The 288,358-nt window shown below is 38.5% G+C and overlaps 3 protein-coding genes and 1 pseudogene across 6 annotated transcripts; 3 read left to right on the top strand and 1 right to left on the bottom strand.

Annotated features, from left to right (window-relative positions):
• The first annotated feature begins 33,273 nt into the window (after positions 1-33,273).
• LOC132519209 (small ribosomal subunit protein uS12-like) lies at positions 33,274-33,700 on the top strand (annotated as a pseudogene).
• Positions 33,701-102,697: 68,997 nt separating this feature from the next.
• OTUD4 (OTU deubiquitinase 4) lies at positions 102,698-144,181 on the top strand. Of its 3 annotated transcripts, none has more exons than XM_060147701.1 (21): positions 102,698-102,856; positions 107,086-107,169; positions 110,362-110,412; positions 116,002-116,048; positions 116,751-116,823; positions 117,972-118,053; positions 119,711-119,843; positions 122,360-122,417; positions 122,667-122,784; positions 122,881-122,945; positions 125,418-125,512; positions 126,574-126,674; positions 126,772-126,958; positions 130,790-130,952; positions 133,680-133,803; positions 134,102-134,157; positions 134,678-134,752; positions 135,704-135,842; positions 136,352-136,612; positions 137,694-137,734; positions 139,163-144,181. In XM_060147701.1, exons 1-21 carry the CDS (start codon positions 102,698-102,700, stop codon positions 140,372-140,374), a joined length of 3,324 nt encoding a protein of 1,107 aa, XP_060003684.1. In that variant the 3' UTR covers positions 140,375-144,181. The 3 variants fall into 3 exon arrangements, with proteins under 3 accessions (XP_060003684.1, XP_060003683.1, XP_060003685.1); XM_060147700.1 differs by having other exon boundaries at positions 107,086-107,196; XM_060147702.1 differs by lacking the exon at positions 134,678-134,752 and having other exon boundaries at positions 107,086-107,196.
• Positions 144,182-145,372: 1,191 nt separating this feature from the next.
• Positions 145,373-183,333, bottom strand: ABCE1 (ATP binding cassette subfamily E member 1). The gene is made up of 18 exons (XM_060147697.1): positions 183,199-183,333; positions 177,573-177,706; positions 176,485-176,570; positions 173,841-173,938; positions 172,722-172,839; positions 172,222-172,359; positions 171,997-172,066; positions 171,681-171,777; positions 170,670-170,759; positions 165,919-166,040; positions 163,111-163,332; positions 162,042-162,101; positions 161,884-161,942; positions 160,493-160,603; positions 160,259-160,401; positions 160,021-160,143; positions 150,211-150,322; positions 145,373-148,639 (listed from the first exon to the last, which is right to left on the bottom strand). The coding sequence occupies exons 2-18, from the start codon at positions 177,673-177,675 to the stop codon at positions 148,592-148,594; spliced, it is 1,800 nt and encodes a 599-aa protein (XP_060003680.1). The 5' UTR covers positions 177,676-177,706; positions 183,199-183,333; the 3' UTR covers positions 145,373-148,591.
• On the top strand, positions 182,691-256,846 carry ANAPC10 (anaphase promoting complex subunit 10). Of its 2 annotated transcripts, none has more exons than XM_060147699.1 (5): positions 182,691-182,799; positions 184,933-185,059; positions 200,241-200,331; positions 211,291-211,411; positions 256,472-256,846. In XM_060147699.1, the coding sequence occupies exons 2-5, from the start codon at positions 184,945-184,947 to the stop codon at positions 256,700-256,702; spliced, it is 558 nt and encodes a 185-aa protein (XP_060003682.1). In that variant the 5' UTR covers positions 182,691-182,799; positions 184,933-184,944; the 3' UTR covers positions 256,703-256,846. The 2 variants fall into 2 exon arrangements, with proteins under 2 accessions (XP_060003682.1, XP_060003681.1); XM_060147698.1 differs by lacking the exon at positions 182,691-182,799 and adding an exon at positions 183,430-183,542.
• Positions 256,847-288,358: the final 31,512 nt, after the last annotated feature.

The following is a 288,358-nucleotide window of genomic DNA, read 5'->3' as shown; positions in this document are numbered from 1 at the left end:
GAGAAAATACTTGCAAACGAAGCAACTGACAAAGGATTAATATCCAAAATATACAAGCATCTCATGCAGCTCAATATCAAAAAAACAAACAACCCAATCCAAAAATGGGCAGAAGACCTAAATAGACATTTCTCCAAAGAAGATATACACATTGCCAACAAACACATGAAAGGATGCTCAAATCACTAATCATTAGAGAAATGCAAATCAAAACTACAATGAGGTACCACCTCACACCAGTCAGAACGGCCATCATCAAAAATCTACAAAGAATAAATGCTGGAGAGGGTGTGGAGAAAAGGGAACCCACTTGCACTGTTGTTGGAAATGTAAATTGATACAGCCACTATGGAGAACAGTATGGAGGTTCCTCAAAAAACTAAAAATAGAACTACTGTATGACCCAGCAATCCCACTACTGGGCATATACCCTGAGAAAACTATAATTCAAAAAGAATCATGTACCACAATGTTCATTGCAGCACTATTTACAACAGCCAGGACATGGAAGCCACCTAAGTGTCCATTGACAGATGAATGGATAAAGAATATGTGGACCTAGAGACTGTCATACAGAGTGAAGTAAGTCAGAAAGAGAAAAACAAATACCGTATGCTAACACATATATATGGAATCTAAAAAAAAAAAAAAAAAAGGTTCTGAAGAACCTAAGGGGAGGACAGGAATAAAGACGCAGACGTAGAGAATGGACTTGAGGACACGGGGAGGGGGAAGGGTAAGCTGGGACGAAGTGAGAGAGTGGCATGGACATATATACACTACCAAACGTAAAACAGATAGCTAGTGGGAAGCAGCCACATAGCACAGGGAGATCAGCTCGGTGCTTTGTGACCACCTAGCGGGGTGGGATAGGGAGGGTGGGAGGGAGACGCAAGAGGGAGGAGATATGGGGATATATGGATACGTGTAGCTGACTCACTTTGTTATACAGCAGAAACTAACACAACGTTGTAAAGCAGTTATACTCCAATAAAGATGTTAAAGAAAAGAAAAAAAGAGTGTATTAGCAACAATTCAGAGACTTGGGGCACTTCCTCGGGACATGGGATTCGATACCCTTGAGAGGACGCTAGGGGTAAACTCACTGCTAATGTGGCCTCTACCGGCCTGAAGGAAGCGGTTGCCTGCCCTGAGCAAAGCTGAAATCTCTGAACTTCTATGAGAAACAACAGAGGGAGGAATAAAAAGGCAGAGAGAGGTGGATATGCTGGAATGGATATACTATGTGAAGGCAAGAGAACTGCCAGAGAGCACACCATTCAACAAAGCAACAGGAATGTTCTGGCGAGAGAGAGCTACCAGCATCACTAGAAGGCCAAGGCTGGTGATACAGAAGGTGGTCACAGAGCAGGCTTCCTTCATAGCAATAGAGGCCATGTGATGGTACTTGGTCACTACAAGCCAGGTGCCTTTGACTCTCAGAGAGTTGTAGAGATGGCTAATTGTCCTCCAGGGGCAAAATAGACAGACAGTCAACAAAAGCGCTGCTTAATATCTACAGTAAGAAGAAAGCAAGGATGGAGAAGCAAGAAAATGGGGACAGCCATCCAAATAAAAATCCATGATCCTTTGCTCAGTTCCCTACCTGTTTTTCAGATCTGCAACCCGTTGACTGAAGAAGTGTCTAGGTCCCCGGGAAGAATTACCCTGCAACGCCATGGCAGGCATGTCCTGTACAGATTCCCTGAGTCCATCCTCAAAGTAACTTTTGGCCATGTACTTGAGGGGCTGTACACTTTGGAAATGGAAATATCCAGATTTTGTAAGGTCTGTGAGACACAGAATCCAAGATGACATTGACTCCCAGAGACCTGAAGCATCATCACGCTTTAGTGTGGGGGGCAAATGGGGGGAGTCAATAACTGAAGACCTGGCCAAAGTCTGACTTAATTCTCCTGTCCCCGAATGAATTATTGTGACTGACACACCTGGCAGCTGGAATCCCAGGCTCTACTGGGTCTCTGGCCTGTGGGCTAAAACTATCATAGTGGGGAAGGCCAAGTGGAAATCTCTGAAATGCCACACCAACCTCCCTACAGCCAGGAGAGCAAATCAGTACCAACGTTGCATTCTGGGGTGGGGTTGGGGGCACTGGGGATTAACATTACCATTAAAGATCTAAAGGATTCCAGGATGGTGATTCCTACCATATCTCAGTTTAATTTGCCGGTCTCACCCCTGCAGAAACTGGATGGATTCTGGAAACTGACTATAAACTACTTCACGCCACACTAAGTAACAGCCCCAACTGCAGCTGCTGTACCAGCTGTGGTGTCTCTTTACTTAAGTAGCTTAATATGGCCTCAGGAACATGTTATGCAGCCATTTGCTTGGAAGGCTCATTTTGATATATCCCATTCAGGAAAGAGAATCAGAAACACATTACATTAACATGGAAAGGACAACAATATCTAGTTGTGCCCCGAGACGATGTGAACTCTCCCATTCTCAGTCATCATATAATCTGGAGTGATCTGGACCATTTGGACCTCTTTGCAGAGCCTCATAGCTATCCATATGTCAAGACATCATGTGGATAGAGCATAATGAACAAGAGGTGACTGGCATACTGGAGACTTTGCTATGACCCTTATGCTCCGGAGGATGGAAGCAAACCCCATGAAGATTGAGAGGCCTGCAAGCTGAGTATAGTCTTTAGGGGATCCAGTGGTCAGGGATATTCTATGATATCCTCCAAAGGAAATTGCTGTATCTAATATCTCCTACTGCAAAGAAGGAGTCATGACACTTACTAGGCTTCTTGTGGTTCCAGGGTACCATGTTCCACACCTAGGTGTGCTTCAGCCTGTTAACTAGGTGACACAGAAAGCTGCCATATCTGAGTGGAATCAAGAGCAAGACGGGGCTCTGCAGCAGCTCTAGAAGGCAGTGCTCTGCCACTCGGGCCATAAGATCTGGCAGACATCATGATAGTGGAGATATCACTGATGAAAAGGAGATAGAGGGCAGAGTTTATGACAGGCCCAAGAGGGAGAATCTCAGTGCAGAGTTCTGAAGCATCTGCAATAGAGAATTATATACACACTTTTTGAAAAGTGGGTCTTAGAGTGCTACTGAGCCCTGGTAGAGAACTGGAATGTTTGAGCAGGGGACACCAGAGTGATTATGTATCCCAAACTGTACAACATGAACTGGAGCCTACTGAACCTGCCAAATTGGAAAGTCATGAGAGTCCAGCAGCAATTCATCATAAAATGGAAACATACATCCCAGCTTGAGCGTCAGCCGGATGAGAGGGCCCAGCAAGCTGCATGAGCAGGGAGCCCAGGCCACCGTGTCACCCATCACAGTTTCACCAGCATCCTGCCCCCAGCTCATACCTCTAGTTGTATCAGGGGAGAGAGAGGGAGTCCTATATGATCAAATGTAAGAGGAGGAAAATGTCCAAACTTAGTTTACAGGTGGATTGGTTCAGCATGTGCAAGTCAAAAATGGTATGGCAGCTGTATTACATTCCCACTCCAGAGTGGTCCTGAGAGACAGTTACAAAGGGAAAGTCTGTTCCATGGGATTATGTGGCATACCTGGTCATATTCACTTTGTGTGGAAGGAAGAATAGCCTGAGATGGACTACAGATGGACTCCTGTGAGTGGAAGACGGCTCGTCTGCTTTGTTGGAGACCTAGAAGGAAAAAGATTGAAAGCTTGGAGTTCAATCATCAAAGCAAGGAATTCGGGGATAGAGGAATGGGATAAGTACATGTAAATAACCAAGTAGATAAAACGAGTTGGCCTGTTTTTGCTAGCTAGCTTTTATCAGTATCTACTACGATGCTGGCCAAATGCACACGCCTAGTGACCACAGCTGCTGGCTGAAATAGGGATTACGCATGGGCCCAATAGCACAGCCTCCCACTAACCAAGGCCAATCTAGCGAATACTGTCAAACCACGTCCAATGTCCAACCTGCCAACAGCAGAGACCAATGCTAACCCCTCGTTATGGCAGTGTTCGTTAAGGAGACCGACTGGCCACTTGGTAGCAAGCTGACTTCATTGGGATTCTCCCATCTTGGAAATTCCAGCAGTTATAGACAGGAATAGACACTTATTCCTGGTGGGGCTGGCTTTCCTTCCCACAGGGAAGCACCACCATGTGGGAATTTATGGAATGCCTGATCTACAGGTATGGGATTCCATGTAACATAACATCCAACCAGGGAACACATTTTATCATGATAGAGGAGCGAAAAAGTGGGCCCAGGACCATAGGATTGACTAGTTAAATCATATACTATTTTACCCACATCACCCAGAAACTGCCAGCCTGAGTAATAAACAGCCTGGTGAAGCGGCAGCTGAAGCACCAGTTCAGAGGCAATGCCTTGTAAGGGTATAACCCATCCTCCAAGAAGCAGTACACTCATTGAATCAGAGACCTCTCTATGGCTGTGTTCCCATCAGGAAGAATACATGGGTCTGGAACCAAGGGATAGAAGTAGAATTAGCCCCACTTACTATTACTCCCAGTGATCTACTTGGGTGTTCTATAGATTCCTGTCTCCACAACTCTGGGCTCTGCAGGATGAGATGCACTTGCTCCCAAAGGGGGCAGGCTGTCACCAGGGGACACAGCGAGGGTCTCACTGAAGTTCAGGCTTACAGCTACCCCCTGAGCACTTCGAGATTCTTCAGCAAGCAAGGAGTCACCATCTTGTCAGGAGTAATTGACCCTGAACAGCATGAGAAGGAAGGCTTCCTGATACCCAGGAGAAACAAGGAGGAACGTATGAGCTCAGGTGACCCAGTGGGAACACCTTCTGGCACTCTTTGCCCACCGGAATGGGAATAAGTAACAAGCCTGGGCAGAGACGCTTGTTTCACAGAGAGTCAGACTCTTCGGAGAGAACTAAAACCAACATAGGTGGTAGCTGAGGGCGAAGAGGATTTAGAATGGAGAGAGGAGGAGGGGCATGATGGGTGCCAGGTGTGGCCTTGAGTCAACTGCAGAGATGCGGGCTCTACTTTGTCACACTAACCTCCCTCTATCCAAGTTTCCCGTCAGGAAGCGAGGCCCATCAGAGCCATGAGGAGCTGTTTCCATGTATCATGGAAAACTAGATCTGTGTGGCACCAGGGGTAGACCATGGCGGACCTGGAGATGTGATGCTCAGCTCCCCTTCAAGAAAGGACTCGCTGTCCAGGGAGAGGAAGTTGGTTACCTGACAGATTCCAACTGTTGGCTTCCTTGGGATTTCCCTTAGCATTCAAGTGGCATTCATGCTATCCTCTGAGAAGACGCCAGTTAATGACTGAGCCAGGCAGTGGTACAAGAGGTCAGACTGTCCATGAAGTGGCCCTCAGCCAACACCGGAGGTCTAGCCCTTTGTACGCACTCCTCCAACAGCGATCTGCTCTGGAACTTCCTGTTGGCCCAGCCGACATACCATCAGGTCTTCAACGTGTCTGACGACCCTCTCCTTCCAGGCGTGACTCTCTTGCAAGAAGTTCCTGCACTCTTCACTCCATCTCAGTCTCTGCTCTCCAGAGAACCCCACCGGCAACCCATGTTTTATTCATTTTTGTAACCAGTTTACCTTGTATAGCTCCCGGAACAGAACAGGTGCTCAATAAAACTTGGCAAACAGGGCTGAACTGTCCACTGCAGCCTGTAATAAACCATGTGCTTCGTCATGGTCAAGTAGTATGGCAGATGCAAACAGAATTTCTTGTCTTCTTTTCTGAATTTTGTCTTCTAATTCATCAAACTTGTAGGGACTTGAAAGCAGCAAGGATGATGAGGTTTTTGTTGGCTTCTTGTTCATTAAAATGAGATAATCTACTTCCTCCAAGTCTTTTGCTGCTTTCTGAGGCAGAAAATTTTCCATGTTGGGAGAGGGAGACAAATTTGTATTTCTATCACAAAGAATTTTCACTCAAGATTTCTCTCGAACGACTAAAGATGTGTTCATCAGAGCCAAACTGGAGATGCTACCCGGAAGGACAAGGCAGTTGAAACAGCCCATCAGCCAAAAAAAAACCACATAAAAGCCCGCAGTGCAACTCTGAAACACCCACGTAGCTGCTGCAGAGCAATCAGTCAACGCACAGAGGCAGGAACTAACTCATGTGGTGGCTAAAAGACTGTTGGAGGAGCTTGGCCAAAGCACGTAGATTTTATGAGATGGCCTCTAAGATGAGAAACAAAACAGTGATTTAGATCAGCTGCCATCACTGTGAATCAAATTTCCTGTGTCACTTTGTAGGTAGCTTTGCAGCTATATATACTGCGTCGCATCAGAGCACTGACATAAATAGCACCATCTAAAATCCATAGAAGAAGAGTAATTCCAATAGCATCTCTAGACAGATAACAATTGTCTCGCTCCAGGTCAGAGGTATTTACAAGGAAAGAACTTGGGCCAATTGTTTTGTCTCAGGAGTAGGAAGAAATGTCTCCATAAATTTTCTTCGAGCATACCGGTGACGAAGTGAGTCTAAAGCTGACCGCTGTACTAAAAGCCTGACACACTCTACACAGCAGTTTCCTTGGGGTGTGGACATAGTTTATCTTGTAAAGCAGAATCCAAGTTTGAGGAAGCTTAGAGAACTATGGCAAATTCCCACAAAACCCTTTCTATTCCTACTAAAAGTCCCACAGTCATTTGGGAGTATGAATTTTGTGACTTGGGGCAACATTTGAGTCACATACGATGCAAAGCCCCATGAAGGCTGCTGGTAACTACACCTGCCTCTTAGCCCAGCCAGCCCACCAATCTTCAACTTCCTCTTGGGCATCCCTTATTGTAAGTTGTGCTGAAGCCTGTAGTGGTTTTGTGATTGAAAATAAATGCAGCTGAAATCAGGGCTATAAACTTCTTTTTGCTTGAGGCATGAAGTACACATAAGCCCTTCATTATACCACTTTAAGAGACATGGAATAATTTGGTATTCTTCTACCGCTCAATTTATATTCAAGTTAAACGACAGCAATTTTCCTTGTGTGGAATTTCCTCACCCTTTGTTTTGTCAAAGCATCAGAGATTCATTTAATAAAAGAGACCCTTAAGCATACAGAGCACAATTGACTTCATCTAAAGAGAATTTTTTTCACATATTCATGTGGATTTTGTAATTTGTTTATACTAAATACAAACACCCCAGTTTGTTGGCACATTAAACAACTGTTACCACGTATGACATAATTCTGGGGACAGAGAGTGAATTTTAAAAGTAAATTTGATTTCCTGTGCTAAATACACCTTTTTTAAAAGGAAAATGAATTGCCTTCAATGGAAGCTTCTAATACAAGCCCTTTAAATGCAAATTGCTGGAGGAACCTTGCAAACCCCTTACCAACAATCTACTGTACTTCCAATTTCTCCTTAACTGCTAGCCACTAAAGCAGTTGCTTTGCTAAGGGCACGTTGCCAATGGTTAAAATATATGTGTGTAACAGACTATGGTTTTAACTGGCATTAGGTTTCTAAAAGTTTAAATATGACATAGCAGCAAAAAATTTTTTAAAAGGAGGGGTGATGATAAATAGTATTTACTGAAAATTTCATATGCCAGTCAATTTCAAGGCACATTATATAGTTTCTGGTAGCACACAAAGGAGGGTAGTAAGTCCAGTCACTAATCAGACTTATCAAACTACATATTATATTGTACTGCTTGGAAGCCAGCATCAATGTTTTTAACATTTCATTGGCGCTAACAAGAAGTCTACTTTTTCCTGGTATCAATTAAAGAAAATCTCCATGAGCAGAGGCACAAATTCTTTCTTTTAAATAATTTAGTGAGCCTAATTGCACATGCTATGCCAACAGAAAAAAGGGCACAACATAGTGCTTTGGGCCCTTCTGTTCCAAGTAAATGGCACACTAGTTTGAACGGATGATTACTGAGTGATAGTGGTGTAAGCAGATGATTACTGAGTATATACTGGGTTGGGAGGCATAATATGACTAAGGAAGGAATTGTAAGTTTGAAGATAGAGGTATTATTAGGTGCCATAAAGAAAACACCTAGGAAGTTATAAGGTATAACCTGAAACTATCTATACTTGAAAGATGATGTTTCAATTACTGACTTATGCATAACAAATTATTCCAAACATTAGTATCTTAAAACAACAATTTATTATTATTATGTCTCACTCTTCTGTGGGTCAAGAATTTGGAGAGAACACAGTGGGGACAACTTGTCTCTGCTCATCAGTGTCTGGGGAGTCAGCTGAGATGACTCAAAAGTCTGGGGGCTTGAAGAGATGGGAAGGGGACAGCCTAGGTATCTCTCTCTCCTTCCCCCAATTTCTTTCTTTCTCTCTCTCTCTCAACCTCTCCCCATAGCCTCTCCATGTGGCTGCCTTGGGTCTCCTCATAGTGTGTTAGCCTCAGGGCTATCAAACTACTTCCATGAAAACTGAGAGTCCAAGAAAACCAGATCAGAGCTTCTAGTCTCCTAATGTCTAGACCCAAGACTGGTTCAGCATCTCTGCTCAGCTCAGGGTCAAGGGAGGGAAACTAGATCATACCTTTCAAAGAGCAGAGTATCAAAGAATTTGTGGCCATTTTTAGTCAACCAGAGATGAATAATAGGGACATTTGAAATTTGGGGGCATTTAAAAAATCATGATTTATTTAAAAAAATATTCCAGATGGGAAAAAAAATTTACCTGAGTTGGCCAATTACACCCATTCTGAACTCATATGAATAGGCACATTTCAAAAATATCTTATTGGATCCCATTACTTCTATCCTATATCTTTGCCACTACCGTTTTGGCATTCTATGTCCTTGATATTCAATAGCAACAACATTTACAACATGATATGTTAATCCACAACAGTAGCCTTATTTTCTCTTTTGATGTAAAATAACCAACCAAGAAAGGCAATCTTTTAGGAATACCTACTGTGGCTTTAAACAACCTTTGTGAAGAAAGAATGGTTTTGTATTCATATCAGCCTTTAATAAAGTGAATTTTTTAGAAACACAACATAGTACTTTAACAACAGAATAACACAACTAAGTTTGAGGGAATGCTGAACCACCTGATTAAAGATAAAATAAATGTGTATCTACCGAGTGTCCTAGAAATACATCTTAAAGACCACATACTATATACCTAAATACAGTGAAATCAAGTAACAATGTAGAACCAGGCTGATTTATCAGCACCGAGACTCTTGACAGTGTGAAATCAGGATGGTTGGTTAAGTTTCATGAATGCAGCAGCCCACCCAACCTCTCCTACGTAAGAACACTTGATGTCATAAGTGATCTACCTGTTCTGCCTGCTTTTCAATTTGGTTCATCGAATGTGTACTGAGAAGCAAGTTCTGTGCTAGGAACTGAATAATTAGATGACATGACCACTGCCTTGGTAGGAGCTACCATCTGGTGACGATTTTCTCTCTCTCATCTACCTTGCTCTCCTTGAAGCAGCCTCAAGGCATCATTTTACCATTTCTCATTCAACATATATTTGTTGAGTGCTTAATCTGCACCAGTTATGTGAACCACTTGCAAACCAAAAGAAAGATGCCATGGTTTCACGTGTCTTATATTAGTTTCCCAGGGCTCCCATAACAACGTACCACAAACTTGATGACTTAAACAACAGAAATGTATTGTCTCACAGCTGTGGAGGCTGGAAGTCTGAGATCAAATTGTTGGCAAGGTCAGTTCCTTCTGAGGGAGCTTCTGCTCCATACCTCTCTCCTAGCTTCTGCTGGTTTGCGGACAATCTTTGGCTTTCATTGGCTTGTAGATTTCGGCCTTCATCTTGACGTGGCATTTTCCCTGGATGTATGTCTGTGTCCAAGTTTTCCCTTTTTATAAAGACAGTTGTCATGTAGAATTAGGGGCGCACCTTATTCCTGTTTGACCAGGTCTTAACTAATTACCTCTGCAACAACCCTGTTTCCAAATAAGATCACACTCTAAGGTACTGCATGTTAGGACTTCAACATGTGAATTTTGAGGAAACACAATTCAATCTACAACAGGTCCTTAGTGGTCATATTTCCAAAGCGACTATTCCCTTTGCCCAACAAATAGAGCAACTTCACTTCTTTTTAAAATTTTATTTTATTATTTTTTAAAACCATTTTTTATTGATATAGTTAATTTACAATGTGTTAGTTTCAGGTGTACAGCAAAGTGATTCCACTATACGTATATGTGTGTATATATATATATACATACACACACACACACACACACACACACACACACACACACACACACATATATATATATACTCTTTTTCAGATTCTTTTCCATAATAGGTTACTACAAGACACTGAATACAGTTCCCTGTGCTATACAGTAGGTCCTTGTTGTTTATCTATTTTATATATAGTAGTGTGCATATGTTAATCCCAAACCCCTGATTTATACCCCCCATCCCCTTTAGTAACCATAAATTTCTTTACTATGTCTGTGAGTCTATTTCTGTTTTGCAAATAACTTCATTTATATCATCTATTTTAGATTCCACATATAAGTGATATCATACGGTATTTCTTTTTCTAACTTACTTCACTTAGTATGATAATCTCTAGGTCCATCCGTGTTGCTGCAAATGACATTATTTCATTCTTCTTTATGACTGAGTAATATTCCATAGTATATATATACCACATCTTCTTTATCCATTCATCTGCTGATGGACACTTGAGCAACTTTACTTCTATCTAAGGAATGACAATAAGAATGGACAGAGTGATTGTGAAAGTGAGCCAGCTCTCCAGTACTATAAACTTTGGTCTGAACATGTTCTAGACAGCGATAATTTAGAAGAAATATTGTATGCGGAAGAAGGTGGGAACATTTCCTTGAATGTCTGAAATGTATCCATTTAACAAATGTTTAATGGGCTTTGTTCTGGGCACTGAGCAAAAGTGAACAAAATGGACACAAAACTCTGAATTCATGGAGATTACATTCTACTGGAGGGAGACAGGGAAAAAAACCAAATAAATAAGTCATACAGTGCTTTAGTAGGTGTCAAGCGTTATGAAGGAAAACAATACAGGGTAAGAGAGATGGGGAATGCAGGGGTTGGGGCGAAGGCTGAAATTTTAAACAGGGTGGTCCGGGAGGCTTCACTTAGAAGGTGACAGTTAAACAAGGAGCTGAAGGCCTTGAGGGGGAAAGACGTGTGGGTATCTGGTGAAGGACGGTTGCAAATAAAGGAAACAGCTAGTGGACTAGGTGTGTGGTTGATGCATTTAAGGAAAATGAAGGCCAGTGTGGTTGCAGAATGAGAGACAATGAAAGTAGTTGGTGGATAAGGTCAAAGAGACACAGTAGGCAGATCATAAAGGGACTTGTAGGGCATGTAAGGACTTCAGCTTTTCTCTAAGTAAAGGAAGAAGCCATGGAAGGTTCTAAGCAGAGGAGTGACACGATCTGACTTGGATTTTATTAGGATCACTCTGGTTCTAAAGGTGAATGGGGCAAAGAGAAATGCAGAGAGAAGCCCTAGGAAGTAATTGCAAATAGTCCAGGTGAGAGATGTCGGTGGCTGGGCGAGGGTGGTAGAAGTGGAGATGGTGAGAAGTATTTGGATTCTGGATATATTTTGAGAAGAAGGCCAGTAGGATTTGGGATGGATTGATATAGGGTGTAAAAGGATGGAAGAAAGCTATTAAATGCAAGGAAGGAAATAAGAAATGATAACCCCCAATTTTTGTCTTGTGTCAAACAGTAAATTCTCTTCACCTTTCATTGTTACCAATTAATTATTTTTATCTAGACAAGATGAAAAATAGTGAATAGTTAAATCTAGAAGTGAAAAAGCCAGGTAATAAGTTGCTTTATATTTGAAATATAAAACATTCTCTAGAAAGATGCAATCAGTGAAATCCGAAATGTGAGCAATTCCACAGGATGAAAAATCCAAGTTCTTCAATAAATAAATTGTAAGGAAAAACAAACAGGAAAGGTGAACCTATAGATTAAAAGACACTTAAGAGACATATCAGTCAGATGCAATGTGTAGACCCTGTTTGGATCCAACTGTAAAACAGAAGAAAAGTATGAGACAATCAGAGAAATGTAAATGTTGATTTGTTTGATGATTGGTCATTTGATAATGTTAAGGAATTACTGTGACTTTGGGGGGATACAATATTGGTATTACAGTTAGCTTTTAAAAAGTGAGTTCTTATTTTTGATGGATACATGATGAAATATTTATAGATAAAATACGATGTCTAGGATTTGCTTCATCATAATCCAGTGGAGGAATGAAAGGTGATCATAAATGGAGGATTATTATTCACTTTACTGTTCTCTTGACTTTAATGTGTGTAGAAGTTTTGCATAATAAAGAGTAACTACATACACAAATAAATACACAAATATATCAATACAATCTAACGACAATACATTAAAATTGATAACATTAGTTCCCTTAAGATAGCGGGTAGCTGGGAGCAGGAATAAGGAGGATTCTGCCCTGCCTCCTCTTTTGTATCTTTCAAATGTCAAACCATTGAAATGTGTTGTCTATTAATAAATACAATAAAAATTGCTAAACCGCCTTGGCAGATGCATGGAAGAAGCCCCTGCTGCAGAAGACAAGCTGCTGATTACTTTCTCCTTGAGTCTCCCTGTTCCGATCTCTGGCTGGCCTCAGGTTGGCTCATGACTGCTCATTCTGAGGCAATGCTTAATTCAGCAAAATATAAGCCAACATCAGAATGACTCAGAGAATAGTACCCCCGAGCATTAGAACATATATCATTCTGTAGCAAATTTTTCCATGCGAGTTGCACTGGATCTATAAAGTACTATTAACGTCTGGTTTAGGATGGTGGCCTATTTTCCTAAACTAACTGATAGGTTTATATCCTAGTGCTCTGAGTGAACAAGTTCGATTTCATTATATGACCACCATGTATATTATGGGAGCACTTTTATTAATGAAATGAGCACATCTTGTCTGAATGATAAACATATTTTATTTTATATAAAATTTCATGCCATTTCAGCCCAGCTCCATTAACTTGGCGGTACACTTTTTACACATTAATCAGAAAGTCATCTGAACTTCTAACACTCAGAGACCAATTTCAAGGACATACATTAATCCAAAAGGGCTTCTGTGAAGCTCTCCAAAGTTCAAGATTTTAACAAGTACCTTTTTTTGGAAAGGAGTGAGTAAATTACTCTCCTCACCTTTTTGTGGGATCTAAAATCAGCTGAATGTTTACATTTTACATCTACTGGTCTAGAAATCTAATCATAGACAAAGCTGAATAGACTAATTCACAGGAAAACTATTGCTGGTTTTGGGTTGCGATTTTTTTACCCAAATATTGGTCATCATCAAGGATGCTGCCCTGACAGTCTTAGGGCTAAAAACCTGTCATTTTTCTGCTTCAAGGAAATAAGACATAAAAAGTAAAATGAGTAGATGCCATACTTAGCTATTAGGGTCAGTTTATTTATTTATTTATTTACTTACTTACTTATTTATTGTGCCTGGTAGAGTATTAGCATTTGCCTGGTAAAGAAATTATTAGGCTCTTAACTCCTGAAGAAACTGCACAACTGTGTTAGTTACTGAAGCAAGTATAATGGCAAAAGCTCACATGAAAGTCAAGGGCTCTGCTACCACTGTCTTTGTAAACTCTGGCTATGCTGCTTATACATCTCTGACACTTCTTTACGTACAAAATGAGGGGGTTTGATTGGACAGCCTTTAAGTGTACTTCTAGCTTTTAGATTCTATAATTTTTAATTTTTTAGAGAGAAGCACAGGAAATTCTATTAATTTAGGATCTCTTAGTTTTACCCCATCATAAATTTATTTATGAACCTCTAATTTAGTAAAGGAGAAAGAGTTTGCAACACTATTGCCCTGTCAATGTCCATTTTCCCTTCTTCCTTACTAAGAGAAGTCTGAGTTAATGGATGCCAATATTGCGTTCAGCTAAAACACTGGGTTTTCAGATGCCATTGCTGATGGGGAGATGATGAGATGGAAGCAGAAGTTGCTGGGTGAGACTTCCAGTAAAGCTCTTTCAAAGTGGATAACTTCCCCTGCAGTTGTCTTTCATTTGTTGGCTTTTCTCTTCTTCCTGCCTGGAACTTGGATGCGATACTAGAGGTGGAGCAGCCATCATGTGAAAGTGAGGCAACAAGCACAGCTGAGCAGAAAAGTACAAGGAGCCTGAGCCCTGTATTGCTTTCCCAGGACTCCCATAACAAAGAGCCTCAAACAAGTGACTTAAAATATTTGAAAATTATTCTCTCACTGTTCTGGAGGCTATAAGTCTGAAGTCAAGGTATCAACAGGGCCATGCTCCCTTCAAAGCCCCTATGGGAGGATACTTCCTTGCCTCTCCTAGCTTCCAGTAGCCCCAGGTGTTCCTTAGCTTATGACAGCATCACTCCAATCTCTGCCTCCATATTCACGTGGCTGTCTTCCTATATGTCTCTACCTAAATTTCTCTCTTCTTGTAAGAACACCAGTCACAATGGATTAGGGCCCATCTGAATGACCTCATCTTAACTTGGCTACATCTGCAAAGAACCTTTTTCCAAATAAGGTCACTGTTGCAGGTTAGGACTTCAGCATATCTGGGGGGACATAATTCAATCCATACCAGTCCCAATGACCTTCTAGAGATGCTTTACCAACTCTGGATTTTCTACCACTGAACTTATGACATGAGGAAAATAAAGCCCCGGTTTGTTGAAGCCTCTATTTATTCAGATCTTTTTGTATTCACAACAGAACTCAATCCCTAACTGACACAGTCACTTCTAAGTGAAGGCTCTGGTGATTAAAAAATTATCTGTCATGTGGAGCCTACCTTTTCAGAGGACAGTTTATAATTTTTTTAAAGACAGAGACCATTATTGTCTTATTTGGTAGTGGGGCAATGGGTGGGAACCTGTGCTCGGCTAAGATTTTTCTAGTCATAATTTAAAGATCAAAGCTGTTTTCAAAATAGAGTTTGCCAGATACTGAAAATGTCAGTGACCATGTATTCAGCAGCCAAATTTAAGCCCTAACCTTGCCCTAGACTCACACCCGTCTCAGATGTGTCTTCATTAGTCCCCACTACATACCTCAGTGAAGGAGCCTATAAAGGCAGCCGCTATGCTTAAATTACCAAAAGCACAGTTTACTTGTCCAGCACAATCAGGTTCAATTTTATGAGACTATCTTTCTGCCAGGTGTGGTGCTTGGAAATATAGATGCCAGAAAACACTTCAAGCAGCCAACACTGACACTTGAATTAATTTTGAGAGTGTTGCCAGGAGTCCTCAGACCATTTTTGTGGCATCCATACCAGGAACATAACCATGATTCATTCAACTTATTTATGGGCTCCAGCAACGAGGACAAGCAATTACTTCCATCATCTCTGTTAGTCAGAGAGCCCTGAATTGTTCACTTTACTACTCAGCGGTCTCAGTAAAGGTTGACATCACTGTAAACAGATACTCCTTATCACTTCTGAAGAAAGATGAGGGCAGAGTTGATGTCAAGACTTTTCATCCTTCTGTCCTTTCTCCAAGAAATATTTATCGAGTGCCTATCTGGTGTCAGACTAATGCCAGCTATTGAAGATTAAACAGATGAGACACAATCCCTACTCTCACACTACACAGGTACAGTAGGGGTACATGTTTGATAACTATTACAAATGAGGGGGCCTGGGACTTGGACTTGTGTAGGTTACATGAGACAGTATTTGTAAATCATCAAGCATGGTTCTCATTGATTCAAGGTACAACAGCAAGAGATTATCAACCAAAATCCATTCTCTACCTTGTTCAGGGTACAAGGCTACCCTCCTAGATTGCATATTTCCCAGCCTTCTTTGCTGGTATAGCCACATGGCAATATTCACCACAGGAATGTGAGCAGAAATAATGAGTGCTGCTTCTAAGCTTGGACCCTAAGGTATTGCAGAAATTCCTCCACACTGTCCCTTTTCTTTGAGCTGAAAAGAGGCATGACTGCAACCCAGCAGATAAGGACAATGCTCTAGGGAATGGCATGGGAATAAGGCGAAGGATCCTGGGTCCCTGGGTGGCCACGTGGAGCAGAGGTGCCTGCCTTCCTGCCCTGGACTGATGTGAAGAAAAATAAACCACTGTATTGCCAGGTGTCTCTTTAACAGCAGGTTTGTCTTTGACCCAGATAATACAGCTTCTTTCTTTTTTTTGCTTTTTTCCAACACAACTATTTCATTTCTGCAATATTATCTTCCACGAGTATCAATATTTTAAATAGCTGCAGCCACAGTGAACATGGTATTTTGCACTCTGTTATTTTCATTTCCCATATCACGACCATGTTCCAGAATCACAATTATCTTCATTTATTTTAAAACAGAAAATAAAATCACTCACAGAAGATTAGTACAAGGCACAAAGGTTTGTGGGGTTTTTTTGAGATTCTCTTTATGTAATGACTGCTGTGTCCACAACCTTAGAGAAGGTTGAAGGTAGTAACATTGTCAAGATGGTGACATGGGTCATTCCCAACTTTATTTCCCTCACAAGAAGACCAAACTAGCAACTATCCATAGACAAGACACCATTGTGAAAATTCCAGAGCCCCGGGGTACTGCTGAAGCACCCCTGGACCACAGAGACAGGGAAGGACCACATTAGAAAGTAAAAGGTGTGGCTACACTGATTGCATCGCCCCTCCCCCCAGGTCAGCACAGTGATGCATGGAGAGGGCCCCATGGGGCCTATTGTTTCTCCAGGGGGTAAATAGAGCCCACAGTGAATATCCAGCATCCCCAGCAATTGCAGGGTGCTTCCCAGGAACCCTACTCAGGTCTCAGCTCTCAGAGATCACTAAGGGAATCTGCAGGGTTTGAACACTTGAGGATCAAATAGAGATATAGAAGGGAGTGGAACTTACAGCAACCAGTGCTCAGATCTTGGCAAACCATGTTCCTGCTTGCAGTGGCCCCTGAACAGAGACTCCAGCCAGCAGCTTTATAAATCTGCAGGGCTGACCCGGTAGCCATGTCTGCCCCGGGAGCTCAGTTGATTTGGTTTCCCAGTCAATGTGCTGTACTGGCCTTGGACCCCATCCTACCACCCAGCCTAGGCAGGGAAGCAAATTGGCAGTCCTGCTAAACTGCTGAGCATAGCCTCCAGTACCTGGCAGTCCAGGAAGCCTGGGCAGTCACAGAGCCCAACCTACAGACCCGCTAGGGCAGGGAGTCAAGCCAGCAGACTGACCCAACTGTTGAGCATAGCCTCTGGCCCTGCATAACCAGGGGGCCTAAACAGTGACCCCGGGCAATCCACAGTACCACTGAGCCGCAGAGTCCTGCCTACAGCCCTACTGTAGGAATTTAAACATTCCACTATAAAAAATCCACTAAACTAAAAAGAAGACAGTAATGCAGTAAATGAGACAAAAATGCTATAAAGTATATATAGAAAACAAATAACAAAATGACAGAAGTAATCTACCAAGTGTGAGTCACGAAGAAAAAGAAAATTCGAGCAGACCAATAACAAGTAAGGAGGTTGAATCAGTAATCAAAAACCTCCCAACAAAGAAAGGCACAGGACCAAAGGGCTTCACAGGTGAATTCCACCAAACATTTAAAGAAGATTTAAATTCAATCCTTCTTAAACTGTTCCAAAAAATTGAAGAGGAGGGTTCACTCCCAAACTTATTGTACAAGTCCAGCATTACCCTGATGCCAAAGTCAGATAAGGACACTACAAGAAAGGAAAACTACAGGCCAATAACTCTGATGACTATAGATGCAAAAATTCTCAACAAAATACTAGCAAACTGAATTCAACAGTACATCAAAAGGATCATACACCATAATCCTTAAGTTCCTTCCTTAGTACCATTCCTTCAAATAAAGTAATTTGGTAACCCCTCCCCCCCAAAAAAAACACATCTGTGGTCAACTAATATTTGACAAGGGAGCCAAAAATACTCGGTATGTAAAAGATAGTCTCTTCAATAAATCATGCTGGGAAAATTGGATATTACACACAAAAGAATAAAGCTGAACCTCATCTTACATCATTCACAAAAGTTAACTCAAAATGGATTAAAGACTTAAATGTAAGATCTGAAACCATAAAACTTCTAGAAGAAAAGCTCCTTGGCATTGGTTTTGGCAATGATTTTTTTGGATATGACACCAAAAGTACTGGTAACAAAAGCAAAAATAAATAGGTGGAACTATATCGAACTGAAAAGCTTCTGCACAGAAAAGGAATAATCAACAAAATGAAAAGGCAATCTACTGAATGGGAGAAAACGTTTTCAAATCACATATCTGATAAGGGATTAATATCCAAAATACATAAAGAACTCACAGTTCAATAGATTAAAAAATGGGCAGATGATCTGACCAGCTATTTTTCCAAAGAAGACACAGATGACCAGCAGGTGCATGAAAAGATGCTCAACATCACTAATCATGAGGGAAATGCAAATCAAAACCACAATGAGATATCACCTCACACCTGTTAGAATGGCTATTGTCCAAATGACAAGAGATAACAAGTGTTGGCAAAGGTGTGGAGAAAAGGGAACCCTTGTGCACTGCTGGGGGGAATGTAAATTGGTGCAGCCACTATGGAGAACAGTATGGAGGTTCCTCAAAATATTAAAAATAGAACTACCACATGATCCAGCAATCCCACTTCTGGGTCTTTATCCAAAGAAAATGAAAACACTAACTCAAAAAGATATATGCACCCCCATGTTCATTTCAACATTATTTGCAATAGCCAAAATATGGAAACAAGTGCACATCAATGGATGAATAGACAAAGAAAATGTGGCATATATATTTCATTGTGTATGTATACATACACACAATGGAATATTATTCATCCATAAAAAGAATGAAATTGTGCCATTTGCTACAACATGGATGGACCTTGAGGGTATTATGCTAAGTAAAATAAGTGAGACAAAGACAAACACCATACTATCTCACTTCCATGTGGAATCTAAAGAAAAACAAAACAACAAACCAAGCTCATAAATAGAGAGAACAGATTGGTGGTTGCCAGAGGTGGGGGGTAGGGTGTGGGTGAAATGGTGAAGGTGGTCAAAAGGTACAAACTTCCAGTTATAAGTCATGGGGATGTAATGTTCAACATGGTGACTATAGTTAATCATACTGTCTTGCATATTTGAACATAACAAAGAGAGTAATTCTTAAAAGTTCTCATCACAAGAAAAAGAAATTTGTAACTATGTAGGTAACAGATGCTAACTAGACTTGTGATCATTTTTCAATAAATACAGATATCAAATCCTTATGTTGTACACCTGAAATTAATACACTGTTATATGTCAATTATACGTCAATTAAAAAGGAATAAATAATAAATAAATAAATTTCCATTTATAAGATAAATAAGTTCTGGGGAGGTAATGTATTGTACTTTATGTACAGTTGATAATACTGTATTGTATATTTGAAAGTTGCTAAGAGAGTAGATCATAAAAATTCTGAACATATACACAAATTGTAACTATGTGATGGGATGGATGTGGTAATTAACCTTATTGTGGTACATTTTGCAATATGTACACATATCAAATCATCACATGTGTATACCTTAAATTTACATGATGTTATATGTCAACTATATCTTAATAAACTGGAAAAAAAATCATAAAGAAAAGGCTGGAGTTACAGCTTGCCAAGCAGAAAATTTTTAAAGTATCAATTTCTCAATAATTGACCCTTCTGGTTGGACCGCTAGAAAACCTGACTCCCCTTTCACCCAACAATTACTCTTTTCCTAAAACAGCCTAACTTCCTAAGGGGAAGTTGAGATCATCCTAAAAGCATCAAGAATTTTCCTGAAGAGCAAATACCTCGCTGTTATTTTTCCCTTCACAGAAGAACAATGTGTACCTTTGATTTTCTGACACCTGAAAAATTTGTGATTTTGCTTCCTTGAGAAGCTTAACCAAGAGATTCATTCAATTTAATATTATTTCAAAATTGTAAAAGTTGTTAAAATATTATAGATAATATGGAAACTTAAGGGTGCAGACAGGATTAGACCTGAACTTAGATGGCTCTTGCAAAAAAAGGAAATCAACTCAGCAAAAGGAAATCAACTCAGCAAACCATTTTCAAATCAAGTTAGAAGCATTTTTTAAGTACCTACAGTATGCAGAGCACTGTCTCAGGTACTGTCCCTCCCCCATGAGCAGGTCATAGTTACTGCCTTTGCAATCTCATGGGGACAACAGACATAATTAAGTAATAAAAAAATCATGGTATAATAAAATGAACTCTATAATGCTTGTATAAGCAAAGTGCGTCTGGGCCATCGTGGGAGGAGGAATTAATATAATAACTGTTGAGGAAGAGAGCAGAGGGGAAAGAGAGGAGGGAAGAATCTAATAGCAGAGAATAAAATCATTGTTTACCCCCCCCCCACCATTCCCATTTCTCAACCCCTGAGAATCACCTTCCTCTGGGCTATTTCAGAAAAAGGATGTTGGCCTCACATTTGCTCCTGAGTCACCCTCTGCAGCTGCTTCTGAGTCACTTGCTCCGCACCATTGCCCTCAGTTCTGCTCTGATTCTCCATCCTGGTCCCCACCTGGATGATCTGGGATTCCTTTTCTCATGATATGATGACGGTCTGCATGGAAGGATATAAGATCCCACTTCCTCTTGTGGCTCTTCTTTTTAATTTCCTACAACACTAGTACAGAACTTGTGTGTATATCATAGACTTAATTAAATGGTTGGTGAAAATTAGGGAGATTTATAATGCAGAAGGAGAAAAAAGTGGGATGACAAATATGACCATTCTCACAGCCCAAGGGGAAGAATTGTAAGTCCTTTACAGGTGTCCTCTTGTGAAAATATCCTAGTTCCTAGCTTTGCTCCATTGCTTGAAGTTCAGCCTGTTCTTGCCCCTTCTAAGAGTGGCTTAGTTCTTCAGTCCTCCAAATGCAAATCCTAACTGCTACTGTATAACCCCATCCTTTGTCCTTGACCCCCACTTGGATAACTAAAGGACACAATAGCCATAACAATGCATTGTTTTAACCGGGAGACTCTGAGGACAGCCAAGGTGAGCTTTGCACTGCAAGTCCAATCTCTCCTTTGAAGTCTCCATGCCAGTCCAATGTGAACCTAGGCATCCTCAACATTCTTGCAGTTTTCCCAGTAGGTCTGGGAAAACTGTAGGTCTAAACATGTCCCACATACCTTTTCTAGTAGAAATAATACTTTTCAAAGATAGTACACTCTAAATTTATGTTAAAGAAGATAACCTTTTTCTAAATGTGAAGCTCTCTGCCTATATGTATTCCCCTGCTCACAATGGAAATAGCACTTTACAAAGTTGTTCCAAGAAGTTTTGGTTTCTTTTTCCTACTTCCAGGCAACTTCCATAGGCCTACATGTGCTTCAGAAATAAAGCCTACCATAGTACTTTGCCAAGCAACAGAACCATCGACCCTGATGGCCAACATGAATTACATAAAAATGAAGAAGCAGCTTTCAAAGTTCTTTCTTTAGGCCCGGTTGACTTCATGGGTAGTCCTTTTCCTCTCAATGACCTCCATTAGGGTAAGGGAGACAGTAGAAATATGGCAAATGACACAAATTTGTACAGCTGCCTGGTACACAATGACCCCATACTCTTCATTAGGGTAACAGAATCAACCTCCTTAATCTCAGCAATGGACATGCAACCAGCCTGAACCAATCATGGTTCTTATTCTCAGCCATAAGAATTCATCCCAGGATTGGAAACATGATTTAAGCCCAGCCAATCAGACTGCTGCCCCAGGATTTTCTAACCTAGTGTTGGATGAGAGAAGCCCCTTTCCTCTAGGAATGATGAAAGCCCAGGACTGACTAAAACTCTGTTTCCCACCACGAAGAAAGAACCTACTTTCTATAGGAAGACAGAATGAAATCAATATGCATAGAGAAGCAGGAATGAGATTCAGAAGAGTATTTTATTTATTGTTTGAGTGCTTGGTTCCAGTCACTGAGGTCTTCAGAATTGCTGCAGATCCTAAGAATCATTCCTCAACTCTGAGTTATTTCAGTATTCTTTTAATTTAATTCACATTTTACTTAAATTAGATTGAATTTGAGTTTCTCTTCTTGCAAACAAAATGTTCCTGAGATTATACCCTGTCCAAACCAAATCAACTTCCCTAAGGGTAGGAGTTAAGATAGGAAAAGTTACTCTTCCAGTAAACATAAGCAAATCCTACATATGCAATCAGAAAGTCCTTCTCTGGCTCATGGCATTTGTCTACCTAAAGCCAACTGTGGCCCCTTGGAAAAGGATTTCTGACTATGTTAGCATGATATCACAGATCCTGTATACCCTAATCAACCAGTTGTTAAATAGAGCTCTGTGGGAGGCCCTGGCCAGTCCTGCTGGGCCCAGTCCCTCCTAAGTATTGAACCGATTTCACTTGTGCTTGTCTTCACACGTAACTGCAAAATATCTATGCACGTGTTGTCTAGTAATTATTGGGTAACCTATCATCAATGAAGCAAAATGATGATGTAGCATACTGAGAACTGTACTTGGAATCCGTTTTATCCAAGTGATAAAGCTTGCTAATGGCCTTTTCTCTTCTTTCAAATTTATAATAAGTAGGATAGAGTTTCAGAGTAGCATACTTGATGAGAAGTTTTGTAGGCCTCTAATTGGGGCTTCCTATTACCTAAGAGGACAACCATGGTCATGAAGAATGCCACTGCCATTAACCCAGACCCATCCCCTGTGAAGAACTGGGGAGACTCAAGGTACTGCATTCAACAAATATCCCCCAGACTGATACTTCCTGATGCTTTGCTGCAAGTGTTTTCTTTGGGAATATTACAATAGCATATAACTTCTGCAAGATTTATGTGTCAATTCACAAACTCTCTGTCCCTATGAAGAACTACTTTAGGGCCACAGAAATCAAGAAATACTGGGAGATGTGGAATCTGGTGAAGTTTTTACCAATAGCTAAACCAGAGAGAGCTGAGTAGCTTCTAGACATTCGGCCCAAGGCCCAAGTTGTTATTAAAAAATGAGAAACTTCAGTGTCTAAAGTTTATATCTTAACCAGAATCATAGGCTTCAAAAGCAATATGAGTTATTAACATGTAACCCTTTGCCTCTTAAAATGGTTCAAACTCCCATTTCATATTTCTCCAAAGTCCAGTGTCCCCCACCCCAGATTTCTGAAAATTCCCAGGGGACTTTCATTCTCATTGTTGTTTCTGGTTCTGAATGCTGTTTCCGCTGATTAGTGTAATTGACAGATTATCTTGCCACGTGGCACACACTGTCCCTATTCTGCACGGCATTGACCCAAACACGGAGCTCAGTCCATTATTCCCATGGGACACATGATCACATGCACTGCGTTCACACAAAGCGTTTATGAATATAGCAGAATTCACTAAAGATTTGAGATGGTGAAGGTAGGATGTACATCACAGAAATAAAAAAGATCATAAAATGGAACGCTGCATCAACTACATCTGAAAAGATTTTAAGATATATCACTGTATTGCTCTACCCGTTGCTCCCCCACACTCCCTATCTGTTCAGTTTTCCCCACCTTCAGGTGTTTATTGTAGAGCAGCATAGCTATGACTGTTCTTTCTTTGTCCCCAGCTACCCAGGCCTTCAGGATGCACCTGACACCCAAGTAGCTTACGGAGTATTTCCCTAAAACGGATTCTCGTCCCAGCTGTCAAGATTTTTTCCCCATAGTATACATAGAATGAAGTAAATTGTGAAACTGGACAATTCTAAAAGCACTCTAGCTTTTTCGTGCACTAAATTTCATGGGTTTTTACACTGGAAAAATAAAAGCTCTCAACTTACTTCCCATCTCTCATGTCTGAAGAGCATTGTGTTATCCTGTTCCTTTGCTGCAGGTAAGTCCTACCAGGCAATGATACTATACTCTTGGAAATTGGTCTGTAAAAACATTTAGACTTTTAATAATGCATAATAAATTAATTTAATCCCAAATTAAATTTCAAAAGATACATTCACAAGAATGGAAAGGAAGTTAGATTCCTTCCTGCAGCAGAACATGAGGGACTGAAGAATTTAAATGACATCAGGAAACAGCTGGTCTCTGGATAGACGTGTTTATCCCCTAAACTGATTAATAACCACATCATTTGGAACTTCGAAATGGCTGTTTCCCCAATTCCGCAAGATCACTCCAGTCAAAGAATTTGTTTCTTTTCTATAGGCAGTGGTATAGGGAGGAGGCATCGCCCCTCCCCTGGAGAGAGTGGGTAATGAATATGTGGAATGATCCATGGATTTGAATTCTTCCTTTGAGTCCAGAAATATGATCCTGGGCATAAAAGGCTAGAGTTTTAATACTATGGCCTAAGCCCCCAGCTACCTAAAGCAATTCAAGAATAGGAGAATAATGGGTAGTTGGCCATCTTTCCTCCTCAGAATTGCAGAGGCGATCTCAATCAATTCTCCAGGTCTTGCAAGCTCACCTGTGTCTGTTCTCTAACAACTCCCACCCCAAATCTGCTTGGACTGACTCAACAGACTCAATGTAAACCTTTCCCCCCGTACCTCACTGTGCTCCAGCCCCAACTATTAATACTTCTGTGCAGTTCCCCCAAACACATGAGGCTCTGGTCTTGGAGCCCTGGTACTGCTGCTTGTCTGCCCGGAGAGTTTGTCCTCCATACACCCCCATGACAGCCTGACTCACTTCATCCACTCAGAAAGTGGATGACACCACTAATCTAAAATAGCTTGCTTGGGACTTCTCTGGTGGTGCAGTGGTTAAGACTCCGCACTCCCAATGCAGGAAGCCAGGGTTCCATCCCTGGAAGGGGAACTGGATCCCACATCCATGCCTCAACTGAGGAGCCCAAGAGCCACAACTAAGGAGCTCGCCTCCCGCAACTAAGACCCAGGGCAACCAAATAAATAAATAAATATTTTTTAAAATATAAAATAAAGTAAAATAAAATAGCTTCCTTGTCATCCTTTATCCCTCTTCCCTGCTTTACCTTTCTTTACAGAACTTATTGCTACCTTTTATTATAACTTACTATCTCCCCCACTAGAAAGTCCCTGAGGTCCAGGATTTTGTTCAGTTCACCACTGTACCTCCTGGACCTAGAACAGTAGCTCTCACACAGTATACTGAATTATTGAAAACATGAATGGATAAGTGATAGACCTGGAATAAACTGTGTAGCTTGCTGGTTTAGAGCATGGCCTTTTGAGATAGCAAATCCAGGTTCAAATTCTGGCTCCTTTATTTACAAACTATCTGGACTTCACCAAATCACTTGGACCTATCTCACAAGATTACTGTGCAGATTAAATGAGGAAATAGGTATAAGTCCTTTAGCAGGATAACCATCGTTATTTTCCTGTTGTTCCAGCCCTGTTGTTTTATAGATGAGGAACCAGAGGGAGACTGAAGCAGAGGGACTGGGGTAGCATCCCTGGTCTTGGGGATATCCTGTACAGAGAAGGAAACAAATCTCTTATTCCCTCATTAAGGCTTTCTCAACGGGAATCAAAACCGTTAAAAACATATTCACTTTGACTCAGCAATTTTATTTCTGCAAATTTATTCTAAGGAAATGATTACCCCTGTGTGCACAGATTTAGCTATCACAGTCTTCTTTATAATAACAAGGAATTAGAAGTATACTAAGGGTCAATAGGGAATTGATTTGATAAATTATGGTATAGCCATATGATGTAATACTACATGGCCATTTAGAATGAAATTGTAGAAAAATAGTTAATAACATGAGAAAATGCTTACATATACTCAAGTGAAAATGACTAACATTCACAAAGAGCGCTGGGTGGTTGGAATCAGAATGAACTGTATTTTCTTTGTGCTCCTCTGAATTTCTCATATGTTGTTCAGTAAATAGGCATTATTTTCATAATCAGTCTTTTAAATACAAATAAAAATAGCTTGTTAGCTTCTTCACAATAAAGTGTTACTACATCTTATGGGATGAACAATGAGAGATGCCTAAACTTGTGGGAGTTTCCCAAGTCCTGATGGAATGAAATTGTTATCTCTTTTACCAAATGTCATGATTTTGGGAGCAACCTCCCCTAAGGGCTTTGGTACACAGCAGATTCCAGAGTATTCCAGCATCATGACCGTTAGGACCAACTGTGCATGCTCTGAACATCCACATTACTCTGTATTAGCACATTTAACTGATGACCTTAGCTATGATGCACTTTTAAAAACCAAAATTGACTTACGGCATTACTCATTAGATTTAAATACTAGGGTGATTCATCATTTTACAGTAAATCTATTAGATAAATTACACTGCAAAATTCACCATCGTCAGTGTGGCAGGTCTGCCTGGAAATTAAGAATGGGAAGGGAAATTGAAGGAGAGAGATTCCTATCCGTGATATGAAATTTAAACTTAGATAGCTATGGCAAGCATCCGAGCCTCGGCCAAAGGGGACAAGGCATCTGCCACATGTCTAAGATATTCCACTCTAATAATAGCCTAGGGTCTCTTTTGGAACAAGTTAACGCCTTGCTTCCTAAGGAAAAATCTTGCACGTTAAAATACTTAAGGAGGGTTTCCTTACCCCTTAACATTTTTTTTTCCACAGTGTAATTGGGCTGCATATGTGATATATGCAACAATGGTTGGTCTTCTGTTGGTTAAATATAGTCCCAAACCAACAGCATGTTCGGCTGGGGGCTCTTGCGCACCAGATGTTATTCCACTAATAGTGAGTGAGCTCATCCTTGGTGTGGAAGGCTATTCATTTGGGAGAGAATAATGAAAGTGAGACAATCATTACGTCACCCTTTCCTGTACATTATTCTCCCCTGCAGCTAACAAGGAAAATATGCTGCTGTGTTGGTTGTAAGCTAACTCATGTTCTTGCTTTCTTAGATCTCCGTAAAGTGAATCATGGGGTAATTCTAGTCCAAATTAATATGTATCTGATAATTGACATTTGGAGAGTTAGACTTTGGGATGGTCTTTGTCTTAGATTCGAGCATCATGACTTTTGGGGGGTGGTGTGATTATGGGACCTTGACTCCCAGAGGGGCTATCCTCTCCTCACGCCTTTGCAGGGGTACTTATCTCACGTTCCTCAGTTGGCCATTTGGGAGGCAGAGACTGTTGTTTCTAAAATCATGAAGACTTTTGAATAATGGAGTAAACTTTTAAAATAATGGTCATGAGATCATGCCTTTTTTTGTTTGAATGACTCATTTGGCACTATCTATCTAACCACAAGTCCAAATTCAGAGTAAAATTAATTTATAGATAAACAGCAAAAAGGGGCTATATGTATAATATCTGTATATACACACATATATAACACACATACACATATTCATAAATATATGTTTTATAAAAAACAAAAGCAATCTTTATGCGAGAAACTATTTTTTTAGAAAGCACACATTTATCAATTGAGAACCTTAACCCATTACTAAATTTTATTGCAGCCTTCCTTTAAATACAGTAACAACTCAGCAGCAAGCAAGTTTACTGAATTTGATGAAGAGGCTTTAACTTCTGCCAAGGGCCTAAACTGACCTTGTTTTTCTAGTGTCTTATTTATCTTTACAGAACATGATTACAAAAGAAAGTGAAACATCTAATAGTAAACCACTTGATAAAGCTTTTTTTTCTTTTTTTAAATTTCCTTTTTAAAATTATTTTTTATTGCGATATAATTGACATACAACATTATATCGGTTTCGGGTGTATATTTGTATATATTGCAAATCATTTTGTGAAATATATAAATATCGAATCACTATCTCGTGATATTTATTGCAAAACGATCACTGCAGTAAGTCGAATTAACATCACACATAGTTGCAGAATTTTTTTTCTTGTGATGAGAACTTTTAAGATCTGCTCTCTTAGCAACTTTCGGATGTGCAATAGAGTATTATTAACTGTAGTCAGCATGCTGCACGAGACATCCCCATGACTTGTTTATTTTATAACTGGAAGTTTGTACCTTTTGACTCCTTTCACCCATTTCACTCATCAAGTGCGCCCCCCAACCTCTGGCAACCACCAATCTGTTCTCTGTATCTATGAACCTGATGTTTTGTTGTTGTTGTTGTTTTTAGATTCCATGTATAAGTGAGATCATATGGTATTTTATTTGTCTTTTTCTGTCTGACCTATGTCACTCAGCATTATGTCCACGAGGTTTATCTATACTAGCACAAATGGCAAGATTTCATTCTCTTTATGGCTGAATCATGTTCCATTGTGTGTGTGTGTTATGTGTGTGTGTATCACATCTTCTTTATCCATTCACCTGTCAGTGGACACTTAGGTTGTTTCCATGTTTGGCTATTGTAAATAATGCTACTACGAACATGGGGGTGCGGATATCTTTTTGAGTTAGTGTTTTCATTTTCTTTGGATAAATACCCAGAAGTGGGATTGCTGGATCATGTGGTAGTTCTATTTTTAATATTTCAAGGAACCTCCATACTGTTTCCCATAATGGCTGCACCAATTTACATTCCCCCCAGCAGTGCACAAAGTTCCCTTTTCTCCACAGTCAGCATTTGTTGTCTCTTTTCATTTGGATAATAGCCATTCTAACAGGTGTGAGGTGATAATCGCATCGTGGTTTTGAGTTGCATTTCTCTAATGATTAGTGATGTTGAGCATCTTTTCATGTTCCTGCTGGCCATCTGTATGTCTTCTTTGGAAAAATGTCTATCCAGATCCTCTGCCCATTTTTTTAATCAGATTGTTTGTTTGTTTTGCTATTGGGTTGCATGAGTTCTTTATATATTTTGGATATTATCATATATACGTTTGCAAATATTTCCTCTCATTCAGTAGGTTGCCGATGAAGCTGTCTTTAGTTGGGTACCCAGCAATGTCTACTCACTTTCCCTCATGCTCTCTTGAGCTGCCTAATCTTCTTTTTGGCACCTACGAGTCACCTTAGGAAGGAAGTTTGCTGCCTGGGGAAATACTTGGCCAATTATAAAGCCTCTTATATTTTAAATTTCGATTGCATTCTCTCCTATATTGATCTCCACCCCATATCTGCCGTACCCCATGGCACGTTTGTGCAGGGAGAGCTGAACTGAAAATCTGGATTTCTGGGGCAGTCCCAACTCCATCAGTTTCTTCCTCCTGACTTCTTTGCAGGTTTCAAAGTCTTCATTTGTAAAATTGGAATAGTAATATCATTAGTGGCAAAAAATCCTAGAATGCATGGCACATATATGTTGAATAAATTTGAATAGGTTGGGACATGCCACTGGATCCGGGGCTGTGTATGACTTTGGTGGGCCCTAGGCACTTTTGCCTTCATGGTCCCTTCCTTTACAAAAAGATATTTAAAAGATTTAGTGTATGACTGCATTGATATAATGATAAATATATTATCATTATAAATTGAAACATTTTCCTTGACCTAAGAGTTTATTTTTCTTCTGATGTTTAAGGAATGAAAACATCTTCACGAGCCCCTAAAGTACTGTGGGCCCTCAGCATTGATAAGTCGGCCCTCTTGCATCACAAAATCTCCACTGATATATCAAACTGCTCTCTCTTCTCCACCCTGGACAGCTTTTGTTGTTGTTCTTTCTTCTCTCTTCCCTTCCTTTCTTGCTGATGTTTTCAATGGATATAGGTTGTCTCTTTCCCTTCTCTCCAAGCTCTCTTAGGTTCACCAACTCTGGTGAGTCAAGGCACACTAGCAAACAGACACGGAGTTCAAAGAATTGAATAGATAAGCAACAATGATGTATTGTACAGCACAGGGAATTATAGCCATTATTGTAATAACTTTTAATGGAGTATAATCTGTAAAAATACTGAATCACTATGCTATACACATGAAATTAATGTAATACTGTAAATCAACTGTATGTCAATTAAAAAAATTTTTTTTAATTAAAAAAACTGTTCTAGGAGAGTAGAGGATGGCTCAGGTTCAGTCCAGGCTACTATGCTCTACCGTCTCTGGAGATGCTTCTAAGTGGATTAGAACTACTTCTAAGTGCAGAGGTAGATATGCAGAGAGGTTTCTGGAGTTGTGCACACCAAATTTTAAGAACGGTTTTTATTAGACTTGTGGGCTTTGGGTGAGTTTTCTCTTTCCTCTTGGTAATTTCTATGTTTCTTGCATATTTTAAATGAACATGATTTTTAATAGAAAGGATAAAAATATTAAAACAGTTTTAATAAGCGTCAACTACTATATTTTTCAGAATAGGTGCTGACCCAGATTCCATTTATCCATTCCAGAACAGCTCCTTGGTCTTGAAAGCACACCCCACTAAATCCACACCCTTAGTCTCTTTCCAGGCTAACTCTGGGCTTGGCCGTATGACTTACTTTGACCAGCGGAATAATAGCAAATACGGTGCAAGCAGAGGTTTAAATAACAGTTTTCTTGAAATGATGTTTTGGGTTGGAGATTAAGGCACACCTTCCAGAAGACTTTCATGTTTCTCTCAGTCAGTGCAATCACCAAAGAGAGAGAGAGAGAGAGAGAGAGAGACGCTGTTTGCATTTTCCTTTAATACATTTTTCATTTGCTATCACCTGAAAGTGTAAAAGAACTTCTCCAAGTGCCTCAGTAATTAAAAACAAGGAGTTAATATGCTAAGACACAATAAGTTGAATATTTTTCTCAGTGGGTGGCCTTACAAATACACACACACACAGAGCAACTCTCATCTAGCCAACCATATGGTCCTCATTTTCTGTATCTATTTCTATTTATGTTAACTCAAGAATCCTGCCACTGTAAGGCAGCTGACTAACCTTTTGCCCCTTTTTTCTCTCTTACATTAAACAGAGGGCTTAGCCTGAAACATGTCCTGGGTGCTGTTTCCTTCATGGGAAAAAGAGTTCAAGGCTAAATTGCTTAATAAAAAATTACATTCACATGATTATTTTCTTTTCAGGTGTTTCTCTGTATCTGCATTGTCTAAATCCTTTTTCTTTTGTATTCCATTTATTTAAAGCCATTGTCTTACCATCTCTTTTTCCACCAAGAGAGAAAGCAAAGGATCCTAAACAATTTTAGCACGTGAAGAATCAGATTCAGTAAACAATTCAGCAGCTACTAAGTGCCTACCACGGGCCTCACAACCCACTGGACATCGCAGGAAGTTATGAGTGGTTCCTGAAGAAACCGAGAGGTCTGCTGCCTGGGTGTCCACAAGCTCTCCTGTCTCGAGGCGGGTGGGGACTATGGGGAACTGGAGGGCACAAGCTTGGGAGGAAAGGGCAGTTGCTACTCAGCCCCAGGCAACTGTTGCCATGTGGGAATGAAGGCCCAGTCTCGCCAGGTCAGCTAGTTTTTCCCGAAAAGCTAGAAATCAAGAATTTTTTTTTGCCTGAAATCTCTCCATTTAAAAAGTTGTCAACTAATTCAAAATTTCTGAAAACATTGTGTGGGCCAACAAATGTGCAGGCCAAGTCAAATAAGTCTGCAGGCCTGATTTGGCCTGCGGCCGGCCAGTTTGTACCTTCTGCTTTACATTAGAAACTCCCCCGAATTTAAAAATGCTTACCACTCAAAATGACTTGGTGACATTTATCATGATCTATGTACATTTTTTGGAGAAAACTCTTGAATAAGGCTGCTTGAATGCAAATTCTAAACAACAAAACCTGCCACTGCAGTCCTTTAGTGCCACAGGGCAAAGTAACTTTTTGACAGCGTTTTTCGCTTCTAAATAATTGCTTTCATATTATGTAGATTCTGCCTAAATTGTGTATGGATCAAGTCTTAACATCATAGTTTCTAAAATCAAGTTTATATCAGCATTCCCCCTGCCACACACATACAAAATACTATCCCATAACAAAAATGACCCCTCTTGAGGATTATTTTGGGTTCCTGCAGGATTATTATTGCTGGAAATAACAAGTGGTTGTCAAGGAGGTGGAGAAATTGGAATCCTTGTGCACTGTTGGTGGGAACGTAAAATGATGCAGCCGCTATGGAAACAGTAGGATGGTTCCTCAAAAAATTAAAAATAGAACTATCATATGGTCCAGCAATTCTACTTCTGAATATACATATCCAGAAGAATTGAAAGCAGGGTCTCAAACCAATAGTTGTACATCCGTGTTTGTAGCAGTGTAATTCACCATAGCCAAAAGATGGAAGCAGCCGAAGTGTCCATTTGGCAAATGAATGGATAAACAAAATGTGGTATATACACACAATGGACTATTACTCAGCATTAAAAAGGAAGGCAACTCTGGCACATGCTACAACATGGATGAACTTTGAGCACATAATGCTAAGTGAAATAACCCAGTCACTAAAAGATAAATACTGTATGATTCCACCTATATAACGTACCTAGAGTAGTCACATTCACAGTAACAGAAAGTAGAATGGTGGTTGCCAGGAGCTGAGAAAAGGCGGAAAGAGGTAGTTGTTGTTTAATGGGCGTATTAATTAGTGTTCTCCAGAGAAACAGAACCAAAGTGATGTTTATATAGAGAGAAATCTATTTGAAGGAATTGGCTCATGAAATTATGGAGGCTGGCAAGTCCAAAACCTGCAGGGCAGGCCATCAGACTGGAGACCCAGGTAAAAGCCAATGCTGCAGTTTACATCTGAAGGCTGTCTGCTGATAGCATTCCCTCTTTCTTGGGGGAGGTCAATCTTTTGTTCCATTCAGGCCTTCAGCTGATTGGTTGAGGTCCACCCACATTATGGAGAGCAATCTGCTTGTCAAAGTCTACCAATTTAAATGTAAATTTCATCCAAAAACACCCTCAAAGAAACATCCGGAATGTTTGACCAAATAGCCAGGCACTGTGCCTGGTCAAATTGACACATAAAGTTAACCATCACGGGCTCCCCTGGTGGCGCAGTGGTTGAGAGTCTGCCTGCCGATGCAGGGGACACGGATTCGTGCCCCGGTCCGGGAAGATCCCACATGCCGTGGAGCGGCTGGGCCCGTGAGCCGTGGCTGCTGAGCCTGCGCGTCCGGAGCCTGTGCTCCGCAACGGGAGAGGCCACAACAGTGAGAGGCTCGCGTACCACACACACACACACACACACAAAATTAACCATCACAATGTGTATAGAGTTCCAGTTTTGTAGGATGAAAGGTTCTGGAGATTGATTGAGTGTCAATGTGAATATACTTAACATTACTGAACTTTACACTTTAAGGTGGTTAAGATGGTAAGTTTTAAGTTAAGTGTATTTTACCACAATTGGGAAAAAAAAGCCTGTTAGATCTTTCCCTCGGGCCAGCAGCACCAATGGGATGGGCAAGTGTCAAGATCACATTGCTAGGAAGCTCTGCAGCCACCATCAGGACCAGAAGTGGCACGATAAGCGGTACAAGAAAGCCCATTTGGGGACAGCCCTGAAGGTCAGCCCCTCAGGAGGCACTTCACATGCAAAGGGAATTTTGCTAGAAAATGTCAGAGTTGAAGCCAAACACGTAAATTCTGCCATCGGGAAGTGTTTCAGGGGCCAGCTGATCAAGAGGAGCAAGAAGCTCACAGCTTTCTTACCCAATGATGGTTGCTTGAACTTTACTGCAGAAAACGATGAAGTTCTGGTTGCTGAATTTGGTTGCAAAAGGCCATGCTCTTGGTGACATTCCTGGAGTCCACTTTAAATTTGTCAAAGTAGCCAATGTCTCTCTCTTGGCCTTATGCAAAGGCAAGAAGAAAAAACCAAGATGATAAGTTTTGATGATGCAAACATGGTAGTAATAAAATTTCATATACAAAAAAAGTCTATTAGAGAAATTTCATTTCACTAAATACCAAAAACACATTTTCATAAGGGACAATAGGGTACAAATTGGACTATATTTTAACATTAGACTCCTGTTAAAAAAAAGTTATTCGTGGGACTTCCCTGGTGGTCCAGTGGTTAAGAATCCACTTTCCAATGCAGGGGATGCGGGTTCGATCCCTGGTCGGGGAGCTAAGGTCCCACATGCCGTGGGGCAACTAAGCCCATGCACTCTGGACCCCGTGCACCACAACTAGAGAGAAGCCCATGTGCCGCAACTAAAACCCAACGCAGCCAAATAAATAAATAAATATTTAAAGAAAAGAGTTCTTCGTATAGCAAACTTCTATAAAAAGTTGACCGAGTATTAGATCTCGAAAATTATTATATCTCAAAATTATTATAGCACGAAAATTATTATATCTCGAAAAAGCTATTTCTGTGGGAAGTTAAGGTTACGTATTCTAGTTATATTGCTTCCTGGGGATATAAGTTTCCTCAGGGATCAAGCATAGAGAGTCAGAGAAATAGAAGCAAATACATTCCTTTGATGGTTAGTCTCAAATAACAAACTTTTCAGCTGAAGTGCTGGTAAAAGCTGAACGGCAGCCAATTCACGGCTGACCATATGATAAATGGCTATAAGTTTAGTATTTTGGTGAATATTGCTACGTACATAGGGAGGTAGAAGTTTTTATTGGAGTCTAGTTGATTTACAATGTTGTGTTAGTTTCAGGTGTACAGCAAAGTGAGACAGTTATACATATATGTATCTACTCTTTTTCAGATTCTTCTCCCTTATAGGTTATTACAAAATATTGAATAGAGTTCCCTGTGCTATACAGTAGGTCCTTGCTGGTTATCTATTTTACACATAGTAGTGTGTATATGTTAATCCCAAACTCCTAATTTATCCCTCTCCCACCCCCAGGAGGTAGAATTGGATCCACAGGATCACCAAATCCATGCTTCCAATGCATTTCAAGTAGATTTTCTGACATTTTATGCTCATACTCGGAGATTCTTCACAAGGTAAGTGGGGTATCATTAAATGACTATTCTGACAATCTTACCTTAGTGATTCAGATTATTTGTTCAAGTTTCTAAATACCAGAGAAAGTCTTTCAAGTACAAGTTTCTAAAACTCAAACTTAACTGATGTGACAGGAAGCATCCCTTCTTGGTCCCGCTATAATTTAACCATTAGTTTACCCTATTAGCAGTATTATATGGGTAATAATAGCTTTGATCCTAATGCTGAAGGTCAAGGTATGATCATGGTAGTGAAATAATTACCAATTATAACTAAAAAGGCAACATCAGTTCTAGTAACTCTAAATTCCATAAGGAAACATCAGTTGGTTTTTGTAATTTTTTTGGTATTTAAAAAAAATTTTTCATTAACAGTTTCTCTAATGGCTTTTTTCCCACGTAAAACGAGAGAGCTAAATAAAGGAGAAAATAATTGCTGAGGCAGAAGGTGAGCTTTCCTTCTCCACAAGAAGGGAACCCCTTGATAAATCTTCCAGTTTCCAGTAAAAGCTCTGACTTTCTGAGAAGCTCATTTAGGCCTAAGTTAGCAAGTCCGATGAGGTGATGACAGGGTTGCCAGCTGAAACGCTGAGCTCGGCCCTTTGCAATTTCAGATTTTTGAGTCTTCCTGTTTTGAAAAGGAATTTATTATTTTCTTTCATTTTTACTTCATTTAAAAAAATTCTCAACTATGAACACAAACTTGGCAAATCATAAATACAAGGGAAATCTCTCAAGACCATCTAGCACATTTCTCTGCTTCTAAGCAAAATCAAACTTCAACCTTAGGTCTACCTTTTAAAATGTATCTCTAGGGAAGGCTTTTCCCTAAACCCTCTAGACTAGGTTAGGTCTCTCCGGTGTACACCTCCACACCATATTGTATTTCTCGTTCAAAGGACTTGTCACAAACGGACCCAAATACTTACTTGGACTCTCAGTTTAAGACGGCTGACTAAACTCACACATTTACCCCTCTTCCCTCCCCAAGTCCTAGTGAAATGATGAAAGAAATACAGCCATACAAATAAGTCCATAACAGGAAAGACACCAATAGACCAGAAGAGTATGGAAATTCTAGAAGATTTAATCCAGGTAGGAGAAAACTCAGGGAGCCAAGGAACCAGAAATCCCATATAGGTGAAAGAAGAGATTTTCAGGGAAATTTTTCCACAAGAGGATGGGAATAAGTCCTGATCAGAAGTAGCTGGGGTTGGTAGGAAACTGAGTCTGAGAGGTTGGCATGTAGTGAAGGATCTGGGGAACACCTGCATCCTCAGCTTTCAAGTCCCAGAGCCACTGACTTGGCCTCAGCCCCTGGGAAAGCCACAAAACATTTGCAAATAGCCAAATAAAATTAGAGTTTTGATGAGTAAGACTCCCACTGTGAGCACTGGGATTAGAGAAGACAGTCCATAGCCCTAATATCTGACAAGTAGCTTGAAGGACAAGGAACCCCACATGCAGAAGACAGTTCCCCTGGCCCACCCTTCCCCCTAGTCACCATAGCTGGTCCCTATAATAGGAATAGAAATCCGCCTTCACTGCCAGGAGAGTAAATATCTTCAAATACACATCAGCCAGTCTAGATCTGTTTTACAAACATTATAAACAGACAATGAAAACCTGCCAAACATTGGAAGAAAACCAAACTGTTCTATTTTGTTATATTATTTCATTTCTCTGGATTAACCTCTGAGAAAATAGTTCATACAGAAAATGGAAGACGATTTTTTTTTTGAAAGACAATTCTAAAAGCAAATCATCATTATCTTAAGAGAAATTAAGAGAAGATTGTAACCATTGAAACAGAATAGGTGGCTGTGTAAAAGCTGCCTATTGGCTGTTCTTGGAAATTAAAATGTGATTATCTAAATTTAAAACATTTCAACCTTTTTTAATATTAAAAATAAGATTTTTTCCCTGACTGCTAGTTATGTTGGACATCTTTCATGTTTTTTTGACCATTTATAGCTCCGTTTCTGTGAACTGTCTGTTTATATTTTTTGCCCATTTTTTTCCCCTTGAGTTATTTGCAATTTTTCTTATTTATTTGTGACTGCTCTTTGTACATTGATATGTTGCTTGATATATATGAGCAGATGATTTCTCTCAGCCTGTCACTTGCCTTTTAATTTGTCTTTTGGTGTCTCTCAAATTTCAGGAATTAGACTTTTTTTATGGAGAGTAATCTGTAATTATTTTCCGAAAAGCTTGTGGGCTTTAATTTTGCTTAGGAATGACTTCTCCAAACCCAAATCAATAATACAACTTTGGGCTTCCCTGGTGGTGCAGTGGTTGAGGATCTGCCTGCTAATGCAGGGGACACAGGTTCGAGCCCTGGTCTGGGAAGATCCCACATGCCGCAGAGCAACTAGGCCCGTGAGCCACAACTACTGAGCCTGTGCGTCTGGAGCCTGTGCTCGGCAACTAGAGAGGCCGCGATAGTGAGAGGCCTGCGCACCGCGATGAAGAGTGGCCCCCACTCGCTGCAACTAGAGAAAGCCCTCGCATAGAAATGAAGACCCAACACAGCCATAAATAAATAAATTAATAAAATTAAAAAAAATAATAATAATACAACTTCTTCTTGTATAATTATACATATCAAAACCATCTAATCTCTCCAAACATTTTCCTTATCTGTAAAATGGAGATCATGTCTTCCTTACAGTGTTGTTGTGAGAATGAATAGACACATGTACAATATCTGGCACACACAGGCACTCAACAGACACCGTGGAGATAAGAAAATTGAGAGCAATGATATAAGGCCAAGATCAAAGACACACAAAAATACAACCTCCCAAGTCACTGACTCAAAGAGGCTAGACTAAATGGTCTCTCCTTGGCCTCTGTATGGACAGCAGAGTTGACTTTCCTTTTCCATGACTTTATGTTAAACAAGTACACAGACACCTGGAATTAGCTTACCCATCCCCCATTCACTGGGGAAGATGGTTACATGTTTGGGATTTGACGTTGCATTCCCCTCTTCTCCACCTCCTGCTCGACCTGCCACAGGGTGTCTATGGCTTTGTCTTTCCCTCTCCTCACCTTGTCATTCTCACTCCCTGCCCATGCTCTGAATCCGTCAGTCCACAGGCAGGTCTCTAAAGCCTGGGACATTGATGGATGTGTCACCAGGGAGGGATCCAGGATCACCAATCTCCTTGGGGAGGAAGGCACTCTGACTCTTCCCGGTCCTCTAATTCCTAGCGTCTCATCTCATTTTCTTTCACAGAAATTACTCCATAGCCTCCTTGCCTCTCAGCCTTCCTACCCACCACCACACCCCTCCTGCACACATAGGCTCCATTCTGCAGCCTTCATGATATTTCTAAGCAAAATCTGATCATGTCACTTTTTACTTAAAACCCTTTAGTGCTCTGCCACTCACTAGCTATTTTGTACTAGGAAAATGTTTACCTTCTTTGGATCTCTTTCTCCCCTTGAAGAATAGGCTTAATAATGGTTAGCTACTGCTTTTAATATACAATAGAAATATCTTAGCCTGAGCTATAATCCCCTGTATGATGATCTCCAGCTTCACCCCTGGCCATCTATCTCCTGTCTTGCATTTCTTGGTTCAGGCATGCTAGTCCTCTTTCCATTTCTAGAACACAACACTCACTCTTGTTCTGTAATTTTGCACACACTGTTCCCTCTGTTTGGAAGAATACTTTTCCCCCTGCTCCCGGGGCCCTCCTATCCACCTTCATTAACTAATTCTTATTTATATTTCAAGGTTCAGCTTCTTCCTGAACTATATTTCTGACACATATTATGCTCTGAATGAATATGTGTTGAATGAAGAACTACCAAATGTTGAGTATGTACTATCTGTTAATAATTGTATGTACATTATCTCATTCAGTGCTCACACAATTCCTATGAGGTCAGTATCATTAATTCCATCATCGTGGATGTTCAAAACAAGCCTCAGAAAGGTTGAGTGACATGTCCAAGGTCATACAGTTATACAGTTATCAGTGACAGACCTGGTATCCAAATCCAGGTCTGTCTGGCTCCAAAGGCCAAGTTTAGAGTGAAATAGAGCATCGAGCAGGACATGAAGGAAGACGTAATAATAAAATCAAATCTTAATACAAAGCTCTCAAGAATAAGGCTTTCTCATGCAAAATCTGCATAGATTTTCAGAAGCAGCACAAAATCCTTAAAGCCTGGCTTTTTCACCAACTGCTAGGGAGATGCCAAGGGCCCACACAGCAGTGGGCTCTCTTGGCCAGCAGGGAGGTGTGGCGACCATTCCAGACCACCCTCTCCCAAGGACCACCCTTGTCCCACAGCATCTCTAGCATGAGAAATCAGGTATTTGAAGGTTATTTCCAGACAATTAGATCTCCTTCTTTCTATGCCATAAAGTGTAGTCCATGATATTTCCCTAAAAAGAAATGTTTCTTGGGACTTCCATGGTGGCACAGTGGATAAGAATCCGCCTGCCAATGCAGGGGACACAGGTTCGATCCCTGCTCCAGGAAGATCCCACATGCCGTGGAGCAACTAAGTCCGTGCACCACAACTACTGAGGCTGTGCTGTAGAGCCCACGAACCACAACTACTGAGCCCTCATGCCACAACTACTGAAGCCCATGTGCCTAGAGCCCGTGCTCAAGAGAAGCCACCACAATGAGAAGCCCATGCACCATAATGAAGAGTAGCCCCCGCTCACCACAACTAGAGGAAGCCCGACCCAACACAGCCAAAAATAAATAAGTAAATAAATTTTTAAATAAATGTCTCTTTTTAACAAGGGCTTACATCCTGATGTGTGAGTTTACAAACAATTCATATTATTAGAGTAGAAACAATTTAAACATAAGGTATAAGCCACTTAAACATCCATTTCCAGAACTTGGGATAGTCTAATTTGTAGTCATAGAACATTAATAGACGTTATTTTGGTGTGCTATACCTGGTCATAGATTGCAGGTACAGAAATAAAAACATGGGACAAATATAGGTCTCTATCTTTTCAAGAGATATGAGTGCCTTTATGCTCTGCTCATCATTAAGAAAACACTTTAGAGGGCTTCCCTGGTGCCGCAGTGGTTGAGAGTCTGCCTGCCTATGCAGGGAACACGGGTTTGCGCCCCGGTCCGGGAAGATCCCACATGCCGCAGAGCGGCTGGGCCCGTGAGCCATGGCCGCTTGGCCTGCGCGTCCGGAGCCTGTGCTCCGCGGCAGGAGAGGCCACAGCAGTGAGAGGCCCGCGTACCGCAAAAAAAAAAAAAAAAAAAAAAAAGATAACTAATGAGAACCTACTGTATAGCACAGGAAACTCTACTCAATGCTCTGTGGTGACCTAAATGGGAAGGAAACAAAAAAGAGGGGATATATGTATACATATGGCTGATTCACTTTGCTATGTGGTAGAAGCTAACACAACATTGTAAAGCAACTATACTCCAATAAAAATTTTTTTAAAAAAAGAAAATTTACAAAAATGAAAAAATAACCATAATGGGTAGATACACTGTGAAGTGAAAAAGGCAAGGGGCAGAGCAATGGACAGTATATATTACAATTTGTAGAGTGTATGTGTGATATAAATGTCTCTAGAAAGACTCACAAGAAACTGGTAAGAATGATTGCCTCTGTGCATAGGTAAAATATTCTCTGACATAAATCGTACCAGTGTTTTCTAAGGTCACTCTCCCAAGGCAGTGGAAAGAAAAACAAAACTAAACAAATGAGACCTAATCAAACTTACAAGCTTTTGCACAGCAAAGGAAACCATTTTAAAAAATGAAAAGACAACCTACAGAATGGGAGAAAATATTTGCAAATGATGCAACAGACAAGGGATTAATCTCCAAAATATAAAAGCAACTCAACAACAGAAAAACAAATAACCCAATCAAAAAATAAGCAGAAGACCTTAATAGACATTTCTCCAAAGAAGACATACAGATGGCCAGTAGACACATGAAAAGGTGCTCAATATCACTAATTATTAGAGAAATGCAACTCAAAACTACAATGACCTCACACTGGTCAGAATGGCTTATTAAAAAGTCTACAAAGAACAAATGCTGGAGAGGATGTGGAGAAAAGGGGACCCTCCTACCTTGTTGGTGGGAATGTAAGTTTGTACAGCCACTATGGAAAACAGTACGAAGGTTTCTTAAAAAACTAAAAATAGAATTATCATATGATCCAGCAATCCCACTCCTGGGAATATACCTGGACAAAACTATAATTCAAAAAGATACATGCACCCCTATGTTCATAGCAGCACAGTTCACAGTAGCCAAAACATGGAAACAACTTAAATGTCCATTGACTGATGAATGGGTAAAGATGATGTGGTACATATATACAATGGAATACTACTCAGCCATAAATAATAATGAAATAATGCCATTTGCACCAACATGGATACAACTAGAGATTATCATACTAAGTGAAGTAAGTCAGAAAGAGAAAGACAAATGTCATATGATATCACTTATATGTGGAATCTAAAATATGGCACAAATCAACCTATCTACAAAACAGAAACAGACTCATAGACATAGAGAACAGACTTGTGGTTGCCAAGGGGGAGGAGGGAGAGGGATGGACTGGGAGTTTGGGGTTGATGCAAACTATTACATTTAGAATGGGTAAACAACAAGGTCCTAATGCATAGCACAGGGAACTATATTCAATCTCCTGTGATAAACCATAATGGAAAAGAATATAAAAAAAGAATGTCTCTACGTGTATAACTGAGTCACTTTGCTGTACAAGAGAGACTGGAACAACATTGTAAATCAACTCTACTTCAATAAAATATTTTAAAAACAAAAACAAACAAAAAAGAATGATTGTTTCTGAGAAATGGGATTGGAAGTAATAAGTTGAAGTTGAGAGGGGAGATCAAAGGGGAAGAGTAGACTTTTATGCTGTATACTCTTTTCTCTTTCTCCATGTGTGTGAGTATGTGTGTGTGTTTTAATCACGTGCATCTATTTTCATTTCAAAACAAAACGGGAATGCATGAGGTTGCCCAGAATTGCAAGGCTCAGGTGTTTGGGGCATACTCGAGCTCAACCAAGCTACCTTGGTTGCAGTCTCTCATTAGTAGGCATGGAACATGTACAACTTTCAGAAAATTAAGGCCCAAACAGCTCCACTGTGCCCTGCCTGGAGAGATCTGAGGGCCAACACGAGAGGTAAGGAAAGAGTGATGGGAAAACTGAAAGAGAGATGGGCTTGGGGGAGGCAAGGAAAATGTGAGTTGGAAATCAAGAATTTATCCCCACTCGGGGGACAGGTCCCAAGGTCAGTGTAAGTCTGTGTCCCATTCAGGTCTTTCCCGAGGAGTTCTGGAAGGCATTTCAGCCCATCACAGTGAGGCAACATCTTCCACTTGTCTCTAATTGCTCTGACAGAGAGTTTCTAATGATCATTTGGCTTGCCATGTGTCTTGCCCACAGAGAAAATATGTCCCAATCAGCAGAGGGAGGGAGGACTAACATGTGATTCTGATCCACGTTGCAGTTATATTTTTTATTGTATTTAAATAAATTTAAAAATAAAGTCATTTGTACAGACACAAGGTAATAGTTTTGAAAGAGTTTTCATCTGTTTCCTAGAATTTCCTCCTATTAGGACAGCTATTAAGATAGCAGTCCAGTGGTTAAGACTCAGGGCTTCCCTTCCCTGGTGGCGCAGTGGTTGAGAGTCTGCCTGCCGATGCAGGGGACACGGGTTCGTGCCCCGGTCCGGGAAGATCCCACATGCCGCGGAGCGGCTGGGCCCGTGAGTCATGGCCGCTGAGCCTGCACGTCCGGAGCCTGTGCTCCGCAACGGGAGAGGCCACAACAGTGAGAGGCCCGCGTACCGCAAAAAAAAAAAAAAAAAAAAGACTCAGCACTTTCACTGCCGTGAGCCGCGGTTTGATCCCTGGTCAGGGAACAAAGATCCCACAAACTAAGCAGAGTGGCCAAAAAAAAAAAAAAAAAAAAAAAAGAAGAAGAAGAAGACAGCTAAACCATTAGATATTCATTGGCTCAGGGAAGGTACGTGACAGCAGAAAACAGGAAAAAAATAGAAACTCTTTTAGCTTTGTGCTTCAAAAGCTAGCTCCTTAGAATTTTTAGAAAATTGATCATGGCAAGCTTTGAGAGCTGTATGAGCAGGCCTTCCCTGACCACCTTTCTTACCACTAGAAAAGGATTCACTACATCTGGTGAAAGAAAAGAATTAAAGGGGAAATGATGACTTTGACAGCATTGTGACCTGAGATAGGGGGTCTGTGGGCTGCTCTCCAGCTGGAACACTAGGATATAAACCAGGGCCAAACCCCCAGATGGGATTATGGAATCCAATAGCGGAAGAGACCTGTGCCCATAAAACTGCGTAGAATCCCGGGGAGGTAGCGTACTATCGGAGGAGAGAGAGCTCTGTGATCTGTGTAGGCAGATAGCCTCAAAGTCTAAACCAGCATTATGCAGCAGCAACAGAATGGGTCTCATACATCCAAGGGAGGCAAAGGCATAATTGAGAGGAACTGACTAGACGTGAAGGGTTGTGGAGATGAGAACAAAAGATGTGTCCATGACAACCTGCATGGACCAATCAGGGAGGAAGAGATTCCTCCCTGACCCCCTCAGTGAAGACCAGATTTCCTCCTACCCTAACTGTTGCCACCAATGCTTTGGAACCACAGAATACATATAACCAATAAATTTCAGGAAGCCAGATGAAGTCGGAACTCAGGTAAAACGCCATGTAAGGGAAGAGGCAGGATTTCAAATTGGCAGAGATTAAGTTTCTGCCATTCTGATGCGTGGTGACTCAGAATATAAATTTAGCTGAGTTATGTAAGAATAAAGTTAATACATTTCTTGTGCACCTAAATTTGTGGCCTTAGATTCATACTCACTATATATATTACATACTTCAGCCTCCTGTGAGGTTGAGAAGCTGATCCAGAGCTACTTACATGCTATGTGCCATTGGAATGTCAAGTTCCCCATCAGTCGAATAAGGGTTTTAATGTCCACTGTGTGGGGTTAATATGAGGCTTCCGTGTGATAATGTGTATAAGCTGCCAGGCCCAATGTAGGTGTTCTATAAATACTATTTCCCTCACCACTTCAATCGACATCCATAGAATGTTACAATTTCCAAGTTTATAGCTGGTTAGGCATTAATTGTGCTTTAGGTCGGCTCCTTCAGGATGGCATCTTAGCATCTTAATCTCATCAGTAAAATGTCCTCAGATCACATGGATTACTTCTGGGAAGGGTTTCTGTGGCCGGTTAGTCCCACCCACGGTGTGTGGTTTCCAGTAAGCTTCAATCAAAGAGAGTGTCCCCTCCCTGACCTGAGCTTGCTGTCATTTCCCAGGCCTTTTGCCACCATCAGCGCAAAGTCCATCTTTGGGCATTCTAGCCTTCTGTCCCTCGTGCGTAAGATAAGCCACGGCCTGCCTGTTCCAGGTCTAGGAAATGTGAGCTGCACCATTGCTCAACATCTCTTCCTGGAGCTAGGTAAGGAAAAGGTAAGGGCAACCGTGCAGGCCCTTTATATAAATTCTTTTATCCAGTCTTTCCAATCATGGTCATTTCATTGACAAAAAACTAAGACTCAAGAGAGGCTAAGTGATTTCCCTTGCTAACCAAGAACTAGTAAGTGACAGAGCAAAACCTGAAGCTAAATCTGGAAGGCTCCAAAGCTCATGCTCTTTCTGTCACCTAACCACCCATAGAGGAAAGGATGTGAAGGACAAGTATGATTTGTACCCAAATGACGGTTGATTGGAGTATGTGGCCAGGAATTAGAGGTATCTGCAGTTGTCACTGAAACACATGTATGTGTTTAGATAGTACCACGTAAACTCAGAGAAAGAGAGAGAAAGAGAGAGAGTGTTCAAACATCTTTCAGTAGGCTACAGTTAGAACTTAGGTCGACCTATCTCTATAGTAGTGGCAATAACGGTAACAATGCTTTGTCTATGTCTAGCACTCCGCTTTTCTAAGTACGTCTACATCCATTACGTGACTTAATTCTTACAACATTCCTGGCAAGATAGGCAGGAAAAGCATGATTATTGACATGCTTATGAGAAGGAAAAGAGGCACAGACCTGTTGCACCTTCCCCAGCAATCTCGAAAACACAGAGCTGAAGTATGTGGGGGTACTGCACATGATGACTGAAGATGTGGAGAGGTGTAACCTCTTTTTCCTTGGTGGAGTAGAGAATGAGGTGTACCAGTCAGGGCCTCAGCAGGAAACAGATGTCATGGTCAAATTGGATGATATGAGGCAATTCTAATAAGAGAACTATTTAAAGACAAGTGCTCAGAGTGTAGGGAAACCACAGACGTAGGGCAGTTCTCTAGTTTGCATCAGTGAGGACCCATTACCACACGTAGGACTAAAGGGCAAGAGGAGGGTGTGGCTATTAGAAAAAGAAAAGTCTGTGCAGAGAGACTACTTGACAGGAGCTCTGGCCTTTGGCCAAGGGACACAGCCAGCCTGCAGGGACCCCACAAGGAGGGGTCCAGGAAAATATATACCTTGGTTTTACTCCACTCCCTTCTTCTCCCTGATCACCTGCTGGTGCTTCCTGTTAGCCAAATCCAACTGGAAGTCAGAGGCAAGGATACCCACTGATATGGTCAAAACAGTTCAGCCTCATGAGGCACAGAACAGGGAGCAAAGGGGTAGAGTGAATCTGGAGGAACAAATGGAAGCTATCTTACGCATGAAGTTTTCTGCTAAGAGGTAGAGGCCAAACTAGAACTGTGTATCAGTAAGACTTCAGCCTACTTGAAATGATTAAACAATAAAGAGGAATTACTGGACAGGCTTCAGCTTCAGTCACATCAGGAGGCTGGCTCTCTGTGAGGGTGTAAGATCTGTCCTCTTCGGTATGCCAACTGTGTACTCAGGCTGCCTTTGCCACATGATAGCAAAATGACTGCAGCAGTTCCTGGCATTGCATCTGCACACCACATTTGCTGAAGAAAGAGAGGGACCATGATTCAGAGTTTCCACTAAAATTCCTGAGACTCATTCTGATTAGACCATCTTAAGGCATATAGTCAATTGTGAACCGAACATTATGGCTAGAATATGGAATGCATCAACTGGCTTAGCCTAGGTGAAGTGCTTCATCCCTAGATACAGGAATGGAATGACCTTCCAGAAACCACATAGATTCTGGAAAAGAAATTAGAGCTTTGTGGAATGGCTGGAGAGGCCACCAAGAAGCATCCACTCGAGTAACAGAACTACTTCTGTTGAAAAAGGGAGGAGCCAGGTGGGTCTAAAGAGTGTTTTAGTCCAAAGTGTAATCGATCAACAGAAGTCTAACATGGACCAAGTGGACCACGGTAGGGGTGGGGATGGGGGGGTGTGTGGTATTTATTTCATTCAATGAAACACAGTGTGCCCATCAAATGTTGGTGTAGTGGCTCAGTGATGCTCTTTGGAACTCGGATTCCTTTCTCATGATTATTACCCTGTGGTCAAAAGATGGCTTGCTGCACTTCTAGGTATCCCATACAAGTTCAATGCAGGAAAAAAGGAAAAGGGACAAATAATGGTCTAAACGGAAAAAAAAAAGTTGTCCCAAAGAGCTATTTCCTTTCTATTAGCAAAGTGAAACCCTTTACCTCCTTGGCCAGAACTATGCAATATGGCCACCTCTTAGCGGCAAAGGAGTCTGGGAAATAGGGGATTCTTGTTTTCTAGTTCAAGTTGTAAATGAAGGTAAGGGAGACAGGGATTGGGAACTGTTTTGGAGAGCTCATCCATGGACTCTGCCACAGGAATGATTGCCTAACAGCACTGAACACCAAGCTGAAAAGCAAATCTGTGGTGGAGCCAATCAGCAGAGAATCACTCACTTGACAATAAAATTGGTTAACTGGAAAAAATGACAGCTTTATACTAAATTTCACTGATTCTGCGAACTTGGGAGAACTACAGGCCAAATTTTCCTAGCAAACAGGGTAGTGAAGCCAACCACATAGACAATTCAGGAAAATTGCTGGAACAATGCTGCTATCTCATTTCCAGAAAAAATTAAGAGCTTTTCTGAATGCATTTCTAAACTAAAGCCCATAGTCTGTGACATATACCAACATTAATACTGGTTATTTTCCCAGAGAAGCTTGTTCATCTAGTTTTAAAGACTACTAACAAAGTTTTAGTAGTTTTCTAGATAATCTTTAAAAATTAGTTCAGACTCTGTTTAAGTAGGTCTTCAAAAGGAACCCTTTAGTGTACAGGTGCTGAACTTTTCTGCATTATCATCAAAACACAATTTTTTTCTTAAAAAAGCATCTAGAACAGGCCTATATACAAATGTATATTTAATTAAATAAATTTTGTGGGTACGATTGTATAATCCAAATATAGCATTGCTCTGCTCATAGCACCCACAGTAACACATCTGAAGAATGTACAAATTCAACTCCAAGGGCCTTGAAGAAAAATGTAGATCTTCAAGGAGCAGCTAAGAGACTTTACTGTAAATAACACACCTCAGTGTTTCCTCAGTCCCACATCACATGGCAGCTTCCGTCCTCACAATTTTCTTCCCGTCCCTCCTGCCTATTCCAGAAGAGACATCCCATGTCCTTATGTAGAACCATTCAGCCCCTTTCCAGGCTCCTGTAGGTCCGAAGCTTGACACATTTCTCCACCAGTACATCAAAGGCCCCATCCATCTTCCCAAGCAGGAAAGGGAAGATGTTTGTTCCTTCTTAAACAAAAGTATAGGGAGACTAACAAAGGTCAAATCACAAGGTCAAACTCTAGGCAAGTGCTTAATATATGGCTTCATAGGGAGTGGCAGCAACTTCCCACCTTTAATAAATATTACAAGTATTGGAGAAAAACATATTAATAATTTACTTTCACAAGGCACCCATATGGCAAAAATAACAAGCATCACAAATCTCACAGGCCTTCAGTGTGAAACAGAAGAGGGAAAGGATAAGAGAAAGATAATGACTAAAAAGATATGGAGAAACAGCAATAGTTACATTTTCACTGGAAAGGGACTGCTGGAAATGTGAATTTTAAACTCTGACCAAAAGAACTATGTGTTCTATTAAAACATGAAATGGCTCCCACTGTAAATGTATAAGGAAAACTATGCTTCATACAGATATGAACTAATGAAGTTACTTTGTGGTTTATGGATATCCTTAGATATATTAATAACGAACAAGTAAATGAAAATGATTTCTATATCAAAACGAGGAAATGATTAGTGTAATTATTAAGATAACCAACAATTGCATTAATAAATGCTTTCAATCTCTATGATGCTTATTAACAACCGTGGTAACAAACACCTGTATTCTAGTTTGGAATCTTCGGTTTATAAGCCATGTGATTTTGGTCAAGTCACTTAGCTTTTCTCCATGTCTCTGCTCCTTTATCTATTAAACTGAGAAGATAATATTTGTCCTATATCTACTTTTCCAGGTGCAGTGAGCATCAAACCAGGTAATGCTTATGGCAGCATTTTGAGAATTGTGAGGTACTATCAAATCCAAAGTACTAGTATTATTAGTAATAATGGTAGATATCATTTACTGACTATCCACAGAGTACCTAGCAAGATACTAGGTGCATTGGTTACCTAATAAGACGTACAAGGTTCACTCTAAAATATTTAGCTTTAGTATCACTTCTAAGACAGTATAATATTCTCCTTGGAATTTTAATTAGTAGAATTAAATTTAATTAGTAGAATAACAGCTACCATGTAGTGAGCACTTATTAGGCACGAGCCTAAACACTTTAAATATCTTATATCATTTAATGCTCATAGGAACCTGATGAGGGAGGGTAATGTTATCCGGGGGAAGGTAGCATTATCCTCATTTTTATTTTATAGAAGGGGAAACTGAGACTCAAAGAGTTTAAGCAACTCAACCAATCCCAGTTTACCATGTATTGAATAGTGGAACTTGGAATGGAATCCAGGTGATAGAATTGACATGCCTTGACATGTCCTTGGAATTAAACCAGTGATATGCGTAAGTACACAGGCAACAAATATGTGTTGACTGAATGAATGAACATATATAGATCCCTATGTTACAAGTAGTTAGAATACTGCCAGATTCTGATGGCATATATTATTATTTTCTAAACAAGGAAAGGAAAAAGAAAACCTCCCATACCTCAGATAACTGTAATTATCAAGAAATGAACTTTCAAGGGCAGACTTTTCCAGATAGACACTTAACCCTTAAAAGACTAGATTATAAACTTTCCATTTATTTTGATGAAAATTTTCTAAAATATACTAAGAAAACTTTTGAAGATCAATGTACTAGGAGTGGCTATTTGATTCCCTCTCAATCCCCTACCAATAACTAATTTAGTCTGTCTTCTAAATTATTCTTTCTACTTTCTGAGTATTTGCTACTCACTATACCTACTTTTTTTTTAATTGAAGTATAATTGATTTAAAGTGTTGTAGCTTCAGATGTATAGAACAGTAATTCACATATATGTATATTCTTTTTCAGATTTTCACCTTTACAGGTTATTACAAAATATTAAGTATAATTCCCTGTGCTGTACAGTAGGTCCTTGTTGGTTATCTATTTTACACATAGTAGTGTGTCTCTATACCTGATTCTAATACACATGACTGCTTCTTCTTTTTTCTCTTTCTTTGCTCTTCTTTCCTCATAGGTTATCTGTTTCTTCTTTTCTCTATACTTTCACTTGAAAATCTGTCTTTTTATAGACAGAATCCACCTTTTCATGCAATTATGAAAGTAAATAATCACAATGAATTGAATGTGTTCCTAACATTTGTCTTTCCACTCAGTTTGCTTCTTGCCCCTTGCCCAGGATCTGTCCCACTGGCAACAGACTTTTTTTAGGTAGTCTAAATCCTAATAGACTGGAGAGGGCCACCAGCACTTCCTGGCAATCCTTCCATATTTCCTTAATTTACTCCCCACTCTCTAAAAGGACTGTCACTTGTTTTCCTTTCTCTTCTAACACTCAACATCTCCTCCTCCATGTCAGCTGATGATCTCACCTCTAATTTTACTGAGAAAATAGAAGCAATACAAAAAGAACTGCCTGGTCTCCCACGACTAAATACACCATCTTACCCTGTCCATACCCATGTCTCTCTCTTTGTTCTCTTTTCTGTGTTCTGGGCTATTCCATTTTACAATCTTGCAAGTCACTAATTTTCCCTTTGACTGTATTGGAATTCAAACCTAATACATTTGTACTCCAACGACTGTATTTTTTATATACAAAATTTGGATCATCTCTTTTGTGTTTCATTTTTGTTTATTTTTATTCCATAATCTCTTGTTCTTTTTGGTAAAATTATGCCTTTAATTCTTTGATCGTTTCAATCATATTTATATTAAAATCTTATCAAACTACTCCAGACATAAAACTGATTTTATCTGTAGTCAACTCACATTCTAATTGTTAATTTTGTTGGCTTTCTTTCTCAGCATTAAACCTATCCACGTTTTGAATGTGAGGTTGAAGGTTCACACTGAAGCCTTTGAAAGGTTATAGCATTTTTCTTTGTATCTCTCCCCATGCCTTCAACCACGAGCTCACCTCTCTCTGTCAGCAGACCCTTGACCAAAAGCCAAGTATTATAGTAGTAACTTGGAATTCCTGCCCTAAGGTAATACTGTGGAGTCCGCAGATCCAATCACAGAGCAATTAGGCAGGATGGCTCAATTTTTGATTGTAGGGTTGAATCTGGGTACCCCCTTCTTCCTGGGTCTATATCTTTCTAAAAGCCACGTCTCCTAGTAGAAGTTACCTAGAGTTTTAATGTTTTTTCAGCCTCATTCTTGAGAAGAGAGGAGTTTTCAGGCTATAAGGCTGAATCTAGTTTCTCATGGAGCAGTTTTAGTGTCCTCTACGCCTCAGGAGTTGAAATCCTGGCCAGGGCTCTGTGCTTTCGGGATTTCCCATAAACTTTGTGGCTTCAGCCTACTTGCTTTGACATTTTTGTTCTATTTCCACCTAGGAGCTGTTTGTCTTATTTCTGAACCTGGATTTACATTTATTGTTTTCTCCCTTTAGGTTTGACCTATTATCGTCATTCATTTGGTGCAGAGTGGGTTATCAAAGCTTCGATTCAGTGAGCCTTCTTGACTAAAAGTTGTACCTGTAAACTCCTGTTTCCATCAAAAGCCAATCTCCTCACTTGTGCATTGCATCCCACCCACGCTTGTCTTCTATTTTTATTTATTTTATTTTATTATTATTTATTTGGCCACACCATACAGCTTGTGGGATTTTAGTTCCCCGACCAGGGATCGAAGCCAGGCCCCCAGCAGTGAGAATGCAGAGTCCTAACCATTGGACCACCAGGGAATTCCCACCCTTGTCTTCTTGAGGACTTCACTACTGCAATGATTTCCCCTCTGCTCCTTTTTACATCAAAATTCCTTGAAAGAGTTCTCTCTATTCACTGTCTTCACTTTCTCATTCCTCCTTCTTTTCTCAACTCATCCCAATCAGGCATTCATGGCTGAGACTGCATTGTAAAGGGAGTGCTTTACTCATGTTAAGTTTGAGTTGCCAAGTAGGCATCCAAGCAGAGCTAAGGAATAAGTAGTCTTGAGGCTCAGAGAAGAGTACAGGGCTAGAGACATTAATATGGGACCTTCAGTATATTGATATTAGAGCAGAGATTACTAGATGCTTATCAAATATTCTTTCTCCTCTTCCTCTTTAGTATAGAATGTCAACTTTGGCTGAACATATTGCTACCTGGAATAAAGACCACAACTACCAGTTTCCCTTGCAGGGAGATATAAGCACATGACTGAATCTAGCCATTGAACTAATGAGATAAACTTGCAAATGTATATGTGCGTTGGGGCCAGGGGCTTCCAAAAAGGCTCCTTTAAAAGAGCTGGTCTGCTGACAGTTCTCCTTTCTCCTTTCCTTCCTCCTGATCTGTAGATGATGCCTAGAGCGAAGTTAGCCATCTCAGATCATGAGGTGGACCTGAGAATAGAAGCCCCACATTAGGATGACAGAGCAGAAAATCAGAAGTAGCCTGAGTCTCTGATGACTTCATGGATCTGCCACATCAGCTGTGGACTGGCTTCTTCAGGCTCCTTCTGACTCTTAGTAATGTGAGAGAGTGAACTCGTCTGTGTCTAAGCTATTGTCATGGAATCTCTGCTATCAGCAGTGGAACATGATTCATCAGAGAATCATGGAAGGAATTTAAAGCCACGGATCTGGAAGAGATCATCTAGGAAATGAGTGGAGATGTAGAACAGAAGAGGACCACATCAGAGCCTTATGGAACTCTAACACCCACAAGAAGAGGACGAGAATCTAGGACAGGAGATTGACAATGAGGGATCAGCAAGGTGACAGGAAAACCAGGTCAGTGTGGTGTCCTGGAAGCAACTGAAGAAAATGTTTGTAGTATGAAGCATTATTGTCAAATGCTACTCATAGGTCAAGTAGGATGAGAACTGAGAATTGACCATTGGATTTAGCAACATGAAGGTCGCTGGGGACCCAGTGGATGAGAGCAAGTTCAGAGGAGTGGTGGGAAAAAGCCTGATTTGAATGGACAAAAGGCAGAATGAGAGGAGAGGAAGATGGAAAATACAAGCAACTCTGTTAAGTAGTTTTGTTTCAGAGAAGAGCAGAGAATTGGGGTAATAGCTGGAGAAGTAGGCTCAAAAAAAGTTTTTGTTTGATTTACGAGGAGAAAAATAATGGCATGTTTGATGCTTGTGGGAATGATCTAATTTAATGATGCAAGAATGAGAAGGTAGAATCACTGGTGTGATATTTTTGTTTAAATCAAGTTGTTCCCTGAGCTCAACTCTAGTAATCACTTTAATTGGAACATTATTATGTTTTCGTAACTAGCTGTTATGTTGCTAATTTTTCCTGGTTCTTTTTTATTTAGTATAATAAACTCAATGCATTTTTTTAAATGGCATAAATAACTACAGAAAAGAATTTTAAAGCGAATGCTTGATTAAAAAACAATGAAAAGGGCTTCCCTGGTGGCGCAGTGGTTGAGAGTCCGCCTGCCGATGCAGGGGACACGGGTTCGTGCCCCAGTCCAGGAAGATTCCACATGCGGCGGAGCAACTAAGCCCTTGCGCCACAACTACTGAAGGCCGTGTGCCTAGAACCCGTGCTCTGCAACAAGGGAAGCCACTGCAATGAGAAGCCCGTGCACCATAACGAAGAGTAGCCCCCGCTTACCGCAACTAGGAAAGCCTGCGGGCAGCAACTAAGACCCAATGCACCCAAAAATAAATAAATAAATAATTTCTTTAAAGGGAGCTTAAAGTGCTACCCACTATTAGATAAGAATGGAGATGAGAACAATGTGAATGTTGAGCTTTAAGTATTTATAATGTTTCATGGAAACTGGAACTACAGTTCCAAGACTAGAAGGTGGGTCCTTTAACTTGTTAATGGGCATTTGGACTGTATGGCTCTCTGGGAAGGAACTAGGGTGACCCCTGCTGGGGGCATGAAGTGAAGGGCTCTCCTTACAAGGCCAGATTTAGGGTAGGGGGGAGGCTGCAAATTCAAACGCTGAAGTGAATGAGGATTTAGAATGAGGAAAGAAAAATAATACAAACAAGAGAAAGTGATCATGAATGGATTGGCTGAAGTAATGAGTCTTCTAGAAAAATAAGAATGAAGTCAGGAAAAACAGTCATAGGAAGAAAAGAATTGTGGTTCATGGAACTCCAAATAGGGAAATGCATGTGGAGGTTTTGGTTCCAGACCCCTTTAAAGGATATCTCTGAATCCCCTAAGAGTTCACAGACCCTACATAGGTCAAAAAACCCTGCTAAGAGAAGAGAATATTCTCTGAGACGTGCACATGGTCAATCTTGATACACAAAACTTTAAGAGACTCATCATAATTCAGAGAAACACTGGGGTTAAAAACAAGTCTGAGGAGAGGGGAGGAAATGCAAAACGACTGACACTGCAAAGGCCAGGGAAGGCTGGGAAAAGTGTTGAGGTCTTTCAGTGGGCATCAGTGATCTTTTGTACCACAGTTTATAAATTGCTGCTCCAAGTTATTTAAACGATTCTCTATCTCACTTCAGACAGTTATATTTAATACATAAAGAACTGTAAAGGTGAAATTGAAATTAAAGAGACAGGAAAGAAAAAACAGAGAGAGGTTAGTACTGTAAGATTAAAGATTCCATAGGTGAGGTTGTTAGCCTGGGCCTTCTGACCCAGGGCACCCACTGGTGGCTTTCAGAAGATCCAACCTGTGGGAAAAGATATTCTTCTTTTATGTCTTCTCCAATATTTAAAATTATAGTTAGGGGAGTAAAACTTTTTGTTTAACTTATATTTGTTACTAAAGCATTGTTTCATACTAAAGTAAAAGGCAGCCTGTAAAGAAAAGTACCATTTGGTAATTTGTAACTGTCATCACTGGCCAACTATAATATCTATCAGGCCTTCCTTTGATATGAATTACAAATGTTTCATGTTATTATGATTATGAACATCTATCACCTATCTATTTATAACTTGATACCAGCTTAGGCTAGGAAATATCACTATATATATATATATATATTATATATATATGGTTGGGTTTTATTTGTATCAGCAGAACACAAAAGTCAGAGGGCATCTTGTGTGGCAAGATGCTTACCTATGGAAGTAGGAAGCCAACAGAGCTGAAGTGGTCCCTTACATCCCGACAGTTCACTGCATGGTCTGCTTTTTTTTGCCTAAGTCAAATGCTCAATTGAAAGGCATTAAAACGTTACCAAAATTGGATTTGCTTCAACACAAAGAATGTTGTCTTTAGTCATCCTACAAAACTGCATACTGCAGTTTTATCTGTTACCAGATAAAAGACCTTGAGGAAGCAATGTGTCTTGGAAGTGGTTAAGCTGATTTATGCCTTGGAGGAAAATTTTAAAACTCAGACAATACCTTGTCAAATGTTCTCATCCATTCCAGAATCAGTAAAATCTATGTCAGTATTTTGGAGCAGATCATTGAAGAATTGCCCTTCTCTCTCTCTCTCTTTTTTTCGGACAGCACTTTAAAAATATATATTATCCCCATTTTTATTTTTTTTTCAGATTCTTTTCCATTATAGGTTATTACAAAATATTAAATATAGTTCCCTGTGCTATACAGTAGGTCCTTGTTGTTATAGTAGTGTGTATCTGTTAATCCCATACTCCTGACTCCGCCCTCCTTCCCCTTTGGTAACTGTAAGTTTGTTTTCTATGTCTGTGAGTCTGTTTCTGTTTTGTAGATAAGTTCATTTGTGCCAGATTTTAGATTCCACATATAAGCGATATCATATGATATTTGTCTTTCTCTTTCTGACTTACTTTACTTAGTATGATACTCTCTAGGTCCATCCATGTTGCTGCCAATGGCATTATTTCATTCTTTTTTATGGCTGAGTAGAATTCCATCTACCACATCTTTTTTATCCATTCCTCTGTCGATGGACACATGGGTTGCTTCCACTTCTTGGCTATTGTGAATAGTGCTGCTGTGAACATTGGGGACCATTTCTCTTTATCATGAAGGTACTGACTTCTCTTAGCAGAGTGAAGTCCTGGTTCCCATGTTATTTGTATGAAGACAGTATCAGAGGAGGATTCCTATGTTGGGAGCCCTTCTGGAAAGTTCAGAGGCCTCCTGTGGTTTTGAAATTGTAAAAACTTTATTTGCCAAACAAAACTTCAACTCAGACATTGATCCTGGGCACAGCCGGAGACCCAGCCGTATTTGGCAGTGCCTCTGGGCTTTCTGGCTTGGTGAAGGAAGAAACTCCCCACGTCACTGAGATTCATTCCATCCCAGACTGTCTTGCATTCATGTCAGAGACAAACCCTGATTAAAATATTGTTTACTACTCCAAAAGTCATCAACCTATTCAATGTCAGAGCCTTGAACTTCTGTCTTTTCTGAAGTTTTTGAAGTTCTCCTCTGCTATATAGAAAGCCCAGCTGTCTGAAAAGTAAGTCTATCAGCACTTAACTGAATTCAAGGTAGAGAACTCATTCTCAGCCTTAAGATCTCAGATTAAACAACACTTCTTTAGGGTCATAGCTCTCCATTATTGGTTCTCATAGAACCATGTCCCTTTCTTCCATAATAATTTTATATTTGTGGTTATGATTATTTGATTAGCATCTGTCTTCCCTACTAGACTATGGGCTCAAGGAAGCCAGGGACTAATTCTGTTTTAGTTGATCGTTGTATCTCTAGCACAGAGCACAGTGCTGAGCTCAGTAAATATTCAGAAGCACATGAACGAATGAACAGAAGAATGAATGACAGGAAAGAATTTTTCCACAGCTTTCTAGATGTATGTGGCTATTAGAATAATAACAAAATGTGGCTACCCCATTATAAAGCTTTATCTGAATTAATCTAATCCTCACAACAATCTTATTAAATAGGTACTGTTATTATCCACTGATGAGGAAGTCGAGCCAAGTCACTTGCTTAAGTTCTCAAGGTTTTAAAGAGTGGTTCCAAGCTTCAAGCAGTCTAAATTTGGGGCCCACACTCCTAATCAAAGTCCCTTACTCACTGTGAGGGGAATTGCTAGAAAACTACCTACTCTTTGGATGAGGCTACCTCTCTGGAAGATTGGAGGTAGACAGCTAAGGAAACTTTACAGATCTGGGGAAAGTTTTCCTGCCAGCTATAACCCAGGGTGCCAATTCCTTGTCAGGAAAATACCTCTAGAATCGGGAAACACTGCAGAAATCCGCACGTTACCTCTGCTCAAAATACCAGATAGTGTGAATGGAGCAGATCTTGACAAAGATGACTTCAGGATTTCCCTGGTGGTCCAGTGGTTAAGACTTCTCACTTCCACTGCAGGGGCCATGGGTTCGATCCCTGGTCCCCTGGTCTGGGAACTAAGATCCCACATGCCACGTGGCATGGCCAAAAACAAACAAACAAAAACCAAAGATGACCTCAATGACTGGAGAACAAAGACAAAGACACGATACAGAAGGAATCCAACTCACAGCGTGTTTGAGAATTCTGACATTTTTCTCAGTCAAACCAACCCTTAGCAGCAAAGGCAAGAAATGGAAATTTTCATTCCATCTGTAACACCTACCCTTGTAATCGAGGATTTCATAACTTACTGCCATCAGAGTTAGAATTGACATGTGTAGAATGTCAAATAAAGCTAAAGTGCTTATTGAAGTTAAAAAAAAAAGCCATGTACTTTTGAAATTTCCTTTTAAGCAGAAATTTCCTCCTGAATTTTTTTTATTTTAAATATACAATCTGGATTTATTTCAAAACTTTTTTCAGGTATTGGCTACTAATTTTTGCAAGAATATCAGTGAGAAAGATCTAACTACTTGCTTAGTAAAGGGCTCCCTGTCTGTAAGGAGGAGAAATATTGTATGTAAATTTATGAAGGTGCTTACGAGTGCTTTTTGGAGTCTGTGAGCCAAAAGGAATCAGGAATCACCAGCCTCTAGGTTGAAACTGTTCTTTATGACTTTCTAGATGGAAGTGGGTGGTTTAAGGGGTGAATGGATAGGAAGAGTAGGATTCTGTTGGGAGCCTGTGCGAGGATGTCCTTCATATGCCCATCTAGATTCACTCTGTCCCAGCTCTTCTCTGAGCCTCTGGCCACTGATCTGTGTGGAATACATCATGGTTCCCTGTCTTCTGGCTCCCATTTGGTTCCTCTACTTAAGGCCACATTCCTCTCCAGCAGCTCCTCTCTTTCAGCATCCAGTAGCTGCCCCTTCCCATTGCCCCTTTAGGCCTAGGGCTGGCAACTGTTTCCCGCTAGGTCAACATCTTTTATTTCCCTTAACCTTGACTTCATCTCAGGAAGTAGTCTCTTCATTATAATCTTTTCAATGACCTTTTGACAGTGTTTTCTATGAGGACTCTGATGGATAGAGGCTGCCTCTCTTCTTTCACTTTACCTAGTCAAGAGGACTTTTAAAAAATGGGTTTAAAAAAAAAAAAGTGAGATTCACCACCAAAGACCTGATCCATGAAAGAAATAAGTAGTAAGCTGAACTTCATTAAAATTTAAAACTTCTGCTCTGCAAAAGACAATGTCAAGAAAATGAGAAGGCAAGCCACAGAATGGGAGAAAATATTCGCAAAGACATCTGAAAGGACTGTTATCCAAAATATACAAAGAACTCTTAAAACTCAATAGGAAGAAAACAAAGAACCCAATTTAAAAATAACCAAAGATCTTCATAGACACTCCACCAAAGAAGATAAACAGGTGGTAAATAAGCATATGAAAAGATGCTCTACATTATATGTCACCAGGGAAATGCGATTTAAAACAACAATGAGATACCACTAGACACATATTAGAATGGCCAAAATTCAGAACACTGAAAACACCAGATGCTGGTAAGAATGTGGAACGACAGAAACACTCATACAATGCTGGTGGGAATGTAAAATGGCAGAGTCATTTTGGAACACAGTTTGGGAATTTCATAAAAAACTAAACATATTCTTATCATAGGATCCAGCAATCATGTTCCTTGCTATTTACCTAAAGGAGCTGAAAATTTATGTCTACACAAAACCTGCACATGGGTGTTTATAGCAGCTATATTCATAACTGCTAAAACTTGAAAACAACTAAGATGTCCTTCAGTAGGTGAATGGATAAATAAACTGTGGTACATCAGACAATGGAATATTATTCAGTGCTAAAAAGAAATGAGCTATCAAGCCATGAAACAACATAAGGACCTTAAATGCATATTCCTAAGGGAAAGAAGCCAATCTGAAAAGACTACATACTGCATGATTCCAATTATAGGACATTCTGGAAAAAGCAAAGCTATGGAGACAATTAAAATTATTAGTGGTTGCCAGGATCGGGGGGAGGGAAGAGGTGAATAGGCAGCACAAAGAAGATTTTTAAGGCAGTGAAATAGAGTGGACAACACCAAGAGTGAACCCTAAAGTAAACAATGACCTTTGGGTGACTATGATATGTCACTGTAGGCTCACCTTTGGTAAAAATATATACCATCCTGGTGACTGATGTTGATAAAGGGGGATGTTGATAAAGCCGGAAGTTATGCATGTGTGAAGAGAGGGGATATACGGAAAATCTCTGTAACCTCCCTCTCAATTTTATTGGAAACCTAAAATTGCTCTTAAAAATTACCTTTACAATTTTTAAAAATTATTTTAAGTGATTTAAGACTAAATTTATACTTGCTCAACATTTCTCTTTTCTTTCACCACTTCCTCTTCTCAGTTTAAGAGTTTTGTGAGCTGAGGTCATAAGGTTACTCCTTGGTCCACCCCTGCTCTCTCTATCAACCTGGAGATACCCAGAAAACATAAGTTGACCTCCAAAAAGAACTAATGAATAATGTCGATTTTAAAGATGTTTTCTTGGGCAGATGAAGAGGGTTATACCACCCTTTCACAAAACAATTTCCCCTAAATTCACCTCCTATGACTTCCCAAAGTTCCTCCCGAAGCAGTCTACTCATCTTCTCATCTTTTCCCAGAACTCACCTGTCTTTCCAGATGCTTGGCTCAGCCTCTTCCCCGACGCGCCATGTTTGCAGAGCAAAATAAAAACTAGTCAAAGCGCTATCTTTCTAGCACTCTGTCTAGCAATACCCTTCTTCCACCAGTTGTTCCCAGATGTTCTGTTCTCAGGAAGCATCCTTATAATGCTGTGTGAGAAGAGGTAGCAGCAGCTGTATAAAACTCAATTCTCATCATTCCAAAATCATTCTCTGGGCCTTCTTCACCAAATCATCAAATCCATAAAGATTGTCTTAAATGTACATCTGCAAAAGAAAGAAAGATAAATTGTTTTTCCTAATAAGTAACACATGCTCATTGCAAAAATATTTAAACATTTCAGAAATGCATAACTTATAAGGTTAAATTTTCCTTTAATTCTAATATCCACAAATATCTACTTTTTTTGGTTTGGGGAGTGGTCCTTTAAACGTTTTTTTGACATACACTAACCAATATTATTTTATTTCTTTTTATTTTTGAAAAACAAAGACTACATTTTTTTAAATGAGCAAAAGATTTGAACAGATATGGATGGCGAATAAGCATATGAAAAGGTGCTCAACAGCATTAGTCACTAGGGAAAAGGAAATTAAAACTACAGTGAGGACTTCCCTGGTGGTGCAGTGGTTGAGAGTCCGCCTGCCGATGCAGGGGACACGGGTTCGTGCCCCGGTCCGGGAAGATCCCACATGCTGCGGAGCCTGCGCGTCCAGAGCCTGTGCTCCACAACGGGAGAGGCCACAACAGTGAGAGGCCCGCGTACCGCAAAAAAAAAAAAAAAAAAAAAAAAAGAAAAAAACTACAGTGGGATACCACCATGAACCTATTAGAATGATTAAAATTAAAAAGACTGGCCCAAATGTGGGCCAAAATTTGAAGACTAGAACTCTCATAGACTTCTGGTGGAGTATAAAATGCTACAGTCACTTTGAAAAACAGGTCGACAGTTTCTTAAAAAGTTAAACATACATCTGCCCTGTGATCCAATCATTCCACTCTTTAGTATTTACCCAAAAGAAATGAAAGCATATGTTCATACAAAGACATATGTTCATAGAAGGTTTTCTTTGAAATAACTTAAAACTGGAAGCAATCCAAATGTCCATCAACAGGTGAATGGATAAACAAATTGTACTATATCTATATCTATATAGATATTTATCTATAACAAAAAGAGAATATATTAAATGTTTTGATTTTCTTAAAACTCTAGAAAATATAAACTAATCTTTAGTGACAGAAAGCGGATCAGTGATTGTTTGGGTGGGAGAGAGAGGCAAGAGAAAGATTGTCAAGGTGCACAAGGAAACTTTTGAGGGTGATGGATATTTTCATTGTCTTGATCGTGGTGATAAGTTCACAGGTATAAAACTTATCAAAGTGTATAATCAACAAGGACCTACTGTACAGCACAGGGAACTCTGCTCAGTATTCTATAATAAATGGGAAAAGAATTTGAAAAAGAATAGATATATGTATAACTGAATCACTTTGCTGTACACCTGAAACTAACAAAACATTGTAAATCAGCTGTACCCCAATATAAAATAAAAATTTTAAAACTTATCAAAGTGTACACCCTAAAATATGCAGTTTATCATAGGACAATTATATCTGAATAAAGCAGTTTAAAATGTAGACAACACAAGACATACAACTTTGCAATTTATGGTTTTCAGTGAATATATGTGTATGATTTTTTTTTTTTACATCTTTATTGGAGTATAATTGCTTTACAATGGTGTGTTAGTTTCTGCTTTATAACAAAGTGAATCAGTTATACATATACATATGTTCCCATATCTCTTCCCTCTTGCGTCTCCCTCCCTCCCACCCTCCCCATCCCACCCCTCCAGGCGGTCACAAAGCACCGAGCTGATCTCCCTGTGCTATGGGGCTGCTTCCCACTAGCTATCTACCTTACGTTTGGTAGTGTATATATGTCCATGCCTCTCTCTCGCTTTGTCACAGCTTACCCTTCCTCCTCCCCATATCCTCAAGTCCATTCTCTAGTAGGTCTGTGTCTTTATTCCTGTCTTACTCCTAGGTTCTTCATGACATTTTTTTTCTTAAATTCCACATAAATGTGTTAGCATACGGTATTTGTCTTTCTCTTTCTGACTTACTTCACTCTGTATGACAGACTCTAGATCTATCCACCTCACTACAAATAGCTCAATTTCATTTCTTTTTATGGCTGAGTAATATTCCATTGTATATATGTGCCACATCTTCTTTATCCATTCATCCGATGATGGACACTTAGGTTGTTTCCATCTCCGGACTATTGTAAATAGAGCTGCAATGAACATTTTGGTACATGACTCTTTTTGAATTATGGTTTTCTCAGGGTATATGCCCAGTAGCGGGATTGCTGGGTCATATGGTAATTCTATTTGTAGTATTTTAAGGAACCTCCATACTGTTCTCCACAGTGGCTGTATCAATTTACATTCCCACCAACAGTGCAAGAGGGTTCCCTTTTCTCCACACTCTCTCCAGCATTTACTGTTTCTAGATTTTTTGATGATGGCCATTCTGACTGGTGTGAGATGATATCTCATTGTAGTTTTGATTTGCATTTCTCTAATGATTAAAGATGTTGAGCATTCTTTCATGTGTTTGTTGGCAGTCTGCATATCTTCTTTGGAGAAATGTCTATTTAGGTCTTCTGCCCATTTTTGGATTGCGCTGTTTGTTTTTTTGTTATTGAGCTGCATGAGCTGCTTATAAATTTTGGAGATTAATTCTTTGTCAGTTGCTTCATTTGCAAATATTTTCTCCCATTCTGAGGGCTGTCTTTTCGTCTTGTTTATAGTTTCCTTTGTTGTTCAAAAGCTTTGAAGTTTCATGAGGTCCCATTTGTTTGTTTTTGTTTCTATTTCCATTTCTCTAGGAGGTGGGTCAAAAAGGATCTTGCTGTGATTTATGTCATAGAGTGTTCTGCCTAAGTTTTCCTCTAAGAGTTTGATAGTTTCTGGCCTTACATTTAGGTCTTTAATCCATTTTGAGCTTATTTTTGTGTATGGTGTTAGGGAGTGATCTAATCTCATACTTTTACATGTACTTGTCCAGTTTTTCCAGCACCACTTATTGAAGAGGCTGTGCTTTCTCCACTGTACATTTCTGTCTCCTTTATCAAAGATAAGGTGACCATATGTGCGTGGGTTTATCACTGGGCTTTCTATCCTGTTCCATTGATCTATCTTTCTGTTTTTGTGCCAGTACCATACTGTCTTGATTACTGTAGCTTTGTAGTATAGTCTGAAGTCAGGGAGCCTGATTCCTCCAGCTCCTTTTTTCGTTCTCAAGATTGCTTTGGCTATTTGGGGTCTTTTCTGTTTCCATACAAATTGTGAAATTTTTTGTTCTAGTTCTGTGAAAAATGCCAGTGGTAGTTTGATAGGGATTGCATTGAATCTGTAGATTGCTTTGGGTAGTAGAGTCATTTTCACAGTGCTGATTCTTCCAATCCAAGAACATGGTATATCTCTCCATCTATTTGTATCATCTTTAATTTCTTTCATCAGTGTCTTATAATTTTCTGCATACAGGTCTTTTGTCTCCTTAGGTAGGTTTATTCCTAGATATTTTATTCTTTTTGTTGCAATGGTAAATGGAAGTGTTTTCTTGATTTCACTTTCAGATTTTTCATCATTAGTGTATAGGAATGCCAGAGATTTCTGTGCATTAATTTTGTATCCTGCTACTTTACCAAATTCATTGATTAGCTCTAGTAGTTTTCTGCTAGCATCTTTAGGATTCTCTATGTTTAGTATGTCATCTGCAAACAATGACAGCTTTACTTCTTCTTTTCTGATTTGGATTCCTTTTATTTCCTTTTCTTCTGTGATTGCTGTAGCTAAAAGTTCCAAAAGTATGTTGAATAAGAGTGGTAAGAGTGGGCAACCTTGTCTTGTTCCTGATCTTAGTGGAAATGCTTTCAGTTTTTCACCATTGAGGACGATGTTGGCTGTGGGTTTGTCATATATGGCCTTTATTATGTTGAGGAAAGTTCCCTCTATGCCTACTTTCTGCAGGGTTTTTATCATAAATGGGTGTTGAATTTTGTTGAAAGCTTTCTCTGCATCTATTGAGATGATCAAATGGTTTTTCTCCTTCAATTTGTTAATATGGTGTAACACGTTGATTGATTTGTGTATACTGAAGAATCCTTGCATTCCTTGAATAAACCTCACTTGATCATGGTGTATGATCCTTTTAATGTGCTGTTGGATTCGGTTTGCTAGTATTTTGTTGAGGATTTTTGCATCTATGTTCATCAGTGATATTGGCCTATAGTTTTCTTTCTTTGTGACATCCTTGTCTGGTTTTGGTATCAGGGTGATGGTGGCCTCCTAGAATGAGTTTGGGAGTGTTCCTCCCTCTGCTATATTTTGGAAGAGTTTGAGAAGGATAGGTGTTAGCTCTTCTCTAAATGTTTGATAGAATTCGCCTGTGAAGCCATCTGGGTCTGGGCTTTTGTTTCTTGGAAGATTTTTAATCACAGTTTCAATTTCAGTGCTTGTGATTGGTCTGTTCATATTTCCTATTTCTTCGTGATTCAGTCTTGGCAGGCTGTACATTTCTAAAAATTTGTCCATTTCTTCCAGGTTGTCCATTTTATTGGCACAGAGTTGCTTGTAGTAATCTCTCATGATCTTTTGTATTTCTGCAGTGTCAGTTGTTACTTCTCCTTTTTCATTTCTATTAATTTGTCTTCTCCCTTTTTTTCTTGATGAGTCTGGCTAATGGTTTATCAATTTTATCTTCTCAAAGAACCAGCTTTTAGTTTTATTGATCTTTGCTATCATTTCCTTCATTTCTTTTTCATTTATTTCTGATCTGATTTTTATGATTTCTTTCCTTCTGCTAACTTTGGGGGTTTTTTGTTCTTTTTTCTCTAATTGCTTTAGGTGTAAGGTTAGGTTGTTTATTCGAGATGTTTCCTGTCTTAAGGTACGATTGTATTGCTATAAACTTCCCTCTTAAAACTGCTTTTGCTGCATCCCATAGATTTTGGGTCATCGTGTCTCCACTGTCATTTGTTTCTAGGTATTTTTTAATTTCCTCTTTGATTTCTTCAGTGATCACTTCGTTATTAAGTAGTGTATTGTTTAGCCTCCATGTGTTTGTATTTTTTACAGATCTTTTCCTGTAATTGATATCTAGTCTCATAGCATTGTGGTTGGAAAAGATACTTGATACAATTACAATTTTCTTAAATTTACCAAGGCTTGCTTTGTGACCCAAGATATGATCTATCCTGGAGAATGTTCCATGAACACTTGAGAAAAATGTGTATTTTGTTGTTTTTCGATGGAATGTCCTACAAATATCAATTAAGTCCATCTTGTTTAATGTATCATTTAAAGCTTGTGTTTCCTTATTTATTTTCATTTTGGATGATCTGTCCATTGGTGAAAGTGGGGTGTTAAAGTCCCTACTATGAATGTGTTACTGTCAATTTCCCCTTTTATGGCTGTTAGGATTTGCCTTATGTATTGAGGTGCTCCTATGTTGGGTCCATAAATATTTACAATTGTTATATCTTCTTCTTGGATCGATCCCTTGATCATTATGTAGTGTCATTCTTTGTCTCTTCTAATAGTCTGTATTTTAAAGTCTATTTTGTCTGATATGAGAATTGCTACTCCAGCTTTCTTTTGGTTTCCATTTGCATGAAATATCTTTTTCTATCCCCTTACTTTCAGTCTGTATGTGTCTCTAGGTCTAAAGTGGGTCTCTTGTAGACAGAAAATATATGGGTCTTATTTTTGTATCCATTCAGCCAATCTGTGTCTTTTTGTGGGAGCATTTAGTCCATTTACATTTAAGGTAATTATCGATATGTATGTTCCTATTCCCACTTTCTTAATTGTTTTGGGTTCATTATTGTAGGTCTTTTCCTTCTCTTGCATTTCTTGCCTAGAGAGTTCCTTTAGCAGTTGTTGTAAAGCTGGTTTGGTGGTGCTGAACTCTTTCAGCTTTTGCTTGTCTGTAAAGGTTTTAATTTCTCCATCAAATCTGAATGAGACCCTTGCTGGGTAGAGTAATCTTGGTTGCAGGTTTTTCTCCTTCAACACTTTCAATATGTCCTGCCACTCCCTTCTGGCTTGCAGAGTTTCTGCTGAAAGATCAGCTGTTAACCTTATGGGGATTCCCTTGTGTGTTATTTGTTGTTTTTCCCTTGCTGCTTTTAATATGTTTTCTTTGTATTTAATTTTTGACAGTTTGATTAATATGTGTCTTGGCGTATTTCTCCTTGGATTTATCCTGTATGGGACTCTCTGTGCTTCCTGGACTTGATTAACTATTTCCTTTCCCATATTAGGGAAGTTTTCAACTATAATCTCTTCAAATATTTTCTCAGTCCCTTTCTTTTTCTTTTCTTCTTCTGGAACCCCGATAATTCGAATGTTGGTGTGTTTAATGTTGTCCCAGAGGTCTCTGAGACAGTCCTCAGTTCTTTTCATTCTTTTTTCTTTATTCTGCTCTGCAGTGGTTATTCCCACTATTTTATGTTCCAGGTCACTTATCCGTTCTTCTGCCTCAGTTATTCTGCTATTGATCCCATCTAGAGTATTTTTAATTTCATTTATTGTGTTGTTCAGCATTGTTTGTTTCATCTTTAGTTCTTCTAGGTCCTTGTTAAATGTTTCTTGCATTTTCTGTATTCTATTTCCAAGATTTTGGATCATCTTTACTATCATTATTCTGAATTCTTTTTCAGGTAGGCTGCCTATTTCCTCTGCATTTGTTAGGTCTGGTGGGTTTTTATCTTACTCCTTCATCTGCTGTGTGTTTTTCTGTCTTCTCATTTTGCTTATCTTACTGTGTTTGGGGTCTCTTGTTTGCAGGCTGCAGGTTCGTAGTTCCCATTGTTTTTGGTGTCTGTCTCTAGTGGCTAAGGTTGGTTCAGTGGGTTGTGTAGGCTTCCTGGTGGAGGGGACTAGTGCCTGTGTTCTGGTGGATGAGGCTGGATCTTGTCTTTCTGGTGGGCAGGTCCACGTCTGGTGGTGTGTTTTGGGGTGTTTGTGGACTTATGATTTTAGGCAGCCTCTCTGCTAATGGGTGGGGTTGTGTTCCTGTCTTGCTAGTTGTTTGGCATAGGATGTCCAGCACTGTAGCTTGCTGGTCATTGAGTGAAGCTGGGTGCTGGTGTTGAGATGGAGATCTCTGGGAGATTTTCGCCATTTGATGTTATGTGGAGCTGGGAGGTCTCTTGTGGACCAGTGTCCTAAAGTTGGCTCTCCCACCTCAGAGGCACAGCACTGACTCCTGGCTGCAGCACCAAGAGCCTTTCATCCACAGGGCTCAGAATAAAAGGGAGAAAAAGTAGAAAGAATAAGTAGAAGTAGAAAGAAAGGAAGGAAGGAAGAAATAAGGGAGGGAGGGAGAAAGGAAGGAAGGAGGGAAAGAAGGAAAAAAAGAGAGAAAGAAGATAAAGTAAAATAAAATAAGATCAAATATAATATAGTTATTAAAATAAAAAATTATTATAAAGAAAAAAAATTAAAAAACAAAACAAAAAAATGTGCAGATAGAACCCTAGGACAAATGGTGGAAGCAAAGCTATACAGACAAAATCTCACACAGAAGCATACACATACACAGTCACAAAAAGAGGAAAAGGGGAAAAAATCATAAATCTTGCTCTCAAAGTCCACCTCCTTAATTTGGGATGACTCGTCTATTCAGGTATTCCACAGATGCAGGGTACATCAAGTTGACCGTGGAGCTTTAATCCGCTGCTCCTGAGGCTTTTGGGAGAGATTTCCCTTTCTCCTCTTTGTTCTCACAGCTCCCAGGGGCTCAGCTTTGGATTTGGCCCCGCCCCTGCGTGTAGGTCGCCGGAGGGCGTCTGTTTTTTGCTCAGACAGGACGGGGTTAAAGGAGCCGCTGATTCAGGGGCTCTGGCTCACTCCGGCCGGGGGGGAGGGAGGGGCACGAAGTGCAGGGCGGAGCCTGCGTCGGCAGAGGCCGGCGTGACGTTGCACCAGCCTGAGGCGCGCTGTGCGTTCTCCCAGGTATGTGTCGCTGGATCCCGGCACCCTGGCAGTGGCGGGCTGCACAGGCTCCCCGGAAGGGGGTGTGGAGAGTGACCTGTGCTCGCACACAGGCTTCTTGGTGGCGGCAGCAGCAGCCTTAGCGTCTCAGGCCCGTCTCTGGGGTCCGCGCTTTTAGCCGCGGCTCGCGCCCGTCTCTGGAGCTCCTTTAAGCAGAGCTCTTAATCCCCTCTCCTCGCGCACCAGGAAACAAAGAGGGAAGAAAAAGTCTCTTGCCTCTTCGGCAGCTCCAGACTTTTTCCCGGACTCCCTCCCGGCTAGCCGCGGCGCACTAACCCCCTGCAGGCTGTGTTCACGCCGCCAACCCCAGTCCTCTCCCTGCGCTCCGACCGAAGCCCGAGCCTCAGCTCCCAGCCCCGCCCGCCCCGGCGGGTGAGCAGACAAGCCTCTCGGGCTGGTGAGTGCTGGTCGGCCCTGATCCTCTGTGCGGGAGTCTCTCCGCTTTGCCCTCCGCACCCCTGTTGCTGTGCTCTCCTCCTTGGCTCCGAAGCTTCCCCCCTCCGCCACCCGCAGCTTCCGCCCGCGAAGGGGCTTCCTAGTGTGTGGAGACCTTTCCTCCTTCACGGCTCCCTCCCACTGGTGCAGGTCCCGGCCCTATCCTTTTGTCTCTGTTTATTCTTTTGCCCTACCCAGGTACGTGTGGGGTTTCTTGCCTTTTGGGAGGTCTGAGGATTTCTGCCAGCGTTCAGTAGGTGTTCTGTAGGAGTTGTTCCACGTGTAGATGTATTTCTGGTGTATCTGTGGGGAGGAAGGTGATCTCCGCGTCTTACTCTTCCGCCATCTTCCCGGAAGCCTCTGTGTATGATTATTTTATGTAAAGGAAGTGAAGCGCACAAATAAGGTCTGTTGTACTAAACAAGATGCTCACCACTAATAAGAAACTACCTAGTTCAACAAATAATGTGTCACCAAATCATCTTTTTTTTTTGCATATTACCCTTGTGTGATAGATCTATAAAGTTCCTGCAAGATAACCACTGACTTAAGATTGGTAGAAATCGATATTACAAATGGAAAAGTGAGTTATTCTGTAAGTTTTGTTGCCCTTCTCAGATATTTCTCAATCTCTAATTGGTTTAATTCTATCTTAGAATTACTTAGATAGGAAATGCTTATTGATATATATTTCTAAATGCTAGTAATTTTGATGCCCATATTTCAAATCAAACAGATCTGAATTTGAATCATTGCTTTGATCGTAGGTAAAGTTGCCTCGTTTTAGTTCACTCAATAATAAAAAGGGATAAAATGGTACCTACTTGTTAGAATTGTCATGAAGAGTGAATGTGATAATTCATATAATGTATTTATCGTATAGTAAGTACTCAAAAAATGTTAGTTCCCTTCCCCTTGTTCTTTCTAAGCTGGTTCTTCAATACCTATAAATAATCTGCTATTGCAGATAATAGGAAGGCAAATAGGATGTTTCAGGTAATCTTGGAGTGCTAGATGAGGCCTTAAAGTTGAGGCCACTGGGAAAAGTGCCCGTACATTCAAAGACAGAAACTAGACACATCACCTTGGAGATGGCCAAGCTGGTCCAATATCCAGCATCCACCAAGAACCTAGAGATTCAGATGAAAACAGATTTCCTTCATGAAAAACTTGAGAGCAGAGAGCGCTACAGTTGCATACACCCAGGGCTGCAATACAATGTATAGTGGCTAAGAATTCTTAGGAAGGCTTGTCATATGTCCCCTGGAGTTTGAGGGCACAGAGGCTGGTACTTGGATGAACCTCAGCAGAGGAGGCTGGCTGGAGTTGCCAGCAATGCCAGGGCCAGGAGGCAAGACAGGAGAAGGCCTGCAGTCAATGTTTGTGTCAGTTGTAAATGTTATTGAGTTGCAATAAAGCTAGTATCTTGTATCAGAATGAGAATTGCCCTCACAAACTCAAGATAAATGCATATGCATCTACATCTACAAGATGGAAGGGGAGTTTAGGGCGTCATTGGACTTCTCATCAATGTTTACGTATTTCATACATATATGGATAAGAAGAATTAAACATAAATCCTTAGATGGTTCTAGCTGGAAGCAGAAATATTTGAATATGTTACAAAGTGACACCGAAAGTTGTTATCATAAGAAATTAATCATAAGAAGTTCAAATAAAAAAAGAAATTCAAATAATATGATTCTTTGAAATACAAATTTATATTTGAAGGTAGGGCCACCTACTTCCACTTAGCACAAACAATTTCTTTTTCTTGATACAAGTGTAGGTAAATAAAACCATAGAGGGTAATAGCATTGAACTCATGAACTATTAGTTTATTTGAATCAGATACTTTCTATGATCGAAGGAAGCTATTCTCTGTTCCCAGAACAATTAAGTGCTTTCGGTGCCTTGAGATAGATTGTTCTATAAACGAGTCAAAGACGGCCTCTGTGTTCTGGCCCCTAGGTTCTGATTTTCTTCACTGAAAGTTGAGCTCCGTTAGCACAAAAGCTCACTGGTGCCAAACTCAAATTTTTACACGTCCAATTATTTTTAAAATAGCCTAAGCGATCCAAATTTTAGCCACTTATTGCCTGCTTGCTTTGCATAGCTCTAAACCAGAGGTGCCGAACCTTTTTGGCGCCAGGGACCGGTTTCGTGGAAGACAATTTTTCCACGCTGGGTGTGGTTCAGACGGTAATGCAGTGACTGGGAGAGATGGGGAGGGGCAGATGAAGCTTTACTCACTCACCCGCCGCTCACCTCCTGCTGTGTGGCCCGGTTCCTAACAGGCCACGGACTGGTAGCCGTCTGCGGCCTGGGGGCTGGGGAACCCCTGCTCTAAAACATCACCCAACAGTTGTTACCTGTTGATAAGACAGAGGCTTGCAATAAAAAGGCCCAAAGCTGATGCCGCCCTTGGAGCTCTCTCACCCAGAGACTCGATGTAAGCCCCTTCTCTCATCTCTCCTTCCCCTGGGAGTACTCTTGCCTAACTCCCCTTTTAGATGATGGCCCCTTGTGGTAAGCCTCTGAATGGTCATGTGCTGTGATAGATGTCCCCCCTCTCTCTTTTTTTTTTTTGCGGTACGCGGGCCTCCCCCATTGCGGAGCACAGGCTCCGGACGCGCAGGCTCAGCGGCCATGGCTCACGAGCCCAGCCGCTCTGCGGCATGTGGGATCTTCCCGGAACGGGGCACGAACCCGTGTCCCCTGCATCGGCAGGCGGACTCTCAACCACTGCGCCACCAGGGAAGCCCCCTCTCTCTTTTTTAATGTATTTATTTATTTATTTATTTGCGGTACGCGGGCCTCTCACTGCTGTGGCCTCTCCCATTGTGGAGCACAGGATCCGGACGCGCAGGCTCAGCGGCCATGGCTCACGGGCCCAGACGCTCCGCGGCATGTGGGATCCTCCCGGACCGGGGCACGAACCCGCATCCCCTGCATCGGCAGGCGGACTCTCAACCACTGCGCCACCAGGGAAGCCCTTTATGTATTTATTTATTATTTATTTTATTTTATTTACTTTTGGCTGTGCCGGGTGTTAGTTGCAGCATGCGGGATCTTTAGTTGCAGCATGCATGTGGGATCCAGTTCCCCAAACAGGGATTAAACCCGGGCCCCCTGCATTGAGAGCGTGGAGTCTTACCCACTGGACCACCAGGGATGTCCCAGAATTCCCCTCTCTTGCATCCTTATTCAATAAGGCATGTGTGTTACTATCTTTCTTGGTCATCCTTTCCCTTGATCAGACCCACATCTCTCAACGCCCTATAAGACTAATTACAAATTCAGTGGAAAAGTTGCAAAATGATGCTAATTATGGTTAAAACATAACTAAGAAAGAAATACTGTGAAATACATCTAAAATTTATTTATTGTAATTGGAGACTATTAAGGAGAGAAAAGGTATGGGAATGCTACAGATTCAAAAGATGTCAATTTGGGCTGAGCAGTTGTGGACAAAGGATGTCACCTGCCATTTCAGTAAACAAAGGATGTTGTGGCCATAAAGCCATCAGTCACTGCAGCTGCCCCTGATGGTGCACCCTGAGGGGATTCAGAACTGGAGAAAAACAGGATACTGGCCCTACATAGTTAAGATGTATATCAAAGGAAAAACTTCAATGAGCCCAGACTCTTGCATCTGCCCATAGATAGAAAAGCACTAAAATCATTAATGGAGACATCTGTTTTTGTGATTAGCAGTCATCTTTTGATGTTTGGGTACATTTATTTTTCCAGCAAAAACTCCTATGTATCCGGGCTCCACCCTTACCTCTTTGGAACAGTCCTTAGAGCGATCTGAGAGGCTGCCATTCCGACTACAGTCCCCAGTGAGTCTGCTGAATAAAACATAATTCTCAGCTTTTATGTTGTGCATTATACTTCAGTTGACACAACAAATTACATTGCAAACTTAAATAAGTTGTTTCTGTATCCACCATATATTCAATGGGAATGGACCATAATCTTGGTTCTGTCATTTACAGATTATGAGAACTTGAGCAAGCCTTTTTTAAAAAAAAATTATTGAAGTATAGTTGATTTCCAATGTTGTATTAATTTCTGCTGTACAGCAAAGTGATACAGTTATGTTGCAGGAAGGGGGACCCCTTCCAGGGCCCAAGAGTAGGCTCTAGTCTAACACTCGGAAATGAATCATCCAAGGAGACACACGTGCTGACAGAACAAGAGACTTTATTGGGAAGGGGCACCGGGTGGAGAGCAGCAGGGTAAGGGAAGCCAGGAGAACTGCTCTGTCATGTGGCTTGCAGTCTTGGGTCTTATGATAATTGAGTTAGTTTCCAGATTGTCTCTGGCCAATCACTCTGACTCAGGGTCCTTCCTGGTGGTGCGCGCATCACTCAGCCAAGATGGATTCCAGCTAGAAGGATTCTGGGAGGTTGGTAGGACATATGGGCTGAAGTCTACTCTCTCCTTTTGACCTTTCCCGAATTCTTCCAGTTGGTGGTAGCTTGTTAGTTCCACATTTCTTACCAGGAGCTCCTGTTGTAAGGTAACTCATGCAAGTGGTTACTATGGTGCCTGGCCATAGGCTGTTGTCAGTGGTTCCCCTAACAGTTATTTATATATATATATATATATATATATATATATATATATATATATTCTTTTACATGTTCTTTTCCATTATGGTTTATCACAGGATATTGAATATACTTCCCTATGCTATACAATAGGACCTTGTTGTTTATCCATCCTATATCTAATAATTTGCATCTGCTAATCCCAAACTCCCAATCCTTCCCTCCCCCACCCCTTTCCTTGGCCACCACAAGTCTGTTCTCAATGTCTGTGAGTCTGTTTCTGTTTTGTAGATACGTTCATTTGTGTCATATTTTAGATTCCACATGTAAGTGATGTAATATTGTATTTGTCTTTCTCTGTCTGACTTACTTCACTTAGTATGATAATCTCCTTGTCTATCCATGTTGTTGCAAATGGCATTATTTCATTCTTTTCAATGGCTGAGTAATATTCCATCATATGTATACACCACATCTTCTTTATCCATTCATCTGACAATGGACATTTAGATTGCTTCCATGTTCTGGCTATTGTGAATAGTACTGCTATGAACATAGGGGTGCACATCTTTTTGAATTATAGTTTTGTCTGTATATATGCTCAGAAGTGGGGTTGCTGGATCATATGGTAACTCTATTTTTAGTTTTTTGAGGAACCTCCATACTGTTTTCCATAGTGGCAGAGAGCAAGTTTTTTTTTTTTTTAATCTCCCTTAACTTCCAGTTCTGTACCAGTAAAATGGAGATAATCATACTTATTGTGAAGTTATTGTGGGTTATTGTGAATGTTATTTGAGATAACGAACATGAGGCACCTCATACATAACAGGTTTTCAAAATTTGTTAGCTCTCCACCCTAGATATGATAGAAATACCCTTTTTTTAAAAAGAGAGCCAAGTACCATCACATATATGATGTAGGTCGTTGCTTGTTACAAACAGGAACAGTGTTTTTAGCAATAATTTATTAAAGAAAGAGCTAATGGTTCAAAAGGTAGAGATGATCCAAGGCACTTGCTTATGAAAAGGTTTTTCTTAATGTCTCCACCCACCCCCTTGCCTTAAAAGAAGTCTTTGTGCAAACACTACTGAGTTTGAAGAGCTTCCTTCGGGCTCGCAGCAGCACTTTGGTTTCATTTGGAAGACAATGTGGTCTAGTGGCTAGACGGAACCAAGATCCTGGAGCCAGCTGATTCCAACACAGTGGAGGGGAGGCTAGCCTCAGAGCCACTAACCTGAGACTCTGGACAAATCCCTTGACCTTCTAGGCCCCCTTCAAATCCATGCCAACAAAGTGAAATGTGTTAGAGTCAGGTTCCCTTTTGCTGAGAATAAAGCATCTTCTCGGGGAACTAAAGCAACTTGAGAATTAAGACAAAAAGTATCTTTCAGCAAAATGAACTCTGAAAAGTAGTAGCAGAAAATAGGACTACGAACATCATTGCTTCACGTCAAAATTCAAACATCAGAATCATGGAGGTGGCAACTCCCTTCATCCTTCATTGCTAGATATTTCGTTTAAGCTTCCATTCTGCCAAGCAGAACTTTTGACGTCTGAAGTGTTGGTTCAGAAAAATTAATGTAAGGGATTCCTTACGTATATTAAAGAACCCCCTTTCAACCCAAACTTCCACCATGTGTGGGAGAGAGGATAGTCTCTATTTTGCTTAGGACCTCACATTGAACTTCAAAACATTTTTAAGATTTTTGTTTTAAAACTATCTAATCTAAGGCGAAGACCTGGAAAATTTTGCTGTTAGGAAAAAGCAAGAGGCCAGAATTTAGTTAGAATACGGCCTCAGGATGTCCAGATGCTGTATTGATTTCTCTTGCATTCTAGACCCCAGATAACACTTGGACCAGATTTTAAATCCATCACACTGTCAAAACATGCACATTTCCATACAATACCCAAAAAGCTCCACAACTCATCCCCAAGGATCTAATGCCATCTAAAGGCAGCTGTGGCAAACTGCAAAAAAAAATAAAATTTAAATATTAAAACTTCACTCTGGATACAAATATAAATGAGATGTTCTTAGCTTAATATATTCCTGTATTGATTTTATATAATACTTATTAAAGTCAATGAAGCTCTTCCCCCCAAATCCAGCATAAGCAAAATTAAAATCCAAATAACTAATCAAGAGGGAAAAAATGTCTGTGTGTGTTCAGCATCACAATAAGTCAAATAAATATAAATAAAACTACATAGGGAAAGGTCTTTAAAATGTAATGGTGGATAGCCAAAAGGTGGAAGCAACACAAGTGTCCATTGAGAGATGAAGGCATAATCAAAACATGGCATATACCTGCAATGGGAAGTTATTCAGTTTTAAAAAGGAAGGATATTCTGACACGTGCTACCACATGGATGAACTCTGAAGACATTATGTTAAGTGAAATAAGCCAGTCACAAAAGGACAAATATTGTATGATTCTAATACTTATATGATGTACCTAAAGTACTTAAATTCATAGAAATAGAAAGTAGAATGGTGGTTGCCAGGGGCTGAGGAGAAGGGAAAGAGGAAGTTATTGTTTAATGGGTACAGAGTTTCAGTCGGGGAAGATGAAAGTTTTGGAAATGGATGGTGGTGATGGTTGCACAGCAGTGTGAATATACTGATTGTCACAGAACTGTACACTTTGAAAATGGTTAAAATGGTCAATTTTATGTTATCTATTTTTTACCACAATAGAAAAAAAGTCAGTGCTTGGGGGAGAGGGATGAGATACATTAACACACTGCTGATGAAAATAAAAACTGATGTAACATTTCTGGAAAATAATAGGATAGTATGTAGCAAGAAATTTTTTTTTTTTTTTTTTTTTGGCTGCGTTGGGTCTTCGTTGCTGTGTATGGGCTTTCTCTAGTTATGACGAGCAGAGGCTACTCTTCGTTGCGGTGCGTGGGCTTCTCACTGCGGTGGCTTCTCTTGTTGTGGAGCACGGGCTCTAGGCGCATGGGCTTCAGTAGTTGCAGCATGCAGGCTCAGTAGTTGTGGCACCCGGGCTTAGTTGATCCGCAACATGTGTGATCTTGCTGGATGTTCCTCTACACTGGCAGGTGGATTCTTAACCACTGCATCACCAGGGAAGTCCCTCAAGAAATTCTTAAATGTTGATTTATTAGTTCTACATCTGGGACTTTATCCAAAATATGTAAAACAGAGATACATTCAAAGAATTATGTACAGGGATGATCATCAAAGCCTTATTTATAATAGAGAAAAGTAGAAAACAGCTTATAAGTCCTATAATAGAGGAATAGATAAATAAATTATGGAAGACCCATATAGATTGGAGTGTTACAATTATAACCACATTTATGAAGAATACTTAATAACATTAAGTAAATTAAGTAAATTAAGTAATTAATTAAGTAAATTAAGTTTACTTAAGACTTAAGTAAAAATAAAAAGGAAATCCTTGTTTGATTTATTTTTGTTTGTATATTTTATAAATATTCTATTATAAACATGTCTCACTGTTAATTGGGGAAAAAAACATGTGTGTAAACAATTTGTGAAGATGAAAAAGCTGAATTAATTCTCTATTGGAAATACATTATGAGGTTATTTTACCTAAGTCAAGCCTCAGGATAACTCATGTCACATTACACTAATGACCAAAACTATGTTCTGTTTTAACTTGATGAGAAATCTGTTGAGAATATTTAAGAATTGTTAAAGCTTTTGTGGAGGCATATTTAGCCCTTTATTTCACAGAAAAAAATTATTTGGACATTCAAATTTGTTAAACATTCACATCATATCTACCACTATGAGAACAGTGATAGGCCCTTAATAGATTAAATAAATTGTATCTAAAATGACCATCTCTCTTCAGCCACTGCTAGATTTTGCTTGAACTTAAATGACATGATGCAACTTTTCGATTAACAGAATGCTTGTTCTGTTACCAATAAAAATAAACATTTAGCTGTAGGCCCAAAATAATTTTTTAAAATATTGACTGCTTCATTCAATTCAATGAGTATTTACTAAGTACTGTCTAGGTATTAGATACAGCAGAGGACGAAGCAGAACAAAAATCCCTGCCCTCAGAGAATTTACAGTCTAGTGAGGAAGGGAGAAAACCAACAAAGTAAGAAAAATAGTGTACGTGAGATCATGACAAGTGCTATGGTGAAAAATAAACAGAAAAAGAATAGAGAGTGTGGGAGGAAAATCAGTAGGGCAGTGAGGGAAGGTGACCTCTGAGGAGATGAGAAGGAATAGAGGGGGTGAGGCATGCATTTGGATATTTGGGTAAAAGGTGAAGGGCATTCCAGATACATGCAGAGGTTCTGAGGCAAGAGAGTGCCCCCCCTTCACGAAAGAATAGCAAGGAGGCCGGTGTGCCTGGAGCAGAATAAGCAAGAAGGAAAACCAGAGATTCTCAAGAGATCAGAGAGGTGGAGAGAGTAGAAGCTCGCACAGGGCCCCCTTGTAGATCATCATAAGGACTTTGACTTATAATGGACAAAAATGCCCACGAATCCTGGAAACATAAATATTTATGTTATTTTACTTTTTACAAATTAAAGATGTCCTTGATAACATTATATGTATTAGCCTATGTTTTCAGTCTTTATGAACACCCTGAAATGAGATTAGGAAGGCATTTGGAGGGTCAACTGGATGACATATCTCTGTTCCATGTGTCTCATCCTTCCCTAGGTTAGCCAAGAGGCATTCCTGGGGTGAAGGCAAAGGAACCACACAGCAAGTGGCAGTGTGCATGCACTTTTTCAAGCCTCTGCTTGAAAACATCCCATTGGTCAAATCAAGTCATATGACTGAGGCAGAAAATCCCATCCAGTATGGGAAGGTACCTCCATGCCACCAAGGCACATAGGGAGGAATGAAGAAGTGAGAAAATGAACATAACCCCTGGTTGGGAGGGAGTGGCTGCAGGTCCCTCTCCTTTCTGAGCCAGATGAGAGCCTAAGACCAGCACTAGAGAATACTGATGCTAGCGTGTGAAATCCATTGTTCCTGTGGAAAATGTAGTTCTCAAAGATAGGTAGACTCCTGGGAAGAAAGTCAATATAACTAGGTCCAGCAGCCAGGGAGGGGATGAATAAACAGGATACTAGAATAATTCCTTATTCAAAGAGAACAACTGGAAGAGAATTAAAAGTATAATGGAAACTCTTTAAAAGAGTTTCATGAACAGCACAAATGAACTAGGAATTGAGCATACTAATACAAAGAGAAAATGTTTAAAGTTAAGACCCAAATTACTGGTCTGAAGGTCAAGTAAAAGATATCAAAGCATAGAACAAAAATAAAAGAGATGGAAATCATTAGGGAAATGATGAGATTTGAAAGATAAGTCCAGAAGACCCAACATATGAATAATAGGCATTCCATAGGGGAATAAAAAGAAGTAATAGAATAAATAGAAAAAAGGGAATAATTAAATCTAATGAGGAAAATTTCCTTGAGCCAAAGAAAGATATGCAGACTGAAAGGGCTCACTGAATTCCAGATGGTTTTAATAAGAAGAGATACATTCCTAGGTGTATTCTCGTAAACCTGAAACTCCAAAAATTGAAGAAAATCATAAGCGCTTCCAGTCAGAAAAAATATTTTACTTACAAAGAAAGACAAACTGCTATCTGACTTCAAATCTGTAACATCAGAGTCTAGAAATTAGTAGAATACCATCTACACATTATTATATAAAGAACTGAAACTCTGCAGTCCTTTACATAGATCAAAAAAAAATTGGCTAATTGGGAAAGAAAGTTATAATCAAAGATTCCGAGAATATATCACTCCTGTATTCAATCTAAGAAAAATACTTGAGAAATAACTCTAACAAAACAATATGCAAATCAGAACAGAGGGCCTCAAGATGGGTGTTGAGCAAACAAGGAAAAAGGACCATGCAGTACACACAGATAGTTGCATTCATAAGGGAAGAATCATGGAACCAGAAGTCTCAGGAGTGCAGATCCATGGATAGCCCATCCATTCTAGGACAGTGCAGAGACTTGTGGGTGAATCAACCTGTGGGAGCGGGACCCCCATCCTTGGGTTATGAGACTTTCAAGCTGCATTATTAGGGAGGCATCAGCCTTTTACCCAGCCACTGGGCATGATCAGAGCCTGGGACAATACAGCAATATGAAACTTGGTTCTAGCTCTATCCAGCTAGTTCAGCATAGTTCCCTTATCTCCTGACGTGAAATGGGGAGTAAAGTCCAAGCCTTGAAGTTCTGTGATGTGGTGAGTTGGTTGCGTGACTCAGCCCCTTAACATTCACAGTTGGGGGAGCAACATTCCACTCCTTGGTGTGATCAGGATGAGGGAGCCTGGGTCCAACACTTCTCAGTAGCCAGAGCCTTTATTCACTAAGCTGTAATCAGTTTCAGTGCAACTTTGCAGAAAGCCACCTCTTTTTCTGGAAGACCATTCTGCAAGGGAATCTGTCTTGTACAGGTTAATCCTTGCCTCTTTGTGCCTCCCCCAATAATTATGATCCCCAACTTTGACCTCTGTGCTTCATTCTGCCAACACTCTGTTTCAACCACTGGGCTAGAGAGGCTGGTCATTGACTTTGTAGGAGACACTAGAGGTAACTAGAATGACCTAGTGTGAACCCCAGAGTACAGATGAGGTGTACTCAAAGTAGGAAGAGGTCATTTGTGAGAACAGCCTGAGAGGTACACATGGTCCAGTGTGGAATATAAAATAAGGCCAGCATTTGTGGCCGCAGTTCAGGGGTAGAGAAGCAGTTAAACAAGACCTAGGACCTTGCTTTCAAGACTTCCAGCGAGAGAGCATCCCATGTGAGCTGCAGAGAGAAACAGCCATCCTGCATGGCTGAATTACCAATTTTTTCCTGCCTTTCATCTATCATTGCTTCCTAGCCCATAACTAGAGTCAGATGCCATCATGCCCAAGGGAGGAAATAGCAAGGTCTGTCTGACCCAGGAGGAGATAGAGCTAATATAAAACAACCCAATAAAGTCTGGACTATTATGGAATAAAGGTTTTAGTCCCCCAATCATGTAAAGAATCCCAATCAGTCAAGGTGAGGGATGAGAACAAGAAGATTATAAAATGGATGGTGAAGGAAGTAATAAATATCACCCTTGACCTTGTGATAGTTACAGAAATAGTGATTGTAGCAGCTATGCCTTTTTAAAACACACACACACACACACACACACGCATAAGATATATATATATATATAATCTGTATATATATACATACACCAGATATTTTCTTTATCTTTCAGATTTTTCCCCTTTCGCTTCCCCACTACATTGAATGAGAGTCCGTAGGGCTTAATTTTGCAATTGAGTTCATAGGACACCAGGGCCACAAGGAGCCACACCCAGCGAGGATTGCGTATCACCTGGAGAACCTTGAGATGGACACAATGGCTGATAGGACTTTGTGTCTTCTGAAGATATCAGTATCCTTGCTTGCTGGATGGATAGTGGCCTCATGTTAGGTGGAATCAGGAAGTTGCTCTTGAGTTGGTCTAAGGGTAAGAATGGATGCTGAATAGCCAAAAAGCTAAACTCTGGAATCCGTTCTCTGCCCTTCCTGTGCTCTCCTCTACGTCAGAGGGAATTACATCTCCCAGTCCCTTTTCCCCTAGCTTCCAGGTAGGTTCAGCTGATAAGAGGCCCTGGCAAAAGATTGCAGTAGAGGATGGGAAAAGGCAAATTATTTATAACTCTGTCTCAGGCAGCACCTGCAGGGGTGGTTGCTTCACATTCTTGGTGTCAGTTTCTGCCAGGCAGATCATCCTGTCCCAGCTCAGTGGGAACAGGCCACGCACTTTATCCCATTTTCTAGACTTTAGTAAGTCTGCCTCCTCCGGCTGTATTCCTGATCTAGGCTGGTTGTATCGTCCTGTGTTGCTAATGCCTGGGTTGCCTCAGTGTCCTATGCTTGCCTTTTCAGCTTTTCCATCACGTGTCTGTGACCATGTCATTCTCTGAATTAAAATTCCCTCTGTGAAAGACTTTGAGTGGTGTCTGTTTTCTTGCCTGGACTCGGATAGAAAAATATGTATATTTCATTATAAACTACCTCAAGCTCTTTGGGATGTAAAGAGGAGTTTAAAAAAAGATATTAATATCATCTAAATCCTTGAAAATTTATCACAATGATCCCTTTCAAAAGTCACAGTTATTCATTTTATAAAATGTAAAAGAAAAAACACTTTGTCCTTTTGTAAATAACAAAGCTCTTTAATGTAGATGGTGTTATTTTTTACATGAATATTTGAATATTGTTGAGTATTTTTCTTGTAATACGGCAAAGAAATGACCTTTTAAATTTCAGTCTTTTGATTTATGCAATGAATGTAGATAATCTTTTGTTGGAGGAAAGTCTACAAACCTACCCAAAGAAGTCTATTTCCCATATTTTACATTTGACCAAGCCCTCAATATATTTTTCCAGGCATTTAATTTTTTCCCTTTAAAATTGTATGTGAAGTTGCAAATAATCCAGATGGTACTGATTCGTTTATATATAAGTAATCAGCATTGTTTGGTATAAAACATTTGAAGTCCTATGATACTTTTCAAATATCTTTATCCTTTGAAGACCAAAGTTGAATACTTCCAATGCTAAAGTGAAACTTGAACCACACAAGACTCAAGTCCAATGAACCTAAGAAATTTTAAATTTGTACAAACCCAAAGCTAACTGATGTTTTCACATCTGGCTCTTGATACCAAGCCACCAAAGAAGAGTGGTGTTTTTTTAAATGGTTAATTCTACCCTTGTTGAAAGTTCCTATTTAATCACAAATTATATTTAATGACTTATGATTTTGACCAGATGGCCTCAAGATTACACTACACTGGCTTGCAAGAATGCGGCCAATATATTTGGCCTTTATTCTGGAACAATGTTTTTTTCACTGATCAAATGACACAACCAGTTGCCACATAATGCCTATCCATTTTTTTCTACTTATCCAATTTTAGTGAGTTGATGTACAGCCAAAGGTGTTTGACGAGTTTTAGTATACTGAAAGAAATTAAGACCAACAGCGTGGCAGAGTGATTAAACGCAAGCTTTTGAGTCAGTAAGACTTGGGTGTGGATTGTAGCTGTGTTACATCAATGTCCTCCCCTGTAACATGAAGATAAGAAGGGTAGCCATCTCATGGAGTTGTGAAAATTAAATGAGAACACATATGTGAAGGGCTGAGTACCCGGCCTGGCACATAGCATATGTTCAATTAGCTATTACTATTTTAATACATTTTCCAGAACATACTTTTTCCATGTTAGAAAATCTTTTTATACAAGATGAAAGGCAGAGATGTTAAGACATTTCTGAATGTGGGTAGAACCAATGAAACTTTTGTAGGTCAATGAACAGTTTTGTTCACCTGTGTATATATATATATATGTATATGTGTATAAATGTATATATACATGTTTGTTTTATTTAAATTTACTTATTTTTCAAATAACACATTTGCATGATTCAAATTTCAAAAGGTACTAAAAGGTATACAGTGAAAGGACTCCCTCCCATCCCTGTACCCCCAGTTACCGAGTTCCACTCCTTGTGAGGAAACCAATGTTAGCACTTTCTGGTGAATCCATCCAAAGATATGTTATACATATACAAACAAATAAATATGAATGTTACCCTTCCCTCGCACACAAACAGTAGCGTACTATACACTGTACTTGTTATTTTTCCTTTACAGTATAGGTTGTATATCATTCCATACCAATTATGGCTGCATGGTATTCCATACTTTATTTTAACCAGTGCCCTATTAATAGAAATGCCATCTGTTTTGAGGCTTTTGCTATCACAAATAATGTTACTATAAACTCATGTATGCATTATTTAGCATATATGTATACACTATACCTATATCTGTAGGATAAATTTCCAGAAGAAGACCTGCTGGGTCAAAGAGTATGTATAATTGTAATTTTGATGATGATTTGCAAATTGTTCCCATAGACGTTACACCATTTTATAACCAACTAACAATGTATCTGGACATTTAAAAATCTATTTTCATTATAAACCAATGTTACTTCAATAAATAAAAACTAAAAAATAAAATTTTAAAACTCCATTTTCAGGGCTAGTAACAGACTAAGGATTCACCTAGCTCAACAGTCCACGAATCTACATACACTTTGAGTTTGACATTCTTTTTTTTTTTATTTAGTGATAAGCTCCAGGCAGAAGCATATCTCCGAGAGATTTCTTTTTGTTTCCATGGTGACACTTACATACTTAGAAACCTCAAATTATTGTTCCTAGGTTACAACAGTAAAAACTCTGGATTAAAACATTCTGCCCACTCCATGTTTTAAATAGGAAAGAGATAAGAAAAATCCACATAGGGAAACGGTGGTACACACACTGCTTCATGGGTCTGGGGACTGTCGATTTAGACATTTTCTTAGTGTCTATTGGGGGTATATTTTTCTGCTCTCTGAGGCTCTCTTCAATGTTCCCCTCCAGCTTTTGAGAAAGAGACTGATTTGTTTTCTTTATTGGCAGAACATGGAGAGAGGGTAGGGTGGGAGAGGGGAAGTTATAGATTTGCCCTTAATTTCAGCCCCTCCGAGCAGAAAAGTTTTCTACTTTCTGGTGTGGCCCTTGATGACTTAAATGCATTTGAATTTCTTTCTTGCTGTTAAGGGTTAAGATTGTAATAAAGAGTGTTTTCCAAGGGCAAAAGTGTATCTGCTAGTCTGAATTTCTTTTTCATTTCAGCAGCAATCAGAAAAAAAGAATTCAACTGAGCTATTGGAAAATCTCAAAGGACAGAAGTAAATACACGTACAATTCCTTAGTGTTATCAGTCATAGGGAAAAAGTCCCTCTAAGATGTCCTTCAGAAACATCAGAGAGGTATGTAAGTGTGTGTCCTGTCACTTGGGGTCCATATGTGAAAATCTGCCCAGTTGAGGAAAGGTTTTGATTGAATGTGCGTGTTTGCAACACCGAGCAGTCCACCCATGAATGTGTGCCCATCTGTCTTCTGCATGTAGGCCAAATCATAGGAATGTATCTAAAACAAAAGGCTTCTAAGGGTTTAAGCTTTCACTAGAATCTCCTTTAACAGTGTTGATTCTAAAGTCAGATTCAACATCAAGTGAGGCCTGATTTAATTGGTCCAGCTTTATGATGCTTTGCAGAGGGAAATTTTTACCCTTGCTCCTTCTTAATTGGTACAAAATTAGCCTTTGAATTCTGGATGACTTGTAATTTCAGTTAAAAGATAGAGAAGAATAAAAGCAAAACTTAGTCTATTGTGTGATAATAACACAAATCAGTTATTTGCCACACTTGAGAACAAAAACCTGAATGATATAACAGATGTTTTGCTTTTCTTCTATCTGTTTTGACATCATAAATAGAGCTACCGAAACAATTTCTGACTGCAAGTAGTCAATACAGCTCCACCAACCTTTTCAAGCTTCTCTCCCGGAACAGATGTAGAACTGAAATGTGAACTACAGCAAATGAATTGCAATTACTTTACTTTCATCAACAATAGTCCTTTTTAAAAAACTAGCAATAAAAACTCCAGCAAGTATATTTTTACGGGTAATTGCTCAAAGTAGCTTAGGAAAAAAGGGAATTAGTTGGGTCGACTTACCACAAAAGCTCTTTAAAAGTAATTTTGACTATGAGTTTAATAAACCCACACCCCAAGATGTGCTAATTATTGAGAAAATGCTGCTCTGTGTATCTTAATCAATGTGTAAACTTAATCTGATATAAAAATCGAAATGGTCTCCTATATATCAAGAACAATTTAAACAAAAATAAGAGAAGGCAATTTGATCAGGGAATATTAAGGCTAGGCCAACTACAGGCCTATTTGTATATATCTGTTTTATAATTTTCTCAGAAGAATAAAACTAGCTTTAAATGGCCACTAGTTTTATTTCAAGGCTGTGGTCAAGGTTTCTCTTTACTGCAAAATAGAGTAACATCCAAGGTAAATCAGGCTGATGAGACCACATTCCTAACACTGCCCCATCCCATCGTGCGTACACCATTAAACTGGCAGGTAAATCTTGAGTAGTTCAGAACTTTTAAAGGAAAAAAAGAATTGTCTTTGTGATGTCCAACGTTTAGTAATGACTGTTTGGTACCCTGAGAATCCACCTAAACCATTATTCTTCCTAAACCATTTCCTGTAGCTAAAGGTAAAAGTATATGCAATATACATTTAGAAGTCTTTCTTTCAAAATATAGAAAATATACGTTATAGGTGAAGCAGCACAGCATAGTGGATGAAACTTGGAGTCAGTTAAGACTTGGTGAACCTTAACTCTGTCAAGTTAATTTACCTTCAGTATTCTCAGAGTTAAAATGGAAACAATACTTCCTAGTGTTTCAACTAAATAAGATCATGTAACAAAACATAGTTTCGTAAATATAACAGAGCCCTAATAGAATCTCACATAATGCACGTGTCTTACTCTGTCTGACTTTATTTCACTAAGCATGATACCCTCCAGGTCCATCCATGTTCTTACAAATGGCAAAACTTCCTTTGATAACAAATATTGTATGTTATCACATATATGTGGAATCTAAAAAGTAAAGCAAATTAGTGAATATAACAAAAAAGAAACAAACTCACAGATATAGAGAAAAAACTAGTGGTTACCAGTGGGGAGAGGGGTGGGAGGAGGACCAAGATAGGGGTAAGGGATTAAGAGGTACAAACTACTAGGTATAAGATAAGTAAGTTAAAAGGATATATTATACAACATAGGGAATATAGCCAATATTTTATAATAACAGTAAATGAAGTATAATCTATAAAAATATTGAATTACTATGTTGTACACCTGAAACTAATATAATATTATAAATCAACTATATCTCATTAATATATATCTATAAATAAAACATGTAAATTTTAAAAATAAATAGAGACTATTGTTATCACAGTATGCTATTTGAATATTTCCTACGCACGGTTTACCATAATATATAGTTAAACAAGACCCCAAAAGGGGAACAGATCACCACATTTATAGCCCCAGGGAATTCCCATCCATCAGCTAATCAGCAAACCATGTGCATGGCACTGTAAAAGATGTGAAGATTACCATCTAACTGGTAAGAACAGAATGTATATACACAAATATGGCCTTATGTACTATTAGCTAAATGTTAAGTTGTACCATATGGGCAGTTAGGGAAAAAGCACAGTGTAAAGTAGTTAGCACAGTAAATAGTACAGATAAAGTACGCTGAAGGAATTAAAGAATGGAAGTAAGTATGTAGTCAGGGGTCTTCAGGAAAGATAACACTTTAGAATTCTTAATTAAAAGTGATGGAAACCTAACTCAAAGTAGCTTAGTGAAAAAATGAACTGGTTGGTTCAACTAACTAAATTGTGGAAAGGGCATGGGCACACTTGTGCCTCTGATAATACAAAACCCAAGCACTCTAACTCCAACAATTTTTTTTTTCTCTTTCCTCCTATTGTTGCTTTTTTTTTTTTTTTCTGTATATCAGCTTCATTTTCTTAGATTGACTTTTTCCACAAAGCTGGACCCATAGTTACCACTAGCTCCTAGTTTACATCTTCCTAGCTTGGCCAGAGAGGAAATGACTTCTTTAACTTCCAATCCAGAAAAATCCTAAGCAAAGTCTCTGACTCATGTCCTGTGCCCAATCCTATAACAGAGTGGGTACTTGCAGCCTCCAACAGAATCACACATTTAGAAGAGTCAGTGGGAATGGAAGGGAGCAGACCCATCAAAGAAATGACTGCATTTTCCAAAATGAGAGGGCAGCAGTGCAGGACAGACAGGACAACAGATGTGCAGCATTAAACCTGAGGTTTAAAAGCTAGCTAATGTGGAATCTAGAAAAATGGTATGGATGATCTTATTTGCAAAGCAGAAATAGAGACACAGACATAAAGACAAAACGTATGGATACCAAGGGGGAAAGAGGGGAGGGTGGGATGAATTGGGAGATTGGGATTGACATATATACACTACTGTGTATAAAACACATAACTAATGAGAACCTACTATACAGCACAGGGAACTCTACCTGGTGCTCTCTGGTGACCTAAATGGGAAGAAAATTTAAAAAGACAGGATATATGTATACGTACAGCTGATTCACTTTGCTGTACAGCAGAAGCTGACACAGCAGTGTGAAGCAACTATACTCCAATAAAAAATAAAACAACAGTAAAATGTGATGGCTTTTCAAAGATACTAGAAACTAATTTTATAATTGAATTAACAGCTACCAGTTAATGAGCATTTAAGTACTAATTTAAATATGTATATAAGAGAATCTTAAACGAATGTTAAAAAAAAAGCTAGCTAAGTCTATAATTGTCTAATCAAAGCAGGAATGGGATAGGACAAGGGCTAAAAATCTACACTAACATGAATCAAGCCTTTTAAAAACTTCACTTCCCCCTCTAATATATATTTATGCTGTGATTCCGGAGTTTCACTATTCGTAGAAGATGCTTGATATTTACTTAGGTTTTTTTTTAACTTATTTATTTAATTAATTTATTTTTGGCTGCGTTGGGTCTTCATTGGTACGCGTGAGCTTTCTCTAGTTGCGGCGAGCGGGGCTTACTCTTTGTTGCGGTGCACGGGCTTCTCATTGTGGTGGCTTCTCGTTGCAGAGCACAGGCTCTAGGCATGTGGGCTTCAGTAGTTGCAGCATGTGGGCTCAGTAGTTGTGGCACACAGGCTTAGTTGCTCCACAACATGTGGGATCTTCCCAGACCAGGGCTTGAACCCGTGTCCCCTGCATTGGCAGGCAGATTCTTAACCACTGCGCCACCAGGGAAGCCCATTTGCTTAGTTTTGTATTGGTAACAGATGGAATGAGGCAAAGCATAGCAAATGAGTATGCATCATCAGAGTCCAAGCAGGAGAGAGAAACCACATAGTAATCTGAACAGGGAAATCTCAACATAAAGAATTATTAAATATAACGGGATTGGAGTAAAAAGAGATTGACTGGTAAGAAGTAAAGAGAACTGTAAAGGATATGCAAATAGCAGATTTAGGGAGTGGTCACTCCCCACAAGGCTGAGCTACAGCATCGAGGAAGGGACCCCTTAGTGCGGACATCCAGAGCTCGTTGGAAATAGCATGGCCTTCGTTCACCAGATGGCAAAGTGTCCGGGGTGCCATACTGGTGAAACTTGCTGGAAACCTACCCCCAGAGTTGCTGGGAGAACTTGTTCACGGGGAAACACCTTGGCTCCAGCACTCTGCTGGGAAGTCACCCAAGAGGTGTCATGAGAAGCTGCTCATAGGGAGGTGCTATATGCTAAGGGTGCTGGGTGCTGCTAACCACGGCAAGAACCTGAGGCGAAGACTGGACTTCAACCAGCAAGGGAAACTCCTTTCTCCTCCAGCGTTCTCCCAACCCCCTCTACTGACAAAGCTTAGCATCATGCCAACCGACAAAGGAGGAAGTCCAGCTTCATTATCATAGAGCAGGCAATGAAAGGTGAACTGGGAACTGAGAGACAATGAATCAGTAACTGGCACAGAGTATTTATGGGATTTTCCTAAATACCCATCTTGAAGAAATACCATCTACCTTATTCTGCTGTACTCAAAATACACCTTAGCCAGAGAAGGAGGAGGGCATATAGTGTCTCAGGAAGCTCTGCCAGTTCTCCAGATGAAAGGAGACCACTTAACAATGTTACAATCACGAGAAGAGATTTTTGGTTCAGAATAGATGACTGATGATGGGAATTTGGTAGTCCCTTACTTTAATCTGGGGAATGGCATGGAAATATATTACTAAGTGACCTTTAGCTCTACAGATGCAATGGAAATTACGTACAGCTAAAGCTAATTTTACTTTTGTAAAAATATGTGACATACGCTAAGAAAAAGAAACTCAAATATTTATTTTATATGGGAATTCATTCACTGGTAGAAGAGGCTATACAGGTGGTGTTTAGGCATGTTGAAAAACAAATATGGCATGTTCATACTGAGAGACTTCAAAATTTAATTAGGAAGATGATATGGGTTGAACTAACTAAGGAGCAAAACTTACCAGTTTTTCTTTTCTTTTTCGGTTCAGCCTTTCCATATCTTTGTAAAGGAAGTGTTGGATGCCCTTACATGTTACAGCTAGCAGAGCTTAGTATTGTATCAGTCAGGAAAAGAAAGATAAAAGAAAAAAGAAAAACACTAGGTATTTGAACAGGGGAGATACTCAGAGCTGACAGCAGAAGCAACAGCTGCCTCTAGATCTGGGGAAACGGAAGGAAGGCTACTGGGATTATCGTTCACCTCCTGGGAGGAAGGGCCCTTCTAGAACTGGGTATCCATCCGCATCTGAGAAGTGAACCCTGCCTGGCTACCTGGAGTTGGGGGCGGCAGGGGGAGGGAGGGAGAAGCTGGGGGTGCTGAAAGAAGCTGGGTCAACACAGGCAGGAACAGGAAAAAAAACAGGAAAGAAGTCCCTCTCTCTTCCTCTGAACTTCTAGTCTCCCTCTAGTGCCTCCTATTGGCAGAATTTAACAGCCAGCCGGCAAAGGAATCTGGGAAATGTAATTCACAAAGTTCCAGTCCTGGCGTCAACACAGAAGCCATAAAAGGGTCAGTTTGGGATTGAGGGCCTATAGCTAAATAATGAGTCCCGTGAGCTAGCTAAAGGGCATCATTTAGAATTTTTTTCTTCTTTTTCGTTTTGTCTTTTCATATTTTAGGGAGGAAAAGAGTGGCCGTCACTACATGTCACAGTGGAGCGGGGAATGTGGCTGTTTCTTAGTTCAGCACCCTCATTACTCTGGTAGGTGTCCGAAGGCCCTACTGGGACCTTAACAAAACTTAAGCCATTGAGTGAAACCTCTGTACTCAGCTGGTAGTCAGCTCTCAAGCTGGGGGTCTGCCAGCATGCCTGCCAAGGGAGTTGGTGTGTGTAGGGGCCTGGAGTTAACCTTTGTGAAGGCGGGGGAGCTAGCCAGCCAGTAAGGCCTCCCAGTAATCCTTAGTCCATTCATCTGGCATTTTTGGGGCACGAGGCTCCTACTTTCTCTGACATTTTTTTTCTACGTTTATATCCCAAGAATCAGCCCCTATTTCACCTCTCTCCACATGCTTTCAGCCCTATACATATATTTTCTTTTTATATAGTGGCACACAAATCAAATGTCCTATTCTTAAATTTCCTTCACAAATGCTTAGCTCAATAGCCTATGGGCTAGTGATGAGTCTTTACACAGATTAGGGAAATACTTTATTTGTTCTCAGGAGTGGCAGTGGAAGTGCCTTCTTCCCTAGAATGTGTTTATTGCAAAGAAAGAAAGCATATTAAAACAAGTAGGAAGTTCATACCCTGTTACATTCTTCTCATTCTACTGGCATTAAGTTTTAATTTTTCTTGCCACTCTATTTTCCTCTTTTACCTTTTAGATTAACTATGGATAAGATTTTCATAAAAACAGATAATTAAAAGACTGAAAGTGTTATAAGTAAAGTTACAGATGTTTTTCCTAGAAGAATAATAACCGATATGCTTATTATATTATGAAACTAATCAGACTAAATATTTTAACTGTTTTTGCTAATTGAGGAAAAGGAAGACAACACTAATTGAGTTGATTGAAAACATAGTAGATTTTGGCACAAGAAAATGTACTCACTTTATAAAACTGAACCTTGTAGTAGACTTGAAGGCAAATAGTAAAATGCATTCATTTTTGGCTTTTTAAGTTTATTTCAAATACTTGCACTCCATTTTATTTATTTTTTATAACAGCTCTACTGAAGTGTAATTCACATGCCATAAAATTCACTCTTTTAAAGTGCACAATTTCATGGTTTTTAGTATAGTCAGAGAGTTGTGCAACCATTACCACGATCTAATTTTAGAATATCTCCATCCTCCCTCAAAAATCGTATGTATTAGCAGTTACTCCCCATTTTTTCCACCCCGCAGGCTGGGTCAACCATAAATCTGCTTTCTGTCTCTATGAATATGCTTATACTGGACATTTCATATAAATGGAATTATACATGTGGACTTTTGTGACAGGCTTTCTTCATTTAGCATAATGTTTTCAAGGTTCATTCATTATGTAGTGTATATCAGTACATCTTTCATTTTTATTTCTGAATGCTATTCCATTAAAGGGCTATACCATATTTTATTTACCCGTCCGTCATTTGATGAGCATTTGGGTTGTTTCTACTTTTTGGCTATTATGAGTAATGTTGCTGTGAACATTAGAATACAAGTTTTTGTGTGGACATGTGTTTTTGTGGGGGTTTTTTAACATCTTTATTGGAGTATAATTGCTTTACAGTGTTGCGTGAGTTTCTGCTGTATAACAAAGTGAATCAGCTATACATATACATATATCCCCGTATCTCCTCCCTCTTGCATCTCCCTCCCACCCTCCCTATCCACCCCTCTAGGTGGTCACAAAGCACCAAGCTGATCTCCCTGTGCTATGCGGCTGCTTCCCACTAGCTATCTATTTTACATTTGGTAGTGTATATATGTCCATGCCACTCTCTCACTTCGTCCCAGCTTACCCTTCCCCCTCCCCGTTTTAATTTTTTTGAACATGTACCGTACAGTAGAATTGCTAGATCATATGGTAACTCTATGTTTAACATTTTGAGAAACTGGCAAACTGTTTTTCCAAAGTGGCTGCACCATTTTACAATCCTTTCAGCAATGTGTGAGGGTCCCAATTTCTTCACATCCTCACCAAAATTTGTTGTCTGTCTTTTTTGACTGTAACCATCCTAGTGGGTGTGCAGGGGTATCTCATTGTGCTTTTGATTTATATAACCATAATTAATAAAGAGCATTTTTTTCATGTGCTTGTTGGTCATTTGTATATTTTTTGGAGAAACAAATAGGGATTATGTTCAATCTGTAGATTTGTGTAGAATTGCCGTCTTAACATTATTAAGTCTTCTGATCCATGAATATGTAATGTCTGTCCATGTATTTATGTCTTCTTTAATGTCTTTCAACAAGCAATGCAGTTTTGCCCAAGTTCTTGAACTTGTCTTGTAAATTTATTACTGAGATTTTACTCTTTGTGATGCCATTGTATATAGAGCTGTTTTCTTAATGTCCTTTTTAGATTGTCCATTGCTATTGTGTAGAAAGAATTTTTTTATTGATCTTGTATCCCACAACCTTGCTGAACTTGTTCATTAATTCTTAAAGTTTTCTGGTGGATTCCATTTTATTTTTTCAGTGAAAATATATCTTTGGTATGTGTTTCATATATGTACTTCCTTTACTTTAAGAAAAACTTTTCTCTTCATGTATAATTCTATTGTCAGCTTTTGTTTAAACTCTTTCTCCTCTGATAGTACCCCTCTATTTTTGTAACTTGTAAATTTAGCCACTGCAAAGATTTGCTGAACAAACCTTCAAATAAAAGTATATTCACACAAGCAGGTTAACAAACCTAGATCAGCATATAAAAGTAATGAGACAAACAGTTTCTCAAAATTAGAATGTTTATGAAGAATGATCTTTGTATATATCAGTTTGTGATTGTCCATTTCCACATGGTGGGAAGAAGGCACCAGGCATTTTCTAAAGGTTAGATTGACTATCTCAACAAGACATGAGAGATAAAGATACAGAGATGACTGGGATCAGAGAATCTCCAGTAGGAGTCAAGATAGTGCTGCAGACGGCGTCAACATCAGGGCAATCTAGACTTATTTTGTGATCCTAACTGAAAAAAAAATCTATAAAAACACTCATGTTTTTTTTTCATTATGTTGTTTTGTATTTGTTTTTAAATTATTACTTCAGACTTCTGTTATTCCACTCAAGATGGAATAACAGGGAGTTTATTTACCGTCCCTCCTGAAATAACCAAAAATGCAGGCAAAATACATGAAACAATGGTTTTCAAGACAATGGATGTTAGAAAACAAAGGACAGCGATCACTGCAAGATGGGAAACATGTTGTGAGTCTATTACCCCAGCTTAATGTCTGGAGAGAGGTTTTAGGCCATGGTACAGAGAGAGAGAACCCAGGCAACGTCTTACAAAGGGCAAGGTATGGGGAGAGGGGCATGGAGCTCCCACCCACTCTGAGCACTCCACTCTCCCTGAATCTCCCTGTGTTAACCAGTCCAGAAGCTCTCCAAATCTTGTCCAGCGATTTTATGGAGGCTTCATTACATAGGCACGATTGATTAAATCACTGGCCATCCGTGATTGAGCTGAGCCCTCAGCCCCTCTCTCCTCTCAGGAAGCTGGGGTAGGACTAAAAGTTCCAACCCTTTATTCATAATTGGTTCCCCAGTCAACCAGCCCATCCTTAGGTTACCGAGGGGTTTTCCAAAAAAGCCGCCTATGAACAAAGGGGCCTTTATCACTCTCTTCATTTAGGAAATTCCAAGAGTTTAGGAGCTCTGTGCCAGGAACTGAGAGGAACAAAGACTATATATATAGATTTCTTATTATAAATCCCAATATCACAGGCAGTTTCTTATGAGGTTATACACACACCTCTCAAATGACCCAGCCATTAGGTAATTTGCCCAAGAGAAATAAAGAGTTCACAGCAGCTTTATTTTTAATAGCTTCAACTTGGAAATAACCCAGATGTCCATCAACAGGTGAATGGATAAACAATGTGTGTGTCCAGCCAATGAAATGCCACTCAGGAATGAAAAGAAATGAACTATTGATACATGAATGGATCAATCTAAGATAAATATGCTGAGTGAACAAAGTCAAACAAAAAAGAGTTCATTTAGAAAGAGTTCCATTCATATAAAACACTAGAAATGGCAAACTAATCCCAGCTTCTGTTATGAACTGAACTGGATCCCCCCAAAATTATCTGTTAAAGTCCTGTCCTTCAGTACCTCAGGATGTAACTGTTTTTGAAAACAGTGTTTTAAGGGGGTAATTAATTGAAAATGAGGTCATGAGGGTGAGCTCTAATCCAATCTAACTGGCGTCCTTTTAAGATGACATTTCTACTCAGATGGATACAGAGAGAAAACCATGTGAAGTCACATGGAAGAGATGTCCATCTACAAGCTGAGGAGAGATTACTCAAAGAAATCAATTTTGAGGACACCTTGATCTTGAACTTCTACCCTTCAGAATTGTGATAAAATGAATTTCTGTTGTCTAAGCCACCCAGTCTGTGGTATTTTATTATAGCAGCCCTAGCAAACTAATACAGTGACAGAAAACAGCAGTAGTCACAGGAAGAATTGAGGGTTGGGGAGGGATGGGGTAAAGAGATTATATAATAAAAGGGAATAGGAAACAGTGGGGTAATGGATAGGTTCATTATCTTGATTGTGGTGTTGGTTTCATAGATATAGACATACATCAAGACTTATCGAATTGTACACTTTAAATATGTACATTTTATTGTGTGTCATTTACATTCTCAGTAAAGCTACTAAAATTATTTCACTTAATTTCTACAGTGCTCTTCCGTATCTATGTTAGTTTTATGTTCCATATCTATGGAACAGTAGTATGTTCCACGTCTATGTTAGTTTTAATTATGATGGTACACTTTTGTATTTTAATTAACAATGCCTTATTATATGTTCTTACTTTAATTTTAAAGTATTGGTATTTTACATTGCAGTCATCTTAAGCAATATAATTTTGTCTTTATATGTCTTTGTCTAATGGTATTACAGGCATACCTCATTTTATTGTGCTTTCCTTTATTGCGCTTTACAGATATTGTATTTTTCACAAATCAAAAATTTGTGGCAGGGGGGCTCTCCTGGTGGCACAGTGGTTGAGAGTCCGCCTGCCGATGCAGGTGGACACGGGTTCGTGCCCCGGTCCGGGAAGATCCCTTTTTAAAAAAATAAATTTGTGGCAGGGCTTCCCTGGTGGCACAGTAGTTAAGAATCCGCCTCCCAGTGCAGGGGACATGGGTTCGAGCCCTGGTCCGGGAAGATCCACATGCCGCAGGGCAACTAAGCCTGGGCGCCACAACTACTGAGCCTGTGCTCTAGAGCCCGTGAGCCACAACTACTGAGCCCGTGCGCCTAGAGCCCGTGCTCCACAACAAGGGAAGCCACCACAATGAGAAGCCCACGTACCACAACAAAGAGTAGTCCCCGCTCTCTGCAACTGGAGAAAGCTGCGTACAGCAACAAAGAACCAAAGTAGCCAAAAATAAATACATAAATTTATAAAAAAAAATTTGTGGCAACCCAACATTGAGCAAGTTTTTTGGCGTCATTTTTCCAACAATATTTTCTCACTTCATGTCTCTGTGACACATTTTCATAATTCTCACAATATTTCAAATATTTTTGAGGCATGACCCTCCAGCAAAAAGATTACAACTGACTGAAGGCTCAGATGATGGTTAGCAGTTTTTAGCAATAAAGTATTTTTAAAATAAGGTACATACTTTTTTTTTTAGACATAATGCTATTGCACACTTGATAAACTACTGTGTAGTATAAACATAACTTGTATATACAGTGGGAAACCAAAAAATTCATGTGACTTGCTTTATGGCGATGGTCTGGAACTGAACCCACAATATCTCCACGGTATGCTTATATATATAAAACCATGAGTACAACGTAAAGACTGCAATCTTTAAGAATTTTTTGTGATGATCTAGAACAGGGATTATGGACTTGGAATACAGGTCAACTGTCTATTTCCTCCTCTCACATTAATTTAAAAATCCATAATTTCCTTTTCTTGGGTGGTGTGCACTGCCCCTCTGCTGTCATCCGAATTTTCAGATGTTCCCAGGTATGCTGGCTAATCTTCAGAATCCCCTGGGGAGACTCATAAAACACAGATTCCTTGGGCTTCCCTGGTGGCGCAGTGGTTGGGAGTCCGCCTGCCGATGCAGGGGACACGGGTTCGTGCCCCGGTCCGGGAAGATCCCACATGCCGCGGAGCGGCTGGGCCCGTGAGCCATGGCCGCTGAGCCTGTGCGTCCGGAGCCTGTGCTCCGCAACGGGAGAGGCCACAACAGTGAGAGGCCCGCGTACCGCAAAAACAAACAAACAAACAAAAAAACCAAAAAAAACACAGATTCCTCTGCCCTATCCCTTGTTATTCTGATTCAAGAAAACTGGAGTGGGATTCAGAAAACTAACCTTTTTTATTATAGAACATTTCAAACATGTGCAAAGTGGAAGGAATAGTATAATGAGCACCCATATATACCTCACCTAATGTCAACAATAATTATCTCATGGCCCAATCTTTGATTCATTTATCCCCATCCTCTCCCTTCAATACCAGTGATCTGTAGTTTTCAGAAGTTACCTGGGTGATTGTGATCAACGTACACACAGACACACACACACACATCATGAAAAGGATCAGTAGTATTCTAATTGTGCTTTTTTTTTGGCTGCGTTGGGTCTTTGTTGCTGCCCGCGGGCTTTCTCTAGTTGCGGTGAGCGGGAGCTACTCTTCGTTAACGGTGCGCGGGCTTCTCATTTCGGTGGCTTCTCTTGTTGCGGAGCACGGGCTCTAGGTGCATGGGCTTCAGTAGTTGCGGCACGTGGGCTCAGTAGTTGTGATGCACAGGCTTAGTTGCTCCGTGGCATGTGGGATCTTCCCGGACCAGGGATTGAACCTGTGTCCCCTAGCATTAGCAAATGGATTCTTAACCACTGCGCCACCAGGGAAGTCCCCTGTTTGTGCATATTAAAATGTAGTTAATCAATTTGCTACTGTTGAACATTTACATTATCTTCAATTCTTTGTTTATAAAGGAAAATATGATGTATAACCTGACTCACAGTCTTGGCCAAATACTTATGCCACAACTACAGGTTCCATAATTATACATCTTCATTGTAAATATTTTTCTCATTGAGAGATTTATTGGAAATACATGAAAATATTAAATGAATATTTATTGAATAGCTAATTTGAATACCCAAAAGCAAATACATTCTTAGTCACTTGGGAAATACAAGATAATCTTAAATTCTATAAACCTACAAAGAGTTTACAATCCCACACTGGGGAACTAAAGTCAATTTCTTGTAAGGCAACTTTGTGAGTTTTCTCAGGGTGGGAATCGAGAGATGGTAGTGGAAAGAGGGGTAAAAGGCTGGAAATATGTGGGGTTTATTTGCAGAGATGGTGGACTCTCACTAGCTGTTTGTATAAGAGCCTTAGTCTACTGTGAGATTTTTAGTCTTTCAAGTTTGGGCATGGCAATGTGCTGACCTCACAAGGAAGTGACAGCTGCTAAGAGAAACTAAACTATAGTTTGATTCCACTTAGTTAGTTCATCCCCTGAAACCCAGGAGAGTTTCAAAATGAGGAGGTAGCCAACGGTGCCAACGTAGCAGCTGAAGGAGAATGCAGATTGGTGATGAAGGAAGTCATTGGCTGAAATAACATCAGAAAACCTTTATGGAAGTCCTTCAACATTTGGGATTTCCAAATTTTCAGGAAAAAAGTTCTTTTCTGAACTTTCCAGAAAAATAAAAAATGTTCTGTGCAACTAAGGAAGTAACTCTTGTACATAAATTCTATTTGGCCCCAAATACCACTACCTATTTAATATTGAAAGAAAAATATGCTAGAATACATAGATTAAGTAACTGTAACAAGAACAACAACAAAAAATGGTTGGTTAAATAAGTTTATTTTTCTCTCACAAAATAGTCCAAGCCTTCATTGGCTTCAAGCATTCAGGGGCCCTGTTTCCTTCATCTACTTGCTCTGTTCTCTTAGGGTGTTGTCTTTGTAATCAATGCTGGCTTTGTTTCAACCATGTTTTCAAATGAGCCCAAAGGAAGCAGGAAAGACTATTGAGGGCAGGAGCCTTCATCTTTAAGGAGATGACCTGGAAGTTAAACTCATCAATTTTTAAAAACATTTTTATTTTTTTAAATTAATTAATTAATTCATTTTTGGCTGCTTTGGGTCTTCGTTGCCATGTGCGGGCTTTCTCTAGTTGCTGCGAGCGGGGGCTATTATTCATTGCTGCGGTGCACGGGCTTCTCATTGCGGGGGCTTCTCTTGTCGTGGAGCACGCGCTCTAGTCTAGGCACGCGGGCTTCAGTAGTTGTGGCACGCAGGCTCAGTAGTTCTGGCTCACAGGCTATAGAGCACAGGCTCAGTAGTTGTGGCGCACGGGCTTAGTTGCTCCATGGCACATGGGATCTTCCCAAACCAGGGACCAAACCTGTGTCCCCTGCATTGGCAGGCAGATTCTTAATCACTGCGCCACCAGTGAAGTCCCAAACTCATCAATTCTGCTCACATCTCATTGGCCTACAATAGTCACATGGTCACATTTAGTTCAAAGGTAGGCTGGGAAATGTGTGCATGGCCATCCAGCTAATATTCAGGAGAAATGAAATGCAAAGTGGAGGACAGTTAGCAGTCTCTAGCACATAGGATCTGAAAGAAATAGGTCTTTCTTCATAAAATAGGTTTCTTGTAGGATTTAATTACTTTAATTTTTATAGAAAACAAACCAAAATGCTATGGGACAATGAAGCCCAGACATTTTAGGTTTTTCTTTTTTTTTTTTTGCAGTACGCGGGCCTCTCACTGTTGTGGCCTCTCCCGTTGCGGAGCACAGGCTCCGGACGCGCAGGCTCCGGACGCGCAGGCTCAGCGGCCATGGCTCACGGGCCCAGCCGCTCCGCGGCATGTGGGATCTTCCCGGACCGGGACACGAACCCGTGTCTCTTGCATCGGCAGGGGGACTCTCAACCACTGCACCACCAGGGAAGCCCCTAGGTTTTTCTATTTTTGTAAAGGATTTCATAAATTTAAAAAAGAAATTCCACTTACTGGCAACTTAGAAAAATAGTAAAACCATTAAGGATATTAAATTAGTGGTTATTTTAATGAATTATTGACATACGTTCTATGTCTACCTAGTAAAGAGAAACAATGGAGTGTTATATCTGTAATACTTATTAATTGCTGTATAACCAATTATTCCAAAATTTAGGAGCTTAACACAACAAACATTTATTATCTCACATAGTTTCTGAGGTCAAGAATCTCAGAATTAAGAATCTCAGACCTGGGGAATTCCCTGGTGGTCCAGTGGTTAGGATTCCATGCGTTCACTGGCGGGGCCTGGGTTCAATCCCCGGTCAGGGAAAAAGAAAAGAATCTCAGACTTTGGCTGGATGGTTCCAGCTCAGGGTTTCTCATGAGGTTGCAGTCGTCTGAAAGCTTGACTGGGTTGGAGGACTCACTTCAAAAGTGACTCACATGGCAGGTGACTGAGGCTCCAGTTCCCCACCAAGAGAACTTCTCTGTAAGTCTGTTCAGGACCCATAGCAACCAGCTTCCACCAGAGTCCCCCACAAGACAGGGAGTGCAAGAGAACACCAAAATGCCAAAAGGGTCTCTTATTACCTAATTTCAGCCATGATGTACCATCACTTTTGCTCTATTCTATTGATCAAGCAGACCAATCTTGCTATAAGGTGGAGGCAATTATACAGGAGTGTGACTACCAGGAGGCAGGGGTCATTGGGGGCCATCTTTGAGGCTGGCTACCATAACACCTAACCTGTTATTGGAAAAAAATCTGCAGAAAATCTACCATTTTTTAGAACAAAAATATTCCACCGGATACAATTATCTCCAAAGTGTGTCAGAGCAAACAAACGGACTTGAGGTATTTAACTGTGTACAAGAAAAACAGTCGACACATTTGCATAAGATGACTTTAATTCCGTTAGGTTCTAAGGAGCGTTGAATCCTTCAGGTTATATTTGATTAAAATGTCTGTTCTTCACTTTTGCTAATCAGAAATGGCTTCCTCAGAGGGGAACATCGTCAATCAGATGTGGTTTCTTGAAAAGTTTCAGAGGTTGATGTCAACAAGTGAATTTGAAAGCAAGTGAATTTCTGTAAGTATTGGTCCAGTTTAAAGTCATAGGATCCTTTAACATTGCCTAAACAGTGAGCTATATTTGGGGATTTGGCATACAGAGGGTCTGTCTTGGATCAGGTCTCAAAATACCTAAAGGATTTCCTTAAACAGACCCAGGGTCAGATACAACAGGTGTTTTACTTCTAATTTTGGAACCCAAAGCAGCCAGTTTAGAGTGAGGCTGTTCTGCACTCATTCAGTAAGAGTGAGGATAATAAGTAATTTTGCCAAGACCTCATGTGTAGAAAAGACTGGAAATGTGTTATTCTTCTAATACTTCTGATAACAAACCACATTTTTACAAGATAACAAAGAATTGCGATGAATTCTGATAAAGGCCTCTGTTTTCTTAGTATTTAATAATTCATTTTAAAAAATATCAAAAGTCAACTTTAGGGCCAGCCAGAATACTTTTTTTTAAAATTAATTTATTTTTGGCTGCATTGGGTCTTCGTTGCTGCGCACGGGCTTTCTCTAGTTACTGGGAGCGGGGGCTACTCTCCGTTGCCGTGCTCGGACTTCTCATTGCAGTGGCTTCTCTTGTTGTGGAGCACGGGCTCTAGGTGCGCAGGCTACAGTAGTTGTGGCACGTGGGCTCAGTAGTTGTGGCATGCAGGCTCAGTAGTTGTGGTGCATGGGCTTAGTTGCTCAGTAGCATGTGGGATCTTCCCGGACCAGGGCTCGAACCCGTGTCCCCTGCATTGGCAGGTGGACTCTCAACCACTGTGCCACTAGGGAAGCCCCAACCAGAGTACTTAAATGATCATATCCATTTGATTATACTATTATCAGTGAATTACATTTTTGCAATGGAAAATAGAGACATTGTAGTGTTAATGATGTATTTGGTTTCCTTTTCAAAGTATTTCAAAGGAATTTGGGGGCTTTAGAAAATGGTGATGTTACATACGTTATTAAAAATATATGTATGTAAGCACATTTAAATAAGATTAAAATATGGATAAGGCTTAAAATGGAAAATATGCTTGAAACACTGTTAGCCACTCAAAATGAAATTATTGTGCATATAAAAAATGAGCAAAGCTTTTTGAATGACTTCTAAAAAAATTAGAGCAAATGTAATCATGAAAATTTCAATTACAAAGTAAGGTTTGATAAATTTTCAAACGTGAAGCCCCTGTCAATATGTTTCTAATATATCCTCAAGATAATTAGCAGTGCAATCTTAGCATGCTAGACACAGTAGATTTCCCATAAATACATATTGAATATGAGATAAGCTTCAGAATTCTTACTGAAGGAATAGTAACAAATATTAGGAAAGGCATAGCTTTTTTTGGCATATCAGAAAGTCTGTTGCTTATTAATACTACAGAATCTCATTTTAAGAATTCAATATTTAAGCTCTATAGTTTAGATATTACTTTACTTTCAATTCCTCTGTGGGTTTATAAGGCAAGCCATATTTAAAAAAAAAAGAAAAGCAAGCCATGTTGTAGGTAGTAGCAATACTGCATAATTCTTTTTGAGTGGAATGAGAAGTATATGCAATGTATATATTTTTAAAGAAAGAAAAGCAACAGGTTTGACTTGAAACTAGATTTTTCTAAAAGTGATTCTGAAGTGTTTATTTCTCTACAAAATGTACAAAATTTAATAATGGGACAAGAAAATTCATTTAGGTTAGAATACTTTTTTGTATTCTCCAATACAAAAAATCGGATATTGAATCTTTAAACCTTAAGAAATCAAATTTAGAAGTTCAAAGGAAAGTGAATATGGGAGTCATTGTTTGCACCAAGTACCAAAAACAAATTTCTAAAATAGAACTTTCGGTAATTTGCACTGGGCTCTCACCATCTGGCCTGCCTTGCCCCCATTCCAGAGCCTGCCTGACCACATGTCTAAACCTACAGAAACTCTCCAGTCCCCCCAGCCCCATCCTGGCACACCATGGCCTCAAGGCTGGAGTAGATTTTATGGTTAACCATGTCTTTAAATGATTAGGACACCAGATGCTGTTGTACTTTAGTAAAAATAAAATTCTGGTGTCACAAAAACATGCTGGATAAATTCTAGGTTCTAAAGCATATATTGTCATTCAACTTCGTAGGGTGGGAAGTTGAACAGGAATCCTCCAGCAAGCACTGCTGGAACCCAGGGCAAGTCCAGCACGTTATCAAGCAATTACGAGATGAATTTTTCAAGAAAAAATATCTAAGTTTTTCCGACCGGCGACCATCTCTTTGTGCCGCGGTGGGCAGCTACAGTGGCACGGTGAACCAAAATGTCTGTGGCAAAGGCATCATCTTGCTATAGTGCACGAGCTTGTACATCTAATCTCTAACAGGAATCAGCAGGCCACGGTTGATTTATGGACAGCCTGTGTCGCCCCGCACGGTGCCAGTTCCAGGAGCCTTCGCCAATTAGCTCTATTTTCTGTTTAAGCCGTTAAAGCCACCTCCATGGAAACGCCAGGAGAAGAGGCCGGGGAGGGGAGCAGACAGGTGCGCCCTCTGTTTGGAAATACACAAAGGGCCGACCCAGCAGCCTCAGTGTCCCTGGCGACTCCACGCACGCAGGGCACGCGCACTTCCCGCAGCCCCGCGGCGCAGTGGGCGGACGGCCGGGCTGGGTGGCGCGCGCAGGTTGCTGCACGTCGGGTAGCTGAGACCCTCGGCCTGCTCGCGGACGCTGTGCCCGGAAAGCTCGAAGCCGGCTCCGGGCGGCTGCGGCGGCGCCGCGCTGTAGGGACTTGTAGTCCCCGTGCCTCCCGGGCGCCTCCCCCGGGTAGGCCGGCCGCGCGTCCCCGCCCGCCGCAAGCCGACTTCCTGCCGCTGGCCAAACTACATCTCCCGCCGTCCTCTCCGCTGTCTGGCCGAAAGCGAAAACAAAATCTGGGCTGCGAGCGTGCTGCCCTCCGCTGGGCGCCCCCGCCCGCTCCCCGCCCCTCCGGCGCCCTCCTGTGAGGTGGGGAGACGAAAGGCCGCGTCTTTCTCTTTCGGCTTCCTCGGCTCCCGGTGTTGGGGCCGCAGGCCTCGCTTCACCTGAGCCGGCTCCGCGCGCTCTCGGGTGCAGGGCTTTCCTCGCCTCAGCCGGGTCGGGACAAGGAAACTTGTGCGGGCGGCGACCCCCGAGCGCAGTTGCTGAGCCGGGCGGCGAGGCCGCCGGGAAGTGACTCCTAGCTCTCGGGTTTTCGTGAATTTCTCCCCCGTTGCCCCTGGGCGCGTGGGCCCTCGGGAGGTGGCCGCGTGCGCCTGGCCATGCATTAGGCAGGGCTCCCCTATGCGCGCGGACCGCTGCCTCGGGCCGCCGCCTGCAGCCGCCGCCGCGTGCCCAGCCCGAGCCCGAGCCGCCGCCCGCCCCAGGCCGGGGCGTCGAGGAGCCGGCGGCGCGGCCATGTGGGGCTAGCCCGCGCCGCGCCGGGCCTGCAGCGCGACCGGCAACATGGAGGCGGCCGTCGGCGCCCCAGACGGCGGCGACCAGGGCGGTGCGGCGCCCCGGGAGGACGCGACGCCCATGGACGCCTATCTGCGGAAACTGGGCTTGTATCGGAAACTGGTCGCCAAGGACGGGTCGTGCCTGTTCCGGGCCGTGGCGGAGCAGGTAATGGGGCGGGGGCCGGGCGCGGGGAGGCGGCGGGGCCGGGTGGGAAGCGGCGGGCGGGCCGGGCCGCCTACCTCCCGGGCTGCGCGTGGCCCCGGCGTCCTCACAGCGGCCCATTGTCGCGCCGGAACCGGACGCTGCTCCGGGTCTGGAAGCTCTAAATCGAAACTTAAAGACCTGTAAATTATCTGGGTGTCGTTCCTTCTGGCGAAGAGGTAATGAGTTGAGGCCAGCCCGTGAGGCCTGCGGAGAGCCTTGTATCCTTGCTTCATGGCTGGCGACAGGGCGAAATGTTCTTTTCCCCTCCTCTTGGTTTTATAAGCACAGAGTTCCCACCAGTAAACCGAATGTTTCCTAGAGGAGGTGGTGCACCAGACTTAACTCGCGGAACATGATTTTTTTTCCTGTTGCTGGACTTTGGAACGGAGGGTAGCCAAGCCCGCCGATGTCAGCTTGAATCAGAAGGGGAAAATGTACAGTTTGGGAAAGCCAGACTTTGGAAAAGGTAGAATGTTTGCAAAGAATTGTCTTTGAGCAGACTCCAGTCTTTTTTTTAATGCTCTGCAAGGCAGTGTAGGTGTACTAAAAATAATTGACTTAAAAATAAAGTCTGTTGTGGAGTTGGTAGTAGGAAGGAAGGGTATATCTGGAGTTCTTTAGGCCCTTGGCCGAATTTTTCCCCCTTAATGGTCAAAATCACTTCCTACCACAGTTCTTGGGAAGATGTTTCTGATTTTTTTTCTTTTTTTTGGTAAGAGAGCTTATTCCCTGTTATATAATACTGTAGTTGGTAGGTATGCAGTCAGCAAAACCCATCCTGTATTGAAAAATAGCTGTTGAAATAGTTGGACAAAAGTTTCACATTACTGCCCTGGTGTGTATTTCCTACCGTTCACAGTTTGCTTTCCTTTGGCCTAAGGTCCACCCCTCCCGTCTCCTCCCCGCCTTTGGAGTTTTTCTGTTTCTCTTTCTCTCACCTTTTTTGAATGCTAAGTAGCTTTCACAACTTCTATTTGTGAGTAAATGTTTTACTTAACATCTATAGACCAGTCTATTCTTATTTTTTTCAATATCCAAAGACCAGCCATTTATTTTCCAAAGGCCCTCGTTTTCACATTAGTAGCATAACGTCATTTTTTTTTTTAAACAAGAAATGTATTTAGCAAAGCTCCAAACCTTTGCGTTTTGTTGCAGGCATTGTCATTCAAACATTCTTCTCAAAGCTTCCCAAATCGAGCTCTTTTTTAGTTCAATAGATGTCTCTTATTTTTAGAATTTTAGGATGTGCTAATGTTGCTTTGGGATATGTTCACACAAACACATCCCAGTCTTTACTATCAGAAGGTAAACAGTCTGTCCCATTCGTGAGTTTCCTGGATCTCCATCTGTCCTGCTTCCTCTGCCTCAGCCTCCCTGGACTCCTTAGCACCTCCAGAAGCAGAAGGAAGAGGTAGAAGTGAATTCAGTCCCTATTGATACATATTGTTAGCTCTAGCAAGAATTTGGTAAGGAAGGAGGGGGAAACAAATAGAAATAAGGAAAGTATGGTGCTTATTTGGAGTTGGATTATCTACATCCTAGTTTATGTTGAAGCAGAAAGGTGTGTCTGGTTTCAGTACTACATGCTGTAGATAATTGGCAAACTTGATTATACAGAATCTCTATTTTTAAGTAGAAAGGAACAAGAGCTAGCTGGTTACACTAAGAACTCATTGCTAACATCAGCTAACACATTATTATTGTATCTTATTGTGATGGGATTTAAGTTAGGCATAAGGGACTATCCCTTCCAATTAGGTGATTCTGACTTTTAGTATACTGAGCTTTTAGAAAGCTTAATACTGTGACTCTTGGGGGCAGCTCAGTTCTTCAGTAGACAAGGACCAAAGGTAATAGCCTTCATGGCCAAAGGCAGTGTGTGCATTGCAGGGGGAGGCGGAGGACAGTAACAGACAGCAGCCTCAGGCTGCCCTTTAAAAATGTGTACAGAGGATTTACTTTTTTGCCAACGATTTCTCCAATAATATCAAAATAATTATAATTTCTAACAAGGAGTCACAGTAGGTAATCTAAATGGCGGCCTTTGGCGGGGGGAATGGAGAGGGAGAGACTTGAATTAGCAGGAGTCTTTCCCTCCAAATTACCTGATTTAGATAGGCTCTTCCCTTTTTACAGTTCTGGACGTGGGCCTACAGGAGGCCTGACCTGAATCAGCTCTGTGGCCCTAGAGCTAAAAATAGGGCGCTCTTAGAGGACTTGGAGAAGCAGTGCGTCTCGGCCTTTCTCCGTGTTTATCACCGTCTGCCCTAAGTAAAGATTGGAAAGCCTCCTATTTCTAGCTTATTTTCATGTATACAATGATTTGCAAAGATATTTGTCATACCATTTGAATTCTTCCTGAGTGTCCTTGAACTTGCACAATATTACGCTTTTTAAACAGTTGTCATTTAACCTTGCTTCTCTTAACAGTGCTTGGCTTTGTAAAGCCCCGGCACCCCGCACTTGATCAGAAGTTGCTGAGAGTTTTGCTTCTGAGTAACAGGTTCAGATTTCATGTGCTAATAAAATCTTTGTTAAAAGAGGAGAAAAAACAAGAGATATGCCTGTGATTGTTTTTGGTGGAAAATAAGCTTTATTCACTTATGTCTGCCACCTGTTGCTAGGTAAATGGCTTTAAGACTAGCTCCACTTTACTAATGGCAGGAAAGCCTGATCGGATGACACTGTGGTTTACTCAGACTAATACGTTGATTCATAATAGTGTCTAGCATAGCTTCTGTGAAGGAAGTGTTGCTAAATTGTCATTTGTTGAATTGGCAAAAACATTGTGTGGTGGTTATTTTTTCTACTACTCAAATCTACAGCTATTTGGGTAGTCCTTCCAGTGCTGGAAGCTTAGAATATGTAAGGATGCTTTTTTGTAGTACCCAAGACAACAATATCGGCATACTCTGTTAAGCTGAAAAACCAGCTAGTATGCTGAAGACAAATTCATTGCTCGCCTCAGCTAGTGCATCTTCAGTGTGTCTCAGTGTGCAGGGACCTGCTAGCTGTCTAAACAGTTGTGCCTTTGGTTCTGTGGGTATAAATGAGCCCTGGCTGTTGCCCACAGTGACCTGTAGAATGTGCAGCTGGAGCTTCCCTTTTCCTGAATTCTCTGCTCACCCTGAACATAAGGGAGAATCACTCAATTGGAACTCTAACTCTTAAAGTTACTTTATAATAATAGAAATTCTCAAGAGGCCTTGAGAGTAGTTTGAGATGTGATTATTTTATATGTCAGCTTTTTTTCTCCTACCTTGACCTTGTAGAGTACCGGGAATACCTTCGTTTGAGACACCTAGTTATAGAAAAAAAAAAAAATCTCTTTTTAGCATGGTAGTTGAGCCAGAGGGTTTCAAACCAAAGCTTTAGACTTTTATAAGAGACAAAATGCCAGTAAGTTATTCTTTTGTTGAACTAGTTGTTTAACAGAAGAAAACAGAGGCTACAAAGTGGGAGGATTTGGATCATCTTTGTAGTATGACTTATTTCAGGTGGTGCTTTAAGATTTTGGGCAAAAGAGCAAGTTTCAAGGCTGTTGGGATGACAGCACACAGGGGCACGTTTGCATCCTGTGTGTTGCTCCCTGGATGTTCTTTCAAGAATCATGTAAGCCTGACAGCTAAAGGATTTAAGAATGAGTGCCTTAATTTTTCTGAAACCACGGTGGACTTAAATTTATACATAAGGCAAATAGTTCAAAATTACCGGGAAAAAGAAATTTATCTCTTATGGGCATAAAGCTGCAAAGACGATTTGTGTTGAAGTTTCCTGTTTGTTCTCTTTTGCAACAAGCATAGGATGAGGCTAAGCCCTGCATTGCAGGAATTCTGTTAGCCTTGCTTTGTGAAGAGCAAAGTTACAGTAGAGGGCTGGCCAGGAGAGGAAAGTGTCTTAAGTTTGCAAAGATTTCCCCAAAGGAGTAATTTCAGTGACTTAAAGGAGAAATGGTAATAAGCTCTTTATAGAGTGACATCTGGCTTAAGTACTGCTGTTTGTATGTGTCATGTCATCTCTCTGGTTAGTGGAAGAGGTGGGAACGAATAAAGAGCTAGAAATGATAGTAAGGGAAAGGGAGGCGGATGTCTGCTGGTTGTGAGGTTATGTTGGGTGTGAAAGAAGGCACTAGGTCGTAGCTTGAATCTTCTAACAAAGTGCTTGACAGTGTGCTGCTCTTTCCTTTGCAGGTGCTGCACTCTCAGTCTCGCCATGTTGAAGTCAGAATGGCCTGTATTCATTATCTTCGAGAGAACCGAGAGAAATTTGAAGCGGTAATTTGTAATTTTAAACATGTAATGGTGTGTTGACTTATATTTACATTTTAGCCTTTAGAATGGTCTAGTGGGAATTTCACGGGTTGGATCTTAATACAGGTTTTGAAAATAACCCTTATAAAAAAGAACTGCTGGGTTTCCCTGGTGACACAGTAGTTAAGAATCCGCCTGCCAAGGCAGGGGACACGGGTTCGAGCCCTGGTCCGGGAAGATCCCACATGCCGTGGAGCAACTAAGCCCGTGCACCACAACTACTTAAGCCCGCGTGCCTAGAGCCCGTGCTCCACAACAAGAAAAGCCACCGCAATGAGAAGCCCGCAAACCGCAACGAAGAGTAGCCCCCGCTCACTACAACTAGAGAAAGCCCGCATGCAGCAACGAAGACCCAATGCAGCCAAAAATAAATAAAAATTTTTTAAAAAACTGCTTTTTGGAATTCAAATCCAGTTACAGCTGTGATTTTTTTTTTTTAAGGCCATTTTGTGGTATTCATTTATTCAGACATTTAGAAAGCTTCTGTGACAGATGGGTCACTGAGCTGTGGAGGCTGGAAGGATGACTTAGGCAGGACCCTTGTGTATTAGGAGTGAGCTTTGTCTGGTGTGATCAGGGAGTAAGGTCTTGTGGTTAACAGTTTTCCGTGATTGGCGACCCCATGTAAATTGTAAAAATTGCACACTTAGGGTATAAGAAATATGCTGAGCATAGCTAGAGTTGAGCCTTTGATTTTATCAGGAGGCATTTATAAATTTTTAATTTTCAGGGTTCATCATTGTGAACTACCTATCAAAGCATTGTAATTATGTAAATAATGATTAGTAGTTAATAGAATGTAGTATAGTTAATTAGTAGTTAACAGAATATCAACTTACTGTAATTTTCTCAGTAGTGTGTAGTAGGCTGTGAAATAATGCCACAGTGACCTATTTTCATTTTACATTGAAAGCCTTGTAGGATTTACTAGTTATTGGTTTTATGACTAGAATTATCATCTGACAACTTTCAGTGGTATTTTCCCCCCGTTGATTGCCAGAAGAACATTGACACTTTGCATATAACTCAATTCCAAGACTTAATAGGTAAATAGTGTTTAGATGTGTTCTTGGGTTGGAGTTCCTATTTTCAAGCAAAATTTTATTACTGGTGACATTTTTCTGGGTGCCATGTTATAAGATGGACGGTAATATATTCCAGGAAGGAGAGGTACCTGCTTGATCAGGAGATTTGAAAACTTGTTTTATTAATAAAAAGCTGGTAGTGTGGAGGCTAGATAAGAGAGTATTATAGCAGAGAGGAGGGCAGGGGAGTGGAGTGGTCCTTGAGTATTTGAAGAAATTACAGGTGAATTAGTTATTACTGTTATTGGCTGCTGTTGACAACAGTGGAAATTGCTAACATTGGTTGAGCATTTACTGTCTGCCAGGAGGCGTTGTTTTAAGTGCTTTGCATATATTTATTTAGCTCTACCATCCGAGGTTGAAAGTTCCAAGGGGGAAAGTTTTGCTTTCCTTATAATGAATACTTCTAACAGTTTCTATTGGCCAGAATTGGAAAAGACTCTCATGGGAAGAAGGGTGTGCCTTTTTACTGACCATGGTTAGTTGGGGCCTAGATGAATACTTGCTGATTAGAAAGGAGAATCTCAGATTGGATGCAGGCTTGTGTCAGAACACGGCTTAGGTCTTTTGCAACTTTAAATGGTTCTGTGGGGTTGTTTTATGTTTTTTAAGTCTATAGATAATCAACTAATACAGAACAGTAACCTCTGATTGGTGGGATATTTGAAATATGTGGCTATTTTATTACAAGTCTGTGTTGAACCTTAGGATACTTTTTGGAAATTTGACAGTATACAGTCTATAAAGGAATTAATCTCCGTCTTAAAAAAAATCCATGGGGGGCTTCCCTAGTGGTGCAGTGGTTGAGAATCTGCCTGCCAATGCAGGGGACACGGGTTCGAGCCCTGGTCTGGGAAGATCCCACATGCAGTGGAGCAACTGGGCCCGTGAGCCACAACTACTGAGCCTGCACGTCTGGAGCCTGTGCTCTGCAACAAGAGAGGCTGCGATAGTGAGAGGCCCATGCACAGCGATGAAGAGTGGCCCCCGCTCGCACAGAAACGAAGACACAACACAGCCAAAATATATATATATATATATATATATATATATATATATACACACACATAAATAAAAAAAGATGGTGTGGGCTGAGGAATGGAAAAATAAAATGTGGTCCATTCACACAGTGGGATATTATTAAAAAAAAAAATCCATGGGCATTTAAAAGATTTTTATAGACCGGGGAGTGTATTTTAATGGTTTTAAGTGTATCACTTTGTTAAATTAACTGAGACTAATTTAAATAAAATTGAATTTGGTGCTTCAGATAAATGTCTTTTTAGATCTTTCAGTTAAATTAGTGGAATTGCTGTGAGAAAAGCAAAAAACATTATTATATAGCTTGAATAAACTCAATTTTCTATATGTTAAAGTAACAATGAAGCAGGCCATATTAGAAAAATCTTGTTGATTCTTCAAAAGATCTTTAGCATTATTAGTTCTCGTCCTTGTTTTTAGTATAACTGACCTAAGAATGAATATTCATATCTATTAGTAAACTAATATTTCTTAGCTAGTGCATCTGTCTTTAATTATCTTCTGAGCATTGGCCATTACCAGGTTTGTCTTTAAGTGCTGCTTTTATCATGTAATTTCTCTGTTCACAGTGTCACCTGCTGGGACCTTGAACTGTCTTCTCCCTAAGTCTGATAGTCCTGCCTGGGCCCCAGGCCCTCTGTGAATAGGTGTGCAGTTGAGTTCCTCTCTCACTGCACTCACCCCACCGAGTGGCCCTGCTCCTGCTGGCCAGGTGGCTCCTGTCTTCCCAACACAGTGCTTGCTCTCCACCACTTCCTCATGATGCTGTCCCTGTGCCCATCCAGATCCTGTCCAGGAAATGTTTCCGGGCAGTGTTTCCTTCTTTAAATTCTTTTGTATGTTTATGATGTTTTCTTAATGATGTATGTATTTTCATAATTAGATTTTATCTGTGCATGTGTGTATATATAATATATATATTTTAGTATTACTGATGTATCCAAGGTTTGTGTAAAAATTCAGTAATTCACAGTGAAGAGATTAACTTTTGCTTCGATGTATTTGTAATAGACTTTTTCTCTTTTTGCAGTTTATAGAAGGGTCATTTGAAGAATATTTAAAGCGTTTGGAAAATCCACAGGTATGCAGTAATCTTCTGACGTATTTCTGTTTTTTAGATGTTAAATAATGTATTCAAAATTCATTACGAGAGATTAATATTACAGTGTATGGAGGGGTTTCCTTATAAACTTTTACTGTCTTAGGTGCACGTTTTATGCAGCATTTAATTGGAAGACAGTTGGAGCTGTGTACTGTGCACTGTTGCCTCAATAAGGACAGTCGTGCTCTCTTTATCTGTCATAATGGCATAAAAGACCTAAAATAACAGTGCTGATGATTTCCAGGGTGCAGTGTTGGTATGTGTATGGGGCTTGGTGGACAGGGCAATATTTAATTGCTTCCCTAGGCAACTGAGAAGACAGTTTCTTTTATGGAGGTTCCATTCCCCATAAAATGGTCAGTGTGAGAAGTAGGAAGAGACCGTTGGGAGTAAAAGGACAGCACTTTCCCACCAGGTCCCATTACCAGCACTTCCTCAGTCATTTTGAAGTTAAAAGAATTTTTCTTTTTTTTTTCTTCTGCTGTCAAAACTAATGTTCTCTGTGTAAAAATCCAAATGTTAATGGCATACCATGTAGAATGTTCCCTCATCCCCCGAGGTAATCGCTGTTAAGTTTAAAATGACATTACCAAAGGAAAAAGCTAAGAGAAGGAGTCAGAGAGGGAGGAAAGGGAATAATAACATAGGAATAGGGTGTTTGATCAATGTTTGGTGTCTCCCTTCAATTCCCTAACTCTAATTTGAGTGCTTGTTGTGGGCCAAGAATGGCCAGGCACCCGGGAGGCAGAGGTGACTGGGATTTGGATGCTGTTCTCAGGAGTTTCCCTATAGTAGGGAACATCTCATACCAGTGAGAAGGTACATGTGTCGTAAGAAGTATAGGTATGATGCTGTAGGCATTCACTTTTATTCCTGGCTGGGTAGGCAAAGCAGGAGTTTGAGAGTAAGAGGGCACTTGAACACTGAAGAGCTTCTGGATAAGAAATGGGTGAAGGGCATTTCCAGGTAGTGAAAATTGTGCGCAAGACAGATAAAGAAAGCAGTTGGGTTTGTGTGGAGCACGGAGCACACGAAGGTGGGAGGTGGTGAGAAATGTCCGAGGGCAGGCTGCGGTGAGCTCACGGGAGAGCATCGCTGCCAGCCTCATTAGCTTGGAGCTGATAGTTGAGGCCAGCATTTCTCAAAGCATCGCCTACAGGCCATTGCATCAGGAAAAATGCAGATCCCTGGCCTCTATTCCAGACCCAAATCAAAGTCTCTGCGCCTGGGGCCTGGGAATCTGGCATTGGGAAGTTTTTCAAGTTCTTTGAGGCAGGAAGTGAGTTATGTTTTGTTCACTGCTTTGAAGTGAGAATAGTGCCTGGTGTTTTTGTTAACTGGATGGATGGATGGATGAAAGAATCTTGTGTAAAGGTAGTTTGGAGGTGGATGAGACCAGAGGCAGGAAGACCAGTTCCAGTGGTTTTGAAAAATTGTTTAATACGCGGAGAAGTGGGCACACTATAGTAAGGGTAAAAAAAGGAAAATAAGTATGGTATTACTCCAGTTTTGGTGACAAATACCCTCTGAAGATCTTTTCTCTAAATCCGCTCAAGACTACATTTTTATTTCCGTGATTTTGAAACTGAGTTTTGCCCACAAAAATGGACACAAATTCGTTTTCCTGAAGTTTGTAGGTTTTTTTCTCTTAGTTTATAAGCCTCTTTGAAGGCAAGAATTATATATTTTGTTGCTTTTGGACTTCCCGTGGTTACCTGTCAATTTGGGGTGCCTGATTGATCAGTTTGTGTGTGTTGAGTGCATGTTAAAGCCGTATTGCATTATATGTAACAGGTAGGAAAGATTAAACACCAGAATGTTAACAGTTCTCTCTAGGTAGTAGTACTACTGGTGATTTTTGTTTCCTTTGTAGAATATGAAGGAAACAACAAAGACCGTTGATTAATTTTTAATCAGAAAAAAAAACCCCACGGTGTCATTTTATAGTCATCTTTGTGCAGCAGTTCAGGCTCTTGGGCTATGAGGGTCCGAGAAAGGATAGCAGAGACATGTGGGAGTGGAGAGAAGGGGACAGAGGGAGGAAATGAGGCAGTGTGAACTGAACTGAGACTGATGGGGGGGGGGGTCTGCAGGAACGGGGAGGGCAGGTTGCTGCGATTTTGCACGTGGGACAGGTGTTTCCTTCCCAGGGTGCTGGCCAGCCAGATTTGTTACCCTTAGGGCACCCCTCCCCAATCCGGTCAAACCTCCTCCAGGTGTTTCGGGTACCAAACAGGACAGTCGTTTGTTCTTCATTATTAGCAATAAATATTTATGTCTTCCTTTGTTTCTCTTTCTCCCTGATATATGGAATGTATGAAATGAAAAGAGAAATATAGTTGATGGATAAACTCCATTGCTTCATCCAATTCTCAGAGAAAACATCCTTCTCCTTTTACTTAAAAATACCAGTGGAACATTTTGAAAAATGCCTCAGACTTTTTGCAAGAATATATTTTTGTCCGCTTTATGTAGGTGAAATTGACATACGGTAAATTTTTAAGCTTATAATTTGATGAAATTTGACAGATGCATACAGTTGTGTGACTGTCCACAGACATCGTATAGGACGTTTCCATCACTCCACAAAGCTTCTCATGCCCTCCTTCTGCCCTTAATCCCCCCACCCCCATATCCACTGATGTATTAAGTTTTGCCTTTTCTAGACAAAAAAAAAATGGAATGATATAGTTTATAGTCTTATATGGCTGGCTTCTTTCACTTAGCATAATGGAAACATTTTGAGATTCATCCATGTTGTGTGTATTGGTAGTTCCTTTTTTTTTCTTTTTTGCGGTACGCGGGCCTCTCACTGTTGTGGCCTCTCCCGTTGCGGAGCAGAGGCTCCGGACGCGCAGGCTCAGCGACCGTGGCTCAAGGGCCCAGCCGCTCCGCGGCATGTGGGATCTTCCTGGACCGGGGCCCGAACCTGTGTCCCCTGCATCGGCAGGTGGACTCTCAACCACTGCGCCACCAGGGAAGCCCCGGTAGTTCCTTTTTATTGCTGAGTGGTCATTCTCTGTATGGATGTACTGCAGTTTGTTTAGCAGTTTACCAGTTGATGGATATTTGAGTTCTTTCCAGTTTGTGGCTGTTATGATTAAAGCTGCTAAGAATATTTGCTTGCAAGTCTTTCTGTGGGCATGTTTTCTTTTCTCTTGGATTAATACTACTGGGAGTGGAAATGCTGGATCATATGGTAAATTTATGTTTAACTTAATGAGAAATTGCCAATCTGTTTTCCAAAGTGGCTATGCCATTTTGCTTTCTCATTAGCAATAAATGAGAATTCCAATTGCTCTACATCTTCCTCAACACTCAGTATGCTCAGCCTTTTAAATTGTAGCTGTGTTGGTGGTTGTATAGTAGTATCTCATTGTGATCTTAACTTGCATTTCTCTAGTAATGTTGGGAATCTTTTCATGTGTTTATTTGCCATCCATATGTCTTTGTTGGTGAAATGTCTATTCATAGATTTTGTCTTTTTTTTTTATTACGTTGGTTTTATTGAATTATAAGAGTACTTTATATTGAGTATAAATTCTGTACTGGATATATATTCTTCAGTATTTTCTTCCGGTTTGTATCTTGTCTTTTAGTGTTCTTAATAGTGTCTTTTGAGGAACAGAAGTTTGCTTTGATGACTATTTAAGAACATTTAAATTAGTTTTTTTGATACAGTGTAGTTCTTGAGTTAAAGTAGATTTTGTAGACACGATGTGCTCTTACCCACAATGAGGAAGTAGATTAAACATCTTACAGAGTGCTGAGTAAATAAAATTATGGCCTTAAGGTAGAAGATACTGATAGAACATAGATTTTTTTTTTAATAATTAAAAATTGACCCTGGTTAGAGAAGACAAGAAGGTACAATAGATAAGAAGATAATTCATATATCACATATGATAGATGTGTGTACTTAACCAGACTACAACAGAATTTATTCTGAAGATTAAATATTTATAAAATGATACATTATTTGAGAGGTGGTATTGTGTTGACACTAGTAGAATCGTTTTCCATTTCCTAAAGTGGATATGTGGATTCTGCATAAAGTGAATATAGCTTGTGTTTGTGATCTAAGCAGGCTGGTTTCAGGGAAGGGTTTCCTCTATACCAGAGGGTATCTTTTGTAGCAGTCGATGAGAAGCTGGGATTGTTAGGCAGAGGCCTATTTTAAGAGTCTGTTTCAATATATGGCACCCATTGCATTTCGAAAAACAGAGGCAACTTTTGCGAACTATTAAAGTGCAGAGTCTTTGGGGGGAAAGATGATCCTTTTCTGAGAGATCAAACCATCCTCTTAAAATCTTTCCATATCTCAAATTTGTTTTCTTTGAAGGAGAAAGTAGCAGCATTCATTTACCATAGCTCATTATTTTTAGTAACTCTTGGTATTAAGTCTTCACTAATTTCACAAGTAGTTTAGGAATACATTCTTATGGTGGAAGATTTAATACAGAATGAAGAGTGAAAATCTTTACATTTCCCTCATCTTGAACTTCCTGTCTCCGCTGTCAACTTAGGATATATCCTTCCAGACCTCTTTCTATGAATATATGTATTTTCTGTTTTGCACAATAGGATTATTTCATCAACTTACTTTTTACACATAATAGTCTGAGTGATCTTTCCAAGTCAGTTCATCATTCTTTTTGATGATTGCATGATGTTTCCATACATAGTTTGGATGAACTGTAAAATTATTTAATTATTGCTTATCTATTAGTGGAATCTTGGGGCTATCTTTAAAAAGTTTTTTTAAACTATTACAAATAGCTATAGTGGACATCCTTGTTTATATACACTTTTGTGGACATATGAAATATTTCTTTAGGATAGATTTTTTTTTTCTTTTGTGCTGCGCTGTACAGCATGCAGGATCTTAGTTCCCTGGCCAGGGATCAAACCTGTGCCCCCTGCAGTGGAAGCACAGAGTCTTAACCACTGGACCGCCAGGGAACTCCCTAGGATAGATTTATACAAGTTGAATTGCTGGGTCAAAGAGTATATAGATATTTAAATTTTTGATCTATACTCGCCCTTTCCTTCTGAAAAGCTTAAGGACTTAAAAGAGACTCCTTTAGTACTAGAACTTCTACCACATGTTAAAGTGATTGCTGGGGCACTGCTTTCTTTGTACCTTCAATCATCCTGAAGAGAAAGGACCTGCCCTTTTTCATCCTTCCTGATTCTTGAGTTCTGCTTTGAGTCCACATCCCGTTTTCTGGGCACGTATCATGTGCTAGGCTCTGTTCTGGGTGCTAGGTTGGAGGGCAGAGTCTTTGCCTTAACAAGTTCTCAACTTAGAGATACTACTCCGTCATCTTGCCACATCAATAGGAACTCTTATTCTAGCTCTGTTACTAAGGATTTTTGTGACAGAAACTTGAGCTGCTTTTTAGTATATGTTATAGCCTGTTTTATAGAAATGTTTTTATAGTATTCATAATACTAACAATATTAATGAGCTTTTGTAGCTAATTAGATATGTCATATAAAGATATGTATTAAGGTATTGTAAAAAGTAGGAGACATTTATGTGCCAACTTTTTTTGTTCAATACAGGAATGGGTTGGACAAGTGGAAATAAGTGCCCTTTCTCTTATGTACAGGTGAGCACTGTAATAATGTAGGTAAACAAAAATAAAGTCAGTGGGAAATTAACATGTTCCATTGTAGTCAAGTTGTTAAAATAGCAAAGCAGGTTTATGCCTTGGTTGTAAAAGCATCTTTTCTAATGTTCTGCTTTTTTAATTGCATCAGTTAGATTTTGACATTTAGGTATCAATGTATAGAGATTTTAATTTTCCAAATATTTTTGGAATGGAATATAAAAATTTTTCCAGGCCTATAAACTATATCACTTACCATCAGCCTTCTAGAGAAATGATGTCCTACTCTGAAGGCTGGTAGCATTGAATGGCCACTAGAACAAAGGCAAAACGCTATATTGTCAATTTTACAACTTTTGCCCATTAGCGGAGCCGGTGAATGCTCTGTTTTTTCTTTTTGAAATGTCCTTATAAATATCATCTTCACAATTCCTCTGGTTTTGAGGTCTACTTTTAGAATTATATCTGAAGTTACATGTACGCAAATTACATTTAAAATTTAATTTTTTTACGAGGATACTTTTATATAAGTATGTTACAGCTTAGTTATTCCATTACTATCTTTTGTTCACTGCTCTATTTCCAGTGCCTAGAATATTGCTTGGTGTATACTGGGCTCTTGAGTGAATGAATGAATGAGTGATTAAATCTCAATTCATGAAATATATTTCATCAGAAGTAATTTCTACGTGTTATTTTCAGGAAAGATTTTATAATTTACCGGGAACCAAATGTTTCTCCTTCACAAGTAACTGAAAATAATTTTCCTGAAAAGGTAAGAATTTTTCTAAGTGTTTCTAAAGGATTTAAGTAAAAGAACCACTCAGTTGCCATCTTGACTGCCTAAGCTATAATTTTTAAGTGACTTTTTGAGTTTTTTTAAGTTCCTATTAATCATCCATGAGTTACATTATTTTGTATTTGTTTTTTCCCACAAATCACTATGTTGAACTCTATCATAACATTTTACTAGAGAAAAAAAATTGAGATATTAGTGTATGTGATTAATTAGACTATTACTGTTTTACATCAATATAAACATTAAATAGAAAAACAACTTGTGAAAATGGGTTCTGCGATTGCATCCACAAATACTTTGGTACTTGTGATGTATTTCCCATTGTAAAGATAATTTACTGGCTAAGGTGCTATTATTTAGTCACAAAGCAGAAACAACTGAAAAATGATGTGAAGCCTAGAAAGGGGACAAAAACATGATTCATTATTAGAGAACTTTGTTTTGGTATCATCCAGGCCAAGTTGAAGTGTCTTATCACCATGCAAATGGTGGTAAGGGGGCAGGGAACTGAGTGAAATAGACTTTATAAGGACTTACAGGTTTCCAAGGTGCTTGGCTCTGGATCTGGCCTTTCCAGTATAATTTTTGGAATATGACGTAATCTAAGCAAAATCAGTGTGTATTTTTCTTAGCGTAAGTGATTGACTTATGCTAATACACATAAGGTAATACACATAAGACTTACCTATACACGTACAATACACATAAGTGATTGACTATTTAGAAGTTACTTAAAACTGTAAAGCAGAAAAAATTTACCTTTGATTCTGCTTCTTAGAGGTAAGCATTATTTAAAGTAAGGTTTTAGAATATTTTCTTACAGTCTTTCAACCCTCATCTTTAGGTAGTTGAAATCAACATTGTTTTCATATATTGTGTGTGATTTTTGTGATCCCATAAGCATTTCCCCAAGTCATTAGGAACTTTTGATTCATTGGCTGTGTAACATTTCAGCATATGGATGTACCATAGTTGACCACATTGGAGCTTTAGGTTACTTCTAAAATATTCACTTCCTACTAGGAAATTTATTTATTAGTAATTCAGAGATATTAGAGATGTAAGTTGCTATGTAAATGTCATATATGAAGGGCTGAAAAGTGTATTTTATTTTTCCCTTTCAGGTATTACTGTGTTTTTCAAATGGCAATCATTATGATATTGTCTATCCCATAAAGTATAAAGAGAGCTCTGCTGTGTGTCAGTGTAAGTAATCACCCTTGTGCTTATATAGGAAATTTTCTTCCTAAGCATTATAGTCTTAGTGCAAACAAGTCAGGGCAAATGCACTGTTTTGTTGTAAATATATATTTCTGAGATCCTTAGGTTACCAAAAATGTTAATACTATAATAAAAACTTATTTCAGTAGGAAAAAAAAGGCACTAGTATAGATTAGAGTTTGGCTTGTAAATACAAAGTTATTTTTTCTTGCAGTAATTAATTTCAGTAATAATGATTTGTATGTGTTTTTAAAGCTGTTAGTGTATAGCTTGAAAATCTAAATGACAGAGGAAATCAAGTATTTGATCGTATTTGGCTCTAGACCTGGGTTTCTTGACCTTGGCACTCTTAATATTTTGGGCCGGATAATTCTTTGTTTTGGGGGTTGTTTTGTGCATTGTAGGATGTTTAGTAGTATCTACTCTGTAGATGCCAGTAGCGCGCGCTCTCCCATGTGACAACCAAAAATGTCTCCGGATTTTGCCAAGTATTTCCTGGGAGGATAAAATACCCCTTCCTTCCCCAGTTGAGCATTACTGCTGTGGTAGCTCCTTCCTGCCTTCTTACTTTATCTCCTTTATCATCTATTATGACAAAGTGCACATGACTCATACAAAGCCGTGGTGCTGGGCATGTGATGGGCGTTTTTCCTCTGTTCTTTAGCTGGGGGTGACCAGTAAAGACATGTGTAATGTAAAATTTTAAATTGATCTATTTGAGATATGGGAGTCTAGCTGTCTCTATCCTGGGCTGTGTCCTCCACCTGTCCCAGCTAGTCAAAATCTGGACATTTCAGCTTTGGGAAGGACAGCTCATGGTGCCTACCTTTCCTGTACTTCTCAGAACCTGTGGTTCGGATGATATTGGGATGGATGCAAGGTGGTCTGTGAGAAAGGGGGTCTCTCTTGGGGACTCGTTTAGGGGGGTGGGCACCATTGTTGATGAATTCTTCGTGGACTTGTTTGGGTAAGGTTCAAAGTGAGAATCCTGAACTCCCATGTGTAGGTTTTGAATGTTTGGTAATATATATTTCTGTGTTTTCTGGAATTTGGTTTTTTTTCTTCTTTTTTTAAAGCAAAGAAGTTGTCTAAATATGCTTCAGTGGCTGCTGAGAATAAATTTTACAATGGTTTCTCTTTAGTCCATTATGAAAAGTTATCTTCTTTCTAGCGATCTTAATGTTCCTTACGTTTTCCATCCAAGCCTCTTCAGGTTGGGCAGGTTGTGTGACATCTCTAGTTCTCAGTTTCTTCATGTGTACAGTTAGAATAAGAACATTTCACTGTGCTGGCATTAAATATGAAGGTGGTATGTAAAGGCTTAGCACAGTGTGTGGGATGTAGTCATTGCTCACTGTGCATGTTTAATTTTATCATACTTGGTTCAAAGTTGTGATACCTTTTTGTGTTATTGTTAGTTTTAAAAATGTCAGTATATTATATAATGATTTTTGAACTAATTAACTGCAAAGACAGAAATCTAGTTCCTCTCTATCTAGGTAACTTTCTGATTAAATTGTGTTATTGCTCATAAGGTGTTACAGGTGTTTAGTTAGGATTTGGAAGCCCGGGCAATCTCAATGTTATGTTAAAACGTAAAGTGAGTTAATATTGTGTAACATCTCTCTTTTGTTAATTGCAGCTCTGCTTTATGAATTGTTGTATGAGAAGGTATTTAAAACTGATGTTAGTAAAATCTTGATGGGACTAGACACCTCTGAAGTAGCTGATGAAAACAACAGTGAAATATCAGATTCAGAGGATGACAGTTGCAAGTAAGTAAATTTCAGTCGTAAAATATCTTTGTAGTGCCATACAAAGAAACAGTTCAGTAAATGCTTCTGCATGGAGTAGCCTCACATATTGAGGTATTATGGTATTCCTGAAATACAGCAATACAGAAACTTACGCAGTAAATTTCTTTTTTCCTGCCACTAATTTTATCTCATTTCTATTATAGGATCGTTTCTTTTGAAAGTTGATTTTGTTTGTTTCTTTGTTTGTTTTTGCTAAGCATCTATTTCTGTGTAATCGTGATGCACATATCTCTGAAATAGATTTGGTCCTGCCTATATGTGTGTATATTCTAAAATTTTAAGGTTAACCTGTCAATTGCTTACATATCCAGTGATGAAAACGGCCATTTTGATTTCCTTGACTTTCTTTTATTGTTTTCTTTCTTAGATAATGCCGCCTCCTTTTCTTTTTATAGAATAAAAATCCCAAGTTGGGGTATAAGTATGTGAACAGCTCTGGATAATGCCTTTGTTTATGTTGCGAATAAACACCTTTTAACTTAGACTCTGCAGCTTATTTTTCTTTTCCACTTAAGACATATAGGGTAGTGGTTAAGAGCTTGGGCTGTGGACATCCTAACCTGGTTTCATTCTTGGCTTCCTGCCAACTAACTGAACTTGGGGCAAGTTACCTAAATTCACTAAGAAGCCTCAATTCTATAGGTATAAAATGAGGATATATTAGTATTTCTTTAAAGTGGAGAATTTATAAGAATTAAATGAGATAACATGTAGAATGCACAGCCTAGTTCCTAGGTATAGCATCCAACGTATATTAGTTTTTATCAGTGATGTTAAGAAGCTTACTCTGTATTTTATAAGAACTGACCTATTTCATTCTTGGTGAAGCTAAAAGTATATCATTCCTTTTGTATGAGAGTATGAAAGTACCCTTCATGGTGTCACATACTGTGAAACTAGAGAAAAATAAAATTAAGCCTCAGGATATCTAATTCTTTATTAAACACTTAAATATATCTCTATTTGTAATTCTCAGCACTTCTTGAATTAAACTGTAGATCCTGATTGAAAATTCGGTTGACTACCATTTTTACATAAGAAAGAAATGAGTCAGATTAAAATCTGGGTCTGCCATTGTAAATTTAATCCTAGAATAGACTAATTAACTTTGCACAGATGGAAATTCTGCTGCATGGTTTTCTCCAGGTGCCTAGTATGATTAAGGCATGTCATTGAGCATAGGGGAATTTTGAGGGAGAATGAATAACTAGCTTGTTGTAGCTTATTAACTTTACTTGGTGTGTGGGGACTTCCAGCAGATGCCCTTTGGTTGCTGCTGCAGTTCTGGCAACAGCTGGGTCTGGGATGGCAGCTGGCAGGTGAAGTAGGCGAAGTGTGGAGTAGAGGCTAGTAAGCTGGAGAAGTGTACCAGGGATGGTGTGCTCATTGTAATGATCAGTTTTCCTCTTTATACTATATTATTGAAGCCCTTGGAACATGGAAGCCTTTCTAATTAATTTTTTCTTGCATTATTAGGATTTCCTTTTACTTGTGTCATGTCTGGCTTAGGGAGGACTAAGCTTCATTTAGGGAAGAATGCTACATAATCATGGCAAGACAGATGGGCATAGTGTGTAATATCCAGGCACTGTGCTCCTGTGCCTGGATCTCTTCACGTTCATATTGATCAGTCCTGAGGTGTTAGAAATTAGGGTGCTTGTTTAGTCCAGACTCTAAATACTTAGAGTCTCTTAAATATTGCTGCATTTAAGGGTATAGATTTGGAGATTGTCCTAAAGACTAGAGATTGATTTATTAAGGAGGAGGAATTATACAACAGAAGAGTACAGGTAGCCTCTCACCTCATCACCCACTCAACTTGCCATCAACTTGTCCAGCCTCTTGCCTACCCCTGGGTCTTTGCACCTGCTGTCCCTTCTGCTTGCAATACTAAATAGCCTATGGTTTGCTGTCTCATCACATTTAATTCTTTATTGAAAAAGGCATCTTCCTTCATCCCATTTTTTATTATTTGATCCTAGGTCTCAAAACTAATTTTTTCCTACCTTTTTTTCCCCCAAAGCACTTAGCAGCATTTAACATACTGATTACTTATTTAGTTGGTGTCTACTCTTACCTGATTGTATATCTTGTTGTAGCGGAATATTTTGTTTAATGGAGCCTCATCTATATTTTGAAAGGAAATTTTTACATTAAATGTTTTTATGAACTCAATTATTCTACCAATGCAAATTTCATAGTTTATTTCTGTTTCTCTTTTCTTGATGATTGAGTCAGTAAGAATTACTGATAAAAATCTTTGACCTATATACATACGCACGTAAACATATGTACATATATACATATATATATGTATATATGCACAGTTATACTAAAACTTGTTTGAGCTCCTTGGAATATATATAAGGTTGAGTTTTTGGAATATAACTGGGATTTTATATGACATTAGAACAAGTTAATTGCATGCAAACATTTTTGTGCTCCTAACGATGGCTGTATTTCTTCCTTTGTAGGAGTAAAACTACCACTGTTAATGATGTGAATGGATTTAAATCTTTGTCAAGTGATCAGGTATTTTTATTTAATGGTTTTTAACTGCCTCTTCAGTATAAGAAAGTATATGAATTTATAGTCTTAATTTTTTTCTCTTTTCTGGTACATTTTCAATAGAGTCAGGATCATCTACTAGTAAGACATTCTTTGATGGCCTCTTAAATTTTTAAAGTGTTCTTCTTCATTTGATTTTACTCTTATACATATCTCAAACATGTTTTGAAAGCATTTCTGTGTTGATTGGACTTCCTGACTTTGTTTATTTAGCACCCGAAAAGCAGTGGGAACTCTCCTAGCCTTCCTTTGTCTAGAAAAGTTCTTAAGTCACTCAGTCCAGCAGTCTATAGAAATGTGGAATATGAAATTTGGCTGAAGTCTAAACAAGGTGAGTTAAAAAAAAAATCTGTATTTTCCATAAATTTGCTTTGAGGCCCTTGAAAATGATTATGTCAACTTGATACAATGCTGATATTCTTTACAGCTCAACAAAAACATGATTATTCCATTGCTGCTGGCTTACAGTATGAAGTTGGAGACAAATGCCAAGTAAGTGATTACTTAGAGGAAGTAAAGATTTGACTTGAAATCTTATTTATTGTAATAGGAATCAAGAAAACAGCTCAAGTTTGGATGTGTTGTTAATTTGGGATTTCAGAATATATTGTGTGTACATTTTAATAGTTATAAATATTTAGCTTTTGAATACATTACCAAAGTCAAATATATCTTAAAACCATGGCGTCCCATCACATGATCTTTAAAACAATTTAGTCTTTGATATTACTTGCCTCAAAGAAGTAACAGTAACGTCTTAGATTTTTAGATAATTTCATTACAGTTGACAAATAATTTATTGAAATTGATTCAAACTTGACATTATAGGTCAATTTGGTATATGGAAGGCATCCTGGAAGATTCTGATAATACACAGTTTTTTGTTGGATTGAGATAAGAAAGTGAACAGTAAGAGAAGTTTTTGCCATTTACTTTGAATAAGCTGCTGCTTTGGGCTTAAAACTGTTGATTGTTAAGGGGGAAAGTTGTGTTAGATCAGTGTTTCTTACGTGGAGTGATTTTGCACCCCTACCTCCCATTTAGCAATGTCTGCAGACATTGTTACAGCAGGGAAGGTGCGACTGGTATCTAGTGGGTGGGGGCCAGGCATGGTGCCAGACGTCCTAGAGCGCACAGGACGGCACCCCAGCAAAAAATCATCTGGTCCCAAGTGTTAATAATGCCAGGACTGGAGAAACCTTTATGAAAAAATATTACTCTTTCTAAAACAAAAACAACACACACACACACACAAAATAATTGTTATTTGGAAGATAATTTTCATCAAAAATGGTCTTCATCAAAAAGTGTTGCCTTTTTAAAACTATTTTAAAATAGCCATTGACAAACCTTTCTTCTTGACTTGTGGAGGAAACACTTGTTTCCTTGGTGATAAAGTGGTTTGTGAAAAGTGTCTGGGGGACCAGGATTATTTCTGGAGGTCAGTGACAGACTTTACCTTAAGAACTTTTAATAGTGTTCTGATTTGGGGGTATTTTTAAAGGAGAGGAAGAAGATATGATTCATTTAGGTTCTTCCTTACACGATTGTCAGAAATGTGCCCTAATCACAGAACAGAATTGGGGAATCTTTTACTATAGAGATTTGGGGAACTTGGAACAGAGCAAAAGGGAAGAGTAAAGCCAGGGCTTAGGGCACTCCCTCCCTCCCTAACCCCACTCAGTAGAGAAGAGAAGATTGCTTGTTTTATGCTGCATCGCTAAAATTGTTACTTGTTATTTTAAATCAAGCATATTTGCTTTGAGATTTCAGTTGCTTTTGTAAAGCAGATGCTGTTGATAAGGTAGATGGTAAAGCAGGTACTTGTTTTAATTCTTTCCTTTTTAGAGTACTTTTTTTCTATTTCTACCCCTTGACTACTTCACTTGGATTAAATTTAATTGAAATTTTATTACGGAAACTGCTGTGACTCAAGGTGACTTTTATTTACTCAAGCAAGCTTGTAAATGTAGTTTAAACTTCTAATAAAAACTAACTTCAGAAAAATATTCTTTATTCTTAAACTCTGGAAGAGAGGAAAGCAGTGTCCTGCTGTGACTGAAGGACGAAACCTCGGCTTGAGGACTTTGATCCACAGTTGGCCGTTCTTCTGCGTATGGGTGTGGAGGGCTGACTATACTGTGCCATTTTACATAAGGGAGTCGAGCATCCAGGGGTTCTGGAACCAGTCCCCCGCGGATGCCGAGGGCCAACTGTACTGATAAAAAAAGGCGGAGGTGGCTTCACGCAGTGCTGTGTCCATCAGGCTCCCAGTGCAGTGCTTAGCGGCGTCCTGTGCTGTGTGTGCCGTTTGACTGCATGAGGGGACCTAAAGGCTTATCGTCCTGTTAAGATTTGCTGTTGTGTAATAACCAACTGTATGTCAGAGAAGAGATGACGGATCTGTTTTTAGGGAGAAAAAGGTCACGTTTACATGTGACAATATTGTAAATGTTGGAAAAGTGAGAAGACAATAGTGATTTTAATAATAGTTGTTCTCCTTTGTTGAGTGGTTGCTGTGTGCAGCCTGGTGTCCTTTATATATATCATGTGTACCTCATTCCACCTCCATGGGTCCTATGATGTAGGTACCATAATTAGCCTCATCTTACATATGAGGACACTGAAGCATGGGATAAGTCACTTGCCCAAGGTCATATTGCTGCTAAGTGGAAGAGCGGGGCCTGGAATCCTGGTGTGTGTGGTGCTGCCACAGCCCTGCCTTCAGAACCAAGACAGTTTAGAAAAAACTTGGAAGAGTAAACAAAGAAAAGTATTTTGGATGGAGGTACCTAGGTCTGGGAGGTCAGAGACAATATTATTGTGTACCTTTTGAACTTCGTTTTGTTTTTAACTATATATGTTCATTTTCTCTTTAGTTGAAATTGAAATAACAGTTTAAAAACTGATGGTTGATGCGAAAGAATCAGGTGACTGATTTTTCTTTGCGGAATCGTTCAACAGGTTAGGTTGGATCACAATGGAAAATTTTCTAATGCAGACTTTCAAGGGGTTCACTCTGAGAACGGGCCAGTTTTGGTCGAAGAACTTGGAAAGAAGTATGTACTGCTCTTCAGCTAAGGTGTTCATTCACCGTCTCTTCCACTTAGCCTATTGTATAATCGTGAGCATTTCTAAATGTCCCTGTGTATTTGCAAATTCATTTAAATGTATTGCCTGTGTGTAGAGAAATATATTTGTGTAGATCTTGTAGAAAAAATAGTTGGAGTTCAAATTTAGTGTTATCCGTGTTAAGGTATTTTAAATAAATATTTGTTTTGTTGCTTACTGTTTAAAATGTGCCATTCTTCACTAAGGCAATTTGGAAAATCAACCGTATTGTAGCTGTGAAGTGGGGACTTTGGAGGACAGGGACCACATTCATTTCTAATTTCATTCATTGCTGCCTTGTGTGCAGTCTTCAGTAAATGGTTATCTGATGGAGGAGTGAAATACTTGCTATTATACAGTGTTACTTAGAGCAACTTTTGTTTCAGTTGCTGCTGCCTTTATTAGAGGAAAAGGCAGTAAATCACACCTAAACTTTACTGTGGAAAATGTCAAACATACACATATGCGAGGAGGATAGTCCAGTGAACCCCAATGTAATTATCACCCTATTTTAACAACTAACAGCAGGTTTGGCAGTCTTTTCTGATCTCTTCTCCCTAACCCCCTTAAAAAAGATGCGAGTGGAATTAGAATATTTGAAAGCAAATCCCAAACATCACAGCATTTCTCATAGACACATACATGCCTCTGTGTGTCTCTAACACGGTAAAGACTCCTCGCTTCCCCGTCCTTAGCTACAGTACTTTCATCACATCTCACAGAGTAATAGTCTTTCCTTCTTTATCTAATCTTTTGCTTAGGTTATGATTATGGCCTTTTAGTCTTCTGTCCTTGTAGGTTAGAAAATGTGCTTTTGATTTATGTCGTCTTATTTGATTAGAGTTACATCTGGGTTGCTGAATGCTTTGTACTTTAATGTGTTTTCAATATAAGAACTAAACCTGGGAATTCTTAGGTAAACAGAAAGTAAAATATTTATGCAGGATACTTAAGTGGATAGTCGGGGGAGCACGATAAATTACTGTAAGTCTTTTCCCTCCTTTTAAAGACTCTCCCCGAAGAACCTCAGACCGCCTTCCTCAGAAAGCTGGAACACGGTGGCAGGGAAGAAGATGAAAAAACCTCCTTCTGGACAGAATTTCCATTGTGGTAGGAGCACGCCAGGTTACCCTTCCTTTGGGGAGGTGACGGTGCTTGGGGGTGTCTATAATGGGAAGATTACGAGGTAGTTTGGCTCTTGCCACAGATGCGGACTACAGAGGGCCCAAGGCCCCGGCGAAGCCAGGAAAAGCCCCGCCCACGCTGCCACCTCGCCTGCAGCACCCTCCGGGGCTGAGGCAGCGCGCGCCCCCTGGCCACTCTGCAGCGCCGCAGTCTCAGAAGCCCTCCAGTGAGCACAGAAGTCTGAGCAGGACACCCACACAGGCCACAAGGTAACCGTCCCAAAGGCAGGAGAGCTAGAAACTAAGTGAGAAGCATCTCTTTTACTTTCTGCGTCACGTGCTTTTAAAAAGTCGCAATTTTTGTTCGTATACTTGTCTACAGCGTGACATTAAAAGTATTGTTGATAGAATAACGTGAGGATTTCAGTTCTTTATAACTCTCTTTAAACAAATCAAAGTGATTTGGTAGGGTCAGATATCTTTGTTTTTGAATAACTTTTTTCAGATGATTTAGATCGTAACCTGGCACCTCAGAGTTTTCCGGTAGCTTGTAATGTGTTAAGTACTGAATTCCAAACGCAGCCCCAATTCCTTGCAGGGTGAGGATATTCCCCTTTACATAGGAACTTAAATCAACCAAAATGGTCAGCTTACTCTGTTCCGACAAGTTTGGATTGTTTGTTGTAATGTGTCTAATACTGAACAGGTTGCTGTGGCCATGAACTACCAGCATTCTGACTGAATATGCAGAGGCAGATGAACTTCAGGGTCATAGTTTCCTGTGCCGTGGATTTAAATTTTTCCCTAATCTGCCCTTCCTTGGAGTAGTAGTTACAGAGTAGTTTATATTCTTTGGGGGAGCTTTCTTTGAGAAGGTGTGTCTTAAGTGGAGGCTGTCCTCTTCCTGTGAACTTGGCCACGGCTCCTGTGGGTGCTTGTGGCTCACCTTCCCCATCCAAGCTTGATCTCCCCGATCATCTGAACAGCTCTAGCATCTTCTTATGTGCTTGCTAAGGTCTGGTCTTTAGTTTCTTTATTTTTGGCATTTGGGCATTCCCCTTTCTTGGGAACGTACTTAACATTTTGTCATTAAAGACAGTTTATGTAACATCTTTAAGACAGAGTTGTAGGTTCTTAGGCTGACATGGTACCAATACTGTGTAGTTTCCTGGGGCTGTGGTAGCATAGTACCACAGACTGGCTTAAAGCAACAGCAGTGTACTCTCTTACAGTCCTGAAGGTTGCAAGTCTGAAATCAAGGTGTCAGTAGTGCCGTGCCCTCTCTGCAGGTTCTAGGGGAGAGTCTGTTCCAGGCCTCTCCTGCTTCTGGTGTTGTCCACAGTCCTTCGCGTTCCTTGGCCTGTAGGTGTATCACTCCAGTCTCTGCCTGCATCATCACTGGTGTTCTCCCTGGGTGTCTGTGTCTCTTCTAGTGAGGAACCAGTTATAGTGGGTTTAGGGCCCACCTTACTCTGCTATGATCTCATCTTAATGGCATTACTTCTGCAGAGACCCTATTTATAAAGTCACATGCACAGATACGAGGGGTTAGGACTTGAACGTATCTTTTTTGGGAGATGCAATTCAATCCGTAACAAATACCAGTACTTCATATCCATTACAGTTTTTTTAATTGAGCCAGCTGTTCGGGATAGCAAATTAATTGCTATTGTTCGAAATCCAAAACACTGAAAAGTTTGTTCTGATAATTCTCCTTCCTATCCCTGTTGTCCCAGTTGTCTAGCTTCCTCTGCAGAGGCATCCAGTGTTAACAGATTCTTGTGTATCCTTGAAGGGATGCTTATATGTGTGTAAAAAGTACATATGTGTTCATAATCCAGTTATCCAAAAGTTCTAATGAGAACAGATGATTAAAAATCAATCATAAGAAAGAATTCCCTCATCCCTCAAGGGTGGTCACTAGATACCACAACCGTGAGAAATGGCCTGGGTACAGAGTACTCAGGGCCGTGTGTTCTTGGCACACCCAGCAACAGTGTGCAGGGGCATTCGGGGCCCACGGTGGGGTAGCCTCCCCCAACAGATAGCACTTATGTCACTGAATCACCTAGTTGTGGCTGAAGTCTGATGTGCGGACATTGACCAGACTCCACTAGCATCTGGTGGTATCTTACCCAGTACAGGCAAAGTACCTAAGAGGACTAACTTACTTTGAGTATTAGCTTTGGAAACCTAAAAATGTGAAGTCAGTATAGGAAGTCGTGGACAGAAATGAGATTTTTCTTTTTAATAAAATTCTCATTTTTTAGTGGACTAGAAGAGCCTTTTTTTCTCTTGAACAGAGGATACTCTTTAATGTCTTAGAGTTTTAAAAAAAGAACGTACACAGACTACCAAATGACTGATTTAAATACACTTTTGTTTACCACAAACTGAAGTTTTATCCAGTGTGTTTCTAGTGTTTTGTCCAGTCTGTTAGGGATTAGAATGATCAGACAGACGCGGTCCTTTTCTTGTTTATGTGTTAGCTACCTATTACTTGGTGTATAAAACATGTGATGGCAGAAGGCAGTGGAGAGTAACATAGACATAAAGCTTTGGAGAATTTTGACACTGTGACTGATTATGTGCGAACGTAGTTGTACTTGCAGTTAGTAAGCCCTCTAGCCTGTGGGAGTGAGAATGAATTTTACTAGTGTGTTAAATTTAGAGACTGCTGATGGTTGAATATTAAAAGGAAGATTCTAAAAAATTCTAGTCAAAATTTAGAATTTTATAGCTAACACTCCAGTGGATTTAAGTCCATTAGAATTTATCTTGACTTCATTTCTAATATTTCACACATTGGTTTGGAATTCTCATTATAGAATAAAAAGAGCAGTGATGTTGGGCACTGACCTCTTGCTTTTTAAATTTCTTTCTCATTGATACTGTCTCTTCCTTTGGAGAAAACAAAACAAAGTGTAACAAAAACCAAGCAGGATTGCCACGTACGCTTTCATTACGCAGGTGCCGAAAATGGTAGACGTGTCCGTGCTGAATATTTCCCCTCCCGGTAGGCTCAGGATAGGAAGGTTCTCAGTGGCGCGCGAGGGTGAGACGTGGGCTTCGGGTGATGGGGCGCAGAGGTTAGGGAGTATTGACTTTCTGGAGACTCCTGGCACTAGCTGAGTCATCTTGGGAGTCTTTGACCACTGGGGTTTGAGAAGGACTGGTCTAAGATTGAGGGTCCAGGTTTGCTCCCCTGTTTTTTCCCCTAATACTCGGGGGTTGACATGTGCCCCATTGGAATTAGGGTATGATTTTAAGTGGGACTGAGGACATGAAATGGCTGTTCTTGATTTCAGAGGTAGGAGAATCAGATGGTATCAGTTGTGTCCTTCCCACTCTTTTTAGGGAGCTGCATCTCTTCAGTATATTTTCCCTGGTGGCTTTGGGTTTTCATTTCCCACTGTTGTGGAACTATTAGACAAAGTGTAGAAATAGTATTCATATTGCCTATAATAATTTTAATTCATATAAAAATGTTAGGGTTATGTTATAGGCTACTAGACTCTATTCATGAATTTTTTTGTCTCCTTCTTTGACCAAAGTTATTGAAATGACAGCAGTCTTATCTGTAGTTAGTATCTAGCCTGGTGCATTTTTTTCTTTTTTTCACCTTTCATCCTCCCTTGGTAGTGTCATTAAAAAGCAGGAAGATGGTCGTGGTGTGTTTTTGAACGTTGTCCTTTACTTAGAACAGAAAATTAGATGCTTTTGAGGCCTAAACTAGTAACCTTCCCTTTCCTTCGAAAGAGAATTCTTATGAAAGTATTGGAATATGGCGCAAAGAAAATATACAGTGCTTACATTTATGCCTTCCTGTATCACTTGGAAGTGAGTTATATTTTTCTTTTCTTTCCACCCTATTTTAAGTTTGTCTTCTTGACTCTGAAACGTAGCCTAATGCTGCAGGGGCTTCTGTTTCCTAAACATTTATTAATCAGGCAGCTAAAAGTTCTGTAATCTCACAGTGTAGCTAAACTGGTCCAATATTTGAATTGCTCAAAGCGTTGATTTATATTATTTTAGGTACTCAGTACATTTTGTCTTTTTTTTTTTTTTTTTTTTCCATGACAAGAATGTTTTATTTGACAGGAAACCTGATCGTGAGAGAGCTGAGGATTTTGATGCCACGACTCGAGAATCTAACTATTTCGGCCTCTCTCCGGAAGAGCGCAGAGAGAAGCAAGCTATAGAAGAATCTCGTTTACTCTATGAGATTCAGAACAGGGATGAACAGGCTTTCCCAGCCCTTTCCGTACGTATATAAAAGGGGATTTTAAAAGTTATCCTTCAGAAGTCTTTCTTAATATAGTTTTTGTATTAAGCCATAGTTTTAAATGGTAGACTAATAGTTTTTAAACTGGAAGATACCTTGGTGATTATGCAGCTATCCCTCCTTTTCATCTTCATGAGTAAGGTGAGGTCTAAAGATATTTCTAGTTGGTGGCAGAGTTGAGGCAAGTAATAAATTGGTTATCTCACTTTAAGTTTAGTATTTTCTTTTTTTAAAAAATTTATTTTATTTTTGGCTGCGTTGGGTCTTTGTTGCTGCACGTGGGCTTTCTCTAGTTGCAGCGAGCAGGGGCTACTCTTCGTTGCACTAGCCCGTTGCACGGGCTTCTCATTGCATGGCTTCTCGTTGCAGAGCACAGGCTCTAGGCACGCAGGCTTCAGTAGTTGTGGCTCGTGAGCTTAGTTGCTCTGCGGCACGTGGCAATCTTCCTGGCCCAGGGCTTGAACCCTTGTCCCCTGCATTGGCAGGTGGATTCTTAACCACTGCGCCACCAGGGAAGCCCTAGTATTTTCTTTTGAACCAAAACTTGTTTGTTTTTGCTAGCCAAAGCCAGTAACTTTCCCTAAGCAGTAGAGGTTCATGATTCAGTTAACGAGATATATCTGTAAAACCGGAAAACTCTTTTCAGTGTCCCTTATTAAACATACCAGGACAAGATTAACCTAGTACATATAAATAAGAGCTGTCGTTCAGAGTGGTCGCTGTTGGAGGTGGCAGTACATGCAGCCCTGCGGCTTTGCCCTTGCTCCCTGTGTCAGACGCTGGGCTGTGATGGGTGCTTCTCTGATGAGACAAGTGTTCCCTACCTTTAAGTTTCTGACTTCTTTTGGGGGAGTCAGAAGGGAAAACAGCTCTCATGTAGCGTGAAGTAAATGCTGTGAGAGGAGGGGTCATTGGCAGCACAAGGCAAGGGTTAGCTACTTGAGTTTGGGGGCACTGGGCGCCCTGTGCCTATGGTCTGAAATATCGGTAAGTGACACCAAATGACCTGTGATGGAGAGTGGTGATTGGAACACTTTCTTTTTTTTTTTTTCTTTTTTTTTTTTTTTGCGGTACACGGGTGTCTCACCGCCGCGGCCTTTCCCATCGCGGAGCACAGGCTCCGGACGCGCAGGCCCAGCGGCCACGGCTCACGGGCCCAGCGGCTCCGCGGCATGTGGGATCTTCCCGGACTGGGGCACGAACCCGTGTCCCCTGCATCGGCAGGCGGACTCCCAACCACTGCGCCACCAGGGAAGCTCTGGAACACTTTCTTAACAGTGGGTTACACAAAATGGAATGTTACAGGATGCTACCCAATATATATATCAGATACATATATTGGCATGTGTGTGTATGTGTGTGTGTGTGTGTGTGTGTGTATATATATATATGTATAAAATATATATAGGTATATATATTTATACCACCATAAGACATTAAAGCCACACACACTCAATTTTTTGTACTCTGGCCTCCATGGGATCCTTCAGAGGTATGAGATGCTCAGTTGAAAACAGCTGACCTGGAACGGTATATATATAGTTCAGTCTGGCACAGGGGCTGGAGCTTAGGAATTACTGGACCAAGTGCCCAAATTCACATGTGAGTTAGGCATGGTCTTTAGTCTCAGTATATTTATCTCTGTGATATATTATTTTTCCATAATATTTAGAAAATAAAAAACTACAAATCATTTAAGCTTCTACTCACAGCTTTTTGTCCTTTTTTCAGTTAGTGAATGGGGAGAAACAACTACTGTAATGTGGGAATAGATTGTGAAATTTTTTTGATGTTAAAATGGAGTCTTCATAGTCATTGTCTTTCAATAGGCATTTGATCCTGTCTTGGACTTGATAGCGACTCAGGTTTGTCTTGTAGAAAAACGCCTGCCACAGAGGGCTGAGGTCGTCTTCTCAGCCGTGTGCAGCAGTTACTCACAGATGCTAGAAGAGGAGAGACCTTCAGTGGTGACTTAGCTGAGAAGCCAGACTTATTCCAGTCCCCGTGTTTCACCAGTTAGAAGTTGGAGCTCACGTGGAGCTTGGGTGATTTGTTGACAGTCGGTAGCGTGTCAGTGGTAAGCGTCCTAGTGCGCTGTATCTGCCCGTTTGCACTTGGGTGTTTTTCCCCCACCAAGGGCTGTGGCTGAGCTATGGCTGCTTTTGAAGGCTTTGTGCAGAGAATGGAAGTGTAAGTTGCAAAGTGAAGGTTTGGGCAGGGTGGCTTCCTGAAACATGGGCATACGAAGAAGTCTTCATACTAATTTAGGCCAAGCGTCTGATTGCCTTATTAGTAAGCCGATTACTATAGAGTATATAATATGAACCCTAGGTCCTATTTTTTTGTAGTTTGGGAAGTATAAAGATAGGGCTATGAATTTTTTTTTTTTTTTGGCGGTACGCGGGCCTCTCACTGTTGTGGCCTCTCCCGTTGCGGAGCACAGGCTCCGGACGCGCAGGCTCAGCGGCCATGGCTCACAGGCCCAGCTGCTCCGCGACATGTGGGATCTTCCCGGACCGGGGCACGAACCCATGTCCCCTGCATCGGCAGGCGGACTCTGAACCACTGCACCACCAGGGAAGCCCGGGGCTATGAATTTTGAGAGTTTTAGTTAGATGTATGAAGAGTAAGGTTAATTAGAAGATTTTGTTCATATATTTGTGAGTAAATCTTTAACCCAAAGTGTTGGGTTTTGTTTATTTTAAGAGCTCATCAGTCAGCCAGTCAGCTTCTCAGAGTAGCAACCCAGGCGTCCAGAGAAAATCATCACATGGAAGCGATAGAAAAGGAAGCAGGCGGAGAATGGACACCGAAGAAAGAAAAGATAAAGGTATGTTATTTCATCATTTGAAAGCAGATGCGAGAGATCTGTTTCTGGCTTAAAGTCAGACATGGGGAAAAGAACTTTCTTTTTAAATGATTAAGCAATGTACTGTCACGTCTCACTGTTGTAGAGAAGCATTGACTCAAGCTAAATAAAGCACATTGTGTTATTCTGAAAACTGTTATCCACTGACTAAACATGGTTCAAAAGGTACTTTTGGCTTTCTCTGTCTTCACGTTTTACTGCTGTGTCTTCACACCTAACTACTGAACGATGCCGTCTTTTTTATTCTGATCTGTTATAGATTCTGTCCATGGACATATTCCCTTGGATAAAAAGCCGGAGCCAGGCACACTGGAGGTAAATGTTTTAAATACTAATTGCGTCTCTTTCGTTTTCCTTAACGTTGTGATAGTGTAGAAGGAGATGGAGATGACTTCATCATTTTATAACAAAGTGTTAGGGAAGTAGAAAAGCAGAAGAAAATTGAGAAAAAATTACAGTGCTTGAGGTGAATTCACTCACACATTGTAACCGTTTCTTCAAGGATACCTTATGATGACCTATCTGAATCGGTGGAACATAGCTTAGCTTTACTTTCCATTACTCTATAGCAGATTGAGATTTTTATGGGAAAAGTGCTGTTTTGAAACCATGCTCCCAATAAAAACTGCCCAGTAGTCTGATGTGATGAAGATATGGAGGCAAAATCCCCCACCTGTTGGAGCCCAGGTACAATGGAAAAGAGTAGCTGGTCGTCAGAGGGTGCAGGCAGGTGCGGGTAGGGTGAGCTGTAAAGGCGGCCATGGTTACCCCAGAATGTGGGTCTTTGAAATGCAAAAGTATGCTTTTTTTTTTTTTTTTTTTGGTGCTTCCAAAGAATATTAGCAATGATAAATGTTCAAGAATTACATCACCGTCAAAGAAATTAGAGTGCCCACCTCCTACAGAACAAGTAAGTACATTGTAGCGTTTGACATTGAATGCTCCATTCCCTGGGTTTCTTAACTCTTACTGTCATCATTAAAAAACAGAAAATACAGGAAATGGGAGAATTTACTCTATCTAGTATCATAATTTGGAATACAATTATGATTTTTCTCTCATTCTGTTCTTGGTTAGTCTAGAATGTTCTCAAGTTTTAATGGGATGTTATTTTTATAATCGCCATTGTCTGGACATAGAAGCCACTCTTCTGAATTGATGTTGAGTAAGTTTGTATCTGGCACCTTGTGTTGCCTTTGTGGTGAGTTGACTTGCAAATGAGATTTTTGAAGGGAAATTATGAATTTCTGTTTTACTTCAAAACTTTAAAGAAGAGTTAGACAACTCTGCATGCTTAACAGTTATTTCATAGAAGGGAGGCAATGGAATGATTGAAGAGATTAGAAAAATACACATCTAAAGTGCAGTACCACTGATTTACAGATTTAATGATGAAGGAACCTGAGTTCTAGCAGATTATTTTGGTTCTTGATCTAATACAGGAGGAGAGAAGGTTCTTATCCTTTGCCTTTCAGTTAACATCCTTCATGTCAGGTAGAAAGCGTACAGTTTTATGCTAAGTCTTTGTGTGAGGAGGTTCTAAACTCATGACTTTCAGGGTGATTTCAATGATTTTGCTTTCTTGCCTTAAAAGCCTTGTGTTCAAGTTGCTTTGTAGTTTGTTTCTAACCCTGCCAGTGACTTCTGTGACTTTTGGTGGGCAGTCACTGGTTAGGACCACATTTGTTAGTATGGAATTTTTAGCTACTGTGTTTTTTTCTTTCATTTCTAAGACCAGAGAAAGACCATTTATGTAGAAACCACAGGTGTGTAAAAGGCAGGCAACTCAAGGTACCTGTGGTGGTTGCATTAGTGTTAAGCAAAATGAACTCTTGTCTTTTTCCACCCCCTCTCCTTGAAGAAGCCAGCAGAACATGTGTGTCTGTCCAGTCCAGCTCCCCTTCTGGTGTCCCCAGAGGTACATCTAGCTCCTGCCGTGCCTTCTTTACCAGCCACTGTGCCAGCCTGGCCAAGTGAACCTACAACTTTTGGACCAACAGGTTAGATAAAAATTTGAAAAGTTCAGTGAATCAACCAGCAAAAGCCTTCCGAGTCTTGAAATTCTTGAGTGTGAGCTTGACCTCCGAGCAGGATTAGGTGTGTGGAGCCTCCCGGAGCACTGCCCTGCTTCCAGCTTCGTGTGGTGCTCATTTGAGGTACGCCCTCACAGCCTCGGCAGCAGGTGTGTGAGCTCCGGTTGCCTGGTGCTGGCAGCACAGTTTTCACCCCCGTGGGCCAGCTCTCTGCCAGGCTCCGTGTCTTGTTCATAAGAGCTGTTATTAGAAGATACTGACTCAAAGCGTGTTTTCTGGGCGCTTATTTCCTCCTTTGTGTCCAGGAGCGTGTTTGGTTGACATTAGTACTTCTTTAGATTGCTTAAACACACACCGTCTCACTAGCTATACAATTTTATAGCACTCTTCACCTTTTAGCTTAATGTAAACTTACATTTGTAGAGAATTATTTTTACCTCTTTATAGCTTTTGATTCCTTTCCCTTTCTTTTGTAGGTGTCCCTGCTCAAATTCCTGTTTTGTCAGTGACACAGACTCTGACCACTGGACCTGATTCTGCTGTGTCCCAGGCTCATTTAACACCCTCTCCAGTTCCTGTGTCAATACAGGCCGTTAACCAGCCCTTGATGCCTTTGCCTCAGACACTGAGCCTTTACCAAGACCCACTCTATCCTGGGTTTCCTTGTAACGAAAAGGGAGATCGAGCCATTGCACCACCTTATTCACTGTGTCACACTGGGGAGGACCTGCCTAAAGGTGAGCTCCTTCTCCGAGTTCAAGTTGATTTTATTTATCAAGTACTGGTACAGGTTCAGTGAGAAATGTAAGTAGAGGACAGAGGTCGTGTTGCTGAGTAAGCCAAAGGACTTGCTTGGGGAGGACAGCAGAGGTTCAGCTGTTAGTCACTCATCACTCCTGTTTCAGCTTCTGTTTGATTGGTGTTTTTATATGTTTAGTAATATATAAACTATTATTTATAGCAGCCGCCCCTCCCCTTACTCCCCTGCGCCTGTCATTTTTTCAAAAACAGTCTGAAACCATTTTGAATTAAATCTTAATAGTGTTACTAACCAGATAACTAAACAGTACTGAGTTTTCACATCAGTGGTTTGGTGTTTGGAACTACTCATATTACTTCATCCATGAAAAGAATGTAGAGGAGAATGAATAGAAAACATAATAGCTGTCATTATTGTACTGCCTGCAATAGTATATATTTTTTAAGGAATTCTTTTTAAATTCGTGATTTTTTTTTTTAAAGTTTAGTTTGCAAATTTCCTATTTGAAAAACTGAAGGAATAATGTAGTGACTCTCTGTGCTCTTTACTTGGATTTTTGTGGATAATTTTCTTTTATTAGTCAGTGGTTTGATGTTTGTGTCTGTGGGTAACCGGCTAACGTCAAATGAATACCTGAGCTAGTATTATCCTACTACTCTTGTTAATGATTTAGGTTTATGTTGATTTTTACTCTTACCCCCAACTTTTTTATTTCATAATATTTTAAACCCGACAGAGAAGTTGAAAAGGAAATGCAGTGAGCACCTGAGTTTTCTTTGCACAGATTTAAGTTTAGTCATAAAAATCTCAATTTAAGCCATTTTGGGGCACGGCTGTTAGACTAGATAAAGCATGTTGAATCTGGAATTACCCTGCAGTAACAGACTCTGGTTTTGGTTATATTACAATTTTTAATATATGTTTTATATCACAGGCTAGACAAAAACAATTCAAGTAGGCAAAATTGTCCTTAGAACTATTATGTCCTTTGAGGGTAATGAACAAAAGCTTTTTGTGAATGTATCATTTTAGTGAGTGATGATGTTACTTATTTTCAGATAAGAACATTCTTCGATTCTTCTTCAATCTTGGTGTAAAGGTATTTACATTTTATCATTTTGAAGTTATTTTAAGTTAATACTGTTTTAAATTATTACCATTTAAATAATCTTAACTCTTATCCTGTTGGTCAATAACCTAAGGTTTACTAAATCTCATTATTTTAAGAAGTAACATTTTCAGTACCATATAGCTTGTTTTTGGTGGTGATTGCGGCTCCAGTATTTGCTTGCTTTTTCTTTTAATTGGCAGTGGTTTGACCCTGTGAGTATATTCGGGAAACAGCCTAGTGGAAGTGCTCCTGTGAGGAATTAGGTGAAAGGGCTGGGTTTGAAATTCTGCTCCTGCACTTCTTATCTGTATGGCCCTGGGCAAGTCATTGAGGGTGTCTGAGCCTGGCTGTCTTCATTTATGGAACGGGGAGGATGCTCTTCTTCTGTCTGCCTCAGTTGCTTGAAAGGCTGAGAGGAGGCCACCCGTGGAAGGTGGAGCTCACTAGCAGAGCAGAGCTCCCTGTGGGAGGTGATCAGCCTGGAGATGGCTTGTCTTAGAAAGGGCTGGAGAACTCTTCTCGTCAGTGCGGTGTTGTCTGCTGTCTTGGATTCGTTTCTGTGGCTTCTAGACTGTTAATACATGAAATGAGGTGCCCTACTGTGTGTGGCCTATGGACCAGTTCATAAAAGGAGACTTGATTAATTTCTCCATCTGCTGCATTCATGCGTAGTTTATATTTATCTAGTTAATGTTGGCTGTAGCTGATTGGTTAATTAGCCAGTTGTCTGGTAAATTTTTCTTCGTGTTTTGGTGTTTAGCTGAACCTCTTGCAGGGGAAGGATTTGGAGTACTTCATCTTCGGTATTTATCCTTATCTGACTAGAGGTCTGACTTTAATCCTTGCAGTTGGATTGCTCTGGGACCTCCTCTGACTGTGGAGTCCAGATGTTGGGGGTCACCTCCTTCTGTACCAGCGTTTTCATGGTAGAACACGTCTAGACTAGGTAACTAGTTGGCACGGGGTCACACACTGAGTTAGTGGTAGAGCCAGAACATGAATGAATGCAGGTCAAGCTAAACAGCCAGTGATCGAGAGACCGGAAGTTGGAGGCTCAAGTGCTTGATTGATGGTGGTTGTTTCTGAGATCTGTATCACCCCAGATCACTCCTGTGCAGTTAGATCTAAAGGATGGAGTTAATGATCATGATAATCTGTAGGTGGGTTCATTATTCTGTCTCCTCTCAGACCTCTGTAGCGGGACTTGGAGTTGGTTCCAGGGTAGGAGCAAGGAATGGAGTCTCATAGCCGTGACTCAATTTTGTAATTCCTGTGCATGTTGTGTATCAGAGTGATCTAGTATTTGGACTGCAGTTTATGGTCTTTGCAGGCATGAGAAACTTGTCTTGAGCCCACTCTGAACTTCTCCCCGCCCCCCGTATTGTTTATCTTACTGGTTTTCTTTGTCTTTTGTAGGCATATAGTTGCCCTATGTGGGCCCCGCATTCTTACCTGTACCCTCTGCACCAGGCCTACCTGGCAGCCTGCAGGATGTACCCAAAGGTCCCTGTCCCCGTATACCCTCAAAACCCTTGGTTCCAAGAAGCTCCGTCTGCTCAGAATGAAAGTGACTGTGCCTGTCCGGACACGCACTTTCCCGTGCAGCCTGAGGCCAGCGTTAACGGTCAGATGCCACAGGCAGAGATTGGACCGCCGACGTTTTCTTCAACCCTGGTTATCCCTCCGTCTCAGGTGTCTGAAAGTCACGGACAGTTGTCTTATCAGGCCGACCTGGAATCTGAAAACTCTGGGCAGCTTCTTCACGCTGAATATGAAGAGTCGCTGAGCGGCAAGAACATGTTCCCGCAGCCTTCTTTTGGACCGAACCCATTCTTAGGCCCGGTTCCCATCGCACCTCCTTTCTTTCCTCATGTTTGGTATGGGTACCCTTTTCAGGGATTCATAGAAAATCCAGTAATGAGGCAGAATATTGTTCTGCCCTCTGATGAGAAAGGAGAATTGGATCTGCCCCTGGAAAATCTGGATCTTTCTAAAGAATGTGCTTCAGTTTCAGCAGCAGACGAGTTTCCCGAGGCTGGAGGCGCAGACACCCATCCTCTCCCTGAAGCCAGTGTGAGCGAGCACGGAGGCCAGGTGGAGCAGTCATCCCAGACACCTAAGTCAGAGCTGGCACTGGCTCCCGTCCCTCCTGTAGCAGAGGGAAAGGCTCGTCTTCCCACTCAGGTCCTAAACAGAGAGAGAGAAGCTGTGCCTGTTGAACCTGAGCCTAAAAGGACCATTCCGAGTCTGAAAGAAAAACCAGAAAAAGTGAAAGACCCTAAGACTGCTGCCGACGCGGTCAGTGGGGCCAGCTCTGTGGACAACAGGGTGCTGAGACCAAAAGAAGAGAGCTCAGAGGATGAAAGCGAGGTGTCTGACATCCTGAGAAGTGGTCGATCCAAGCAGTTCTATAATCAGACTTACGGAGGCAGGAAGTACAAAAGTGATTGGGGCTATTCTGGTAGGGGGGGCTACCCTCATGTGAGAGGGGAGGAGTCCTGGAAAGGGCAGCCAAGCAGGAGCCGAGATGAAGGTTATCAGTACCATCGGAATGCCAGAGGACGGCCCTACAGGGGGGATAGGAGGAGGTCAGGGCTGGGAGACGGCCATCGCGGACAGCACACTTGATGGTGTTGCTGCGGCATTTTAGAGCAGAAGCCCTTTCTTAGGTGGAATGTTTCTGAAGTCTCTGAAAAAAATAACATTAAAATAAAAACCCAAATTGGAACTCTCTCCTCCCCTCCCCCTTTACCCTCACTCATTCTGGGCAAGAGATTTTGGATATGCGTTTAAGGGGGCAGGTGAATTCCTGGTGTTGCCATTTTTCTTCGTTCAAAATCTGTCTATTTATCGGGTGACTGCCCCCATAAAAAGTAAGAAATAAGTTTGTTAAAGTATTTTTTATAAACAGCTTAATATAAAACATTATAGATTTAGTGTTTGATTTTTTTCCTTATATAAGTTTAATTTTCAAATGTTGGAAACGTGTGCTTTATAGTGTTTACTAAAGTGACAAAATACATCATTTGACACACTATAGATTCCAAAACATAACATTGCACCAAATAGAAATGTATATTTTATTATGCAATGCCTTAGTCATAAACTGGGCTCAAACAATTCTTAGCCTAAAACACTGTTGTCTTTTGAAATGCTTCCAACCCAAAGGCCTTTCATCTCAATATCTGTCAAACTTGAATAATGTCTTCTCTTTAATATTACACATAAGGCAGCCTATTAACCTGTGTCTTAGAAATGTTGTATATAGTTCTTTTAATATTCATAGGGTATATTTTTGAATTTTGGTGAGTATTTGTTGAACTTGAGATTGCATACAAGAATAGATGTTTAAGAAATAATAGGAAATCTAATGAAATGGCTGTTTCCACCAAGAATTCTTAGCACTGGTGTAAATATCATGGTGCCTACTCGAAAGAAATGTAGATGCTATGCATTTTGAAAATAATCTGCATCTGTTAAAACTGCAGAAGTTTTTTAATGCCACTTTAACACTAATGCACTGACAGATTTAAATATTTTGTGAGAAGAAATGTTAAAAATTTTTAGCTTGACAGGTTTCTATAGAGTTACTGTGTTTCATTTTTCCCTTTGCACCACACTCAGTTATGTGTACCACTTTACATTTGCATGTTCAATTTGTCACGGCTGGAACTATTGTACAAAAAAGGATGATTGTGACTTTGAGTTCTTTTCTAGAGGATGCTGCTAGACAGTGGATTTGTTTGCATTTAATAGCTTGTCACCCCTTCGGTAACATGTCTCTGATTTCTGCTTCCTTCCAGTCTCTTGCAGTATTCACTAGACTTTCCCTTTGCATGTTGCACTCTTTTCCCATTTGGAGATTTGATTCTCTGAATTAACACAGTATTCATTCATCTGTGTTACTATGTAAAAATAACTGTAGCTTATATTTCTTATTTGTACATACCAATGTGAAGTTCTACCCTTTTTTATGTTCTGCTTTGATCAGGAAGTTTTGAGTGCTATGCAAATAATGTAGTAATTTCTCTTTGCATGCCATGTGTAATATACCTAGCCAAAAGTAGATTTTTTTTTTTAAAGCAATTACTTTAAAAGCAAATACAATTCACTTGAATTTGACAAACTGAAGCAGATGAGTTTTCTGGGTTCTCTGATAACCTACGGGAATGTTTGGATGCCAGCTAGGCTCAGTGAATCTCCACTGTACTGTAATAATGGTTATTTACCTCTGTGTTGTTTTAATTACCTAATGTCTTTGTAACTGCTGATTTGAGTAGTGATTAGTGTGTAGGTGTTTTGTAACATAGGATTTTAGAGAGCACTTTGAAAGATAACATTTTATTATGATGGTGCTAGGTAAAAATTTGTAAAGACTGGGATGGTTGTGTGGAAAAGAAAAAAATTCTTGAGAGAACCTGTTGAAAGGAATTTCTGTTGTCACCTTCTAAGCTAGAACAACTGGGGAAGGTACTGCTTAAGCAATTTTTTTCTTAGTTAACATCAGCAGTTGTTACGGAATGAGAAGATGAGAGGGTCCTCCACTTTCAGCTCATGCTTGTATATGTAGGATTAGCTCACCTGATAATTTTAATGAAAATTACATTAGATATAATGACCAGATTTTAAAGTTCAATGTAAGTTTGATCTCAGGAGTCCAAAAGAAATCGCTATTTCCTGTCTCCTTTGTTTTATTGACTGGGATTTGATCGTCCCAGTTTCTTCTCGAAATGTTTAAAAATTGGATAGGAAAGAATACTGTTTATTTCTTCACTGTCGCTCTCTTACCTCAGTTGAGTAACAGAATACTCTGTAGTTCCTGAAGGAAATGCTGATTTGCTTCCTGTTTCCCATACTTACCTCCAGGACATGATGGAAACAGTGCTGAAAGAGAACTTTAGCAGTTGGTACTTTACTCAGTGACCTCTGGAATAAGAGTAAAAGAACTGACTTTGGATTATTAGTTTTAAAATTATCTGTCTTTACGTGAAGGTCAGTTTTGTTTTTTTTCCTTTAGGCTTGTTATCAATATATTAGTCCAGGGGTTTTGCCTTATGCTGAGGTCACACTAGGGCCAAGCAAGCTTTTGTCCTCCTTCGTTTTAACTGAGTCGTATGGTATGTTGACATGAGATAAAATGTTTCAGAGAAAAGCAAAAGCTTAGAAGTGAGAATCATTTGTATTTTGAGTTGGAAATTATGGAACTTACTAACTATTATGATACACATTTTGAAGAACAAATGTTTAGAATGACCAAAGCTCACCTGTTCTTTTCATTTTAGTTGCTTTTGCTAAACTTGATTCCAGCCCCTTTCCTTTTAGCATTGTGTATATTTCTCTTCTTCATTTCCTCTCAGATAAATCTTCAATTCTTGCTCCACATACCTGTTGGTGGCAGGATGCTAGCATCTGTGTGGTCCTCATCCTGTTTCCTGGTAACCTGTATGTTCATTTTCATGGCTGACCTAAGCTCAGACCCTGCCTTGGCCTGGCAGGAGTAGGTTTTCCCTACTGATACTTTATCGTATTTGATGCAGACTGTATATATTCTTGCAGTGTGTTTCCTTTGTGACTCAAGGTTGAATAATGCCTGTGAACTGCAAACTTGCTTATGATTGACTTGGTGCAATAAAGTTCCTTTCTAACCATTTCTGGTTTAGAAAACATTCAGCCATCCTAGAAACTAGCAATATTTATTTATGCCTCATTTATTTTACCTTAGTCTTTCACTTATGGGTACTAAGCAAGGTCCATTTTAGTGTAGCTGAAGAGACTACATATTTGCATATTTGGCTACACTATTTCTGTTTACTGTATTTTGCTTCCTATTTAATGTCTAAATGCTATTGTGTTGTTTCCAATCTTAATGGCTCAGTTCCAGTGTATCAATTTCAAAGAACTAAGGTTTTGCTACTAGTGGCAGCCACTTACTCTCCCACTAATTGGGATTTCCCACTAATTTAGGTTTTTTCCTCCCCTGAAATACAAATTTTAGAAAAATCCTACAAGAGGGATGGGTGCATGTCTTAATGCTGGGAAACAGCGACTTTGGGGTTGAATTTACTTGAATGGATTAAAAATTGCATTGTTACAGAGCTAGAAAAAAATTTATGTATGAAAAATGATAATAGCCTTACACTGAGTACAAATAATACTTAAAGCATGTGAAGATGTGATCATTTGTGATGTTACTTGTAAAAAAAAAGTATATATACATCTTTTGAAGTGTTGAAAGGAAAATAGTACTTTATATTCTTTATCATATCACTTTTTGTAAGTGTTGAATATATTCCTGTTTATTTTTCTATGTTCTGTTTTGTAGCCTTAAGAAGTGTTTCAAACATATCTGAATGTATAAAATAAGTAAATGCCCTACATGGTGTGATGCTGCATTATATATAAAACTGTGTGCATATATTAAATTTTGTCCCTTGATTCTGCTTGTGATTCTTTGGTTCTAGGGCTTTAACCGGGTAATATAGCATATAAACCTTAAGAGGAGTTTAAGTAAACTCCTAAAATTAAGAGTTGTTTGCCATGGTTTTTACCCAGTCAGAAAATCTAGTGTGTGTGCAATTAAACACCACTCGGGGTTTATCATCTGTGAGGTAAGTGCTGTTCTTTTCCCTACGGTACATGTATAATAAAACGGGGGTCACGCAACTAGTAAGTGGTAGAATTTGAATTTGAACCTAGCTGAGTGGTTTGAGAGCTAGTCCTGTCATTTTTCTCAGCAGTCAATAAATGAAACGGGGATGTGTAGAATAAGAATAATTTATAAATGACTCTGTTTTTTAAAGTTAAATAAAACACTGAAAGTTTTATTTGAAAACGGAGGTAGCAAGTATACTTAAATACTTTGAAAATCCAAGTTTCTTAAGGCTGTATTTCTTCGTTAAATCAAGTCGCCTAAGAATATTGCTAGTCAATACTCATTTAACCTACTCTGGACTTTCTCCGAGTGGCTTTCTCAGGAAGCAGAGCCTGAAACAAAGGCTTCATTCAGCACAGGGTTTGAGAGACAGGTGACTTAGGTGCAGGGGCAGCAAGCTGGGAAGGGGTATCCCAAGTCCTATAGGCCAGTTTGGGGCTGCCTGAGAAGGTGAGTGAACTATCACAGAACCTTGGAGGGATCAGAGGGAGAAAGGAAGGAGGAAAAGGGGGACGCATTTCTCTGTTAGCTGTGTTGAGTGCCAGCACCTCTTCCCACGGAGCTGATAGGGAAGAAAGCAAGCAAGATGTCTGCTGATGCTGGCTGAAGCCCTTGCAGAACTGGCCACTCGATGTGGATGGATAAGGTGAGACCGGCTGAGCAGTGGGCCACAAGAAGTGTCCCATGCCGGGTTTCTTTAAAAGTTTTCAGAGAAAAGCAGAATGGTCTGCTTTTCATTTTGAGTATATTTGTTTTACTTTCACTTGTTGACTCAAGTGCAGGTCTAGGGAATGATATGAGGATGTAAATAAACTGCAAAAGAGAAAATAAACACAACTTCCCTTCACGGACCACAATTTATAAGCTTTTCCAAAAGTGAATCATGCACTCCTCAGAATAGTGAAGCTACAGTTGTTGGTATGAACATCAAGAGTTTTCTAGATCCTCCGAGTTCAAAAAATTCTGTAAGCTAGTTTCATTTTTAAAAAATAAATTTATTTATCTTTGGCTACGTTGGGTGTTGGTTGCTGCGCGCAGGCTTTCTCTAGTTTGCGGTGAGCAGGGTGTAGTCTGCGTTGCGGTGCACGGGCTTCTCATTGCGGTGGCTTCCCTTGTGGAGCACGGGCTCTAGGAGTGCAGGCTCAGTAGTTGTGGCGCATGGGCTTATTAGTTGCTCCGCAGCACGTGGGATCTTCCTGGACCAGGGCTCCAATCCGTGTTCCCTGCATTGGCAGGTGGATTCTTAACTACTGTGCCACCAGGCAAGTCCACTAGTTTCTTTTAAATGAAAACCTTGGTTTTGGATTAAACGCCTTTGGGTAGAGTAAGAAACAAAGTAATGCTATGCCTATCTAGGGATGTGCCTGTTACTGTGTAACTTAGTTCCTTGCAATTTTCTATGATATGTTCAGAAATCAGGAGCCAAAAATGGAGACCAGAAACCAGAGGGCACAGACATGAAGCGACACTAATGCTCTGCTCCACGAGAAGGGACAGATGGTCATGGTTGCCAGTCTCATTAGCTGAAAACCTGTAGATACAGGAGACAGACTTGGGCACATGCAGAGTTGGGAGCTGGAACTATCCACTACAATCTGCCTGTATTACCCTTTCCTCTCACTAAGCTCTTCAGTGCGCATGCTGACTTGTCTCTGACCTGTGTTCTGGTTCACATGGATTTTCTTACCATTTTTGTCATTACAGGTGCTCCTTTCCCTGGGAGCTGCCTCCTTCATGTAGCTCCCACCCAGAACTATTTCTCTTCTGAACCACGTGGTGCTCACAATACACCAGGCACTGGGGTTGAGGGCTTGACATATGTGTCTCTAAATGAATGAGTGAAATTACAGAACCAACTAAGTATCCATTCTTTCTACAGAAACAAAGAACCTCTATGTAGATTCATTCCTTCGATACAGTAGGCAAACAAATGCCAGACACCAAACTGCACATTGAATCTGTAAGCAAGAGAGAAAGCACTGGACGACTTCAAGATGCTATGGTGTAAAATCAGGTTAACTTAAATTACATACATACACTTTTTGTAAAGACTGCTGCACACTAGGTTGACTATAAACAATTTATATGTACAAAATTTAAATTCAAAAGGTAATGGCTGTATAATATATGTCTCCTTTATTCCCTGTTCTTAACCATCAAGTTATCCTTCCCAAAAGCATTAACTTTCTTGAGTATCCTTTTGTGTATTTTAGTATTTTGTATATTTTCATATAAACAAACAGTGGTGTATTATAATAAATTATGTTGCACCATGCTTTTTTGCTTAGAGATTTTTTCTAATCAGGATATACTGAGCAGTTTCATTCTTTTCAAAAGCTAACATCTGCATTCATGTATTTGAGTTGGTAACAGATTTTATAAAAAAAACCTTTTCCTTGTGTTAACAATTTTAAGTCCTTTTCTACTGCTATACAAAATTTTAAGTAACATGTAAATCTGTTTTAAAATTTTCATTTACATGCAAAATAATACAATTGATACATATTTTATCAGCAGTAAGTAGAAAGAACTGTGCTCTTATAATACAAATATTTTAAGGACATAATACAGAATCAGTAAATAAAAACAGCGTTTGTCTTATTTTATTCGATACATTTGAAATAATGATTCACAAATTTAACCTATCTTTAAAAATAGGCAATACTTATTTTAGTATAATCCCATTTATGTACAAAACAAACCCTTTACATATTCACAGTTAAGTGCACAGGAAAAAAGCAAGAAAGGATATATATTATTAAACAGAAACACTGGTAACATTTGGGAGGGTAAAATAAAGGGAAATCATAACTCTATTCCATATATTTCTGTAATATTTGAAAATTTCACAACAGACATGTATTTATGGATTACTCAGATAAAGCAATATTTTTAAAAGGCCTAATGGGGCTTAGTTAAACCATACTTTCTATCCACTGTTTGCATATTAATTAAAGCTTCTATTGTTTCAAGAAGCTCTAAAAGTTTGTTCAATAATTTCTAATTTTCCTAAACTCTTTTCCTCACTTGTAGTATAAGTTAGTTCCAGCTCAGCGCATTAGGCAGAAGTATAATTGAAAGTGGTTTTACACTACAGGTATCCCACTGTTCAAGAAATTTGGATAAGTCTTTAGAACTCCAGCTACACACCATCCAAAACTAAGAAAAAAAAGTCAAATAGATAATATCCTTTATATCCAAACCTGGAAATGAATATATTTGGTACCAAGGGATACTCTGTATTGCTATCTGGGGACCGCGTTGCGTTAATGTTGCCTTTAGGTAAGTGGCTCACAGTCCTTGGCTGCCCATCAGAAATCTCTGGAAGTTTAAAAATACACAGATGCTTAGGGACCAACTCTAAAGATTTTGAACCTGTACTGTATTTTTAAAGGAAACAAATATTCTTTAAAATGCTTTTTCCAAAATCTTGATCAGTGATTACATAAAGGTATGTTTATAGAATGACATTACCTTGAGAATAATTACAGAATATAGAATCTTATGAAATGCTACATCTAATTCAGAGTAAAGTTAGGATTTATTATTTTGGGGGGGGGTGTTGAAATGATTTTTTTTGCTAAAGATATTCAAAAGCACCAAAAACATTGTCAACAATGCTTAAGTCGGTAATAGTCTTCTCCCAGCAGTGGTGTTCTGTGGCAGATAATCTTCCTTTGAAAGTCTAAACACATTGACAATTTAATGCAAAGACTGAAAACAAATATATATATAATCCTGATGTTTATTTATCAAATTTCATCAGTGGCATCATCGACCGTCTTTTAAAATAAGGGCAGTTTCATTATAGTGGCATACCTGGCAAACCATGTAAGTACAGAAACCTTTTTCAAGATTTTTAAAAGGGGGCAACACTGCTCAGCATTTGGTACCTGTACACCTACTGAATCTTCCCATACATCATGAAAACTTGGAGGTAATTTGTATAGCCTGAAATGTCTTCATTTTAGAATGTTACGCACAAAAAGGGCCTTATCATCAAGAACAGAAAAGTGGCATTTGCCGTATTCAGACTACAATTTAAAACACAACTGGCTTTATGTTACAGTAAGTAAATTATACTTCAATCTCCAGAGCATGTGGGACATAAAACCTGATCTAAGTTTTATATGACAAAAATCCCAGTAAATGTTTCTTTTAATAAATGGCTTATCGATATTCTCAGATTCACTCTAATCATCCAAGAAAAAGTAGTTTCCACTCTTCTTTTGTTCTACATCCTAAAAAATAAAATAGAGAAGCAATAAAAATCAACACCATTCTCCTATATGTAAGGGTAGGGTAGACTTTCACCTGCAGAATTACTTAGCAGTGTTTCTAAGTGTCTATACAACCTCCTCTGCACTCACTGGCTGCTTCTGGATATGCCTGGTTCCACTACTTAAAGGCAAGGTTACTATCTCTGCTACCCATCCCTACTGCCTGGACAACCTTCCTGCTGCACACCTCACACAAAATTCCATTACATAAAATACTTAAACATATAAAATTTTGTTATATAAAATGCTGTTTCCAGAAAAACTATTAAATTCCATTTTCATCATTTTAACTTTAAGCTTCTGGTAAAAAGGTAACACTGTCAGTTTGAGAACTGCCTATTACACAAAAAGTATATAAAAATAATTTTTCCCAGCACAGTTTACAGACTGGCCAGTAATGATCCAACTACCTACTTGCCTAGCTGCTTGCTCCCTTATTAGGACTGAGGTATGACTGTCTAGGATGAGTGGATATACAGAAAATGATAAGTGTACCTGGGGACTGATCTAAGTCTCTACCCAAGAAAACTACAACACAAAGTGTTTGTAATGCTTCAGAAGAAATTCTTATGAAAATTAAGCTGTGCATAGTAAGTGTTCTAACATTTAGTTCCTCTCTTCTGCTTAATATGCTTTTCAAAACTGAGAAAACTCTTCAAATTTAATTTAAAACTTGCCATTTCATTATCCTGGCCAGAGAGTAAACATTTATAAACAAAATATACAGTGAAGGCTAAAGGCACCCAGATATTATGTTAGATGCTTAAGAATACATGATGTGCACCATGTCTCTGCCTTCTAAGAGGACACATTTTAGTAGCGAAGCTAGAGGAGTACAAATATGAAAGGACAGTATGTGTAACATACTTCTAAAGCTTCTAAGTATTAAGGACGATGGCTAGAGGGCCATGAAATGTAAGCAGCATTTTAAAGAAGCACTGCAGGGATACCAGAAACACAGAAATGCTTTTTTAGCATTCATTTTTCTTTTTTTGAGAGATGAAGAAATGACTTGTCTTCTAAAAAACACACATTTCACAGACTGTATCAAGTGTAGGGTGCAAAATTATTTTACATACTACAAAGAAAAAACAACCACTGACAAAATGTTTTTTCATTGTTTAGGATTTAATGCTCATTGAAGAAGTCTGTTTAGACTCTTAAAATATGCATTTTAATCATGTGTTGCTCTTCTGCGTGCACAAAAAGAAAATGTGTAAGAAATATTGATTAAGGTATTTGTAAAAACTTGTTTCAAGTGTAATCTCTCTGAAGACATTAAATGGCAAACTCAACAGAAGCAGTACAACAGTGGGTGCAACTCAAACAGACAATGCAGCAATGGCAGCTACATCACAACTGCTGCCTGTCAGACTGAAGTATGTCATCAGATACTAAAATGTGAAAAACATGAATCTTAGAATTAATGAAATGACATAAGATTTTAATGACACAACCTTCAATTTAAAACATGCTTTTCAGTTATTTACACCAAGAAGTTATCTGTGATTTAAGGTAATTTTTCTACATACCTTAATTGAATTGAGTTTGTTTATTCTTGGCCTATAGTTGTTTGGATCTCTTCTGAATGTAATTTCAAGCTGAGACAAAAATTTATTCATGCCAGCCAAAAGTGTTTGAGGACTAGGGGAAAAATAAAATCTATCAGTTGTGACTGAATTTTACCCCCCCAGTTTAATTACTTTTTTAGGATGAAGAGTATTACGAATCACTGTTCCCTCTAATTCCCCAATCATAAGTCATCTGGATAACAGTACAGTCACAGTACATTATAAAGTCTATATTCAGAAATGTCTTTGCTTGGACTATGTAGTTTGTTTGGCTATATTTTTATGCAAAACAAACACAGTTTAAAGTGCTTCTGATCTGGAAAGAAAGTCAGTGAGAAGTACTGCTTTAGAAAAATAATTTAAGAATTTCAAATCTAAGATATTTAGGGGAGAAGAAAATTTAACAGAAAAGGTAATATTTATGTTAGAAATTAGGCACAAAGCAATATGTACAACATAATGGTGTTTAGTAGTAACACCTTTTAAAATTTCTATACTTTATTCATCTTTTCTCACCCAAACTAGTTCTTAAATCATGTTAAGTCATATCATACATGTGGAATTTTAAGCATTTTGTAAATACAAAGGGAGGATCACTATTTGAATAGCTTTATATAGTCTAAAAAATTTCCCTAACTCTCAAAGAAGTTATGTTATTTTCAGTAATTGATACATAAATTTTAAATAGAAAAAAAAAAAAGAATTCTAAGAAGTTTAGTACTTCTATTCCTTGGATGAATTATTCAAATAGCAAATCCCTTCCTCCCTAAACCAGCAAACATCATGTTGGTATCACATGAACTTGCTGTTTTTACAGGTCAAATGGCTGAATATCAGGAATTTCACACAGTTCAACCTAATAAGGTTTCAGCACTAAAAGTGTAAAAAATTTCTCATAAAAAAAATTTCCCATAAACTAGTGTGAAAGTTCTTTATATTACAAGTACTCTCAATCAAGCCAATAAGGAAAAATGAGAGAAAAAGGGGACGGAGGAGGTAAAATCATTCATTTTTAACTCTGCTGTACATTAATACCAGATATCTGGGGTGTAGTGAGCTTTACCACTAATGGTGTAAATGGGGCAAATCATGCATCCAAATAATGAAACAGACAAAACTGAACCTGAAAGAAAAGGTGAGGGGCCCAAAGCTCCACATACTTATTCCCCTGGGTCAGGAGTTTACCATAGTCTAAAAAACGCTATTCTACCCAGGGCCATCCAGTACAGAATATGAATAATCTTGGGAGTTACAAAATCATTTCTAGAATTTCTGGTTATCTCTTTCCTTATTAAAAATGAAAACAGTATGACTAATGTCTATATGTTGATTGGAAATTTTAAAATAATTTTCTGGGGAGATTCAAGATGGCAGAGAGTAGGTGGACGTGGAGTTGATCTCTCTCCACGGATGCATCAGGAATACATCCATAGATGCAACAATTCTCACAGAACACCAGCCAAAAACTAGCAGAAGACCTTGGACACCGGAAAGGAGTATAAAGATCCCTGGAAAAAAAGAAGGGAGGATGGAAAAAAAGAAGGGAGAAGGAAATGGAAAAAGGGAAGGGAAAAAAAGAAGGGAGAAGGAGAAGAGGAAGCCGGATGGGACTGCATCCTGGGGCGGGGGAACTGAAGCAGAGGAGAGATTCCCGAATTTGGGGAAACCTCTATGACGGGGAAATTTATTGGGACAGAAGGGAAGCATCTGAGGCTGCTGGAAGAGGGTGAAGCTGCTGATCCGTAGCAGACAGGACAGAGTAAGAAATACACAGATGGCCCATACAGTGGCCCTATGTGACCCAGACTGGGACGTGTGTTCACAGGTGCGCAAGGGGGCTGGGAGCTGGTGTGTGGGGACTGGAAAACAGGCCCAGAGCAAGAAGTGCTGTTGGCTGTGGGAAGACGGACCGAGGGGACAGGAGGGAAGAAATCCGCAGCAGGGAATGCCTATGGAGGAAGACTGCACTGCCATGGAAGCAGGGCACTACTGCTGAGTCCCACGCAGGGCCATTATTGTAACCTCTCTCTCCCCACATATCGCTGCCTGCCAACGACAATAAAGAAGCCCGCTCAGGGCTGGCTCTTGTGTGCTGGCTGTGAGACATAAAAAAGCCCCCTCAGAGCTGGCCCTCACGTGCCTGCTGCCAGGTGTCGGAAAAACCCTGGCCAGGGCTGGCTCTCAGGTGCCTTACGCTGGGCGCCGGAAAAGGCCCTCACTAGGGCCATATCTCTTGAACCCATGGCCGCCGGCTCCCCTGTGCATTTGGTGCCGCTGGGGCTCCCGTGATCCAAGCAGTCATACCACCTCTGCACCCGGTCCTCACAGGGCCAGACCCAAGAGCTCCAAGGCAGCCTCAGGACCAGACTCCTGCGGGCAGACCACATGCAGAGGTGGGGATAAAACCAAAGCTGAACCCCAGGGACGGGGCAACTAAGGAAGAGGATGGAAAATCTTTCCACTGGCAGCACAAGCTGCAGATTAAATCCCCACGATCAGCTAGGAAGACCCTGCGTCTATGGAACATCTGAGTAGACCGATGAGTGTTTCCACAAATGAAAACAGTCCAGCTTTGGCAACTGTGGACTTTGGGGGCAGCACACGCAGGAACTGGGCCACATCAGAGCTGGAGGGGTCCCCAGGCCCACATAAGGTCCAGAGACCAGCCCAGAGACAGAGGAGGGGTTCCTGGGGAGGTGGAGGGGGGCTGTGGCTCACGGTGTGTGCAAGGACCCTGACAGCGGAGACCCCAGGGAAACAATTACTACTATTAATTTTATTATGTTTTGATTCATTCTGTTGTTGGTTCTAACTTCTTATTTTGTTTTTGGCTTGCTTTACTTTTTTTGTTTTGTTGTTTTAGATTTTTATTTAGTCTTTTGGGATCTCTGTGTTTTATAACATATTTTTATCTTTTTTTGGTATATATTTATATTTTTACTTTGCTTTTCTGTTGTTCTGTGTTCTTGTCCCGAATTTTTTTTCTTCAATATATGTTTAATATTTCCATTTCTTCTTTGCTTTTCTGTTGTCCTATGTTTTTCCCTTTTTATTTTACTATTTTCTAAATCATTTTTATAGGTTTGTTCGGTTTCCTTGCTTTATTATTCAGTGGGCACACTGCTTTCCTTTTGTTTTTAGATTATGTGTTTTTGTTAGTATTAATCCTAATTGTTTGATTTCATTTTTGAATTCTTCTATTTGTCTGGTTTTTCTCTTGCTTTTTTTGTTTTATTTGGCTGTTTTGGTTTCTTTCACATGTGTGTGTGTTTCCGTGTTTCTGCTTTTTTTTGTTTCATTTTGTTTTTACCATTTCTCCAGGGTTTCGTTTGTCTTTTTTTTTTTTAATACGTTTTCTATTTTGTCTTTTTTATATTTCTGTTTCTACACTGATTTTCTGTTGTCTTCTTTCCCCTTTTTCTTTGTTTTTTTAATATCATTTTTGTCAGTTTGTTTTGTTTCTTTGCTTCATTCTTCAGTTGGCACTCTGCTTTGTTTTGGGTTTTTGTCAACTTTCTTCTTAATTGTTGATTTCATTCTTGGGTTCTTTTGTTTGTCTGGTTGTTCTCTTCCTATTTGGTTTACTTGGCTCTGTTTTGTTTCTTTTGTGTGTGTGCATGTTTCCTTGTTTCTGTTTGATTATACTTCTTACCATGTCTGGGGTTTTGCTAGTCTTTTTTTTTTTAAATCCCCTTTATTGCCAGGATGACTGACTTGTGGGGTCTTGGTCCCTTGAACAAAAGTCGGGTCTGAGGCTCTGGAGTGAGAGCAACGAGTCCAGGATGCTGGACCACTACAAAATTCCCAGCCCCAGGGAAGATTAATCTCTGAGAGCTCTCACGGAGGCCTCTATCTGAATCCAAGACCCGGCTTCACCCAACTGCCAGCAGCTCCCAGTACTGGACGCCTCACAACAAACAACAAGACAGGAACGCAAACCCACCCATCAGCACACAGATTACCTAAACTCATACTAAGCTCACAAACACCCCAAAACATACCACCTGACACGGCCCTACTCATCAGAGGGAAAAGACTCAGCTTCACCCACCAGAACGCAGGCACCAGTCCCTCCCATCAGGAAGCCTACACGAGACACTGGACCAACCACACCACTGGGCAGAGAACAGAAGCAAGAGGAACTACGACCCTGCAGCCGAGGGAAAGGAGACCTCAAATAGTGTAAATTAGACAAAATGAGAAGACACAGAAGTATCTTACAGGCAAAGGAGCCATCTAAAAACCCACAAGACCAAACAAATGAAAAGGAAATAGGCAAACTACCTAAAAAAGAATTCAGAGTAATGACAGTAAAGATGATCCAAACTGCTGGACACTGAAACAAGAAACATTTAAAAAGGACCTAGAAGAACTAAGGAGCAAACAAACAGTAATGAACAACACAATACCTGAAATTAAAAACACTCTAGAAGGAATCAATAGCAGAATAACTGAGGCAGAAGAATAGATAAGTGACCTGGAAGACAAAATGGTGGAAATAACTGCCGAGGAGCAGAGTAAAGAAAAAGAATGAAAGGAAGACAATCTCAGAGACCTCTAGGACAACACTAAATGCACCAACATCCGAGTTATAGGGGTCCCAGAAGAAGAAAAGAAAAAGGGTCTGAGAAAATATTCTAAGAGATTGTAGTTGAAAACTTCCCTAACATGGGAAAGGAAATAGTTACCCAAGTCCAGGAAGCACAGAGTCCCATAGAGGATAAACCCAAGGAGAAACACACCAAGACACATATTGATCAAACTAACAAAAATTAAATTCAAAGAAAAAATATTAAAAGCAGCTAGGGTAAAACAAAAAATAACATACAAAGGAATCCCCATAAGGTTGTGAGGTGATTTTTCAGCAGAAACTCTACAGGCCAGAAGGGAGTGGTAGGATATACTTAAAGTGATGAAACAGTAAAACCTACAACCAAGATTATTCTACCCAGCAAGGATCTTATTCAGATTCAACAGAGAAGTCAAAAGCGTTACAGACAAGCAAAAGTTAAAAGAATTCAGCACCACGAAACCAGCTTTGCAGCAAATGCTAAAGAAACTTTTCTAAGCAAGAAATAAAAAAGAAGAAAAAGACCCACAAAAAAACCCCGAACAATTAAGAAAATGGTAATAGGAACATACATATCGATAATAACCTTGAATGTAAATGGATTAAATGCCCCAACTAAATGACACAGCCTGGCTGAATGGATACAAAACAAGACCCATATATGCTGTCTACAAGAGACCCACTTCAGACCTAGGGACACATACTGACTGAAAGAGAAGGGATGGAAAAAGATATTACATACAAATGGAAATCAAAAGAAAGCTGGAGTAGCAATACACGTATCAGTTAAAATAGACATTAAAATAAAGACTGTTGGGGCTTCCCTGGTGGCGCAGTGGTTGAGAGTCCGCCTGCCGATGCAGGGGACACGGGTTCGTGCCCCGGTCCAGGAAGATCCCACATGCCATGGAGCGACTGGACCCGTGAGCCATGGCCGCTGAGCCTGCGCGTCCGGAGCCTGTGCTCCACCACGGGAGAGGCCACAACAGTGACAGGCCCGCGTACCGCAAAAAAAATTAAAAATAAAAAATAAGAAAATAAATAAAGACTGTTACAACAGATAGGGAGGGACACCACATAATGATCAAAGGATCAATCCTAGAAGAAGATATAACAGTTATAAATGTTTATGTACGCAACATAGGAACACCTCAATACATAAGGCAAATGCTAACAGTCATGCAAGGAGAAATTGACAGTAACACAATAATAGTAAGGGACTTTAACACCCCACTTATACCAACGGACAGATCATCCAAACAAAAATAAATAAGGAAACATGAGCTTCAAATGACACATTAGACCAGATGAACATAACTGAAATTTATAGGTCATTCCATCCAAAAACAAAGGAATACACTTTCTTGTCAAGTTCACACGGAATGTTCTGCAGGATAGACCACATCTTGGGTCACAAATCAAGCCTTGGTAAATTTAAGAAAACTGAAATCGTATGAAGCATCTTTTCTGACCACAATGCTAGGAGACTAGATATCAATTACAGGGGAAAAAACTGTAAAAAATACAAACACATGGAGGCTAAACAATACGCTAGTAAACAACCAAGAGATCACTGAAGAAATCAAAGAGGAAATCAAAAAATAGCTAGAAACAAATGACAGTGAAGCACGATGACCCAAAACCTATGGGATGGAGCAAAAGCAGTTCTAAGAGGGAAGTTTATAGCAATACAATCCTACCTCAAGAAACAAGAAAAATATCAAATAAACAACCTACCCTTACACCTAAAGCAATTAGAGAAAGAAGAACAAAAAAACCCAAAATTAGCAGAAGTAAAGAAATCATCAAGATCAGATCAGAAATAAATGAAAAAGAAATGAAGGAAACAACAGCAAAGAGCAATAAAACTAAAAGCTGGTTCGTTGAGAAGATAAACTGATAAACCATTAGCCAGACTCATCAGGAAAAAAAGGGAGTAGACTCAAGTCAACAGAATTAGAAGTGAAAAAGGAGAAGTAACAACTGACACCACAGAAATACAAAGGATCATGAGAGACTACTACAAGCAACTATATGCCAATAAAATGGACAACCTGGATGAAATGGACAAATTCTTAGAAAAGTACAACCTTCTAAGACTGAACCAGGAAGAAATAGAATACATGAACAGACCAATCACAAGTACTGATAGTGAAACTGATTAAAAATCCTCCAACAGCGGGGTTCCCTGGTGGCACAGTGGCTGAGAGTCCACCTGCTGATGCAGGGGAAACGGGTTTGTGCCCTGGTCTGGGAAGATCCCACATGGCACGCCTGTGCTCCACAACGGGAGAGGTCACAACAGTGAGCTGCCCACATACCACAACAACAACAACAAAAAATCCTCCAACAAACAAAAGCCCAAGGCCAGATGGCTTCACAGGCGAATTCTATCAAACACTTAGAGAAGAGCTAACACCTATCCTTCTCAAACTCTTCCAAAATATAGCAGAGGGGGCAACACTCTCAAACTCACTGTTTGAGGTCACCATCACCCTGATACCAAAACCAGACAAAGATGTCACAAAAGAAGAAAATTACAGGCCAATATCACTTATGAGCATAGATGCAAAAATCCTCAACAAAATACCAGCAAACAGAATCCAACAGCACACTAAAGGATCATACACCATGATCAAGTGGGGTTTATCTCAGGAATGCAAGGATTCTTCAACATACACAAATCAATCAATGTGAAACACCATCTTAACAAACTGAAGGATAAAAACCATATGATCACCTCAATAGATGCAGAAAAAGCTTCTGACAGAATTCAACACCCATTTATGATAAAAACTCTCCAGAAAGTGGGCATAGAGGGAACCTACCTCAACATAATAAAAGCCATATATGACAAACCCACAGCAAACATCATTCTCTATGGCGAAAAACTGAAACCATTTCCACTAAGATCAGGAACAAGACAAGGGTGCCCACTCTCACCACTATTATTCAACATAACATAGTTTTGGATGTTTTAGCCACAGCAATCAGAGAAGAAAAAGAAATAAAAGGAATCCAAATTGGAAAAGAAGAAGTAAAACTGTCACTGTTTGCAGGTAACATGACACTATACATAGAAAATCTTAAAGATGCCACCAGAAAACTACTAGAGCTAATCAATGAATTTGGTAAAGCAGCAGGATACAAAATTAATGCACAGAAATCTCTTGCATTCCTGTACACTAACAATGAAAAATCAGAAAGAGAAATCAAGGAAAGACTCCCACTTACCATCGCAACAAAAAGAACACCTAGGAATAAACCTACCTAAGTAGGCAAAAGACCTGTACGCAGAAAAGTACAAGACACTGATGAAAGAAATCAAAGATACAAAACAGATGGAGAGATATACCATGTTCTTGGATTGGAAGAATCAACATTGTGAAAATGACTACACTATCCAAAGCAATCTACAGATTCAATGCAATCCCCATCAAATTACCAATGGCATTTTCCACAGAACTAGAACAAAAAATTTCACAATTTGTATGGAAACACAAAAGACCCCGAGTAGCCAAAGCAATCAAGAAAGAAAAACGGAGCTGGAGGAATCAGGCTCCCTGACTTCAGACTATACTACAAAGCTACAGTAATCAAGACAGTATGGTACTGGCACAAAAACAGAAATATAGATCAATGGAACAGGATAGAAAGCCCAGAGGTAAACCCATGCACATTTGGTCACCTTATCTTTGATAAAGGAGGCAAGAATATATGATGGAGAAAAGCAGCCTCTTCAATAAGCAGAGCTGGGAAAACTGGATAGCTGCATGTAAAAGAATGAAATTAGAACACTTCCTAACACCATACACAGAAAGAAACTCAAAATGGATTAAAGACCTAAATGTAAGGCCAGACACTATAAAACTCTTAGAGGAAAACATACGAAGAACACTCCATGACATAAATCACAGCAAGGTCCTTTTTGACCCACCTCCTAGAGAAATGGAAATAAAAACAAAAATAAGCAAATGGGACCTAATGAAACTTAAAAGCTTTTGCACAGCAAAGGAAACCATAAACAAGACAAAAAGACAACTCTCAGAATGGAAGAAAATATTTGTAAACGAAGCAACTGACAAGGATTAATCTCCAAAATATACAAGCAGCTCATGTAGCTCAGTATCAGAAAAACAAACAACCCAATCCAAAAATGGGCAGAAGACCTAAATAGACATTTCTCCAAAGACATACAGATTGTCAACAAACACATGAAAAGATGCTTAACATCACTATTAGAGAAATGCAAATCAAAACCACAATGAGGAATCACCTCACACCAGTCAGAATGGCTATCATCAAAAAATCTACAAACAATAAATTCTGGAGAGGGTGTGGAGAAAAGGGAATCCTCTTGCACTGTTGGTGGGATTGTAAATTGATGCAGCCACTATAGAGAACAGTATAGAGGTTCCTTAAAAACCTAAAAATAGTACTACCATATGACCCAGCAATCCCACTACTGGGCATATACCCTGAGAAAACCATAATTCAAAAAGATTCATGTAAATATTCCTGCAATGAACACTGTGGTACAACTGCCAGGATATGGAAGCAATCTAAATGTCCATAGACAGATGAATGGATAAAGAAGATGTGGCACATATATATCATGGAATATTACTCAGCCATAAAAAGGAACAAAACTGAGTTATTTGTAATGAGGTGGATGGACCTAGAGTCTGTCATACAGTGAAGTAAGTCACAAAGAGAAAAACACATACCGTATGCTAATGCACATATATGGAATCTAAAAAAACGTTAATGATGAACCTAGTGGCAGGACAGGAATAAAGACACAGACGTAGAGAACGGACTTGAGGACATAGTGGGGGGAAAAGGAAGCTGGGACGAAGTGAGAGAGTAGCACTGACATATATACACTACCAAATGTAAAATGGATGGCCAGTGGGAAGCTGCTGCATAGCACAGGGAGATCAGTTCGATGCTTTGAGATGACCTAGAGGGGTGCGATAGGGAGGACGGGGGGGGGAGGCTCAAGAGGGAGGGGATATATGTATACTTATAGCTGATTCAGTTTGTTGTACAACAAACTGTTGTACAACAGAAACTAACAGAACATTGTAAAGCAATTATACTCCAACAAAGATTAAAAAAAAAAGCCAGCCAACTTGAAATAAATAACTAAATAAAGTAAGTTTCTAAGTGTTGGAACTTAGTTTAGAAAATAGTTTTACCTGTTTGCAAGTGTGTTCTTAGATGGAACACCATCAAAAACAATGACTCGATCTGCTAGATAGGTGGCCATGATGAAGTCATGTTCCACAACAAAGGCTGTCTTCTTAGCATGGAGTATGAAACTAAAACACATGATTTTGAAAAGCTTTATATCATCATATTCAAACACTATATTAAGCACTTTTGTCTGCCACTACACACGATCACAGGTAATACTCTTTATGAGTGGGACATTACCGTTTGACAACTCGAGCAGCCATCAATCTTTGCTCAGAATCCAAATATGCAGATGGTTCGTCAATTAAATAGACATCAGCAGGTTTGCCCAAACAAAGAGCTAAAGCTACTCGCTGCAGTTCACCACCAGATAATGTTTGCACCTATTTGCAAAAGAAGTTCAGTAAACCATGTAGAGACATCCAAAGTTTAAAATAATAAAATGATAAAACAACAAAAATTATTTTAGAGTACCTCTTGATCGATGATGTTTTCAATTTGCAGAGGCTTCATTACATCAGTCACAAATTGTGGATGAGTGTAAGCATCTCTGATCTTTTCATGTAGTAGCTGGCGAACACTTCCCTTATTTAATGGAAAAATGGAATTATTTAATGGAAAAGTATAGTATTTAATGGAAAAGTACTGAAATTTTATTTCAGTATAGAACTACTCTAATTTTGAATCTTGAGAAAGTTAAGCTACATAGCAAAAGTGTATCAATTTGCCACCAGCAGATATCGATAGTATTTTGATGCTTATCCATCAGCTATGACATGTTTTGAGACTTTAAAAATTAAAAACCCACCATGTCCAAGTTAAAAAAAAAAACCAAAATCTTAAAATTTGAAAGTAGTAAATGATAGATGTTTCAGGGAAGAAATCATTAGAGACTAGGAATACTTCTAAAGGTCAATATGGATATCAACTAATCTTAGGCAATCTGTGAGCTAACACAAAATGCACGATAATATGACAGGGATAAATTTAAGATGTCTTTTAACTTGTTATTTGAGAAGAGGGCTGAGTTTGAGAACTTAAAAGCTAAGCTTATAGAAAGTATCAATGATAAAATTTTCATTGTAAGCCATGCCGTCTCAAATATTCCCAACATGAGTGAGTAGTGAGCATAGATACTGTAGTTAATAAGTTCATTACAACACCTGCAGAAATCAAAGGAGGTTAATTTCATGTTTTAAGGCTCATCCATATTGTAACATGTATCAGTGTTTTATTTCTTTTTATGACAGAATAACAGTGGCTCTACCATTTTTCATTCCCACCAGCAACATATGAGGTTCTAATTTCTCTGCATCCTCAGCAATACTTGTTATTGTCTTTCTGCTTTAAGTCATTCTAATGGATGTTATGTGGTCTCTCAATGTGGTTTTGATTTGCATTTCCCTAATGACTAACGATGCTGTGCATCTTTTCATGTGTTTATTGGCTATCTGTATATTTTCTTTGGAAAAATGTCTATTCAAATCCTTTGCCCATTTAAAAATTGAGCTGTAACAGTTCTTTATATATTCTGGATACGAGTATCTTATTAAATATATGATTTGCAAATAATTTCTCCAGTCCTGTGGGTAACTTTTCACTTTCTTGATGTCATTTGCAGCACCAAAACACATTAAGTTTTTGAAGATTTATTTTGGAAAAAGATGCCAAACAGACTTTAAAAGAGTTTCCTAGTAGTGGAAATGAATAAAGAACTGTAGTAGTCCTAAGATCTTCCTTAGCCACCTTATTACACCTGTACAGAAACTAATTTGGAGAAAATTTTTGATATAGTGTAAGATTAATGCTCTAGGTATATATACATATAAACTCTTCTTCAATAACAAAATAACAGAATAACTCACGGTTGATTTGGGACTGATTTTCTGTGGCTTATAACTGACATTTAAAACTGGTACTTCCCCTGCAAAGTAATACAAATAAATAAGACACTGAAAACGGCCCAGATCTTTAAAGTTTACTATGTGGAACAGAGTAAAAAGACTCAATATTACAACAGTACCTCCTTCATCAGGTTTAAGTCTCCCAGCAAGCATTCTGATAAACGTCGTTTTACCAGTACCTGGCAACAACACAACATACAAGAAATTGACTTGAAAGATGCTTCACATTTACAGTAAATCACTGATGTACTACTGGGTTTTAACTGAGAAATTAGTTTTGAACAAATACACTGACACTACTGAATTCTGAAGGTTATATAGAAAAATACTTGAACTTTCATGATTCATCTCTCAAGTATCATTCTAAACTAATTAGGAGGAATATAGACTAGAGTTTATGACGGCCATTTTAACAAACAGTGGTCTATAAAGTCTTGGGTTAGTTCTTGAAAGACGTATTTAGCTAAAATATCAATGCACACAATTTACTGTTAAGACAGGACAATAATTGTTATGGTTGATACCATCATCATAAAGGCCAGTTACATGAAATATTTAATTGCAACCAAGCTCAAAATTCCTGTTAACTAAAAACTGATACATTGCAACAATCTTCATAAAATTTTTTTCTTCTACAGTTTTGTAAGCTGTAAGTACACAATTCAAATCTTTTTCTAAAAATCATGAAAGCCATACCAGATATTTGGCACTCAAATTCATCTCATAACTATATTTATGATGATAATCTATTACTAAAAAGTGTTGGTAATACAACTATTTACAAAGTTAGGTTAGCCTAAATTTAAATTAAGAAAGGTTCCAAGTGGAGGAATGCAAGAAAAACATTTTAGACTAGACTGCTTCAGAACTACCAATTTATCCTTTCCTTCCTAGTCAGTTTCTAAGATGAATAAGTGCTATTCATATCAATTTATACATAGAAAAACGAGCTTAGAAAAAATCTTATTCTCACTGAAGGTTATGAAAACAAAATAAGAAATATGAACTCGATTAAATGACAGATTAAATCATATGTTGTCACAAAATGTGAACTACACTGAGAAATGTAGGAATTCAATCCAGCTCCCAGACCTATAACTGAGTCAAAGTTTTTCATGGAGTAATTAACACTCAGTTACTGGATAAACAGAACAAACTTCCGAATATCACAAAATAAGGAAAACTTACCATTTTCACCCAACATCACCATGATTTCAGAATCTGTAAACTCTCCAGCTACAATTGCTAGCTCAAACTCTCCCATCTTTTTCTTCATCCCAGGATATTTATACATACACATCTTTTTAACTTCTTCTTCATTTGCTGTCTCAGCTACTTTAAAAACAAGTGATGCATCTCTGAATCTCAAGTTTTCTGTTGGAACGTAGCCATCCAAAAAAATGTTTATGCCTGTTGGAAAGTCATTGAAATAAATTAGTAAAGATCACTTAAAGACTAAACTTTTTCCACAAAAATAAATGATCATGTAAAAGCCAAAACCCTAGGCTCTCTTGTGAGCAATCTATGCATAGATTTAAATTTCTGTGGATTTATAGCATGCAGTGTGACAACAGTGTTTCATGTACCTAATGCCAAGTTTAATTCATGTATGCCTATATACACAAAGCATAACTTTTCATTATTACGTGATTTTTATAAGATTTTTTCCATCAGATTTTATGTGAAAGCCTATGATGCCATTTCTTCTGTATTTTAAAATAAAAAATTGTAATTTTTCTCTACAAAATGATAAGTAGGTAAAATGGAATATTTTCAGATTGACATAAAATAAATTAAAATAGTTTGAGCAATAATTTTTTAAAGATGATTTAAGTTACGAATATTCATTTTCACAGGAGACATAACCATACGTTCAAGTTATGATTTACTGCATTTGTTTTCAGATTAACTTCCCAGGTTTGAAAGAAATTTATAATAACAAACTATTTCATTAACCTTTTTTTTGGCTTCACTGTACAAAAACACCATTATCTAAACAGATTTTAATAACTGAAAGTAAACTAACATACTGTACATGAAAATTCCTCCATGCTGCAGCTGTTAAGAACCACAATGGCAGGTGCACAGAAATGGAAAAGTGGATTATTTGGGAAACAGTGAAAAGATCTGTTTTTAAAGTGTTTACTATTTATAAGAGAAGGACAGTAGGTGAAGTTCCAGAAGGTCTTGAAAGAAAGTCTAAGGATATTATTCATGTCATCTGCAATTAAGAACCACATCTAGGCCTTTTCAGCCTAGAACGCAGGTGTTCAACAAATATTTATTGACAGAATAAATAGATGTTTATTCTGCCCAAATTAGCATTTTTATATCTTAAACTATTTAAAAATTACAAATGTGGGGTTAAAAAGATTAAAACCAAAAATTAAATAAAAATATAAACTTGAAGGAAACTTAGTGGCCATTTAGTCCAAGTGCCTAATTCACCAGGTAAGAAAATGAAAGCTCAGAGAAGTGACTGTGGAAAAAACACTAACAAGTCAGCTTTATACATTAATACTGCAATGTCTCTCTTGCCAATTTAAAAATGAGTTCAAGCAAAAATTCCTTTACAGTTCATAAAGAGCTTTTACATATAATGTGTTAATTTCAGTATATTAAAGGAAAGCAAAAAGATTAAGTGCAGTTTGTTACTTGAATTGTTTTAACAGATAGGGTACATTAAAAACCTCACCAGGAACTACTTCTTGGCATAGGCTTTAGACATGGCATCTATAAACGGAATTATGAAAAGTGATTGCCAGGTAGCCATGTCATTATCATCAATGCGATTCTGGAACTACTTTAGGCAGAGTAGGCATTCAATAAATACTTGCTAACTGAGGAGAATAAAACATTAATTGCTTCTGATATCATCTCTTAAGACTACTGGAAAGAAAACTGGGAAATCTCACAAATTTTCCCTTAAAATACCTACCTATCTCAAATGTATAGATAGGGACGTGAGAGCAATTCCTTCCCCACATCTTAAACTATTTATACACTTTTTATAAATTAAAAGATACCACTGCCTTTTTATGCAGAGTATGATGCAATATAATTTCTTTCTCCAAAAGTTTCTTAGGTAACTCAAAAGCAATCTCTTTGAAGAGACAGCTTTAAAAAAAAAAAAAAAGAGCCTGTTCAACCTAGGGAGCTATAAGGCTACATGAATACTTATTCTTGTAGAATATGGTATTTTTTCAAGATATGGACTAAGTAGTCCTTTTAGGTGTTCTAGATTGCCAGCTTAAGGCATAGCTGGAGAGAAGAAATGTAAAAAAGTAAAAATAGGAATGAGGAAGCAATTAAGAAAGAAATTAAAAGGAAGAAGGTGTATGAGGTAGAGAGTGCACTGATTCTGTTTCAAGAGCCACTTAGTGGTAGGCTAGTTTTTACTTTTGCCTAACTTGCTTAGGGAAGAGACATGGAAAACAGACCAGAGAGTCCCTCTTTCCTGAAAGTACAAGGAATAAGTGAAAATACACTTACTAAGCTATTTTATTAGAATTTTAGTCACTTACTAGACTATAATATACTTAACTATCTTATTAGACTTTTGTATAGTCTTAGTTTCACAAACTTAGGATACAGATAAATTTGAGACATGAAAACAAGATGAGCACTAAATCAATTTTAAGAGTTTTCCTACTGGTATTGGCCCGTCAAAGATAAAGCTGAACATGACAAGTAGTACAGTGATGCTGCAGAGGCCAAAATATAAAAGAAACTTTTAATGTAGCAAATAAATAGTGAAAGTGATAGAGCATTTTTACCCACAACAAAAACTTCTACAAAAAGACATAGGTTATGTTTAACAACTGATGTATATAACCTTATATATGTATATTCTATTGTGAGATTAAATTCCTTAAGGCCAGAGTTTTGGATAAGTAATATGACAGCAACACTTAACTACTTAGCATCAACAGCAATACATTTTCTAAGCATTAGAGTGAAAGAGAATACAGCATTGTGAAAAGTTTTTCAAGTTACCTTCTCTTACACTAAAAGGCATAGTGACAACACCATAAGCACTTGGTACGCCATATAAACAGCAGATGAAGTCAGAGAGATAGTCTAATACACTTAGATCATGCTCCACCACAATGATATATCTGAAAGTCAATATAGATTTTTATTTTAAAATGTAATATAATATATATAATTAAAATATTTAATTATAATGAAAACTTTTACATAGTTTTTTTTAAAACTACAGTGTAAATTTCAGGAAGACATATATTTTAAAAAAATTAACCGTAAAGACCATATTAAGCTTAAGTTATAAAACATTTTCTTTAAGACTCATTATCAACGTTCATATTTCAAATTGTTTTCTTAAACTAAAAGAAAAGAGTTAACATGAAATAGTGTATGAATAAATGAAATAAATGTTTTGTTAATAAACTTTAAAATAAACTTTACAAAGCAGAAACAATTATAATAGATTTAAATCAGACCTATTCTAAACTGTTTATTATGCTCTTCAATTTATGCATTAAACCCTTCTACTTGTCCTGTCTCATGCTAGCTGTAGTAAGGAATGCACAGAGAATACAACAGAATCCTCAACCTGAGAATTTTCACTTCAGCTGTGGAGACAAGGAATAGATATGAAACAATACCAAAAAACACTACGTTAGCAAAATGTTTTTACAGGTAATAAAAATCTAGTGACGGTAAGAAAGAAAATAGGTTAGTGTGTGTACTGGAGCACTTTATAAACGGGATGGGCTATGACATGACTTTTCAAGTGGTAAGAAAAATGTATTGCTAGTATAGAAACTATTAGGCAAATAATAATCATAAAGCTTTTACGCATCTTATTCCTATTCAACTTAGCTCAAGATGTTCAAAAAGCAACGTCCTACAGACACCTAAAATTCTTTTTTTTTTAAACATCTTTATTGGAGTATAATTGCTTTACAATGGTGTGTTAGTTTCTGCTTTATATAAAATTCTAATTTATCAGCTTCCTGTACAAATAAAAACTAACCAGCCATATTTTTATTGATGGAATCACTACTCCCATAAAAAAAAGACTCAATTTTATTTGCAATCATATATTGTTTAAATTGTGAAGCATGTCTAATTCATTCTTTTCTTTCTCTATCTAGATTCTAATTCAGGCTGCCATTTCTATCAATATTGTTATAGGCTTTTAACAAACCTCATTTTCTTCAGGTCCCCAGATGTGGCTCTCAGTTCCAAATGAAACACATTAACATCTTCAGACTTTAAGACCTTCCAAAACTTTAGCTACTATAGATCTTCCTCAATTTATAAGGTTACACCTGATAAACCCATCGTCATTTGAAAATGCATTTAATACGCCTAATCTAACAAACATCATACTTAGCCTAGCCTACCTGAAATGTGCTCAGAACACTTATATTAGCCTACAGTTGGGCAAAATCATGTAACATAAAGCCTATTTTATAATAAAGTGTTGAGTATCTCACGTAATGTATTGAATACTGTACTGAAAGTGAAAAACAGAATGGTTGTAAGGGTACCAGCTGTTTACCCTCGTGCTCATGTGGCTGACTTGAAGCTGTGGTTTGCTGTCATTGCCCAGCATCAGAAGATAATATCGTACTGCCTATCGCCAGACCGGGAAAATATCAAAATTCAAAATTTGAAGTACAGTTTCTACTGAATGTGTATTGCTTTCACAATATTGTAAAGTCGAATAATTGGTCAACTGAACCACAGCATCTGTATTTCTTTTATTTCATTTATATATAGGACACACTGAAAAATGGCTCTTTGCTTGTTTCCTGAATAATCTACCCTTCTATCCCTGTGTGTCTAAGGGTGGTCTATCATTTCAATGGTCTAAAATCCTGCCTAAAATCCTCACCTGCTGAAATTCTACATAACCCTTTCATGGTTCACCTCCAATTCTACCTCTAGAGTAGGAACACCCTTCTTAATATGCAAATAAATTTTTGCCCACTGTTGAATGTGGTGAGCATCAATAAATATTTATCCTGCCTTGGTATCTTTATTGGCAATGTTCCATTATCTGGAATAATTCTCTGCTTTTTTACCATTAAAATCTTCAAGGCCAAGTATAAGGCAGCATAGTTATTATCTAGTGGCTTTTAATGTGCTTTGAAAAGAAGAAAAAAATAAGTCACACCTCCTGCCTTCCCTACTTTCAAATGGAGCTTATGCAGAAGTCCAAAATGTTAAAAAAGATTTAGGAGAGCCACGCTAATTTTCTGAGGGTTTGGGAAGAAACAATAATCTGCAACATGAGAAATGTATGCTATGAAAATTTACACCCTACACTTAATTTTGGGTTATCTGTTGGTTTTTAATCTTCCTCTCGCATTACTGTTCCCCTCTCTAATCCATCCTCTATTTCTTGTTGTTTATCGGAGGATATGATCTTCAAAATCTTTTTACAGCATTAAAGACTGAATGTATGCCTTGATATGTTGTAGAATTTCAGGATGCAGATATACTTCCTGTAACTTTTTATTATCAGTCTATCACTACAAAGAAATTATTTTGACCCTATACCTATAAAAATGAGACCCAGCACATCTGAGAAAATCTAACAATCATTTTCTTCACTTTGTCAATCTAACCTGTTTTGGCATGTTATCCCTTTTACAACTATGGTTACTGCCCTCTCATAATATAGAATGTAGTGATTTGGCTGAATATTGAAATACATGTCACCTGGTTGTAAATTATTATCCTTTTAGCTTTTTCATTATGGTTAAAGCATTATATAGTATTAAAAAAATTATGTGTAAATGTAGACAATATCTATCATATTCATTTCAGTAAAACAAAGGAATATAAAAATGTTTTATAAAAAGGTATTAGGATTGAGAACTACTGACTTGACTGCTTATGTATTCTTTAATTTACCTTATCCTGAAGTCCCTGAATATTGGGACATTTTATACTCTTACTTCTCCCAAAGAGGCTATCATAATGCCCTGGTCTAAGAATGAAGTGAAAATTATGGCTACGCTTTGGCTCAACTAAGACTGTCTCTTTACCACTGATATTCCAAGTTTTACTTCAAGGTATGTACATGGATCATTTGCTCCTTGAATCTATGGAGTCAAGTTTTCCAATTCTGGAAAATACCCAGCCATGACCTTTTCATAGCTTTATTTTTCAGACTCCTATTAAGACATATGTAAATCATCTTCTCATTCTATTCTCTCTTATCCCATTCTCCATGTCTCTGAACCTCCCTTCTGTATTTCAATCTTATTCTCTCTCTGCTGTATCCTGGTAGCTTGCTCAGACCAACTTTTCCAGTTTCTCACACTCTTTTCTGTTGTACCTAACCTGTCTAATCTGTCCAGTGAGTTTTCAATGTCATGACTATACTTTTAATTTCTAGATTTGTTTGGGTTTTTTAAACATTTACCTGTTGCTTTTTTGTAGTATCATATTCTTAGTTTTAAATCTTCATGTTTTAAATTATTTTAAATATTATTTTACAGTCTCTTTGAGAATGTCACTCGAAGTTCCTGAAAGTCTAAATCCTGCTGTTTGTTGTGTCTACTGACTCATTTGTAGACAGTTTCCTCCTATCATTTATAACCCTGGGCTTAAAGCTCTTGAGTCTTTACCTGTAGAAATCCTGTGTGACCAGGGTTGAGGGCATATGCTTCCAGAGTGGTTTTATATTTGCTTCATCTAGGTACCACAGAACTAAAGATTCTAGGGCCCTCTTGTTATGTTACTTTCTTAACATGGATGGTTCTTAGACTCCCCTGATCACATAAATTTCAATTCCATATCCATGTGAGCTGCCAGTCCCTAAAGAGATCTGAAGGGGAGCCAGCCCTCCATTTCCAAGAATCTCAGTGAGTGACAGGTATATGTTTCCTTGACATCCTCCTGTGTTTGCTCTTTTGCTGAGAAAGCAGTCGTTTGAGTCCCGGCATTTTGTGTGATAATTCAATACAAGGCCTTGCTTCTTGCCCACAAGTGGCTGTTAAAGCTCAAGACTTACTACAGAGACAAGCAACGTCCCCTCAAGAAAGCCATCCTTGTTCTTCCCCTGTAATTTACAGTTTTCTCTTTGGTTTTTTGATCCCTAGGGATTTCTCTTGCTCTGTTGTAAGATCAGCTATGAATTAAATCAGCTACTAAAGAGAGGAACAGAAAAAAGCCCTGGGTTCTTGCCATATCATAAATTGGAAACCTAGAAATAACTAGCTTTTCTGACCTTAAAACATCTTCATCTGCAAAATGGGAATACCACCTAAAGATTCTTACTTACAAGATTACTAAGGCGCAAATGAGATAATGGATATAAAAACTCTGCAAACTACAAAAGCACCCTACAAATACAGGACGTTGTGATTACTTAACAGAAGTTTTTAAGACCTCCCTTGTGCTCAGTAAGACCTGGGAAACCGGAATTACTCTGTTCTAAAATTGTGTGTATGAGTGACATACCCATTTGAGGATCTGGTAAAAGTTAAGGATCTGCTTCCCAGAAATCCATACATATATGCCAAAATTTGCATATCATTACAGAGTATTCTTAGGCTCCCTGGAAACAGGTATGGTAGTAAATGGATCTTGCATTAAGAATCTCTTTTCTAGATAGAGGAAGGTAAGTTCAAGGGATAGCTCCAAAAACCAAGATGGAAAACACGCACATATATGTGACATTGATGGTCCCAGTGTTTAAACTTTAGAAATCTGTGAAAGTCCTCAAACAAAACAGCACAGGCATATACCAAATCTGTACTTACCTATCTGGATTTATTAGAGATCGTATAGTAATAGCAGCCTTTAAACGCTGCTTGACATCTAGGTAACTAGAAGGTTCATCAAACATGAAACTATGAAAAAAAAAGCAAACATAATAATTTGAAAGGCAAGTATGATAAAATTCTATCTTGCACGTTATTTTAAAGCACTGAGATATAGTTTCTGATTTAACAACAACAAAAATCCCCTTATAATACTGAGGAGCCCACCCCATAACGGTAAAAATTTTTGTATTCTGTTCAGAAGTAGAAGGAAGAAAATAAATTACGAAAGGCAGGACTGCATATCAAGTCTGGGGAGAGACTCCTAGATTAGGCTAACTTACAAACTGTTATCTCCTCATGAAAAATATTCTGATATATTCCGAAGTAATTCAGAGGGCTCTCTTAATTGGCTAAAGTCAGTTGCACTAAAGCAAACAGAGTCTTTGGAAAGGAAGGCTCTGCCCAGAATTACAGAATACTTTATGGAGAAAAACTAGCCTGCATTGGATGCCAGAGTAGAAGTATGGAAAAAGACGAGAGCAAAAACTATCTGGGAGAAGAGAGGCATTAAAAGGTAGAAAGGAAACTCGCCTTTTCCACTTCCTTCTTCTCTCTCACATGGCAAGCCACCCTGATTTAGGATAACCTAAAAAACCTGATTTTCCACTTAAGCTACGGAAAACCTTGCCGGCCTGGTAGGAGAGCTTCATCTTAAAAAAATGTCCTTCTTATGTATAAAGAGAGTTTACAAAATAAACAGCTGACTTCAGATTAAAGAGCTCCAGAACCCATAAGTTGTAAGGTACTTACCTAAATGAATTTTTTACCCCTGATGGAATAACAGGGAAATGGGCAATGGATGCACAATTGCTTCAACATCTGACCTCAAAGTTAAAACATTAGATACTCTTCCTATTAATTTCTCTCAAACCACTGCTCTATTAGCAGCATTATAAACAAAAACTCTAAAGTAGGGATAAGATTTACAAAAAGTATAAAGTAACCTACATATCAGCTTTCTGTATACAAACGACAGCACAGGCAAATCTCTGCAACTCTCCTCCTGAAAGATCTTCAACATTGCGTTCTTTTAGATGGGTTAAATCTACAAAGAACATAGAGGCATTGTGTTCAATGTTATTTTATTTTACCTCTTCAAGGTAAAATGTATATTGCAAGTCATTCTCTGTTTGAATGTTTCTGTTGAAAATACGACAACTACTAGAGATTTTTTCCATTTATTTCAGTAATCCATATAAAGATACCTATCTTTATGAGTTAAGTTCAGGGCCTATTAAAACACATACACAAAATAAACACTTACCGAGCTGCTGACATACAATTGCTTGTGTCTTTGTTTCATCTTTTCGGTCCAAAATACACCCCACTGTCCCCTGCCATAATATATCAGAAATAGTATTATTTTCCTTCAATACTAAAATTCCCTCACTATTAAAAAGAGTCACAAAATAAAACAAGTTTACTTTATCTTTTATATGTCCACCAATATCTGTAATACCCACTAAATTTCTCCTAAAAAGCAACTGACCTTTGCAGCCTTGGGAATCTGGTCTACATACTGAGGTTTGATAATGGCTTTTAGGTCATCTTCAAGAATCTTGGTAAAGTAATTCTGCAATTCAGATCCACGGAAGTAAGTCAAAATTTCTTGCCAATCAGGTGGGTCCTAGAAATATATGTATAATTACCTGAATTTAATAATACAGTTGCAAAGAGGATGAATGTTATACAAAATAGAAGACATATCCAAACAGAATACCTCTGCTTCTAAGATAATATTACAGGTGGATTTAATTTCAAATCAAGAAAACACCAACTCATAACAGTTTATGAAAGCTCAGAATTATCAATTAAGCAGCATTAACAGATTTTACCTAAAAAGGAGTTTCATTTATAGTTTCTCAGCATTAATTCCACAAATAATCTTGAAAATAAGAACATTAAAAAATAAAATCACACATACTCTCTCCTTCATAGCCTCATAAAACTGAACCAAGATATTCATTTTTATAAGGTGGTAATACATACATCATATTTTCCAAGGTTTGGCTTTTGCTTTCCTGCTAAAATTTTTAAAGCAGTTGACTTTCCAATACCATTAGTTCCAACTAATCCCAAAACTTCACCTGGACGAGGAATGGGCAACCTGTCATAAGTGTACAAAAATAATAAGACAACTCAGACTTATGTAGAAAAAGTGACGTAATACCAGAATGATGTATTTTAATGCGCTTGCACTCCACACACATTCATTAATAAGACAAAAGAGATATATGCCAGATATTACTGGCTATTAGGAAAAAACAGCAGCCAAGATTAACTTAAACTGTTGTTAGGAATGCATCCATGACTAACATTACTCCAAATTTTATTTATTCAACTTTCACTCAAAGTCTATTCTAAAGTAACAATTTTTCTTTCCAGATAAGGCTCAGTTTTAATGTATAATAAAATGGTTTGGTAGAAAATTGCACAGCAGGTGCAACCTCACACTGTCTTTCTTTTTTTTGGCCTGCCATTTACTTACAAGGAGAGAAGTGCCACATCAACCAGAAGTATTCCACTCATTCTCCCTGCTGCAGTAGGCCCCTTAAAGCTGGCAGGTTGAGAAATACCCTTTTATTAGTTAAATCTAGACTCCTAGATTCAAAATATTAGTGTTCAGCAGATTAAAAACCTCAAAGAATGCGTCATTAACAATATATGTCGAAGTCCAGAGTAATATTCTCTGTAGATTACGAGATTAATAGATAAATAAAATCAAGATGAGTTCCCTTAAAAGTATTCTGGGGATAAGGATATTATTAACAACAGTGATTCTCACCCCCAACTGTATATTAGAATCACTGGGAGCCTTTTCAACTTACTAAGTCCAGACTGTACATCCAGAGATAAGATGTAATTCAACTGGGCTGAAATTACCTGGGCATTAGTAGTTTTAAAAAGACCCTCAGGTAATTTTAATGTTAGCTAGAATGAACCACTGACATATACAGTATGATTCTGCATGATGTTATAATACTGTATTTTGCTTTAGTGGATGTAAAAGTTAATACCACTTTTTTTCCATTTTTGTTATTTCTCTGAAAATTCCAAATGGATTTACTCTTGACTGAAATAAAGAAGAATGTTGACTTGGAAATATACCTGTGAAGCTTGAAGGCGTTGGCACAGTATCGATGTGTTGTTTCTTTTTCCAAGTTGCTTGGTAGATTGACAATTGATAAGGCACCAAAGGGGCACTTCTGTTATTTAAAGAATTAATTTTCTGTTAATTCTTAGAAATATAGGCATGACTAAAATGAACAGATGAAGAAATTTTTATAATTTATCTTCCAAAAGTGGGAGTTTCACATAGACGTAAAGTATTGTTTCATTTCCTATCCTTTGCTTAAAAAAGTTAAGTTCCTTGAAGGCAAGAATCATATCTAATAATTCTGCATTCCCCCTAGTGACTGGTATAATCCTGGACATTTAATGTGTTTAATACTTACTGCAAAACCTTAGAGAACTGGAGGCTTTTGTATGAGAAGGTTAAGAGCAAGATAAAACACGGTTATTAAGCATACAGTTCCATATTCAGTCAATGAGAAACGCCTTCCCCTTATCTTCTTCTCCCTGTCTCTGTATGCTTCCATTTCTACCTTGTAAAGTCCTTTAAGGTCATGGATTGTACCTTTCTTGGTCTACTTATGTCCCAACAACAGCTAGCATAGTATTTGCACAGAGCAAGGACTAACATCTTTCCATTGTGATTTGTAACCATCCCATATGAAAAAGATACTTCATATTCCAATTGAGAAAATTCACATAAAAAACCTCATAGAAAAACTTATTCAAACAATAAGTGACAATCAATCAGATAAATGCCCAAGGAACAAGAATGGCAAGAACTGGAAGGTGATTTAAGAGTGGTAACGTGGCTAGAAAAATTTCTCAGCAGTACAGATAACTATAAAGGTACAACCAAAGAGTATAACCTCAGATTAGAAATCTGTTCAGCAGAACTGTTGAATGAGCTCAGGGGACTAATTCAAGTCTCTGTATATAAAGATTTCAGGGAATTCCCATTTCCTAAGTTACAAGAACATAGAGGCTTAAGAAACAACACTCTTTGTTTGTTTTCTAGCAAAATAATCACCAACCTCTAAAAAAAATTATTAATTCTTTACACGAGATTTTTTCTGCAAACGGAATTACCTCCATTTACAGAATCCTCTATTACTCCATCAATGTACATAAAATGCTTACAGGCTGCAAGTAATTTAAACTTCTCTTAATCTACAAAGAAAAAAATAGCCACATTGCTCATATATGTGGTGCATTACAAGTATCTTAGTGTTCAGGGGGTATACACTACCCGCCCCCCGCAAACAATTCATCACATCAGTTTCTTTTCAGCCACTGAATTGCATACCCCAAATTCTGGAATCTCGTTTTTTTATAGCAGTGAGGAAAGAAAATAAAATCGAATATACTGTTCAAAATAAGATTTCCACCACCCAAAACACTGGCAGGCAAATAATAAAAGATTAGTAAGTATTTGCTGGAAGAAATATCTCCTGCTTATATTTTAAAAACAAGAAAAAAACGCTTTCAGGTACCAAGCCTGGTACTTCTGGATACTTAACCGAGGATTCAGAAACCAATGTAAAATACACAAACCTTATTAGAAAAAATAACAGATGGTATCCATATTTTGGGAAATCTCCTTTCTAAAATATATTATCTGTAAATAAAAATAATTTAAGAACTTTATACACTGGCTCCTAAATATCTTTTATGAACTAAAGTTGGAAATCCATCATTCTTTAGTAAAATACCCTATTCAAACCATTCAGTATAACAAAAACTGAGGTATTTTGAAAAATTACACTATTGGGATAAATCCAACAATAGAAGAATGTATAACACAGCAAAAGCAGTACTTAAGGATTAGGTTAAATTAAAAAAATTTTTGGCTGTGTCCATTTTTATTTAAAAGTGTGAATTTAGGGGCTTCCCTGGTGGCGCAGTGGTTGAGAGTCCACCTGCCGAGCAGGGGACACAGGTTCATGCCCCGGTCCAGGAAGATCCCACATGCCGCAGAGCGGCTGGGCCCGTGAGCCATGGCCGCTGAGCCTGCACGTCCGGAGCCTGTGCTCCGCAACGGGAGAGGCCACAACAGTGAGAGGCCTGTGTACCGCAAAAAAAAAAAAAAAAAAAAAGTGTGAATTTTAAATTAAACACAGGGACTTCCCTGGTGGCGCAGTGGTTAAGACTGCGCTCCCAATGCAGGAGGCCCAGGTTCGTTCCCTGGCCAGGGAACCGGACCCCACGTGCATGCCACAACTAAGAGTTTGCATGCCACAACTAAGGAGCCCTTGAGCCACAACTAAGACCCGGCACAGCCAAATAAATAAATAAATAAATTTAAAAAATAAAATTAAACACAGACTTGAAAAAAATGTATGTAATATGACTCATATTTTTTATATTTCAAAAAAGTTCTGGTAAAGACTTGGAGAATGTCCTTCTCATAAAAGGGTGAAAAAAAATTAATTTTGGTTGGAAATGGCTTTACGAAGTTTGCATAACTTTTATTATTATTTTTTAAGGATAACTGTTAAGTGGGGTGGTTAATTAATTGAAAAAGCAATAATAATATTGATATAAGAAGACTATTTTTCTGAATTTGTATTCTTTATTCAATGTTTTATATTTGGCTCTAAAAATAGTTATAATGTACTCAGAAGTTTTAGATTTCATTTTTAGGTTACAAATTTGATCCAATAAATAAAATATCACTTACTTTAATACAAATACCACAACCAATACAAAGAGTTTCAGAAATCCATGCTATTTTGCTCTGGGGGACAACCTCTATGCATAATTTTCCTGGCAAAGGAAAAGATAGAATTAAGTCATTTCTTCTGATGTTCTAATTTTCTGAACACTGTTATTTCAGCAATTCTGGTTCCAAATTTCCATACAGAATCAAGTTTTCAAAAAGAAAGGCCACAGAAAGAAATATAAATCAGTGCTTTGGATAGATTACTGAACTTAACTACTTATATGAATACTCTTGTCAGGCAAGGCAGAGATGACTCTAATATGCTTATTTGTTTAATCTACTACAGGAAGAAAATATGCTAATAAAAATACAGCAGATTCTAAAACAGCTTTACTTTTAAGCTGACTGACCTGAATATATAATCCATAAAATATGCCTTGAAAATGGTAATGTACACCAGATAAGGGAATGAAATACGTTAGCTAAAGCTCCCCAAAGGTATGTGGACATCTAATACACAAACAAAATTAAACCTGGCATTAGGGATATTAATAATGGAATTTCTGAATAGCACGGTAGACTGTAACACATGACATCTAAATTTCCTTTTAAGATTTAGTAAGCTTATACCTCACTAGTATATTTAAAGTAAAAATTATTTAGTTTAGCCCTTAAAGACGACCAACAAGTCATCAATTCTGAATGGTCGTAAATTTATTTACTCTTGAAAATATAGCAAAACCTCATGAATAGTCATTCATATTAAGCTTTTTTTTTTTTTTTTTTTTAAGGAGAATACTATCAAATATCAATACAAACATCTTGGCAGTCCTTTCTTCATCACTTAAAGTAACCATAGGATTTTGTAGGACAGTAAGAATCTCAGTAATTTGAACTCTGGTTTGATTTTGTGTTCAATGAACTTAAACAGGATCATTTAGTCACAAAGCATTAAAAGAAATTTAGAACAAAATCTGGTCTTATTTTTACATTTTAAAGAAACTAACGGGGGAGAAAAGTATATACTAAAGCCTAGAGAACCATAAAGACAGTATATTCCTTTTAAAACCTTCTCTTATCCTTAAATGATCCACAGAACAGCTTACCCATTCGAACCACAGGGCAACTCTTTTTGCACTCCTGCCGACACTTCTTAGGTTTACATTTGTCATGGTTGACAATAGCAATTCTTGTTAATTTATCCGCCATAATTCTAAGGAAGTAACAATATCCAGTTCCTCTATTAAAGAAAAATTAACAAAATTATGGCATAGTCAATGCAATTAGTTAAGAGAAATAAGTCACAGGCATAAAAAGTTAGACAGGAGGAGATAAGTTATCACTATATTCAGATATTAATACCTGGAACTAGTTTAAAAAAACTAGTAAAAGCAATAAAATAATTTGGTAAGGCTGGAAAAACAAAATTTTACATATAGTCCATTCATCAGAAGATTTATATAATGAAGGAAAAAATACCACTTTCAACAGTCAGAAAAAAGAAAAGATCTAGGGATCAACTTAACAAGATATATATACACATGTGCGGAAACTTTCAAAATACCAATGAAAGACACAAAAGACCTGAACAAGTAGAATGACATGCTGTCTCAGTTTTCACAATAAAGAATAGTCAATATCAGAGATTTCAACCTTCCCTGAATTTATATATTTAATCCAATCTCAAGGAGAAAAAAAAAAACTGAATCAGACAAATCAAATCTAAAGCTCTTATACAAAAAGAAAAGTATTAAGAGCCAGGGAAATGGAAAAGAGCAAGGGGGAAGAGGGAACCTACACTTGACCTATGAAAAAAATGATATAAGGCCTCAGAAATCGATGCTGATACCAGTGTATGAACACAGACCAATGAAACAGAATAGTAAGACTTGACATGAAAACATACATATGATAAAGGTGTTTACTTCCTCCCTCAAACTAAGCATCACTTCATGGCTTAGCCATCTGACTACAATGCACTACTGATGGAAATGGCAAATGATTATTAAGGGTGTAACCATCATGTTGGTCAACTGGAAAAAGTAAAAACTGCTTTACCTGGGAATTTACAATATGGCCATGATGAATTTTATGTTAACGGCACTGAAATGAAAAGGAGACCAAGTAACTATATGTATATACTCACTTTTGGAGCTTTTTAAAGTCTTGATATTTAACAGCACCATCAATTATGTAGTTGAGGTCAAAGTTAACTTAATCTTTTATAATATTGGGCTTAGTGATTGACATTAATTTTCTTAGAATGTGATTAAAGTAAGTAATTCGAAAAAGTGCCTTACTACTCCAGTTTATTCCAATATGTAATGAAAGAACCTGAAGCCAAAAGATTATTGACCAACAAAGACATTCTGTTGGCTTTTTCTATCAATGACTGTGATCCTCTATCTAGATTTTTCTTGACAGACTGCTTCCTCTTATAGAACACTCCAGTCCTTCTCATAACCCCTCAATATCATTAGGCTTGGAGGGGAATAAAAGATCTTGCTCCTCAGTACCGCTCCCAGACGATTCTCTCTCCTCACTAAAAACAGCCACTTTTGCCTCTTAGGTCATCCACCCGCTTTAGTCATTTACCGACCATCAGATCACTCCCTCCCATTCTTTGAAATTTCGGCCCTTAGCTAATGTTCACTCTAACAACTCTTGTCATAACTCTTGGTGATTTTAATATGTTCATAGATGATCCTTCTATTAACAGCCTGTCATCTCAGTCCATTAACCTCTCTCCTCTAGTGATCTTGTCTTTCACCCTACCATAGCCACTCATTCCTTTGGTCAAATCCTTCACCTTGTCATTACAAATAACTGCGTTTTCTCCATAACCTACCTTTCAAATACCCCATTCTCCAACCACCATCCCTATCTTTTCAGTTCACCTCTCTCATACACAACAATCCAACAACCCCTTGAACTCCCCCATTCCTCAGACCTAACATTATCTCTCAATTCTACCACATTTCCACTGTCCTTCAGCCTTTTGTATCTTTGTATCTCTGTACCCACCTAAAATTCCGTTGTCAATCACTTACACCCTCATCTATAATCCTGGTTAAGCACAACTCTTCACCTGCACACATGCAGCAGAAAATGGGAAGAGAAAAAACAAAACCATGCTGACTAGTATCATCTCAAGTGAAACTATGCCAACCAGCAACCATACTATGTATTTCCATAGCTAAGTCCCTTTGCAAACTAAAAGATATCTGCTAAGGAGAATGTTCCAACAATTCTCTCTCATGTCTTTCACATCATCAACTATTCTTTCCACTGGCTTATTCCCATCAGCATTCAAACACTACATTATCTGACCCCATCTTCCTCCATTGCTTCATTTCTCCTTCCTTTTATAGCGAGACTACGTAAAAGAGTTGCCTATAGTCAGTGTTTCAAATTTCTTTCTAGGTATTTTCTCTGGAATCCATTCCAGCCTTTAGTGCCCATCATTCTATCAAAACAACTTGTCAGGTTATCACTGTTTTTCACATGGCTAAAGCAAATGGTTGTCAATCTTTGCTTCAGGGTCTTGGCCTTTCTGCTCCCTCTGCCTATAATGCTATTTCCCCTAGTGAGTCACATGGCTCACTCCTTCAAGTCTTTAATGTTTATTCTCAGTGAGCCTTCTCTAGCTATATTACCAAAAAATATAAAACTCTCTTGTTTTATTCTTCTCCTTAGCTCTTTCTACTATAAGACATAGTATATATTTCATATATATGTGTATATATGGTATATGTACACGTTTACTGTGTGTATGTATATATATATATATATATATGCATTTATATATTTTCTCTCTACACACAGACAATATTTTTCCCTCTCCAAGCAGAAGGTACTCCATCATGAGTGCAGGAATTTTTGTCTGTCTGTTTATCCCAGTGGCTGGACCAGTGCCTACCACATAGTAGGAGCTCAAACATTTCCGCTGAATGAAATGAGAAAATGAATTTAGACATAGTAAATCATTTTCCTGTAGGTTATAACAACTTCAGGAGTCTTGCAAGTTAACAATATTTTACAGTGACAGTTATCCACTAAAGTATATTATTGGAAAAAAAAGTCACCCAAAAGGTGACTAAAATTTTATGTAATAAACAGTTACGCTGATAGGTTCACTTTACCCCTTTATAACCTTTAGAAATTGGTCCAGGCAGGCCTCCTAAAGATTAGAATAAGAAGAAAATAAATGACTTTTGAACTGCTACAAAAAAGCTATCATTCTGAAAGTGCCAACTCCCTGGAAACTGAAGACTCTTTAGTTAGCTATTAAAATAAAACTGGACACCATATTAATTATGGTGAATGAGCATGATGAATTCCCCTATAGGGGATAAATCTTCATTGATTTATCAATGAAACTGCTTACGTTAAAGTTTATTTCTGCCAAACTACTAAAATGTTTCACCTACTATTTCAAACCATTTAAAAAACCAAATGACTATAAAAGGTGATTTTTATAAAATAAAAACCTACCAGAGATGGTTAATAAGCTGATTTATATTAAAAAAGTGATAAGGGCTTCCCTGGTGGGGCAGTGGTTGAGAGTCCGCCTGCCGATGCAGGGGACACGGGTTCGTGCCCCGGTCCGGGAGGATCCCACATGCCGCGGAGCGGCTGGGCCCGTGAGCCATGGCCGCTGGGCCTGCGCGTCCGGAGCCTGTGCTCCGCAGCGGGAGAGGCCACAGCAGTGAGAGGCCCGCGTACCGCAAAAAAAAAAAAAAAAAGTGATAAATTATAATACATTTAAGAAAAATGAATACAGATTCTTTGTAGAACTGTTAATTAACAGTGTAAACACTATTATTAATTAAATTTCTATGTTAGTTTCAAGAATTGGCAAGAAAGAGCCCCTCCTTTTTTTTTCAATGAAAGACATAGCACATGAAAGCTTGAAGGGAAAGCCTGTAGTAACTGACTCCTTGAAGGTATTTCAAATCTGAAAACTGTGCTCAAAATAGGTACTCAAGGGACTTCCCTGCTGGCGCAGTGGTTAAGAATTCCCCTGCCAATGCAGGGGACACAGGTTCGATCTCTGGTGCAGGAAGATCCCACATGCTGCGGAGCAACTAAGCCGGCGAGCCACAACTACTGAGCCTGCATGCTGCAACTACTCAAGCCCGCGTGCCTAGAGCCCGTGCTCCACAACAAGGGAAGCCACCACATTGAGAAGCCTGCACACCGCAACGAAGAGTAGCCCCTGCTCGCCGCAACTAGAGAAAGCCCGCGCAGTAACGAAGACCCAACTCAGCCATAAATAAACAAACAGATATATAGATAGATACAAAAACTTATTTAAAAAATAGGTACTCAATGACCTTCACTGTCATTATTCCAGCTGAGAGGAAAAAAGGAAGTGAGATATGGAAACCATCTGCAGTCTAAGACCAAAATTATTTTAACACCCTGTTCAAACATTTGAAAGGTTGCTGTTAACGAATGATGCTTATGTCATGTGAGATATTCTAACCTATGCTATTGCAGGTCATTAATTTTATAAAACATATAAGTTGGGAGTGGTGCACAACTCTGACTTCAGAGTCTTAAATTGAAGACAATTAAAAGGGACACTAAATTAATAACTGCTTTCTTCTTACCCCACCCCAGCAATTATATTAAATATTCTTCCTAAAAAAAAATTTTTATAGGGGAGAACAGGTTTTTTCACTAAAACAAAAACAACACTCTTTGGTTCAGATACAGATAAGAGCCCTTGATTAACACTGGCAAAGCATTATCGTCAAGCAAATGGTATAGAATGAATATTCTCAGTACCAGGGACAAAGGTACCGAGGACTGCAACACACATACCACTGTCATAAATGCCTAGTAAGCAGTCCTGTGCAAGAGAAGGCGAAAAACCCTCAAGCAAAACAAAACACACTGTTCTTAAGGCTACTTCTCACTCTTACGATTTTACCGTAAAAAATGAGAAAACGGGCTTGCGTTGTTTATGGGGTGTGGGAATCGGCTTTAGCCGTCGTTCCTACAATGCACGACCCACTGAAGGGAAAATAAAGGGCCTTTCAATAAAGACCTGATCGCAAGGAGTTTAAGATATGATAAAGGAGAAGACGGAGAAGTCACCAAGGGGAAAAGTGCTATAAAAGTGCACCCGAAATGTTAAAGGCGTTCACCTGGGAGATTATTTGAGCTAACCCTGGTTACAGCAGAGTACACGCTGCTGTGAGCACAGTGACGTCTGGCCATCATGTCTACAGACGGGGAGTGGACAAGCAGGATTCGACTTCATGGCGGCAAAGATAATTCACTCATTCCACAATCTCCAAACGGTGGAAGAAAAGGCTTCCAAAGGTGCCAGGGGAAGAGTGGGGGTAGTAGGGGACGCTCTGCGTTCTGAAGGCGGCTGTAAGGTTCAGCCCTAGGGCAGGAGCGGGGGAAAGGGGGGACTGGAGGCTGGACCGCTGAGGGGATGGCAGCTAAGGCCATCTTCGGGTCCCCTGGCGGGGGTGGCGGGCCGCAGTGGCAGAGTGCCGAGTCAGCTGGAGGGAGGCGCGAGGCGTCCCCAGCTCTCGGCGGCGCCCGCGCTCCGGCGGTTCCAGCTGTCTCGCTCAAGCCGGCTGCCACGCGCCGCTGCCGTCTCCACCGCCGCCACCTGAGGCCTAACCAAAGGCTCTGGGAGAACGTCCCTACGGTGTGCAGACCGTGGCAGACTACAGCTAAAGGCCAAACCCTTCCAGGCTATTCACGTACCTGGAGAAACAGATTCCCCTTGCGGAGGGGAACGCAGAGGCCAAATCAGTTCTTGCTTTCACTTCTCAGCCACACAACGTGTTCCTACGGCCACTGGCCAAAATGGCGGTGCCCAGCCGCCGCCTCACGCATGCCACAGGGAGGTAGTGCGCGTGCGCGACAGGGCGCGCTGCGCGGAGCCCTGGAGGGAGGTAGGGCGAGACGGCGGAGAGTGACGTCATTGTACTGCGACCCCAATTGACGTTGTTGGGTAAGCGAGGCGGGCCTGGGAAGCTGAGTGGGAGTGGCGCGGAACTGCAGCGGTTCCTGAAAACCTGAGTGGCGGCAAGCCGGGTCTGCGAGCTGTAAGTGCGTGGGCTTTCCCCGAAGTGGAGAATGGTTCTAGCTTAAGCAGACGGGTTCTCTTCCCCAATGTCAATCTCCTATTTCGCTCCCGATTTCCTCAAAGCTGGTGGGTCAGGAATGGATCCTTAGCCGCTGCCTATTCTCGCACTTCGGGCAGAGGTGTCAAGCAGAACCCACGGAGTCTGGTCCAGACACTGCTCGTGGTGGCGTTCTCTCCTTGGCCTCAGCTCCTGAACGGTGTGGCCACGAACCCGTTCTTCTCCGAGTTCCGTGCTTTATCCACTTGGTGGCGTCCAGTACCAAGTTCGGCGGTTAAATTCTGCTCCAATAATAGAGATGGGCCATTTTTTTGGACAATTTGACATTTTTGGGTATTTGGCAATGTGGCCACAGGTTTAGTCGTCTCATCCCAGACCTTACTTAACTTGCAGGTGGCAAATACTTTACGATTGAAGCTATTCATTCATCCATTTATTTATTCAGTAAATTGCTAATGGAGCGTTTAAACCTCAGGCCTTTCCAAAGTTTGCAGTCCAGTGTCTATTATTATTTAAAGAGTATCAACTGCTTGTGTGGAGATTAGGGAACAACTGAGATCTGACTCAGGAGGTGTCAAGGAGATGGTATACAGACCTTTTAGCACAGGTTTATAACAGCATTTACGTATAACGATGTTCAATAGCTGTAACTTTGCACTACCGAAGCAGTTTTACATGTTGTTCACAATCCACTATTTTTTTTTTTCACGTTTGGATATGCCTACCAAGATTAACAAAAGATGAAGTAAACTTGTGGTTTAGAATAGGCCAGTTATTCACTTCTAGACCTTAAAGGCATTTTTCTGACTTTATGTACTATGGTAAGAGCACATATAAATGGAGCTTTTGACAACTAATGAGAAGATGTGATTTTTCTCTGCATCACTTAACGGATTATTTAAAATGTAGACCAATATTTACATATTCCTGGAATAAGAGTATTTCAGTCTGACTTTTCTAGGGAAAAACTTCATTTGGATTGGAATTTTTACTCATAGAGGTATACAATTGCATAGCATTATAGGAGTATAGATCAAATCAACCCATTTGACAGGAAAGGAAATAAAGCCCAAGGCGAGGCTGAAGTTGACACCCTGATCCTGTGCCCTTTGACTACTATAGTCTGCTGCTTTGCACAACTTGTAAGTTATAATATATTCTATTTTAGAAACAAAAACTGAATTCCCAAGAGTTTTTAATTACAGTGATTATGTCAACTGCTTTCGAGAAATAGATGATTAATATCCAGGATATATTAGTGATCGATTTGGCTATTAAATTTTTACTTTTATGTTTTGTAGAAAGATGCTCAGGTCTGGGTATAATGTGGATACTTTTTTTTTCTACATAGAATATTTTTAAAATGACCACACCAAACAAGACACCTCCCGGTGCTGACCCTAAGCAGTTGGAAAGGACTGGAACAGTACGGGAAATTGGGTCACAAGCTGTTTGGTCACTCTCATCTTGCAAACCAGGTAAAACAAAACAACACAAAAATGCTGTTCATAATAACTGCTGAAAGTTTTCTTGTGCGCTGGACTAACTTTAATATTCTTTCTGTTAAGATGCTTTATTTTAATTCTAAAATAAATCTAATTGGATTTTCATTTGTTATATATCTTCTCAATTGCTTTACTAGTATCTGCTTCAGTTTAACTGCACATGTCTCATAAGGTCTCTCCCTCTTTTTTTTTTTTAAATATTTATTTATTTACTTAGACTGTGCCGGGTCTTAGTTGCAGTACAGTGATTGCTGTGGCACTCGGGATCTTTAGTTGTGGCATGCAGACTTAGTTGCAGTATGCGGACTCTTCAGTTACAGCATGCATGTAGCATCTAGTTCCCTGACCAGGGATCGAACCTGGGCCCCCTGCATTGGGACCATAGAGTCTTACCCACTGGACCACCAGGGAAGTCCCTCATAAATTCTCTTTTTACCCTCTCTCTGGTATCATTCAGTTATTTGGTTAGCTTTTTTTTTTTTTTTTTTTGCTATTTCTCTGGATAGGATAAGTGGTTGATACATTTTCTGAGTGATTACACATACCCAAATAACTTTATTTTACTCTTGGTTGGGATAGAATTCTTGGATGGCAGTCCTTTTCTCTCAAAAATTTGTGGATCCTGTTTTACCATTTTCTTTTTTGTCATGTTGCAACTAAGAAGGCTATGCCTGTCTCTCACTTTCTAAGTAACTTGTTCTTTCTTTCTGGCAGCATTTAAGCTTTTTCTGTTTATTCTTAGACTTCAAGAGTTTTGCCAGGATGTGCCAGGATACATGTGTACCTTTTCTCATCTGTCTAACCTATAATTTGATGAGTATTTTCAGTCTGTAGAATCAAGCTCAGAGAAAGTTTTTTAGCTTGAGTAATGTTAATGATAATGTTATTGATTTGGTAGTCACTTTTCCCTCAGAAACTTCTACTATTTACATGTTGTCTCCTGTAGTGTCTTCCCACTCAAGCCTCTTCTGTTTCCCCTTAAGATCCTTTTCTCTCTCTTTTTATGAGTAGCTGGGGATATACAGAAAAACTCACCCTTTTTGTGTTTATAGTTCTATGAATTTTTTTGTTTTTAATTTTTAAAAATTAATTAATTAGGGGTTCCCTGGTGGCACAGTGGTTGAGAGTCCGCCTGCCAATGCAGGGGACACGGGTTCATGCCCCGGTCCGGGAAGGTCCCACATGCCGTGGAGCGGCTGGGCCCATGAGCCATGGCAGCTGAGCCTGCGTGTCTGGAGCCTGTGCTCCGCAACGGGAGAGGCCACAACAGTGAGAGGCCCGCGTATGACCAAAAAAAAAAAAAAATTAATTAATTAATTTATTTATTTATTATTTTGGCCGCACCACGTGGCATGTGGGATCTTAATTCCCTGACCAGGGATCGAATCCAAGCCCCCTGCAGTGGAAGTACGGAGTCTTAACCACTGGACTGCCAGGGAAGTCCCATAGTTCTATGAATTTTAACAAACACATCACAAATAAAGAATATTTCTATCATTCAAAGAAATTTCCTCATGTCCCTTTGTAGTCAGTCTTCTGCCCCCTCCTAAACCCCTGACAACCTCTGATCCATTTTGTGTCCCTTTGGTTTTGCCTTTTTCAGAATGCCATATAAACGTAATCATACTTTATGTAGCTCTTAGGGTCCAGCTTCTTTCACTTAGCATAATGCATTTGTGATTGTTCTATCAGGAGTTGGTTCCTTTTTATTGCTGATTACTGTTCCGCTGTACAGATGTGCCACAATTTGTCTACCTATTCACCAGTTAATGGACATTTAGGTTTACGGTAGCAGCTTCCCAGATGGTCCCAGTGATCCTTGTTTCCTGGTATTCGTACCCTTCTGATGACCTCTGTCACATTGTGTCTGGGTTAGTCTCTGGGACGAGGAGAATATGGCAGAAATGATGGTATGTGACTTCTGAGACTAGATCATAAAAGACATTGTGGCTCTGCCTTGCTGTTATTTGGATCACGCACTCTAGGGGAAGCCAGCCATTTTGTGAGGAAACAAGGGGACCTGTGGAGAGGTTGGTGTGGCAAAGAAACAGGGCCTTCTGACAATAGCCAGTGGGGAACTGAGGCCTTTTGTCAACAGTCAAATGAGTAAGCTACCTTAGAATGGATTCTCCAGCTCTAGTCAAGCTTTTAGATAATTACTTCAGATAACTTGACCGCAAACTCATGAGAGTCCCAGAGCCAAGCTGCGCAACCAAGCTGGTCCCAAATTCCTATCCCACAGAAATTGTGAAGTGATGCATGTTTGGTGTTTTAAGGCGCTAAGTTAACTAAGATAAGGTTGCTTCCAATATTTGGTGATTATGGATGAAGCTGCTATAAACATTCATGTACTGGTTTTCTTGTGGACATATATTTTCATTTTTCTTGAGTAAATACTTACAAGTAGAATTGCTGGGTTCTATTGTTTTTATTTCTTCCTTTGCATTAGCTAAGACTTGCAACATGATGTTGCATAGGAGTGGCAAAAAGGGATATCCTTGCCTTATTCCTGATCATAGTGGGAAAACTTCTATTTTCTCACTATTATATATGATGTTAGCTGTTGTTTTTTTGTAGATAATATAAAGTTGAAGAAGTTCCATTATATTTCTAGTTTGCTAATAGATTTTGTCTTGAATGGATGTTGGATTTGTCAAATGTTTTCTCAACATCTAATGATATGATCATGTGGTTTTTCTCCTTTAGCCTGTTGTTTGTTTTGATGGATTACATTAGTTAATTTTAGAATGTTGAAACAGCTGTGCATACCTGGAATAAATTCCAATTGATTGTGGTAAATAATTCTTTTTATACATGGATTCAATTTGCTAATATTTTCTTGACAATTTTTGCATCTGTGTTCATGAGAGATATTGTTCTTTAATTTACCTTTCTTGTGATGTCTTTGTCTGATTTTGTTATTAGGGTAATGTTGCCTTTATAGAGTCAGTTAGAAAGTATTCCCTCTGATTCTATTTTCTGGAAGAGATTATGCAGACTAGGTATTATTTCTTCCTTGAAAGTTTGACATAAGTCACCAGTGAAACCATCTAGGCCTGGTGATTGCTTTTGGAAGGGTATTAATTTTTTATTCAATTTTTGTAATAGATATAGGCTTATTCATATTATCTGTTTCTTCTTGTGTGAGTTTTGGTAGATTGTGTCTTTCAAGGAATTGGTCCATTTTATTTATCAAATTTGTGGGCATGAAGTCTATAATACTCCTTTATTACCCTTTTTATTGTCCATGGGATCAGTAGTGATGGCCCCTCTTTCATTTTTTATATTAGTAATTTGTGTCTTCTTTCTTTTTTTCTTGGTTAGCCTGGTTAGAGGTTTATTGATTTTATTGACCTTTTCAAAGAACCAGCTTGTGGTATTGGTAATTTTTCTCTATTAATTTGCTGTTTTTAGTTTCATTGATTTTTTTCTTTGATTTTTATTATTTCTTTCTTCTGCTTGTTTTGGATTTAATTTGCTTTTCTTTTTCTAGTTTTCTAAGGTGAATGCTTAGATTATTGACTTTAGAGCTTTCTTCTTTACTAATATATATGTAGTTCATGCTATAAATGCTAAATTTCAGAAAGCAGTGCTTTCTGTTAATGATTTCTAGTTTAATTCTGCTGTGGTCTGGGAGCACACTTTGTGTGATTTCTATTCTTTTAAATGTTTTTATTGTGTTTTATAGCCCAAAATGTGGTCCATTTTCGTTAATGTGGCATGTGAACTTGAGAAGAATTGTGTATTCTGCTGTCATTGGATGAAGTAATCTATAAATATCAGTTTGATCTAGCTGATTGACTGTGCTGTTCAGTTCAACCATATACTTGCTGATTTTCTGCCTGATGGGTAAAGGTTAAGATTCAGAGGCTAAAATTTCTTTAGTGTCTTTGTTTTTGTCTCCTTGTTATCTTTGGATTTCCCTAGAGACTCCTTAAATGGCATCTAAACTTGCAGTTTTTTGAATTTAACCTCCTGATATTATGTTGGAGCCCTGTTGATATGGTGGTAAGTTATGGGGGGAATGGAAGTGTTCTATAATCCTTTGATTAGATCTCAGTCTTTTAGTGGGCCTGTGTTCATGGCTGTGACCTTACAAGCACTTCTCAACTTTTCTTTCCCCACTTAGATGAGACAGGAAGTCTAGAGGGGGATGGAGTTGGGTATTTTCCCTCCCCCATGTCAGGCTCTGGTAAAACCCATGTTGCTTAGGTTCTGCTAAAACAGTTTTCCTTTAAGTCAGGCCTTTGTTAAAGGGGAAGAAAATGCTTTTGGTTTATTTCATAAAGATTACTTTCCCCCTCTATCTGCAGGAAGCACTGGAGAATTTTCTCTGATCTTTACCCTGAAGAGAACCTGGTGGGGCTCCTAGAGGTAAAACTCATGAAAATGTGGAGTCCTCTCTAAGGCTGGGCTTCCAGGAGCTTTTAATCTCTCAAGCTAGTCTGTACTCAGTCTCTAGCAATTAGTGAATGAACAATTACTCAATTACTCTTTAAGTTTTCCTACCAGTTGCTAACTCTAGTGGTGGTTTCTGCTCCTGGTAAGATGTGATTCTCTGTTTTCTGTTCTCTTCAGTTTTTTGGGTGGTGGTTTGCCCTGTGACCTCTTTGGGACCTAAGAAAAATTATTGGTTTTCAGTTAGTTCAGCTTTTTTGTTGTTGTTGTGAGGATGAGAGTGACATTGTCCAAACTCTTTACATGTCACATCGGAAACTAGAAGTTCTTCCTTTTACTTTTAAACTGTATATATCTTTTTATTTGAAGTGGATTTCTTATAGACAGCATATTATTGGGTCTTACTTTTTAAAATCCAGTCTGACATTCTTTATCTTATAATTGGGAGTATTTAGACCATTTACACCTAATGTACCTACTGATGTAATTAGATTTAAAACTACGACCTTGGAATTTGGGGGGTTTTGTCCATTTATTCCCTCTTTTTTAAACCTGATTTTGGATAAATTCAGTATTTTTTATGATTCTGTTTTATCTCCACTATTGACTCATTAGTTATACATCCTTTTTGAAATTTTTGAGGGATTGCCCTAAGGATTACACTGTACATCTTTAATTGTCACAGTTTACCTTCAAGTAATATTATACTACTATAGATATGGTATACAAATCCTTCAGTATACTTCCAATTAATGCCCATGCTTTATGCCATTTTTGTTATGTATTTTATTTTTGCATATTTTAAACCCCCAGAATATATTGTTGCTATTTTTGTTTTAAAAGATCAGTTATATTTTGGAGTGATTAAAAAACAAACTTTATGCTTACTTTAACGTTTTCAATTTGGGGAACTTTTTATTGTTTTGAATAGATCCAGGTTTCTGTCTGGTATCATATTCCTCCTGTCTGAAGAACTTTCTTTACATTTTTTGTGTTGCAGGTCTGCTAGCACTGTTTGGTTGAAAAAAATTTCATTTTGCTTTTATTACTGTCATATATGTTCCCTGCATGAAATTCTAGGTTAGCAGGTTTCTCCTTTTACTACTGTAAAAATGTCATTCTGTATCTTCTGGCTTGCATAGTTTCTGAAGAAAAGTCTGCTGTAGTTAATGTGGCTTTTTTCCTAGCTGGCTTTAAGATTTTATCGTTAATTTTCAGCAATATAAACATTATGTGTCCACGTGTATGCGTGTGTGTGTGTTTAATCCTGCTTGAGATCCACTGAGATTCTTGGATCTTCTGGTTTAATGTCTTGCATTACTTTATGAAAATTCATGGCCATTATTTCTTCAAGTATTTCTTTTGCCCCATCCTCATCCTTCTGGGAATCCAATTATACATATGCTAGACCATTTAATTTGCTAGACCATTTGGTATTTGTCCCCTTGCTTTTAGGTGCTCTATTTTTTGTTTTTTCTTTTTTTTTCTCTTTGTGTTTTGCTTTGGGGTTTTTTAATTGGCCTAGCTTCAAGTCTACTACTTCTTTCTTTGGCATTATTGAGTCTACTAATGATTCTGTCTACAGAATCTTTCATCTCTGATATGGTGTTTTTTATTATGGCTTTTTCATTTGACTCTTAAAGGAGTTTTCTCCTATGTTGAAATTCCCTGTCTTTTCCTGCATTTCATCTACCTTTTCCCCTAGATTCTTTAACGTATTAATCATAGCTATTTAAAGTCCCCATTTGTTAGTTTCAACATCTGGTTCATCTCTGAGTCTATTTCTAGTGATCGCTTTATCTTTTGATAATATTTGTTTCTCTTGCTTGTTTGTGCGTCATAAATGTTTACTGAATGCCAAACATCACATATAGATTAGTAGATACTGAGAAAAATGGTATTTATACTTTGAAATGGATACCTGTTTTCCTCTGTCAGCCTTTTATAGTGGGGGTTGTGTTAGTTAGGAATTGAGCTGGGTTTGAGTTTGTTTGTTTTATTATGGTTACTTTCAATATCACAGGCTTCAAATTCCTCTAAAGATGCCCAGTACTTATGGCGGGGCTGTTGTGCCAGAGGAGTTTTCTTAATGTTCCTCCTCCACAGTCATTTTCAGTTATCTCTGTATCCCTGTGCTTCAGAGGGTGTCTCTCTCCATCCTCTTGCCCTGCCTCCAGCAGTAAAATGCGATGGTTGTAACTCAGTGCAGGGGATCAGAGGCAGGATTTCTTCTCTGTTTTCCTGGTCTAGCTTCAATCCTAGACAGCCCTTGCATGTCTGACCTCCAGGTTGGGACTTTCTCAGCATTTTGGTCCCTCCTACCTATGATAGTGAAACTCTGGACTTTCCTAGGAGAGAGTTTTCTGCCCCATCCCCAGAGGAAGGAGTGTTTTCTGCTTCTTCCCCAAGTGTAGAGTGTTTTTTCTTTTACTTTTCTCCCAGCAAGGATAGGTCTGTGCGGTTGGGGTTTTTGCTTTTCCTGCAGTGGCAGTCTGTCCCCTCCTCCAGGCATGTACCACTGACGTAGGCTTTCCAATCTCTTGCTTTCCCCAAAAAATGTCCTCTAATGTGTACAGTGAGGCCCTTAGAAAAGAGTCTGAGAGTCAGAGTGAGTTCACCTTGTGTTTGTGACTCCCAGGGCTGCTATACTTTTATGATAGCCCATGCTTAGCCTTTAGCAATTTGTTGAAATTCTACCTGATTTCTCCTTCTATGTTTATTTGCTCGCTGATCCTTCCTTCCATGCTCTACCACAGTTGGGACAGGCTGCCCATCCTTTCTCTCCTAACCTGGGAGCTGACCCTTCTTGGATTTCAGGATATTTGGTTGCTGCGTGATTTTAAGCACTCATGTTTTCAAGAAAAATTATGAGTTTGTAGTTTATCTAGCCTTTTCTTGTTGTTTGAGTGAGGATGGTGCCTTTTTCTAGCTTCATGTATCCTAGACTGCTTCAGAAGTTTCTAATATTCTTTATTTTCTTATTTTTTAATTTTTAAAAAAATTTTAAATTTTTGGCTGTGTTGTGTCTTCGTTGCTGCACGCAGGCTTTCTCTAGTTGCGGCGAGTGGGGGTTACTCCTCCTTGCGGTGTGTGGGCTTCTCCTTGCAGTGGCTTCTCTTGTTGCGGAGCACAGGCTCTAGGTACACAGGCTTCAGTAGTTGTGGCACGCGGGCTCAGTAGTTGTGACACACGGGCTCTAGAGCGCAGGCTTAGTAATTGTGGCACATGGGCTTAGTTTCTCTGCGGCATGTGGGATCCTCCCGGATCAGGGCTCGAGCCCGTGTCTGCTGCATTGGTAGGTGGATTCCTAACCACTGTGCTACCAGGGAAGCCCTCTAATATTCTTTATAGCACCAAATATTTCTGTGAATTTGCTCAGGTTGAGTATCTTCTATTGCTTTACTGAGTAGCATAATTCGACTGGTGCCATACTGATGTCAGTAACAGGGTAAGAATCAGTGCCAGTTCACATTCTTTTATGCTGTGGGGCTTGGCAGAGGACAACACCTAGAAGTTACTGGTCCCCTGAAGATGCCCCACTGCTCTGACATCTTGGAGGTGCAGAAGAGAACAATGGCTGACACTACCAGAAGAATGGTGGGGATCACTTAAAAATGTGTTGGGTATGAAAGTCTTGAAATTCATCATTGTGCTGTCACACATTTTACTTCTGTGATTTTCAGCTTTGTGTTCATCAGTGAAATATAATTATATGATTATCATTTTGCATGTTATGAATGACTGAATAGTCTTTATTAATGCGAAACAGCATGAGAAAGTTAGTTGTTTAACCTTTACTTAACCTTACTTCTTTATGGTCAGATATTTTTCAGTTCAAGTCAGCAGACAGTTGCTGAAATCTGTAACACTGTTAGAGATTAAAAAATAAAAAAGACACACAGACCTTGTTGTCAAGGAGTTCACGATCTAATGGAGGAATTGTATCTTTAAATTAGTCATTATTATACAATGTAATAATTTATGACTTTTATTTGATGCTTCCTAAGAGAGGTTCTGTTGTAAGTACTTTGCATGTATAAAATAAACAACTGTCTCAGTAAAGTCTCCAAAAGTCGTATGAAGTATTTACTGTTATTTTTTATCATTTTCCAAATGAGGAAACTGTAGTACAGACAGATTAAGCAGTTTGGCAAATATCCCCTAATAAGTGGGAATGCTGGGACTCAAGGCAGTCAGGCTTTCACTAGGTCGTACTGCTTCCCTCTAAGCATGGGCTCAGTGCAGTAGTGGGCCAAAGGAGAAAGTGATTGACACTGCTTCAGAGGATCAGGGAAGTCTTCATGGAGATGATGCGTATCTGGCATGATGGGGCAAGGTAGAATTTCACTGGGGAAGGACATAAAGGCAAGAGGAACAGTATGTGCAAAGGTGTATAGCTAAGCAAAACATGGTTCTTTCGAAGAATTGTGAGTAGTCAGTAAGACTAGAACAGAGGGAAGTGGCATAGGTGAAACTAGCTAGTTAGGAAGAGGCCTGATCATAGGGGGCTTTGTTAAACAGTTCATACCTGGGAGTTCCCTGGTGGCCTAGTGGTTAGGATTCTGGGCTTTCACTGCTGTGCCTTGGGTTCAATCCCTGGTCAGGGGACTGAGATCCCGCAAGCTGCGCAGCATGGCCAAAAATATAAAATTAAAAAAAAAAGTTCATACTTTATTGTACAGAGAGTATGAGCCATTGAGCAATTTAAAGTAGCAGAATGAAACAGTGTTTGTTCACATTTGAGAACTGTGAAGGATGGACTGAAGTGAGGCAAGATTAGAGGTAAAGAAATGAGTTACGAGATATGCAGTAATTCAGGTGAGCACTGATATAAGGGAGAATTTTAATAAACTTTCAAAATGTTAGTGTCAGTCTTTGGGAGATACAGATGTACCTCACTGCTACAGTATGGTTGGTGGTAGATGGCTTTGCAAAATTATTATTTTATCTTTGGAAATGCTGGTTCAATATTTCACTCAGATTAAAGTTGGAATGTATTTAGTAGATTCAGCTTAATTGAATACGCATCAGAAAACAATTCCACAGTTCAGCACAATTGTCAGTCTCTGCCCAAGAGACTGGAAAAACTAAAGGTCAGATTTGTGTGGTTGCCGGCATGATACCAGAGTCTTATTATAATAATTTAATCATTTAATTTAATAAGCATCAAATGCATACCATGTTGGGAAAGAAGATTAGGAGAAAAATAGGTACATTTTCTATGTTTGACTCTATGCGTGATATTTTATAAGCCGACAAAAATAAGGGATTTGATGAGGCTGTATTTTGTGAATACCTAGAACATACTTTCCACTTGATCCATATCTTCTACCAAGACATTGCCTTTATGAGTTAATTTTGAGAGGCATAATTGGGTGGTGTAAGTTCTATTTTTCTTAAAAAAAAAAAAAAACCTGACGAAATTTTTATTTTCTTTTCATGCTATAACTGACAGTTATGATCATTGAGTTAAAGAATTTCTGAGTTGAATAGCAATATGTGCTTTGGAGAAAATAAAACAGCAATACAATAAATAGATCAAGGAGGACCTCTCGTGGGAAGTGAAATTTGCACTGACATGTAGATGTTAAGAAGAATCCACTATGCAAAGATTTCAGAGAAGAAGCTTCCTGACACAGGGAACACCTAGTTAAAAGGCTCTAAGCTAACTGGTTTGGCATGTTCGAAGTTCAGAAAGAAGGCTAGTGTGGCTGGAGAGTTGTAAGGAGGTTAAGTGGTAGAAGATGACATTGGAGATATAATTAGACATGGGTCAGATTATGTGAACTCTGGTAGGCCTTGGAAAAGAATTTGGATTTTAAGTACAAAGAGAAATCACTAGAGATATTAAGCAGGGAAGCGAGATGATCTGATACAGAATTTTTAAAAGATGTTTAGGTTAACTGAGTTATTATATGAGTTAATAAATATTTCATGATTTAATATATATAAAATGCTTAGAAATGTGCATGGCACATATTAAATGTGATATCAGTGTTTGCTATTATTATTAATTTATTGATATGGGTTAATCTTTTAGATATATTAAATGAAAAGAAAAATGCAAAGTGTAGAAGTATGTATAATATGCCATCATTTGTGTAGAGAGGAAAAAAGAATATATATATTTGCTTACATCTGTGCAAGGGTATGTAAGATACTGATAACTTGGATTATATTTGGAGAAGGCAACTAGATGCTGGGGGGAGAGAGACTTCACCATGTTCTTTTTTGTACCTTGTGAATTTGATCTAAAATGAATATACTACTTAGTCCAAAAATAAAACATAAATTAAATCTGTTTTGCTTAAATTTTTTGAAAACTCCACACTTTATTTTTTTAATTAGTGTAAATTATTATGATTTTAATCAGGAAAAACAATACCAGATAGGTTTCCGTTATCTGGAATGGCTGGATGATATAGGATTTCCAGATAAATTTGCTGAGGAGCAAAGAGGAGGTGGATTCAGGCTTTTACAGTGTAAAAGAGTAGTGTGAAGAACAATTAACAAAGGCCTTCATAGGAGGTAAGGCAGCTGACTGAGAAATGTTGAGTGTGATGAGAATTCAGGAGAGCTTCTACTTCATGAGGTACAAAAATGATTAAAGGGGATTCCACAGTCATTTTCTTGGTGACCTTAACTAAAAGGGCAGTGGCTGTACTGGTTCTAAGGCAAGGGGGGTATCCCTATGTCACAGGGTCCAGTTGCTGGCTATAATACCCTATGGGTCAATGGTGGGCCCCATGTTTTTGGGTGAGTAACTCAAGGACATTCTCTTCCCCTTTTCATATACAAAAAGGAAAACGGGAATCTGATAATTGGGATGCCCAAAGGCAGGTGGGCTTATCAAACTCTCCTTTAAGGCCTTGATGGCTGTGTCCTCCTGTTCTTCTCATAAAATTGGGTCAGGGCTGTTATCATTAAGTAAAACATATAGAGGCTTTGGCCATAAAAGAGAAATTTGGAGTCCAATTTCAGCAATAACCAGCTAGCCCGAGAAAACCTTGCAGTTGGCACTTAAGGGTTTTGGGAAACTTAGGACACCATGAAATCTATTGGGATCTAGGTGTAGCCCTTGTTCTGATATCAGATGCCCTAAATATCAAACCTGAATTTGGGCCAACTGCAATTTTTCTTTGGCAATCTTACGTCCCATTAAGGCTGAAAGCTTTAGCAGGTGGATGCCATTTTCCTGTGAGGAAGCTCTAGAAGGAGAACAAAGAAGCAAATCATTCACATATTGCCACAAAGTAGAACCCCTAGGGAGTTTTATGTCGTCCAGATCAGCTTTTAGCATTTGTGAGAAAACAGGACTCTCAGTAAAACCCTGAGGCATTACTATCTAGGTGAATTGTATTTCTTTCCAAGTGAAGGCAAAGAGGTGTGGGCTTCAACTGGAATACTAAAGAATGCACTGCATAAATCAATTACAGTTAAGAATTTACTCATGGTAGCAATGGGCATTAGTAACATGTGAGGGTTAGGAACAACAGGGTGTCCAGGGATAAATAACAATGTTGTTTATTACTGGTAGGTCCACCCTTAGGTTTTCTCACCAGTAAAATGGGAGAGTTACAGGGACTAGTAAAAGGGATAATGAGGCCTTGAGCCTTGTAATCTTATATTATGGGCTTTATGGCTTGAAAGACTTTCTTACTTATAAGGTATTGATTAATTCCTGGAAGAGGTTTTGAGGGGTCTGTTTGAATCTTGATGGGAGGTGTGCTGTGAATTTTGTTAACGTCAGTTGGAGATTTTGCCCATAAGGAGGGTGGTAGCTGATAATAGGGACAAATGATCAGTGTTTCTGGAATCTGCTCTACTACCATCAAAGATGGAACAAATAAAAGATGTCAGAGGGTCATTTAGTTCACCTGGTTGTTTATTCTGATGACTACCGTCAGTTTCTAAAATTATTTTCCCCTTTTGGGAGAAATTCTGGCATGATAATTCTCTAAGAAGTTTCGACCTAATAAATGAATAGGGATGGATGAACTGAGGGGAAAAAAAGTGTCCAACTCTCAAAGGGCCTAAACAAAAGGGAACGAGTTCAGAGACAGGAACCTCTTGAGGATCATTAGAGATTCCCACTATTTGAATTGTTTTAGTTCTCTGGGGCAGGGGCTGTTTTATAGTAGTGGGGTTTAGAGTGTGGCTTCAGTGTCAGGACTGGAAGAGATTCCTTCCCAGTCTAGAAAAATGTTTCTCCAAACTGATTGAGAGCATTGGGAAGAGCCCTATAGTTCCTCAGAGCCCTGTCATTGAGAATTGGGAGGCCGTTGGAGAGGCTGGTTAGAGGGCTGAAGGCACCTGAAACGCTTAAATTTGTAACTGTTTTTTCCAATGTCCTGACTCTTCGCAATAATAGTAGAAACTAGGAGGGTTTTGGTTCTGTTTAGGAGTCTTCATTTGCTGGAATTGAAAATTAAGAATTTAGGCGGTCTTCCTTTGAGGTGACTCATCTAAAATGCCAGAGAACTGGTTTACCAGATTAACTAAATCTGGAGTGAACATAGTTTCCCATTCCATCCTGGTCCTTTTTATTAGACGGGAAGGGTCCCAGTTCAGCCCATTAATAAACATAGTTAAAAACGACCTGGGTGGAATCAATATCTGAAGGAAGACCAGAATTTTCTTCAAAAACAATTAGAAGTTGATTGTAGTAATCATAAACAGGTTCATCAGACTTTTGTCTGCAAGTCTGAATTTTGTTCCAATCAACAGACTTTGGAAAAGCCTCAGGAATTGCTCGATGAAGTTGCCTAGCGATTGTTCAAGCCTGGTCATATGATAATAAGTTGGTGGACTGGTCTCCCAGTTGTAATTCTAGAGAACATTCAGGATTTTTCCAATTAGCAGTTTTCAGTTGCTGGGCCTGGCCGTCACCAAAAAGCTATGAACTAGTTGATAGGAGTCAGAGAAACCAGGTTGATAAGTTTTAATGACTGTAGTAAATTCCTCAGCAAATATGTGAGGATCTTCAGTTACTTTGGGAAAATTTTGAATATGGCTTGCGGTTCAGTTTTGGTCCAGGGAAATACGAAATTAAGGGTCTAGCCTCTGGATCCTCAGAAGGCTTAATATTAAAGGGGCAGGTTCTGACAAGTTCAGAGGAAAAGGGAGTTGGGAAAGTTTAAGAGAAAAGGGGAAGGTTAGTGAGAGAATTAGTATGGGGGAATTGAAGGAATAGAGGAGGTGTAGGCAGCACAGAAGGGAAGGAGGAAGAGGGCGCCAGAGGTGGAGTCTGGCCACCAGCAGCTGAGGGAGGGAGAGAAGACGATGCCTGAGGTGGCGCCTCAGACAGCCAAGGAAGATAGAGCCTGAGGCTCCAGGAGCCATTGTATCTTTCTTTAATCATTTGTTCGCCTCAGTTAATCTTAAAATTTTATTTTGCAGAGAGGCAATTTTAGACCCCTGATAATGTTGAGAAGCTTCAAAATACCAATCAAACTAAGCATTGCACTCAGTTCTGGAAATTTTTGAGCTATTGTAGTCCAATTCAGTGCTAAGGAAATTAAGTTAGGGATTTCAAAAGTTCTTTGTAATAGCCATTTCTATTCTACATTGCTTTTGGTCAAGTTGGTCCATTTAGTTAGAAATGTGCCTGAGGAAGGACCTTGGCTTTTAAACAAAATCATCTGGAGTCCTCCTAGGGGGTGGGTACCCTCAAAATGTTTCGATAACTAGGATCCCATTTCTCAGTTTTTCTCTGGAGTAAAAGAACAATTTCCAAACAGCTTACAGCACAAACTGCTCAATTCAAACAGCTTGCAGGCTAATCCCAGCCAGTTCGAAGAAGACAGCTTGGTTTTAGAAGGAGCCAGGCCAAAGACTTTTACGGCCAATTTCCATAGGACAGCCCCTTCCAAAGGAGGAGGATGAAGAAAACTGGAACAGTTTCAGAGAAACAGCCCCCGTTCCCGAATGAATGGGCCAAAGGTGTTTTCAGTCAGATTTGGTTGAAACAGTCTGATCTCAAAATTAGACTGACCTGCCAAATGAGTACTCATATACAAAACAAAGCCTTAACCAAAGAGATGAAACCTTAAAATAGATCCCGAATAAAGCCTGGAGAGCTACAAATGCAAAGAGGGCGTGTGCTGAGATCCAAGAGAAAGACTTTCAAACTCCAGGGTCAGTGAGAAAGCAGTGAGTGACAGTGGGTTCAGTGGTGGGTACTGCACCTGTTTGCTTACCAGCCTTGGAGCCATTGGGGGTCTTTTCTCATCCCCGTAGAGGCCACCAACATGTTGATCTGAAATAAATAGTCTGCCAGATATTGCTCCAGCAAAGATGGGTTTACTTAGGATCAGCAGAGAATTGCAATTCAGAGTCTGCAACCATGGCAAGCCAAGTGCAAGTTTCCACACTGAAGTGAAGTAGCACACTTTTACAGAGAGGAAAAGGAAGTTGGGAGGGCTATAGTAAACAGAGAGGCCGTGGCTTTTCATTGGCTGAGTCCTTGCCAAGAAAGGAGACTTTCTTCTTCTTCTTGGGCTCCGTTATGGTCTCAGGGTGTGAGAACTTCCCCTTCTGGTCTCCCAAATCTGTTTGAGATTTCTGTTTATTAATTTTTTATGCTTCTGAGAAGTGAGGTCTGGTTAAGAGGATTGAAGAGTTTTGGTTAATTTAAATTTCACAGTACTCACTATCCTCTTTATCAAACTTTCTGGACAAATATATGTGGTAATTTTGTATTTTGAATATATGGCTCTTTATCATGAGAATTTATTGTCACTCGTGGTGCTTTCAGGATTTGGAGTGGATCAATTACGAGATGACAATCTAGAAACTTATTGGCAGTCAGATGGCTCCCAGCCTCATTTAGTGAACATCCAATTCAGGTAATATATTTTTGAATTTTTCAATTTGTATAGGTTATAAGTAGACAAAGAAATTGATTTTATTTACATAAAATTTAAAGAAATATAGAAATTATATTGAAATGCACTTAACTCTGCTTTTTATAAGCCTTAGAGATTACTTTTCGACTCAACTAGATTATGTTTTAAGTTTATTGTCTTATCCTTTATGAATTCTTTTTTTATTTAATCAACACTTTTTATTGAAGTATACTTGATTTACAATGTTATGTTAATTTCTGTTGGACAGCAAAGTGATTCAGTTATACATATATATACATTCTTTTTTTTAAATATTCTTTTCCATTATGGTTTATCATAGGATATTGAATATAGTTCTCTGTGCTATACAGTAGGACCTTGTTGTTTCCTTTATGAATTCTTCGTGGTACTTTACACAGTTCCTTTTATGTAGATATTTCTCATATATACTTTTCAATATGATTTATTTCAGAAAAGTATGCTTTGCTTATGACCCAATGCAATGCCTTAATGCATTGCGTTAAGTACACCAGGAGTGATGATAAAAAATTTATTCTAACTTATTACTTCTAAGGACACTTTCAGTTTTGAAATGCTTACTTTTGGGGGGAAATGGAAAACCGCCATATGTTTGTCATTTGCTTTGAATTTATTGACAGATGGAAACCAGTTAACTTGCTTATCTTGCTCCATTTACACCATCTATTTTAACATTCTGTAGCATTGTATTTCTAGTTTGTTTTTATTGTCCTAGGATACAGATCAGCACATTTCTTATGAAAAAGCCCAATAGCAAATATTTTAGGCCTTGTGTGCTAGCTGGTCTGTGTTGCAGCTACTCATTAATGTCATTATAGCATGAAAGCAGCTGTAGGCAATGCATAATGACTGAATTTAGCTGTTCTAATTAAACTTTATCTTACAAATGTAGGTGGTGGGCAGGTTTCAGCCAGTCGGCTGTGTATGCCAATTCCTGTCCTAGGGTATTAAATATGTATACACCAGAAATGAAGGTAACAGCTAATATTTTTATAAAGACTTTAAATACCAGATATTTTGCTAAATGCCTTCCCTATTTATTTCCTTTAGCCTTTACAGCTATTTTTATCTTTATTTTGTAGTCTTAGAAGCAGAGATTTAGATAAATCTCTTGTAACTTGCTCTAGGTATCTCATATAAGTTGAATCATAAAATATTTGTCCTTTTGTTTCTAGCTTAACTTAGCATAATGTTTTCATGGTCCAGCCATGTTGTAGCATATATCAGAATTTCATTCCTTCTGAATAATATTCCATTGTATGTATATAGCACATTTTGTTTATTATCAATGGACATTTGGATTGTTTCCATCTTATGGCTATTGTGACTAATGCTGCTATGAACATGATGGACAAATATTTATTTGAGTCCTGGCTTTCAGTTCTTTTGCACATATACCCAGAGGTAGAATTGCTGGATCAAATGGTGATTCTATGTTTAATTTTTCGAGATACCACCATACTGTTTTCCACAGCAGCTGCACCATTTTACATCCTGAACAGCAATATACAAGAGTTCTGATTTTTCCACATCCATACCAACACTTGTTTTCTGTTTTTTGATAATAGCCATTGTAATGGGTGTGAAGTGGTTTTGATTTGCATTTCTCTAATGATTAGTGATGTTGAGCCTCTTTTCATGTGCTTATTGGCCATTTGATATCTTTTTTGGAGAAATGGCTAAGTCCTTTGCCCATTTTTGAATTGGGTGTTTTGGTTTTTTGTTGATTTTTAGGAGTCCTATATGTATTTTGGATATTAGTCCCTTATCAGATACATGATTTCCAAATATTTTCTCCCATTCTGTGGATTGCCTTTTTATAAAAGTGCTTAATTTTGATGAACTCATTTTGTCTATTTTTTATGCCTTTGTTGTCATATATCCTTGTTTAGTTTTTAAATCCTTTTTTATAAGTTACTGGTTTTGAGTTACTAATATTTTGTTGAAAAATTTTATGTTTATATTCTTGAGGGATATTAGTTTATCATTTTCATTTATTGTAATATCTTAGTCTGATTTTATTACTGGGTAATATTGGCCTGATAAAATGAGTTGGGAAGTGTTTCTGCCTCTATTTTTCTTTTTCTTTTTTTTAAACCATTTTTTAAAAATTGAAGTATAGTTAATTTACAATGTGTTAGCTTCAGGTGTACAGCAAGGTTATTCGGTTTTACATATATATATATATATATATATATTCTTTTTCAGATTCTTTTCCATTATAGGTTATTACAAGACATTGAATATACTCTGTGCTATACTGTAGGTCCTTGTTTATCTATTTTATACATAGTAGTGTATATATGTTAATCCCAAACTCCTAATAGATCTTCCCTCCCCTCCCCCCCAACCCCACTATCCCCTCTGGTAACCGTAAGTTTGTTTTCTATGTCGGTAAGTCTATTTGTTTTGTAAATAAGTTCATTTATACCATTTTTAAGATTCCACATAAAAGTGATATCATATGATCTTTGTCTGACTTACTTCCCTTGATATAATAATCTCTAGGTCTATCCATGTTGCTGCAAATGGCATTATTTCATTCTTCTTTATGGCTGACTAATTTTCCATTGTGTATGTATACCACATCTTCTTTATCCATTCATCTGTCTTTAGATATTTAGGTGGCTTCCATATCTTGGCTATTGTAAATAGTGCTGTAGTGAACATTGGGATGAATGTATCTTTTTGAATTACAGTTTTCTCCAGATATATGCCCAGAAGTGCGATTGCTGGATCATATGGTAACTCTATTTTTAGCTTTTTAAGGAACCTCTGTACTGTTCTCCATAGTGGCAGCACCAATTTACATTCCCACCAACTGTGTAGGAGGGTTCCTTTTTCTACACACCCTCTCCAGCATTTATTATTTGTAGATTTTTCTAATGATATGGCCATTCCAACTGGTATAATGTGATACCTTATTGTAGTTTTGATTTGCGTTTCTCTAATAATGAGCAATATTGAGGATCTTTTCATGTACCTGTTGGGCATCTGTGTGTCTTCTTTGGAGAAATATCTGTTTAGGTCTTATGCTCATTTTTTGATTGGGTTGTTGTTTTTCTGTTATTAAGCCATATGAACTGTTTGTATTTTGGAAGTTAATCCCTTGTTGGTAGCATCATTTGCAAATGTTTTCTCACAGTCTGTAGGTTGTATTTTCATTTTGTACATGGTTTCCTTTGCTGTGCAAAAGCTTTTAAGTTTAATTAGGTCCCTTTTGTTTATTTTTGTTTTTATTTCCATTACTTGAGGAGATGGATCCAAAAAAATCTTGCTGCGATGTATGTCAAAGAGTGTTCTGCCTATGTTTTCCTCTAAGAGTTGTACAGTATCTGGTCTTACATTTAAGTCTTTAATCCATTTTGAGTTTACTTTTGTATATGTTGTTAGAGAATAGTCTAGTTTCATTCTTTTACATGTAACTGTCCAGTTTTCCCAGCACCACTTATCTTTTCTCCATTGTATATTCTTGCCTCCTTTGTCGCAGATTAATTGACCATAAGTGCATAGGTTTATTTCTGGGCTTTCTATCCTGTTCCATTGATCTATATGTCTATTTTTGTGCCAGTACCATGCTATTTTGATGACTATAGCTTTGTAGTATAGTCTGAAGTCAGAGAGTGTGATTCCTCCAGCTCCATTCTTCTTTCTCAAGATTGTTTTGTCTATTCGGGGTCTTTTGTGTTTCCATGCAAGTTTTAAAATTTTTTGTTCTAGTTCTGTAAAAAATGCCATTGGTAATTTGATAGGGATTGCACTGAACCTGTAAATTGCCTTGGGTAGTATGGTAATTTTAACAATATTGATTCTTATAATCCAAGATATCTTTCCATCTGTTTGTGTTGTCTTCAGTTTCTTTCATTAGCATCTTATAGTTTTTGGAGTATATGTCTTTTGCCTCCTTAGGTAGGTTTATTCCTAGGTATTTTATTCTTTTTAATGCGATGGTAAATGGAATTGTTTCCTTAATTTCTCTTTCTGATCTTTTGTTGTTAGTGTATAGGAATGCAAGAGATTTCTGTGTATTAACTTGGTATCCAGCAACTTTACTGAATTCATTGATTAGCCCTAGTAGTTTTCTGGTAATGTCTTTGGGATTTTCTATATACAGTATCATGTCATCTGCAAACAGTGACAATTTTACTTCTTCTTTTCCAATTTGTTTTCCTTTTATTTCTTTTTCTTCTCTGATTGCTGTGGCCAGGACTTCCTAAACTATGTTGAATAAAGGTGGTGAGAGTGGGCATCCTTGTCTTGTTCCTGAGCTTAAAAGCTTTTAGCTTTTTACCATTGAGTATGATGTTAGCTGTGGGTTTATCATATATGGCCTTTATTACATTGAGGTATGTTCCCTCTATGCCCACTTTCTGAAGAGTTTTTAACATAAATGTTTGTTGAATTTTATCAAAAGCTTTTTTTCAACTATTAAGATGATCGTATGGTTTTTATTGTTCAATTTGTTAATGTGGTATATTACATTAATTTGTGGATATTGAAAAATCCTTGCATCCCTGAGATAAATCCCACTTGATCATCGTGTATGATCCTTTTAATGTATTGTTGGATTCTCTTTGCTAGTATTTTGTTGAGGATTTTGGCATCTATGTTCATCAGTGATATTGGCCTGTAATTTTCCTTTATTGTGGTATCTTTGTCCAGTTTTGGTATCAGAGTGATGGTGTCCTCATAGAATGAGTTTGGAAGTATTCCTTCCTCTGCAATTTTTTGGAATAGTTTCAGAAAGGTAAGTGTTAACTCTTCTCCAGATGTTTGGTAGCATTCACCTGTGCAGCCATCTGGTCCTAGACTTTGCTTGTTGGGAGTTTTTAAATTACTGATTCAATTTCAGTACTGGTAATTGGTCTGTTCATATTTTCTATTTCTTTTTGGTTCAGTCTTGGGAGATTGTACCTTTCTAAGAATTTGTTCATTTCTTCTAGGTTGTCCATTTTATTGGTGTATAGTTGCTTGTAGTAGTAGTCTCTTATGATTCCTTGTATTTTGTGGTGTCAGTTGTAACTTTTCCTTTTTCATTTCTGATTTTATTGATTTGGGCCCTCTCCCTTTTTTTCTTGATGAGTCTGGCTAAAGGTTTATCAATTTTGTTTATCTTTTCAAAGAACCAGTTTTTAGTTTCATTCATCTTTTCTATTGTTTTTTTTTTTAGTCTAAAAGGATTCATATAGAATCACTATTATTTCTTGCTTAGATATTTGATAAAATTCACCATTGAAGCTATCTGTTCCCAGAGTTTTCTTTATGTGAAGTTGTTGGGTTTTTAAATTAAACATACAACGTCTTATTTCTTTAATTGATTTTCTATTCTTGAATCAGTTTTTTTTTTTTGCCATAGCACAGATTTTCTCTTTAATTACCAATTTTTCTCCCATGTTCATTGAGACATTTCTCCCCCCAGAAAAATATAGTTTTTTTATGCCTGTTGTCAGCAGATTTTTTTATTTTTTATTTGTTTAATTTAATTTTTATTTTATATTGGGGTATAGTTGATTTACAATGTTGTGTTAGTTTCAGGTGTACAGCTAAGTGACACAATTATAAATATATATATATCCATTCTTTTTCAGATTCTTTTCCCATATAGGTTATTACAGAATATTGAGTAGAGTTCCCTGTGCTATACAGTAGATCCTTGTTGATTATCTATTTTATGGAATCAGTTTGATAATTTGTTTTTTTCAAAGAACTTGTCCATTTTATCAAAATTATCTAATTTATTGACCCAAAGTTGTTACTAGTATTCAGTTATTACAATATTGTGATTTATAAGAAGAATACATGGTTATTCAGATGTCTCATATATACTTGGTCTTCGTTCATAGTTCCTGGCTCACAGCTCCCCAAACCCTTGGAATTTCCTGAATTTTAAGAGCAATGGGGTAATATTTGACTTCTTGCTCTCAGGCTCTTGAAAACACTTTAGGGAAGGTGACTTTTGGATTCCACTCAAGGGTGGGAGCTGGTTGTGGGGAGAACCAGCCGTGTGATTAGCAGGTTGGAACTTTCAGTTCCACCCCCTGATTTCCAGGGAAGGGAGACAATGTTTTCCAGTATGTTCACATTATTATTTCCTATTGCATATGCTCTTCTTCAGCTTTGCTACTAGTTAATCAAGAGACATCTATGTCTCCCCTCTTGAAACTGGTCAGGCCTTTGTGGATTTCTTGTCTAATAGAGTACGAATGTTATGATACTGTTATTTCTAAGGCTTGATCATAAAAGGCAATCTGCCTTGTTCTCTCGTTTATGTGATTCTCTCCCTTTATACCCATCTACCATGCTGTGAGAAAACACACATCAAATGGAGAAGCCCATAAAAAAAGTGAATCAAAACCCAAGCTCTCAGCTAGGCTCCCAGCTGACAAGTGTCACCAGCTTACCACCATGTTAGTGAGCTGTCTTGGAAGCAGGTCCTTCACCTCTGAAGTCAAATAGCCACACCCAGTGCTATGTGGAGCCTTCCCCTCTGGGCCCTGCCCGAATTCCAATTCATAAACAAAATAATGATTATTTTTTTAAGCCACTAAGTTTTGAGGTAGTTTGTTATATACCTATAGGTACATATTTATGTTTTCTCTTTTTAAATTATTATTTTTTAATTCCATCATCTCAGTCTTTTCTATATCTGTCTTAATTGACTGATTTTTCCTCATTATGGGTCATATTTTTCTGATTCTTTGCAGTAATTTTTGATTAGATGCCAGATATAGTAAATTTTACCATGTGGAGTGTTGGATTTTGTTTTATAAAGACGATTAGACTTTGTTCTGGTAGGCAGGTAAGTTCTTAAGAATCAATTTGATCTTTTTGAGGCTTCATTTTAAGCCCCTTTACTGTGGTCTAGAGTACCTTTTACTCTAGGGTAGAAGTCAGCAAACTTTTTGTAATGGGGTAGGTAGTAGATATTTTAGGCCTCGCGAACTGTGTTTTAAGCTGTGGCAACTGCTCAGCTTTGCTGTTGTAGTGCACAGGCAGCTATGGACAGTATGTAAGTGAGTGGGTGTTGCTTTGCTTCAATATTACTTTTTTACAAAAATAAGTGGTCGGTCACATTTGGCCTCTGAGCTGTGGTTTGCTGATCCCTGCTCAAGGGCAGCGAGCCTCCAGTTTTTTTTGGTTTCAGGACCACTTTAAACTTCTATTGAGGTCTCCAAAGATCTTCTGTCTACTTTTTATATCCTCTCAGTATTTACCATATTGGAAATTATAGCTGAGGAAATTTAAAAGTATCTATTTATTCATCTAAAGTTAAATAATTAACCTATTATTATGTTAACATAAATACCATTTTTAGATGAAAAATAACTGTCTCTTCCAAAACAAAAAATAGTGAGAAGAGTGTTATTGTTTTACCTTTTTTGTGAATCTCTTTAGTGTCTGGCTTCAGAGGAGACAGCTGGAGTCACACATATGCTTCTTCATTAAATCTTTTACAGTGTCCCGTGTCAGATCACATCTGGAAAACTCCACTGTATACTCATAAAAGAATGATTCTGAAAAAGGCAAGTAACATCTTAGTGTTATTAGGAAAATAGTTGTGACCTTGTTGATGCCCTGAAAGGATCTTGAAATCCCCTACAGATCCCCAATAGATCCCCAGACCACTCTTTTTTTTTTTTTTTTTTTTTTTTTTTGTGGTACGCGGGCCTCTCACTGCTGTGGCCTCTTCCGTTGCGGAGCACAGGCTCCGGACGCTCAGGCTCAGCGGCCATGGCTCACGGGCCCAGCCGCTCCGCGGCATGTGGGATCTTCCCGGACCGGGGCACGAACCCGTGTCCCCTGCATCGGCAGGTGGACTCTCAACCACTGCACCACCAGGGAAGCCCCCCAGACCACACTTTAAGATCACTTCTCTTGGGCAAGATTAGCCTCATGGAATACAAAGGCTTGATCCTTCTGGGATCTCAAATGAATGTCCTAGACATTTGAGGAGCTATTTGGATTCTCCACTTTGGTTATTGGGAACTCTAATGTTTGCTTACTCTGTGCAAAGCTCTGGGAATTGTTTGGCTTACTGTTTCTCAGTAATTGTCCTTCCCCCAGCAACTGTTCTTTGCATGTCTTTGTGGAGTTTCACCCTATCTATGCCTGTGTAGATTGGTGTTCAAAGACTCAAGGGGACTCAAGGCAGATTTTTGGAGTTTTTTCTCGGTATAGCTCCTTCCTCAGTTCAGTGAGACTGCAAGATTCTTTTAGGCTTTTCTCTGCCTGCATAGCAGTTGAGAAATTGCCATCAGTCAGAAAGCCCAGTTATTCGTAGGACTCACCTCATTCGTTTCCTTTCTCTCAGGACTTACAGGCCTTTGCGTCTTGTCATTCAGTGTCTGCAGACGATTGTTCCATATATGTTGTCTGGTATTCTAGTTGTTTATGGTGGGAGGGCAAGTCCTGTAGCACAATGTATGTGCTTCCTTCCCACATGCATTGCCTCTGGACAAGCAGCATGATTTTCTAAGCAATATTATTTTTAAATTTTACCATGAGATAAAATTTATAAATAATTTTAAAAGGCTTTATGGAATAACAGTTTTAACTTTATGGGAAGTCACAGTTTCCTTCTCAAATCTAATGAAACTACATATATAGCATAAGTTATACATATGATTTCTGGGGCTACATAGACCCAAGGGTAAGAACCCATGATGTAGCTCAAATTTAAAGAATTATAAACATCTGCATGTTACTGTTAAATGGTGTTAATGACAATGCTGGATAAGCTAAGTACAATTAATTAATAGGAAGGTTATAGTAGTTAAGATCATATGAGGCAGGCAGATACATGCGTAAACTACAACACTGCCCACCTACTAGCTTTGTGACCTTAAGCCAGTTATTAACCTGAGTGTTACTTTTTTTTTTTTAATCAGTAAATAGAGGTGATAATAGTTCCTGTATCACAAGGTTAAGGAGTCAATGAGATAATACATATAAAGCATTGCTTCTGGGCCAGACACAGAGTATTCACTTATTCACTTGCTATTTCTGCTGTTGCTGTTGTGTTTATAATCATTAGTGTTATTATTATTCTTTGCCTCTCTAACCTAACCCTGGTTATCTTGTAGGTTCAGCGACTAAGTTATCCTGAATTTAATAACTTAGAGATGAAATTATTCTAAGCAAAAAGTTTGGTCCTTTAGATCTGCTTTTGTTTAAAAAACAAAAGAAAGAAATCCTTAAGGGTAATCTTCATGATCTTTGATCTCTCCATGATAAGAAAGACCTTTCACTGCCTGTTTATGGCTGGTGCATCAGAGAAAAGATCTTTTGTATGCCCTTCAAAATTTCCCCTTCTTTCTTGCCCTTCCCCTCCTGTCTCCTTCCTGGCGCAGCAGACAGAGAAGGATGTCAGTTTGATACCGCTGGCCTCTTTTGAAAACCTGGTAATGGTATTTATCCTGTCAGCAATTCCTGAGTATTTAGCGTTTTACATCTTGATCTGTCTTTATTATTTGAGGAAAAGTCCTTAACTTTCCCCATTCCTTTCTGATGAAAAGCTTGAGCTATAGAAGTTTGGTCCGCTCACTAAGAGCTATAGATCCCCTGCTGTTTTTATAGACTGACTTTTGACACAGGCTACTTCTGTTCAAGGAGCTCGTTATTAAGTGAGTGCCAGTTTATATCAGATCTTAACTTTTAAAGCACGTTTAAATAGACGTCTTTATGGTTTTTTGGTTGATATTTAAATTGTCTGTTTTTCCCCCTAATGACCACAATAATACATGCTTATTTTGAAACATTAATCAGAAAATATAGAAATCATAAAGAAAGAAATAAGTTTCACAACATCAAAATAGTCACTTTTACTATTTTCGTATGATTCTATCTAGACCTTTTTCTATACATATGTAGGTTTATATGACTTTAAAAGTTTTTTTGTTTTTCCCAAAATGCAATCCTTTTTTATATTCTGTTTTGTAATCTGCTTTTTTTCCCTACTGTAACTACATATCTATGTGTATCTTAAATAGTTGTGTAGTACTTCATTAAATTGGGTATATTGTAATCTGTTTAATTCTGTATTGAGATGGACATTTAGGTTGTTTATAATTTTTCAGTAATTTAACTGCAGAACAATAAAGATTTCTCTTCATCTGCTTTAGAGTAGTGTTATTATTGTCTTTTAAAGCATTCTTAGAAGTTGAATTTGTGAGTCAAAGGCTTTGTACCTACTAACTGGCTATGAAAGTAACTTTTTCTAATCAAATTTGGGTATTATCAGTTATTATCATATTTCCCAATATGATAAAAGACTAATGTCTATGTATGTTTTAATTTCTCTTTCTTTGATTATTAGAGATTGAACATATTTTCATGTTTTCTGGCCACTTGCAGTTTTCTGAGATTAATTTTTGTTATGTAGTCTTGGCTTATTTTTCTAAGATATGTATGTTTTAAAAACAGTAGAATTTTATCTCTTGCATTAAGTAATAAGATTATAGTTTCTGTTTTTTTAAACATTTTTCTTTTTGCTAGAATTAGTTTCTCACTTAGCTATTTTCAAGTATTAACATAGGAAATTAAGTAATTAACTACTAACTAGTAAAGAAAAACAAGCTTGTTAGAATAATTCCTTTGTCTAAAATACAAATGAGAACTGAAAACTCTTAATGCTTGTTTGCAGTCTAAGGTACCTATTTTGGCTAAACTGTTTCTTTTTTGCTTACATCTGTTTCTTGATCATGTTCTAGGTAAGAGATGTCTGTAAAAGTATAACATGTGTATCTATTTTTTCATATGTTCTTCATTTTCATCATTGTTAAAATTAAAGAACATGGAAATTATTGATTCAAATACTCATTTTAGCAAACTATATGACTTTTAAAATCAGAAGGTAACGTGTTTTGTATATAATCTTTCCACATGATAAAAGGCTTGTTGTTTTTACTTTATTGCTTTTAGAAGAAAAACAACAGTGAAGACATTATGTATTTATGCGGACTACAAATCTGATGAAAGCTATACTCCAAGCAAGATCTCAGTCAGAGTAGGAAATAATTTTCACAATCTTCAAGAGATTCGGGTATGTCTTTAAAATTTTTTTAAATATTTTGTCCTGTAATGTTTGCTCTTTAGAAGATGGTCACTTTTGACATTAAACAGATTAAAATGTTAATATATAAAAGGAAAATTGTTAATATTTTACAGAACATATTTTAAATTTTTTATATTTTTAATTTTCTTTTGAATTGTGAATGTCATCTTTATTTCTTTCCCAACATCTTATTATGGAAATTTTCAGACATACAGAAAATCTGAAAGATTTAAATAGAGAACTTCAACATACTTATATCCTAGATTCTACTGTTGTTAGTGTTTTGCTATATTTGCTTTATTATAATCTGTCCATTATCTAATTTTTATGTCCATTTCCAAATAAGCTGCAGATATTTATACACATCACCCCAAATGCTTTAGCATGGTATACGATAACTGGAATTATTAATATTTGCTTAAGGTTTATTTTTTAAGGTAAAATTTATATAAATTTTGCATAAATCTTAAGTATATTATCGGTGAGTTTTGACAAATGCATACATCTGTGTAACCCCAACTCTTGTTAAAATTTAGAACATTTCCATTACCCCAGAAAATTCCCTCATATTCCTTCCCAGTCAATCTCCATCTCTATCCTAGCCTTAGAGGTAACTCTTGTTGTGATTTTGTTTATTCATTCATTCATTCATTCCATAGATCAGTTTTGCCTGTTCCAGAATATCATATAAATGAAATCATACGGGGTATACTTTTATGTAAGACTTCTTTCACTCAGCCTAATTTTTTTGAGATTCATCTATGTTGTTGCATGTATCAGTACTTCATTCTTTTTGCTTCCTGAGTTGTAATCCATTGTTTGAATATATCACAATTTATTTATCCTCTGATAACTTTTTGAAGACAGTAAGACAGTGCTTTTGTGACCTGAATTTTATTAATCCCCAAATATTTACATTTCAGAGATATCTTCAATGATTTTGAAATGTATACTTGGAAAGTTCTGGCCCTTAGCATTTTTTCTTTTCAGAAAATCATTGAGCTCAAATAACCATTAAAATCTTTTCAATTAGGTGGTTCTGAGAGATCTGGGAAGGATGTGTGATTTTTGAAAGACTTCCAGTTACTTTGTGGCCTGGACTCTTATTTGACTTAGTGTTTATATTTAGATTCTATCTCTAGAATCTAAATATTTGTATTTCTTCCCTGAGTTAGTGATAAAATGCTTAACAAAAATCACATATACTTTCATTGCTTTCTCATTAAGTGCAGTGCTGTTCTCTTGTGAAATCTGCTTATGTGTGAACAAATAATAAGTAAGGACATTGTCCACAAGTACTTTTTGTTGTTTGTTTTTTTGTCCTTCTTTGAGGTAAGTTCATCACTTCTTGAGAGGATTAGCTGGTTTTCTTCCAGTTATCTTCCTTTACTTTTAAAGAATAATCCTATAAATTTTCTTGAGAACTAATCTGGTTTTGAAAAATTGTCATAAATTAGATAATCTTCTAGTTTAAAAACATTTCTTATTTTGTCTGACAGACTATACTGGTTAATATGTTCTTCCCATGCTTGAATAAATTCATAAATAGATCAGCTCTTAATTTTTATTTAAATTTTTTTTCATTTTTCACTTGTTTCATTCAGAATCTTTTAAATTCTTTTTGTTATCATAATCATATTGGACCATTTGCTAGACCTTCTTTTAGTCGTGTATTTGATACATTTAATTAGTGCTTAGTGCTTAAAGACTTGAGATATTTACTTCTTATACTTTAATTGTTAAACGTTTTATATTTATCATATGATTGGGTCCCTCATATTGAGAAGCTTTTAGGGCGCAGAGTCAGCTTGTTTGGGTTTACAACTAAAGATTTGTCATATACTTCTTCAGACAGGTTGAAATACGTGAAACACTAGAAATAAAAGGTTTTATTCCAAGATATGTGTGGTATATATTTGTAATGTCCACTAGATGTCACCATTGTCCTGTAATTGCTGGTCTCATAAGCTTAGTGATAAGTTCAAGACCTTAAGTAGTCTTAGTTGGACTAGTTTTTTCTAGAGTATATATATTCAAAAATTCTTTAATTCATTTTGGGAACTATACATCTTCATATCTGATCTAGATTTAGATCAGATTTATGTATTAAATATATGTTTGTATTTTGTAAATTAGAGAAACTTTAAATGATATTTGGACCATTGTAGAATACTTTTAATCTAGTCTTTGCTTCTATGATTTAAGTCATGAAACATTGGTCATATAGAATAAGGGCTCTTTTAAATAGTCTCTTAATTTTATTCTAAGTGTAGTGACCACATAGCCTCATGAGACCAGTAATACTAAATATTACCAGGTGATAATGTAAGTTGTTTTCCTGAAAAACTTAATGAACCTACTGCTTTTCTGCCACAGTTCTCACTAAGGAACCATAATTTTTGGATTTTGCTTTAAAATATTAGTGCTACCTTTGCAGCTCATGGTATAAAGAATACTTTTATCTTTACTTATACATCTTTATATGTGATTTACTCTGTGTACCGTTTTTCTTTTATAAGTTTAAGAAATTAAGAATCTGATAGCACTTTGTTTTTTAAGGAAAGATAAGCAGATCATGATTTTGTTTTCTAACATTATTCTCCTATAACATCTAAATTGTTATTATAGAAAAGTCTTTGCTTTTTCTAACTTATATACTAAGATGAGAGATTAAAATAGTGTGAACTTTTATGAGGTTTTTAGAACCATCATTTTATTAGTTATAGGCCTGATTGACTGAGTGGAAAATCCAACGAAATCTTTTTATATTTTTCCATGGATGCTTGCCCACTGGAGGGTGTAGTATGTACTGGAGTGTTTTAATAGGTTTTCCCTTTTTACTAGAAATTATGGATTTGTTTACTTGAAACACTCTAAAACCTACTTTCTTTAACTTTATTATTGATTTGAAATAGCAACTGTTACAAAATTATAGTTCAGGGTGAGGAAAGCTAATAGGTTACCCTACTTATTCAAAAATTATTGGTTTTCTATCATATGTTTCCCTTCATCTCAGTTATGAAACATGATATATCTAGATCTTTGTTACCTCTGTTGAAAAATCTCTACAAAAAGATCAGACCCTTCCTTTACTATTCTAGAATGCATATTTTAACTTTTATACCTGAGGAGGGACTTAAAATTAAAACAGAAATGAAGTTTAGACTTTTCTGCCTAACGGATACACTGGGTTTGGCCAATTAGAACATTTTTGGCACCAGAGTTGAATTTATTTACACTGTTCATTCTACTTTCTTGTTTTCAAAGTTATCTATCCTATGCAAATTGGAAACCAGCAACCTAAGAACATTTTATAATATGTTTATAATTTATTGCTTCTACACAAGAGACTATTTCAATATAGAAGTGAGAATTTAGCATTTCAGAGTCTGTGTCATTATCTTTTGAAAATATTTCATCTCCGTTGTGTTATTTTTATGCCAGAAATCATGTTCATGTTGTCCAGGAAGTTATTTTGGAGATGTTTTTGAATAAAGATATAGTTGCTTATTAAATGTTTAAATCATTTGTATTTTAGCATTATGTTTTGGTTTGATATTGTTCTTTTCCTTTGCTCTCAGAAGGGAAAATACGTGTGAAGGAAATTTTTCGTTGTTTAGAATGAGGAACCAAAAGAATACTATATATTAAATGTGCCCATTTTAACATTTTAGAATACATCTCCAGCTAAAATCTGAGAAAACTTAAAGTCCTTTTTAATTTTCTAACTAGTTATTTCTCTTTTAAAAAACTGTTGTAGAAATTTTTCTTCTTAAGTATAAAACCAAAGTCATTTATTAGACATATAGTGACAGCTCTCAAAATTATTTCTATACAGTTTATGAAAAACAACTTGGTAACTTAAGGTTAAGCAGATGTTTTCAGCATATGTGAAAGTTGTCATTTGGTTCATTGTTAGCATTTTGCTTCTAAAATTTGTAGGATAAAATATTGATGGAGCACAAGATTGAGCACTGAAGTGAATATTAAGCCTTGTTTTTGTCTTCAGATAATCAAGCTGTTACCAAGTGATTTTTTTTTTAAAGAGGAGGCTCGAAACAAGTCTTCAATGTTAAGAGAGCTGTAATGATATTTTCCTTTTCTTCCATGTGGGTGAGCATTTTGGCTCTCTACCTTGTGTCTTAAATCAGTAGTGTGGCTATGGGAGTCCATATATGGTACTTTGACAGAAGTGGTTAATAAGTCAGCTCTTCTGTTAAAATAACATTTACTATTATAATTTGCCTTCCATTAATGTGTGTGGTAGAGTAAGGAGATGCAGACAAAGGCTCTGACTCTCTCCATTGATCTTAAAATCTACTTATATTTACTTTCTTATGAGGGGCCTATTTTAAACAACTTGTTATAAAGTAGAATGATTTAGGCAGTATCTACAAACATAAATTGGTTTGATAAGACAGAGTGTTTAATTTATTGAACCTTTGGAAAAAATAGTTTTTATTGAATTTAGCCAATTTAAAAGAAAATATTTTTAAAAATTAATTTTTATAACTAACTTTAGGACATCTTTGAAATGAGTGTAGAATGCTTTGGTGAGGTACACGTAATTTTTAGGCTGGAAATGTCTCTTATCCCTCTCTAAGAGTAACATAGGCAATTTAAAAGAATATTCATAATTATAAACATTACTTTTTTCTAAAATGGAGTTGAGGTATCTATGCATTTGGGGTATATTTTCTCTTGAAACTAAAATACGTTACACAGTAGAGTATCATATATATTTTTAAGAGAGAAAAACATTCTTGTATCTCTTGTTTTTTGTTTGACCATCAACTTAGACTATAGATTTTTTTGACTAGCCTGGCATTCCTATCTAAGACAGATTCATGCTTTGTTCAGTAAATATTTATTTAGGGGCTTCTAAGTGCCAGGCACTGTGTTAGGTACCTGGGATACAGCAGAGATAGGCATGGTTTCTGCCCTTAAGCACTTCGTAGTCTGGTGGAAGAGACAGGCAAATAAGTCAACAATTACAATATAGTCTAGTAAATACATGCAGGGGGTATGGGAACACAGTGGACTATTAGGAATATTAGTTAAAATTTTTTTTCTAAAAGAGGTGGTGGTTCAACTGAATCTGAAGGATAGATGGAAAGCCTACTCAGGTGGAGAATAAAGTGGAGGTGTTCTAAAAGGGGGCACAGTGAACATAAAGGTATGGGAGCATGAGGGCCTGGCATAATGGCAGAACTGCCAGTAATGTAGTGTGCTTGGAAGCTGGGTAAGTGTGAGGAAGCCGCAAGAAAGACTGGAGAAGTGTTTATTCATTCAACACATTTACTGTGATGGTAATATGGCCTCTGTACATAAGGAATCTACATTCTTGTAGGGAATAAATATATAATTGTTCCATTGAATATACATAGGCGAAAGTCAGATTGTGCTTGCCGTCAGGATTCCAGGGAGTTTAGACTTTAAATGAGGAAACATTGATCAAGTTAAATCTTGGGAATGATGAGGCTGGAGCAGTGTAAAGACCAGGTATGTAGTATCCAGGTGCAAATTATGAGGCTTTAACTAAGGTGATGGCAGTTGGGTTCAAGAGGAAGGGATGTGTTTGAAGTAGAATCAAAAGGACTTGTGACTGATTGCTACCTGGGGTTACTGGGAGTGTGGGCAGGTGGTTCAAGGAGGTAGGAGGGGGCATCTAGATTTCTCCTCATGTCTGGCAACTGGCTGGATGTTGCGATTAATCAGAAATGGAATGCAGAGTTAAGGAACATTGGGGATAGGGATAGAGAGAGAAAGTTTAAGCTAATGGGATTTATTTTTGCCACTGACTTCTGGTATCTTTTCAGATGGAGGGACTTTACAGTGGGTAGTCAAGTATACGGATCTGAACCTGAGGAAAGAAGTCTAGGTTAGAGGTGTAGATTTGGGAATCATCCATGTGTAAGTAGAAGCTCTGGTGTGAGTTTTGATTTCATTCAGGGAGTGTGTATAGTTGGAAAGAAGAGTACCAGGGCTGGAACTGTGGAAATGCCAATATTCAAGGATAGAAAAAGATCATCCAATGAAAACAGCTGAGAGGAACTGCCGGAGATGAGGAAAAAAAATCAAGAGAACATGATGTCACAGAAGCTGATAATGGTCAGGAATCTAGTTAGATAGGGACTGAAAAGTTTCCTTCCTAAGCCTGTGTGACATGTTATAATAGGCAATTTATTTAATGCAGTTCTGAACTAAGACAGTTCTTGCAAGTAGTTTAATCACTCTTTGGAGTGATAGTTTCTAAATTTATAGATTTGAGACTAATTAAGTTATTTGCTTTCATAGCAAGAATTCCAACTTTTCCTATCATCCTATTTGTGCCAAGTAAGAAGATTCTGATGGGTATTCTTGGTTTGTTTCATAATTCTTTGAATTGGAAGGTTTTGTACTGCTGATGCATAGTTAAGGGGAACTACGAAATTGATGAGGATCCTTTCAAGAGATTGTGCCGTATGGTTGTTCTTTTCAGGTGTTCTTTCACAGCAGTTATGGAAGAACTGCACTCTTTTTTGTTGTTGTTTTGGGGTTTTTTTTTGGCAGAGTGACAGTGGTAACAGCCAAGGGCAAAGAAAACAAACAAACGAACAGAATTAGAAAACCTTTTATTAACCCTATGGCAGGATGTAGTACAATAGGTACTTTACTTACAAATGTGAAAATGAGATGTGGATCATCAACCCCTGTTATATAAGGAAAGCCTACTTGGTATGACCAGGCAAACAGGCCACGGGTGCGCATCTGGCTGAGAACCTAGCACAGTTTGCCAACAGTAGGCATTTAATAAAATGTTAAATAAATATACCAGTGGTCAGTCCATAGGCTTGTCACTGACCCTTGCTTGTGTAGTTTGCTTCAAAAGGATTATCTGAATAAATCTGATCAATTCCTTCTCTCAGAAATTTTTTTTAAAATTTTAATTGCAATAAAAAAATAACATAAGATTTGCTGTCTTAACATTTTTGAGTGTAGTAGCATTACACGGTCCAGTCCAGTAGCGTTAAGTATATTCATACTGTTGTATAACAGATCCCCAGAACTTTTTCATCTGGCAAAACTGCAAATCTGTGTGCATTAAACAACTCCTCCTCAGTTTCCCTTCCCCCAGCCCCTGGTAACCACCAGTCTGCTTTCTGTCTCTGAGTTTGACTACACTTAGATACCTCATATAAGTGAACTCATGCAGTACTTGTCTTTTTATGACTAGCTTATTTCACTTAGCGCAATGTCTTCAGGGTTCATCCAGGTTATAACATGTGATAGGATTTCCTTCCTTTTTAAGGCTAAATCATATTCCACTATATGTTTATCCATCCATCTGACAATGGACTCTCGGGTTGCTTCCACCTCTCAACTATTGTGAATAAAGCTGCTATGAACATGGGTGGGCAAATATCTCTTTGAGACCCTGGTTTTAGTTCTTTGGAGTATAAACCGAGAAGTGAGATTGCAGAATCACATGGTAATTCTGTTTTTAATTTTTTACCTCTCTCAGAACTATGACTCACAAGAAACAGGCACGTTAGCAGCAAGACTTGATGCAGAAAGATAGTGTTTTGGAGAGGGTGGGTGAGGTGAAGGGCATTTGCCAACTGAAGCTTTAAAGTTAGAAGAATATAAAGTACGAGGTATGGGAGGAGGCAGGATGGTGTAGAATGACTATAGAGTGGATGTAAAGACAGAGACAACCAGGGGAAAGAAAAATAGGCTGGAACAAGTGGCTGGTGCCCCAACATGCTTCATTTCCTGACCTTTCTCATACCTGGTTGTTTACTTTCCCCTGGGTTCCCATGGATATATAAACTTTTCGGTAAGCCCCCGCTTCCTGTAGAAACTTTTGAGTGAATTTTTATTCTTGGCAACTAAAATGACCCTGAATAGAACAGTAATTGCAACTGAAAGAGCTGCAGCATATCTTGCTGAAAAATACCTGCTGAAAATATTTATCGTAATTTAAAAATACATCGAATTGAGATGAGCCACTCAAGAACTTTCATTTTTTTCATCAGCCTCTTATTTTACATGTGGTAAATGAAGAACTAGGAATCTCCAAAACTTAGAGGCAAATAGGTGATTTTTTGATGGGACCAACGTTGCATTCAGAAGAGAAGAATGAGCATGTCTATTTTGACTTAGATTGGATTGACCATCATAGAATCATTTTTGAATTATTGTGTTCACCATTATTTGTGTTTATTGTTACCTTTGCTGTTTATGAAGTACTTTCTACATATATGTCACTGTGCTAGGCAGTCACCACTCACTATTTCATTTTGTCTCTCCAAAGCTCACGTGGTAATTAGATGTTATTATCATCCCCATATTCAAATCAAGCTGAGGCTTAGAGAGGCGAAATGGATCTTTTGCTGTGTGGCTCACTCTAAACATGAGAATGTTAGAACTGAAAGAAACTTTAGAGGTAATTTAGTTCATCAGAAGCTCAAATGCTGAGCATACAGGCAGGTAACACAACACCAAGAATCCATGCCTTATCCAAAGGGGGACAGCTGCTATTCAATTGCAGCCTTTCTTGCCACAGGGAATATAGGCGCAGGGTTGCCAATCTTTTAATTTTTAAAGAGAAATCAGAAATCTGGATTTGAATATGAAATTTCCCCGTTTTAAAAACATGCTAGGCAAACAAGGTATATCCACTGCTGGATGTGGCCACCAGTTAGCAACTTCTAATCAAGTACGATGCCATTATTTACAAATGAGACACCAGGAGGTGAAGCAAGCTGCCCAGCGTCACACAGCAAGGCAGTGCTTTAGCTGGGAATCAACGTACAACATGTATTCCTTTCATTTTTTTTCTTTAAAAAAAAATCACATTAGATTACAAGTTACCAAAACATTTCTTCAAGTTTTTAAGAAAAATCAACGTGTGTAGCTGGGGAAATGAGCTAGTTAGTGAGTGATAGGATAGATTAACTATTGATTTTTGAAATGTATTTAAAAATTGTTTACTCCCTTGATCTATCCTGTTGAAAATTGATTGCTACTTGCAATGCTAATGCTGTCGGCATAAATGTTTATAAATATTTGTTTTTCTTTTTTGCTGATTGCTTTTGCTTAATGATTTTATAAAGAGCTTTAAACAGGGTAATTTAGAGAATAAAATTTCTAAGGAAAAAAGAAAAAAATCTCCAAGTTTCAGAATAAAAGAGTGAGAATATTGGGGTAGAAACTCTGGGAATATAAGCCAATAGATACTTTCTTCTGTGGCCCTTTTCCTTCATAATCGAATCAAGAAAAATCATCATATAAGGGTTTGTAGGTTTTTTTGGCAGCGGGGGACCTTTCCTCTTTTATTTGCAATTATAGTTGATGGTAGAAAACAGAAACAGTAGTCCAACTATCTCAGTGCCATTTTCAGAACAAATTGTCTAGTTTGAATTAGCTTAAGAATGATAATTAGCTAATTAAATGGTCTATAGCTAGTCTTGATCTCTGGTGCTTAATTAAGTAGGACAGAGGGACTAGGCAGAGGAGACCCTCAAGGTACTTCTGATAAGAAAAGAAGATCTAGAATCAGACTGAGTGATGCCGTAACTCTGAGACAGTAGTAGGGAAATTGTTTAGATATTAGCTGTCTAACAATTTTAATTGTCTGAAGTCTTTTATCTTGTTTTAAATTAATATGGTGTTTCCTAAGTAGCTGTGTAAATTTACTATTGCTTATTTTTATTTATTTATTTTTATTTTATTTATTTTTTTTTTTTGCGGTATGTGGGCCTCTCACTGTTGTGGCCTCTCCCGTTGCGGAGCACAGGCTCCGGACGCGCAGCCTCAGCAGCCACGGCTCACGGGCCCAGCCGCTCCGCGGCATGTGGGATCTTCCCGGACCGGGGCACGAACCCGCGTCCCCTGCATCGGCAGGCGGACTCTCAACCACTGCGCCACCAGGGAAGCCCCTATTGCTTATTTTTAATAATGAAGATTATAAGTTCTTATTCTGGGTTTTATATAATCTGTAGGTTCCCATTCTTTGCCACCAAATGAACAAAATTATCACATAGTTACAGATACCTCAGATTGAAATATATAATACCAAGAGAATGAGAAGACAAGCCACAGACTGAGAGAAAATATTTGCAAAAGACACTTCTCATAAAGGACTGTTATCCAAAATGTGTAAAGAACTTTTAAAACTCAGTAATAAAACAACCTGATTTTAAAAAGATAGGCTAAAGATCTTAACAGACACCTCACCAAAGAAGATATACAGGTGGCACAGAAGCATATGAAAGCATGCTCCATATAATTTGTCATCAGAGAAATGCAAATTAAAAGGAGATACCACTACACATTTTGTTAGAACGGCAAAAATCCAGAACACTTACATTGGCCAGTATTCACGAAGATGTGGAGCGACAGGAACTCTCATTCATTGTTGGTGGGGATGCAAGATAGTGCAGCCACTTTGTAAGACAGTTTGGCGGTTTCTTACAAAACTAAACATACTCTTACCATAGGATCCAGCAGTCATGAACTTTGATATTTACTCAAATGAGTTGAAATTCATATCCGCACAAAATCCTGCACACAGATGTTTATAGCAGTTTTATTCACAATTGCCAAAACTTGGAAGCAACCAAGACGTTCCTCAGTAGGTGAATGGATAAACTGTAGTACATCTAGACAATGACAATGGAATGTTATTCAGCATTAAAAAGAAATGAACTCTCAAGTCATGAAAAGACATGGAGGAACCTTAAATGCATACTCCTAAGTGAAAGAAGCCAATCTTAAAAGGCTGCATACTGTATAATTTCAACTATGTGGCATTCCAGAAGAGGCAAAGCTATGGAGACAGTAAGAAGATTAGGTATTGCCAGGATTTGGGGGTGGTGGGAAGATGAATAGATGGAGCAGAGAGGATTTTTAGAGCAGTGAAAATACTCTGTGTGATACTATCAATATGATGATGTGCATGTCATTGTACATTTGTCTGAATCCATAGAATGTACAGCATCAAGAGTGAACCCTAATGTAAACTTTCGACTTCAGATGATTATGACGTGTCACTGTAGGTTCACCCTTGGTAACAAATGTACCACTCTGGTGGCATATGTTGATAATGGGGAAACTATGCATGTGTGGAGACAGAGGGTATATGTGAAATCTCTGTACATTCCTCTCCATTTTGCTATGAATCAAAAACTGCTTTAAAAAATAAAGTCTTTATTAAAAAAAGAAAAGAAAATATGTAATATACTGTCTGTCTCCTCACCACTGAGGGTAAGCAGTTTTCTTAGAGTTTAACTGGCACATATAAAATAATGATTATAACAAAGTGACAACTCCTGTTTTCCCTACTTCTTCCCTGAAATAACATACTTGTTAAATAAGCAAATGAGATTTCATCATAATAAGTACCCTGATTTTTTTCTGTAGGAAAACATCTCTAATTTTATAATAGAAATCAATAAAATAATTATAAAAGAGACTTATAGCCAGTAATTACTAAAATTCTATTTTAGTATATTAGTATATCTACTTATCTGTATTTAGAAAGCAACTTTGACAGTACATAGATTCTAAGTCTGTAAAATGTTTAGACTAAATCGTGTTTTTACTCTAGTTCTTAAAGAATCCCAGTTAAAATAGTCTTATATTCTTTAACTTACTGTATTTCAGTTTTGTATGAGTTAACTTAAGTTTTCAAATTCGGTAAACTCCTCTGAAGTTGAGGAGAAGGTACTCTGTGAGTATTTAATGGTAGATAGTGCCTTGAGAGTAAATTAAGTTTTTCACGCAGAGTACATCATCCTTTGAGATCCTGTTTTTTATGTTTTACTTAAAATTTAATTAATTAATTAATTTGGCTGCATTGGGTCTTAGCTGTGGCACACGGGATCTTTCGTTGTGGTGTGAGGGCTCTTCGTTGTAGCGTGCGGGCTTCTCTCTAGTTGTGGCACCCAGGCTCCAGAATGCGGGCTCAGTAGTTGCGGCACGTGGGCTCTCTAGTTGTGTCGTGCAGGCTCTAGAGTGCGCGGGCTCAGTAGTTGCAGTGTGTGGGCTTAGTTGACATGCGGCATGTGGGATCTTAGTTCCCCTACCAGGAATTGGACCCAAGTCCCCTGCATTGGAAGGTGGATTCTTAACCACTGGACCACCAGGGAAGCACCTGAGATCCTGTTTTTGCTTTTTTTCTCACTTCACTTAATTGTAGTGAATCTGGCCAATCACTATATGTTGTTTACATGGTGTCTCTTTTGACACTAACTGTACACAATGATAACTGTGGCCTTTGACTTATTCCCTAATTGCACTTTCTTTGAGATTCATGAGAAAAATGAATAGCCCTTTAAAAAAAACAGATTGCATCCGTTTTCATTGTCTACTAAGTATTATACTCATTTTATATATAATTGCTAAACCCTCAAAACTTAATCTGAAAGCTTTCTTTTCCTATGTTTTAGGAATTATAGTAAAGATGTGTTACACACAAAACCTGTGTAAGAAATGACTGTGATGCCAGTAGCCTCAAAAGCTTATTTTTAGATCTTCAGACTAATCTTCTAAGAGTCAAATTTCATATATGTTTTTAATTGGGATTTGCTTGAAGACATACATGTTCTTTAGCTATTATAGCTATTTTACTTCGGCAGCATTATTTTATAAAATTGCTTTTATAGAATTTATCTTTACTATTAATCAATAGGCCTACTTTGAGGCACCTAAGAAATTATGAAATTTGCTGTTGTAATTCTGTTAGGAATATTGTTGAGAATGTAGTCTACTATATCACAAAGTGGCCTTTTTGTACATATCCAGAGTAAAGATTTCCTTCAGATCTGAATTCAGGAAAAGCAGTTTGGTTTTTATTTTGCACACACACACACACACACACACACACACACGTTCCTCTGCTTAAGAGCTTTCAACTTAGGACTTCCCTGTTGGTGCAGTGGTTAAGAATCTGTCTGCCAATGCAGGGCACACATGTTTGATCCCTGGTCTGGAAGATCCCACATGCCGTGGAGCAACTAAGCCCATGCGGCACAACTACTGAGCCTGTGCTCTAGAGCCCGTGAGCCACAACTACTGAGCCTGCGTGCCACAACTACTGAAGCCCACACGCCTAGAGCCCATGCTCCGCAACGAGAGAAGCCACCACAGTGAGAAGCCCACGTGCTGCAACAAAAAGTAGCCCCCGCTCGCCACAACTAGAGAAAGCCCCCGCGCAGCAACTAAGACCCAATGCAGCCCAAAATTAATTAATTAAATAATTAATTAATTTTTTAAAAAAGAACTTTCAACTTAAGGACTTTGGTAGATACGAAAACTTGCCTGTTGTAAGAGGGCAGTGGGTCCGGGGAGAAGTATGTCAGCTCTGTTAGTTACCAATAGGTGGTATTAGCAGTTGCTTCTATAGTTAAAACTTTGCACATGGAATTAAATGGACTTAACGATAACTCTTTGGAATCTAATCTGTTTCTAAGTAGAAGAGCCTCCGTACTGTCAGAACCAGTAACGATACTCACTTTGCTTTGACTGCCAGGAACTGTGGAGCCAAATTTGTGACCTACTTATAAACAATTCTATGTATATTTCTGTACCCTAATCTTACCCTTCTGCCATTTATTTAAGAATTTTATGCCATATTTCTTATCAGCTGCCACAAATCTTTGATAGCTTCCACTTGCACAGGAACAGTATCTGTCAGTCACCCTCATGCCTAAGTACCTGGCACGTAGGTGCTCAGTTAATATTTGTGCAATTTTTTTTTTTTGCAATGGCACTTGTATTTATTTTAAAGATAGTGTAGGGGCATCTGTTTTACCTTTACTTTGCTAAAGAAAAGCGTTCTAGGCAGATTAGTTCTTAAACTGATTCTACCCTGGCAGCCCCACTTTCTGGTGTAAGCATAAGATCTTAGAGAAGATAATGACTAAAGGGAATATAATTTACTTTGGGAGAATCTAGGAGACTTATAACTTGCCTCTTATTCCTGGCCCAATGGTGATAAGCTCAGGTTAAGTATGATAAAGAAGGCACTTTAGGGAGTAAGAACAGACTGATGAATGAAAAGAACTCTCTGCCTGCCTTCACTCTTCAGCCATAGTATTTAGGTAGCTGCGTCACATTTAAGATAATAAAAAGATAAAAATCAAGTCAAAATTATTCTCAGCTAGTTTGTAAAATCTGGTTGTTAAACGTTACCTTTTTCCATTTAAAATTTTTATCATTTCTCTGTGGAAGAATAGTGAAAGGCATTGAGAGATGTTCCTGGCTTTAAGTTACTTACGTTGAATGAAGAGTTGCCTTATGTTGAGAGAGAATTGTTGAATGCTAATATGGAATTCAAATTTGAAAATTTTCTGTTGACTAAGATCAGGATTATCTGTAGCATGGAATTACCATGACTCACTGAACTCCATTTAACCTGAAGTCGTAGTCATTTGAAACTTGCTTTTATTCCCCCCGAGTCATGTTGTACTTGCCCTTGAACGCATAGTTCTCTAACCTTGGCTTACGGGGCAAAAACCCAGTCTGTTTCGTAAGCTGTAGTCTGGGTTTTAAATATTGTATTTAAAGTGAGACAGAGGATGAGACTTAAGCCAGAGGAAGGAACATGTTTCTAGATTGTCTTTGCCACATGCTGCTTTAATTGTAGGTTTTAGAGTCTGTCAGATCAGGGTTGAAATCTTGGTACTATTATTACTTCTTTATTTTGTAATATAGGACATTTTCTCTGTCCTTTTGGAGGCTGTGTTTATTTACTTAAAAAAATGAGAATCGCAATCTTGTTTGGGTGGTCGTGAAGATTAAATGAGATAAGCTGTGTAAAAACATCTGCAACATAGCAAATACTTAGTAAGTTTCTCAGTCAATGTAAGTTTATGTCCTTCCATCCTCCTTTTTTCCTTAAGTTTTGTAATGGTTGCTTGCTTTATCCTTAGTCACGCAAGATTGCTGAAGGTTAGAAAGTGCTAGATAAATGTGTCTTATCTTTATTAAGGCATGTGATAGTAAAGGAGCGTAGGTAGGTTATCTTGCATTCAGTTCCTCACTGCCAGATCTAAACATGAAGGATTGCTTTTTAAAAATTTAATGTTGATACTTGGCATTTCAGTATCAGTTGTCCACACTTGGATAGAGCATACATCCCATGCAGGTTTTCTAGTTGTTGTTGTTGTTTTAAACCTTAATGAAATTTCCATTGGCATTGGATTAAACATACAGATTTAATCCTTTGAAACAACAGCACCAGTGGCATTATTTTGTGACTTCAGTAAGGGAATAGTTTAGCAATTTTAATCTTTCGGATATGATCCAGTTAATAGCATAAAATCTGTTGGATCACATGTTGGACCATTGTGTCAAAATATTGGATCTTTCTTTACTAAGGTAACAGCTCACTAACGTGGATACTTCCTTCGATTTTGTACTCTGTTCTTGAAATTTTTTGTGCTTATGAGATTTATTTTGATGTATTTAAAAAATAAGCAAAGCTGACTTCCTACTGATGACTCTGAATTCTACTTCTCAGTCTTTGTACTTTCTCTGGAGGATGTATTCTTCTGAATTAATATAATATTTATAGTAATACATTTATAGAGTAGGGGGTATAAACAGTCATTTAAAAAAATTATTTATGTACATCTTAACTGCCGCAACTTTTAGCCAAACCAGTATTTTCATAAAGGTTTGTCTATCCTTATTGCACAAATATTTTTACAGACATTTCCACTAAGCAGTGAATGAAGCCCTGAGAGTCACTCTAGCCAGTCTGAAGGCACCCAGAGCAGAGAATTTGAGAGTAGTATTTGAGTTTTGGAAATGCACAGTGTGCTCTTCTTGGTAGGCGTTTGCTTTTAGGGCAGTTTGGCCTAACAGTTGAATGAATTGCTTCTGTTTAAAATTCATAAAGCAAAAATAGAGATAATCACAATACAATTTTTGCTAGAACATATTTTAAATTGACTCACTAGCTCAGATAGTTTAAAAATTACTTTATGAAAAAGTTATTTAAAACTTATTTTAAAAATCCTTCTTTGCAAAAAATTGATACCTTGATACCTGGTGTTAAGATAGCTTTTCACTTCTTCGTGGCCCAGAATAATAGACAATACTTTTGGCTTAGAAACCAGGAGTATTGGGTGTGACAGTTTGAATGAGTTTGTGTATATGAGCAGGTAATATATGGGGGCAGGCCTGTGTGTGGGAGATCACATGTACATTCATATATGTGAGAATACATTTGGGTTGGAAGTGAAATGAAAAAAACTGGAGTATTGTCTTACTGTTAATAAAACTTTAGTGTCGATATAATTAAATGGATACCAGACACCCGTATTCATTCATTCATCTTTTTCTAATTGTTGCTCAGTAATAATTGGGCATCATTCTTTTACAGGATAGTTTTGAAGTTTGAAAGTACTCTGTGGTCCAGTTATTACAAGATGATACTGTGAGACGTTGGGGGATTATCTCATATTTCTTAGGCCGAGTGATGTTGAAAGACCACACTTCGGCAAACTAGACACATCTGGTTTCATATCTCAATTTTGCCACTTACTAGGTTCCTCATGCATAGAATAGGGATAACAATGCTTTTTCATTGGGTTCCTGAGACAGTTAAGTAAGATAAAGTTTGCAAAGTACTTATTCATATTGCCTGTCACAGGGCAAACACCCAATGATGCAATTCTCTTTTGTGTTTTTTAAAAATAATATTTGACAGCATAAATATTTTTTGAATATTTGAAGTAAAATACAAATTAATTTCCACAATAGCTTCTGGCAGAGTAGTAGTGCTTTCTGCGCCTTGGGAGAAATCTTGGTAAGAGTACTGGATATTGCATACTAAAGGGTCGTCATATTCTTTGTTTCGTTGTATAAACCATATAAGCAAATGTAGGCAAAATAGCTGATTATTGTTTTTTAAAAAGCTTCAACATTTTTATGATAAACTTCCATAAAATAGAAATTACTCTATGTAATTTGTATGTCATAATTTACAAATCAATTCAATTTGAGGCAAATGTAGTGTTTCTATCAGATATTAAACCACCAGTTTGGAGAAAATGACGTTACTATGGCATATTATTAAGATAAACTAAAATCCCATTAGGTACCAGTATTGTCGTGTTTCTGAGGTTAATTGGGTGCATTCAGTTATAGGTTATGAATGGTCCCACTTGAATAATCCACCAAGCTATCAGGCAGAAAGACCAATAGTTGACGGGACTAATTGACCTTGTCAGTGTAATAGAAACACTTAAAAATAAAATTCTCTTTGCCACCAACATTGCAAATGAAAACCCCAGAAGAAACTGTTATGTCCTGTAACTGTCCTGGAATGCTGTGATTCAGTTAGCAGATTGTGGATGGAGGTGGGTCATGGTGGGTGGGAGTTGGGGAGATGGGGGATGTAAAGGGTAGGAGGGAGAATTTCGGAGGGAAATTAATTAGGCAAATGTTAGAGAGAAACACACAGTTTTAAAATGGTTTTAACCATCTTGAATCTCTAAAAAGTAGTGTCTTTGAATTTCTATAAAAGTAGTGTCTTTTAAGTTGTTTTTTTCACCCTTCTTGTTCTGTATCTCTAGCTGTTTTGTACAAATTTGATAGTCATTATTGCAGTGAGTTCTTTTCTGAACAGTAAGAACACATCTTTGACAAAGCACAGTGCTGTAATGAGGATGAAACATATTTGCTATCCTACAGTCTTGCTTTATTTAAATATTTTACCAATATAAGATGGATATTATCTTATATCCTTGATTCTAAAATAGCTTTCTGTTTTTGTTTGTTTTTTGGTACAGGTTTGGATTTGTGCCAGAGTGGGGGAAGGGAGGAATGTTGGGAAGAGACACAGAATGAGAAAGAACACTCATTCCATGACAGATTTTGACGATTTGGTTTTCTCTCTCTCTCTCTCTTTTCTTTTCTGGGGGGGTGGGTAATGATGAAGACCATGTATTTTATTAAAGAACCCCCAAAGCAATATATCAGTGTTGCTTAAAGAATGCAAGTGTTTTCAAATGCTTTAAGAAACTTAGTGAACCAATTATAGGCCTTGGTCTTTAAAGGAATAAAAAAACTTTAGCTTAAAACTCATTTTGGGTAATACGGATTTCCAAAATCAGCTCTGAGAAATTGTGTGGCAGATATCAGCCTTCATTGTAATACTGTAGGAGGGTGATAACAGTCCTGTTTCATTTTCCTTTTTAAAAAAAGATACCTTTTAAATTGTAAGAAAAAGACAGTCAAAATGTTAAGTGGGCTTCAAAAATAGTAATAAAAAAAGATTTGTAATGGAAAAGAATTGGTGGTATATTTCACCTAGAGTAAGAAAGACAATGTGTAATAAGGGATTTTGTGGTTTTACAGCTCAGTGCATGTGTTTGAAAGCTGTTCTCTCAGCAACGTGGGTGGCAGGTTATGCTACCATATAATGTATTGTAGTTGGCTCTCCACACTTGTCAGGGTTAGTGTTCAACCACTCGGAAAATTTTCCCATTGTTCTATCATGTGAACCAAGACTAGTGTTGAATTCCCAATAACTTACAAAAAAAAAAGGTTTAATTAGAAAGTTTGGAATTTGATTACATCTTATTGTTTTAATACAGTGCTGTATATTTTAGTATTTTATGTAGTATTGCATTTATTTTTCAGGCAGAAAATATCAAAATTAAAACCTCATCTTATTCATTTTTTAAAATAGATTTTACAGAAATTTGTATACTGAATCTTGCCCCTTTTTTCTGTCTTAACACTCTATTTCCATCTTAAGCATTTTGCTTTAGATGGACCATGGCTCTTGGCAGCCAGTGCATTTTTAGCAAATAATACTGTTTCTAGTAAGAGTTGCAGGAAAAAAAAAAAAACAACTTAGTGTGAGGTCCTTGTAAACTGAACCTTTGGAACATTACTTTATTTCTCTTTTCCCCCCTTTTGTGCTTCTTCTCTATTTGTATAATGGTTATAAATTACATCCTTTGAAAAGAAGAATGAAAAACATTTTGTTATTTTCGTAGTTGATTTTTTTCTTTACCTATTATTTTAAAAATACACAGAGAAATAAGCAATTATGGTATTGAAATTCCATTATGCCAGCACCTCCAGAGCATAATCCAAAAAAAATAGAAAACCGCCTGCTGGGTTGTCTGCAGTATGCTTGTGTGAACATCAGTGTCTGCTGTTCACACGTCACTTTTTTACTGAAAGTTCCTCTCGGAATAAAGACTCTGTGTTTTCTGAGTGTAGTGAAACATTTGTTGGTCCTTAGGTTTTACATTTGTGAGGAATTCTGTTTATAGGCTAAGTTGTCATAGATGTATATTACACGACTGTTACTGGCACATCAGGAGGTAGAGAAAAGGCTCGTATGTTTATATACTATAAAATAATAAAAAACTTTAAATGAAATTATAAAGTATTAAAGGTGAGAAATAATGAGCTTTTGTTGAAGATATATATGAAGGATTGATTTAAATATTGACGTTTGCCCTCTAAAATCTATTTTATTTATACAGTAAAGTGTATCTTGGCTAGATGAATATAAAAATATCATAAATTTGTCCTGTACTTCAGGACAAATTCAGCTATTTGAAATTCAGATACTTAAATATGATGAATTCTTGACAATATTGAGTCAGTAAAATTTTTGAAGTGACCCTACGTAATTACTCTAATCAAGGAATGTATTAGAAAGTATATTTTTGGATCCTTAGGTTAATTCTTTCACTTTTAATCTTATTCACTTCATTTTTATTCTTATTATGCTGTTGGGTATCTTATCAGACATAGACAGCAAATTTACAAAATGTAATCCAGTGTGTTGACAGCCTCAACCTTTCACTCAGACTCATAAAATATCAAAAAGAGAAAGCATTTACCAGATAATAGGGAACTTCAGGTTTAAATTTGGTGAAATGGAAGTTAATGCCCACAGTCTGCCATAAGGTTTATCTGAATCATTCAACGTCGTTTGTTTTTTTCTTAGAAACCTTCCATGTAGAAGTTAGTAAAGGAGTAAATATACACATATTTTGGCTGAAACTGAATTTTTATCCATTTCAACTATTTTTCATTGAGAGAGAATTTCAGGTTGGTTTGCCTCTGAATTTCACTCTGAGTTTCTTCATCAATTAAAATGCACTTTTACATTTTACAGTAATTGTATGAGCCTTTTAATTATTGTTTCTTCTGATTATTGGAATGAGATTACTGTCTATCTGAGATCAGTTATTACATTTAGTCAATAGGTCAGTAAACAGTGATGCTTGCTAATCTCTCATGTTCTCCTCAATTTGCTTCTTATTACTCAGTTGTCTTAACCTTTCTTTCAGTCCTGTAGATGGAAGAGATTGTCATCTAAACAAGATATGTCTCACACATGCCTCCAGGAGAGGGGAGTAAAAGCACCAAGTCCTTAACATACTAGTTTTCTAAGGGCCTAAGACGCCTGAGTCTCCTGATTGCCACGAAGCCTAATTGCTCACGGGGCAGCCTGGCGCGCTGCCATTTCCCCACTGGGCTGTTTGTTGGTGCTTGTGAATAGAACAGAAATGTCTTTGCTTTTTCTACTCAGTTGTCACTGATTGCAGTTTTAGGAATCTAGTTAACATTTTTCTTAAAATGATAGTAATTCACGCCAAGGTGAAGTCAAACTTCATAATATCTAAGCAACGAGCAGTAGAGTTAGTTCAATGCTTTTAAAATTCATGTAAAATAAAATTCATTACTTCTTACTCCATAATATTCATTTTGTATAATCCACCTTAACCATTCTAGACAGATGTTCTAGATTTGGATAAACAATTTGAAAGTAAATTATAAGGTGGTTCTTTTTTGTACTTTTGTGAACAGAATCTGTTATATACATGAATTATAGGACCAATGGAAATCACAAACCTTGCAAGCGAAGTGTGTGTGGGACTACTTCAGTTGTTTTGAAAACCTGTTATTGAGAACACTAGAGATGTTTGCATTTTAATTTCCAATATAACTGGAGGTGTACATTGGGTTTTCACCTCTGCCTGGACCTATAACAAGAACTTCTTTTGTTCCCAATGTCATGTTTTACCTCTAGGCACCGTAACTAATAGGAAACAACGAGTATTGTGGGACTTTCACAGAGTTGAGTTACTTTCTTATTTTCCTCCCAATCCCCTTCAGAGTTCCACATCTCTTTAAGGCATAGGTATTTCAATTACACTTGAACTGCAAATATTATTCACTTGTACTCATCTCAGAATATATTTTTGCCTTATTTTTTATTCCAGAGAGACATACGTCAAGACTACTTTATTACTTCTGTAATGTTCAGAGTTTTGGCAGGGAAATTACTTTCAAGTCCTGGCTTCATCCTTCACCAGCTAGGTGACCCTCGGCAAATTATATAACCTCTCTATGAACTTCAGGTTCCTCAGCTGTAAACTAGGGCTGTGGTGTCGGGATGATTAAAACAAGTGTCAGTTAAGTGCCTTGCACATGGTAGCAGCTCACTAAATGGCAGCTGAAAGGAGCAAAGCCTTGAAAACTGGTAATATTTTCATAGGCTGTAAAAGCATGTGCTTTTCTATAGAATCTCATGAAATTGGGAGTTTCAGCTGTATATAGATAGCTATTGGATATACATTTATATCTTTGGGTTGATAAAGATCCAGGAGCATGAGCTTTGGAGTCATCTGCTGGGGTTTGAGTTCCTGTTCTGCCACTTAACTCTGAACCTTGGAAAGTTAGTTTCTCTGGGCCTCAGATTTCTTGTGTATAAAAGGAAGATGAAAATAGTGAACTCATAGGGCTGTTGCAAGGCTGGAATGACTCAGTACCTGTAAAATTCTTAAAACAATGCCTGGCAAAGAGTAAGCGCTCGAAACATGTTATTTGCTGTTAACTGTTATTATCTCATAGAAGAGGAAAAGTCACAAAGCCAGAAAACTTGAATGGAGTCAGCCTTAATTAATGGATGTCTCTTTCATCCACTCCTAAATAATTCCCATTACCTTGCTTTACAGTCCCTTTCAGAGCTCCATATCTCCTTAAAGTGTATTTAGGATTATATTGCAGTCAGAATTCTACTTTTTAGTCATTACCTCCATAGAATTGTGATATCCTTGCAGTAAAAGTCTTTACATGTCTCTTGATCAAAAAGTATTTGTTAAGTTTATCACCTGCTTCTTATAGGTCTTGCCTTAGTTAGCTTTTTAACAGTCCTTCTGAAGGCAACTTGATTGTGAAAAGACTTTCTGAAGGCTTCGTTGAGATACTAAAACATCTTTTTTCTTAATCATTTATATACTTGTTATTTATTTCCTGCTTTATTGAGATAATATTGACATATATGTAAGTTTAAGTGTACAGTGTGATGATTTGATACACACACACACACACACACACATATGTATACAGTGAAATGATTACCACGATAAAGTTAGTTGACACCTCTATCCCCTCACATCGTTACCATTTTGTGTGTGTGGTAATAACATTTAAGATCTAGTCTGTTAGCAACTTTTAAGTATATAATACAGTATTGTTAATTCTAGTCACTGTGCTGGACATTAGCTTCCCAGCAGTTATTCATGTTATAGCTGGAAGTTTGTTCCTTTTAGCCAACATCTCCCCAGTTCCTTCACCCCCAGCCCCTGGCAATCACCATTGTACTCCTTGTTTCAATGAGTATGGCTTTTTTACATTCCACATGAGAACATACTGTATTTGTATTTCTCTGAACTATTTTTTAAAAGGTAATTGGGTCTCCATGTATCCTTCTGCTTCAATTGGATTTTTTTAAATAAGCAGTTATTCATTTAGTGGTTAAATGATTTACATAAAAAGTATTTCATAGTGATTCTTTGGTATCTTAAATTGCTGATTCCCACATCTCTTTTCCAGTGTTTCGTAATACAGCAGTAGGCCATCAAACAGCCTTCTCCTTAGATGTAATTCTGCCATGTATACTTAAAGGCTATCTTTAACCTTTCCTTGTTGTGAGTTTCTTTACTATTAAGATTTATGGTGCTAGGATGACAGTATATGATTTAAATTTGCTGTACCTTAAAAATTACTCATGTATGTGAAAAGTCTAAATTTGTAAGTGTTTACATAACGTTTTGTCATATCTACCATGCATACAAATTTTTTCTCATTTTTGTTCTAGGATAAAAGATAAATGAATATAAAATATAAATGAAATATGCATTTGTTGATTTTAGAGCTCATTTAATAGCAAATCATAATTTATTTGGAAGCTCAAATACTGGGAAAAAGCTAAGCCTCATACGTGGCAGGAGGAGTACTGCAAGTGTATGCTGGTGTTGCTGCAATTGTTTCTGTTGGGTGCTTAGTGCTGTCTCCTCCCCAAAGTCCATAAAGCACACATATAGTTTATGTGTGTATATAACCTGTCTAATGTAAGAAATTGAACTTTGTGAGCAGCCCAGAGCTGGGAGTATACCTCCTCCCTTCCCTATCACAGTCCTTTCCGTACCTTTTAAAGGTAACCACTCCTAACCTTTTATGATGATTTTCTTAGTTTTTTAAAAAAGAGTTTTACCACCTTTGCATGCATCCCTAAGCAATAGATTAGTGCCTGTTTTTGAACTCTAAATGGTTTAGACTTGGTATCGTCAGATTTCTCCCTTCCTCCTCCTTATTTTTTTTTTCCAACTTGATGAGTCTTACTCCTTAATTTTCAGTTCTACTAACTTTAACTTCTTTTCCGTTTAACTTTTCAGTTTGATTTTTTTAAGTTTAAGTGTATTTTTGCTACAGTAAAGTATGTACATAGGTTGAAAGTCTGAAAGGACCGCAACAGCACTTCTCTCTCTGTTCCACACCCCCATCCTGTTCCTCGGGAGCAGTTCTCTTATTCTTAGTTATTTTAGCCGTTTGGGGGGTTCTTTTTGGTATTTGCTTTCATATTTCTCCATGACATATGTGCATGGATAGCTATAGTAGTTATGTGCCGTTCTACATAGCATGTGTGCACATATCTATAAAGACATGATCTAATGATGTCTTACTATGAAATATCAGGATTTAGCCCTATAATCCTGTTTCTTCTCTTATATACTTCTCTTCATCTTCCTAGTATAGTTTTTCATGCTACTTGCTAAATCATTTTCCATGTTTTCACTGTCATGACCATGTATTGTTTTTATACCTGAGTCATGCTTTAAACTTCCTTTTCAGGCATAATTTTGTTTTCCTAGAATTAATGATTGCCTCATTTTTTCCTGAATTTAAAAAATGTTATCAGTTACTGATATATCCCTAAATTCTCTGACGGATCTATCAAAAACCTCTGGAAACATACATACTCTTTCGGTTTCACATTTTTTTCATGGAAACATCCCTCCTGGACCTTCAGCCCAGCTACTGTGTCCGTGCGTCAGTGGAAGTTCATTCGGGGAAGCAGAGCACTAGTGTGTGTGTGTGTGTGTGTGTGTGTGTGTGTGTGTGTGTGTGTGTGTGTGTGTGTGTGTGTGTGTGTGTGTATGGGGACTGGTATATAGTAAGAGATTTGTTTCAAGGATTTTGCCTTACACGAGTAGGAGTTGGTTAAATAAATTCTATGAGGCTGGTTGTTTTCACATCTGATGCCACAGCTTGACACCACGGGGCAAGGAGTCAAAAGTGAAGATGGATGTGTAGCGGTGAAGGGCAAGGGCAAGCTGGAATCCAGGAGCACCAATACGAGGAACTGGGATCCACGTCAGTTCTCACTGCCTCCCACCTTGTGATGCCAGTGTCCTGCAGAAGGAGCTAATACCCTTTGTCACGGAGCAGACACATACCTGGCCTGGGAGTCAGAGAAGCTGCAGGAGGACCCAGGGGAAGGTGGAGCAATTGTAGGCCTGGCTGCTGCCCCACGACAGTGGGGTGCGCCAGCAGATAGTGACAACTTGTGTGATCACTAGTTTGGGGATCTACAAAACTTGTGGAATCACCTACATCAAAGCACAGAATGGCTGCTGCTTCACATCTGCCTTCGAAATCTTGCATGCAAATATCTCTTCTGTCTCAACTATCCAGAAACATGCCAGGAACGTAATTCTGGGAAATGTAGTTTAGGTTAGGCTAGTTGGCACGTTACAGAGCCACCACAGGTGGCCTTGAGAATGTTCCATTCAGATCTCTGACCGCAGGGAGTAACTGACTGATGGCCCCAGCTGCTGCTTTCTGGTATCCATCACCACGTCTGTGCCCCCAGCCAGTGAGTGAGCACAGCAGGGGTATTAACGGAGGCTCATTCCTGGGGACTCTGGAGTCTTCTGTCAGGCAGCCGTGGCTTAAGGACTTCTTGACAGCCTTGCCAAACTTTCCCTAGAACTGCACTGCAGTCTAACACATACACCCCTCCCTCCTTCCTTCCCGTCTCCTCCTGGGCCCAGACCTGCATGGTGTCTGACAGCTCTTCCAGCCTCCCCTGGCTCCCTCCCCATTTTCTTTCACAGATGTTTCCTTTAATAAATTTCTTGTAGATCTGTTCATGTCTTGGTGTCTCTTCGGAGGACTTGGACTAACAGCCATCTTCTTAAGACATCCCTTCAACATCATCTTGGGAATTTCCTTCACTTTTTTCTTTGGTAGATTCCTTTTTCCCTGGATCCCATGTCTTCATCTTTCTTGATTTACTTCCTCTTTTGGTGAAATGCATCCTCCACATGGAAGGTAAAAATGTTGAAACCTTGCATGACTGAAACCTTTATTTTAATCTCACCCTCGAGGGATGATTTGGCTGGGTATGGAATTCTTGTTTGGAAATAATTTTTCATCAGAATTTTAAGCACATTCTCCATTGCCTCATAGTTTTCTGTGTAAATGTTGAGAAATACAATGCCACTTTAGATTACTGATGCTTTGCATGTGACCTATTTTTTTCTGCAGAGGCTTTTAAAATCTCTGTACCTTTGATGTTCAGAAATTTTATGATGGCTATGCCATGGGTGTGTGTGTGTGTGTGTGTGTGTGTGTGTTTCCTTCATTTTACTAAGTGTGCAGTGGTTCCCATCAATGTGGAAACACCTGTCCTTTAGTTCTGGGAGGTGCTCTTGTGTTCCTTCATATTTTTCCTCTATTTTCTCTGTTGTCTGTTTCTGAATTTACATTTGTTAGCTGTGATACTTCCTGCATTGAGCCACTGATTTTCTCATTTTTTTCTCTTTTCTTTTCTCATATTCCAAGCAATTCATTTCACTTTGTATAATTAAAAATGTATGTATATATATATATTTCTAAGACCTCTTTTTGTTTCTTGGTCTTTTAAAAAATAGCATTCTGTTCTTGTTTTAAGGATGCATTCTATTATGTTGCAGAGGATATTAATAATGCTTTGTTTTGTTTTTAAATTTCTTGTCCTCCCTTCACTGCTTCTCTTGAGAGTTCCTTTTTGTTTTTGCTTGTTTAATTTCCATTTTTTGTTTTCTTTTTCTTTTTTTTTTTTAACGTGCCTGGAGATCCTTGGCTATTTTCTCATAGCCTAGGAGAGAGGCACAAATTAGCAGTTTGGAAGCAGTTTGTGCTCATGATAGAGTTTGATGCTTTCCAGGCCTTACAGCAATGTGGTCAGGCTGGTACCCTCACCTCTTTGCACACATGCCACCTTCTCAGTGAGGCCTCTTCTGACCACCTTACTTTAAAATGCACACACCTGCCCCCTGGTACTTCTGATCCTTCTTTCCCTGCTCTATTTTTTTCCCATAGCTCTTTTTCTTCCTCATAGCACTTTTATTACCTAATATATAATACCTTATTTATTATATTTGTTGTTCATTTTTCTGTCTTCCCCCACTAGAGCATCGGCTCCATGAGAGCAGAGATTTTATTATTTTTATTGATATCTTCCAACCATCTGGAATAGTGCCCAGCCCAAAATAGGCATTCAATAAATATTTATTACATTGGGGAGACTCAACACTATGTGTAACTCTTTTCTTATGGGCTTTTTCTTTTTCAGCTTTTCTCTTTTCCTTATAGTATGATTTTTTCCAGAAAATAGTAATTCATTCTGCGGCCTTGGAGGCATGGGGCGGGGGATAGGAGGTGGGATGTGGAAGGAACTTCAGGGTGATCTGCCTGGGAGTCAGCATCCTTATAGCTGAGCAAGATGAAGGGAGCTGAGGTTCACTGTTAAGTATGTAGATGTTTACTCACTTTTAAAGAAAAAAATAAGGTGCTGCCATCTAGTCTTGCTTTACCTGAATCTAGAGCCTCCCTTCTTTAACTTGTACTGATAGAATAAACTTGTAGTTTTCTGTAGGAGTAGGGAAGGGATGGTCACCTGCCTACTTAAACTGGGGGCTGGTGAGAATCTTGGCATCAAACTATTCCTTATATGGACTTCAGCTAGTTTTATTGTTTGCTTTGTTCACTTTTAACCTAACCTTGGCACCCCTACCTTCAGAACTACCTGGTGCTTTCAGTTTCAGAGATATTAGGGTACAATGCACCTTGCTTCTTCTTAACCTCTCCTATTCCCTTTGCATTTGTGGATTTATTCACTTTTCAGATTCTTCAGCTGTCATTTTCGTTGGGTTTTGGGAATCCATTATTTCCTAAACTATTTTTCAAAGCATTTGTTAATTATATTTGTCAAAATGGTATGTGCATAAGACTTGATGGGTGATTAGATATATTTCCTGAATATAAAATACATTAGTTTCCAATAAATTGATCATTTTCTCTTACTACACCTGTCACAGTTTCCAGTGTCCAGTACATAGTAAGTGTACAGTTTGTTGAGTGATGAACAGATTTGACTACTGGATTCAAGCTGTAGTGTGATGGCATTTTAATATATTGCTTGGAAAGTTTGAGGGTAAAAGTACTTTGCATGTGCTTATGTACTTGTGTGTTTTCTAGTGTCAAGAGAGATTTGAAAAAAGGTATCTACAGTTAGCATTTAAGGGATAGAGTGCAGGGATTCGAAAGTGGAGGCAAAGAGTTGAGAATAGTTGTCCTCATTAACCATGAGTGCTAGGTTTCTGAAAATGAAACAAACAAAATCTTGGTAAAAGATTAGGTAGTTACTGAACTTCAGACTTAAAGAAAAGTTAGTTAGGGGGACCAGGATCTCATGTGACAAACCAAAAGTTCTTTTATTATTCTTATTTTTACAAATATAAAAATAATTCACTAAACTGGAGCATACCTAAGATGCTTGACCCATTTTAAATGACATACAATTAGTGTCTCTTTGCCATCTCTTGATCTTTGGAATATTTTCAGAGTCAGTTTCGTGCACAGTGTAAATTTGCTTTTGCCTTACTGCAGGTTATATGGCTAAAACGTAGGTCAAGGACCACTCAACATGAGGCTGAGGAGGTAAGCAGAGACTAGATCACGCAGGGCATTGTCAACCGTGTTAAGGATCATGGGTTTGTTTTTACTATAATGAGAAACTAACGAAAGGTTTTTCAAGTTAACATTTTTGTCAGATGACTCTGCTGCTAATCTGAGTTTAGATTAGAGGAAGACGGAAGTGGCCATGGCAAGACTAGTTGAGAGGTCACTAGTAATCCTCGGCAACAGATATTGCTGAATACCTGTGCCACATTCCTCCATCTCTCTTCCTTGCCCACAGAGACCGCTTTTCACAGTAAAAACAGAAAATGCCTGATACTCCATTTCCAACTCCCCTTTCAGTTAGTGCAGAGGCATGTGATCCAGAAATGCCCAATGGGAAATCTGATAGCTTCTGGAAAATATTTTCCTCCTTAATTAAAAGAGGAGAAAGGCTTTTTGGACATTTGTTGTATGAGAACATGACGCTTGCAGCTGCTGCAGACATCAGACACAACAGAGCATGACAGAGCAGAAAGGTCTGGGCCTTTTTTTTTAAACTTTTAATTTTACATGGATACAAAAAGTCGACATATCATAAGTGAACAGCTCACTGATTTTTCACAAAATAAGGACACCTATGTAATCAGCAACAAATAAAAATCCAGAAACACATAAAAATCCAGAAGCCTTCTTTATGCTTCCTTATGCTCCTTCAAGGCTAACCATTATTCTAACTCCTAACAATATAGATCACTTTCACCTGTTTTTTTTTAAATCTGTTTTGTTTTTATTTTTCAATTTTTCACTTTAAGAGATGGCATCGTATTTTGCATATGCTCTTTTGGGTCTAGCTTCTTTTACTCACCATGTTTGTGAGAGTCATATGTTTGGGTAGTTGTAGATTGTTCATTTTCATTGCTATAGAATATTATGTTTTGTGAATATACTCCAATTTATTCATTTGACTGTTGGTATATATTTGGATGGTTTGGCTAACTAGTGTTCCTGTGAGTATTTTAGTATACACACTGTTGAATATATGTATGCATTTCTGTTGGGTATATACCTCTTTGATTTGTAGTAGCTCTTTAAATAGTCAAGATAGGTGTCCTTTTCTATACATATATACATTTCTATACATTTCCCAATCAGTGGCTTGTTATTTCCACTCTCTTAATGGTATCTTTTGATGAACAAAAGTTCTTAATTCTAAGATAGTTAATCAGTATTTGTTGGTTGGTGCTTTTTGTGTTCTGTTTAAGAAAATTTTATCTACTCCAAAGTTTCAAAGATATTTTATTTTCTTTTGGAAGTTTTATTATTTTACCTTTGATATTTAAATCCAAGTTCATCTGGAGCTGATTTTTGTTTATGGGGAGAAGTGAAGTCAAGATTATTATTTTTTCCCCCAAATGGAAATCCTTCATCAGCATTGCTTGGAGAGACCATCCTTTCCATACTGCACCAATGTCATCTTTGATAAAAATCAGATGACTGTAAATGTGTGGGTCTGTTCCTGAACTCTAATCTGTTCCATTGGTCTATTAGTCTGTCTTTGCACTAATACTACACTGTTTCAGTTATAACTTTATGTTGACCTTATATCCAGTGACCTTGCTAATTAACCTTTCTTATTAATTCTAATAGTTTATAGATTCTTTTTGTATTTTCTAGATGTGCAGTCATATAATTTACAAATAATGTTATTTTTTCTTCCCTTCCAATCCTTGTTCATCTTCTCTCTTTCCTTCTATCCCTCTCTCCTCTGTTCCCTTCCATTTTCCTTGAATTATTGTACTGTTTAAGACCTCCAGTACAGTGTTAAATAGAAGGGGTCATAGTGGATGATTGTCTTGTTTATAATCTCTTTATGAAAGTTTTCAATATTTCTCCATTGTATACAATGAGTACTATAGGTTGTTTGAAAGATGCTCTTTTTCATATTAGGGAGATTGAATTCTTTTCCTATTTGCTAAAAGTTTTAAGATCATAAATGGGTATTGAATTTGTCAAATGCCTCTTTTGTGTCTAACAAGATGATCATATGATTTTTCTCCTTTTTTTCTATTAATAAAGTCAATTACATTGATTAATTTTTAAATGATAATCCAACCTTGCATACCTGGACTAAACTCCACCTGGTTTGATTTGATTTGCTAGTAATTTGTTCTAGATTTTTTTCATTTGTGTTTCATGAGAGAGATTAGTCTGTAATTTTTCTTTCTTATACTTTCCAACTATTGGAAACAAAGTATTCTGGCCTCATAAAAAACATTTTTAAAATGTCTCTCCCTTTTCTATTCTCTAAGCATTTGTGCAGAATTGATATCATTTCTTTAAATATTTGGAAGAATTGAATGGTAATGCCATCTGGACCTGGAGTTTTGTGATGGATTTTAAATTATGAGGCAGTTTCCTTAATAGATATAGTTCTATTCAGATTTTCTATTTCTCCTTTTTGTTAGCCTTGATAAATTGTATTTTTCAAAGAATTTGTTGACTCTGTCTTCTGATCTATATGATCTGTTCAATCTGACAGATTTCTAGTTGCAGATATTTTCAGCTCTACCATTTCCATTTAAAAAGTATATTCCAGTTCTCAGATGAAATTATTTCATTTATTCATCTTTCCCTCTTATTTCTTAACTCTGTTAATAATAGTAATTTTTGATTGATTGCTAGACTAGACTCTAGATCTGTGCTGTTCAGTAGAGTATCCACTAGCTGCATGTGGCTTTTGGCTAATCTTAATTGAGATGTGGTATAAGTGTAAAATGCTGGATTTTGGAGACTTGGTACAACAACAAAAAAAAGGCTGTAAAATAGCTCAGTAACTTTTTGTATTGATCACATGTTGAAGTGATATTCTGGATACTCTAAATATAAAATTAATTTGTGCTCTTTGTGCATTTGAAAATGTAGCTATTAGAAAATTTTAAACTACATATATGCCTCACATTTGTGACCCACACACTTTTTCTATAGGACAGTGCCACTCTAGATGCTGTTTTCTTTTTCTAGAGAGTTCGATTTTCCAGAGCTAGGCGGATGGGCTGAGAAGCTTTACTCCTCTCAGCCTTCAAGTTGAGTTGACTTGCGGCTGTACTGCAGCTTTGGTAAGGTTCCATCTGCCTCTGTTCTGTAATACCCCTATGTCATGGCCACTCAAGGCTGTCATTTAGGGGCCTGGTGTGTTCACTGGGCAAATTCTAGACTCTCAGACTTGTTTCCTCACCCCTGAGAGATTGCCAGAAACTCCGCTCTTCTTCTGAGAGACCCTTGATTATCCCTTCAGCCTCCCATTCCAGACAACTTCACAATGTGGCAAATATTTTGAGGGGAAAATAGGCCATGTGCTTAAAGCTCTTGAAGTCTCTAATTACATCTTTTCTGAAAGACCACTAGTCATAGCTCTGCATGTTTCTCTGACTTCAAGAAGCAGCCCTCTATCTGGGCAAAACCATGATTTGCAGCATCTTACCCCATCCTAGAATCAACAAATGCCCCATGGTTAAAGTGGGTACAGAAAGACCGGCAACCTCTCTGAGGTTCTCTCCTCACCAGAACCTGGCATCCTCTAGTCCTCTTTGTTTTAGCGGCTCTCTGATAACTCTAAAGTGATGATTTAAAAAATTTTACCTATAGTTATTCTCAGTAGAAACACTGTCTGCTTCAAACTACTTCATTCTCTTGGATTTAAAAGAGATATACTTAAAGTCCAGACCTCTCTGGTGTGGCTTCTATCGTGGAATCTTTCTACCTTGCCTTGCCTTGCCTTGCCTTCTGTAGATAATGCTATCCTTTGCTCTAGAACCTTTAAAAGTTACCTCTTAGAAAAGAGAATATAAAATTTTGAATCATCAGCATATAGCCATTTAAGGTATCTGAAGTCAGGGGTCTGGATACGATCGTATAGGACAGTTGTATAGATTAAACTCTGTATTGTGAGACTAGTTTTAGGTCAGAACTGTGAGGAGTGCAACACTTAAGGAAGAGAAAGAGGAGTTTCCAGAAAGACAAAGAAGAGATGAGAAAGGTAGGAGGAATATCAGAAGAAGGTAAAGTCACAGAGTCCACAAGAAGAGAACATTTCAATAAAGAGGGTGCATCAAATTATGTAGAAAGGGTAAGAAAGTTTGAAGTGAAAAGGACCCTGTGGATTTAGCAGTAATGAAATTTATATTATCTTATTACCTTACAACATTCTTATGACGAAAGCATAAAAATTATATGAGAATAAAGTGTATCCTAATCTTATTTATGATCTACAAAAATGACGATTTCATATGATTCGGCCTGATAGATGGAGAAGTAAAGGTTTACCAAAGAGAAGTAATTTGCTTAAACTCAAGAGTAGACACGAAATTCAAATCTTGTTCTTTTGACATCTGGTCTTATGTCCTTTGCACTGCACTACATATTTTTATCTATTGCTATCACTTCTTAATTATTCATTACTTAGATAAGTCTTTTCTCCCTCTTTTTTTTTGTGGTACGCGGGCCTCTCACTGCTGTGGCCTCTCCTGCTGCGGAGCACAGGCTCAGCGGCCATGGCCCACGAGCCCAGCCGTTCCGCAGCATGTGGGATCCTGGGGCACGAACCCGCGTCCCTTGCATCAGCAGGCGGACTCTCAACCACTGCGCCACCAGGGAAGCCCTTTTCTCCCTCTTTTTACAAAACGAAATCATAATTTTATTATGTGCGCATGTATTTGTTTATATCGGCTATTTTTCTTTTCTTCGTCTTAAAGGGACATTATTATTTTTTCCAGTTTTATTGAGAAATAATTGGCACACGTCACTGTATAAGTTTAAGGTGTACAGCATGATGGTTTGATTTACTTATATTGTAAAATGATTACCACCATAGGTTTAGTTAACATCCATCATCTCATGTATTGATAGATGGTGAAAAGAAGAAAAAAAGATTCTCCTTGTGATGAGAACTCTTAGATCTACTCTCTTAACAACTTTCCTAGGTATCACACAGCAGTGTTAGCTATGGTTTTCATGGTGTACATTACATCCCTAGCATGTATTTATCTTATCTGTTTTTCTTTTCTTTTTTTTTTTTTTTTTGTACGCGGGCCTCTCACTGTTGTGGCCTCTCCCATTGCGGAGCACAGGCTCCGAACGCGCAGGCTCAGCGGCCATGGCTCACCGGCCCAGCCGCTCCGCGGCATGTGGGATCCTCCCGGACCGGAGCACGAACCCGCGTCCCCTGCATCGGCAGGCGGACTCTCAACCAGTGCGCCACCAGGGAAGCCCTGTTTTTCTTTTTAATGATAGTTAAGTCTGGTTAACTTGTTGTTGTCCTCCAAAGATGTTCTGCAATTTCTTCTTAACATTTCTTTACCATTTTGGCTTTTGATGAAATTATTGTTTTTAATTGACATTGACTTAAATTGTAATTCAGAATTGTTCATGTAGATTAGAATACTCTCTAGGTCTTGTCTTTTTGTTATGCCTCTTTTTTTTTTAAAACAAGTAACTTTAAGACCAGTTAAACTATGTAAACTTAACTCTCCAGGAACTCTTTCTGGAGGAAATTTCTCTACATAGAAACTTTTTCAGACTTACAGTCCAGAATTAATATCTTGACCCTCTGTAATAGAGTGACTGATTTTGACCTTCTGAGGTGGTCCCTTCTTCACTAGGGTAAAAGAGCTTGCTTTCCATAGTGAGCTCTTTGAGTTGGATTCTGTCTTTCTTGTTAAGGTGCCTTTGTGGTATCCTTACTTTTAACATATTTGGAACTTCTGAAGTTTCTTTTGGATCATATTAGACTTTCTTTTGCTACAAGTAGGTCATGATTGCTGTTAACTGGTTCTGTTCCTTCCTAAGTGAAAGAATGGTTAAAATGCCAGGATCTGCTGCTTCTTGTGGTAACAGTTCTCACATTGAGGTTCTATAGAATTTCATCAAGTCACAGCTATGGTTAATGAAGGAGCAGAAGGTAGTGAGAGTGGAGAGCAGAGGGCAACTTTCTTGAAGCAACTTTCAAGTCATTGTTCTTTATTCTATTTATTTTCCAGGGATATGTGATTAGCAATAGGAAGGGACATGTGAACAGCTTTGTATTTAATATTTGATGTTATTTTATTTTATTTTTTTTTGCGATACGCGGGCCCCTCACTATTGTGGCCTCTCCCGCTGCGGAGCACAGGCTCCAGACGCGCAGGCTCAGCGGCCATGACTCAAGGGCCCAGCCGCTCTGCGGCACGTGGGATCCTCCCGGACCGGGGCACGAACCTGTGTCCCCTACATCGGCAGGCAGACTCTCAACCACTGTGCCACCAGGGAAGCCCTTGATGTTATTTTTATTAACAAATGACTTCTTTTTTTTTTTCTTTTAAGATAAGCTTCGTTTATGGTGGAGTTAATACTTATATATATCCTTAGAGGATATATATCCTTAGAGGATACCCTTAAATAAATCAAAGCCAGAGTAGAGTTGTGACTTAGAGATTGCTGATAGGAAGCAGAAGATCCTGGAGCCAGGCGGAGAGATCGCTTCGTAGAGAAACTCTAATGGATTGTATTTATATACAGTTTTCACTGATAGCAGCTGATATCAAGGAAGGAATGTTGAGGAAAGGTAGTAGCTCCTATTCAGAAGTGACTTGGTGGGCTTTGGGCTGGCAGCAGTGCTGATGTTGTGGGCCATCACATGGCTTGTCCTGCCACTAGGTGGAATACCTACTATGTAGGCTGCCCCTAAAACACACGTTTTATAAGTAACTAATTAAATTACCAAACAAGATCATGGTCAAGTAATGAAATGAAGTGAAATGAAATGTTGAAGAGATATTTATTTCAAACTAACACTAAGAATTGGCTCAGCTTATTATAGCTGTTTGGGTTAGTTATAAACACCTGTAAAGCAGTGTTTTTTATGCAGAATTTTCACCAGTCTTATATAAAATTTTCAATATTTATTATTTATTTGCTACCCTTGCAAATAAAAAAACTAATGTTTTCTATTTCTGTGTAAGAAAATTACCACAAACCTAGTGGCTTAACACAACATGTATTTATTATCTCACAGTTTCTGTGAGTCAAGAGTCTAGGCTATCAGAGAATTCTTCTGAGAGAGAACTGATTTGGCAAGGTGGGGGGGGGTCACTGGTGACTTTGACAAGATTGGATTCAGTGTGTGGACAAAATTTAGATTGAAGTGGGATAAAAATAACTAGGAGGTGAAAAAATTTTTAAACTTTTAAAGGAGTTTTGCTGTGAAAAGAAATAGAATTGGGGCAGTATGTGGAAGAGGACATAGGATCAAGAAAGGGTTTTATTTTTAATGTTTAAGATGACAGATATGGCACGTTTGTAATGCTGATGACAGTGATCCAGGAGACAAGAGAAAATGATTTGGAGAGGTAGTGACTACAGTGGGAGCAGAGTCTTTGGCTGGGAAAGAAAGGGTGAGCAAATGGAAGAACCGTTCTCACAAAGATGCAGGGGCAGTTCAACTACAGTATAACAGCTGGTGGGAAGATGGTAATTTTTTTCTCTAATTGCTTCTATTTTCTTAGTGAAATCAGATATCAGCTCAGAGAGAGAAGATTAGAGCAGGTGTTAGGATTTGAGGGGAAGCTCAGAAAGAGCTATTCCAGAGACAGTGAAAGCATATTTTCTAAAGGAATATAGTAAGAGTTTTGCATGGTGCTACATATATACTTGCATATATACTTGTCTTAAATTTAAAGTGAGAACCAATCATCATGTTGATTATTTTTCTCCAATAGGCATTGAACAGGAAGAGAGTTAGGTTTAACCAAGATTGTTGTGTTCTCCCTCAGAAAAGTATGAAACAGGAAGAGAGGAAATTGGATTTCAGTATATAAAGGGATTGATTATCATAACGAATTGTGGGGTATCACTGAGGAAAAATGGGAACTGAAGACATTGAATGGGTTAACGAACAGTAAAAAAGTAGATGGAATCAGTAGTCTAGCTGTTTGGCTAGGGTTGATGTTATGGCAGTGGCGTCACTTGAGAAAGCTGGTGACTTGGGCTGTAGAGATGGGGATGCTTGAAGTCAAGATGTCAGCGATCTTACAGCTGCTGCCCATGATCCAATATAGAGCAGGATGGTGGGGGAGGGATAACTGAAGTGGAGTGAAGGTAAAAATTATTGGAAATGAAGAAGCTGAAGAGGAGAATCTGGATCATTAAATGGATCATCTCTGTGGATATTGAAATCACCAAGAAGGAGGATTCTGTTACTGGAGCAATGGAATACAGTCAATGACATATTAAAATCATGTGCTGAAACTTTCTGAAACTATTCCTCTTTTGAGTTCCTCTCCCAAACACACCAAATTACAAACAGATTTTTTAATAAGGTAAGTATGTTTATTGAGAAAAGCATAGATAAGACATAAACTCAATAAAATGAGAATGATCCATATTCTCACCATTATAGATATTTCCTATTTATATTTTGGTGAATATCCTTTCAGACTTTTGTATCCATACAAAAAATCATATATATAAGATCATGCAATACATGCTATTTAGTACTTTGCTCTTTAAAACTAACCAGAGGTAGCTGCAAATAACTGCAAACATATGAAGAGATGCATCATTTTGAATTGCTATCAGGTATTCCAGGGTATGGATGTACCATAATTAGTCACTGTTTTACTATTGCTGCATAACAAATCACACTAAAACTTAGTGGTGTTAAACAATAGTAATCACTTATAATCGCATGGTTTCTGTTCAGGAATTTGGAAAGAGCTTGGCTGGGCATTTCTCTCTTGGAGGCTTTCATGCAGTTGCAGTCGTATGTCAGCTAGGCTGACTGGGACTGGAGGATCCACTTCTAAAGTGGTTCACTCATATGGCTGGCAGGTTGGTGCTAATCGCTGGCTGAAGCCTTGGTTTCTTTCTACATGGGCCTCTCTATGGGGCTTCTTCTTGTCATGGGAGCTGGCTTCCCACAGAAAGAATGATCCAACAGATGCAGGCAGAAGCTGCAGTGCCTGTTGTGACCTATCTGCAGATGGTCACTTCTGACATATTCTATTTGTTGTACAAAGTCAGCCCTGATTCATTGTAGGAGGAGACTACGCAAGGCCGTGAATTACCAGTGATCATCTTAGGGGCTGGTCACCACAACCACCCTTCTACTGGTGGCTATTTAACTTGTTTCCAAGGAATATTATTATACCTAGCATCTCTGTGCCCTGTCTTAAGTATTTCCCTGTAGTTTCAGAAGTGGAGTTGCCGAACTACTTTTCAAAAAGATTATTATACCTATTTAATTTCCAAATCAGTCTAGGAGAGTATACATTCCCCTCACCCTCACCAATACTTAGTGTTTGTAATTACTTTAATCTTTGCTAATCTGATAGACATTTTATAATATAGAGAGATATAGATATAGATAGATAGATATAGTATCTATTTAATTAGTAGTGAGATTGAACAATTTCCTTGTGTCTGTTGGTCCATTGCATTTCTTTTTTTCTTATATTATTACTGATATTAGTTCTTCATTGTGAAATTTACAAGTGTTTTTTCTCACTTTGCTATTTTTATTTTCTTTTAGTCTTGTAGATATTTTTGATGTTCATGTAGTCGTCTGTTTTTTTTTCCCATCATATTTGGGTTTTTGAATTGCTTTGAAAGGTGAACCCTACCAAAAGATTATAAACATGTTCCTGTATATTTTTTCTAATACTCTTGTAGGTTTGTTGTTGTGATTATTAATTTATATAGTATTAAAATTAAATATTTAAGAATTTACTTTTGTGTTTGGTATAAAGTTAATATCTAAACTTCTCATTTAATCAACCAGTGTTACAGTGCTGTATTTTTTTTTTTTTTTTTTTTTTTTGGCGGCACACGGGCCTCTCACTGTTGTGGCCTCTCCCGTCGCAGAGCACAGGCTCCGGACGCGCAGGCTCAGCGGCCATGGCTCACGGGCCTAGCGGCTCCGCGGCATGTGAGATCCTCCCAGATCGGGGCACGAACCCGTGTCCCCCGCATCGGCAGGCAGACTCTCAACCACTGCGCCACCAGGGAAGCCCTACAGTGCTGTATTTTGATCAATCCATCCTTTCTTCACTGTACATGTTAGTTTTCTACTCAATATCCATTCTCCCTATCCTTCTCCTGTTAGAACTCCAATTTTATTCGGCTCCCTACCCTGCAGAAAGTAGCCATGTGCTGCCACCTTCCCCAACCCTTGGAAGTGAATCCTAATTGAGCCAAACCAATCATGGTGATTCCACTCCTCTCCTGATTGACTTAGGGATGGATATTCAATAAGAGCTTCAGGGAAGAGGTGCTTGTTCTTAAAGAAAGGAACCAAGAGAGGAACAGTACTTGATTTCTTCCTCTGGAGAAGAAGTCTAGGAGAAATTAAGTTTGGGACAATGCTAGCTCACCCACACTGGAAGAACAAAAGGAAGATAGCACCTTGGTCCTAGATAGCATTTTTGAGCTTCTGAATTAACCTCTCCTGTGACTGTTAACTCAGGTATTTGAACTGTGTGAGGTGATAAATGTCGTCATCATTTAAGCATCATTGAGTTAGATTTTATGTTACTTGCAGCCAAATGCATTCTGATACACCTGCAATGTGAAATGCAGTACCACACCATTTATTTAATACAGCTTTATACTCGATGTTAGTATCTGGAATTATCAGCCCTATTCCTCATCCCCGTTTTTCTTTTTCACATTTTAACTCTTCCTACCCCACCCTTTTTTTCCAGAAAAACTTAATTAATATTTCTATCTCTGCTTTCTTTTTGGTTTCATCTGTCAAATGTATTTTTACCATCTGCTTGTATTTAGAATATTTCTTAATCACTGCGTTAACACACAGGTTTGTCTTTTTAAGATAATATGTAGTTACTTAGATTTTGAGGGTTTTTTTTAAGTAACAGTTTTAATGAGATATAATTCACATACCATACAATTCACTGATTTAAGATGTATACATTTTTATCACTCCCCAAAAGAAACCCTGTACTGATTAGTAGTCACTTCCCATCCTGCCCCCCAGGACTGAGCCCTAAGCAACTACCAATCCACTTTCTGTCTCTATGGATTTACCTACTTTGGACATTCATATAATAGAATATATACAATGTGGTCCTTTATGACTGGCTTATTTCACTTATTTTCAGGGTTTATCAATGTTCTACATACACCAGTGCTTCATTTCTTTTTATTGCCAAATACAATAGTATTTGTATCGTATGCATATACCCCAATTTGTTTATCCATTTATCAGTTGCTAGACATTTGGGTTGTTTCCATCTTTGGGCTATTATGAATAATGCTGTTACAAACATCTGTGTACACATTTTTGTGTGGACATATGTTTTCATTTCTTGGATAGAAACCTAAGGGTGGAATTGCTGGATCATATGGTAACTGCGTTTAATTATTTGAGGAACTGCAAGACAGTTTTCTAAAGTGGCTGAACCACTATACATTTCTACCAGCAGTGCTTTAAGGTTCCAGTGTCTCCACATGATTTGGGGGTTTTTTTTGACTCTAAGAAAGAACCTGAGTTTTTATGTGTGTGCATTTTTTATCGTGGTAAATATACATAAAATTTACTGTTTTAATCATTTTAAAGTGTATAATTCTGTGATATTTAGCATATTCACAATGTTGTGCAGGTGTCACCACCATCCACCTCCAGAACTTTTTTATCTTCTCAAACTGAAACTCCATATCCATTAAACACTAACTCCCCATTTCCTCCTTCCTCAGCCTCTGGCAGCTGCCTTTCTACTTTCTGTCCCTATGAATTTGTTTCCTCTAGGTACCTCATCTGAGTGGAATCATACAGTATTTGTTCTTTTGCCACTGGCTTATTTCACTAGCATAATATCTTCAAGAGAATCTGAGCTTTTTTAAGGTGGTGTTTGGTACATGCATCTTTCATCATCTTATTTTATGCTGTCTATATATCATCCTGCCATGTCCTTATATAATATTATTTCCTTTTTTCCCTCTCTGTAGAGGAAATCTCTAGATTTTGAAATCAGCACCCTACTTTTAATTCTCTTATTGTTCCCTTTTGTAGTTCTTTTTATGTTATATGTGTAGTTACGTATATGACATAAAGGGAACTGTGTTATGGTGAAGAGATTAGTGGCCAATTTTCTCTTGCCCATATTTATTTTATTTTTTTGGTATAATATAGGATTTTGGACAAAATTATTATTACTAAATTATCTTTACATTATGTAAACATTACATTAGTGTTTAAAAGCATAGACTCTGGAATCTCACTGCTTGTTTTAATCACACCTCTGCCACTTGCCAGCTGTGTGACCTTGGTGAAGTTATTTAAACTTTCTGTGTCTCAGTTGTTACATTTGTCACATCAGGATAATAATATTACCTGCCTCATTGCTAGGATTAAATAGATTAATTTACTTAGTGCTCTTAGAGTAGTACCTGGCACATAACATGTGCTATATAAGAGTTTACTGTTATTATCATTAGCATTCTCCTTGAAGAATTATTGTTGGCATTTACATTTTATTTTATAAAAATTAATTTATTGTTTTTGGTTAACTGTGTGTGTGGTTTTTTGTTTGTTTGGTTGGTTTTTGGTTTCTTCCTCACTGCTAGGATTTTTATTATGTCCTCTTTCTTGAAGTCTTATTGTCATGTTTAAGTTGTATCTGTTTGTACTACTCTGAGTAGTTTTTTCAGGTGTGATCCGCTGTCTTGTTTACCACTATATTTTCAGTCCCTAGAACATAGTTTGGCACATAATAGGTGTTCAGTAAAGATTTGATAAATGAATGTGTGCCTGGAGTCCTTGCATATCTGTCAGGCTCTGGCAAAAGGGGGCCTTAGAGGGAAATTGCAAGGCAGGAAGAGGAAAAGGGGACTTGCTTCTTTCTGTTTGAACCCTGTTTGCTTCCCATCATCCCAGCAATGTTTCTTCACAGCAGCCGGTCCTTCTTCTAGCAAGGCTTGAGTCCAGTTTGCAGTTTCTCTGACTCTCACGGTACAGTCGTCCCTCCATACCTGCGGGGGATTGGTTCCAGGACCCCTCATGAATACCAAAATGCAAGGATGCTCAAGTCCCATCTATAAAATGGCACAGCTCAGTGGGCCTGTGTATCCAGGGGTTCTGCATCCACGGATATGGAGGGCCGACTGTACCACCCCCTGAAGCCACACATCTGAAAAACCAGCACTGCTAGCCAGTTGGCACCCCCTCCTTGAGGTCTGTATGCCAGCCCCACAGGGCCCTTCCTCCAGAAACCCAGCACCAGCCCAGCAGCTCCCTCGTAGAGATCTAAGTTCCAATCCCTCTATGAACTTCTCAGTCTTAATTTGTCTCTTTGCTTTGTTCCCCAACCTTAGAACTGCACTTCTGGTACTTGTTCCCTCCATGATACCTTAGTATTCTCCTTGGCCTCTCCATTTCTCTAGTTAGCAACTTGATTCCTCCTTAGGGAATTCTCTCTTAAAATACCCTGTGTGTCTCCTGACTCCACCCTGACTGAGACAGCTTATCTGTCTTATGAAATTATGTCACCTTTCTGAAGGTAGACTCTATCAATAACTATTCTCTATGTCAGGGATCAGCAACTGCAGCCCGTGGGCCAAATCGAGCCTGTGTCCTACTTTTGTAAGTAAAGTGTTACTCAAACATAATCACATCCATTCACTTTCATATTGTCTATAACTGTCACTTTGCAAAGGCAGAGATGAGTAGTCATCATAGAGACCACATGGTCCACACCACCTATAATGTTTGCTGTCTGGTCCTTTATAGAAAAAGTTTGCCAACCCCTATCCTACATCTATAGTTAGCACAATTTTTGGTATTTAGTAGACATGCCAATAAAAAATGTTAAGCGAGGGAATATATGGAGGAAAGAGCCATAAAGGGAGATGGTAAAAAGAAAGAACAAGGAGGAATATAGAAAAATTTACATTTTAATGGTGATGAAAATTTTATTGAGGTCCAGATCAAATATAGGGGAAAGGAAGAAAGTTAAACTGGCAAAATTTTACCTTTCATTAATTTTCTGTTTAAAAATATTAAAAATCATGTAAATAAATTTTGCTTAAAATATATTAACCTTTTAATCGAACTGTTATGAAAAAACATTGAAATTATATCTACCATGTGTACTTGAATTGTTTTAAATCCATGAAATAAGTTAAAATATGGCAGTATCAGAATAATAACATTTTAGAGTTGACTGAGAATTTTAAACAGAGCACAATAGAACTGAAGTAGACACATAAGTTGGTGTTTATGACTTTTAGGCAATGTAGTTGATTGTGAAGCCATTTGAGAGATGTTAACAGCTACACACACTTTGTAATATACATTTAGTGACTGAGATCAGTAAACTTTTTATGTTCTGAAGAACTAGTTTACTGATAGTATTTATTGAATAATTTACTACATTTACAATTCCGTACATATCATGCCCCAAATCATATCCTGTAAAATCTTAGTATAACTTCCAGTACAGTGAAGCACTTAAAAAATACTCTGAAAATAACATTGAGTCTATCAGAAATAGTGGTTGAATTTGTCAAAAACATTCTATTAGGAAGGAGTTGAGTAGAATTTTAGTTTTACTTTTTGGTCATTACTGAGATTCATTATTGTACATTTACCTAGAGAATAGATTATCCCAACCAGAGCTGCTTTCCCCCTTCTCTGAACTCCTGTGTGTATCTATTATAATAGTTTCCTGTTGTTGCTACAAAACATTACCGTACACTTAGTGGCTGAAAACAACACACAATTATTATCTTACAATTCTGAAGGTCAGAAGTCCAAAATGGGTCCAATGGATGAAAATCAAGGTGTCAGCAAGGTGCATTCTTTTTAGGAGCTCCTAAGGGAGAATGCTTCTTGCTTTTTCCAGCTTTTAGAGGATGCCCACATCCCTTGGCTTGTGGTTGCATCACTCAGCCTTTGCTTCCATCATCACGTCTCCTTTACTGTCTCTCTTATAATGACCCTGTGATTACATTGGGCCCACCCAGGTAATCCAGGATAAGCTTCCCATCCCCAAATCTTTAACTTAATCACATCTGCAAAGTCCCTTTGCCATTGTAAGTTAATGTATTCAGGGGATTTGGGGAGGAACATGGACATCTCTGGGGGCCTATTATTCTGCCTAGCACATCTTTCTTCTTTTATTTAGAATCATTGAATGTCAGAGCTGAAAAGGACATTGGATGAAAACTTGTCCAATCCCTTTACTTTACACATGAAGAAGATGAATGAAACCAGAGGCTGTTTGTCTGCCTCTAAGCACTCTTTAGGTGTGAATCAGGCCTAATTTATGTTTTGTATGCCTAACTATACTTACAATAATACCTTGAACATTTTAAGTACTCAGTAACTATTTATTGCCTGAATGATTAAAAGGTTAGTGATAGAAACCAGATATATCTGGTCTCTGACTCAATTATTTTAAGTTAGTGCTAATAGGAGTTTATAAAAAGCCACTGACTGACAATACCATAAAGGGTAGAGATTCATTTATTCTTATATTTTGTAATTAAAAGGAGGAAATTATTCCTTCTTAAAAATAACTACCTTTTTTAGTATTCCATTTCTCTGTCTCTTGTCTCTTGTTTTTCTAGAGTAACTCATGGAATCCGGATTTAGTTTCTTTTATATTCATTGCCATTGGGCTGGGTTGATAAGATAAACCTGTATTTTCTGTAATGCATATTTTTCAGCTGTGTCCAATATTTAGGACAATTTAAAAATCAATACTTATCTTTTAAAAACTATTTCATAACTTTAGGAAAAATTTTAGAAATTTAGGTTCATTTTTTTACTTGGTTAAAATAAAATGAAAAAACATTTTTTTAATTAATTAATTAATTTTTGGCTTCGTTGGGTCTTCATTGCTGCACACGGGCTTTCTCTAGCTGCGGCAAGCATGGGCTTACTCTTTGTTGCGGTGTGCAGGTTTCTCATTGCAGTGGCTTCTCTTGTTGCAGAGTGTGGGCTCTAGGCGCGTGGGCTTCAGTAGTTGTGGCATGTGGGCTCAGTAGTTGTGGCTCGCGGGCTCTAGAGTGCAGGCTCAGTAGTTGTGGCGCACGGGCTTAGTTGCTCCACAGCATATGTGAGCTTCCCAGACCAGGGCTCGAACCCATGTCCCCTGCATTGGCAGGCAGATTCTTAACCGCTGCGCCACCAGGGAAGTCCCAATAAAATGAAAAATTTTTTAAAGTTTATCTGGCATTTCTTTTTGAAAAACATTAAAACCTAGATTTTAGGTTTAGATTGTCATTCAGATAGATAAATCACTTACTATTTTCCAAGAAAAAAAGCTTTGTCTGATACTTGTGCAATGACTGATTTTCTTTTGTTAATATTCTTGTAGTTTATATAGAATCTGATTTATTGTTATGTGAGTTTGGATATATTAGGCATAGTTCTTGAAATAAAATATACCAGAAGCATTATGTTCTAAGCATTTAGAGTCTTTTCTTACTTGTATCAGCATGGTTTTTCATTGGCCCTATACATTTATACATGTCTAAATCATATACACGTTTCTACAAATACTAAGATTGCAAATAATTCTATTTTTATTTTGTCTACAAGAATGGTACATGTAAAGTGCTTAGCAACTGTAAAAATGGACCATGGTAAAAGTGACCAATAACTGATAATGTTTATTATATTGTCATGCTGTCCATGAGAAAAATGTTAATTATAAGTCAACTTTAGAATACATTCATTATAATAAATTATATTCATTGGGTGAAAACATAATCTGACTTTTCTTTTCTTGGCAGCAACTTGAATTGGTGGAACCAAGTGGCTGGATTCACGTTCCCTTAACTGATAATCATAAGAAGCCAACTCGCACATTCATGATACAGATTGCTGTTCTAGCCAATCATCAGAATGGAAGAGATACCCACATGAGACAAATTAAAATATACACACCCGTGGAAGAGAGCTCCATTGGTAAATTTCCTAGATGTACAACTATTGATTTCATGATGTATCGCTCCATAAGGTGACCTTGAAATAGAACAAAAGTCATTAAACATATCTTTGTCTTGTCAGTAAAGATTAAATCTGGTATCTTTATTGAAAAATGGATCAATTATTTTGCAATTTTTTATGCATTGAAAAGTATTTTATTGTAACTTTAATAAATAACTTTTGGGTCATACTATGTTTATTTTCTTTAACATAATAAAGCTCACATATTTTATAATTATTAAAATGAATTTGAGCCAATCATTAAATTTTTCCTTATGTCAAAAGAAAACCAGTTGAACTGAAAATTTTTAAGATATACACAATTTTTTACTAACTAGGTAATTATTTCATATAGTGATCATGCATTACAGTAATGATTTACTGCGTGTTTGGGAACAAAACTATGTTTTACCAATAGATATTATCTTTAATAGGCCAGAATTATTATTTTTTTCTATCCAGAGGAAGCTTCTTCTATTAATACTCGGTCTTTTTAAAAACTGTGTCACAATAAGCTTAGCATTCAGTGTGTGATGAGAACCATTCTGATTTGGGGAATGTAATTAATTGTGTCATAATTATTGTACTCCCATGAAATATTTTTAACCCTAGGGTTGTCTATCCTGATATTATGTCAGCAATTGCCAATATAATCTGCTGTTTATTCTAATTCTAATGCTGTTTATAGAATAGTTTCAAATTTGTGTCTGACACTGAAGCATTCCCTAAGGGATAATGTAGCTCATGAAAATTTTAAAAATATATGAAATTGTTCTTTACATATAAAAATATTTTAAAGTCCCTTAAATGAGGTTTCTTTCCATGGTTTAACATGAGTCGAGTTGATTCTGTATATCTCCCCCGGAACCACCCACTACCCCATATCCTTACTTTGGGGGAGACAGAACTTCTCCGTATTGGCTCTTTTTTTTTTCTTTTTGTGGTTGTGCTGCATGGCTTGTGGGAATCTTACTTCTCCGACTAGGGATCGAACCCGAGCCCTTGGCAGTGAGAGCATGGAGTCCCAACCACTGGACTGCCAGGGAATTCCCACCATATTGGCTCTTGTTTGGGAAAGATTCCTCAGAGGTTCTTGCATTACTGGGTAGACTGAAGTCTTAAATTAGCAAAGTTTAGGAAATAATTATGTGTTTGATTTATTCTGGCAGAGTACTAATTTACATGGATGCTATAAAAAATGAAGGTTTCATTTTTTTCACTCAGCAGAATCTCAGCTCTTTTTTCTATGAGTTCCACAAAGAGTTTGTCATTTTCATTCTGTTGTCTTTAAAGTAAGAAGCATGGTAAGTGACTGTATCAGCACCAAAAAGTCTGTAACCAAAACTCATTTGAGATCAGTGAATTACTCCCAAGCATAGATGTCAGATGCTGGGAAGGGTAGAAGAAAAACAGATGGATAGGAATTAAAAGAAAAGGAGAGAATCAAGAAAATAAGAAGAGCAATATATACTTGGCACTGTATTGTTGTTCTGCGTTAGTCTGATAAGGAAAACATTCATGTAAACAACAGGCAGAGTATAAGAGGCAGAGAAATCTAATAAAAAGTACAGGAAGTTTTATTAGTAATAATGTTACTACTTGCTAACTGCTTTTTAAAAATTCGCTTAAAAGAAAAAAGGAGGAGGACTAATTATCATTTACCTGATCCAGTCTGTTATTTCCTACTATTAATAGTTTGTGAAAAAAACTCCTGCAATTAGGAAGAATTAAGAAGAATGTTGGGAAAATCACTATGTTTTCTAGTTCTACTCCCTTTCCCTGTTTTTCATAAACCAGCTGAGCACCTCATTAGGCATGGGAAAACTTGGTAGTCCCGGATTGTGGAGGTAATGCTTCCCCTTATTTTAAGGATTATCTGAAGTCCTGATAGGCCATGTATTACATTAACAATGCATAATTATCTGAAGCAGTTTCATTTCTCTTTTGAAAGAGCAAATTATATAGCCAACAAAATATTTGTATCTAGAATATATAAAGAACTCTTCTTATCACTTAACAGGAAGAAGACAAACAATCCCATTAAAGTGAGCAAAAGATTTAAACAATCATTTCATCAAAGAAGACATATGATTGACAAATAAGCATATGAAAAGATGCTCAACTTCATTGGATGTTAGTGAAATGCAAATTAAAATCGTAATGAGATACCATTTCACAGCCACTAGAATGACTGTGGTTAAAATGACAACGAGGAGGGGGAAGGGTAAGCTGGGACGAAGTGAGAGAGTGGCATGGACATATATACACTACCAAATGTAAAACAGATAGCTAGTGGGAAGCAGCCGCAGAGCACAGGGAGATCAGCTCGGTGCTTTGTGTCCCCCTAGAGGGGTGGGATAGGCAGGGTGGAAGGGAGATGCAAGAGGGAGGAGAAATGGGGATATTATGTATAGCTGATTCACTTTGTTATACAGCAGCAACTAACACAACATTGTAAAACAATTATACTCCAATAAAGATGTTAAAAAAAAAAGACAGTTGCACGTGTTAGCAAAGATATGGAGGAAATGGACCTCTTGTCAAACTACTGATGAGGATGTAATTAGTGTATAACCACTTTGGAAAACATTTTGGTAATTTCTTAAGTTAAACATATACCTGTGTATGGGTATTTACCCAAGAGAAAAGAAGGCGTATATCCGTACAAAGACTTGCACATGAATGTTCATAGCAGCTTTATTTGTAGTACCTAAAAATTGGAAACAATGCAAATGTTGATCAATAGGAGAAGGTATAAACAAATTGTGGTAAATCCATATAATAGGATACTACTCAGCGATAAAAATAAATGAACAGTTAATACATGCGACAACATGGATACATTTACAAAATAATTATGCTGAAAGAAAGAAACCACAAAAAAGAGTATATAGTGTATGATTCTATTTTTTTTTTTAATTCTAGAAAATACAAACTCATCAAGTGACAGAAAGCATATTAGTGGTTGCACAGGATGGGGAGCAGACAGAAGCAAGAAGGCATGAATTATTTGGGGGGATGACAGAAATGTTCATTATCCTGACAGTGGTACTGGTTTCACAGCTATATACCTATGCCAAAATTTATCAAATCATACATATGTGCAGTTTATTGCATGTCAATCATACCTTAATAAAGCTGATTTAAAAATAGCTTATTCTACCTGTTTCACATAGGAATCACCCAAAGAGGCTAGATTTGACATAGTTATATTTCTTACTGTATAGGATCTGAGAATAAAAAACTAACATTGAAAAGCCATCTTAACAGTTAATAAAACAATGACAGCAACTTCACGGATTCATCCGTAATCAGTATACTTTTTGAGTATTGATCAAACTGCAGTTATGAGATTTAAATATTTAAATTATACATGTAATTGAAGTATTAGACACTTTAAAAATCAGCTTATTACCTGTGGAAATACTGTCACAAGGAACTCTTTGTATAAACCTGGAATTTTAAAAGACAGCAGTTCACTGAAGGCTAATAAATACCCAACTCTAAAAAGACTAATAGATACTGAATGTTGAATTAGACATAATAAGGAAACCAAAGTAAATCTGATGCAGACTTTGCTTTCCAGTTGCTTATAGTCTACTAGGGGAAATAATAGGTCTCTGATAACCAGATCAGAAATTAGACTGGTAAGATCTCTAACTGGTGGATGGAAAAGAGAGAGTTAACTTCCTATTCAGAAGTTAGAGGTGAAGCTAAAAGAAGGCATTGTGGAGGAGGTGGAACTGTAGAAAGAAAGACTATTTGTAATATCAGCTAGTTATTCACTTTTTAAGCCTATTCTAGAATCCAAACTATCATTGTTTTTACGTGAATAACAACAATTAATTTGAAACAGATGATTTGTATGTTAGGAATCCAGTGATGTTTTGTACTTTTGCTCTCATTTGAAAGATTCCAACAATTAAAACACAGACCAATCTTGAAAAGTAATTTTAGACACCACACCTTCTGTTCTTTTAGCCATTATGACTACTAGTTTAGTACAGATTAATACACTACAGTATAAATTTTTATGAGTATAAAATTTTATAACTCAAATACAAATATTTGATATGTTTCTAGTGTTTTAGAAAATTTTACTTTAAATTCTTAATAACATGTTGGCTTATTATATGTCATTTTTAATTGAATTCTTGGTTCAATTACCTTTTAAAAATGATAAAAGTTGCAAAATATGTTAAAGCATTAGGGAAAATAATACTTTGTAGTTGTGGTTATTTGGAGACACTTTTGCTTTGTGGAGCTTTTAAAACAAGTTAATCTTTTGCCCACATTGTTTTGATTTTCCCCACTTCTACTATGACTCCCTAGAGTATGGTGTTTGGAAGTGTTTGCTGTACAAAGCTGTTTACCAGCCATCTACAAGGTAGCTCTCTGTGCTTCATGATCTGCCATTTAGTTGGGCCTGCTTCTGTGCAATGGTGTCTAGAAAGCGTTAGAGAGAGGAAGACAACAAAGGAAAAACCTCAGGGATTAGTTTATTAATTATCCATGATAATGATTTATTCTATTAACAGGACATATCTTAAGGCTAATTAATTACAACTCCCCCCCACCATAAATCTAAGAAAATGTCTATAACCCATGGCAATTTTGTAAGAAAAGTTGAAATTATTTTTTAGTAATACTAACCAGTCTGTATTTCAGTTTTATGTGAAAGTACCCTCCCTTTTTTCTATGGCTAATCCTGCCACCATTGTTTGTCTTCTCTTGTCCTTTCTGGTTAAAAGAATCAATTTACTATTTTGCCAACATAAGCAAAATTACAGTTACACCAACTTAAAGGTATTCTATCTTATGAAATCTTTTTCTGAGTGAATTGGTATTTCAGGAAGTGGTATTTCACATCATGTATAATTGAAGCTCTAGTATTTACCATCTCAGTTGTTTTAATTACTGCATTTGTGACCATGAGCTTTCCACTGATGCAGTTCAGTGGTGACCATTAGATGTTTTTCCACTATGTATTTGCTTTTCCGGTGTTGAGAGCAAATTACGATTCTCTCCCTGTGGTCCTAGAAATAACTCCCCCAACTGTTTTTATAGACTTTATTCTGAGACCAGCTCTCCTCTGTACCCTGGCATTCATCTATAGCTGGAGATCCAGATTTTAACAGATCATTTCCTGTTATTACTATAGCAGTATCAAAATACTGATCACTTACCAAGAAGCAAAGTATCCAAAACACTGAAGTAGAGAGTTCAGCCAGCTGTTTGTTTTTCAACTGTTAAAATTTATAAGAATCACATGTTAAATGAATATGGAGAAATAATGAAATAGAGGGTAGGCTCAGTAAAAGGAGGATGGTAACAAGCCATCCAGCTATTAAGTAAGTTATAACACACTCAGGTGTCTACCAAGACAAAGGAAAGGAATTTTACTATTTATCTTAAAAACAGTGCTTATTTTTAAGGTAGCATTCAGTAACTGATAGGAGATGCAAGGAAGTCCTTGTCATGAAATTCGGAAGTCTTCTTTCATTTTTTTCCATCATCCAGGCTGTTTAGAACAAAATTCGTCATTTCTTTCTTGAAATGTTCAACTGTTAGACTGGTATTTGGGTGTAATTTTGACTCTTCTCCTTCATCTTTACATACTCAGTAACTGTAAGCCCTGCAGATTCTTTTTCCACATTAATTATCACTTTTGGTTTCACCCCATTCACATCATTCTAGGTCAGTTCAGTCTTACCAGAAAAGAAACGACACCGGATAAAACTTTCTAATGTTGCAAACCAGAATAGATGCTAACCGCCCTGTAAGTTCTTTAATACACATGCACATTTCCAGAGGTAGGAAATGAATATCACGCTAAACGAGAAGCTCCAGTGCTCTCTTACCCTGTCCAACTAGTTCTAAGCCAGTCTATTAGACCCACTCTTACTCCTAATTCTAGTTCTGAATCCCTTAGCTGCTGGTAGCTACTTCTTGTTTGTTCTCTCTTGGCCCTTTGGAATTTCACGATAAGGACTATTTTTGTAGCTCCAAACTTGTCTCCCCTCAGTGTTGTTTCCTTAGGCCACGTTGGGTAAGTTTTCTTTATTTTGATCAACTGAATAGTACTCTCTATCCTATACTATCTCTAATAACATAGCTGATCATGTTAGTAACACTGTGCCAATGAAGAAAGATAAATACAGTTTGGCATATGACATTTACTAAGGCTGGAAAGCATGCAATACATTGTATAAAGAAATATTTAGAGGGGAATAATCCACATGTCATTTTGTCATTATTAAGGATACTTGATTACTCATCCCTATTAAATAAAAAAGTTGTTGACTCTACAATGCTGTGATCAGTTGTACTGCATATAGTCTCCAGGAGAAAATTATTGCATGTTTTTTCAAACAATCAACCTATACGATTGAATGCCTTATATCCTGTGTAGAATACAAATAAGTAGAAAACGTGTTTCCTATTCAAAAAGAATTTATAGTCTAGCTGATGATAGGTAGGAACACAGAGACATTCACACATACTTAACAAAAGGTAATATTGACTGAAACAGATAAGTATTATTTTAATAAGGACAAATATCACCAATGCCCAGGGTAGTCAGTAAGGTTCTTATGGAAGAGAGAGAAATTCATGTACATAGGGGTATCTGAAGAGGCCTTCTTCTTAGGTTATGTACAAGTTGAGAAATAGTGAAGATGAAGGTCAAAGTATCACCTTCTTTTCTAATAGACAACAAATTGAGGGATGTGTTTTTAAGTCTTAGCTAATTTGGGCTTTTCTAATAATGAATCCTTAAGATTCATGTCATAGCTGGTTGCACTGAATGGGTCGGGGAGCTCCCTAGAAGGAGAATGGAACTGAGCCATATAGCTTCAATTATTCTTCCTATATTTACAAATCAAATGTTTACCTCCTTGGGGATGGAGTAAAGGGGTGGAGAGGCTCCAAGTAAAGGAACTGAGTTTCCTTTCAGTTGGGAATCATCAGGAGTGGGGAAGAAGTGTTCCAAAATTTATACTCTGGCTCCAGAACAATGTGTAGGTTTAAGTGGGGAGAGAGAAAATGGGAGAGCATTTTAGGCATGGAAAGCTGTACACATTTGTGAAGGAATGAGGAGGTTATCTTCAGACTACAGTAAGCAGGGTGTTAACTTTAGTAACTATGTAACATCAAGTTATAAGATGGAAGAAAGGTAGGGCAGGGTCGGGTCAAAGTTTAATCTTACCCTGTTATGTATAGGGTAACTATAGTTTTATATGCATACCCTTATATTCCTCTTATATTTAATGCTATATTAAAACTTCGGAGGAGAAAAGATGCAATGCGGGCAGCCTAACACCCACCACCATTATAAGTTGTGAAGGAGACCACGGAATTAAAAACTATTTTTTGAAACTAGTTTTTGTAAGTCAAAATATTTAGTTAATATTTGTCTTACATAATTAAGATTGGACCTTGGAGAAGACTATCAGAAGTTTGCCTGGATAAACAGTTGGGTGGAAATCTGTGCTTTTCCAAAGGGCATTCCTCAGAGGATGATGCTTGTGGAATCACGGAAATGTCCACCCAGTTTGGATCCACTGTTCCATGTTCCCTCCTTCCATTCCAGACGTTTAGATAATAAAGGAAATTCTTAGAAAAATCCACTTGTAAGCAAGACCATCAGAAATCATACATACATAGCCCCAAATAAGGCTCTCAAGTGGCCATTATAAACAATTTAACTTCTTGGAATATGGCATGTTATGTGTTTAAACAAAGTCATTAGTAGAAATACAACTTGATTCCTTTGGGTCCAATTTGTGCTTGTCTTACATCTAATTACTTTTGGATTCAAAAATAAGAAAGACTTCTTTTAGAAATAAAGTCTTTGAAACAGTATTAATTCATACTATAATCCCTTTTAAAGATATGTTAACTGAATCATGAAATATACTAATGATATGAAGAAACAATATAGTGTAAGCACAGTTTCTTGTTTTAAATAATAGTAACCATTTTGCATATGCTTTTTGTGTAGCTAGTGAATATAATGAGGAAATATTATTTTAATGGAAGGGTCCTGTGTGTGAAATTTTCTATTATTTGGAAGCTAAAAGGAAGTGACTCAGTAATATGGGAATTATATGAGCACTTGAATCCTATCTATGTAATCTTTGGCCAATTTTATCAGCCTTTTTCTTTCTTTCTTTTTTTTTTTTTTTTTTTTTTGCGGTACGCTGGCCTCTTACTGCTGTGGCCTCTCCCGTTGCGGAGTACAGGCCCCGGACGCGCAGGCTCGTGTGTGTGTGTGTGTGTGTGTGTGTGTGTGTGTGTGTGTGTGTGTGTGTGTGTGTGTGTGTGTGTGTGTGTGTGTGTGTGTGTGTGTGTGTGTGTGTGTGTGTGTGTGTGTGTGTGTGTGTGTGTGTGTGTGTGTAGCATAACATATACAGTGAAATGCACCAAACACTAGCTCAATGAGAGTAAGGTCAAAGTGGATATCCATGTCCATGCCAGCGGGTAACATACCTTCTTGGAAGCCCTCTTCATGTCCCATCTCCACCACTATTCCCTTCCTCCTTTCCAAGATTACCCTCTACCCCTAATCAAAGAGTGTAGCTAAGTTTTACCTATGTTTAATGTACAATAATATACATTATATCCATATGTATATACAAATCTGCAATATATTTTCTTTTGTATTGGTTTCCTTTTACTCAGCATGATTTTTGTAATATATATTTACTGTAGCATGTAGCTATAGTCTGTTCATTTTTACTGCTATATATCTAGTATTGTATTGTAGGAATATACCATAATTTATTTATTCACTCTACTGATGTTGGTTATTGTATTTTCCCATTTGAAGCTATTACAAAATAATGCTGTTATGAAATTCTAGTGCCTGTCTTTTGACTCATCGTATGTGCATTTCCATTAGATATGTATATAGGAGCCATATAGCAGCTTGCACAGAGGGTACACGTATGCCCATCGTTTGTAGGTAATGCCTGATCACTTTCCAAAGTGTATGTATCCATTCACATGGCAACAGCAGGGAGTAAGAGCCCTGCTGCTCCCCTTACTCACCAATCTTTAGGATTGTTGATCTTTTAAATTGTAGCCACTTTGGTGAATGTAGTGTTACCTTATTGTAGTTTTAATTAGTTATTAGTTCCCTAATAACTAATGAGGTCAAGCCACTTTTCATACGTTTGTTGTCAATTTGGATAGCCTCTTTTGTGAAGTATTCTAGTCTTTTGCTCATTTAAAAAGTTTGTCTTTATTTTCCTTATTGATCTATAAAAGTGCTTCACATATTCTGGTTATAAATGCTATGACAGTTATAAATGTTGTAACTATTTTCCCCTACTCTGTGGTTTGCCTTTTCATTCTCTTAAAGATGGGATCTCTTAATGAACAGAAATTATTTTTAATGTAAACCAATTTAATAATCTTTTCCATGATGTTAAGTGTTTTTTTTTGAGCAGTAAGTAGTCTTTTGCAACATGAGCATTATGAACATATCCTCTTACATTATCTTCTAAAAGCTTTATTTGCTTTGTTGTAGATTTAGATCTGCAGTCCACCTTAGATGACAGGACTTATATTTCAATTTTTTTCTTCCCTATATGGATATCCAATCGATCCAGCACCATGCACTGAAGACCATAATTTCCCATTGCTCTACAATGTCACCTTTATTTCAAATCAAGTGTCTATATGTGTATGGTATGTTTTTGAGCTCTCTATGCTATCCAATTTGTCTATTCTTGCATCAAAACCATACTGTCTTTATTACTGTTGATTTGTAATACATTTTTTAACATCTTTATTGGAGTATAATTGCTTTACAATGGTGTGTTAGATTCTGCTTTATAACAAAGTGAATCAGCTATACATATATCCCCATATCTCCTCCCTCTTGCATCTCCCTCCCACCCTCCCTATCCCACCCCTCTAGGTGGTCACAAAGCACCAAGCTGATCGCCCTGTGCTATGCAGCTACTTCCCACTAGCTATCTGTTTTACATTTGGTAGTGTATATATGTCCATGCCACTCTCTCACTTCGTCCCAGCTTACCCTTCCCCCTCCCTGTGTCCTCAAGTCCATTCTCTATGTCTACGTCTTTATTCCTGTCCTGCCCCTAGGTTCTTCAGAACGATTTTTTTTTATTAAGATTCCATATATATGTGTTAGCATATGGTTTTTGTTTTCCTCTTTCATAGAATGAGTTTAGGAGTGTTCCTCCCTCTGCTATATTTTGGAAGAGTTTGAGAAGGATAGGTGTTAGCTCTTCTCTAAATGTTTGATAGAATTCGCCTGTGAAGCCATCTGGTCCTGGACTTTTGTTTGTTGGAAGATTTTTAATCACAGTTTCAATTTCAGTGCTTGTGATTGGTCTGTTCATATTTTCTATTTCTTCCTGATTCAGTCTTGGCAGGTTGTGCATTTCTAAGAATTTGTCCATTTCTTCCAGGTTGTCCATTTTATTGGCATAGAGTTGCTTCTAGTAATCTCCCATGATCTTTTGTATTTCTGCTGTGTCAGTTGTTACTTCTCCTTTTTCATTTCTAATTCTATTGATTTGAGTCTTCCTTTTTTTCTTGATGAGGCTGGCTAATGGTTTATCAATTTTGTTTATCTTCTCAAAGAACCAGCTTTTAGTTTTATTGATCTTTGCTATCGTTTCCTTCATTTCTTTTTCATTTATTTCTGATCTGATTTTTATGATTTCTTTCCTTCTGCTAACTTTGGGGGTTTTTTGTTCTTCTTTCTCTAATTGCTTTAGGTGCAAGTTTAGGTTGTTTATTCGAGATGTTTCCTGTTTCTTAAGGTAGGATTGTATTGCTATAAACTTCCCTCTTAGAACTGTTTTTGCTGCATCCCATAGATTTTGGGTCATCGTGTCTCCATTGTCATTTGTTTCTAGGTATTTTTTTATTTCCTCTTTGATTTCTTCAGTGATCACTTCGTTATTAAGTAGTGTATTGTTTAGCCTCCATGTGTTTGTATTTTTTACAGATCTTTTCCTGTAATTGATATCTAGTCTCATAGCGTTGTGGTGGGAAAAGATACTTGATACAATTTCAATTTTCTTAAATTTACCAGGGATTGATTTGTGACCCAAGATATGATCTATCCTGGAGAGTGTTCCATGAGCACTAGAGAAAAATGTGTATTCTGTTGTTTTTGGATGGAATGTCCCATAAATATCAATTAAGTCCATCTTGTTTAATGTATCATTTAAAGCTTGTGTTTCCTTATTTATTTTCATTTTGGATGATCTGTCCATTGGTGAAAGTGGGGTGTTAAAGTCCCCTACTATGACTGTGTTACTGTCGATGTCCCCTTTTATGGCTGTTAGTATTTGCCTTATGTATTGAGGTGCTCCTACGTTGGGTGCATAAATATTTACAATTGTTATATCTTCTTCTTGGATCGATCCCTTGATCATTATGTAGTGTCCTTTGTCTCTTGTAATAGTCTCTATTTTAAAGTCTATTTTGTCTGATATGAGAATTGCTACTCCAGCTTTCTTTTGGTTTCCATTTGCATGAAATATCTTTTTCCATCCCCTTACTTTCAGTCTGTATGTGTCTCTAGGTCTGAAGTAGGTCTCTTGTAGACAGCAAATATATGGGTCTTGTTTTTGTATCCATTCAGCCAATCTGTGACTTTTGGTGGGAGCATTTAGTCCATTTACATTTAAAGTAATTATCGATATGTATGCTCCTATTCCCATTTTCTTAACTGTTTTGGGTTCGTTATTGTAGGTCTTTTCCTTCTCTTGTGTTTCTTGCCTAGAGAAGTTCCTTTAGCAGTTGTTGTAGAGCTGGTTTGGTGGTGCTGAACTCTCTCAGCTTTTGCTTGTCTGTAAAGGTTTTAATTTCTCCATCAAATCTGAATGAGATCCTTGCTGGGTAGAGTAATCTTGGTTGCAGGTTTTTCTCCTTCATCACTTTAAATATGTCCTGCCAGTCCCTTCTGGCTTGCAGAGTTTCTGCTGAAAGATCAGCTGTTAACCTTATGGGGATTCCCTTGTGTGTTATTTGTTGTCTTTCCCTTGCTGCTTTTAATATGTTTTCTTTGTATTTAATTTTTGAGTTTGATTAATATGTGTCTTGGCATATTTCTCCTTGAATTTATCCTGTATGGGACTCCCTGTGCTTCCTGAACTTGATTAACTATTTCCTTTCTCGTATTAGGGAAGTTTTCAACTATAATCTCTTCAAATATTTTCTCAGTCCCTTTCTTTTTCTCTTCTTCTTCTGGAACCCCTGTAATTCGAATGTTGGTGTGTTTAATATTGTCCCAGAGGTCTCTGAAACTGTCCTCAGTTCTTTTCATTCTTTTTGCTTTATTCTGCTCTGCAGTAGTTATTTCCACTATTTTATGTTCCAGGTCACTTATCCGTTCTTCTGCCTCAGTTATTCTGCTATTGATCCCATCTAGAGTATTTTTAATTTCATTTATTGTGTTGTTCAGCATTGTTTGTTTCATCTTTAGTTCTTCTAGGTCCTTGTTAAATGTTTCTTGCATTTTCTGTATTCTATTTCCAAGATTTTGGATCATCTTTATTATCATTATTCTGAATTCTTTCAGGTAGACTGCCTATTTCCTCTTCATTTGTTAGGTCTGGTGGGGTTTTATCTTGCTCCTTCATCTGCTGTGTGTTTTTCTGTCTTCTCATTTTGCTTATCTTACTGTCTTTGGGGTCTCCTTTTTGCAGGCTGCAGGTTTGTAGTTCCTGTTGTTTTTGGTGTCTGTCCCCAGTGGCTAAGGTTTGTTCAGTGGGTTGTGTAGGCTTCCTGGTGGAGGGGACTAGTGCCTGTGTTCTGGTGGGTGAGGCTGGATCTTGTCTTTCTGGTGGGCAGGTCCACGTCTGGTGGTGTGTTTTGGGGTGTCTGTGGATTATTATGATTTTAGGCAGCCTCTCTGCTAATGGGTGGGGTTGTGTTCCTGTCTTGCTAGTTGTTTGGCATAGAGTGTCCAGCACTGTAGCTTGCTCATCGTTGAGTGAAGCTGGGTGCTGGTGTTGAGATGGAGATCTCTGGGAGATTTTCGCCATTTGATGTTATGTGGATCTGGGAGGTCTCTTGTGGACCAGTGTCCTGAAGTTGGCTCTCCCACCTCAGAGGCACAGCACTGACTCCTGGCTGCAGCACCAAGAGCCTTTCATCCACAGAGCTCAGAATAAAAGGGAGAAAAAGTAGAAAGAAAGAATTAGTAGAAGCAGAAAGAAAGAAAGGAGGGAGGGAGGGAGGGAGGAAGGAAGGAAGGAGGGAAGGAAGGAAAAAAAGAAAGAAAGAAAGAAAAAGTAAAATAAAATAAAGTAAGATAAAATATAATAAAGTGGGCTTCCCTGGTGGCGCAGTGGTTGAGAGTCCGCCTGCTGATGCAGGGGACACGGGTTCGTGCCCTGGTCCAGGAAGATCCCACATGCCACGGAGCGGCTGGGCCTGTGAGCCATGGCCGCTGAGCCTGCGTGTCCGGAACCTGTGCTCCGCAACAGGAGAGGCCACAACAGTGAGAGGCCTGCGTACCGCAAAATATATATATATATATAATAAAGTTATTAAAATAAAATAATAATTATTAAGAAAAAAATTTTTTTTTAAAAAATGGACGGATAGAACCCTAGGACAAATGGTGGAAGCAAAGCTATACAGAGAAAATCTCACACAGAAGCATACACATACACACTCACAAAAAGAGGAAAAGGGGAAAAAATCATAAATCTTGCTTTCAAAGTCCACCTCCTTAATTTGGGATGATTCATTGTCTATTCGTGTATTACACAGATGCAGGGTACATCAAGTTGACCGTGGAGCTTTAATCCGCTGCTTCTGAGGCTGCTGGGAGAGATTTCCCTTTCTCCTCTTTGTTCTCACAGCTCCCAGGGGCTCAGCTTTGGATTTGGCCCCACCTCTGCGTGTCGGTCGCCGGAGGGCGTCTGTTCTTCGCTCAGACAGGACGGGGTTAAAGAAGCCGGTGATTCGGGCGCTCTGGCTCACTCAGGCCAGGGAGGAGGGAGGGGCATAGGGTGCGGGGCGGGCCTGCGGCGGCAGAGGCCGGCATCACGTTGCACCACCCTGAGGCGCGCCGTGCGTTCTCCTGGAGGAGTTGACCCTGGATCCCGGGACCCTGGCAGTGGCGGGCTGCACAGGCTCCCCGGAAGGGGGCTGTGGATAGTGACTTATGCTCGCACACAGGCCCCTTGGTGGCGGCAGCAGCAGCCTTAGCGTCTCATGCCCGTCTCTGGGGTCCGCGCTGTTAGCTGCAGCTCGCGCCCGTCTCTGGAGCTACTTCAAGCAGCGCTCTTAATCCCCTCTCCTCGCGCACCAGGAAACAAAGAGGGAAGAAAAAGTCTCTTGCCTCTTCGGCAGCTCCAGACTTTTCCCTGGACTCCCTCCCGGCTAGCCGTGGCGCACTAACCCCCTGCAGGCTGTGTTCACGCCGCCAACCCCAGTCCTCTCCCTGCGCTCCGACCGAAGCCCGAGCCTCAGCTCCCAGGCCCGCCCGCCCCGGCGGGTGAGCAGACAAGCCTCTCGGGCAGGTGAGTGCCGGTCGGCCCTGTTCCTCTGTGCGGGAGTCTCTCCACTTTGCCCTCCGCACCCCTGTTGCTGTGCACTCCTCCGCGGCCCCGAAGCTCCCCCCTCCGCCACCCTCAGTCTCCGCCCGCGAAGGGGCTTCCTAGTGTGTGGAAACTTTTCCTCCTTCACGGCTCCCTCCCACTGGTGCAGGTCCCGTCCCTATCCTTTTGTCTCTGTTTATTCTGTTTTCTTTTGCCCTACCTAGGTACGTGGGGGGTTTCTTGCCTTTTGGGAGGTCTGAGGTCTTCTGCCAGCGTTCAGTAGGTGTTCTGTAGTTGTTCCACGTGTAGATGTATTTCTGGTGTATCTGTGGGGAGGAAGGTGATCTCCGCGTCTTACTCTTCCGCCATCTTCCCGGAAGCCCCGAGTAAAACATTTTTCTTCACCACCACCTCTCCCAACATTCAAACTACCCTGTTAGCTTTGATATGTTGGCCAATATTCTCCAGAGCCTATGTAGGTAGTTTCTTGCTCTACGTCCATGTTTTTGCAAGTACTTTTGAGGAAGGAGCCTCAATTTACACATTTCCAAGAGCAGGCCATTTTTCCCCACAGTAGCTAACTCTTAAGTGCATTCACAACTTTATATTATTACATGGTTTCGAAGTAATTCAGTGGCAAATAATTCAATGTTTATATTTCTGGTTTTGCTCTGATCTTTCCTCAGAATGCAGTTATTAATCTTTCCCTTAACAACTGTTCACCCATTTTTCATTTTTATGTGTGCTAAGGAATGCAGAATTTGTAATAGTTATCAGAATTTGGGGGAATTTTAGACTAATTAGTAATATGATAATTCTCTTGGTTATAATTATTTAGTAGCCTCTAGCAGCTATTTCTATTGTGTTAACTTCTTGGGTTTTAATCTAATGTTTTTGGGCTACAGAATCTACCTATAGTGTGTAGACAGGTAGATAGATATAGATATAGATACATGCTTTCCCTATAGATATATGTTCTCCCTTGTTTTTAAATCTTGGATTGTGAGCTGATCTTCAGTAAGGCTTTATCTATAAATTCCTGTGCAGTCTGGGTTAAGAAGGTTATCCCAGGATAGCTTGTGGTTTACTTTTGTATGCTTAGGGGACCCCTGGCTTAGGACTTCGTCTTTTGTAATTGCTTGACTTGTGGCTTCCTAGACGACATGTGACATAAATTCAGTCCTCTGTGTTGTGCAGGCCCGTATTAGGAATTCTCAAGAGATTTATTTTCCCCACTCAGAGCCCAACCACAGGTAAGATAGCTTCCCTATTGCCTTGTGTTTTCTTTTGCTGGTGGACAGATTTTTTTTCTCCCGAGAGTTTAGCACTTCCAGTTTTATGTGGGGAATCTTAGTTTCAATTCTCCATCTTGCAAGAGCCAAGTTATTGTCTATCCTCTGCTTTCCCTTAGAAACCAAACTCCTAGGTTGCAGCCACTCCTCCCCACCCACGATTGAGGCAAGCACAGGGTAACCTACTCATTGTCAGTCAAGTTTTCAGTTGCTTCATTATTCCTGGCACCTGGATATTTTTCTTTTATATGAGCTTAGCTGTGCATTTTTTTTTTAAAGTGTGTGTAACTTTTCCCAGCATTTCCAGTTGATATAGCAGGAGGGTTTTTAATGTATAATCTGCCATATTGCTGAAACTCGAATCTTGAATTCTTTCCACATCTATAAAGTTTTTTAAAAATATCATTGACTTTACTTTTCATAGTTTGAGTGGCCTTAAAATGGCATACTTTCCCTCTTTTGATTTAATTTAAAAAATGGTACCTAATTCTGATATTACTAGACCTTGCCACATCATAAATTCTACTCAGAGGCACAGAGGAAATAATTAACTGAAGATTGATAGAAGACTAGCTCTTTTATCTTGGTCTGAGAAAGTAACCTTGAGAATACATCCCATGTGAATAAATAACACCAAATTCAGTATGGTGATTACCTTGGGGCCCAGAGGAAAGAGGAATTGAGAAATGAGATCATTATGGGGGTTCAGTTACATTTGTAATGTTTTCTTTCTTAAGCTGACTAGTGTATACCCAGGGGATTATTATATTCTTTATATTTTTTAAAATATATATCTGAAACATTTCATAATAAAAAATGATTGTAAAAGGAATTATCGCCATAATGAAATTGTACCATATCTTCTTTCATTCAATGGAAGATACACGGGGCATTTGTCATTGTCACGTGCATTTGTCAAGTGAAAAGATAGTTTTCCATCCTCACGAGGTTAAAGAGTAAGTTACTTCAATTACTGTTAAGATTTAGTCATTTCCATATTAGACTCTGTTTCCTCATGCCTGTTAAAAATGTCATACGATGCAGTAGAGCAAATAAGCCCGTGGGCTACAGCTACTGAGCCTGCGCTCTAGAGCCCACAAGCCACAGCTACTGAGCCCACGTGCCACTGCTGAAGCCCACACGCCTGGAGCCCAGGTTCCGCAACAAGAGAAGCCACCACAATGAGAAGCTCACACACTGCAACAAAGAGTAGCCCCTGCCCGCCACAACTAAAGAAAGCTCGCACGCAGCAAAGACCCAACGCAGCCAAAAATAACATAAATAAATAAATTTATAAAAAATTTAAAAATGTCATATGACTGACCATAAATTTTAACATGTCGGGTGATCATGCTCTTTCCAACTTGGGGAGTAATTCTAGCATTATCCAGAACAACCGGATAAATCTGGAGCATCTTCTGTGCTAAAAAGGCCTTTTTAAGTGTTTTTGCAACAAAATCCTCTGCTGATTTTCTTTGTTCATGTTGATTACAAGCGCTACTGTTTAGTGATCTTGTTCACTCACATCTCTTCACCCTGAAATAGGAAAGAGGAAGGAAGGGTTGGCATATAGAGGGACCCAGGTTCTTTCAAGTGTTTACTGAGGCCTGGTACTCTTCTTGATTCCTTGTGCAGACTCCCTCTTGTCCTCATAACAACATTAAAAATAGTTAACATGGGACTTTCCTGGTGGCACAGTGGTTAAGAATCCACCTGCCCATGCAAGGGACACGGGTTTGATCCCTGGTCCGGGAAGATACCACATGCTGTGGAGCAACTAAGCCCGTGCGCCACAACTACTGAGCCCGCATGCTGCAACTACTGACACCCACATGCCTAGAGCCCATGCTCTGCAACAAGAGAAGCCATTGCAATGAGAAGCCCGCACACCGCAACGAAGAGTAGCCCCTGCTCACCGCAACTAGAGAAAGCCTATGCGCAGCAACAAAGACCTAATGCAGCCCCAAATAAGTAAATAATTAATTAATTAATTTAAAAAATAGTTAACATTAACTGAGCACTTTCTTTGTGCTAGTTGTTATGATAAAGCATTCTTTGTGCATTATTGTATTTAATCCCACAATATTCCTGTAATTATCATTATCCCCTTTTTAGAATGAAGGAAACATGTTGATTAGTTTTACTAAATTGCGCAGTTACTAAAACTAAGTTGAATATTCTAAGTAATTCTGAAGTAGCTCTCCTCTCTCTGTCAAGTATATAATATATATGAAACACGCAGAGAGAGAGAGAACGAGCTTCTTTTGTTCTATATTACATCATCTAGTTTGGATACCACATAGCAATAACTTAATATTACTTGAGCATCAGAAAGATTGATGTAGCTGTTATGAAATGTAGGATTTAGCTGATTTCTATTTACAAGCAGTAAAATTTGAAACAGGAAAAGACAAGTAATGGTTCATCAGGGTACAGGGGTGGTTGGAGGGCAGAATACTTGTAAGAATAAACTGCCTCAGGCCGTGGTAAAATACCTATTGATGCTGATGGTATGTGTGGATAAGACAGGTATGTGGCCTCTGGTTTTATGTTTTCTGTCATACCAAAGACTATTAAAAGGATAATATTGTCCTGGGAGCCTCACCTTTGACCTAATCAAATAAAACCCTCCCCCCATCACTACTGTTAGGAGAGAGGGGGTGGTGCAGGATGGAGACACAAAGATAAAAAAATATAAAAAGTTGCCCAGGCTATAGGAAACATCCTGTTTCTTTACAGATTAAGCTCATTGCTTTTCAGAAAAAGAGAAAGAAAGAAGGAAGAAAGGAAGGAGGGAAGGAGGGATAGAGAGATGGAGAGGAGAAAAGATGGATCAAATACAGAGAAAACTATTCACTTCTATTTCTCTCTGTTACTTAGCGAAGAAGATGCTTGCATGACTCTTTAGCGACTCTATAACTTTGAAAAGAAATCAAGTGATTTCATTTTAACAGAGCTTTGTAAATAGCAAGGGATCTCATTCCCCCAAGCTTTCTTAGAGAAACTCACATATCTCCAAATTTCTTCTTGAACTATTCTTTCTATTTCATACTGAGGCTTGTGTTTATTTTGCACTGTTTCAGTAATTCTGGGCCTGGGACACTTAGACATTTAGGGGCCCTTCATTGGATTAGCAATAAATCATAAATGAGTAAGTATAATCTCAATTAAAATAGTAGTTCCTCTGTCCAGTTTACCACTGACATGTATGTGATCGAATCTAAATCCTACTATGCAGGATTCCCGTGGTGGTCCAGTGGTAAATAATCTGCCTTGAAATGCAAAGGACGCGGGTTCAATCCCTGGTTGGGGAGCTAAGATCCCACATGCCTCAGGGCAACTAAGCCCACGTGCCACAACTACTGAGCTCACGCGCCTCAACTAGAGCCTGCGTGCCGCAAACTACAGAGCCCACACGCCCTGGAGCCTGTGCACCACAACTAGAGAGAGAAAACCTGCACGGCACAACTACAGAGAAGCCCGTGTGACACAACGAAGAGCCGGTGCACCCCAACAAAGATCCCGCGTGCCGCAACTAAGACCTGACGCAGACAAAAATAAATAAATAAATAATAAATACATCTTTTAAAATAATAAAATAAAATAAATGCAACATAGCAGCAAGTTTTTAAAAAATCCTACGATGATAATATTATAATAATTATTAATAAATTAATAAAACATTGGCTCATAAGACCCAGAGGCATGATTATGGGTGTGAGCAGATGTTTTCTTTTGCCTTCAGAATTTCACAGGTGTCCAAAAACATTGTAAAGATGCCAGAAGGGGCCAGTCTAAGGACAGGTGCCCTGGGGTGACCAACAAAGAGCTCTGCTTGCATGAATATTTTGCTGTTTTGTAGTTTTAAAAATTCGCAATTAAACTAAAATTAGGTCTTGTGGGAAATTGTGAATCTCTTTTCTCCAAACTTTCTTAGAAAGATTCAGGCATTTTCAGTGCTCTCCCTGATGCCAGATTTTGAGCTCTCTATTGTCTGATTCCTTGGGCAGCTGCTACCTTACTACCCCTTCCCTTATGTTTCTGATGAGAAAAGTAGAAAATTTTATGAGAAATCTTGCAGTCCTTTTGAAACTCTTTCATAAAAATTTCTTTTAAAAAATGTATGTCCATTTTCTGTACATAGAACAGGAAAGTGAATTATTCAAATATTTTGTAATGTACTTTATTGTTTACAAAGCGCATTCATGCCCATTGCCTCATTTAGATGTTTAAAGCGAATTTGTCAGGTAGTTAAGGTGGGTCGCCCCATGAGACAGATGAAGCTGAAACCACTGGTAGTAAATGACCCAGGGCTTCTGACTCCTCACCTTGCACTCTTTCCTTATTTTAATTTATTCCTTGACTAACTGCCAATGAAAGGCTTCCATTTAAATGTGGATTCTTGGGTTTTCGTATCTAATATTAACTTTTTGAAATTTTACGGAGTCATTAGAACTATAAGGGTTAATTGAGGGACAAGCAATAGTTGATGACAGTCTACCTCCATTAACTGACTTTGCTTTCTTTTCCTGTGTTTGTTCTGGGTCTCAGAAGTACAAGATCAAGTGTGAATGGAGTATGGGGAAGACTTTGTCACTAAACAAACACTTAACTGATTGCTGCTGGATGGTAGGCATATAATAAATGGCAGCTTCAAAGAACATTTCAACATGATACAGAGGGAGATTCTTAATTCAAGATTGTAAAATTTAAACACCTTCATTAATGGGAGCCACGTGGGGCTGCACACACTTTGGGTCACTTCTTTCTAGAACTTTGGTGCTCAAGATATTCCTGTGTCATCCCATGAGAGCGGTGTTAGCTCCAAGTATGCAACTGTGATGCCCAAGGGTTGTGAACTCTAACACCATTGTGTTTATTTTTATGAGAATTAGGTCAAGATTAGCCTAAGCAGAGGCATCACATTTTTTATTATCAAAAATTTTTATATTATCAAAAATAATTAGGATCACAGCAAAATGGGAAATAAAATGTGTTTTATACTGAATCTTTACAGATGGATTTTGCAAAGAACAGTTAGTTAACCATAGATCCAACTGGGGGATCCAACCATCGATCCAACTGGGGATACATTTTTAATGATTTGCAGGTAGTTTAGGGAAAAGCTAAATAAAAAAATTCCAGCCCCAACTGCTCTTCTAAAATGGGCTAAGGACTATAGCTGTGAATTGAAATAACCTGTGAATTTTTCTAACCAAAATAAAAATACCAGTTATGAAATATTTCTTTTACTCATTGCCAATTCTTTAATAGTCCATTAGGTATTTCTAGGAGGTGGAGTAGTTGAAATGAAAATTTGAGCTCAGAAAGCTGAAAGGCCAGAATCTTGGATAAACTGGCTGAGGTGAGATAGAACTGGGTGTGAAAGGAGGCTTTTTCTGTGGTAGATTTGCCTTCAAACTGGGCATGTGTTTCATTTGGATAAGTCTTTGAAAGTTCCAGGAATCATTGAAAAAAGAGACTTGAAGGAACTTAGAAATAACTAGTTTAATCCTACTGCAGCCAGAGAGTAGGTCACTTCATGGAGAAGGCATTCAGTTGTTTCTGTATGACTTAGCTACACTCCACTGTCCTTTGCAGATTAAAAGTTAAGTAGCTCAACTTGGTTAAAGAATCCACTCTTTTATCTATCATTCTATCTCCACATTAGACCCTTGTTATAAAACCAGGTTTCTTGTATACTACCTCTCCTGGCCTGATCCAGAAGTTATTGATTGACTGTGTTGTCCTTTATGTCATTGTTTATAGGGAAAGCTGGTCTGTACACTCTATTTCATTTCAGCTTCATGGTCAACATTTAAGAACATTTCAGTCTTTCTGTCATTTGAACTGGAAATGCTGGCAATAACAGGGTTAGTAATTATACGATTAGTAATTATGTGTCCAGTAGTGAAGCTGAATATAGTTTTATTTGTTACGTTTTCCTCTAGATAGTTCTAGGGTGATTTTTCAATTCCCAGGTCCTTTTCAGAACTAGCCTTTAAAAAACAAAACAAAACAAAACCCTTAACTACAATGAAAGCAGTTCATTTGCTCATTTACAAAACAGAAACAGACTCACAGACTTAGAGGACGAACTTATGGTTACCAGGGGGAATGGTGGCGGGTAGGGATAGATTGGGAGATTGGGATTGACATGTACACACTACTGTATTTAAAATAGATAACCAACAAGGACCTACTGTATAGCAAAGGGAACTGTGCTCAATATTCTGTAATAACCTAAAATAGGAAGAGAATTTGAAAAAGAATGGTTACATGTATATGTATAACTGAATCACTTTGCTGTGCACCTGAAACTAACACAACATTGTTAATCAACTATGCTCCAATAAAAAAAAGTCAGAAAAGAAAGAAAGCAGTTCATTTATAAGAGCCCCTTTTTTTTGTGAGCCCACTTATAACATAGGGACACTGGCATGGTATTTTTATTTTGGTTAGAAAAATTCACAAAAAATAACCTACATAGGTAGGTTAAAAAGAAGATGCACTCATGTGGCATTATTTCATTGAGAACAATTTCATTCTAAATTATAACTTTTATTCTTTTTTTTTTTTATGACTGCTTCTTTAGATAGCAGCCATTCCTGGTTTCATTCTTTAAATACCACCCTAAGGAGCAAAGCTAAAATAGGTACCTTCAGCTTTTTTGTACTGTAGAGATTTTATTTTAGAAAAAAGAAATCAAATTTCCTTGGGGCAAAAATTGGAAATTTGGTTTTACACAGGGTTCTTCAAACTAGTAGCTACCCAAAGAAAAAAATGAGATAGAATTATGGAACGTTAGCTCTAAACACCCTTTAGTTTAATATCTTTACTTAACAGTCAAAGAAACTGGGGCCTTATTGGCCAGCCAGTTCTCTAGTTGGTTATACAGATGGGTAGTGGGGACGTCTGTGGGGATTTCTGTTAACTCAGAATGATTCTGTTGCACCCAGTGTATTTGGTTGTATTTGGCTTCGGAAGTGGTGAAAGAAGGGAGGCTAAGAAAAAACAACCCATGACAGCTTTATGGCCAGCTCGTTAAATTAAATCCTTCGCTTGACACTGTATTGCTTTCTTTGCTGGGTGTGGATTGACAGGTATTGATGAAATGTCTTAGGTTCTAATTCAAAATGCTGGTGATGAATTATAACTTTGACAAGTTGAGGTTATCAACAAAACACAGGGTGAGTCTATGGACCCCAGGCTGCAGCAGCCATTCTACTGCCTCTACCAAGTCTCTCTCTGTGCTTTAACAAGGATGCACTTGATCTCTTCACCCCCAAGGAATAGATCAAGTGCTTCAGTAAATATGCCATTAAGATTCTTCATTGTACTAAGCCATTAATACATACCTCAAATACGCTGGAAGCTGAGAACCTACAGCCACCCAAAGAAACATATAAATGGCCTAAAGAAATGTCTAGTGCTGTATCTACTTTGATACTTCATTATTAAATACAGTTTTAAGATTGCCTTGGAAGTAATTTTTCTATGGCTTTGAATAAAACCAGAGTAGAGAAAATAGCAAATTCCTTTCCAATCTACTCTAAATTATTCCCTCTGCCACTATGGCTACTTTGTTGTGGTTCTGAGTATATTAATTCCTTGACCTTGGGCCTGAATCAGGCTAAAGTTTCCAGAGTATCTTTTCACCACCAGCTAAGCCTCTTTGAGATTTCACTTTCCTATTGAAGAAGCTAAATTAGAAGCATTTTAGAGATGTTTACTATGGATGTACTATTTTGTTCTCTGCTATTTTATTTCTTACTTTTCTGGACATAATTCTTACAGTAATAGAATAACATGGTAATAGAATTTTAAACCACATTGGACCCAAGAGATCAGTTAACTCAACTCTTCACTTTAGAAGTGAAGAAATTATAGGTCAGAAATCTGAAGGCACAGTTATTTGTGTTGCCTTTGCTGTCTTAAAGGAATTTGGTATCTGTAGCTTATTCTGTTCTTAAAACTATAAACTTATTTATCCTCTCTAATCCTGAGTCATGATTTGGTTTTCATCACCTTCTAGTGATTGATATGACGTTTGAGGTGAGAAAACTTAGGTACAAGAGATGACTTGGCCAAAGTCAGAGACTGAGGTAAGATAGAGAAAAACCTGGTGTTGAATTTACAGGTGCTAGTCCTGAGAAGCCCTTTTTAAAAAAGACTTGCACTCATTTCTTTTGATATTAAAAGAAAATTACAAATCTTCATTTTCACATTGATCTTTAATATTTTATGTGGTTCAAGAAAGACTTCTGAGAGTCAAATACATCCTGCAAATTTTGTAAAACAACCATTTAAATGGCTTACCTGGAATGATACATGGACTTATTAAGTGCAGACAATTTTATAACTCCTTTGTCTTTGTTGAGGGGAAGGGGTGGTTATGAATGACTTCAGTGAAAGACTTTAGGCTGAACTGACAGAACCAATAATGAATATGAATGTAGGAAAAGTGTTGTCCATGGAAGTCTTCTTTGAAAAGAACCCTCGTGGTACTAATATCCAACCGTGTAAGAAGTTGTCTGCCTCCCCTTTAGAGTCATATGATGATCTCTATGTATGATACAGATTCAAGTCATTTACTAAGTTGGGTTCTCATAACTCTTTATTATCATTTATAGTTCAAACAAAACAAAGGCCACTGCGCTTAGGCAAGCCCTTTTTTTCCTAATTAGCTCTCAGGATATATTTTATCTGAAGAATGAGCAGGTTTTAGGTATCTATTATTCAGAAACAAAATAGTTAAGAATAATGAAGTCATGGGATTGTGGATGACTTTTTACAATAAACCTGTGTTACTTCGATTTTTAAAATACCAGAAATAAAAACCAAAGAAATGACACTTTATGGTGATTTTATTTTCTGATCAGATCCCTTGTTAGTGCTCCCATAAGACCATATGTCATAATACCACCACTGAATTTCATTTCTATTCAAATGCATAAGTTTTTAGGAATCCTAGACATTGGGAATACCACGGTGACCCACGGCCACATCAACCTTGTGAAAATGTTGTAATATTCATTTGCACTGTCTTCTCCACTATATCTTAAGTTCTCCCAGGACAGAGACCATGTCTTACTCATCTTTGTATCTCCAGTTCATAGAACAGTGATGCACTCAATGAATGTCTTTTGGTTGAATCTGTGAATTGAGTTCTGTAATCCTGGTGTCCATTCTGAGTTTCTTCTGGGTAGGATAAAATTTCAATTCTAAATGTATAAAACAGGGTATTGTCCTAATTCGGCATTCATATATAACTTGATACAGCTGTTAAATAAACAGGGAGGACGCTGCAAGGCATAGTAAATGGTAAGAGTATGCGCCCCTCTCCAGGCCGATGACATGGTTTGATTAACACAAACCAGGATTTTCCTTTAGAAGCTGCAGAACCTGTTGCCTATTTACTGTCAGAACAGTTTAACATCAGCTGTGCTATAACAAAAACCATTGTATTTGACAGACATTCTCCAGTATTTAAATGAACAATACTAAGTAACCCCATACAACAGGTCAACTCATTCAGCTATTGGAATGTATATTTTACAGCCAACCTACCCGGGTGGGTCCGTGGGGATACAATTCTACTTTAAAAAAAAAAAAAATCAGACATTCACCAAAGGCTAGGCTGAACTGTTTTTACGGTCAAGGCAGCCAACTGGTGGTTTTTAAGAGTGCCTGGCCGGGAGGAGATTCCCCTCCTCCCCATTTAGCCCAGGGGATCCTAATCCCACCTCCCAGCCTGCTGCTTGCTCAAGGTTACAGGAGTCTTGAGATTCTGAATAAAACTGACAGGAAAAGAGATAAGAGAAACATTCCTGAGAAGAGGGAGTGGCCTGAGGTAGGGGGGAACAGAGTGGAGCTCCTGGAGGAAGCCGAGGGGATAAAACCGAAAGAAGAGATACACCCACAGAACAAGTTCAGATAGGTGAACAAAGGCTGCTCAGCGCCTGGGTCGAGATAGGATAACTAGGGGAGACCAGCAGGGTGGTGCCGGAGGAGGACAGCCCAGGGGTGACCCCACTGCGTGCGTGTGTCAGGGGAGGGTGCCTTAAAGGGCTCAGCTACCCAACCTGTTTCTGCCTTTGCATCTAGGGTCTAACTCACAGGGAGAAACCACTGCTTCTACCAGTTGGGCAACTGATGTAAAGGGGCACAGACACCACCGAGACTGGCTCTCAAGCTATGGAAGGACCACAGGTACATCAGAGATGCTGCTCTCTGCTCCTGAAGAAATTATTGCAAAGTATGAAGCCAGGGAACAGGTAACAGCCTTCAGAATGTCTCAGGCCCAAAGTATCTTCTGTGTTCACGGCACGGAACACTAGGGTCTCAACTGAATACTCACCTGAGTATTTGAGCAGAGTCAACATTACTTTTTGAGAAAATAATTTGTCCTTGTCTATAAGGAAAACCCCCATGTCCCATTTCTGCACCAGAGTGGAGAATGTCTAGTACAGAATGTCAGGTTCTTAAGAATTTTAAAAACATAAGGTCAGCTCTGTCACACAGAGATCCCTGATGTCAAAAATGGGGCTCTTTTTCAATGAGCACCATGGAATATCAACATCTCAGGTAACCAGTAGAGAATTCAGTTATGAAGTGACAGCAGTTTGCTCACCAAAGCATGGCTGGAATATCTGTTAGGTTTAAGAGATCTGTTAGGGCCGAGGGTCAAGTAGAAAAAAATTTGTGTTTTAATAGAAAATTATGTCTCATCTGTAGCCTACACTTCTAGATAATCAGATTCTAGCCTGGTTCGTTGCCATGGAGCTATTTTGCAACTCTCTGTGAGTTTTACGTAACTGATAGATATGTACATTATGTCTGATCTACTAGTGTTTTTAATTTATTTCCTCTCCCACATGGAAAAACTGGTTTTGTCCCTATAAACTAGGGACTAGTTTATGCCTTATAAATTCGTGTTTTGACTTTTCCTTTAAACGGTTAAACATATGCCTGGTTCCCTCATATCATATGATTTGTTAAAAAAAAATCTTTAACACGTGTTTATAGCTCTATGGGAGTTATGATTTTACCTTTTTCTGAAAATTATCTTTTACTGTCTCTTCTGCTAGACTCTCAAAGCACTATTTCTCGACTAGGGGTAAATGGGACACTAATAGTTACATGTTTTACAAAATGTTCAAGTGACCCAAGGAATCTCTGAAGGAAATCTGTCAAGAAGAAAATTATTCCAGCCTAGCTCAAGCTCTACCACTAGCCTGACACTTTTATTGTTTATCTTGACATTCTGGTGCTTTCTCTGGTGCCTCTGTTCTTTCCTCCTCCCCCAAATTCTTTTAGGCTTGTTCTCTCTCTGGAGAGGTAGCTTCAGGGCTTCAGGAGCGTCAATAAGGCAAAGCTTGCCAGTTCCTGCCTCTTCCTGTATGTTGCAAACTGCCCTAAGTCCTTTTTTGAAGAAGGTGGATTATATTAATCCATAAAATAATGGCTTCCCCTCGCCCCCCTCCATTTTCCAACTATCAGATAGCCAAAAGAACTGAAGGTTCCCCTGATGAAGTTGAACATGACTAATTTTATCTAAAAATGACATTTTCCGGATGTAAGGAACGGTTAAGAACTATAAAGAAAAACTTATTTTGCAAATTTTGCTCAAGTGCAGAGTGTCTTGGGTGTTGTGTTGTGACTTAGATATTAATGTTTGCCATTCCGTCAATGCTTACCGAGGCCCACTGTGAGCTGATAACCATGCAAGAAACTCAGCCTCCAAGACCAAGTAAAAACAAAATCTCTGTCTTCAAGGAACTCACAGGAGAAAAACACACGTGTGCAACTAACCACAAAATAGTCTGAGATCACTGCCATGCTTCGCAGTATGAACACTATGGGAGAAACAGAAGAGGTCCAAAAAGTGAGTATAATTGCTTGGTAAAGAAACTTATCTAGCATTTTAATTGAAGGGTTGTCCCATCACTTTACAGATGAGGAAACCCAAGTCCCCAAAATGTTATAGGATCGCAATTCATCCATAATATAAGCACAGATAAAAATTAAAACGGGTGATTGCACTGTGATTGAATAGCACAGACATTTCACCTCTTAAACTCTAGCTGCTATGTTGTCTGTACAGTGAATTAACCTGCAAAACGTGTTGCGGTGTTTCTAGCCTGCTTGTGAATGTAAAGGAGTCATTTGTAAAAGGCTTTTGGCAGGCTAATGTCTCAGGCCTGGGGGAGAATTTGCTGTTATCTGAGCTGTTATCTGAGCTGCAGTCTTGGGAGGTCTCCCCGGGCTAATTCGGACAATCTAGTAGCTGGGGAAGTTGGGATGGTAGTGGTGGTGATACCCCTAGCAGTGTCTGTCTCCTGGGCTGGCAAGAATTAAGCAGAGTGAGGGCTACAGCTTTTTTGGCTGAGGTTCAAGGCTGGGCTCCTATCCCAGCAGGGAGCTAGGGTGAAAACCAGAAGCTGGGCAGAAGGCCAGTCAGATCAAATGGTAGCTCATTCCCAGGAGTCTCAATTCACCTCCAGGAACACTGGACAAACTGCTTCCAGATTCTGCTCACTCATGAGAAGGAAGCTTCTAACATATGGACTGACTGAGCCATTCCCAGCTCAGGGCTGAAATGGGGAGCATCTGGGTAGGGCTGGGACACTCAGGGATTGGCAAGGATGAACACTATCTGTCATAGACTTGGAGTTTCTTATAAAAATATACCTGTTAGGGGAGAATACAAAAAAGGATAAAGGGGAAAATTTAGAATTAACAGTGAATTTAAACACTTCGGGCTTTTCTCTGTGTGTGTGTGTGTTTGTGTGTGTGTGTGTATATGTATAAATACACATGGATATACACACGTGTATAAATTAATTCAATATTGCATATATTATTTATTAAACTATTTTTCCACCCAATATTTTGTGTACATTTTAAAAATTATTAAATGTATATTTTTATTAGAAATAACTTTTCTTATTACACACATATAAGGGACAGTTGTCTAATTTGATATTCCGCCCTGTTTGTATAATTAATTTTACCCCTAATCACGGAGAGAATTTAAGAGTTGAGAGGGATGTGATAGTCATCCTGTCACCCTCGTTCTACAGATGCAGAAATTGAGGTCCGATTTGATTGAGTGATTTGCAAGTTTAAACACAGCAGGTTTAAATAGAACCAAGGCTAAAATCACTCCAGGGTACTTTCTGCTGTATAGTGATACCCTGAAATATTTATTTCATGTGTGTATGGCTCGTCTGCCTTGCCAGGCTACGAGTTCCTTGAGGACTGATTCAGCATTCTGTGGTACTTTGCTACTTCAAGTGTGTCTTCAGACCAGCCTTAATGGCATTATCTGGGAGCTGGTTAGAAATGCAGATTCCCGGGCTCCACCTCAGGCCTTATGAATCAGAAACTACAGCTAACAAGATGCCTGAGTGATTCATATCCACGCTAAAGTTTGAGTAGCACTGAGGGAACGGTCATTAAGTATTTGTTGTTGTTATGGTGTTTGTGTCCCTGCCAAATTCATATATTGAAACCTAATCCCCAATGTGATGGTGTTTGGAGGAAGGTCTTTGGGAGATGATTAGGTCCCCAGGGCTGAGCCCTCCATCTGTGAACCAGGAAGTGGGTCTTCACCAGACACTGAATCTGCTGGCATCTTGATCTTAGGCTTTCCAGCCTCCAGATCCATGAGAAATACACTTCTGTTGTTTATAAGCTACCCAGTCTCTGGTATTTTGTTATAGCATCCCAAACAGACTGAGACAGTGGTATTACTTGAGTCTTTTGTTCACAGCAATGGAAACTGACTCCAAGTACCTTAAAGCAGAAACAGGAGTAATAGCATTTGTTAGAAAGAGACTGGTGTATTGGAAACCAAACCTTGGGGATTAAGCTTCTAAGGGACCTTAGAAATGGGACCCGGTTGACCTTTTCTGTGCGGCTCTACTGTAAGTGTTATGCCCAGTTGCAGTGTCTTTCCATTCTAAGTTTTAAATGTGCACATGCAAGAGAAAGCGGGGTGAGACGGCGAGGGAGAGGGGGAGAAAGAGAGAGTGGGGAGGAGAGAAAGAGAATATTTTTGCTTAAGTTAGGTTTATATTCTCTTGTTCAATGACCAAGGTTCAATGATCATGTTGCAGCATGGACACTGGATGCCATCCCTATAGCCATAAGACATTCCTAGAGATGGGAGATCATTGAGAGGCAGGAGCCATTACAAAAGTTGCCTGCTGTGATTTTTAAACTAAAGTGGTCGCGCTTTCCAGTAATGATTGTGCATAGATGTATGAGAAGAGCCTATTTCTAAGTCTTTCCCCCCTCTGTGGCCCCTATTTCTCTGATTTTCATTGTTGCAATTTCTCCATCAAAGAGAGCGTACATTCTACTGATTTCAGCAATTAACATTTTGCTAATGACACCCAAATGCGCCTCCAGCTTGAATCTCTTTTCTGAGTTCCAGCCTCCAATCTCCAAATGTTGTGTCACTACTTAAAGTTCAACATCGCCAAATTTGGGTTCATCATATGTCCCTCCCAATTTCTTTACTTTTATCAAGATGTGACTGTTTTCCATGATAACTAGCATCTGTGGCTCCTTTCTTGTTTTCAAATGTCAAATCCTGAACTTTAAAATGTGAATTTCTTTAATATCTCCCTTGCATCCTTGCTGCCAGCCAGAATTCAAATCCTCACCCTCTCTCATTTAGATCAAGGCCTGTTGCCTTACCATGACCCTCCTCCTTTCCAGTCTTTCTGTCTCACCATTAGATTTTTCTTAGACTTTACTTGTATCATCCACTGCCTACTTCAGAAAATATTTAATATTATTTCAGGACATTTTATATGTACGTCTGAGGTCATCAGCACAAGATAACATTAGTAACTCAAAGATCCCCATTGTCAGTGATATACTTAAAAATTATTTGAAAAAACAATTTTCCTAGAAATATTCTATGAGATAGATAGCCAACCCTATTAGAGATGAACAACATAGTGTTGACGTAAAGAACAATATGTTATTATAACCATTAAACTATTTTTTTTTTTTAGAAGATGTTGGGGGTAGGAGTTTATTAATTATTTTTGCTGTGTTGGGTCTTCGTTTCTGTGCGAGGGCTTTCTCTAGTTGTGGCAAGCGGGGGCCACTCTTCATCGCAGTGTGCAGGCCTCTCACTATCACGGCCTCTCTTGTTGCGGAGCACAGGCTCCAGACGCGCAGGCTCAGTAGTTGTGGCTCACGGGCCCAGTTGCTCCACGGCATGTGGGATCTTCCCAGACCAGGGCCCGAACCCGTGTCGCCTGCATTGGCAGGCAGATTCTCAACCACTGCACCACCAGGGAAGCCCCAACCATTAAACTATGAAAGGAAAAACTGTTTCCTCTACTCACATAGACACTCTGACACCAAACCTGTGGGTTTTCCACACCAAGCAATTTTCCAGTTGTCTGGACACCTACCTGGGTGTCCTATAATTCAGTTATGACATTAACTACCTGGAGTTAGTGCAGACCCCACAGGTAAGTGCTCTGGCCCACAAGACTTCCCCTCACTTCAGATGCCAGTCGCAAGTCCACATTGTTAACCTGTGCTTCTGACTGAATGGCTATGTCAGCATTTTCCTAGAGAGAGGAGCATGATTTTATTCAGATGCTCAAAAGCGTTCTTGACTTAGAAGGGGACGTCTTCTTCATAGGTAGATTCCCAGCATCTAGCACAGAGCCTGTTATAATAATAGGTATGCAGTAATGATTTCCTACATAAGTAAAGCTTATTTGTTTATTTCTGAATTCCATTGCATTTATAGCTTTAAACTGTCAGATAATTAGTACTTAGTTATAGACTATTCTTATATTATGCATTAATTGTTATATAATTC

Source organism: Lagenorhynchus albirostris, chromosome 4 (assembly GCF_949774975.1).
Source record: "Lagenorhynchus albirostris chromosome 4, mLagAlb1.1, whole genome shotgun sequence".
Taxonomy (NCBI): Eukaryota; Metazoa; Chordata; class Mammalia; order Artiodactyla; family Delphinidae; genus Lagenorhynchus; species Lagenorhynchus albirostris.
The sequence above is the reverse complement of the archived record's forward strand: the minus strand, read 5'-3'. Positions and strand labels throughout refer to the sequence as shown.

Excerpts from the sequence above, each read along its gene's own strand:
- ABCE1 (XM_060147697.1), bottom strand. The coding sequence starts at position 177,675 with ATGGCGGATAAATTAACAAGAATTGCTATTGTCAACCATGACAAATGT. Across the intron at positions 172,067-172,221 it reads AGATTCCCAAGGCTGCAAAG|GGGACAGTGGGGTGTATTTT; the intron begins GTCAGTTGCTTT and ends ATATTATGGCAG. Across the intron at positions 160,402-160,492 it reads AAAACATCATCGATCAAGAG|GTGCAAACATTATCTGGTGG; the intron begins GTACTCTAAAAT and ends TTTTGCAAATAG.
- OTUD4 (XM_060147700.1), top strand. The coding sequence starts at position 102,698 with ATGGAGGCGGCCGTCGGCGCCCCAGACGGCGGCGACCAGGGCGGTGCG. Across the intron at positions 107,197-110,361 it reads GTAATTTTAAACATGTAATG|TTTATAGAAGGGTCATTTGA; the intron begins GTGTGTTGACTT and ends CTCTTTTTGCAG. Across the intron at positions 119,844-122,359 it reads TCAGAGGATGACAGTTGCAA|GAGTAAAACTACCACTGTTA; the intron begins GTAAGTAAATTT and ends CTTCCTTTGTAG.
- ANAPC10 (XM_060147699.1), top strand. The coding sequence starts at position 184,945 with ATGACCACACCAAACAAGACACCTCCCGGTGCTGACCCTAAGCAGTTG. Across the intron at positions 185,060-200,240 it reads ACTCTCATCTTGCAAACCAG|GATTTGGAGTGGATCAATTA; the intron begins GTAAAACAAAAC and ends TGGTGCTTTCAG. Across the intron at positions 200,332-211,290 it reads TTAGTGAACATCCAATTCAG|AAGAAAAACAACAGTGAAGA; the intron begins GTAATATATTTT and ends TATTGCTTTTAG.